This window comes from Panthera onca, chromosome F2 (assembly GCF_046562875.1).
Source record: "Panthera onca isolate mPanOnc1 chromosome F2, mPanOnc1 haplotype 2, whole genome shotgun sequence".
Taxonomy (NCBI): Eukaryota; Metazoa; Chordata; class Mammalia; order Carnivora; family Felidae; genus Panthera; species Panthera onca.
In genome coordinates, this window is record NC_138356.1 from 54,803,988 (window position 1) to 55,092,345 (window position 288,358).

Consider the following 288,358-nt stretch of genomic DNA (forward strand, 5'->3'; position numbering starts at 1 on the left):
TGAATAAATGTATGAACAAACAAATGTATCAGTAATTTCAGAGCAATCAAAGCTACTTTCAGTCAGAAACAATGCTTTTTTAAAGACAGAGTAGGAAATCCTCGCCTCTTTTAATCATTGTTTTCCCTCTTTCTCATTTCTTAAGTCCATTTTTTATAGACCCCTACTGATAAAGAAGAAAGTATCCATTTAGCCTTTCTCACCATTTACAGAAGTAAAACCACACAGGTAATTATTTTACGGGAGGATAAAACATTTATTTAAATGTAAACACTAATCTTTATTTTCATCATGCTGAAGTGTGTGGTTACAAACAATTTCCAATAAAACACTATATAATAAGCAAAAAATAAGTTAATACATCGTAAACTTACATACAGTCTCATCAATTAACAGGTTTAGGAACAAACAAGCCATTTCACGACTTTGAAGCTACATTTAGTAAAAAAATTGCAAACACTCAAATCTTATCAACCCCAAGTAAGACGCTAAGGAGCTATTCAAGACTTCTTCAAACCAATTACACAAGTACAGTTTTATTTTTGGTTACAGTCCCCTGCTGTGCACAAGACCATTGGAATGCTGTAACAATTACACATTTTAAAACGGCACAAAGCAAAGCAAGGAGATAACATGCCAGCCTTACAGAAGCTGTCTTGAAAAGTGCAAACTCTGCATTTTCTCTTCCTGAACCACTAGGATAAGAACGGGTACCTCAGACGACACGGCAGGGTCATGAGCATGCTTTCTCTACCACTGGTGGGGCATTTACTTGAACCAGGTCTCCATGCCTTTGAAGATACCTCCGGTTTTAAACAGTGAACAGGCTTCAACTAAATATAGTGCAAATCAAATACCGAGGAGCAAAAACGACAGACTAGAGGCCGCCGCAAGTCGACCTGCTGTTTCTCCACCTGGCACGACGCCACACGGGACAGATTGGCACACGGAAACGACGACTTCTATTTTAGGTTTTGATGTGAAAGGCGGAGCGGCGGAGCGAATGCAGGGCGACCACACAGCAGCCCCGGAGCAAGGCCCCGATGTTGTAGACGGGATCTGTCCCCCCTCTCTGAGTACTGAATGCCCACAGAACAGTGGGGACCACGGGGGCAGCCACAGCCAGGAGATCCACCAGGAAGCTGCTGCTCCAGTACTGCGTCCCGACGGCCCCGCGCGACAGCGGGATGATGCCGTCCAACCTCTCTTCCGTGGGGCCTGCAAAATCCAGCTCGCTCATGAGGCGGGTTGCGGGAGCTTCCGGATCCACCGTGGCGGAGGGGGTCTCCACGGGAGACAAAAGGATGGCCGAGTTGGGGTTTCTTGGCGTTAAATCCACCATGAACGCAGAGACGGACTCGGGGAAGCTTTCTGTCGAGTCAGCCCCGGACTCGTCAGGCGATGCTGAGCTCGAGGGCCACGGGTCCCGGAGCTGGAGCACGTGCTGGATGAGCTCCGAGACCGCGGGGCTGTAGGGCACCACGTCGGTCTGCACCGCTCGCTCCACCACCGCACTGCCCTCTTCCTCCCCCGTCGCCAGGGGGAGGCCGTCGAGGGCCGCTGCCGCGGGGGCGGCGTGAAGGAGCTCCAGGTCGCCGGCCTCTGCGGTGGCGGCGGTCACCATGCCATCCAGCAAATCTGTGCGGTCGGCCAGACCGTCTCCCACCAGCGGCTCGCCGTCGGCCCCTTCCTCGGTGCCCTGCTCCTCCGGAGACAGCCCGTCTGCCATCTTGCCGAAAGGGGGGCCGAGGGGGAAGCTGTTCTCTGGGGAATCGCATGGGAAGTCCAGGCACAGTTCATCCCTCAGGGAGCCACTGTGCGCCATCTCCATGCTCTGCAGTAGAGACTCCAACTTCTTGTTTTGAATATTTATGTCCACAAAATACTTCTGAATGCCTTTATCTTTATCAGCCAAGCTGCTCCTCATAGTTTCGATGACCTGTTTGAGCTGTTTGATCTCCTTCCTGGCTTCCTTCAGGGCCAGCTGGGCCTCCACGCGGTGGCACTCTTCTTCAATCCAGTCTTCCCTCATCCGGGCCAGCTGGGACTTGAGCTCCACAATCTCGCTTTCCCTGCAGGGAGAAGGCAAGGTCAACTTCCAAGCGGGCGCCTAGCGATTCTGCCCCAAGGCCAGGAGCCCGGGCTCTAGCCCTTGAAACTTGGAGGTTAAATCAGTTTTGATTTTTTCTTTTCTCTCACAGGTATTAGCCGGGAACTGCCCCCCTTAATTGCAAAATAGCAAAAATGAGAAGAGTAACTAGAATCAGAATAAAAAATGTGACTATTGTCTGCTTTTCTTTTCGAGTGCTGTCAGGCGATGCGCGAAGTGTAAGCATTAGCCTCTATTCGGTATTTAATATTTGAAATTTCGTTAATAGGACACATTAGAGTTTCTTAGCCTCCTTTTATGTCCGTAGACCACCTTTTTCTTATATCTACACTTTCTGGAAGTAAAGTTCATTTCACTTTTAATTACCGGTCAAAGATGGAAGGCAAACTGGTAAGTTTTAGCCTTGCAGAACTGTTCTGATCATATATCCCAGTAATAATTTGAAATTTTTTTGAATTATAAAATGCATATTGCAAGGACTTTGTGAAAAGTCAATTATTCCCTCTCTTCTCAGGGGAAAATGCTAGTGGATCCATCCTACACTGAAGAAAATCTATCCCATTTTTTAGATCCTTCACAGGACCCTGATTTCAAGATCTTTGTTGGCGATTCCTCCTGATAGATAATTTCTTCACAGTCAATGTAAATACAAGTCCTCATATTCTCAGTGGATATGAAAACCAGGCAGTCAGGATCCTGATATACATGAGAAGATGTTGTTAATTTTGCTTCTCTAAGTTTAGACCGGAGTAGTCTCCAGTTTCATTGCCTTCCCGTGCTTCCCTGCCATGACTGCTCAAACCCTCACAGGGATTCTTCAAATCATAAACAAAGCCTTCCAGAAAGTAAGGTCTGACTCACGCCACCCCTGCCCTGAACTCTCAGCCACCCTGGTCAGAGCTCCATTCGTCTATCCCAAAAAGTTCCGAGGGAAATCATGAAGCAGAAAATCTGGCCTGCCCCAAGATGTCAAAGGTCTTTTCTCTGTGATAAGATCTCTTAAGCATGGGCTTTTTTTTTTTTTTTGGTTTTTGTTTTTTACCTTAACACTTAGCCAAGAATAATGAACCTCTTCCTTCGGCCCAGAAATAGCTTGCAGGAATCATAGTGCACGTGGCCGTCCGCGCTCCCAGAGAGATAAACAGGACTCAATAGGGGCCCCATGTGTGACCCTTACTGCTGGAAGTATGGGATTGTTCCTGCCAGTGTTCCTGCCATTTAAAAATAGCCACGCACACACCCAACCCTTCATGTCCGAGCTGTACACACCCAGAAGCAGAGGTTCCCCTCAAACCTTAGAGGGTCCCCGGTGCTCCTGAAACAGCCAAATCACTGAGGAATAGGAAATGGCTCTTTTGAAAGGCTGATTTCAGGAATTTACCAAAAATTAAAAAAAATTTCTTTTCTATTTCTCTATAGTGTGGGTTTGTATTTCATTTCATGGAAAAAGAAACCATCCTTAGCTCAGCGTGCAAGGAATGCAGATTCACCTTTCATGAAGCCGGCGCTCCGATTCCTTCAGCTTGGTCTTCAGGTGTCTCACTGTAACCTCTTTTTGCTGCAGAGGAGTCAAATATTGCTCTGGGTTTGGGGGTTTGACACCATGATTTTCACCACAGGACATGTACCTTCCAGACCGCCTGAAACAATCCAAGCAATGAAATGTTACTTTTTCTATAAAAAGAAAAGTGACGGCACAGCTCACAGCTAGGGAAGGAAAGACAGCTGGGTACCCGGGTCTGAAACCTCAATGATGCAGGATTCACTTAAGAAGGGGGTTGTAATGTTACCTGCTGATCTTAGGACTGCTCATCACTCAGGAGAGTGTGGGGAGGGTGTTTGTGGAGAGGGTGTACACAGTGGAGAGGGAGGAGTTTTCTATGGCTTAAGAATGACCTCCTACAAAATAATACATGATTGTGCACAGGCCTGCCTGTGGACTGATTCGGAGTAATGCACTGTTAGAGGACAATGAGTGGGACGGGTGGAGGGGGGAAGGACTGGAGCGAGACGGCCTGACTTTCCACACAATGTGCCACTGCCTAAACATCCCGATTGTTATTAGTTGAATTCAAACAGTTCCAAAATCAATCCCTGGCAAGAGTGTGCTGATTTGGTGGAAAGTTTCCTCATTCCAAAGGGGAAAGGCCACTCCACTGTCACCAGAGCGTGTGTTTTGTAAGAGAGATGCCTGGTGTTGTAGAAATCTTCCCGAGCTGGAATGTCGGCCCCTCTCAGGCCTGGCCGGGGCTGGGTATCCCTGCTGTAAGACAGCTGACTAACGAGAATGGCCACCCAGAAGGAAGAAGGCCTAGGAAGGAGGGCTAGCAGCTTTCTCCCCAGCGCTGGAGCCCTCGCCCTGGTCCCGCTGAACCTGCACTCCATCCAGATGGCCTGTGTCCACCTCCCAACCTTCCAGTCCCCCTGTTGTGGCCCCTTTGGTTGTGGAGGTCCTTTTTTCTGCAGCCTCATGCCCCCCCCCCCCCCAGGGACTAATTAATACCTTGCTTGACTTTCGGATTTCATTTCAATGTCATTTACTCTGATCCCTCCAGACTGAGTTGGACAGCCTCCTGACCTCTTACAAACACACGCAGCAACAGGTACTTGCAGAAAAGCCTTAACATGTCTTTGTCACTAGATGAGCAATGTCTTTGGTATCGTCTGGGCAGTTGGCACACGGACCCTCCCTGCTGTCTACTGTCCCATTTCCAGTGCTTTACACGGTCCCTGGCACAACATGGCACTCAACAGATACCTGACATTTGAATGAACACGTGGATGATTCTTTCCTGTTCTGGGGACCCTCCCCCTGCCACAGTGCCATTTTTCCTCCCTATCCAGTCCCTCCCCGGGCTGCTGAGCCTTACCAGAAATCATGGTTTGAGTTCTTTCTGCAGCTGCCCTTGAAAGATCAGCTTAGTGCGGGAAAGGAAAGAGAAGTGGCTTTCTACAGAATAAGGCAGGAGCTCAAGAGATGCATAACTTTTTTTAAGTTTTTAAATTTTTTGAAGTTTATTCTGAGAGAGAGAGACCATGAGTAGGGGAGGGACAGAAAAAGAAAGACAGAAAGAGAAAGAGAGAGAGAGAGAGAGAGAGAGAGAGAGAGAGAGAGAGAATCCCAAGCAGGCTCCGCTCTGACTGGGCAAAACCTGATGTGGGACTTGAAGTTACGAACCTGAGAGAGGTAACCGCCTCCTCTTTTTTTCTAAGTTTTTTAAAGAAAACTTACCAAGTAGGACACACTAAGCCCCACGACCTGGGAGATGAACAGCACTCACCTCATGACTGGGCTGCAGTCACTTCCTTTGTAGGAGCCGGAGTTGCTACTACTTGGGGAAGAAGGCGCATAGCTGGGATGGATGTTAACGGGACTCAGCTGATTCCTGCACAGCATGGACAGGAAGTCCTTCTCCCGTGGGGAGGGGGGGCTGTTGCCAGACTTGTACGATGAAGCTCCATTACTCCGCCCATGGGGACCTCGGCTGGGAGAGAAAACATGAGAAATGTTAAAATGCTTGGGGCTCCCAGTGCTCAAATGCTAATACTTAACTCCTGCTAAAAGCCAGTTACTACTAAGGAAATCCAAGCTTCAGAGTCGAAAGGGGCAATATAATTACCGTCCTCAGGGACGGCCTTGTTGCCGCCTGACTGATACTTTCTTTCCTTCTGCCATTAGCACAGGCAACCTCACCCTCTGCTGTTCTTTCAAATAGTTTCTGACCATAAAGCTTGTTTTGAATTAATCCCAAATGCCTGTTAAGAACACAAACCATGTAAAATATTGATTTGGTTTAGGTTCACTTTAGAGGCTGTTTTGAAGATGTGGTTTTCATTCCAGTACACCTGTTTTAGCTTAAAAATGTTTGGGTTTGGTTCATGCTGGCGGAAGAAAATGAGGGTGGTTCATTTGGAGTGTGAGGGAAAAACGGGGTTGCCCGTAAAGGAAGAGGAGAAAAGAGGACAGATAAACAGCTCATATAAGTGTGTCAAGCCTACAGTTTTAACCACCTATTTTCTTTCCATCCCCGATGACTTAACACAACCTTTATCGTTTAACTGCTGAAATGTTTTAAAGCTGTTTCTTCATTCCCTGGCCTGTTATTTTGCCCCCTAAGCAAGGAGGCTGACTCTCTGGCTGGAGTGGCCTTTCTAAAATGGAATTGGATATCACTGTCCTCAAAGCCATTCAACAGCTCCCCAGGGCCTCAAGGGGACCGATCCCACCTACCTGTCGAACCCATCATCTGCCACTCCTCCCTTCCCCCGCTGTATTCCAGAATTCCAAACAACTTACACTTTCCTGATGATCCATGCTCTCCACCATTTTCATGTTTTTCAACTTATCATTTTCTCTGCCTAGAATGCTCTCCCACTCCCTACCCTAACCCTTGGGATACTTACAACTTCGAGACTGATGGAAATCCACTCCAAGCAGCCTTCTCTGGATTCTTCCTTCCCTAGGCTTGTATACGTGTGGCTCCTTAAAGTTCCCTAGTACTCCATGAAAACTTGCATCCTGGGGTTTATTGCATTGTCTCACAACTACACAATTGTTTGTCTTTCCCACTAGACTAGGGCCTTCTGAAGGCAGGAACACAGTCTGTTCTTTTATATCCCCACTACTTCATGGCACATGCTAGATGCTCCCTAAATGACAGCTAAATGAATAATTTGGGTTTGAGCCTTAGCAATGCCACTTACTAGGAACTTGAGCAAGTAAGCTACTAAATATATGGGGATATATAATAATAACCTTTTTTTTTGTCCTCACAGAGTCGATGTGAAAATCCAATCAAAGAATGCACGTGAGTGCATCTGATAAGATGTTAAGGGCAATTCAGCTGTAGGATATTATTACAGGAAAAACTTGTTCAGACTTCCCTATTAATCTCGTTTCAGAGATTTGGCACCTACTATGTAAGGCAGCATCTTGAGAATGTTGAAATTACTTAAATAGGATAACAGTTCTGTGTCAGAAATATTTCTTGTTGACATTACAAGAAAACGAAAGAGAACAAGATACCTTTCATCCACAAGTACTGCTTTTTGACAATCCCCTCTTTGCAATTCTGATTTACATCTGTACTCAACTGACACGTCTCAATGAGAAACGTGCGTAAATGTGAGTGTGCGTGTGGGTATACTTGGCTCCAAAACCACACTTACTCAAAATCAAATATAATTTCAACTAGCTGTCAACCCAGTAAATCACACATAAATGAAACATCACCAAATTCTAAAGTTAAAAAGTTCTTTCCTTTTGAAATCATCCAAAGGGACTCTGCCTCCTTTTTGTGAGAAGGGGACACTTTATATGGAACAGATGGGCTGATGGCTTTGTGACAAACCAACTCAGCAGCCCAGTGGTGCTGGGCTGAGCAGCAGAAAAGAACACGACGGGCTCTGGCTTGGATCTGCTTCTCCACACTTCACTTCCGAATCTACTGCAACCAGCCTATTTCTCAATGTGACAATGAGAAATATGCAGGATTCCACACTACAAGTCAGGAGAGACAGTAAGGAGCTAACCCTAATTTTGACCTGGGAATTCTCTTCTGAGTCAACCTTCACCAATGACCTTCTGTGCCCCAGCCCTGTTCCAGATGCTTTACGAACACAGTTTTACATTGCTTTTGAGCTTCATGCTATAAAGCTGGTAACTCTCGTTTACATTATGTGAAGTGTGTGAAGTATTCAGTTATGTGACGTGAGTGAGGTTCAGGGAAAAATCTGGTCCAAGAACACACAGCCAAACTAGGATTTAAATACAGATTTTTGAATGCTACAGAAATGCCTCCTTCTTACTTTACACAAATAGAATATATTGTTTGGAGCTTGTAAACAGGTATATTAGGTACTATGTATATGGTTATTACCTGAAGAATTCACCACTGACTTTTTACTACAGTGCAGTCACTAAGATACAAATTAAGTTAGATGGGAATTTTTAATAACTCACCTGCGATACTGAATAAATAAAATCTCTTCAAGTATTAAACATTACTATAGTACAATAAAATCTTCAAATATATTTCAGGAAATGAGTTATTAGACGATAATAGTTGACTTAAAAAAAAGAAACTACATGCTTAAAAATATCAGTCTTGGGGCGGGGGTGCCTGGGTAGCTCAGTTGGTTAATTAAACGTCTGACTTCAGCTCAGGTCATGATCCCACGGTTCTTGAGTTCATGTTCCCATCAGGCTCTTCACTCTCTGATCTTTGGTCTCCCTCCCTCTCTTTCTGTCCCTCCCTCATTCCTGCACTCTCTCTATCAAAAACAAATAAACATTAAAAAAAATGGAAAAGCTTCTTTAAAAAAATATCAGTCTTGCTCTTTACATTTAGTTCAGTTCAAGTGCTAACACATATGGGCACAAAGTCATTGCAAAACATTTTCAAAGGAGAGGCTAGGGTTCCATATTTGTCATGGCCATGAACAGTCAAACTCGACGATACCTTCCTCAGTCCAGTCTAAATCCCTTGGTGGTGGCGGACAAGAAGAATGCCTTCCACAAAGAGGAGACAGAATTCTGTGGACCCTGCCCACTTCCCGAATACCTGAATACAGTAAATGGAAAGTGAGAGAAAGGGAGAAGGGAAGAAGGGAACCAACTTCATAAGGGGCCTAGGTGAATTTCAGTCCCTCCCCCAACATTGTCCTTTACTTCCCGGTAACATTATCATCATCATCATCATCATCATCATCATCACTGTTATGGGTTGGATCGTGTCTACCCCCCAAATTCATAATGTCGAAGTCCTAACCCCCCAGTACCTAAGAATGGGGCTGTTTTTGGAAACAGGATTTTAAAGAAAGGTAATTAAATTTAATTAATCCCAGTCCAGTCTGACTAGTGTCCTTATAAGAACAGAAAACGTGGACACAGGAACAGAGAAAGGTTACGTTGAGGAACAGAGACAAGATAGACTTTTATAAGCCAAGGAGAGAGGCTTCTGAAGAAGCCAATCCCGCTGACATCTTGATCTTGCACTTCTAGCCTCCAGAATTGTTGAGAAGGTAATTCCTGTTGTGTAAGCCTCCCAGTCTGTGATACTTTGCGCCAACAGCCTGAGAAAACTAATATGAACATCATCACCACCATCGCCGTCTTCTTCATCATGTCCACTAGTATCATTTTTACCACTACTGACTAAAACCCACTTAGGACGCTTTTACTAAATTCTGGACACCATGTTAAGCACTCATATATTAGCTCATCTAACTCAGTGAGGGAGATGCCACTATTAACCCATTTTCCAGAATGGTAAGTCTCAGGGCTCTGGGTCATGTACCTAATAAATAATGGAGGCTAAACTAAAGCCCATGTTTCTCTGACTCCAAATTCCAATCTTTTTTTTCCCTTCTCATTTCTATCTGCCTCTGATCCGATTAGGATTTTAGTTTAAGAAACAGAATTCTTCAGAAATGTTTGCAGAGTTGGCCTTCATTAAGAAGAGATCCTTTGTAAATCTTTAAGTTTTGTGTTTTAAATCCCCTGTCAAAAATATTCTCACCAACTCCACTTGTTTATTTCTCCCACTCCTTCCCCAAATGTTCCTGCTCACCTTCCTCCCAGGAGCTAATTTTCCACAGAGAAAATTCATTTATTACAGGAGAAGCAAGCCATTTAAAAGGATCATAAGCTATTATAAAGTTTGGCATGAAAAAAAAATTTAAAAAAATAATAAAGTTTGGCATGGATACCCGGCCCATCTAGAGGAGCTGTTCTCACTGCAAGATCCTACAGAGCACAAATATTACGTGAGATGCCCAAGATACCCCATCACAGAAATCTACTGACTGTGCTCTGTGCCTGGGTCAGATAAAAAGAAGAAAAAAAGTGAGGATCATGGATAGAACATTGTCAATTCCAATTTTCCATTGATGACGCCTGTATCTGATTTGCATGTAATTCTATTTAGCTATTTTATGATTAACATGTCAATTTTTAGTCACTTGGAGAAACCATGGATTCCAGACTAGACAATTTTCTGTAAGGCACTCAGTATTGTTGACATTAGCTTGGAAATTAACCACAAACACAAACTTCTTTGCAAGGCTTAATAAAATTGGCCTCTTCCACAGGCCATTTCTTTTTTCCTTTGCTTTGCTCTTTGATACCTTGTACCATGGTATGTGCTAATTTTCTTGAATGGGTTAGATAAATGGTTTATTCTCAGAGCAAGCCACATCTGATTTATACTGAGAATGTTTATATTCATGTTCTGTGATCCCAGAGGCACTTTATTTCCAAATTAGATTGTGTTTGGGGATAGAACAATTGTCCTTTTTCATTGTGGACTTCACGCTTTTGTTTGCTTGTCTGGCTTCAGCTTTGTTTTTTAACAATAAAACTTCACCAGAGAGGGTCTCAGGTCCCTTTATAAACATCAGTTAAACGTTCTGCTCACCCAAGAGGAATGGGAAATATTTGCTTGCTGAATCCTGGGAATGTAAGTTTCCAGAAATTAGCTAGTTTTTCTCCAGGAAGAGACCTTAAAAATTATGTGGTCCAACCCTTTTTTTGCAAATTTGGACACTACGGCCCGGGAAAGTCCAGTGACCTGCACAAAGTCTAAAAACAAATCATCCCCAGTGTCTTGCTGCTCACTCCATTGAACTGTTTGGGTCCCTGGCTCAGAGCTCAGCTTATCACAGAGCTGTCCTGGAACCAGCCTATTTAAAATGTACCACGTATCCCACTGCTCTCAATATCCTTTCTCTCTGTGTTTTTTTTTTTTTTTAATTTTTTTTAACGTTTATTTATTTTTGAGACAGAGAGAGACAGAGCATGAACGGGGGAGGGTCAGAGAGAGAGGGAGACACAGAATCTGAAACAGGCTCCAGGCTCTGAGCAGTCAGCACAGAGCCCGACATGGGGCTCGAACTCACGGACCACGAGATCGTGACCTGAGCCGAAGTCAGACGCTTAACCGACTGAGCCACCCAGGCGCCCCTCTCTCTGTGTTTTTAAAAATAATTCTATTATTTATGTATTTATTGTCTTTTTTTCCTACTAGAATGAATAGAATTTCCATGGAGTTTTGTTTACTGCCATATCTCCAGAACCTGTCTCATAGCAGAAGCTCAATAAATACTTGTTGAATGAATGAAGTCACTGACAGTAGGAGAGAGTCCTAGGGCTTACAACCTTTCCTACCAAATGTGAATGGTGGGTCATGATTTCCCACAGTTCCTCTCTTCCCGCAACCCAAATAGCATCCATGGTGAACATCTGTTGATGCTTGGTATGTTCTAAGCACTGACCCCACACTATGTGTATATAAACCCTATGAAGTAGGTATGGGTATAGTCCTATTTTACATATGAGAAAACTGAGGCACAGAGAAGTTAAGCAACTTGCTTAGGGCCACACAGCCTATAGGTGGTGGAGCTGGCATTCGAACCAAGGCAGCCTGGCTCCAGAGCACAGATACTTAGCTATTCTGCTCTAATGTCTCTTTATGGTGGTGGCCACCCACGCCATTAACTTTAGTCTTTTTTCACCCCCTTCCCCTAGTGACTGTTGGGAGTATTCAGGGGTCACTATGAAGTCAGAGGTTTCACAGCCAAGAGACGACACAGTCATGAAGGAGGGCAGGTAGGAGGTGGGTACCAGGTGAGTACACGGGTGAGCAAGAGAAAGAGAAAGCAGAGAAGGACGAGCAGACACACAGCCAAGGACTGGATGAGAGATAGCCACCGGGTAGACACATATTGGTCAAGCCCTGTGACCACAGTTGGTAGGACAGGGGAAAGTTTCAATTTCAAACCATTATAAAAACCAAAACCTACTCACTGAAAAATAACAAAATCATGAACGGACAGTAATCCAGGTGGTTCTATAGAAACATAAAGTACAGGTGAGTCACCTGCCTAAAGCGTCTCAATAATTACAGAGCAGGAGACGGCGCCTACTTGCGTGAAAAGGAGGACCGCTTGCTTCCAGCAGCAGACATATGGACCTCAGGAGCGGAAATGCTGCCCGTGCTGCTCGAGGAGCTAAAATCAGCTTCGCTACCTGAAAAACAACAGGGGAGTGAGAGAGAGGCCTGAAGGAAAGGAAACCTGAGAATGTGCTGGCCAGCCTCCTGCCTCTCCGGTCCGGCTCCCGGCGCGGCGCGTGCACACTCGAGCGCAGCAAGTGGCAGGATTCCAGACCTTCTAGGCTCCCAGCCTTTCCCTCAAAGCAAACAAGAGAATGTGCAAGTACAACGACATCATGTCATAAACACAGCTTAGAAGCACGGTGAGGCCAGTTTCATAAAGACACCCATCATCCGGCTGATCCTGCACAGTGACCCAAGGTTGGGGCAGAAACGCACGCCTCTTCCTGTGTGTCGGGCACTCCTCGACAACATCAACGTGCAGGGCCCGTTTTTCGTTCTGCTTTAGGCAGAACGAAAAGCAGACTTGTCAGTCCCAAAGGAGTTTTTCCAGGAGAGTTTATCTTTGGGCTTTTGCAGTCAGCTAGCCATACTTGAATCTGGCACATTAGGGTCTGGAGAGAATCAGTCTGTTAGAAGCCGTTGGGAAGAAAGCCTGGGTCCGGATAACTGCTTGAACCGGCACTATCTGATCAGTGACTCTCTGACTCCAGCTGCTGTTTTTCTATTAAGAGCACAACCCTAACAAAAAGCAGAAATGGAACATTTCCAAACAGAATGAAGAAAGTTCAGTGACAGTGATGGAAACTGGATTATACTGATATGTGAAGTTTTACTTGTGGGGGGGGGGGAGCGGGTAGGGGGATTGTTCATTACTTTACAAAAATCACATTCTATTTTGAGCACAGACTACAGTTCAGTATGTAATTAGAAACATGCTGTGTTGCAGAATAATTAATATGAATTCATTTCTAACAAAAAATACATAGTTCTGGAATAGTAATAATGGAAATATTCCAAGGATTGCCTGGGGAAGTTAAGGAGAGTGAAAGATGCAAAAGAGAAGAAGTGGGAAGAAGAAAGAGAAGATTTAAAAAAAAAAGATAATGTTCCATATGCTTTTGGAAAATAAATCTAGGGATACAATTTTATTTGACCTTATCTCTCAACTCCTACAACACAATTTATGACTCTTCTGGTCTAGAACCCAGAGCCAACTCACATTTTTGAGTTGAGGAAAATATGAATAATCTAAATCCTTTGAGATTCTAACAACAATTATCACAATAATAACACAAGGCCCTATAAGGACATGATTTCTATTCTTTGTTTCTGTTAATCTTGACAACTCTGTAAGGCAGACATATATCTCACTATTCTACACTGAAGAAGTCAAAGCTGATTTGTCCAATGCTTGTGGGGGAAAAGTCCTGGCCAGGACCAAGTTCCCCTGCCACTTCTCCATACCAGGCTGCATCCTCAGGAAGGCAGCGGGAAGGAGGGGCGCCAGGGAGATTCCTGGGTAAACTATATACTACCATCTGCCTAACTGCCAAGATGACCCATTGGTACAAGACACAGCCAGACTGGCCCACTGGTGAACAGATCCTCTCACTGATGGGTTGTATTTGTTTTGCCAGGTGATGGCAAGGCAGAGAGAGAAAAATCCCTTTCCTGGCTTCCAGGACCTCTCAGGAAGTGCAGCCTCTTGTGGAAAAGAGACCAAGAATGACCTCTTAGCACAGATGTCAGCAGTGAATCCCAATTCCCAGCAGAATTCTGGGAGAACTAGGGTGGCAATTTATCAGGACTGAGACCGGCTATTCCTTCTGGATTTCAGAGACTGTCTAACATTGTAATGAGCTCCCCAAATGTAATTAGTTGCCTCTGAGTAATGCACTGGCTAACCTGTAGTATTTTATAATCTCAAGGATTCATCATTGGTAGTGCTGTCCAGCAATACGCCAGTCCTCATGGCCTTAATCAACCAGCCTTGCCGGCTAGTAAATTATCAGGTTGGTTATTAAGTGATAAAGGCAGACATTTTTCAAAAATAGATCCTGTGGTTGCAGCCACCAGGTTTGAGATATTCTTTTCTAACATAAAATTATGGCTCTGAAACACCCCAATTTTCATTCCTTAAAAGAAACACAAAAGCCCATCAATTATAACTTTACTACCTGAATAACAAGAGAAATTCTAGAACAAAAACAGACAACTGCTGAAAGTCCATTGTTTCCTCAAGATGACTTTGATCTTTGGTAATTATGTACTCTGAACCGAAGGGACAAGTCTGTTCCATGTTTTATTGCTATTGGAACTCAATATATTGACTCTTAGGTATGGGCAGGGTCCAAGGTCACTTTTTTCGTATACTTCTCTAACATACCTTCTGCACTCTGAAAGAAGTTAGAAGACTCTTTTGGGGTACCCAGTGGCTGCATTCAGGACTGAGTAATATTATAGAGAAAAATGTCTATGCTACTTACGCCATTTCAGTTTCCTATTTTTTAAAATACATTTCCAGTTTGGTTAATGCAATGTAAAGTCAATACACTCTTTTGAAGGGGTACAAGGAAAGGTCAATTTTACTACATCATTACTAAGCAAGACAAATAAGAGGAAGACCGGAGACCTGAAAAGCCCCGATTTATCTACTAGCTGGCAACAAAGACTCAAGGAAGGAGAGGCACTCTGTTTCTTTTGAATTTGTATGCAACTAGGTTATTGTTGTGGGTGCTGTAGTTCAATGCTCATTTGTATTACTAAAATCATACAAAGAGAGTACCTAACCTAAAAACACAGGCCCTGAGTCAGACAGACCGGGTTCAAATCCTATCTCTACCACTCACTTTAGGCAAATTACTTCACCTCTCTGTTTCAGTCTCTAAATCTGTTAAACAGAGATGATAATCATGGCATCATGTTACTGTAAGCAATGAATGTGTGTGTGTGTGTGTGTGTGTGTGTGTGTGTGTGAGATGTAGTAAGGTCTCAATAAGTGTTAGCCATTATTACTCCTATGCAGGGGTTAAAAGGACAATTTTTATTACACATTTCCTTTGTAGAAAATTTAGAAAATAGCAATGATTCATAGGACAAAATGTAGTCTATTATTCCATCACCAAATAAATAAATAAATAACTATAGTTAACCTTTTGGTATATAATTACTCAGCATTCCTAGTAAATACATTACTATGCAACCTAATTGCTTTTCTTTTAATATGTGAGTATCTTTAAACATACTACATTTTGTTTTATTAAATCAATGAATATCTAGGCTATGTCCAATTATTATATTATTAGTAACAAACACTACGTGCCAAAAACCATTCTAAGCATATTTACTTATTTATTTTTAAATGTTTATTTATTTATTGAAAAGTTTTTAACATTTATTCATTTTTGAGAGATGAAGAAAGACAGAGCATGAGTGGGGGAGGGGTAGAGAGAGAGGGAGACACAGAATCCGTAGCACGTTCCAGGCTCTGAGTTGCCAGCACAGAGTCTGACATGGGGCTTGACCTCACGAACTGTGAGATCATGACCTGAGCTGAATTCGGACACTTACCAACTGAGCCACCCAGGTGTCCCACATATTTACTCACTTATTTCTCATGACAGTACAGACTCCAAGGGGTAGGGGACAATTATCAGCCCCTCTCACAAATGAGGCCAAGAAGCTGAGTGACATGCACAAGGGGACACAACTCCCAAGAAGTAGGGGCAAGACTTGAACCCAGGTCATCTGACCAGGGTCCATGCTCTTAAAATACAGGCCTAATGTTTCATGGATATTCCAGGGAATGCAAATTTATACCCTTGCCTGCTATTCTTTTTTTTTTTTTTAACGGTTATTTATTTTTGAGACAGAGAGAGACAGAGCATGAACGGGGGAGGGTCAGAGAGAGAGAGAGGGAGGCACAGAATCTGAAACAGGCTCCAGGCTCTGAGCTGTCAGCACAGAGCCCGTCGCGGGGCTTGAACTCACGAACCGTGAGATCATGACCTGAGCTGAAGTCGGATGCTTAACGGACTGAGCCACCCAGGCGCCCCCTTGCCTGCTATTCTTTAGAGTAAACGTCTGCGGGAATTTTTAAGTCAAAGGATATGCTCAATTTCAAAACTTTTAATATACATTGCATCATATGTATTTTTGGATGGCATTAGCCTAAAGCTGTTTTTGTGGTCAAGAATGTGTTTGCTCCCATGTGCCTGTGAATAGATACCCAAAGGTAAATCTCTGATGTCACAGAGAATACTCTGACAAAGCAAAGGACACAATATTTGGCTGTTGAAGACTTGTGCTTGATCAGCTAAACAGGGTTTGAAAATATGCATATCTAAGTCATCCTCATCAATATTGTCTTCGATCAGCTGCTGGCATTTGTGGAGCAGGATTTCAGGACTGAAAAGGGGAGGATGAACTTGTTTTGTCAATGTCCTAGTGACTATACATCCTGCAGCAAAAGGCATTCTCCAACTATCAAGAAGCTCAGCTCGCTGGCCTCCAGAAGCTCTGGTGGTTCTTGTTTGGTAGGTAGTACCACTGTACTCTTGCTAGGGTAATAAGCATTCTGTGCATGTGATGGTGAGGCCAGGAGTTAGAAAAGGAAAAATGGAAACAAAAATAGTATGTGCAAAAACTAATAACTAGACTTATTGTTTTTAAACACTGCCTGCAATCTGGTCTCTTTGGACATTATTATTTTTGCCTGCTTTCAGGAGACTTTGGAGTCCTCCTCAAACATCAGAGCATCACAGGCCTCTGAAGACAGTTGACTAAGCCGTGTTAAGCCATTCTAAACCACTGATTGAAGCAACCCCAAACCTTCCTTTATCCTTTGTCATTACAAAGCTATCGAATTAATTCAGGTTGGCCACCTATATCCCCACCTCAAACAGAGGCAGCAAACTAGAAAAGAAAAAAATAACAAAAAAATAGTTCCCCATCCTTTCATCCTCCCCCTGTCCCCCCAACACACACACAGATACACAGATATTTTATTTCAAAGTCTCTAGGGAGGAGAGGAGCCATTTTCACTGAAGCCAAGCAGAGCGATTAAGGGGCAACTGGGGCGGTGGACACATGTAATTACAGAAGACACTCTAAAAAAAAAGCTTCTCTAAAGTAGATTTGGTAGAACAGACTCTGAGCTGCGAAGCCTTGGGGCACCTAGCCAATGAATCCAAGAAATGCTTCACAACCTAAAGGATTTTTAGTTTACTTTTTGCAAACTATTCCCTAAAACCCCTATAGATGTTTATCTTAGAAAAGGAATATTTGATCAAAAGATCAATAAACTGATTGAAAATATATACACAAGTTTTCTTGCATTTCAGAAGTCTTTCTGAAAAATTTTAAGCATCATTTTCATTGAATTACAGAAAGGATTTATCTTCATTCTGAATGATGTTCAATAGATGGAGACACCGTAAATTTAAAAAAAATATATATATATAAAAACAATTAAAAACAAAAGGAAGTTCAAATTTAAAGTATTTAGAGAATAATTTTGTATTGAAAAATATGACTACATAACTGTAAAACTGCTTATGGGAAAGCGGCAGTCAAAAACAAATAATAAACTGAAAGAAAATATTTACAACATATGACAGACAAAGGGCCAATCTCCTTAATTTACCAAAAGCTCATACAAATAAGAAAAAAAAAAAAAACTAACAGAAAAATGGGCAAAGGACATGAACAGGCAGATGGCAAAGAAAAATAAATGATCAACCTACACAAATAGCCATTCAATCTCATGTATAACATTATAAATGTAAATGTAAACAAGGGTTTTTTTTTCATCTACAAGACTGGCAAAAAATTAAAAAAACAGTTTGATATCGCTACTTCTGTTGAAGGTTTGGGAAAAATACTCCCATAAGAGTTAGCAAGAGTGTGAGTTGGTGTAATATCCATAAAAAAGAAAGCTGTATTGCTAGGAATTTGTCCTGCACCTAAGCATCAAAAAAACAACCTAACTGCCCATCAATAGTGACTGGTGAAATCAGATGATACAGGGACCTAAGAGTATAGTCTACAATCATGACAAGGAGTGAGTGACATGAAGCTGTGTGTGCTGGAGTGAAAACATCTAGAAGACCTGTTGCTACATAAGAAAACAAAGATGCAGAGGCGCCTGGGTGGCTCAGTTGTTTAAGTGTCTGACTTCCAGTTTTGGCTCAGGTCATGATCTCACGGTTTGTGGGTTCAAGCCCCATGTCTGGCTCCACACTGACAGCGTGGAGACTTCTTGGGATTCTCTCTCTTTTGCCCTCTCTCTGCCCCTACCGCATTCTCTTTCTCTCTCAAAATAAATAAATAAGCTTTAAAAAGAAAAAAAAAGAAAACCAAGAAGCAGAATAGTGGGTATGGCATGCCTGATTTTGATAAACAAATCTTTAAATTATATATAACTGGCTACATGCATAGAACATTTTTATTGAGGGATAAAAAAGATCTGATGATAGTAGTTTCTCTTGGAAATGGGACAGTGGGATATAACAAGACCTTTATTTTCATTTTATATATTTCCGAGCTATTTGGCTTTTCTAACCATGTGCATATTACTCTTCAAAAAAAAAAAAAAAATAGGAGGCACTACAATTACTGGCAATTTATTTTTCCTTTGAAACAATCTAATTTTTTCTAAAGAAAAAGCATTTTATAATAAAAGCAGTCATGCCATTTAATATAGTATTAAGAGGGCCCTGGAGTCTAGTCACTTGGGTTTGAATCATGCCTCTTCTAACTCTGTAAAGCCTTAAGCAAATCATTTACCCTCTCTCTCTGCCTTCGATGCCTCATCTGTGAAATGGAGATGAAGATATTAATAGTAAGTATTGTTAAGGGATTGCAGGAATTAGGTGAAGCATGCAGAGAAGTTAGAACAGTGCTTTGTACATGGCAAGCACTCAGTATATGTTAGCTATTACTATTTCTAGTTAGAACTACTGGTACAGTGGCTTGAAGGCCAGAAGAGAGCTTTTTAAACACTTTTCCCTTAAAAAGTCCCACAATAGGAAATGCCTTCTCTTATTTAAGTCAAACATTTTTCTTTCTTTTTTTTTTTATCTTTCTTTCTTTCTTTCTTTCTTTCTTTCTTTCTTTCTTTCTATGTTTATTTTTGAGAGAGAGACAGAGAGTGAGCAGGGGAGCGGCAGAGAGAAAGACAGACACACCGAATCTGAAGCAGACTCCAGGCTCTGAGCTGTCAGCACAGAGCCCGATGAGGGGCTCAAGCTCACAAGCCACGAGATCATGACCTGAGCCAAAGTCAGATGCTTAACCGACTGAGCCACCCAGGCTCCCCTTTAAGTCAAACATTTTTATAATCACTCTTTACAAAAGGTGGCTCTCCTTCAGCCATTTGTCAGTGGAGAATATGTTTCTATTTTTTACTGTGTGTGTGTATGTGTTTGCATGTACAACAGAGTATGTCTAAAACATCTGTGGTTTTAAAACAAACTCCCTATGGTCTCCTCCAAAAATCTCTAGAGTTGCACCCAGGTTAGAACCTTGCCTTCAGAAAGCCCCCGGGAAAATGTACATAGGTTTGTACATTATCAGAGGCCAATCCCCTGAGCCTGGTAGCTTGAAGGTCTGAGAAAAGGAGGGGAGGAGCATGAGAAAGGAGGCCCAAGAGGCCTGACAGGGTCGAAGACAACTTCACCTGTTCACTCCTTTATCTTGGGTTGCCTGAGCTGCCTGTCTTGGCAGAAATACAGGGAATACACCTGCTAACCAAGAAAGTAGATGAAAGAAATGAAAAACATAGAGGGTGTAAAGAAACTTCAAGAAAGCAGGAGAAAGTGAACATTTCTGACAGGAACCCAGGATACAACTAGTCTCCCTTTGCTTCACCCCCAGGGAAAATTAAGTCTGTGTATTGACCGACTTGAGTAAACTACAGGAAGGACACCAGGTGTTGTCTGGTTTCGTGAATGACCACCCAGCTTCCCTGGGCTTGCTCTCTTCATTAGTAATAAATAAATATGTGGCCCTTTTAATTTGCCAGAGATGGCCAGGAAGAGAACGCTAGATGAGAGATCCATCAACTCAACCAAAGGCCAATCAGGTGTCAATCTGGGATCCTCTATCACCACTGCCATGCACTACCCAGCATCAGCAGAAGGAGGAGCCAGCCTGCAAAGTCACACACCCAACAAGCTCTACCTAAAGAAGGCACTATAACAGCCTGACTCCATGTATATATGTATGTATATATGTATATGTGTATGTATATGTCTATGTCTATGTATGTGTGTGTGTGTACGTGTGTGTGTATTTAACAAAAATTTCTTGAGCATGTGCCATGTGCTATGTGTCAGCCCCACTCTAGGTGGATAGCAGTTCCTATCTTGGAGGATTGTTGTGAAGCTAAAATAAATGAAAAGTGAAATGCATGAGATGTGCTTGACAGGCTCATAAATATTTATTTTATACTTATTAATAATGCAATGATTCTTAAACCTTACTGTGCCTAAAGATCACTGGAAAGTTGAATAATAGTGCAGACTTCTGGGTAACAGTCACAAAAATTCCAGTTCAGAAGACCTGGGGGGAATCCAGGAATCTGCATTTTCAATAAATCTCAGATGACTGTGCAGCCAGCGGTCACAGACCACACTGGGGAGGAGAGCTCCAAAGATAAAGAGCACATGGAATCTCCCTCCAGGCACAGTCAGATTGCAAAGACTTTCTTCAATAGGAAGTTGAAGGTAAGTAAGAAGTCGAGGTGAACCAGCTGCCAACAGGAGGAGTCAGTTCAAAGACAAAGTGCCCAGAAGAGAAGAATCTAACTTCCAGAGTGGCCTGTACCCTCCTGGCCTTCCGAAGGCACCCTCCTGGGCTAAATCCATCTTCAGAGGGTTGGAAAGGAAGACAGGGACTTGGAGGAGGCACACATTTGAATACTGGCCCAGGTCCAGTCAAACTCATGTGTACACATGTTGGTTTGCAAAGCTAGTGGATAATTAGTAGTGGGTCCATGGTTTGAAGTCTTCATAATCTTGTTTTAAAGAGGAAGGACTGGCCAGTTTGGAGCTGGGGGTGTCAAATACCATTCAGCAGAGAGAATAACTTCACAATCTAGAAAACTCTCCATCTGGGTTATGCCATCAGCCTTAACTTGCTGCCTTGGGTGTGGCCAATGTGTCCAAGGCTAACAGGCTGAATGGCACCAAATGAGCCACATAGGCAACACATCATCTTCCACAATGAATCAGCATCAGACACGAACCCTTTGGCAGGTGGTTCCATCTCCCACTGCCTTCCACCAAACAGGTCTGGGAAGGGTTACATCCACTGTGGCCATGAACTTCATCCTAACTGATTGTTCTGGGAGCCTGGTAATAAGGAAAGCAAATCCTCCCTGAAAAATTTTCCAGACTTTTGCACATTCCTTATCTTTAATTTCTTGTCAAATTCACAGAACTGAACAGACTTTCTGCCCCTTTAAAAAAGCTAGATGGGGAGTCTGCTGCTTCTATTTAAGGAGAAGTGTTGTTTATCCAGTGTTTACCAAAATGAAGTGCCTGCCCTCCAGGTCTGGCAGGAAAACCTAAATCAGGGAAAAGCAAACTGGAGGTGGCTGGTGGGATCAGAGTAGGGGTGTCAATGCAGAATGAGTTAACGGGGGAGGGAAGAGGTGATGAGGCCTGGGAGAGAGAAATGCGCACTGATTAAAGTCAGGGTCAGGGCTAGGACTGAGGTCTGTGACTTTAAGTCCAGAGTGTAAGAGAAAGGGAGAGGATGAGTCTTGTTCGAAGTCACCTCATTTTCTACTCTCAGTGTAGTGGTGTTGTCCGCAGGCAGTTTGAGACCATGAATGGAACAAAAACACCCACTTCCTAGGAGATGACATAATTTACTACTCACTGCAGTGACCTGCAACAACACCCTAAGACAACATGGTGTTTCATTTCGTTTTTTAACTTCACTTTTGTCGTAAGCACTGTTTTCCTAATTTACTCCAAGATCTAGGGGCACCTGGGTGGCTCAGTCGGTTAAGCTTCTGACTTCAGCTCAGGTCATGATCTCACAGTTTGTGAGTTTGAGCCCCGCGTCCGGCTCTGTGCTGACAGCTCAGAGCCTGGAGCCTGCTTCACATTCTGTCTCCCTCTCTCTCTGCCCCTCCCACTCATGCTCTCTCTCTCTCTCTCTCTCAAAAAAAAAAAAAAAATTAAAAAATTAAAAAAAGAAAAAAGACTCTAATATCTAACAGCCTTGATTGCCTCTCTTCATCCTTGCCACCCCGTGTGACAGTCTCCAGGTCATACCACACAGCTCTTGTTCCGCACTCACAGGCCCCGCCACCTGTGACAAGTGGCCTCACCTCCAGGGGTGCCACGATCCACATCTACACTGAAATTGCCTCTGGATCTCAGCCCACTCCCTTGACTTTCTCAGCAGCGCTGAACTTCCCCTTTCCTGCACTGAGACAGTCTGTCAGAGAGTTACATCAATGGACCTTGTCAGCACTCAGTCATGCTCCACTTCTCATATCTTAATGTCCTTTCCTGTTGGTTCATGAATGATGTATCCCCTTTTCTGTTTCTCTCTTGCATTTCAATTTCTGTGAAGTTGTTTCTCTTTGCTTTTTATGAGGTGCTATGGTTTAGTAGCTTCCATTACTAGCTGTGTGACCTTGGAAAAGCCATGTAGCCTCTCTGTGTCTCCCTTTCTTCTATGAGAGGAAAAAAATAATAGCATCTATCTCGTCAAGTTGTTGATAAGTTAATATATGAAAAAGTAGTGCCTGGCATTCGGCAAACACTTTAAAATACTGCCTTCATTTTTATTTTTCTTCTTATGATTACCCTCCCTGAACCACATCTGGATCCCAACACTATGTAAGACCAGAATCAGGGAAAAGGACTTGGATCAGGAACCAAGAATGAGGTGAGCTGTCCCGTGAAGTGTGAGTAGCAAACCAAAACTAGCATGAAAATAAACAAACAGAAGATGGTTCTGATAGAGAATGGTAAGGATTCATTCTCCTCCAATTAGATTATAAATCAACAAGGGAATCCTCAGATACGGGCTGTATCGACTGAATTCTCCAATTTCACGTGAGAGCCTGAAACACATGAAAGAATAGCCAACTGGAGAACCTTCTCCTAGAGACTGTGGGTCACACGCACGGTGGGAGATGACATTCCACAAGGGTGAGATGTCATTAGTTCATATTTGAATGCCCACAGCTCTTGGTACACCTAGCAAATGTCAGGCTGAGACACTGATCCTGCTGTCAGAAACAGGCAAATGCCTTAGCAGGGAGCTAACTTAGGTTCTAAAAGAGGTCAACAAAGGGAAGTACTATTTCCTGCTGGAAAGATTAAGATTCCATGGAAGAGGCTGACTAAACTAGCCAGCTTTCAAAACTACCCATGACCATTCAAGCCTGTAGCACGAGGGGCTGTGGAAACAGTCGTGCAGGGTGAAGGGAACAGCATACGAGGGAAGTAACACCAGAGGAAAAGCAATAGCAAGGAAATGAGGCAATAAAGGCACTTCAGAGGCAAGTCGTTTAACATCCCTCTAAGACACAGGCCCCCAAATTTGTGTCTGGCAACAGGTCTTTTGTTTTTGTTTTTTTTTAAATTTTTTTTTTAACGTTTATTTATTTTTGAGACAGAGAGAGACAGAGCATGAACGGCGGAGGGTCAGAGAGAGGGAGACACAGAATCTGAAACAGGCTCCAGGCTCTGAGCTGTCAGCACAGAGCCCGACTCGGGGCTCGAACTCACGGACCGTGAGATCATGACCTGAGCCGAAGTCGGCCGCTTAACCGACTGAGCCACCCAGGCGCCCCTGGCAACAGGTCTTTTGTACTGGACACAGTCTTCCTCATTTTCTAAAATTCCTACTTTTGCTTCTCTGAGAAAAAAATGTAGATGTGTTACCTTTTTCCGAGAAGTAGGTATCAGAGAAAAGGAACCACATGTTTTTCCTACCCCAGTGATACTACAGCCATGGTTTGTCTGAATGACTCTGCCGGCGATCTTCAGTGACCTACTGATATTTTCCCTCAGTGACCTTCATTTATAAAGAACCAAATGGACCAAATGACATGAGAGATGGGAGAAAGAGGCGAAGCCTTCAGGCCACAGTGCTGTGTGGGAACCAAGCATGGGCCTAGAAGGTGACATTTCATTATTTTCTCTGCAACTTAGAAATCGATTTCCTCACTCCCTCCTCCTCTTTTAAAAATGAGTCGCAGATGCACAGAATTGGATTAATCAGACTCCTTGGTTCTTGACACACTCTCATCATTGGTCCATGCAAGACTATCTTTGTTTCTTTACTGACTGGTTTGTATGAACCAGTATTTATGTTTATTTGTTTAGTATTCATTTATTGTATTTATGTTTTTGTTTACATTTAACATAATAATCAGGGAAGAAAACACCACCCATCACAAATCTAGAACATCCACACTAACTTGTATTTACCTCCTTATCTTATACCCTGTTCACCATTTCCTTCCTTTCCTTTTTATAAAGAATTATCACATCTATAAATATTCCAAAAAACCAGATTCTTTTTTATTTTCTGTCTTGTCTATCTTTCACTTTTACAACAGGCTACCATGATATCTATAATCTTTGGGGACAATTTTAATTTAAAATCATATTGCTAAGATTCTCCATATATTTGCGGTGCATTCATTTGACTGCTATCTAATATTCCATTGTAATACTCATACCATAATTTCTTCAATCTCCTGGTGATGAGAAAATGAATTGGGTTTATTCCAGTTACTCATCTAGCCAGAGTTTCCATTCTGATAAACAACTATTTGTATTTCCAGAGGCACAAGTCTCTCTAAGGAAAAAACCCAGAGAGCAAATCCACTTTAATGTAATATATTCCACAGACGAAAAGAAATGCTCTGCAGATCGTTCATCTTTCTGTACTCTTACCTCTTACTGCCATGGAGGATCAACAGTTACAAGTAAAACTAGAATGTCTGCCTTACCCTATCCCAATTTTAGGGTCCAACATGCCTGAGATGATCCTCCATTCTTGGGTCATTCTGACCCTGAGTAGCCCTAAACAATGAGAGATTACATGACGTCATTTTGGGTTTTGCTTAGGTTACTCCATGACTTTCCCCCTTAGTGTCGACAATGAGACCAGCCCAGAGACATGAGAAGACCCCCAGAGTCACTGGACTATAAATATATCCTCACCGAGGGAGAAAATCCTTGCTCCATGGTGCTTCCTTAACATAGCCCAGAACTGGGTAAAGTACCTACTTCTAAAGCCAAACACTGGGTTTGAGTCACAGGTAAGGGAACCACCTGGGTTTTAAACCAGGCTCCACTGTTCGGGGAAGGGGAAGAGACTGTGTAAAAGTTTCTACATCAGAAAGCAACTGCCCTGCTTTGGAAATATTAAAGATAAAATAAAGATTTTTATATTTTGATTTTCATCTAACCATCTCCATGTCAGAGCTGACGATTTGTCGCTTCCAAGCGTCTTGGTCAAGTTAAGCAACGAGGTCTGTGGAGCAGGTCAGGCAATCATGGGGTAGATTTTAAACCATCCTCTGCTCCTAAATTCACCAAAATCATCTACTTATTCCTCAGAGATGGTGGTTCTCAAAGTATGGTCCCCAAATCAGCAGCAGCAGCAGCAGCAGCACCTGGGACCTTGTTAGAAATGCCCACATTCAGACCACATCCCAGACCTACTGAGGCAGCAACTCAGAGGCAGGGGTGAGGCCCAGTAATCTGGTTTTTAACAAGCCCTTGAGATATCTGTACACTCAAGTTGGAGAAGCACGGCTCTAAGACACCCTGACCTAGATGCCCTCAAAGATCATCTAGCGTAGCTCCTGAATGGCTGCCTCTGGGAAGTGGAGTGCAGGCTTCACTGTGATTTAAATAGAGCTGTATACCACAGAAAACATTTTGGTAATCAATTTTTACACATTTCACATTCAAGATGAGTCAATTTCTTAATTTACTTGGCATAAATCTGAATGTTACTAACCACGCTTCACTTAACTGACAATACGTATCTAACGGCTGTAGATAAGAGCAGCGTCTAGCTTTGGAAGGTTCTGAGTTCAAATATTTGATCTTTTCTTGAATGACAATGCGACCACAGGCAATCACTTAATCTCTCCACACCTCAGCTTCCTCAATCCAAAAAGGGATCAAGCACGCCTGTTTGATGGGATCATTGTGAGAATTTAAGGACAGACTGGGACAATTGTAAGTGCACAATAAATATCCATCGTTATTATTGGCCTATTTATTCATATGTTTGGTACATGTTGCTAAACACTTATGTTTCTTTAAGAATTCTTGCATATGGGCACCATAAATGTGTGTGTTTTTAAATTACTATGACCGAAATAAGAAGGTGAAGTGCTTATTAATGACTAACCTCTAATTCAATGATATAAAGTTTTTACAGATTACTAGGCAGTAATGGTCAGAAATGGCTTATTATGTTCATACACTGTTCAACATGGTTTACGTGTTTTCTCATTCAATCCTCACACCACGCCCATGAGACAGGTGGTTTTATTCTCATTTTACAGATGAGAGAAGGAAAGGACAGCCATAGCCACAGCCATTGCTCGTGGTGACAGCCACAGCCATTGCTCATGGTGACACAGCTCATAAATGGTGAAGCTGGGATTTGAAACGAGGTATATTGGCCTGAGAAAGATCACAATAAAAAGTGCATCAAAATATGCCTTAAACACTAAGAATGCACACCTGCATGGAACTTCAAGGGTTGGGGAAATACTGTTTTTTCCATTAATGGTCGCTTGCTTGCTCTTGCAAAGGGCATGCTGAAAGCTTTGAAAATTCATTTACAAACAATCTGCAGCAGGGGTTTTAACAAGATTACAGCCACTCTGCTTGGCTCTGCATCCCTTTCCGAGAGCAAACAGGGAGGAGACAGCTCTTTTTTTTTTTTTTTTTTTTTAGCACATTAACCCTAGGGGCTGAGCCATTCCTGCATTTTCAACAGAGATAACAGGATTGAATCTTCATTCTTAAGTGAAAAGTGAACATACTGTGAATACACTTAAAAGAAGTACTGTCATTTTAAAACATCTAATAGAAAGGGGTTCCTCATGGTGTGGTCTGAGGACCATCTGCATCCATGTCATCTAGACTATTTGCTGAAAATACACACTGACTCCCATAATCTACATTTTTATGAACTGTACAGGTGATCTTTTACATACAGTAAAGTTTGAAAACCACTATAATCAATGGCTCTTGTTTTTAATATTTAACCATAAACTGCAAGCCACCTGCTCAGATCTGTTTAGTGACTCTGAACTCCGTCTGCTTCTTCCCATCCAGAATGCTCCACCCCAGACCATCAGCATTTCTCGCCCAGAATTACTGAAACAGCCACACACTGTGCCCTAGCAGCTCGCCGTGGCCCTGAACACTCCATCTCCCACGCTGTTCCAGAGCATCAATCTCATTAGGTGGCTCCCCTGTGGAAACCCTCTAATGGCACCCCACATCCTTAAGATCAAGTCCAAATGCATGATTACAAGCCCTTTATAATCTCTTTAGGGGCTACTGTACCCCGGCCAGTGCAACCGCCACCATTTCCTGAAGGCAGCACAGTACTCTTTAGACTCCCAGCTTCCACACATGCTGTTCCCTCTACCTGGATTATCTTCCTGTCCCTCTGAGCCTGACTAACTACTACCTGTTATTCAGGTCTCTGGCCTCTTTGACCTTCAGGAAGGGCCCCTCCTTCATGCTCTTACCCTACCCAGAATTTAAGAAGCATTTATCACACTGCACTGCAATGCCTGCTTACAATTTCCCAGCATGTCATCAGCTCCTTGGGCACTCTTTTTTTTAAAGTTTATTTATTTATTTTGAGAGGTAGGGGGAGGGGTAGAGAGAGGAGAGAGAGACTCAAGTAGGCTCCATGCGTCAGAGTAGAGCCCAACGTGGACTTGATGTGGGGCTCGACCCCACAAACTGTGAGATCATGATCTGAGCTGAAATCAAGAGTCAGAGGCTTAACTGACTGAGGCACCCAGATGGCCCTCCTTGAGGGCTTTTGTTCATTGTATCCCAGTGTGTAATGCAGCTGTTAGCACACAGTAGGTGCTGTTGCCTCAACAGATTTAAAAGTTCCCCACTCTCAGCATTCAGCAGTGGCTCCTGAAAAAGCTCTCTGAGCTACCTTCCTCTTTTTCTCCCTTCAACTGGACTGACAGACTAGTATTACTTACAATTAGGATAGATATTCCCTCCACCCCTATCTCTACCCCATATGACCAAATCTCTTAAAACTCAAGCTTTCGGGCCAAAACTTGGCATGCAAAAATCACGCAGCCTAGGAAGGCCTGTGTGTCATTCATCCCTGTCTCCCTAGGGCCAAGCACAGTGCCTGGCATATACAGTAGGCTCAGAAGAATATTTGTTGAATGAAGGGGGAAAGGTACTGAAAGAACTTATAGATCTGGCTGAAATAACACCACTAAATTTTTTTAATGTTTATTTATTTTTGAGAGAGACAGCAGGGGAGAGACAGAGGATCCTAAGTGAGTTCCATGCTGACAGCAGAGAGCTGGATGAGGGGCTCAAACTCATGAACTGTGAGATCATGACCTAAGCTGAAGTCAGATACTTAACCGACCGAGCCACCCTGGTGCCACCCCAACCCCGACTAATTTTTGAGAAACCACAAAGGAAGAGAAATAACAGGTTGGAGATGAACAAAAAGTATACAGGTATTCAAAACAGACAGAAAGGTAAATTCTGAAAATTATAAACTGCCAAGTTTGGCGTTGATCTGCAGTAAAACTGTAGAGGCAAGTAGGAGCCAGCAAGAGTTCACTAAGAACCAGATAGGACACACAGTTCTCACTTCCTTTTCTGACAGAGTTAGGATTGCAGGCTACCACATAAATCACACGTGTGGAATCCAGTAGGCATTTAGTCACTTAGAACAGTCTTCTGAACGAGGTGGAGATGTGCACTGGGTGATGGCACAGTCCAGTACCCAAAGGATGTTGACTAATGGATGGCCTATCGACCTTGAGGGAAATCTCCAGTGATGTGTCACCTGACTCTGCCCTTGTCCTTAACCTACTTAACATGCTTTATTAATGACATGCATGAAAACACGAAAGGTATGGTGTTGACAGCAGACTACAGATTACACAGGCCTTGAAGGGATAACCTACTCAAGGAAGGACGGGGTCAGGTACTAATGTTACCAGCTGCTGTGAACCAAAAGCTGAATGTGATAGAAACTTTACGTCTGCCATTTCCTTTAATTCTTCCTCTCAAAAACATTCAGAGTGTAGATGAGGAAACTGAGGTTCTGAGTGTGACGTGATTTGCCCCACGCCATGAGTTAGTAAACAGCAGAGCTGGTTGCCTGACTCCAGTTTCTTTTCCACCCTCTCTGCTTGGGACCTCACGATCAGAATTCACAAAGATCTAAGAACTGGAAACCAAGATAATAACATTCAATTTAGTCCATTTCAAATATGCAGTAAACCTTGCACATGCTAAGGCTTTGGGAGTAGAGATTGGGGAGGAGGGGCCTGGAGAAGAACTCCAGGGCCCAAAGACCCTGTCAGGAGATGGGCCACACAAACAACTAGAATATGAGAGGACAAGATGGGTGCAATATAGACAGGGGGGCCTTGAGGGAACACAGAGGGAGAAGAAATACTTCTAGCCAGGTGAGGGTAATGGGGGAGGAGATATGTCATGGATGAGATGCCACTTAAGATGGGCCTCAAACACTGGACAGAACAGGAACAAGTGTTGGGGGTGCAGAAAGGGACAGACCTCAGGTGAAAGGGATGGCCGGACCTGACACATGGAGGAAGGAAAACACAGGGAATATTCAGAATATATTGGATCCCTTGTTTGGCTGGAGGATAGTGATCGGATGAGATAAAGCAGCCACAGAGGTGAGTTGTCCTGGAATGCTGAAGAATGTGAATGCTGTGCTCAGGGAGTTTACTTGGAAGGCAAGAGGGAGCCATGCGGAGTTTTGGATGGAATGGTGATATGAATACAGTGATGTTTTTGCAGATATAGTGACAGCAATATCTGGGGGAGAGATTGGAGGCTGGAAGGCAAGGCAGATGACTATGACAGTTAGGAGGTGGGTCATATGGTGAAGGGAGGAGAGCCCTGACAGTGGAGATCCTTCCCAGTTCTGAACCTAGTTGTTAGGTTCAGAAAATTAACTGCATTGGTTCAACGTCATCCAGGTGAATAAAAGAATTTAAAACAGCAAAAGCAGAAAGTATGTGAAGCATTAACAAACACCCTCACCTTGTGTTACATGCTTGACTGCAATGCCGCTACATAAAATAACAATTGAATGAAGATATGTATGTTTTCTGCCCTATCAGAGTGGAAAAGCAAACCAAACAGGAACTTTCTCAGCCAAATGAAAGGAAGAATGGCTCTCATATTGCCTGGGGACTGTGCAAAAAATAAAATAATCTAATCAGAATGGATTGAGATGCTCTGAGATCAATGCTAGATTTAATCTAGTGCCGTGTAATCCACCTTTAAAGCAAATATCTTTTCTTTGGAAGCACAAATGTCAATAAAATAAAACAAACAAACTGGGTAAATTCTGGCCACTTCTGGCATCTATAGAGAGTGTTGGAACAAAAGCAAATGGAGAAACAGAAAGGCTAGAGGGGTTTGTTTTAATTCAGACATGTGTTCAAGGAACTAAAGTGAGAATCAGGGAGAGGGAATAATAGGGTCACATGGAAATGTTTCCAGGAGAAAACCTGGCAGCACAACAGAGAGAATTCTGGATCAAGGGCCTGGCTTGGAGGAGAGCAGGTGCAAAGCAGGTGGAAAAGCTATTGCACTCTGCTCAGAGAGACCTGTTCAAGGCCTAACCCGCCCAGGGAGGGGACACTACCTCGGAGGCGGCCCTCCCACTGTGACCTTGCAGAGAACTGGGTGCATGCTGGGCAGGGAGACAAGGCATTCTGCAAACCGGCTCAGCTTCCATCAGCCAGCTCCAGCATTGCACCTCACACCACTGTTTACCAATTAAAAATTATCTGAACTCTCCAGCTTCTGAACAGAATGCTTTTGCCTGTCCCCCTGAAAAAATTCTCTACTGATTCTTAGGTGGTTTATAGTATTTAAAAAGAATGAAGCACACTCACAATTAGATTAGGCTCCACACACAAATTATGCTCTGAATTTCCATGGACTTGTTTAATGGAACCTTCCCCAGGATCTCCACTCAAAGTGACATCTGGCACGGAGCACAAGTTCCCAGGCCAACACTTTGCTTGCCCTGCTAATCTGCCCCACCCCCAGCCCTCCACAAGTTAACTTTTAAATTCAAGTGTACTCAGTGTTCTCTCTTCTCTCCACCCCTTTCCTCCTCACCCCACAATGTTCTTTGAAAAAGCAAAATGGAATGGAAAAGCAAAACAGACCATCACAAAAATACTGAGGCCACTGTCTTCAGGACCACTGGAGAATAACTGCACAGTGGTAAGACGGAGATGATAGGTAGGGGAATGATAGTTTGAAAATATCCCCAAAGAACTAAATGGTATGTGACTAATTTCTGTGGACTATATCTATGAGCACCCCCAATGAGGCAAAACTAACAAGGCTCAAAAGGAACAAGCTCACTGAAGCTGAATTCCAATTTCTCCCTGACATACAGCACCACACAAATATCCTCTGGGCTCTGGGGAGCTTCCGTTCATTCACAAACATCTAGAGAGGACCTACAAAGTTCTAGGCACTGTGCTAACTATGGAGAACATAAAGGCAAAGAAAACATGCCTCCAGGTCTTTTAAATCTTACCCTTGTGTTCAGACATATTTTTAGAGACACATATGTAATAAGATGTTAAGATTGTTTTTGAAGTGCAAGGCAATACAAAACACATTTCGATATAGTGGTGACCTGTGGGGGGAGGCAGAGAATGGGATCTGGGAGATCACACGGGCAGCTTTGGGGGTGGTGATTCTAAGAGTGGAAGGTGGGTCACAAATATTTGCCTTATTATTATAGTGAACGGCTTACATGTATGTTATATATATTCTTGTTATGCATCACATTTTATACATAACATTAAAAAGAAACAGGGAAGCAGCTAAAATGAATTTAAAATAAAAGATAATAAAATGATAAGGAAAGAAAGAAAGAAAGAAAGAAAGAAAGAGGAAAGAAAGAAAGAGGAAAGAAAGAGGAAGGAAGGAAGGAAGGAAGGAAGGAAGGAAGGAAGGAAGGAAGAAAATGTAGTCCATGTCCTAGAGAGGCTCACACCCCAGCAGAAGAAAGAGCCATCTAAAAAATAATTATTAAATATAACATAGTAATCATAACAACAGAATTTTTTTTAAAACTCTAAGGGAGAGGAACCCCTGAGTGGTTGAGTGTTTGACTGTTGGTTTTGGTTCAGGTCCTGATCTTGGGGTTTGTGGGACTGAGTGCTGACAGCGTGGAGCCTGCTTGGGATTCTGTCTCTCTCCCTCTCTCTCTGCCCCTCTTTGACTCTCTCTCTCTCTCTCAAAATAAATAAATGAACTTAAAAAAAAAACAACCCTAAGGGAGTACATAGTATTTAAATGAACAGCAATGGCTTGTGAAGTTCTGACACTTGAGCGTCTACACATTTAAACAGCTGGTTTAACCCTTTATAAGTGTCAGTACAACACTACTTCCCCTGGGATGATTTCCAGACTCCCAAAGTTTGGGTTCTAAGGTCCTCCTCTCCGCACTCACGGGACCCCGTACCTCCCCCAGAAACATGTTACACATCTTACAGGGAGCCCCATGTTTACAGTTATATCCCAGTACCTGGCTCAGTACCTGACTCATCAATAACTACTTGTTGGAAAAACAAATGAGTAGCATTACAGGTTCAGTACTGTTAAGAGGTGGCTGAGACTAAAGAAAGAAGGAAGGGTGGGAACGCTAAGTTGGAGAATCCCATCCAAAATTCAAGAATGCCCAGCTTCATGCAGACAAAACCCCTTACTGTCCCTGGCAAACCCAGCTTGGTGGGATACGACACCAGGGCACCACTTACAGATCCTAACCCATTGCTCAGTACGCCTAGAGCTTCTCAGCCTGTGGCCTGGATCCTTCTCCTCTTCCAGTAACTGAGGGGAGAAGCATTGGATGTCAGGCAGGATCAGGTTCAGGCACAACCTCCATCTCTCAATAACAGTCAGGCCCGCCAACAGTCTCGGCAGAAATCAGATCGTCCTGGCAGAGGGTTGCAGAGCCTTACTATCTCAGCCACAGGGGTGAGGACAAGAAGCCAAAGACTCAGGAAGATCCAGTTTCCCCGAATAATGTTGCCGCCACACAAGGCAAGGAAGCATGCCTCCCTCTGAAACTGCCACAAACTCCCTCTGCTGAAAAAAAAGACTCAGCGAACAGAGCTGAGAGCTCAAAATGCTCCTCAGATGTCAACAAAAGGATGTGACCCACAACTCATGCCTGCAGCACCAAGTGCCTAACGGAACACTTGACAAACTGTGCACCATCAGAGCATCTGACTGTGTGGCCGATAACAATGGGAAAGAAAGTGGGGCATTATTTTGGTCACCAGACCAGCATTGTAAAGATAAAAGGTCACCATGCTGGTGGGGATGTTGCTAAGGATTTAACGTTTGCCTTGAAACATTACAACAGAGGGCTTATTCTAGCTCGATTATCTGAGTGATATTGCATATGAAATCATGTTTAGCATAATATATTTAACTATGTATTTGGACATACGTTGATTCTCAAGTTCCCAAACTCCCGAGAGCTCATTTTAAATCACATCGTAAAATGTCTTCCCCTTTTTTCCATTCGAGTGGATTGGTATGGTCCTTGTTCCACATGCCGCGTTCTTTCCAGGGCAAACAGATGGAAAGAGAGGATATGCCAGAAAGAAGAAATGGAAAATGAAAATGACATAAAAATAAAAATAAAGCTGCAAAATGTAATCTGGGTCAACTCCTCATGCGTTTTTAAAATCAACACCAGCAGGCTCTGTGCATAGGGCATTGGTTTTATATGTACTTTTTTTTTTTTGGCTCAGATGTCACACAGGATTAGTGCAAAAGGAAAAGTCCCAGCATGGGGCCTATTTTTATACAGATTAATCAATCATTCCTGTCTCTTCCTCTCCCATCACCCCCCAAACTTTCAACTTAATGAAACTGTTCTCTTTTCAAAGTATGTCATTTACTACACTCTGAACGGAAATCCTTTCAGGAAAGGAAGTGAATTTAAACTTTGAACCTAGATTTTTCACTGTCATATTTTTAATTTATTATAAATATTAACAACTTATGCTATGGCCTACCCCCTTTTATCTTACAGACCCATTGTGGAATGCTACATATCCACTAGTGGTAGCAAAATGAGTAGGCAAACGCTTTGTTATATGCACGTACAGCCATTTAACCAAAAGAGAAAAGCACACACTGGAAAAGAGAAGACTATTCTCTATCTCACATTTTGTTAGGTACATTATCTTGTACAGTGAATTCCATCATTCCCATCAGAATACTAAGCACATAGTTAGATTCTCAGTAAGTATTTGATAGAAAATTTGATAGGCTTAAGGGAACCAAACCAAAGAATTGTGCAAGCTCTGAGCCACAGCCTCCCTGGACTATATGGCATCACAAAAATGGTGATGATGATACTCACAGTATTCGTAATACAACAGCTAATAATTACTGTATGCCATGTGTCACTGATGATGTCACTCAATTTTCAAAGCAGCCTTATATCATAGGTCCTATTATTGTTCCATTGTACAGATGAGGAAACAGTTTTAGAGAGGGGGTTCACATATTTTGAGGTCGAAAAAAATCCCATGTTATGCTGGTTTGCAGAGAAGGGGACAGACACATCGAGATGGTGAAATGGGGCCCTATGTTACCAATCAGCTGAAAAACATTGGAAAAGTGTCATTGACATTGTTTCCATGTCTCCAAAAGCATGATCACAACAGAGTTCATCATTCCCCTTTATCTGTCCACTATTCCTTTGACAGATGGAAATTATATTTATAAAATATTAAGCAATGACCTAAAGCTTGACCTCAATGACAAGTCCAGAGTGTGTGGACTTGTCACACACTCTCACAGGGTGATATTTTTTCACCACTTTGGGCAATAAAAATTGAGCCACGACTAACAGTTGTCAGTCATAAGTACAGAAAATAAAAGAAATTTACAATCTAGCATGATATTCTGTGCTCACTCTTTTATGTGATTAAAAATGAATTTCTCTTATACCAATATAACACATACTCTGCTTTTTGTTTAGACCTGCTGGATGCTATCTACTGTGGATGGCCTAAAAATCTAAATTTTACACAATTTTAAAGTTATTGAACTACACTTAGGCTTACCATATGTATAGGCTTCCTTTGTATCTAGTAATTAATTTTAACACCACAGACATTAATCATTTGCCCACCAGATGAAAATCGCTTTAAGATGACTCATTTATTTTACAACATTGCAAACCCAACCCTTATGCTCTTGGAATGTAGAGTAAAGAGGAAACGTTAGATCAAATCAGTCATTAAAAAGAAGAAGAAGAAGAAGAAGAAGAAGAAGAAGAAGAAAACTTTTCGACATCCCAATTCCATGTACATGAAGGTTTCAGAGTTTCTCCTGGATGCCATGTGAGAAAAGTGAATTAAAACTGGTCAGAGATGTGCTCTGAATAATTTCCATGAACTGGCAGACAAGAGCACGGGAGCAAGCTCTCTCGATAATAAATACACTGCGTCTCAGCCTACACAGAGGCCCACTGCAACTATGCGCAGTGCCAATTAGCATTAATTGTGGTTGTGCTCAACTATTCCCAGAGCGCACCGCTGGGGAAGGCCAGGCTTTGCATTTACAAATGCAGCATGCGATGCTCAGACTTAGAAGAGCGTTCTAAAATGTAAATGTCCATGGTCAATCTATCTTCATTGCGTTGGCTTTGAATTCCACAAACAGACTCACAGATGACAAGGGGTATTTAAAACAATATATGTGTGTATTTTTAAAAGTTTAGTTATAGACTCTGCATTCAGAATATCTGAGAGGCAGAGTTGAAATTTGCTTTTAGACTACATTTTTCACCTACCACAACTAACTTTACACACACAGACATACACAAAGAGCATATCCTCTGTGATCCAATATAATTATTTACTTACTGTGACTAATACTACTTACTTAGAAGGTAAGCTCCGTAGACTTTCATGGCAAACACTGCCTCTGCAAACAGCCTCCCGCCACAGGCTGGGGTATGTCTCGTGCAGAAATACAGTGTGAGCAGCTCATCTCTCCATGGAGTACAGTCTTAGAGTGGGGTATCCATGGAGACAGAGCCTCCTCCATGTGCAGGGCAAGGAAGTTCCTCTGCTGGGCACCATAGCAACAGGAGGCAGAGAGATGGCTGGCCTATCAGGGAAGAGGAGCTTCTCCCTGGTGACTGCAGCATTTCAAATGAAACCATCGCCCTCGTGAATGGACACAAAGCATTTAAAGAAATACCAAATTGTCAAATAGAAGGAAATGCCTGCACAAGTCAGGGCTGATCCTTTGACAATGTTGGAGCAAAACGCTTAGTCTTTCTACAATGACTGTATCCCAATGGGCAAGGAAGAAATTGCATCAAAACCCCACACATTCCTAAATTTAATGGCAAGAATGTGAAGCTTGGGGAAAAAATGCTTGTTGTACTCCATGAATTCCAGCTATTTAAATATGCAAGGCACTTCACAGAGCTGCCCAAGAGAGAGGAACAGGCGAGATCTGTTGTTCTGAAGGGAGGAAAGGAATCGAGGACTCCCTGGGCATAGTCCTTCCAAATGGATTTGCTTAGAGTAGACATGTTTATTAAGCTTTCACCAAAACCCTCCATTATATCAGAATAATTCTTACAAAACAGTTATCTGTGATAAAACCAGACCAATGCAGAGGAGATGGTGAGTAGACATTCCAATGCCTTAATACTGTGCTATTTGTCAACTTTCCCCATTTCTTATTTAATGACAATAATGACAGTGATTATTTATTGAGCACATACTGTGCACCAGGCAAACACCATCACTACAAATGCAGCTTCCTGCCAAATACTGACATTGGTTTTTACAAAGATACATGATACACATGTTTACCTCTAAAGCTGTGCTCTTTGTAAACTTTCCTCATTTCTTATTTAATAGCAGTGATAACAGAGGTAATTCAATAAGTTCAATAAATATATTGAACACATACAGCATGCCAGCAGACACCATCACTACAAACAAAACTTCCTGCCAGACATTAACAATGATTTTTGCAAAGATACAAGATGTGCACGTGGACCTCTCAGTGCTGTGCAGTATGCATATGCTATATACCTGACACATTTTACGATTCTCACAGCAACCTGCAAGAGCTAAGTATTAATTACTCCTCTATATTATAAAGAAAAAGAGAAGACTTTCTTTTCTCCATAGGTCTGCAAGTGGCCTGGTTCACCCTATTCAGTGTCTAAATATAAGGTGAGGTAACCCTCCTCCCACAATTATCTCTCAGAAAAGGAGAAACCCCATATATTAGAGTCTTTCCATAGCCTCTTATTATAGAGCTCTTGCTCATAATTACCTTCTCTGAACAAAAAGTGCTGTTTGAAAAACACATCAGTCTGAATTGACCTCAATCGGTGCTAGTTTGGGCTGCCTATGGGAGGTCAACTGATGGGATTGTTTAAAATGAAGGAGGCTAAGAAATGAAAAAAACAGATTATGTAATTATTCCTGTGATTTCCCCCCATCCTTTAAAAGAACCTTTTAAATGGCAATATGGTCAATGGTTAAATTGTAGAGATCACAAAAACCCATATCCCTTGCTAACTGAACTCAAGAACCAAATAGCTTTGGATAATGAAGGGTATTTGTATAAATCTACAGGAAAACAGAAAAATCAGCTGTCCTCATACTACAGTGGATGTTGTGACAGCTTGCAGGTTGTCTACCTCCATTTTCCCCTTTTTCCACAGTAACAGGTGCCTGTTTGGCCAAGTGTCCTGGGATATAATTGGAAATGACTTCTGTGTCCTGACCTTAAAGTGACTGAGTGCCCCCCGGTCCCTTTCTCCCTTCCTCTGCCTAGTAGGTCACAGCCAACCTGACATAGGTTGTGATTTGGTGATCAGGTGATTAGGGATCACCCAAATACCTAGGTTTTGTGTAGCAAGAGACAAATAAACTTCTGTCTGGTTTTAACCTCTGTATTTTATTTAATCTTTATATTTAACCTTTGTATTTATAACCTCTTTTTTACAGTAACTTCACTGATACCTTCATCGTACTTGTAGTCTTAAAGAAAATGTCCAATGAGAGCACTAGACGTGGATTCAAAATTGCTTCGTATCAAACAAATTGGGTGGAAGTGAAAATGATGTGTTCTAGAAAAGTCAGAGGAGTTGGAAAGTAGCTCTAGGGATGAGAAAAACTGAATAAAAATCTTACATTAACTGTGAACAAAAACACCCCCCAATGTTTCTAAATTAATAGTACAGTATAAGTAAGTACATTTAACTAAAATAACGAATAAAAAATCCATCAGAAACGGACTCTTCCATTCAGATCTCCTAAGATTTACTCGAGCTAGCAAGTGAAATAAAATTTTTTTATTCTCATTAGGGAAATGCGAGTCCTTCGATTCTGCCATATACACTGCATCCCTAGATCTTTCTCTGTTTCCACCGTCCTTCCTAGGCTAAGCCATCTAAACTTAAGTACATCTTCCAGTTTCCCATCCTGATGATCCAAGCTCCACAGAATAGTCAAAAGGATCTCAAACATTTACCTTAAATTATGTCTGTCTTCTTGAAACCCTCCAATGGCTTCCCAGTAATCAAACGATACAGACTTCACCTGTCACCACTCTCTCCCTTCCTAACTCACTGCCTTACCCCCAACCCCACACGTCCCTAAATATGAAGGGATATGGCTAAGTTCTCAGCTCAAATGTCATCTCCTCAGACACTCCCTTGCCTCATCCCCAGTCACTGTCTATATAAATTACCTTGCTTCATTTGTCACTATCTGAACTCATCTTGTTTGTCTGCTTGTGTATCAGCCATCTCCCCATGTTAAAGGCAGACTCCATGAGAACAGGCATCTTGTCTGTTTCTTCCCTCTATCCTTACTGTCTAGAACAACGGTAGCAGCACAGACTAAATGCTTAATAAATATCAGCTGCATGAAAGCTGGTCAACGTACAGCCAGGATTCAAACCTAGGTTTAGCGGAAACCTCTTAGATGTGATGAAGTGCGGGTTCCCTTTCTTTTCTTTAGACTCTGACGTGAACCTCATGCTTCTGCTATGCCATAAACATTCTAGTCCATGCATCTCCAAGTATATGCAGCCAGGTTCCTGAGGCATTACCTCACTTAAACCATGGCCTGCATCCTTGGCTGCTATCAGATACAAGCTTAGGTGGCAGAAAATGTTAACGCAGTGAATTACGCAAGCAAACATACTATGTGGTTCAACGCATATTCTTTTTCTCTTTTTTAAAAATAATGTTTATTTATTTATTTTGTGGGAGACAGAGACAATGCAAGTGGGGGAGGCACAGAGAAAGAGAGAATCCCAAGCAGGCTCCACGCTGCCAGCACAGAGCCCAACGTGGGGCTTGAACCCACAAAGTCGTGAGATCATGACCTGAGCCAAAACCAAGAGTCAGATGCTTAACCGACTGAGCTACCCAGGTGCCTCTCAACCTATAATTTTTTGTCTATAGCCCTGCTGTACACCAAAATGCCACACAACGAATTGTACCCACAAAGGAGACAGAGAGATCAGGGTATTTAACTGTCTGGCTCTTCTCCTATCAGGGGTTTCATTCCTACACAGAAGCGCGTGTCGAATTGCTTCACACGTAGCCTCAGAGTTCTTTCCCTCTGGATTCTGAGTAACTCCGCCCTCTTCTCGGCCTTTCAGGATGTAGAAATAACTCCAAGCTGCTGACAAGGCCAAGTATTTGACCATACCTCATTGGATCCCCTTAATTATGCCCCCACCTCTGCACACAGACAGTGTCTTCGATAAACTCTCCTCAGTTAGTACAAAAACAAAAGTCTAATCTAAAGCATAGATCTGCATGATTTATAACTCTTCGTTTCCACGTTTATGTATAAGGTTCCAGGTTTATTTCTCTTCCGTTGGCAGTCGATAAGTATGTTTAATAGTGAGTGTGTGGTCTGCTGGAACATCTGCTATGTATGGGAAACCAATAATGCTTCGTTCTCAACACATTAGAGCACTTAGTAAGCATTTGGCAGGCCCCCAAACTGGTGGCCATAACACTACACATGCAATAAATGCTAGCAGACCCAGGATTTGGATGGCAGTCACCTTTGGGAAGAAGGGGATTACAATTCACTAATTCTTAGGGGAACACCATTACCGGACCATTTGGCACCATTAGCTTGATTGGGTGCATCCTCAAAAGCACAGATGGGAGGAAGGCATGAGAGTGAATATGTAACCTTGCACAAAGATAAACACTTCCGTCCACTCATCACATTTCAGCTTTATTTTACTGATCTGGTGTCTGCTGGGGAAAAGTGACAGACTGAACAATAGTCTACCACAACATGTTCTCTGCTGCATTCTGGGTGAGCATTCTTGCTCTCAGGGTGAAAGAAAGGTTCAGAGGCTCATTTCCGTATAAATGCAAAAGCTCTTGTTTAAGTTGACAAAGTCTAATGATCTCTGCTTAGGAAAGTATTCATGATATGCAGGGTAGCACAATAAACATTTTGACAAGCAGGAAAGGACTAGTTTATGATTAAGAGGAGAACACCGAAGATCTTAACATTCCTTTGATGTTCGTATCCTCATAGTTAATTGATCTGCATCCAAACAGTCTTATGTGTTCAACTCTGTGGACTTTATTGAAGCTATATTGAGGTTCATTGATTTTGTTATTGGCAACAACCAGCATAACCTACATATGGACTATATTAGCTAATTTATAAAAATTAATAAGAATTTTTAGAGTTTTACAGACATTAAAGAAAAATAATTTCTGTCTTATTCAACACATTTTTCTCAATTGTCACACTCCCTTATTGCAATTAAAATTATTCCTTTGAAGGCAGACCTTATAAGCAGGGCAATGGTTAAAAGCTAGTACCAAGACTGCCCTGTTTCAGTCTACTTACAGGCTGTGTGACCTTGAATGAGTTACTTAACTTTTCTGTGCCTCAGTTTCTCCATCTGTAACACAGGGGATAATGGTATCCTTTTCTCCCACTGATGTTAGGACTAAATGAGTAATGTGCTTAGAATTTTGACTGGGATAATCAGTGCTTGATAAATATTAGCTAAAAAAAATTTTTAGAGGAACATATTGCAATTCAACAGTTTTTATTTTAATTTTATTTATTTATTTATTTATTTATTTATTTATTTATTTAGACAGAGAGTCAGGAAGAGGGGCAGAAGAGAGAGGGAGAGAGAAAGAATCTCACAAGGGGCAGAGAGGGAGAGAGAGGGAGAAAGAGAGAAACAGGGCTCACCCAATGTGGAGCTTGAACTCAAGCTCCTGAGCTGAAGTCTGATGCTTAACTGACTGAGCCATCCAGGTGTTGAGAGAGAGAGAGAGAGAGAGAGAGAGAGAGAGGAGAATCTTAAGCTGGTTCTATGCACAGCACAGAACTGGATATGGGGTTCGATCCCACAACCCTGGGATCATGACCTAAGCTGAAATCAAGAGTTGGACACTCAACCAACTGAGTCACCCAGGTGCCTCCATCCAAAGTGGGTTTTTTTTTTTTTCAAGTAATTTAATTTTTTAAGTACTCTTTAAAGTTTTTTTTTCTAAAGTAATTTAATTTTTTAAGTAATCTCTACACCCATGTTGGGCTCAGACTCACAACCTTAAGATCAAGAGTCGCATGCTCTACTGGCAGAGCTAGCCAGGCACCCCTAGCTAAAAAATTTTTAAATCCAATTTCAGAGTGTTATCCAAGCCCACAGTTCCATCTAATATATCTTCCAGATATTTTCATAAGGCCTTCAGTATCTAAAATAGATCACAGCCTTACTGCTGCAAGACCTTTGATTGTAACTGTAAGCTGTTAGAAAAATCATGCCTTGCCAAGAATGCTGAAAGTTTCCGTAGAACCAAAATCTTTTAGCTCTAAAATTTTAATTTTTTCCACTCTATGAAAATATTTCTAAAATGCTTAGGACATTTTTCTGCCCTCACACACATCATTTTCTGCCAACTCCACCATCACAATGACTCAGTCTGTTTCTACAACATTAATTACTGCACAAAGTGCTACAAAGCACTTACATTTAAGAGGCCACTGTGCTTTTTAGTGGTCTTTTGTCTGCTCTTTCATATTTTCCCATCTCCTTCCTCATTGTCAAGGCATCAGCTGTCAATTCACACTGTTGCCAGTGTTCTCCTGTGACAAACACTGCTCCCATTTTATGTAAACTAGGATCCCATGACATGCTAGAGTGGGGTTTCAAATAAACACAAGTTCTGTGTGGTGAGAGTTTTTTTTTTTTAATGTTTATTTATTTTTGAGAGAGAGAGATAGATAGACAAAGAGAGACAGAGTGCAAGCGGGGAAGGGACAGAGACGGGGACACAGAATCTGAAGCAGGCTCCAGGCTCTGAGCTGTCAGCACAGAGCCCAATGCAGGGCTTGAACCCACAAACTGCCAGATCACAACCTGGGCTGAAGTTGGATGCCTAACTGACTGAGGCACCCGGGAGCCCCTGTGGGGTGAGAGTTTTAAAGAGTTTTCTTGTAAAGGAACGTGCACAGAATTTGTGTCACCTATGGTAGCCACAAATGACCACTATGAACACGCACTTGAGGAATTATTTTGTGGAGGGTCCAATGTTGGGCACTTTACATTCATTAGTCTATTGAATCTTCGAAAGAACCCATTTTACAGATGCTGAATACAAGGCTTTAGGGAGATAAAAGTAGCTGAAGACCACACAGTGATAAAGTGGTGGTATGAAAATTTGAACCTAGTATGTTGGACACCCAAGTCTGGTGGTCAGAAAGTGCTCCCAACCCCGACCCACACTTTCTTTTTCCCAAGCTAAGTCAAGCTGCATAACCTAGGGGGCAGCAGCACATGTTGACATTCTCAAGCTCTCAAATCCCCTCCAGGCAGCTCAAGTTATTATCAGGATGGCCTGCCCCAGGTAAGTTGTCTAGCTCTCCTTTATTTCACAGAACTAACTTTGAAGTGAAGGCATGCTACTGATAAACACAGGAACATCTGTAGCTATCAGCTGTATGAGAAACAGCCTCCATCTACTGAGGGAACCAGTGTTGATTAATCGCTAACCTAGCTGGTGCCTTCTGAGTTTTCTAGCATCTGCCTCTGAATGTGGGAAATAGTCTTTTTAAAGTAACCAAGCCTCTGTTATTGTTGTGAGGTTATTATAGTTCATCTGGCCAGGTCTCCAATTTCCATAGCCCGGGTGGTGTCAGATGACAAGGGAATACTGCTTTAGTTTGAATGCTGATGGAGCACAGTGACATCTTTCAAATGCAGATTTCAACATTTCAGTTTCTAAATGTGGATTTCTTTTAAATTATTGTGACCCTAACCATTTGCTTTTTATCTGTCTCCTCAATCAGCAGGTGTGTTTTTTTTTTCTCCTTCCTTGTCTTCCAATTATTTGTTTAAATCTTGTAATTGTTTCCCCAGCTCTCCACCAAGCCTTGTGGGGAAAGGATTTAGTATTTCTTTTTGTAGAATAATGACACCAAGGTCTTTTTCTTTCTCAAACTAGGATAGACCAAGTAGTAAATCCAGCATTATAGGAGGCCCAGGAATGTTGTTTAATCCCATTAGGCCTTGCCTTTCTGGGTAAAAATCATCAGGAAAACTGCAAACCAAACTTTTTTTTAAATTAATTTACTTTTTAAAATATTTTAGTTAGTTAACATACAGTGCAATACTGGTTTCAGAAGTAGAATTTAGTGATTCCTCACTTGCTTACAACACCCTGTGCTCATGGACAAGGCTCCATCACCCATCTAGCTCGTCCCCCACCCACCTCCTTCCATCAACCCTGTTTGTTCTCTGTTGTTAAGAGTCTCTGGTGGTTTGTTTTCCCTCTCTTCTCTTTTTCTGCAAACCAAACTTGAGAGGAGCACCTGGGAGAAGAATTGTTACCACGGCAGATTCCTCAGAGCCCCCAGTCGGAATGCCTTCATTTCTTTCCTTCTGATCTGCACTATGGGCCAGATTTATCACACGGTATTCTGTCTTCAGTTACAAAGCAGGGATGGCACTGAGGTCTTCTTTGCATCCCTCCGACGCTCTTCCCATGCCAAACATAATCCCTTGCACAGAGTGTACACTCTGTTTCTCGTTTAAATATTTATTGGACACCTACCTATAAAGACAGGCGCTGCATTAGGCTCTGGGGATTCAGTCTTGAATGTTTGCTGAACTGACTTGTAGATAAAAGGAAACCATGAAAATGCAAAGCCATTATCCAACTGGACCATAGGGATGTTTCCTTTTGCTCTTTGGTGGCAATTTTTAATTAAATGTGCATAGGCATTAAGTGATAGAAGCCAAAATGACAGAAGGCTCACTGCCTCCAAGAAGTTCCTGAACAGGTCCTGCCTGGAGGAAGGAAGGGCTTTCATGCTGTGTGTGCCACGGTGCCCAGCTGGCAAGGTGCAGGCTTGCTCAGCTCACCTTTCTAAGCCTTTCCCGGCATCCTGTGACAGATTTCCCTTCTCCTTCTGCATAGGATACTCAGTGAGCATTATTAGCTCTTTACCTAAATGACTAAAGGGGCATTTCAAGAACTCCTTTTTGAGGTGAATAGCAGTTTTCCAGAATCTAGAACAACGGACCTAAAATTAAATGGGTCTGGGTTATTTAATGTTAAAGAGTCCTGGAACATCTGTAGAAGAGACACTAATTGCTTGCTATTTTAATAAATTGGTATTGGTTCTAATGAGTTGATTTATTTTAAAAAAGTAGAGCACACATCAAGGGCTGAAGATGGGTTTGAGCTGAGGGGAGACTGTCACTTGGGGTTAGGGAGGAGGCGGAACGTTTTAACCTGAGAGCAGAATCTTCTTGTGGTTTAACAGATGAGGTCTCTGCATTTTATAAATTGTGGAGTCATCCAGGGGCCTCGTTTCCAGGATTTCCTCTCTTCATATTTATGAGACCGACAGGTTTATTCTGCCGAAAGTTCAGAGAACTATAGGTCACGGTGCAGATTTTTCTACAAAGAGCTTACTGTACAGAACTGAGTCCCGCTCAAAGGCTTGCGCAACTTTTTCGCTGATGACATTAGGAATTTTAGGCAACTAAGAAATAAGCTTTAGGGATGTCTCTGACTTTGGTTAAATGCAAATAAATAAAAACATTGTTAAGATAAAGGTTGTTTAGGTGATATGAATGCCTATGAGCCAGTAAATCAGAATTCTGGTGACAAAAGTTGTTTTTTGACAAAAGTGGTGTTTCAGGCTCTGCCTCTGGGCAAGGGTCATTACGCCAGGATTCATAATTTCTAATAAAGGAGGTCTAAGAAACCTCAGAAATAGGAAGTGGTATTTTGTGCATATGGGTATTTTTCTGGAGTATAGGTTCATAGCCCTCATGATTCCCAAAGGATCCAGGAACTAAAACAACACGAAGACTGTTCTTGTTTTCTTCCTTTTATCTTTCTTTCTTTCCTTCCTTCCTTCTCTCCTCCCTTCCTTCCTTCCTTCCCTCCTCCTCCTTCCTTCCCTCCCTTTATTTCTTTTTCTTAATTGCATGCATTTTCTTCAGGATGACCTAAGGCCTTAAACATTCTCAGCAAGCAAGTGGCTGGTCTTTGGCAAGTGGGTACCTACTACTGGAAGATTAAGGACTTGCTCAGCATGAATCCTGCACACACACATACGGATTTAAGTCTTACGGTAACGTATGATTATTCTTATTGCGATTATTGAAACAAGGAATGATAATCTTAACGCCCGTTTAACCTTAGTTTGTTCTTGCTGCACCATACTTGTCTCCAGTGTTACTCTTTCCTTGTGTTGTTACCTCTATAAAATGTTTTTGGAATGAGGAGAGAGGTAGGGAGGGGGGGATGGGAAACCAAAATGAAATAATTTCACGTTGCATCCAAACCCTGCACACGTTGCATACAATGCCTGCACAGTGAAATCACCGTTTTGTTTTTTCAATTCACGCAGCTGGCATTCTTTCCTGCACCATTTTATCTTTTCAATTCCACAGCCTACCTTTGCTGTTGAGCCCCCACTATTCACCAGACTCTGTGTTAGGAATATAAAAAGAGGATGACAAGGCTCCTGCTCTTAAGCTTACATCCCATATGTTAGAGAAATAGATTCTACTGGGTGAGTACTCCCTGGTTAAAAGAAAACTGAGAAGATATTTCCAAAGAACATATACAAATAGCCAATAAGCACATGAAAAGACGCTCATAGTCATTAGCCACGTAAATCAAAAGCACTATGAAATACCACTTCACACTCACTAGAATGGGTATAATAAAAAAGACAGACAGTCACAACTGTCAACAAAGATGTGGCGAGACTGGAACCCTCATACATTGCTAGTGGGGATGTAAAATGGTGCAGTCATTTTGGAAAACTTTGGCAGTTCTTCAAACTGTTAAATATGGTTACCATATGACTCAGCAATTTCTTTCCTAGGTATATACCCAAAAGAACCGAAAGCATATTCATGAAAAACTGTTACATGAATGTTCATAGCATTTATATAATAGCCAAGAACCAGAAACTATGCAAATGTCCATCACCTGTGAATGGATAAACAAAATGTATAACCATACCAAGCAAGACTTTAATAAAGAAAAAGCTGGAGGTGGCAGGTGTGAAGAGGTACATGGGAACTCTGTACTCTCCATTCAGTTTTTCTGTAAACCTAAAATTGCTCCAAAAAAAGTCCACTTAAAACTGTGGTATAGCTATACAATGGGATATTACTGAGCCACAAAAATGAGTGAAATACTAATGCATGCTACATTGATGAACTGTGAAACATTATGCTAAGCGAAAGCAGCCAAATACAAAAGGCCATGTACTGTATGATTCCATTTATATAAGATGTCCAGAATGGGCAGGCCCACAGAGACAGAGTAAGTTAGTGGTTGCCAGGGGCTGGGGAAAAGGGAGAGCAGAGAGTAGTTGCTAATGGGTAGGAGGTTTCTTTTGGGAAATGATAAAAATGTTCTGAAATTTGATAGTGGTGATGTTTGCATAACTTTTTGAATAAACTACAAACCAGTTAATTGTATACTTTAAAAGGGTGAATACTATGGTACGTGAATTATATCTCAATTTTAAAAAGAACCACTGAGCTGGAGGAGGGAGGGGGGTAGTTCCTGTCCTTGGGTACACAAGGTAATGGTTTATTTGCTGGCTCTAATCACATCACATTCTTTTAACTCATTGTCTCGGTCTTAAGCATTGAAGGTATCCAACACTTTTCCTACAATAATCATCTTTCCCTTTTTTATTCTGACTTCCCCCTTTCTTTTTCATATTATTTCAAAGCAAAGGACTATTAACGAACTCATCATGACTACCATTTATCAAGAGCCTAAGAAAGGGGATTTTTTTTTCACACCGTTTAAGTTGTATTCTGAGACTAAACAACATTGTCTTTGGTTGACCAAACGCAAGATGAAGAATAATCCATTAAGATGCGCTGAGCAAATCAGTTATTCAGGAAGAACAAAAGCAGACAGAGATGGAAGAGGACACAGGACCAAGCCTTGGCTCCAATGAAATAAAGCTGTCTATAGCTCCTTGCACAATAATGCCATCACCAAACAAAAATGAGAAGACAAACGTACAGAATGAGGACTCCTATAAGTCATTAATCTGTCTTTTCAGTCTCATAAATACGTACAGCATTCACTGTGGGTGTCCAAGAAAATAACGCAATATGGCAGCTCTCAATGCCAACGCTCAGAGATTTTTACTTTAAAGTTATAACTTTAGTTTTACTAAAACTGTACTTATTCATATAACGTATATATTTCTGGGATGTAAAATATTTATTTATATATTGCAAATTCTGAGAACTGACATTTTCTGGTGTTCATGGTGTCTCACCCATTGTAATAAAAATCTCCATTTCATCTCATATTTTACAATATTGAACATCTATATGTATACATATAACATCATATTCATATTTAATTTTTTAAAAGCAAATAAAATAACTAGGCCAGTAAGTATGCCCAGCCCTATAGATCTGCATCGAGATATCCTGTTTTCATCATCTGTAGGCACTTTAGGTGGTTCCAAGTAATTTCATCGTATAATTTCTGCTAGAATTACATAGTATAAATGTGTTAGACCATCCAGTTTACATTTCTCCAAATTTGCTCTTTTTTCTATGTCTATATAATGCACACATGTCCCTACACTTACTCAATTATTAACAATAAGTACACAAAATATTCCACTCTCTGCCCACTTCCTTAAAAAAAAAAAAAAGAGAGATGTTTCTGGGTAGTGGGTATAACATCAATATAGTATTCTTTGTCTTGATATACAAGTGCTTTGTTTCAAATGTGAAATCACCCCAGTCATATTGTTCTGAGAAAAACATTAAGAGTAAGTGCATTTACCTGGCTTTACAAGGCCTGACTTTGGTTCCTTCTTATATCGAGATGACTGGATGCTTCCTTCACTAACCATTCCAACTGTGCATTTCTTTCTGGAAAAGTCTTCATCACTTCCAGGGCAAAAGCCAACAGGGCTGTTTCCGGTATCCGAGGGTGTCTTCACAGGAGACACTGACTGGCTACTGGGACAGCCTGTGTCATCTGGAAGACAGGAATCAATAAGTGTTTAATGAGGAGGAGGAAATCAATGATGGCAAAGAGAAGCCATGCAGTGAGCCATGCACACGTGCACTCACACACACGTGCACGGCTCAGGAGGCTCTGGGTTAATACCTGGGGATGCCTCTCCTTTTATTTTCCATATTTTGGCCAATTGTGTTAACAAAGAAAATATCAGCTATCATAGAACATATTTTAAGGCAAAATCTTCTAAGCTTTTTGGACCACAAGTATTCCTGTAGCATTCATGTTGTCAACACGTAAAGATTTGTCTGTTTTAACGCTTTAGGTAGTATCCTTTTGGGTCAAAACTTGTCTATAGATTTTTTCATGCAGTTAGTAATAAAAAGTTCACCATAGCAACTTGGGGGCATTAGTGGGAACTCTTCAGAGGTGTTTGTGTTAGGAAAAAAACGTTACTTGAATATCACTGACCACATCCAGTTTTCGATTACTTGGCTTATCAACTGGTCAATAGAGTTTGAGAGGTAACAGAGTTGGCTTTTGGAGTTCAAGGGAGCAGAAAAAAGTGATCCTGTTTTATTACCATACATACCCACCCAAAATATATTAATCCAATATCTTGCTGTCTGTGCTAAACTGGTAAAATGAAAATAATATTCAATTAGAAACTTTCTATAACCTATAACTTTCAAGTTATAGATTATAACTATGATCATTATTATAAGCTACCATGTATGATATGAAATGACCTGTGTAGATGCTTATTAAGCAAACAGGAAAGTCATAGCTGGCTCCTATAAATGCTTTCCATAATATTCATCGTGGTTGGTTAATTCATTTATACTTTGATGATGAGAACTGTATGGGAATTTAAAGTAAATCAATATTACTTAAAAGTATGTCAAATCAAAATAGTCAATTAGTGGTAAATATTCATTAATAAATAATTCTTCATTATACAGAAATATTTTGACGGCAGGGTTACTTTGGTAACTCATAAGAGAAAAAAATGAATAAAGACTTTTAGTACTAAACTTTAGAACTATTACATTTTTATGAATATTAAAAGAATTAAAATAATTTGCTCCCCATGAAAGACCATCTTAAACTCCATAGCTTTTTTAATAAAGACTGAAAGAGAACTAGGCATGAATAAAATATACTGGTTGCCTGAAATAAGATGACTAGAATCCATATAAAAAGTAATTGCCATTGTTTCATTTTTGGCTTTTATTTCAGTTTTTATGAAACTGATATTAAGAAATATCCTAGTTTCTGGAACAAAGTGAACTTGGCACTGCTAAAATGATTTGTTTCTCCTAATATCCTTTTTTCCTTTTTCCTTTTGGACATACTATACACACAGGACCTCAATGGTCCATTCTTGGAAGTGGATGGTTTTTAGTGCACTGTTCATGCCTTCTGCCTTGGCTGCTCTTTTATTTCTTTTCTTTTATTTTTTTTAATTTTTTTTTAACGTTTATTTATTTTTGAGACAGAGAGAGACAGAGCATGAACAGGGGAGGAGCAGAGAGAGAGGGAGACACAGAATCTGAAACAGGCTCCAGGCTCTGAGCTGTCAGCACAGAGCCCGACGCGGGGCTTGAACTCACAGACCATGAGATCGTGACCTGAGCCGAAGACGGACGCTTAACCGACCAAGCCACCCAGGCACCCCTTGGCTGCTCTTTTAAAAATGCCAGTTCTTACCAAACTCCAGAAGAAATTTTGGCCCTGAATTACAGTGATGAGAACCCCTCTGGGCTGCTACCTCTCAACTATTTCATCAAGTATTGTCCCTGCCTTTCTCTCACATTTGCATGCCTCATGCTTCAACCCAAAGAAATCCTAGTTTCCCTCTAAAGGTGCAAAGCTGCTAATTACTCAGACAGATTCCAGCAATTTTACAAGGCTCAACAGGTCTGTACATTGCCTCAGGAGGTCCTCTGTTCTTGATTCCTCCGATCCCAAAACAGATAAACCCAAGCAAATGAGGTCTAATCATTCAAAAATACCCACTGCCTTTAAAATTATTTCCTTATGAGTCACTTCCATAAATTACTCCTTTGGAAAGAAAGATGGCCCAAACAGAAATCCATGCTTCAAATTCTCTACCCTAAAATGTAATTTTTCTTGAAAACTCTCAGACTCAAGGGAACAAAGTCCAACAATGTCCAGTATTGAGAAACACTGTCAAAATTATAATTTAAATAGATAGAAAGCAAATGTGTTTTGTTGGTTCTATTATCATTTTGCCAGGAATATGTATAAACCATGTTTTCAGTACTAATAATGTTAAGGATTAAGTGCTAGGTCTGGTGAAAAATTGGGACCTGAAATTATATAGAAAAGTGGCAGTTTAGGGAAGGCAGAAGTACATGGAATGTGTGCTTCGCCTATATTTACAGCTAGTATCTCCAGGAGAAGGGATTTAGAAGATGAATACTTAAATAAATCTGACGTAGGTACTACATACAGCATCTGAATCACTACATAAACTGGTGTTCACCCACATCTCTTAACTGTCTAGTACTGCCCTTCATCTTGAGGGGGAAACAATAGACATGATCTTTCATTGGTTAAACAAACATATACATATATATAGCAAGTCTTGGCACTGAACCAGCCCACAGGCATTATACCCAGCCCCCACACTGATGGAGCTTATAAATAAGCAAAAGGGATTGGGTAAATATCACTTACAATACATAGTTCCTGTAAATTGGCAAGTTTGTTAAAGCAAATCCATACTCAAGAAAGTCGGTGAGTTATCAGAGAAGTTTGGGGGTATTCACCTGTTTTGTCTCATGGGATCAATACTAACAAAAGAATCTGGTTTTAGACAGGGCAAGGCCATTAAATTTCCTACTAGAGAGAATAAACTTTAAGTCATGCAAAGTAAGACCCTAGCAAAGGCAACAGAAGCCCCTGTACCAGGGAGTCATCCGGTAACCTGAGGCACCTGAGGTATTTTCCTCTGGTAGCACTGAAAAAGTCATTATTTTTTCAACAAGTCTTGCTTAAGATTCCTTTCCCCCTTTCCCTCCCCTTCCTTGCTCTTCCTCCTCCTCCTTTTTAACATCATGGTTTCAGTTGGAGGCAGACTACCAGTCCAGATGAAGATGATACTCCTTTCCAAAATTCTATGTAAAATATTCTCCCTTCACATTTACTGTAAGATTCTAAGAAGACTGCAGCCAAGTTGATGGTTTTTGGTTATTCATGTCTAATCTTACTATGTGCCAAACTACATGTGGATCAAGCACATACTTAAAGAGATTTATTTATTAAACCCACTTCAGTTAAACCCTTTGAGTACGCCTTCTGTTTCCTGCTGCTACTAGCTGAGTTTGTCCTGTGGAATCCATAGATTTATAACCACAGAATTTATAATTATGGCTTTTTTGGTTATGTTAGTATAAAGAAATTATCAATGACAAAAATTTCTAAGACGACGCCATGAGGAAACTATTTCAGGGCAGGAAATGACTGAAATCCTGAATGATCTACCCAAAAAGTGTGGAGTGTTTCAAATTTCCAGAAAAATGCCTGAGAAAAACAAGAACATTTCAGCCTGGCTTTGGCATAGGGAACCTTTCCTGAAAGGCTTTAGGAAAAGCATGTGGAAGACTGTCAGTCTATTGGAGAGGGAGAAGTTTTTCTTTTAAAACACACACACACACACACACACACACACACACACACACACACATACACACACACACACACCTCTACCACAGCGCTTACACAATTGAGCTTTTACACTTCTTTATTATTCACAGTAAGTATAACTTCATTAAAAAAAAAACATACAACAAGACCAAGTTTCATGTTTTACACATTGTGATCCATTTGAAAATACAGGGTAACTTCCTTCTGAGGTAAATAATTTTAAATCCCACTTAAATAGGCCCAGGATGGTCCCTGGTGGAGCAGGGGTAAAGGTGACTCTTATCAAGGCTTTTGATCACCACCTATAATGAAGGAGACTAATTTACATTTCCTTCTTGATTTATATTAAGGAATAGGTTATTTTGTTCTTGTTCATTTGCTCTGAATCTGTCAACACACAGGATTAAGGATAAAGAAAGAATACTCATAGATCCAGGAAGTTCCACAAGCTGTGGCCTATCTAAAGTCCTGTAAAGAAACAGACCTACTAAATAGTTTCCAAATTGTTGTTAAGGAAAGAAAATGTTGAGGTCTATAAAGACAGATGAGACAAAATTATTATAATTTTGTAGCCTGGGGATTGTTTTAAAAAAATGTCCTTTAATCTATTTTTCCTCTTTTTACATTACAAGCTCTTTAAGAATATGGGACATAGTTAATAATTGTACAATTATAATTCTGAAAAAATGTGTATGTAAGTATATTTTAAAATAATTTGTATCTTGGGGCACCTGGGTGGCTCAGTTGGTTACGCATCCGACTCTTGATTTTGGGTCAGGTCACGATCTCACAGTTTATGGGATCGAGCCTTGCATCAGGCTCTGCGCTAATAGTGCAGAGACTGCTTGAGAGTCTCTCTTTCCCTCTCTCTCTCTGCTAGTGCTCTCTCTCTCTCTCTCTCAAAAATAAATAAACTTAAATATATATATATATATATATATATATATATATATTTAAAATAATTTGTATCTTATTTTAAATGCATTAAAGGAACTTGCTAAGTTAAAGGAAATCTGTTGGGGTTGTTAAAATTTTAACTTACTATTTATTTATTATTTATTTTAATGTTTATTTATTATTGAGAGAGAGAGAAAGAGGAGACAGAGCACAAGCAGAAAGGCAGAGAGACAGGGAGACACAGAATCCGAGGCAAGCTCCAGGCTGTCAGCACAGAACCCGATGTGGGGCTTGAACCCACAAATGGTGAGATAATGACCTGAGCCAAAGTCAGATACTTAACTGACTAAGCCATCCAAGTGCCCCTAACTTAATCCTTAAAATCATAAAAGTAATAATTCTTAATGCAGAGGATCTAGATAGAGTACAGAAGAGTACAAAGAAGTAAAAAGAGAAAATAAACAGACAATAGTTTCCTATAACAGGAAAAATATTTAACAATTTTGCATATTTCTTATTGATCTTTTAATTATGCATATGGTTTACTTTCTCTCTTGCTTTTTAAAGCTCTGTTTCAACATATAGTATAGACAGTTTCATTACTCTGTTACTGAATACTTTCCCCAGGAACCTGTTAGGCTATAAAGAAAGAAGCTATTAAAGACTGACAGGAGCCAACACAAAAGGGCCCACATTGGCCAAAGATGGGACAATTTGAGCATCAGAAAGAATACATAATTAATGCCAGCTGACTGATAACCACTGGATACACAAAAAAATTCTGTGAGCTCAGAGTCATAAAAATAGGAAACTACAGAGAGAAAGAAGGACCCTTTTCACCTAAAAGAATGCCAACACACTGGAAATCATTGGCAGTGATCTAGGGACCAATTCTTTATATTGAACTGTGGCAATTAAAAGGAAAGAAAAAACTAGCATATATCCTGATTGAAAAACCGTTCCTGTACAAACTATATTTCAGTATAACTGAAATCCCTCACTGATATTGGAGAGTTCTCCTTTACAGAAGCATCTGGTTAATGAAAATATGTGGAATAACAGAAAGTTACTTTTTTGTAACTATTTTTTAAATGTTTATTTATTTATTTTGAGAGATAGAGAGTGCGAGCATGCAGGGGAGAGGGGCAGAGAGAGGGAGAGAGAGAATTCCAAGCAGTCTCCATATTTTGCGTGGAGCCCAATGTGGGGCTCGATCTCAAGACCATGAGATCATGCATGAGCCAAAATCAAGGAGTCAGATGCTTAATTGACTGAGCCACCCAGGTGCCCCAATTTTGTAATTGTTTCTAATGAAAGAATTGATTTAGATAACACACATAATAGATGAGCCATGAGACAATAGTCTGATAGAGAATTTCCAGTGAAGAGATCAGACCTTACCCATCTCTACCCATTCTTAGCATCACCAGTAGTGGGATAACAGACATGATGTACCTTCTGATGGGATGTCCAGATGAAATACACAGATTTCCCCATGAAGTATTCTTGCCACAAAAATTTCCCCTGAATCTAACCAAGTTTAAAGCTAATGTCCACCTTATAAAATATATGGAGAACAGAGAGTAATGAGTTAAAACAGGGGCTGGCAAGCTGCAACCTGCAGGCAAATTCTGCTTGCTGCCTGCTTTTGTAAACAGAATGTTACTGGAACACAGCCATGCTGAATCCTTTAGGTATTGTCTACTGTGGCTTTCCAGCTACAATGGCAGAGTTGAATAATTATGACACAGATCGTCTGGCTAGCACAGTCGTAAATATTTACTATTTTGTTCTTTACAGAAAAAGTTGTTTGGCCTCTCGGTTAAATGATATGAGGAAGCAAACAGACACTTTTGAAACAACTGGAGCTATTTCAATATTCTCCATGATACCAAGGAATCATGGTAATTGTGCAGTAATGAAAATGGCACTATGATTAGGTAAGAAAATGTCAATTTTTTAAAGAAATGCTTGCTGAGGTGTATAGGTAGAAATGAAATGACATGAGGCCTGGAGATTTGCTTTTTAAAATGCTTCAGCAAAGTAAACAAAGAAAAAAGGGAATAGATGTAGCAAATATGACAATATCTTGTTATTGCTTAATCTTGTCAAAGTAGATAAGCAGTATATGGGGGTCACTGTAATATTCTGTTTCTGAGTATGTTTTTAAAAGTTCCTTGGGGCGCCTGGGTGGCTCAGTCGGTTAAGCGGCCGACTTTGGCTCAGGTCATGATCTCGCGGTCTGTGGGTTTGAGCCCCGCGTCGGCTCTGTGCTGACAGCTCAGAGCCTGGAGCCTGTTTCAGATTCTGTGTCTCCCTCTCTCTGACCCTCCCCCGTTCATGCTTTGTCTCCCTCTGTCTCAAAAATAAATTAAAAAATGTTAAAAAATTTTTTTAGAAGTTCCAAAATATTTGATTTAATTTCTCAAAAACTTACTTTAAATGAGTAATTATTTAAAATAAACACAAACATATCATTTTAAAAAGTCAATTCCATCTTGTGGGTTATTTTAGGTTGTTTCTAATTTTGTCACTACTGTTGAAATTGTTTTGAATAACACATTTTAAAAATAAATCTTTGGTCAATTTTTTTTATTGTCTTACAGAACGTATATCCAAAGTGGAATTACTAAGCCCTCAAAGAAGTTTGAGACAACTTATACTCCTATTATTATTGAATGAGAGTGTCCTACTTATAAAATCCCCACAAGTATTGAATACCATTTGTTTGCATTTTTGCCAAATTAATAATGAAAAACATATTTTTGATGTTTTAGCTGCATATATTTAATTATTAGTGAAGCTTAATGTCTTTCATATGTTCACTGGATCTTTTTACTTAGTCTATGAATTGTTAGTTTGACAATTTTTCCACTAAAATGTTATGGATTTCTTATTGATCTGTAAGAAATCCTTATATATATGAAGGATATATCCTTTGTTAATCCTTTGTTATGTTTCACTGAGTTTGCTTGTTTTTAATTTACAGTATTTTTAAAAAAAATTTTAATATTTTTGAGAGAGAGAGAGAGAGAGACAGCACGAGCAGGGGAGGGGCAGAAAGAGGGAGACAGAATCCGAAGCAGGCTCCAGGCTCCAAGCTGTCAGCACAGAGCCCAACGCAGGGCTGAACGTACCAACAGTGAGACCATGATCTGAGCCAGAGATTGATGCCCAACCGACTGACTGACTCACCCAGGCGCCCCTTAATTTACAATGTTTTGACATACAAACCTTCTTCTACTTCTAGTTGTCAAATCTCTCCATATTTTCCTTTGTGATTTCTTCCGATGCTTTAATGATTAGAATGTCCTTCTTCACTCCAAGATCAATTAAACATTTACTTATATTTTCTTCTAGATTTTTATAGTTTCACTCTTCATTTAAATTTAATCCATCTAGAATTCATTAATTTTTTAATGTTTTATTTATTTTTGAGAGAGAGAGAGAGAGAGAGAGAGAGAGAGAAATCGTGAGTGGGGGAGGGGCAGCAAGAGAGTGAGACCGAGAATCCAAGCAGGCTCTGCACTGACAGTGCGGAGCCTGACTTGGGGCTTGAATTCATGAATCATGAGATTCATGATCTGAGCCCAAATCAAGAGTCGGACACTTAACTGACTGAGCCACATAGGCACCCCTGGAATTCATTTTAAGAGGCGATGGGAGGTTAGATGCCAACTTTATTATTATTATTATTTAATTTTTTAAGGAAATTTATTCTTTCCATATTACTTTGCAATGTTTTTTTGGTAAAAATTTGAAATCAATGAATATTTCTTGCAAAGCGAGTATATATACATTTAAAATCCACATTTAAAAATAATAAGCTTGCCCAGTTAAGATTGTGTGTGTGTGTGTGTGTGTATCACATAATTTCCTGAGATTTAACTACAGTGCCTAACAACCAATGTCATCAAACTTTTGGTGGCAATTATGATGACCAAGTCACTACTTCATCCTTGCACCAATTCCATACAAAAGTAAAACACAGGTTATAAAGATTACAAACAAAATATTTCTTCAAAGTCCAAGAAACATTTCTGAAACTTCTGGTTCATTTTTGAATTTAGATCTTGGAGCTCATTTGTTTCCCAAAATGCTGAACTAAACAATTCCAGAAGATGTACTTAAAAATAACATCAGGCAGAGGAAAACGTGGTTTTATGCCCTGACGTCTTGAAACATTCAGTTATGGTTTGATGTTCTTCAGTGTTCATTTGAATAATTTGGGGGGAAAAAAAAATCATTGTTGTTCTAAGGAAACATTAAACTACATGGAAATTTAGTTGATTCTCAGGAATGACTGAAGCATTTACAGACTACTTACTCATCCATTCAACAAATATTTACTATCTATGTGCTGGACACTGCTGTAAGTGTTAGTATTATTTCTGTTCCAGATCTTAACATTTCCCAAGACAGTCTGATGGAGACATAAAACGTCACAGTTTAAACTCATGCTTAATCTGAACCTTGTGAAATTCCTACCACAAACCATTCAAATGCACTGAAAGGATGTAGGTAAGATAAGAAAAGTGATGCTTATTAAGTAGCTATCAAGTAACACTAATTTTTAATAATATTTCATAGGTGGGAAAGCTGAGGCCCAGAGAGGTTAAGAATTCCACAGTCATACAACTACTAAGTAACTAACTCAAGATTCAAACTCAGGTTTCCCTGACTCTGAAATCTGTTTTCTTCACTACCACAAGCCAGTTTCTTTCTAAAATTTTCTACCTATGTTTGTTCCAAGAGGAAACAGCAGCAATTCTGGGAATGCTCAAATTAAAAACAGACAAAGGAAGCTGTTAGAAAGAAGCCATCCCATAATAAACAGACCACAAAAATTCGAGGCAAGAAGTTCTAGCTGGTTCTAGTTTTCCAATATTCTTGCTTCAACACTGTAACCATATAATGCTTGCCATTCAGAGAATTTTGCTTCTAGATTTGAACAAGACATTTTAAACTTCTTTTCCTTTACCTAATTTTAGCATTTTTTGGAGTGAGAATTCACAAGTCTACAAGGCTTTACACTAATTGCTTCAGTATTACACAGTGTGACACTACCCAACAGCCAATGTTGAAGTGTAAGAATACCATCCATCCATCCATTCAACCATCCAATTAACCATCCATCCATCCATCCATTCAACCATCCAACTAACCATCCATCCATCCATCCATCCACCAATCCATCCATCTACCCATCCATTCCTTCCACAAATAATTACTGATTTCCTATTACATGACAGGTAGTCATCTACATATTAAGGATGTCATGATGATCAAGACTCTCTAAGAGCCTTGTCCTGAAGAAGTTCACATTCTAGTGGTGGAGAGAGACAGTTAATAAACAAGTAAAAAAAGAAATACATAGAGAAGATATCTGATTGTGTTTACTATTAATGAAACAAACTGGGTGATATTACATAGACTAGCTAGGTGGGGGGGTGGGAAGTATTTCATCAGACAGGATGTCATGGAAGGCTCTGAAGAGGTAGTATGAGCTGAGACGAAACACATGAGAAGACACTAATCATGGAAAAGGCAGGGAAAAGAACTCCAGGTAGAGGGAGCAATAAGGAGTTTGGTATATTGAGGAAACTTAAGGAAGGCCAGGAAGGGTGATAGGGAGAGAAGGACTAATGATGAGGTTGGAGGGAGGCAGAGGCCAGAGCATGTGTAAGATTATAGGCCAGGAATCCCAAGTTTATGTTAAGTGCGATGGAAGCCTTAAAGTGCATTAAGCAGATGACAACAATTTGGTTTGCGGACAACAGACTGTATTAGTGATGATATATCTAGCTAATATTTACTGAGTGCCTACTAAGTACCAGGCATGTTGTAATAAGTCTTATTAAGTTAACCTAATAACCCTTCAAGACAGGCACTAATATCATCCTGCTTTGCAGAAGGCATACGAACCTAGCACTAGAATTTAAGCCACCTGCTCGAGGTTGTAGTCAGTAACTGGTAGAGCCATGGTATGAATCCAAACAGGCTAACTCCAGAGCCTCCTTTTTAACCATTATGTAGTGTGGCCCCTTTAGGAATGAATGAGCCCAAGCATATAAACATGTGGAGCCCCTGACATGGTGGAAATCAGAGATGATAATGGTTTGACTAGGTGGTAGCTGCGAAAAAATCGAAGAAAGTAGATGGATTTGGGATTTATTTTGGAAAAATAATTGGAAGCATTTGATTCACAATAATGAAAAATAGGAAGGGATCGAGGATGTCTTCAAGTGTTTTTTTGTTTTTGTTTTTTAGAGACAGAGAGAGAGCACTAGGGAGAGGGGCAGAGGGACAGAGAAAGAAAGTAAGAGAGAGAGAGAGAGAGAGAGAGAGAGAGAGAGAGAGAGAATCTCAAGCAGACTCCATGCTCAGTGCAGAGCCTGACATGGGGCTTGATCCCATGGATCATTACCTGAGCTGAAATCAAGAGTTGGATGCTCAAATGACTGAGCCACCCAGGCGCCCCTCTTCAAGGTTTTTTTGTGTAAGCAACTGGTCCGTGGTGGTCATTTCTGAGTTGGAGAAAAATGGGTTTATGAGCATGTAGGTGCTGCAACCAAGAATTCTGTTTTTGATATGTTAATTATGAGGTACAAACTAACCATGAACTGGAAGATATCAACTAGGCAGTTGGATATGAGAGCCTGAAGCTCAGGGGAGAGGCCAGAAGCATCACCATCCTACAGCTGACAAATTTAGAGGTGGGAGCCCTTGGGGAGGGCAGGAGGAGGAGGGGGCAATGTGACAAGTGAGGACAAGGAGAGGGGGGAGCCAGCAATGGTGCCCAGGAAGTGACTTGAGAGGCAGGTGGAGCCTCAGAGGGGTGGGACCACAGAGGCTAAGGAGGAAAATCCTTCCTAAGGGAGGGGCTTGTTCATTTGTGTTGAGTGCTGCTGGGAAGTCACAGAAAATGAGGGCAGACAAGAGAAAGATTGGCCAGCAAGGCCACTCACATGCCTGGCAAGGGCAAATTATGGAGTTTTGCTGTGAAAAGGAGAAACAGGATGGCAGGCACAAAGAGATGAGGGGTCAAAGGAGCCTATTTCCTTTAAGGATGTGTCTACTCGAGTGAGTGTATGTGTGAGCTGGTGGAAACGAGCTGGGGAAAGTAATGCAACGAAGCCCTTCCACCAACACTTGTCACCTACATCTATAAAAATGGAGAGTGGAGTAATTATTTAATGAATGTCTCCCTGGTTTCTTGGAGACAAAATAATCATCTCCCATGCAAACATTCCTGGGATTTCTGAGCTATTTTGGAGCTTTGAGCGCTCCCTAATGTCATTCTGGTGCATACTTCGGCGGTGGAGAAGGATGAGAGTAAGTGAAGTAAAGGAAGGCAGGTGTCCATTTCTTCATAGGACGCACGCTGTTTTGGAAAGAAGGGCCCTTACTTGGTTTTTCACCAAGCATCAAGATGTTTGATTTGTGTTAGCAGCCAGAGGAGAAGGAGTTTGGAGGGGAAAATATCTCGGTTCCAACTAAATAGTTAATGTAGTGTGAGAAAGGACACTATGGAAGGGTTCTGGTGAGGGGGTAGCAGGTGCAGAAACAGGGGGGCAGTGTGGCTCTGTCACTGCCCCAAGACAGGGGTGCCCGGCAGGTGGTGTGTCGAGGGGATCTGTCCTGCAAGCTTCCATTTTCCATGCTTGGTCCTTTCGGAACGATGGTTCTGAAATAGGCATGTTACTAATACTTCTGATTCCCTCTCCTTAGCAATAGGGGTTTATTTGCAGTTTCTGATGCCATGCCTTTTTAAAGACTCAGTTATTTTTTTAAAGGTTCCTTGGTGGGAGAAGATGAGAGAGAGGGAGATGGGGAGGTGAGGGAGGAGCACTGGAAGGACCATCAGAAGGAAAGAGGAGACAGACAGAGACAGATCAAGAAGCTATCTCATCATCTCTTGAAGACTCTTTAACAAGGACACTGCAAACCTCTCCAAGGACACCTGAGTTAAACTTAGCTGTCTTGTAGCAACGTAAATATCGTTTCCCTTTTGTTCTATTTTTCTCACACTGAGAATCTGAATATAGTGATGGTCAGGAAGGAGGAAGGGATACAAATGAAGAAAAGTTAAGGAAAAAGCGATACTCACATAGTTCCTGTAATTGCTACCTTTGGGTTTTATCTATTAAAAAAATAATAATTGTTTCAGGTAACACATGTGTAGCATGGTTTTACTTTGTTTAAAAAAGGGAACAAAGAGAAAGAGAAATATGCTCACAAACAGTCTAATTCCAGTGACATTCATAAAATAAGGTTCTGAATTTTGAAGGTTAACCCTACAGACAAAATGTCCACCTACGAAGAATGCATTGAATAGTGTCCCTCTCTAGAGTGGAATATGTGCTGTCCTTACAATGAACGAGGGGACGTCTCTGTGCTGACAAGCAATGCCGGGAACAGGTACTGCCTGAATACACCTTCCTGGAGACCAGAGTTCTGTGGGTACTGTTCATCACTCTACGTCAGCTCTCAGGATAGTGTCTTGCTCACAGCAGATGTTCAATAAATATTCACTTAACAAATAAACAGAAAGGATCACCGATCAATATAGCATGATCTCACTTTGGTAAAAAGCAAAGCAAAATAAGTCCTATAAATGTGATTACATCTACTCTATGGGTTTGCACATTTTTATTACTTTGGAATTTTAAAAATACAATAATTAGCATTAAAATATAATCCTCACAAACACCTCAGAATAAATACAAGGGTTGGTTAGGGTCCACAGACTCATGAATTCTGAGGGTTGGGTTAGAGTTTGTGAGGAATGCTAACTGTATGGTCACCCACACAAAAGGAGACAGAATAAAGACAGAGCCAGCCAGGAAAAAGGAGGAGCCCCGGGAAAATTCAGACAGCAGCGGAAAGCTGAAGGATGAGTTTCTGCAGGGAGGGGGGTGAGTGCTGGATGAGCCCACATGACAGCACTGGGAGGCACTGGGAACCTTGGTTTGGGTTCCCTAAAAAGAAAGAGCGGTCATTCAGACCTACAAATACAAAGAACAAATCGGTGGTTGCCAGAGGGGAGGGAAAGGGGAAGAAGGGAAAATTGGGTGAAGGGGAGTGGGAGATATAGGCTTCCAGTTAGAAAATAAATCACAAGAATAAAAGGTACGGCACAGGGAATAGTCAATGGTACTGGAATAGCGTTGTGAGCACAGCATACACAGAGGGTTCTTGAAACACTATGTTGTACACCTGAAACTAATGTAACATTGTGTGTCAACTACACTGAAAATTAAAAAAAAAAAAAAAAAAAAAAAAAAAAAAGAGAGGAGTCAGCCTGAAAAGGACTGGCCTCCTTCTGGAACCAGAGCAGTGTGACCCCAGGCAGTGGAGCCTGGGGCACTATGACTGTCCAGCAGCTGAGGAGCAGCTGTCACTGGTGTCTCTCTCCCCTCTGGCAGAAGAGGGGCTGCACAGTATCTCCAAAGCAGGAGACAGCCAAGCCGAGCAACAGGGGACATGTGGAGCAGTTACTGTGCCCGGGAGCCAGCAAAGCCACCTTCCAGTACAGGCATACTCAGCAGTCTTGTATAGCTGAAGTGCACCCCGTCTCCCCCGGGTCAGTGGGAGGAGACCAGAGCTTTCTCAAAAGCACCTGGGTGGGGGGAAGGGTGGGGTCGTGGCTAGTGTCCAGTTGTAGTGCTGGGAAATGTGAGTATGTAGCTTTGTGCTAAATTCCTTCTTGACTCTAACCTGGGCTGCTTTTTTCTCATGCCTTGCAAGTGCCGATTTGTGAGTGGAGCGTTTTCTGATTTTCTTAGCAAGAGATCTCTCTTCTAGCTACCCAGAGCACTGGAGTCACGGTTCTATTACAGAGATTAATTACTCTTTTTGACATTTGGAGATGCTAAACCGAGATGCCAAACTCTCAAGGACAGGAATGTTTCCTTCATTTAATAAACCCATTAAGTTGAGTATTAGGTACCATTCTAGTTGTTATTCCCCCAACTACTAAGATAGTACCTGCTCTCAGTAAATTTTATTAAATGAATGAAAATACTTCACTTGTCTTACTCATAATTATGCCTTCTATCAAATTTCAATAAATACTTATTAAGCAACTGCTATATGTCAGGTATAGTGCAGGGAACTATATTGTTCCTGCCTTCACGGAGCTTAGTCTACTGGAGAGTCAGGTAACTAACTATGAAATCTAAAAACCAGGTGGGTCATGTGGTATGACAGAGGAAGCATATAGTGGCACCTAACCCAGCTGTGAAATGTATCCTTCAACTACCTACCCTATACTTACCTATATTCACCTCCAGCCTTTCTTTTCTTCCTATACATGTCTTTTGGGGTCCACCCCCAGGTTTGTTACAAAGCTAAACCTTTTCCACTCATTCTCTCAATCTCTGTGTGTGTTTATTTAATTTCTTTCTTGTTTATTTCCCCTCAGCCTAACAATCTTATCAAAATACCTGTCATTTGATAAACACTCTATCTTCACTATAAATAACACTTTTCTTAAGTTTATTTATTTTAAGAGAGAGAAAGAGAAAGTGAGCTGGGGAGGGGCAGAAAGAGGGACAGAGAAGGAGAGCAAGAATCCCAAGCAGACTCCGTACTGTCAGTGTGGAGCCCAATGTGGGGCTTGAACTCATCAACTGTGAGATCATGACCTGAGCTGAAACCAAGACTCCATTCTAACTGATTGAGCCACCCAAGAGCCCAAAATAACACTTGTTTTTATTCTACTTCTTTCCCATCCCAGTTAAGCTTGTTTTAAAAAGCTGTCTACACTGTATTTGTCACCTCCCATTCACATCTCAGCTTGATGCATTTTGGATTCCATCCCCACAATTTCCTGGGATTGTTTCTGCCTAAAATCACTGATACCCTAGTGGTTTTATCCTTGAACATTTTTTAGAGAATACCTTCCTTCATCTTGTGTGACAGGGGAACCTGTTGGCTACACTCTTCTTCACTGTCACTCCTGACTCTCCTCCTTCCTCCCTGAACTCTTTTTTTGGGTGCCTTGGTTTCCTTTTTCTGTATACTCATGCTTGATCTCAGAAGTCTAGCCTTGGGACTCTTATCTTCCTCCATGCACTGCCCTTGGGTAATATTATCAGCTCCCTTGACTTCAGCTACTGACATCTCTGCCTTCTCTCTGGAGCTCCAGACCTTTCGCTTTACCTCAAATGCAATCAAGCTTAATCTGAGCTTGTTAACCTGACTCACTGTCCTTTTCCCCCAGTCCTGCTGCTCCATTTGTGTTCAACCAGAGGAAATTCAGATAGAACTCTTTCCTGCCCCTTCCACTTGTAATTGGTGGACTCATATATGTATGTTCTAGCCCCTAAATCCTCTTACATACCATTTTATTGGTCTTCAACTAGACTGTCACAATGGCCTTCAAACCAGGCAGGCTCCTCGCCATCATTCCTACCTCCTTCCATCTATCGTCCAACATATAATCTGAAAGATTTTTCCAAATTGTAAATACAGTCATAACTCTTCCTTGCTGAAAACCCTTTCATGGCTCTGCAAGATCTTTAGGAATTGCCATATGGCAGCCCAGGAGCCACACCCAGCCATTTATACATGCTACTTAGCTGGCAGTTAGTTAAAAACCTGAATTTTTAGGGGTGCCTGGGTCTCTCAGTCGGTTAAGCCTCTGACTCTTGATTTTGGCTCAGGTCACAATCTCTCGGTTCGTGGGTTCAAGCTTGGGATTCTCTCTCCCTGTCCCTCTGCCCCTCCCCCCTCAAAAATAAATAAATAAACTATATTTAAAAAAAAACACCTGAATTTTTAAATTTGAATATTGTGAGAAGGGGCACATGCTGTCCAGTTCTAGACTCCCCTCTATTGTGATCTATCCAGGTGGCCTCACCCTTTGCATTACTAGCCTAGTTTCTGTATGGATCTTTGATCTCGTGGATCAAGTTAGCATAGCATACAAAACCTTTCCTGATCTGACCTGGCCCACCTTTCTAATCTTATTTCATGCTTTCAACTCAGGTCTAGGATGCCAAGGCTCATGTTTATCCACTACACCACACTAATAAATGCTACTTCTTTGAATCCTTGGGCTTATGAAATGTGAGAGGCCAATGCAGATAATAAACGGACCAACAAACTCAAATTACAAGGAAGAAGTGTGTGTGGAGTGGGCGTAAGTAAAAGGGACAGGGAAACAAGTAAGTAAAAGTAGTCGCGTGGGAATCACATCTACAGACGTGGTATCCCACTTATTTTTTGGTGCCAGGGTGAAGGCAGTAATAGAATTGATTTTTCCGTCTCTCTGTTTTATTCATCATCATGACTTTAGCACAATTCCTGATCCTCAGCAGGCATTTAATAAATGCTTAGTGGACACCACATTTTTGTGGAAGCTTGCAAAAAGGTGAATGTTCTGCTACTCCCAGGCTACAGTTTCTCTTTTTCCTCATTCAGTGAATCCACTGGTTATTCAGAAAGAGTATATCCAGTGTACCTGCTTTCAGAGTACCCCAAATCCTCCTAATATCAAATAAAGTAAATGCAAAAGAGTTAAAAGTATGCTAGAGATAGTAAATCCAGTGAGAGGATTACATAGGAAAATAAAGGAGGAAAATACTTTCTCCTCCTTTACTTGTCTACCATTTGAACACAAGTTACAACAATAATGTAGATATAAAGAATATTAATGCTAAGACTAATGACACAGGAATTATAAATGCAGAGTGAGAAGCTATCATTTCCAGGGAATGTGGAGGCATTTTCCTTGCCCATGCCATGAGTTTAAACAGCTTGGTTGGCCACCACTTCTGTCTTCTTTGATCTTTCTTCATCTTGCAATGCTACTGGGGCATACCCTTCACGTCCCTCATACAAAATTCCCAAACACACACAGACCACAAAGGATTGAGGCTCAGACTTCAGTAGGTATAAGTCATCTAGAAAGCCTATAAAATACAGATTCCTGGGTCCCTCCCATTCTGTGATAATAGATAATAGGTTAGGGTGGGGCCAAGGCATCTGCATTTCAAACAAAGTTTTCCTGAGGATTAGAAAGTAGACAAATGCCATTCTCTGAATTGCGAAACAATTCAGATCATTTTAGAACAACCTTAGTATTTTAGAACATAAAAGATTCTCATGGTACCATAATCTGCTCTCAGGCCTGGTCCAATTCCATCATGGTTACTATTCACCATCCCCACTGCTCAGTAGGTCTTTTATTAAATGGCAAAAATTTTTGCTCTTGCCCTCCTAATTGCAGTCACCACATCTTCAAAGAAATATTGCCTATATTGTGACCCATATCATTAGGTGCTTATTTCTGTGGCTGAGGCAGTTAAGCACTTGAAATATCTATTATGCAACTGTGCCTGGGTCCTGTACTCATTAAAATAATACTAAAGTCTTAGGGTCTTTGTTTTTTTCTTCACAGCAGGTTGGCAGTCATTCAATTAGAGTGTAATTCAGATTGCAGCTCACTTCACTTTAAAATGTTCATCTCAGTTCTGATGATTATGTTCAAAGATTTACTCTATCCAGATGCCAAGCTTCCTCAACTGGACAGAAGCAAAGCAGAAATATTTGTTTGGCAAGGCCTGGCAAATTTTTGGAGGTATTGTCATGTCACAGCAGGGCACTAGTCAGGTTGTAATTTGCCTTAATTGTTCTTCCCACAAATAGCAACGATGATTACCTCTAGGTCACTGGCACTCAAAGAAGGATTTCTTCCCAGTCACTGTAAAAACCAGAATACTTTCCACAAACACCTTCCTCAGGATTCCACTGCAAAGAATCCTGGATTTTGACCATTTAGTGTCTTGACCTGATACAGGTTTTTAAATTTTTTTAATGTTTATTTATTTTTGAGAGAGAGAGACAGAGCATGAGCAGGGAAGGAGCAGAGAGAGAGGCAGACACAGAATGTCAAGCAGGCTCCAGGCTCTAGGCTCTGAGCTGCCCGCACAGAGCCTGATGCAGGGCTCAAACTCACAAACCGCAAGATCATGACCAGAGCTGAACTCAGATGCTTAACCAACTGAGTCACCCAGGCACCCCACCTGGTACATGTTTTAGTGGGTTAAGTCACAAACCTGCCTATATACCTGTGTGTGCACATTAGCAACATGGAAATAACTCCGAGAAATCACTGGTCTCCCATAAAACAACCTGTGTTCTCTACACATAATTTGTTCCACCTGCCATATTTACAAGGCACCCTAAGGAGAACTAGAGTAAAACCCAGCAATCCATCTGCCTCCCAGCCGTAAGGGGTAATTATTACCTCAACTAAGCAAGGAGGAAATGCACAGCAGGCTGCTAACCATGGCAGGTGACCGATGGAGGTGACTGACTGACTCAGCCAGGTCATGGGCTTTTCTAAGAATGTCTGGAGTCACGGTATTATGACAAACAAAATTCACTACCAACAAAGAAAGGGGAGAAAAATGGGCAGAGGCCTAGATTCAATGGGCCACACCCAGAACACAACTCACAAATATGAGCTTTGTCACTTCTTGTGGGCATGTTAAAACAAGAAACAAGGGGAAAGAGGGTGGGGGGGGGAGGAAGTTGGGGTGATGCTATACCAAACCATTGGTTAAAAAAACTTTAAAAGTGCGAGAGTGGACATGAAAGCAGGTGTTTTGTTTCTATTAACCTACTATTAACTATACTTCTGTATGTATTCTTTAAAAAAAAACTTTAGTTAATATTTACTAGGAATATATAATGTTTTGTTCGCCATGCACACAAATAGGGCCTGGCTTCCAATACCATATAAACTTTACTGTGCCCAGTTAAGGTCACAATGACGAAGACCAAATACAAACTGTAAAGAATAGACTGTTTTATCAGAAGAATGATGTTGGAGTGCACAAAACACATTCATATCTTCAAAGAAATTCTGTTACTAAAAAGCTATTAAAGGAAGCGCTCTTTGGGATTATACCCCAAATGAATTGCAAAAGGTCACACACAACTCCTTCTTTCTGAAATGAGATAGATACAACACACAAATTAGCATATAGAATATCAAGTCATTAAATGTTCCTTGTCAAAGCTCCCGTGGGAAGATAGGGGAAAGGCAGGGAGTGGGGGAAGGAATACAGTAGGCAAAAATGGACAGGCCACTTTGCAAAGACATGGTTCCCAGTCCTGTAATTTCACAGATCAGTAAAATTAAAAGAAAAATATATGGTGGACGTGGGGAACACATCAACAAAGAGTTGTCATTTATTCTGCTCAAGTTTAACCACCATCCACTATCATGACATTCTGTTATAATATAAAATTATAAAATAATAAAATAATATAATACAATATATAAAGGATAAAAAGTCAGACTCTCAAAATAAAGGATAATTCTTTATATCAAGTAAATTTAACTTCATGTAAACTCACCACATCCTTCTTTTAAAAACTGAGCATCTTAGAACATATGAAGCTCTTCACAATCAATGCCTTTGATATGAATTTGGGGAAAAGAGTCTCTAGCTTGCAGTTCTGAAAGTGTAATTTTCAAATCAAATCGCTTTGTGTTTGAGGACCATTTTCCTCCACAATTTCATACCTGATGGTAAGAATCCCCCTAGCTCTGCCTGTCCCTTTTCACATTAGTCAGTGTGATGATTTATAAAGAACACAAGCTAATGCAGAATGATCACCGTAAGGCAATGAAGCTATGGCAGCAACAGATCTCTCTAAATTATTTTAATTTAATCCTAACAGAAGATGGCATTTTTAATGTTTGCCTGTACCTTGGTCTCTGACTTAACTGCCATGATTAAGCAGCCAACACATATTCTGGCCTCAGTGTTAAAGTGGCTGGATTAAAACCAGCTATTTCCCCCTGCTGGCTGGACGTGTTTTACATTCTCTACCTCACTGCCTGCAGCTTTAATGCTCCCCATAGTACCAAACCCATTTATTTTCTATCCCCAGACTGACCTCCTAAAGCATCATTAACACGCCCCCAAAGGGGGCTCCTGTCAATTTTAGCGCAGCACTCAAAGCTGTCTTGGGGTCTATCGGGGCTCCATAGGAAAGGAAGGCACTGAAGGAAAGGCACCAACCCAAACCTTGGGGAGCCCCAACACAGAAAGATGAGGCCTAGGAACAGGGGGAATCCTATTCAGAGACTGCATGCAAGGCTAACGATGGAAAGACAGGTTTATAGACACCCATAATTAGAAGCTTCTGCCACTCAATTCTCAGCTAGTTAATGGCAGAAGGATCAATATCTACTTTCGATTTTCATGTACAGCATTAGGGCCTTAGTGGGAGACAGGTCTCCTGGGAAGGAGAAATCACCCAGGAATGGGTCTTGGAGAAAGTGATTCATGACCAAAATTTATAATTTTATTGATTTGCCTAATATATTTTCTAAAATATATTTGGAGTTTCTCTTTTGTTTTGATCAACTTCCTTTTTTTTTTTTTTTTCCTTGCTAACACTACTCACCTTGAAGTCAGTCACAGAGAAAATGATTATGTGGAGAAAATATCGGGAATAAATGTGGAATGGAGTTATGTAAACAAAGCGTGTCAGTTTGGAATGATATCCCCTGGGTTCATTCACACTCAAACACAGTGATTCCTGAGCTCCAAAATGGAGTGAAAGCAAACAGCACTGCCTTCTGCAAACACGTTTCCAGGTCCTAGGGATCTTTGTGTTCTCTTCTTGCAAAAGTACCGAGCAAAACCATCAGTGGGTCTCCACTTTAAATTAGATTCATAAAGTCCAAATGGTAAGAAATAAGCTTTAAAATATAATATTTTGATAGAATTTTTTTTTTCAGAATCAAGCAGAGCATCTGAGGCTTTACAAAGAAAAATAAAAAATTGTCAGTACAGTATTTCTAATGTACAATTTATGCATGGGATGGGGATTATTTTGTCAAAGTATATAAGAAATCCAAAGCTGCACTTAAAAGCACACTGAAAAACATAGTTACTGATACTAAAAATAATATTGAATCCTGCTAAATTGGGGCATTAATCATAGCATCTTGATTCCTATGTTCCCTCTCATACATGTGTTAATAGAAAATTACATTTTCCCTGAGTAAGCCCTAAAAATTAGCCACTATGAAACATTCTTCATTACTAACAAGACAGTCACTCTTTTAAAGTTTACCCAATTTCCAAATACTTCTCAAAGAATACAAGTCTTTCCAAGTCACATGTTTTAATGGGTTATAACAGGCTCTGTCAAGTGATAATGGTGGCATCTTCAGAAGAGATTTATGCCTTTGCCAAATGAGCTCACAACTTTAAGGAAACTTCCTTAATCATGTGCCAAAACTGACATCCATAGTTCATCTTATTAAGAACCATCATTTATTAAGTGCTTCTATTAATCAGGTACTGCATTAGGATTACCTTTAGGTCTCATTCAATCTTACAGCAACTCTACAAGGTAGGTGTTATCATCCCATTTTATGGATATAACTGAGGCTCAAGGAGGTTAAGCAACCTGCCCAAGGTCATTCAACTTGTAAATAGTGAAAAGATCAGGCCTTCCAGCTCAGGTCTGGCACATGACAAAGCCTGTGCTCTTTTCCTCTAAACTACAAGGTCAGGCCTAGCCCCGGGATATAAACCTCCTTGATCCTGACCTCATTCATTAGAAGTTGTTTTATCTTTGGGGATTCCATAATTGGAAGTACACAGGTTTATAAAGGCTGTTGGTATAAAATGCAAGCAAATACATTTCCCAGAGTGAACAAAGGAATAGTTTTTTAAACGGTCAAAGGAAAAGAAGTTAGATTTCACATGGTAAATTATAAACCAGAAAAATATGTAAAAATAGGTATGAATTTCCATCAGGACTGAGCCATATGAAACTGCTATATGTGAAGGTCAAAACAGCCAAAAAGGTGCAACCTCAGACAATTCATCCTAATAATAGAAGTGCAGATCTAGGCTCTAAGGGGCATGCTCCAGTCCATTCACAGTGCACCAGCAGAGCACAAACTTGGTGATCGTGTGTGGCTCCCATGGGTACTATACCTGAGCAGAAGCTGTTGCTGCTAATGGTCCTCGCTGAGCGCCCAGAGCTGCTGGGGTTGAACTCTCTGCTCTCTTCCTCAGAGAAGGGAGACTCAGAGGCTGGGGACACTTTGTGCTGTTGCTGGGGCAGATGGGGCCGAAGAATCAAACGGGGAATTCGGCTTCTGGAAATCTCCTTCTCATGATGCTGCACTCTCTGCTCCTTCTTAAAATCAGACATTAAAAAGAAAACAATAGGAAACTTGTTTCCCCCTCTTAACTCCTGTTTGTTCCTTCTGGGTTCGGTTTCTAAGAAATCACCTTTCTGAATACTGTATCTTTACAAAGTACTCCTTATCTCAGTTGCTTCAGTGAACACCAAAACTCTGCCACTGAGCTAATCCTTCAAATCTTCTGAAGACCACACACTTGGGCGTGGGTGTGTGTGCACACACACATGTGTGTGCATGCACACGCACACACCTCCACTCATTAGCAGGAAAGCCATTCCCTCCTCCCATGCGATTCCTAACTCACCTTCCCTCTCTGGCTTCTTCCATCACATTCAAGCTTTTGCTTCTCTCAAAGGCTCTTTATTACTCACAGCACACTCCAGCTTATTACTTGATTTCCTCTAGACTTCCATTTTGCTTTCCCTGACTTGTTCTTTCCTGTCTCCTCACAAAGTAGCCCCCTATACCTGGAACAATTCTTTCTTGATGGATCATTCAGGCTTATCTTTCAAATCCCTCCTCTTCCGGCCAGGATCTTAATTATTCATTAATATCCTGGTACACAAGGCTTGTTGCCAACAGAAAAGCAAACAAAAACCCAATACCCAGTAAGATGGCTCCACCTTTTACATCCTGGTTAGCTTTTGTTTTCCTTACAGAACACCCATGAGAAGAGAGTTTTCTCTCTCTCTTCTTAAAAACACAGCATTAAATACAGAACCATGCCTTGGTTTTAAAAATGCATAAAAAAGTAATATTTTGGCAGGGTGTTCCAATTTTTCAAGTGCTTTCCCAACCATTACCTCATTTGATCTTTACAACCCAGGCCATAGAGAGGACACTAATTTAAATCCCTATTTACAGATGAGGAAACTGAGGCTAAAAGAGCTAAAGATGCTTAGCCAACAAGGCATATCATCTAAAAGCAGAACAAGCTTTAAGTCCAGTGTTTTTCGGGGTCACCACCGCCCTGCCTTATTAAAATGGATTCCTAGGAGGAGCTCTTTGCAAAAAACTGACTGCTTCCTCCAACCTCTGCAATCGAAAAAGGCCTTTGGATTAGTAACAAACACTATTTGGAAACATGACCTCCTGCCCATTTCCACCGGCTTACCAGGAAGGGTCGCTGCCAAAGTAAACATCTCTGGGAGGTCTGCACAGTGCAGGAATTGAAGGGAAAGCCTCAGCCGCGGGAACTCCTGAGGTCGCTGAGGCATCTACCCCATCCAGGGCGAAAGCCGCACCCAGCCTCTGGATTTGCTCTGCACATCAGTCACCCAGCAGGTATCACACGTCAGCCACTCTCGGGCACACTGCAGACCCTGAACCAATGCTGGGTCGCTGACATGCTGGGGATCTTATTTCTCAGTCACCAGTACACCAAATCCTTTTTATTCACATCACTAACCGGGCATCATTTGAGAGCTAGATCCCAAATCCCCATTTTCAGGAGATGGATTAACCCTCCAAAGTCAATCTTTTAATCCTCGTGTCACCCCCTCAAATCTTTTCCTCCGGTACCATCTCTCCACCTCCTGGGTCTCATCGTCACCTGAACAAATGTCCTCTGCCTTCCCATCGTCCCCACCACCTCCTCGTCCCTGTTCCCTGCGACTCGTACGCCACCCCTCCAGCTCTCACCTGACCCGCTCGGGGGCCCCGCGGAGCGCGCGGACACTGCCCCCCCGCGCCCCCACGACGTGCCTTACTTACCTTGGTCTCTCGAAGGGGTCCCATCGCTCCGCTGCCCGCCGGGTCTCCGCGCCGCCGCCGCCGCCGCCGTCCAGGAGGAGGCACCTGCGGGCACGGGAGCGAGGACACTGCGCTGAGCCGGCGCGGGGTGCGGGCGGCGGGTGCGGCGGGGCCGACGCGCCGCCGCCGCGACCGCCGCTCGCTCGGCTCCGAGGGCGCGCCCGGCCGCCCCGCCCCGGCCGGACACGTGGTGCCGCCGCCTCTGCCCGCGGCCGCTCCCGGGGCGCCGCTGCCTCCTCCCCGCCACCCCCGTCACCTGCCGGACCCCGGGCGGCTCGTCGGGTCCGCCCGCCCGACCTCATCGCCGGCACTTGCCCCTAGTACCGCGCGCCCCTCCCGCTCTGCCGAGCCCGACCCGAAGCGGGCAGGCCGGGGCTCCGAACATCTCCAGCCTGGAGGTGCCCGACCCCCTCGCTTTGGCACCTTAGGGTCCGGTTTGAAGGGGGTGCACGTCTGAGAGAAAAACGGAGAAAAACTGCGATACCACGAAGAGCCAAAATGGAGAAAGTTTTTTCCCTCGCGGCCCCTCCCTGCCCTCTCGGTTTTTAGTCAACATACGGCTCCCCACAATTACCTCGCCCGAGAGAGATGGGGCGGGTCCCCCTGCACCCGGACCCCAGCCAAGCCAATGCCAATGCTGCAGGACTGACACAGCAGCTCGTGCAGGGATCTCAAAGGCCGAGATTCTCCTTGGGGGATTTACATCAGAAAGTGCAGGGAAAAAACGACGGGGCCGGTTCCCAAGGGCTTGGAGAGCCAGGCTGTTTAAAGGCGAGGGCAGCCTTTTTTCTCCATCTCTGCCTTGAAGCGGTGGCCGGGGATGCGCCCCGGGGCACACTGCTGTGGGAAGGGCACTACACCTGAACTCAGAAACCCAGCGCTCTACTACTCTCTTCCAGCCGATGCCTTTACCTTAAAGTTCTTGACCTCTCTGAACCTCAAGTTTACCCTCGTTTAATTGAGGGATAATAATAGTATCTACCTCGAAGGTAGCTGTGAGGATTAGATGAGGAAAATAAAACAGTTGTACCCAGCTGACTGAACAGAACTTTCCAAAGGGCAGTTGAGTCACGTTCAGGTCACCCATTCAGTATTTGCTGAGGCCTCTCACATGACAGAAAAAGCATTTGTGAGACATACAAATTTGTTCAAAAAGCTTAAAATCTGTCCAACTGAGGACTTAAAATAGACATCATCAGCTGGGTCATGGGCCTTACTTATTACAATTACTACAGTTAATCTTACGCAAGTCAACATATATAATAACAGATGTCCTTTACTCAGAATTGGAGGATATTCTAAGTAGCAATGTGGACAGGACACAGTCTGATCCTTACACACAGTGTTGTACATGGGAGGACTATAATCCTTGAAAATTATATTTGAACCACCACCATCCCCATCTGTCTGTCCTGCAGACAGCATTTTTCCGAGTCCTCAAATCTCAAATCTAGGAATGCGCAGTGTGAGTCCAAAGAGAGCCTGAAATCAGAGCATTAGAGAAATCAATTTGCCTTTTTCCTATATTCCTAAAGAAATTTTATCGCATACATCTTCATGACTTTTCAATCTACTTAGATTCCTTAAGCAGTGAGCCTGGTAGTCTTAGGGTTCTTTATTTGGAAAGAGGGGGTGATTAATTCATACTTTCTATACCCACATTGTCTTGGATAAGGACTTCAGAAAAGTGATGATTCCTACAGTCTATTATTTCCAAAATTATGTGCCCAAGGACATATAGTATGATATAGAAATGCACTGTTAAGGCCAAAATGTGCTTCTGAATTCACTACTGAGAATTGAGAATTGAGTCTGGGGGCCTCATAGTAGAAACACTCCCCACTGAGCTGTCCAAATCAGAACCTCAGAGTCATTCTTGACTTTTTCTTCTCCCTCATAAAGCCCCCACATAGCAGAAACCACCAAGTCATCTCCATGATACTCTAGTAATAATATCTTGAATCTGATTTCTTCTGTCTACCGTTCCACTCTATTATCTGCATTTAGAGTCTAAACCACAAACATCCCAGATGATTGCAGTAATGGTCTAACAGAAGTTGTCTTGTTCCCAATCGTGCCTCTTATTCCTTTCTTGCCAGTTTTTAAATTTTTCCACAAGGCCTTTCTGAATGGCCAAATCAAGCCATGTTTCTTCATTAAAACTCATTAATCACTTCTCAGGTGTCCTCTAATATTCAAACTCTTGAATGTGGCACAGAGGCCTTTCATGATCTGGCCTTCTTTACCTCTCTGATCTCATTTGTTACCATTCCTCATCCACCATCCTCCCTCCTTACCTACTCGTCCTCTCTGTCCCCCCTTCCCAACCTCTGCTCCACCTACAAATGGATAACCCTCAAACTGTAGAACTTTCAGTTCTCTGGAGGTGTCATGTTTTATTTTTCCTCGAAACTGTTCACATGCTGGTCCCTCTGTCTAAAGCATTTCTTGCATTTGACTCCCCTTAACCCCCCTTCAACTCCTAAAGATACATTAAGTTTCATTTTAGAAACAGCTTCTTCCAGAAAACCTTCCCTGACCCTCCAAGGTCAGTCCTTACATATTTCCAGGACACCTGTTTTAAATTCACCCCAGGAGAGCTGTTAAGATCTTGTATAAGAATTCCCTATTTATTGGTCTGTCTTCGCCAGGGATCACAGGCAGTACCTAGTACAGGTCCTGTCATACAGAAGGCACTCAATATACAACAGTCAAATGAATGGTGATGAATGAGTGAGTTCTATAAGCCCATAAGGAGTCCATCAGTACAGGGTAAAGAAAATAGGCAACTTCTGTTTTGCAAACGACTCAGATAAAGCTGCTTCCAATATGTCTTTGTATTTGATGATGGGGTGTGTGCCTAAAAAATCCAACATGTGTTCAGTGAAAGCTTTTACTGCAGAAGTGCAGGCAGTGAGAGGCTGTGCAGTAGCCCCGCTGTCACCATAGCAACCCTGCCGAGGGAAAGGCTGATGATTTAGTGTTCTAACGTCTCTTAGCTCTGTACTTTTGGAACCCAAGCCTGTTTTTCTGCTGTTCTAAAAGGCAAGTTTTACAAATGATAATATCTATGCTGCCTTTAATTTCATTCAAGTGTTTCTCATGTCATTAACAGAAATGTCTTATAACGTTTGGATTATACCACCAAAGACATATAATCTATTATAGCATATTATATTCATCTTTCATCTGCTTTAAAATATTCTCATGCATCATTTTCCATTTCTACTTACTTATTTTGTAGTCTCATTTTGTAATTTTGTGGTTTCTCCTTTAGAGATGAGTGTAATGCTAGGTTTTAGAAAATATCAGCTGCTTTAGAAGACTAGAACCCATCTAGATTATAAATAATATCCATGCCCAGGCCTGGGAAGGAACTGGAAAGATAGGGTGTTATAGTTTGGGGAGAAAAGAAGAATGTGCAGGTAATTATGCCCCCCAAATCTAGGATATATTATTTAATTCTTTGTTTATGTGAAATTTATAGTTATCAAATGAATAATCTCTTTCATTTATACAAAACTTTATATTTTCAGAGCTCTATTTTTAGAACCTCACTTGAACCTCACAAAAATCCTATGAGGTGCATGTGGCCAATTCCTGAAATTAAAGAACTGAAAAAGGACAGGTTTTTATTGATAGGAACCCCCCAGCCTGCAAACTTAAGAGAAAAGACAATATATATAAATGCACTGCAAAGAGAAAACATCTCCACCATACAACCGAGACCTACTGCAGTACCCCCCACCTCTGTTCTCCCTCACAGCTCACCTGTGTGTGTATGCTGAGGGCTTCTCCGGACTCAGTCAAGGCTGACAAAGCACCATCTCCTAATCCTATCAGCTGTGTGAGCTAGCGCTGCCTTCTGTCTCAGTGACCCGATGTTGGGTGATCTGCACAGCAACAAGGAGCAGCTGACGTGCTTTACAACACGTCATGAGGAGAAGAAACTGCATTCTGGGGCATCCTGGGATTTTTTGTGGTGGGGTGGAGACCCATATTTTTCTCACCAGGGAGAGAGCAGTCCATTTCCCCTTAGAAGTGTGTGTGAGTGATCAATCCTCCTCTTACATTATGTGTGTTAATGTTACTTTATGGTTAAGGGATTTTGCTGTTGTAAAACTGTAATGAGTAGAATTCTACAAGATCTCTCCCTGAGGAGGGGGGCCAGAGAGTACCTGGGTCAGAGAGGGGAGTGGGTAGCCTGAAGTAGGGCCAGCTAGAACAGCCAATGGGTTCAGAGTGTGTCACTTATTTCTGCTCTGCAGAGCCCTCAGTCAGAGGCATCTCACAGATGAAGAACGGGAATTAAGGAAAAGTCCAGCTGAAGAGGCAGAGAGGTTGAGGGTTGGGGGCTTTGAAGGATGGTACAGATACCATCTTCCACTTGTCTGATGGGGGAGCAAACATGAGGTAATCCTCCCCAAATGCCATCTGCTGTTTGTGGCCTTTTGCCCATTTTTAAGAATAGGGACAGATACCAGCCAAAGACATAGGGATGGTGATTGTATTGAACAAATTGGGGACACGTGGTTGGACAAGTATGTGTATACTTATTGGGGCAGTAGATTCAAACAACTAAAACTAAGATGCTCTGGAAAGTGTGAGTGTCAAGGTTGTCACCCAAATAGGAGAAACTGAGTCTTGACATTTACCTAGTGAAAAGCTTCAAATGACTGGACAAGACAGCAAGATGTGTGGGTCTTACAGATTTACAGAAAGGGCAAAGAAAGTTATCTGTAAGGTAGACATAGGAAGGCCTAAATCCAGAGGCTGAATTCTGGGTGGAGAGAAAATCATCTTCCACTCTTAGGAGACCAAGAGACCAGAAAGTATGAGAAGCACAGGCTGTTGAAAGCTGCCTGAGCCCAGGGCGGGGAAGCAGCGACCTGGAGAGAAGATGAGGCTGAGAGTCTTTTCACACATGGAATGGGCAGAGCAGGTGGAGGCTCTGAAGGATTCATGCAGCATCCACATCAGTCTAGGTTTAGAAAAGAAATGTATGATCTAAGTTCCCAGAAAGCAGATCTGTGGCTAGATTTGAGTTACATTAAGATAAAAGAACCTGTTTTCCATTATATCGTTTATTTCCATGATCTTTCCATTCAGCTTTCTAGTAAATGTTCTTCTCCTTGTCCTTCTTCTTTTTTGAAATTTTGCCTTTATTTCTGCTAAAAGATGGGGGAGTGGGGAAGGATTTTGAGATTGTCTACTCAAGGGGCCAGAGCAGTATAGCAAAATGGAGCAGAGCACCCCTAGAGGCCAACTCCTGTGATGGTAGCTGCAGGAGTCCAGGGGAAATCTTGAAGCACCAAGCAAGCCAGTTATACTTTTGGAGTCCTCCTAGGACACTGCTGTGACTTTCCCTCATCACCTGAAATCCTGTGACCTAATGAGTAAATTTAGCCCCTGTTATGTAGTTGTAGCCACTTTCCTGCAGAAAAATAAATCCAGAATTTGGGAAACTAGCCAATGTTGTTTCATCTGCCTGTGTGTCCTCTTTAGCTATTTCTAGAATACTGTTTAATCAAAGGGGAAAAGAAGTACTTTTTCTTTAAAGATAGCTTTAATGTTTTCTTTTTAAAGATATAAAAACCACATCATCAAAATTTGGGAAAAGAAAAATATTACTCACCATCTCATTGCCCTAACCTCAGTTATCCATATTCCTTCTGTTAGCATTTTTGTGTATTTGCTTTCAGGCTTATCTATCGTGAATCAAAAACAGGACTGTTGAAATGAGAATAAAATTCTCACTTGGGGCCTCTTGAGGCCATCGCATCTGGCTATTTCTGGATGGCTGTGGTAAGCTCCCATGCCCATTGTTTTCCCAGAAGTTATTCCCCTCTGTTTTCCTGTGATTGGGCACTAATACAGGATATTAGGCTCTTGGTCCTCCTTACCACTGTTGACAAACAGCTGGGGCTGCAGCCAGACACTCAGAAGCTCAAGGGTATCTTCCCAGGTTCCTGGCCCTAGTGGTTGCTGGACCAGCCAAATGTTTCATGAAGAGCTGCCAGCAATATGATGGAGAATTAGCAAATTCAAGGCTTGAGAATGACCTCAACTCAGAGGGTGGTAGAGAAACATCTGTGTCCCTTTCAAATAGAAGCCCAGCTAGTGGCCTGCCATGATACGATGCTGATTCAAGGGATAACAGGAGAGTGAAATGAGTTTCCTGAAGTCTGCAAAGACATCTGTATTGAAAAGAAAGTAGTTTAATAAAGGACATGGATTCTCTTGTCCCACAGGCCCTTCTTTGCCTCTTTCTGACTGGGTAGCCTTAGATTACCTTAACCCCTCTAGGACTCAGCATATGATAAGTGCATATTAATTAAAAGAAGGAAGGAAGGAAGGAAGGAAGGAAGGAAGGAAGGAAGGAAGGAAGGGAAGGAAAGGGAAGGAAGGAAGGAAGGAAGGAAGGAAGGAAGGAAGGAAGGGAGGAAGGGATGGAGGGAGGGAAGGACAGAAAGAAGAAAGAACATTTTGTACAAGTTAATGTCTTTGGGGAAATGAACTTCTCTGATCCTCATTTTCTCACCTATAAAATGGACTTAATAACAGTAATTACTTCATAGTGCTATTGTAAGGATTAGATAAGAATAACTGCAAAGCCTATCATTTATGTTGGGCACATGGTACAGCTTAATAGATACCCTCTCTCCCTCAGGATCAACCACCATTTCTATCTCCTGCTTGCTTTTTCATATTCTCCTTATCCTGAAGATTTTTATTTTAACTTTTATTAAAGGGAAGCACTAAGGTTTTCCCCAAGTGCTTGCTTCAGGAGCACATACACTAAAGTTTCTCCTCAGGTGACTTATGAGATAGAAAGAAACTTAATTTTTCATGAGAAAAGATGTTGACAGGACTTTTCTTCCCAAAATAAGATTAAAAAGGTGGAAGGCATGATAAATGACCTGATACCTATCATCCAACAATCCATCCATCCATCCATCCATCCATCCATCCATCCATCCGTGTTTATTTCATTCCTATTCTGAGCCACACACTGGCTCAGATACTGTTTCCAGAGTATTCAAAGATGAACAGCTTCCTGTCCTCAAGTATCTCACAGCCCAGTAGAGAAGATATGGGCATGGCCATAAGCTGCTACACTACTCACTGTGTTAGCATCTTGATAGATCAATATCCTGAGGGCTTGCCAGTATCCCCATTAGTCTGGGGTCTGAGGCTTCCAGGGGTGTTTTAAAACGAATTTCAAAGGACGGATAGGTCCTATTATAACTTTGGCCCATGTAGAGTTCCTTTCTCTCTCTCCTGTCCTCTTCTGTTTTCTCTTTTCCCCTTCCTTCCCCTTCCTAGCCCTTCACTCCCTCATTCCCACCCCCACCCCCCACCCCCCCGCCCCCACTCTTCTTTTTACTTGGAGAGACCTGCTACTCTACATACTAGCCTATGATGGACTGATACAGAGAGAAGCTTTAGGTTTCCCCTTGAATCTTTACTGTTTGACTGTAATCTTCTGGAAGAAAAGGGTTTGTTTCAGAGTTTTGATTACCTAATACAGCATCAAGCACATATCTGGTGCTTCAACCAATATTTTAATTAGCAATATTATTTAAAATTTCAAGAACACCGTGTTATACTGCCACCTATTGGTTCATTAGTGAATTGTTTCCTGACAGGTAAAGTCTTTCCTTTTGGTTTGCAACCAAGTCTTCATAACAAACCTTAACAGTGGCCTTATTCAAACTTCCATCACTTACAGAAAATTTCTAAAGTTTAAGGCTACACGTAACTGAATACGTGGGCGTGATAATAAGTATGTACTTTGTGGTCTGACATACAAATAGTTCCAAATGCTTTTCTTCTCTTTTTCTGCTGAGCCACTGTAGACAAGCAAGGGAAGTCATATTTGTAAGTCATATTCAGATATTCCCTACCCTTTATATTTCCAGATCTATTTCTTAAATTATTAGACTCCATCTTTTAGCAGTTTTAGGTTTACAGAAAAATTAAGCAGGAAGTACAGAGTTTCCATTTACTGTTTCAAAGATCAAAAATAGATCTCAGAATTTTGGACACAATCCATTCCTTTTTTTTTTTTTTTTTAAACCTTTGGACACAATCCATTCCTAATTAAACTCTACATCTGAAGAGGGTGCAAGCAAGTGCCTACCAAATGGATCTACATCCCTCACCTCTTCCATACCCCCTACCTGCTTGGTTTGCCTCCAAGATCTTCTAACTTCATGGTGGACTCAAGGCCAAGACTTCTGGATCTTTCTTGAATACTCTTTAAAATTTTTTTTCAACGTTTATTTTTGAGAGACAGAGACAGAGTGTGAGTGGGGGTGGGGCAGAGAGAGAGGGAAACACAGAATCGGAAACAGGCTCCAGGCTCCAGGCTGTCAGCACAGAGCCAGACACGCGGCTTGAACTCAACAGAACCATGAGATCATGACCTGAGCCAAAGTCGGATGTTTAACCGACTGAGCCACCCAGGCACTCCTTTGACACTCTTAACAGCACTACCTCTCCTCTGACCTGAAGCTGAGCACAGGGTAGGCGGTAAGCCCCACATGCCTGCAGATGGATGACACAGCCAGACTTGCTCTCCAGCTGCAGGGGGACTTCAGTGCTGCCTGGCAATCATTTTAAGGCCCTTCATCAGCATGCTCTCCTATTTTCCACAGGGTCTATCTGAAACCCCCACACTTTAAATCTACTGGCCTACCAACTCCACCTTCATGCTATTCAGATGCCCTTATCTCCTAACAAAATAAAAGCTATTAAGAGAGCTGTCTCAATCTCTTGCCTCCAAACCTACAAATTCACTTGCTTCCACCCCAACCTCTCCATTTCTGGTCCTTCAGAATGGAAGTTATCCCTCTTCTGTACAAGGGTAATTCTTTTACTTGGGCTTTGAGTCCCACTTTTTCCACATCTTAAAGTTATCCCATCAGTTAGTCCTTCTAAGACTCCAGGTTTCTATTTCTTTATCTATAAAATGGGGCAACCATGGTAGCTACCTCATAGGGTTACTATGAACATCAGAAGAGTTAATACATGTGTAGAACTTGGAAGAGTGTCTAGGGTACATCAAGCACTCAATGGCTGTTCACTGTGATTATTAGCTATTATTATTTTTGATAACTTTAACTTACTTTTTCTATCAGAGAGTTCACATCATCATTTAAACATGATGAGTCCTTTCCCAACTAAATAAATGACTCTCTTAAACTCTTATATCTCTCTAGTACTACCCAGTAGCTTCTCCCCATTCATCATCAAACCCCTGAAAGAGTCTATGTTCTCATGTCTCACATTCTCCTTGCCCTTTCACTCTACTCATGGATGTACCACCACTCTGTCAAGAGCTCATGCCCAAAGTAAAAAATTACCTCCATTTGGTTTAATCTAATGGCTAGTTTTTATCTTAATCTTGACCTCTCAACAGGCTTTAGGATAAACACTCCCACACTTTTGAAAACTGCTTTCCTTCTGTAACTCAGCCCTCTTGTTTTTTCCCCCCTTTCCTGTATCCTTTCTGGCCATTCCTTAAACATTGATGTTCCTCAGTTATTAGCTCTGACCCTCTCATATTTTCATCCTATCTTCCCTCCCTAAGTAATATCTTTCCTTTTAATTGCTTCAATTATTACTTATAGGCAGATATTCCATAAATTCTACAAATTCACATCTCTATTGCATGACTATCCCATAAGCCATCTGGGTATCTTGAGTTTTGTATGCTATAGAGTCCACAAACTCACTATATTCCAAACTGAATCTATCATATTTCCTCTAAAAGCTAATCTTCCTTCTGTGTTCTCTATATTAATAAATGCTATTATCCTGCAGACCCAGGAAGCTGGGTGGTACTCTGAGCTCTTCTCTCTCCTCCTTTACAACTAATTGGAACTGAAGTCATAGCTTTTCAACCTGTTAATTATCTTTAAAACATGTTCATTTCTTTACATCTTTTCCTGTCTGGATTTCTAACCTGGCCTACAGACTTGTCTCCTTCAGTACATTTTTAAACAGTAGCCACAGTGATCTCTTAAAAGTGCAGATCTAATCACTCTCTACCCCACCCTGCATCTCCTGGCCCCAGTGGAGGCCTTTCAATGCTCACCATTGCCTTGAATATAACATTCATACACTAACATATGGCTTGCAAGGTCTCTCATGATCTAATCCTTGTATTCTACCTTTGACTTTCACAAATGTTGTTTCTTCCACCTACAACACTTTCCAACCTCTAACTTCCATCTCCCACCACCACCATCTGGTTACTATTGCCCTTCAGAGAGATTCATTGAAAAATATGACTTGTTAGAGTCATGAATTTACTCCAGTCTTGAGTGTGAAATAGAAGAGAATGATTTCTGGCTTTGAAAATGCTTTCTGCTGTAACCATACGGGTGGATAGTATTATGGAAAGATAAATCCATATTAAAGACAAGATGAACATGGGAGTTGTGTTAGCTTTTGGGCTAGTAACATGAGTTGAAGGGCAATTCAAAAGAATTTTTTAGTGATCAAGTGAAATAATGACTTCCAAATTAGTATAACTTGAAAAGCTTCTGCCAGAGATAATACATATGTTTCATCCTATTTATTATAAAATATTAATCTTAGCTTCATTATTCTAATAGACTCACTTCTCTCAAGTGAGAATTCATAGCATGCTCTTTGAAAAAGTATTCCCCTGACTCCTTGTTATAGTTTTCCCTCCTTTCCTCCCTACCACTTATTTGACTTTAAGTATTAAAATAGAAAACAATTTTAGATGAGGATTTATTTTTTAAAAAGACAATGGCATTTATATTTTTAAATACTCATATGGTTGCATTGCTGTATTTTTTTTAAATAATAAACTCAGGAAAATGCAACTTTTTCAACTGTATAAATGCCTTAAGTAGATCTATGTTAAAACTTGGAAAATTTATAATAAATAGTTACTGGGACAAGAGAATACTAGAACATCCCACACTATAAACCCTTCTTATATACACTTGAGAGCAGACAGTTTCCTAATGCTTGAGATGCTAAGTATAGAAGCGTGAGTTTGTTAAAACCAATGTGCTTGCATTTCTCATAGTAAACATCTATAATTTCTGCATATAAATTACGATTTTTTTTCTGTCTACCTTAAGGCCAGTAGTTCTCTCCCCAGAGTTCTAAATTCAGAAACACGTCTATGGGAAAGGACCATGAAGTGCTGCAGATGGAGAATAAATATAGACTTAAGAATCTTCTGTTTTTCATTTTTGGCTTTTAATTATGCAATAACAGATATCCGAAATGGTATTTTTTAAAAATCACACTGGAGCTGAAGCAAATAAAAATTAGGCAGTTTCTGTAATATTCACCTAAGAACTGCCTTACAGAGTTACACTTTCATTGTTATAAATCCTATCCTGTGAATTCCAGACTTTTTATAAATAACTGATTTTATTTATTCAACAAATATTAACTGAGCCTTTCCTTGGTATGTGCCAAGAACCCTGGTAAATATTAGTGGACATTTAAGTAGTTTGGCTTGGCAGTCGAAATAGATATAATTTTTAAATTTTACTCTGTGCCCTCAACAATGCTGGGACTGTTGCCTGGCCATGGAAAATAAAGGCAGAACAATGAACCCCATCCAACCATGCTGCATCCTTTTGGGCAATTTTTAAATAATAACATAAAACATGATCATTTTACATTTATGGGATAATGACATGACCTTAATATTAATAACTTCAATTTCCACCTTTAAACAACATTTGAAGATAAATCAAAAATAAAAATGCAAAGCATAAACATGACAAAATGATACTATTTATTAATGCTGGACAGATGTGTATTTTTTTCTCCGAAATTAAGAAATGTGGTCAAGTGAAAATACAGCAAATCTTTCTTCCCCTTGGTTGAGTCCCATGAATCCCTTTTCCATAGAGCACTGCTATTTCTACACACATTAAAAACTTGGGGCACCTGGGTGGCTCATCGGTTGAACATCCAACTCTTGATTTTGCTTCAGGTCATGATCCCAGGGTCGTGGAATTAAGCTCCACATCAGTCTCCACACTGAGGCCTAGTGTGAAGCCTACCTAAGATTCTCTCTCTCTCTCTGCCCCTCTCTCCTGCTTGCACACTTTCTCTAAAAACAAAAACAAAACACACCTAAATGGACACACAACAACCCCTTAATGATAAGAAGCGTACTCACTTTTTCATTCTATTTTGCCAGAATACTTCTATTAATACACTTTACTGCAAACCAGTCCCGTCTCCATAATTTACAAATAGAGTTAGAGATAATGGCGATTTACAGAGAGAATTTGAGTAGAAAATTCTGCTTCCTTTTTTGTATTAGAAGAATATGGTTCTTCTTCACACCTGAGGTTTTCTGAGGGTCTTTTGCCTAAAGGTAATTTGTTTGTTCTGGTGAGCCTGAAAAAAAAGAAAAGGTTGACAGCAGGTCTGTGTTACATAGTCCTGACACTGGGCCTTCTGCAGAAATCTGCATTAGATATTCAGGCCCTGCTGAAGTATTTTATTCCTGTAACCTGACTTCATCCTTTCCTTTCCACTGTTGCCATTGAAACTGGAAATGACTGCAGAATACAAATCGTATGATAAATATTTGGAAATTTGTCTTTGTAGTTTTTCAGCACCGCTGCCAAATTTCTGGCCTAGAGAGCTGCGGGAGGCTTTTCAACCTGAAACCTTTGAGCAATCCCATTCTCTAGCCAACCGGGAAGCATCCACATGATTTAATTGTAGTAGCCTTTCAAAGGGATTAATAGACACTTCAAGTTCTTTGCATATTTAAGGCTTGCTCATTTGTGGGCCGTAATTTATATCCAATAATTTTAAACACTAAGATGCATCTTCTTTATGGAGCCCCCAAAATGTGATTTGAATAGCATCAGTATAAAAGCATTTATACTTATCAGTATATGAGTATAAACGAGGTCTCTTTCCCTAAAAATTTTAATCACAATATGATCCCTCATTTAATCTGATCCTACTGAAAGATGCTACTTTTGGGTTTCTTTCTGTATTCATTAGTACATCTCCGAGTGCACCGCACAAGGTCCCTTTATAGATCCTCTTGAGAGTGAGGTAGCACTTGTCAAGAAACAAGTGACAGAGAGCAGATCACACTGTCCCTCAGAGAGGCAACACTATCTGGAGAGTAGGTTTAATACCTCAATGAGGAGAAGAAAGTATAGGACAAAGTTTAGACTAGTCAACATCTTCAGGAAGCTCTGGTTTCTCATTTGTAGGACTGGACTTCGGATCTTCTCAGTGACCAGGCTTTTAAACTGAGGCAGTAACACAAGAAATAAAGGCCTTGCCTGCCCTGTTTTCTATGCTATAACTAGTGCATCCCATCGGTATTCTTTAGTGTTGTTAGACCATCTTCCACAAATTCTGCTAAAGTTTTTAATTCAACAAACAGTGGTTGTTTGATAAAAATTATAAAGAGAAGTGTGGCAAAAATGTCAACAAAGCCAGTGTTTTCAACGTGTTCACAGCTGCTAGCTCTCTAAGTGGTGAAGACAATGTATTGAAACCAGGAAAGGCATTTCCTGCTTGAGCAGGTTGGAAACTTCTCTCTTCATTTAGAGATTAGAGCTAATAGTGTCACCCACTAAACTAATATGCTTGTTTTCACATCCACTCCAAGTACTGAGTCTGTGTTAAGAATTATTCCTCAAATCTCTGTATTCGTCTGCTTGGCCTCTTTTAAGCTCAATAATTTAACATTTGGCAAAGGAGTCTTACCCACACAGAACTTATACTTCATTTTATAGGCACTAGCACTTGTGTTTTTGGACCCAATAGTAAGGATGGAAAAGTACTGGGTTTGCTGAACAGTGATCATGAGATCATGTCTGACGGCTTTTCCAATGATGTGGGTGAGACTTATGTTTACTTTCAGCAGGGTAGTCTTGCCCCAAGTCTGCTCCATGATGGACTTGTAGTTGGGCAATGAGAGAAAATTAGCCAAGGGAATTTCCAGTTTGGCTAATGTGACGTGACAATCTGGTACCTCTTGTTTGCTTCGGCACCTGTAAGACTTCTATTCAGGATTGTCAAATTGAAGTTCTCCATTGTAACAGGGTAGGGACTTTTCAAAGCTGATAACCCTTTGTTGCATTTCCCTGCCTAGGTGTTTATTTATGCTGTCCTTTTTTCAATGAGGAATGCAGAATGTTAGAATGTATTTCACAGTGGCTCAATTTGAATTTCTTCTTTTGTACACAGAGAACAATAAATTTTACCAACCAAAGCTCCACTGCTAGATTCATAGGGGCTCTTCACCTCTGCTCGCCATATTTAAACTGAAACTTTAAACAATAAGTGCTATTTGTAGTTCCCTTCTGCTTTCACTTAGACTTCCCCCTCTCTTCCAAACCTTATAGCCCTTTTGCAGTTCCTTGTAAATAGGTGCAATCTAACAACAGTATGAGAAGGGAAAAATACATATTTACTATTATTAATCAGTTTTAGAGACTGAGGTGGGTGTTTTTGTAAAATGGTTGCACAAGTCAGTTTTAAAAAATTACATTGCTAAACTCCTAAGTATACTGGTCTTGTGAAAATACAAATGCTGCATGGAAAAGAACAAAAAAAATTGGTTTTGCTCTTATGTCAGTTGTAATGTTTATGAAGCAAGCAGCCAGTTAGTCAATTAGCCAAATAGCTCTGATGAAATGAGTCTAAAATATACCTAATTCTGAGCCATCGTGTGGCAATATCCATTTGGCTTCATTTATTTTAATAAGAAATAGATATCTTTCCACATTGATTTAAAGTTTATTTTTTTTTAACGTTTTTTTTTAATTTATTTTTGAGACAGAGAGAGACAGAGCATGAACGGGGGAGGGGCAGAGAGAGAGGGAGACACAGAATCGGAAGCAGGCTCCAGGCTCTGAGCCATCAGCCCAGAGCCCGATGCGGGGCTCGAACTCACGGACCGCGAGATCGTGACCTGAGCTGAAGTCGGCCGCTTAACTGACTGAGCCACCCAGGCGCCCCTGATTTAAAGTTTAAAATAAAACCAGAACCATATTTTTTTTGCTTGTTTGTAAATCAAAAAGTCAAAGCCCTTTTTCTTGTGAGGCTAGGAATAAAGCTGGTCCACAGTTATTCACAATTATAATAAATTGCTTCCATCAGAACTATGGTAGAAATTACAAATGATTTTAATGTCATTTGATTATTTATAAGTATTGGAAAGATGAGTACATTAGAAACTTTGTGGACGTGTACTTAACTATGTCGGGATCTCAAATAATCCAATCAGGATTCCCAACTATTGTCTGATTTTTCAATGCTAAGGTTTATTTTCTATGTCTCAAATGAGAATATATTTCCAAGTGTAGTGTGGCCAGCCTATTGGTGAGATCATTAGTGCCCAAGCATAGGAAAACCTTTAATTCAAGTTTTAAGAAAACAATAACATGATCAAGGCTTAAGAAAACAATAACATGATCAACAAGAAAAAACAGAAGTTAGAAATAAGATAAAAGCAATAACCTGAGTAAAAATAAAATAAGACACATTAACTGATGTTATTTTCTGCTCATTTGACAAGGATTAGTAAATGTTTCTGACATTACCATTTGACTCTCATCTCCAAATTATTTCACACTGAGCAAATGATCGAGAAGTTCTGACTGTGTCACTACTTTAACTTTTGACAAATAAAAGGCAGGTACTCGTTTCACAGTGAATGGAACTAAAAAAACATGAATTTATGGGTATTCTCAAATGAAATTCTGGAAACGTACAGAGAACATAGATCTTTCCACATACAACTCTGTAGTGGCTTACTCTGAAAATAATTATGAAATTCTCAATATCCTATCCCAAGAACCATAAGATAAAACAGGAGAAAGTTTAAGCTGAAATTATTTAAAGGAGAAAGGGAAACTAAGATGGTAAAAAAAAAAAAAAGTGAGGATGTTGCATAAGGAAACTAAATCTCCAAGGCCTCTAATCTGGGAAGGAAAAGATGGAGAATATTTTGGACAGAAGTATGTACACTATACAGTGTACAGATACAGTGATCTCACACCCATCTACTCAGCAGGTGCTGGAACAGGACTATTGAAGAAGCACCTTCTGACCCTTGAGAAGTTAAGACAAAGTCATTGGTCTCCAAGGTACAGAGAAGTTCCCTGGCCAGGTGGAGGACAGCTAAAGAAATGATGGGGGGTGTGGCAAAGCTAGAGTGGCAAGTGGTAAATAAAACATTATGATATTTAATAGGTGGAATGAAACCAGTGCCAAAATTTAGTTCCTAAATCAGATGTTTGGCGCCACCTATGTAAATGCAGTGAGGAGGAGCGATCTATAATTTGTAATAGTAACCGGATGTAGTTTACATGTGCCTGGATAATACAGAAGAGTTTTAACTCAATGAAATGGAGAAATGGCTTTAAAAAGTATTCTGCAAAAGAACTGCAGGTTGAAGTTCCTGCTGATAGTGCCTGCCTTATCTCCCGGTATGAACTCATCATTAGCTACATTATCATGTGAAAACAACAGAGAATAAGTTACATACATAAGGGTGTATGCTCAAAAATTGTGTCTTAGAGGTATGGGATCAAAGAAGTTTGTAGAGCTCGTCTAGGGTCATATAGAATTAAAGACCAATATACAACCTTATCAAATTCATTACCCGTGAGAAATAATATCTATGCAAAAGTGCAGTCTTTGATGTCTTTGATGCATTCTTTTCTCCAGCGAACTTTCAAAATCTCTGTAATGTGTGCTCTCAAATTTAAGACTTCCACCTTGTACAAGCTGAGAGCTTTCATCTCCAAATCTCACCTGGACACGTCTACTTGCAAATACTGTTATTCCACACCCAAACTTTATTTCAAATGTAAGTCATTTCTTACTCTCTTCAAATTAGCTCCTCATCCCAAACTTATCTATGTCTCCCTCATTTCTTTAGGACATAAGACAGAGATTAGCACAGACGTGAAGAGAATGGGATTTGAATCTAGGCTGCCTGGGTTAAAATTTCTGCTCAAGTTATATTTTCTCTATGAATTTGTTTCCTCACCTATAAAAAAGAAGAAATATTAGTACTTACACCAATAAATGCCTCATGAAATTTAGGAAAACCCATGGTAAGCTCATAAAACCCTGGCACAGAGCAAATACTCAAGAATACTGGCTATTATTATTTTTTATCTGTGCTCAAAAACTTGGGGTCATTTATTGCCATCTCAGCCACATATTTTTATTGTCTGTTTCCACTCTGTCACCAAGTCCTATCAGTTCTTCTCTCAAAAGCTGCTCCTGGCCTAGTCCCGTGGTCACCGCCCTAGAGACATGCATTCTTTCAACTTAGGCTAAAGCCAACAATCTCTGACGTGGTCTTCCTCTCCCTGCCTCTCCCTGCTCTAATCTCTTTTCATACTGGCTGTAGGAGTCTCATCTTGCCATAGGACTCATCTTGTGGGCTCTCTCCTCAAAAATCTTCCTGGGCTCTCTGAGGTCTACCAGAACATAATGTAAACCATGCTTCTGGTTTTAATAGCATTCAAGGTTGGCTTTATTTTGCCAGTTCCTTGGTTATTCCAGCCTACTTTCAGTTCCCCTTTTCTGAATGGAACTATTTGTTCCACAGAACTTAGCACTCACTCTCCATTGGTTTCTTAATATCTCTGTCTTTTCTTCTCAACCCTCAATGCAAAGGAAGCATTTTCTTTTCTTTTTACATTCCCAAAGCATCTGGCCCAAACACAGTAAATAGATTATAAACACGTACTTGTTGATCTGAGGTCAATTCAAATATTTTACAATATAGAAAAAGTCACAGGTGATATTTATCCTGGGTTATTAAGGGAAACTTGGATCTTCAGATATGCTTTTGATTTTTGAGATGGAAATCAAGAAAAGAGCTACCCTCTTCTTTAACACAATGCTTAATACCACTGCCGAGGATTCTGCAAATATCAAGTGAATTGTACCAGGCACTAGAAATACAGAGTCTCTTCTCTATCCCCTTCACTCATATCTTATTTGGGAATCAAGTTTATAAAAAATATATGAATAAAAACAAGGGAATAGGGCAGAGATAGGACTGACTTTGATAGGACAATAAAGGATGAAATGGATAGGATTGTCTCTGGATTAAACCTAACATGACATTTCCTAGGCATCATCTATCACATTTAACTCATAGCTGGCTTAAATGTTCTTATTATGATTAGTCAATGCATGTACATACAACAGTAATAAATCAATTACACTTTTGAATTTGGTCACTGAGTGCATATTTTTGACAAAAGAAGTTAGAGTTAATATATGACCAAACCAATATTTGATAGAAATTCTTTCTTTCTTTTTTTTTTTTTTCCAGTGTCATTTAATTAAAATATTTCTGGTAGTACTTTATTATTCATCGTTGTCTTTCCTTCTCCCTAGTATATTTTTAAAGTTCTCTTTTTCACTCTTATTTTCTAGTCTTTTACTTGGCCTCTAGTTTATATTTTTGCAGTAATTTACCCCTTATGCCCTTAAAGAAATACTTGAGGTACTTATTGGCTTTGCTTAGTGTTGCTGACGGTTTTCCCTATTGAACATGTTGCAGATTATCCTATACTTCTACCACTACTTAGAGTTTAAATTCGAAAGTAAGAACTATGAGGTTTGGTTTATTGTAATGTCCACTTAGTATTGCTATTACCACTAACAGGACTAACACACATGTAGTATGACCCCTTAATATATGAAGCTAAATCAACAGGTAATTTGTAATTTTGCATAGCATTGACCAAAATAATTTCTCATTCACTAAGATTCTATAATGGCTCAAATCAAGAGAAACAAAACCGCAAAAGAGTACGTGCTGATTCATGGTATAGGCATTATTTCTCAGAGTGTGTTGCTAGTACGTCAGTCCTGTGAAATGCACGGAGAAAAAAAATGCACTCCATCCATTGTCAACAAGGACTGGGAAATGTTGTATATCAAGTGGCCCTTTAAAAGTTCTCAATCCAGGGTAGTAAAGAGATGAATTTGACTGTGTTTAATCTAGTATTTCCCTAACTCATTTGACCATGGTACTTTTTTTCCCTTAGAAAACCATACTCTGGCAGTCCCAGTGTTAGAAGAAACATACTTCAGGAAAGGCCAGTACAGAGTAAGTGCTGAAGATTTCAAAAATGAGAGAGACCACTCATAGTTGGGAAAGACCATTATGGAAAAGGAATGTTTTGAGTTCGATCTTGAAGATTGACAAAGGGCACATTGTGAGAGTAAAAACAGGAGAGAGAGCCCAAGGTGTTCAAGGGAAGTTTGGAAGAACCTCTTTGGGAGAAGCAGAAGGTTCCTGCAGAGTAGAAATTAGGAAATGAAAGGTTAACGCTATGTAAATGATGCTACATAGTAGAATGATTAGCAAACTATATATACGTTTCTTCTCATATAATCACAATTTCTCAAATGCTTATTTGATCATAAAACTGATTACTTAATTAAACCTGGAAGAGTCAAAAGAAAAAAAAAACACTTGAGGGGCACTTGAATGTCTCACTTGGTGAGTATCTGACTTTGATCTCAGCTCAGGTCATGATCTTCTCACAGTCTGTGGGTTCAAGCTCTGTGTCAGGCTCTGTGCTGATACTGCAGGGCCTGTTTGGGATTCTCTCTCTCTCTCTCTCTCTCTCTCTCTCTCCCCCTCTCCCACTTGCACATGCTCTCTCTCTTTTTCTCAAAATAGATAAGTAAACTTAAAAAAAAAACCTGAAGGGTCTAGGCCAGTACTGTCTAATAAAAATAATGAGCTACAAATGTACTTTCCAATTTTCTAGCTGCAACATTAAAAAAGTAAAAAGAAACAGATTAACTTAACAATATATTTTATTCAACCCAACATATCCAAAATATTAACATACCACCATGTAATCAACATAAAATTATTGGGATTTTTCTCTTTTTTTGGCCACATATCTAATACTACAATACTGGATAGCACAGGTCTACCTAATAGGATAAATTAGTTCGATAAAATAGTCAATTTGGATACTTGTTTCTAAGAACATTGGCTGTGACCGAAAGTTTTAAACTCTTTAAATTGGTAAGACACATTTGCTTTATTGGTTTCTGAAATTGATGTTTTATTTTTTAGCTGGTTTTGATATAGGCAATTTAGGTGTCATTATAGATTAAAAGAGCAAACCTCAATTTTCCCTCCAAATTAGCTAATTAATGTAAATAAATTACCTTCTTGCTCTCTTTTAACTATTAATAAGTTAAGAGAAGTTAGTGGCTTTGTGACAGTTAAACACAAAGGCTCTACTACATATGCCAGCTGATTTGTAACCATATACATGTTCTATGAAACTATTTTTCAGGTTTTCAGAATTTTAAATGATTCCTCCTGCTGGTACAATTTCTTCACACTTCATCACATTTCTAAATAAGTGATCATGTAACTGAAGATTTCATGTCCTGAAGGCATTATACCAATCCTTCCAAATGCTTCAACATAAAATACAAAAAAGCAATTTTATTCGCACTTCCCATTTTTGGATCCACTAAGACCATTTGGGGGAGAAAAAACTAGAAACCTGCTCTTCTGTTTTTGTTTTCTATGAATTCTCTTTACTGAGAGCTTGTACGTTTTTTGCTAAGTTTCCAAAAGCACATTTAATCCCCGTCAGAAACTGAGTGAATATGGCACATCCTTTAAATGGAAGCTCTGGAAAAATCTGCTGCTTTAAAAAGGGAAGATGAACGCCAAGGCACCTGCTGTGCCTCTAAGCAGAGAGCTCTTCTCTAAACGACCAGTGTGGACATGGGATAAGAATGGAAAATATCCAACAGCACAACACAGTCTTTGAAAGTTCATGGCTTTATTCCAGGGTTTCTGAGTGTCAGCACTATTAACATATTGGGCCGGATGATTCTTTGTTGTGGGGGGCTGTGTCCTTTACACTGTGCCCTGCACTTCTGGCCTCTACTCACCAGATGCCAGTAGCACCACCCCCACACCTGCCCTCACTCTGGGCTTGACAAACCAAAAATGTCTCCAGATATTGTCAAATGTCCTCAGGGGGACAAAATTATACTTGATAGAGAACCACTGTGCTGTTCAAAGTCTGAAAATTACAGATTTAAAATTATACTATGAGCTCTAGCTTCAGAGTACAAACCCATTAATATTATCTATATCTGCTTTACCTAAGAGCTTGCAACTCTGGAAAACAGATTAGTTTCACATACTATTTTCTTGTGTCCCACCTTCTCAATCTCAAGGATCTTGTTTTAGCTTGCTCTCTAATTTAAATTTAAACGCCCAACCTCATTTTTACCTGGAATCAATATACCATCATAATATCATATTGGTATATCAACATAACACATATCATTATGGTATGTTGACTTTCACAGACAATCATTACATTCAACAGTGAAAAAAATGCAGCAGATTAAAATCCCTTAGATATATTTCAAGGGTATGTATTGAAATTGTTTCTCTAACGACCTGTACTCCCTAAATAAACAAGGACACTAAAACTTCACCGTCTTCAATCTGGTATTCTTCAGTAGTACCACAGAGAAGACGCAGTAATTCATGTTTTAATTAGTATGTAAAACCTCTCCAGCCACATAAAATACCATGTATGAATAAAATACTTCAAAGCAAGATGCATATTTCTCTACCTCCTTTAAAATAGTTCAGAAATGAAGCATCTTATACTTAATACAGCCTATTTCTTGTCATATGTAAAATCTGGATATTTATGAATAGTAAAAACATACTCCAGGTCGTTAAGCTTCTGTATTTATTTTGGAATGACAGAACAGGCAGGTAGATGTATTATGAGGACAAGAACATGGTAATTTCATAGAGATAGCACCTGGAACAAAGCATACACAAGATTTGTTCTCTACTACCCTCTGGTGGCTTGTTAAAAAAAAAAGTAATAGTTAAAAAAACTTTAAAAAAATTCTAATCACTGATCATCTCAATAGTATTTATTGCTAAACACTTGTGGTAGGCTTAATGAAAATTTCTCATTTAACCATGAACAGTTGCTTGAGGTGGGTATTATGACCCACATCTGATAAGGAAACAGAAGCTCAAAGTGTTGAAATAACTTGCCCAAACTGATGTACCTGGTAGAAATGGCATTCAAATTCTTACCTTTTGAATGCCAAGGCTCAAGTTCATTGTGTGTGTGCTGCTGCTGCTTCCTGGGCAACTCTTAATGAGAGCTGGCCTGATACCATGGGCCTTGTAATTCCAGAAGGCTAATGGACTTTTTGGCAAAACAGTCAAGTCTTGTCATATTCTCATTTAAATTAATCAAATTCCACATTCAGTTTGAGAGAGAGAGATTTTTAATAGTGGAGCCATTTTCCAGCTTAGGCCTGAGAGTTAACTTGGGCCTAAAAATGTAAGCAATGTGTTGTTTAATACTGCTTGCTTTTGAGCTTTCTAAAAATGGTATCAAACTGTAAAAAAAACGTTTTTTATTTAAAAAAATTTTTTTTTTAACATTTATTTATTTTTGAGACAGAGACAGAGCATGAACGGGGTAGAGGCAGAGAGAGAGGGAGACACAGAATCAGAAGCAGGCTCCAGGCTCAGGGCTCGAACTCACAGACCGCGAGATCGTGACCTGAGCTGAAGTCGGACGCTCAACCGACTGAGCCACCCAGGCACCCCAAAAAACGTTTTTTAAATAGGTGATGTGAATCTGTTATTTCTTTCTTTCTTACATCTCACTGGGCCACGTGTGTTTCTAGTGTTTAGGGATACAAATACTTTTATTCAGGGTTCTAATTATAAGCCAACAAGTCACCCAGTATTTAACTAATGGAAGTGACCTGTTCTGATGCTAGAAGGAATTTGGCTAAATAGCGAACTTACAAACAATTTAAAGCAGTTTCAAAGATAATTTGAATTCTATTATTATTGTTGTTTCTATTCTTATTTACCTTGCATGCTTTCTTTAAAACTTCAACCTAAAGTACGGCGTGATCGCGCCCCCTTTGTAGGTGTGTATGTGCTGGGAGAATAGGAGGTAAGAGGTGATTTTGACGGGGTATCACACCATAATTTTCGACAGGAAAAACGAAGCTAAAAAACATATTCATTATGGTATCATTTAAAACTACAAAATAGTAAACTGTCCTTTCAGACCACTGCTGGCAAAGATGAATATATTTTAGAGGTTCTCGAGATGACTGAGCCAGGGCAACACTGAATGATAAATGTTTTATCTTCAAATAAGAGAGTCCTTCAAAACAGCCACAGTGAAAAAGATTGTGCTGATAGCTCAAGTTTGATAATTTATAAATTCAAATTCCTCTTAATTTTTATTGTGTGTATTTTGTGAGAAATAATAAATATGTGTATTTAACTCCATTACATCAGATTTTAGGTACAAATGGCCTGAGATTCGTCCACATGTCAAATATCTGAGTGCCTATGAAAGGGCAGAATTGAAAACAGAGCAAAGTTTTCACCAGGCGTAGAAATGCAGGTTTATTTCCCTGACTTATTTAATTACTTTATGAAGCAACCGATCTATTGAAGATAATTAGTGACCCCGGTGTAAATACCTATAAAATGTGATGAAGTCAATTACATTTATGGAGTATTATTACATAAAACATATCAATGTGTTGAATTTCAAGTGGAAAACATCTTGTTGTCATTTCTGATTTAGTACCATGTGAGGTTTTATTCAAACACTGTATGTTTTAATTTCTGGAATGCAAGTTAGAGATTCTACCAACGAAAAGCTCCTTTGGGTTTATTCTTTCCTCATCCCACACCCCTTTCCTCATCCCAACCTGTCCAAGAAAATGCAAGGCAGCAGAGGCTATCATTTCTTAACAAAAAAGAGCAGAGCCATTGATTTTTAGTTTGCACACAAAGGACATTTCTTTGTTAGCTTAAATCAGTGCTTATGCCTTGACTACAACTGTCTTTATGTAAGTTCTATTGACTGAGCCTGGATCCTAGCTACATATGTAACACGTGGGAAATTCATGCACACTTACACTGTCCAAGTCCTTAATAACTGATGGAATGTTCATCACAGGTACTCTTATTTTCAGTAGAAATGTAGAGGACTGGTGGGTTTAGTCCAAATGAAGGAAAGATTAGTGATAATAGAATTGCGAGCAGAACTCTAATAAATACATTAATTTCCATGATGTAGAAATTAGATTCTGTTATTGTCTATAACATATATATATATATACACACACACACACACACACACACACACACACCAATATACCAAGAAAAACATCTAAACTGAACATGAAAATATAAAATTTTATTTTAAGGAAATTTTAAAATTCAGACTTCTCATATTTACAAAAAGAAAATTCCAGAAAACTACAATGTTACATATATTATCTTATAGATTTTTCATTTTGCAAGTCCTCCTCCCTGTCCATTTGATTTCCAAATGCCTCTTTACCCTTACAATGGTGTTTTTCCTGTAATACTGTTTTAAACGAGCCTATTGTGTAATTATTTTTTGGTTTTATGTGCACTACAGAATGAGGATATAAATGGTGGTTCATTTCTGTCATCAGTGTTTAAATATATCTTCAAATAATATTTTAAATTAGAGAATATTTGTCTTATCTCTGCCAGGATATCAGTTTTTACCAAACAACCCTGATCCCTTCCTTCCTTTTCTTCTTCCTCCCTTCTTCCATCCTTCCTTTTCTTATATATAATATCATTCTGGGTATAAAATATTTTTTTTTTCTTTCTATTTTTCTCTACGGAAAGGAAAGACAGACAGAGATGGGTGGAGGGGAGGGGAGAGAGAGAGAGGGAGAGAGACAGAAATTGGCTTAGCTTGTGCAGGTTATCAAAGGGAATCTCAGTATAGACTTGCTCCTCTTTGACTTCTAAGAGATAAAAGAACCTACAGGTTCTTTTTAAAGGACTGGTCAAGACAGCATCTCTCAAATTATAAATCTTCTAGATGAAGCTACTTGTTCTTTGCAATTCATAGCACAGTAATTAGGTATGAAATTCCTGACTTCAAATGTGTAATGTTGGTTTCCCCCCCATAATAATTCTTTTTGATAGAGTGGATTCAAATTTTTATGCAGAAAAGCATTCTTTATGGTTAAGTCATATAAGTTCAAGACAAAATTTATTTCAGATTTCTTAGGTTTTCTCCTCATTATGGGTATAGCATAGTATTTTTTTTTTAAAGAGAGGAAGGCTATGTGAGTGCATATTTCATAAGCTTCTTATTCATTATTCATACCATTAGAGATAGAAGGAATATATATATACACATGGAGAATTCTCTCAGATGTGTCCTCTGAGAAGTATACTCAGTCTAAACCTCAAGGGTCTCTTTCAGTGAGGGCTGGAGGGAAGACAAGAAGACAGCAGACGGCCTTCCTAGGGATATACTGATAGTAATGCTCCAGTGGGTCCAGTGTCAATGGAATTTAATTTTTGGCCACATGAATTAGGCCAATAGCACTTTACCCCAAAATACTTTGAGTAATTGCAGTATTTGAAAAGTTTCAAACTAGTTTTATTCTATGTTTCAGAAATATTATTTCTTGAAATATGAAAATAAAACAGTCTCTTATTTCGAAGGACTCATGTCACTTATTTATTTACTTATATAAACTGGACTCATGCTTCTTGAAAGAATGTACAGCTGATTTAGGCCTATGAGCTAATTAATATGCATTGAAGATGCTGTGGGTACTTTATAAATATTTCATTATAAAAATGAGGATAGCATATTCCTCCTCCACTTGAATTAAAAAGAACTTATTAGTTCTTTTTGAAAAACCCATTTATGAAGTCAAAATGAGTCAATAAACTGAGTGCTAAAATATACTACATAATTCAAGAATAGGAAGGAAAATCTTTGTCCTTAATATCAGATTATATTTTTACCTGAACAATCTATATAATTTCAGTCATAAATGAAATATTAAAAATAAAACTAAGAAATAAAAATGAATTTTAGAAGCAACCTTTTTCTGCACCTTGTTTCTGCATATACCTGATACAGATTCTTAGTTATTTTCTTAGAAAAACACTTACTGACATTAATAAATTATCATGTAGTTGGTTATCATTATTAGAAAGAATGTAACAAACACAAGTAATTTTAAGGTTGCTGTGCATTTAATAAACCGTAGTTGAGCAACTTAGAATCTGGGGTCTCAGTATCAATGGCAGGTGTCTTAACTCTAAGTTCACAGTACAGCATCAGGTTCTTTACACACAAAATATAAATTAGCAAGAATTCAAATGAAATAGAAAAAGCATAAGTAACTTCAGTATTAAGATTTATAGCTTGATTTCCAGAGGTTGTCTGATTAAAAATGATTTAAATATTTTCTTAATAAATTGGGCTGTGGACATGGCATCCAACAGGGAATGGGATTTTTTTGTATAATTAAGAATGTGTCAGTTTGGCATTTAGTGGATTGCTTTGGCAGTAGTTAGTTGTTATCAACATTTAAATTGGCTAAGATCTTAGAGTGTACATTGTGGAAAAATCTCTCTCTCTCTTTCTCAATCTCTGTTAGGGAAGACAAAGAAAAAAAAGAGCAAGAAATATGTATTTGGAAAGAGTCAAGTGATATACATGTATATGAGTTAAGATTTGGGTTGGAAGCTTTTTAAATAACTTGTGTCAATAAATGACAATGTTCATAAAACTAAGAGAATTTAAGACACTTTAAAATAATATATACAAATTTATCCCTGAGAACTTTTCAATCAAAAAATTTGAGAGAACTCAAATAATTTTAAATGCTTTATTTAAATTTGAAATAAGGATGCTTTTTAGTCATTTCTCTTATTTTTAATGTTTAGGCAAATTAATATACCTTGTATTTTCTGCATGATTTCTTAGTTACTCTGAATTCCTTAAATTATTTTGAAGTGAATTACAAAGAAAAATGCATCATATTCCACACAGAGCTCTGAATTAATCCACTTTAAAAAACAGAAGAGGAATAAACACAATAGATGAGACATGATAGCTTTTTCATACCTATTGCCTGAAGAAAACCATTCTTTATGGTTAAGTCAAATAAATTTAAGACAAATTTTATTTCAGATTTGGAATAAATATTTGGAAAAAATAAATTTAGGATGTTTTAATATTAAAATTAATCAGCTAAAGAAGGAAGGGGAAAACTAACTTAGATCAAGCATAAATCATGCTAGACATTTAAACATCCATTATCCCATTAACTCTTTCAATAACCCTCTAAGTAGTAATCTAGTCATTTGTTCTAGATGAGGAGACTGGTTGGGTGTTGCCCAAACTTCCTGAATGAGATGCATCACAGGGACAGGAGAAGTGTGATAAGCATTGCTGAATAACTCACACTCTACTTTTTATCTTTAGATATAGATATACTGAGATGTGGGAGAGTAAAATTAAACACCCTTTTACATTTTACTTTTCCATACCTGCCTCCAAATACATCAGCATTTAGATAAAACATCTTGTTTTACAAGTTAAAACTAAACATACTTGCACCCCTATGAATTTCATGCATCATTACCTGCAACTCAAGAATGTTGGATTAACTTTGATATCTCCCTACTTCTCTCAAAAGTATATAAATCACTCTAGTATTTGATATTGTTGTCTGGGGTGGAGAGGAGAGCAGTGACAAAAGGCTTTAAAATATCATGCAGGGAAATAATTCCTTCTCAGGCAGTGGTTCTCAACCACTGAGTAAATCTTAGAATTCCCTGGGAAACTAAAAAATACTGATGCCTGGGACCCATCAGGTGATTGTAATGTGCAGCTAAGGTTAGAAAACATTGCTTTTAGTTTCCATCCACAACAAAGGTACTGTTCTTTTACAACTGCTTTGCTCTTTCAACTCATGTGACCTCAAATAAGATGAGCTTAGGGGCAACAGGGGGTGTGGGGAATTAGGAATAGCTTTCTGTTATTAGCTAGCAATGAGATACCTCGGATAGTAACAATAATTACCATCTCTCTGGCATAGCTTTCAGAACTTTTACTACAACAGTCTACACCTTAATGGAATGCACCATAAGGCGCCCGACAACAACCCTTTTCCCCCTTGCTGAGGTGGGAGTTTAACGGGCTTTCACTTAATGTCAACAGGGATCAGAGCCCCCAGGAAAGCAGCTATATTTAAATACAGATTCACCTGCAAGACTCTCCATCAAGTTGTAAATTGTTAAATTCATGGCAGCTACTTTTGAAAATCTACATACTAGATAATTTAGCAATAAAAAATATAGCACTTTTACTTAACAGCAAACAGAACATTTTAGTCCTGATTGTGAACGTTCTCAACCAGGGGAACATGTATAAATGGTCATAGGCTACAGAAGCACTCAATCTATACAACCTCAAAACAACTAATATAACACATTCAAAATAATTTAGTCAAAATGCTTCTAGATCAAGAGCATTATTTTTCAGTTACATTCTAAAGCAAAGTCTGCAGTATAAAATTGTGGAGTCTGGAATAAACTCTGGATAGAAACTCACTGAGACTAAATTACTCACTCAACTGCTATCTAGCTGGCAAGTGTAGGAATGGCCACATGCCACCGTAGTCAGTTTTCTCCTTGTCAACCAGATCAGAGATACTCATGGTGAAGAACACAAGTAGTTTTACATCGTTGGATAAAAGGAGAGCCGCATTCTAACAAAATGACAAATTAAAATTTCATAACATATGTGGTGTCTGGGTGGCTCAGTCGGTTAAGTGTCAGATTTCTGCTCAGGTCATGATCTCGTGGTTCGTGGGTTCCAGCCCCACACTGGGCTCTGTGCTGACTGCTCAGAGCCTAGAGCCTGCTTCAGATTTTGTGTGTGTGTGTGTGTGTGTGTGTGTGTGTGTGTGCGCGCGCCCCTCCCCCACTCACACTGTCCCTCTCTCAAAAATAAATAAACATTAAAAAAATTTTTTTTGTAACACATGATTTGTAAATTTTTTTGCAGTAATCATAAATCAAGCAGTATAAATTCTTCACTGTTTAAATGCTCACTTGGAAACTTAAATTGCCTCCAAAACTAGGTTTTTCTGGAAAAATCAGTGACATCTCATAAAATATGGTTTAGTTAGCCACAATTTAACCTTGAAAGATCTCTGACAAAAATATAACCCCTTACCAAAACAAATATTCCTCCCTCATCACCAAAAGCAAACTTACCTATTGGGAAGGGGAAGTAATAAAAAAAAAATCACTGCTCAGGCAAATATAGTTATATCAGGCTTCAGTTCAGGAGCCAATGGTTGGAGACTTGTTTAAATGAACCCAAGAGTCAAAATGGCTGTGGTTACCCTCTAAAGGGAAACCAGAGCAATCTGTACTGGTAGGTGGTGTTTCTGGGCACTTCCACTTTGTTCTAAGTAGAATGCTAATGTTAAAGTCACACTTTATATTCATGCTTGCTCAGGGAACACTGATACAGCCTGACAAAGCTTCCAGCTTAAATATCCTGATGGGGAAAAACTAAGACCTAGATATGGAACTTCCCTTGTATACTAGTAAATCTGAACAGTTGGAAATCTGTGGTCACATTAACATGATCTCATCTCCTTTAAAAGATAAACTGGGGACATTGAGAAAAGAAATTTCCCACTTCTTGTAAATGTCCACTAAGGAAGTGAAAGGTGTGTCTTTGAATTTTTTTACCTCTTTGTTCTCCTTACTGTGCAAAATTTTCATTGGCAGATAAAAGCAGGTAGTGTAAAAAGAAAAAAAAATTCCTTAGGGCAGTGAAATATAGATCAAGGCATAGCATAATGGGATAAAAAATGCTATGAAAAAGTTAAGGCCATGAAGAAGAAAAAAACCCTAACAATGTAGTTTATTCATGTGTTAACATGATATGTTTAAAGTAAGAAGTTTAATTTAAAATCATTTTTAATACCGTTTTTCACTGTACTGGAGGAATATAAAGCAAATCAAAGAGATAAGGCATTATCATGGTCCCAAGAAAATCCAAAATGAAGTTTTTGGAAAAACAGAAATTGACAACCGTTAAATATTATTGATGTTGGTATATCCTAATGAATAATGAAGTGTGGGAGTAAAATACGAAAATTCCCAAGCTCTACTTCAAATAGGTTAAAAAGAAATATTTGCCAATTCAGCCTCCATGATGTACATTATTCAAATACACAAACTTGTAATGTGTGCACATTTTATTGATATGCTAATTATAAAGTTGAAAAATACATTCATTTCTAAGTCAGTATTTGTATTCTTATATGTCATTAACTGGGAGAAACATCAATCCTTTCCCCCCTCCATCTGAGCCCTGTCATAGGGCTACTGAGGGAAAAGCCCATTTCAGCACCATGGACAAAGGAACTGAAGCACTCAGCCTTACTCTTGGGATCTACAGGAAATGTTCCCCTTAGGTTAAAATGTAAGAAATAACTTCATAGTAGCCATCTTCCATTTTAATATGTTTTAAGGATCAAATGAATACAAAAGAATGTTCAGCTCGATAATACAAAGTTTATACTTTTAAACCCCTTCTATCTTATGGAAAAACATAATGGCACTCCTAAAGACATGCATCATTGTGATAAATCCATTTAAGTGTCATTAGGTTTAATGGTTCCTACTCAGTCAGACTATTATACTATACCTTTTAGAGTTAACTTAATGCGTATTAATGGTGTGAAATTGAAGAAATTATGAACCGAGTTTCCCTGGGCACAGGTTAAACCAGAGAAGAAGGCAGAGGACAGGTTAATATTACCTTCTACCCCATTCTTCATTTGCACTACAAAATATGGCAGCTATGCCCTTGGGAAAGAAATGCTCACTGTTAGTAAGTTGAACTTAAATTGATTTTTATGGTTTTAAACTTAGGTAACTGTCTTTGACTGGGTCACCAAAGGTTTTCAGTTTTCTTCAGGGAATAAGAAAATATGTGCACTTCTGAGATTAAGTTCATATTTTATTTCATAGTTTCAGACAAATAGATAACTTGCCACTTCCTTCCCTTTCTGTATTCATATTACAAATTCAACTTAGAGGGTCATTCAGGATATTTTTATATGTATTATTCAGATACACATTATTTTATAAGCTCTCCTTCACATTATCACCATGTATCACACAAAATAGTGGTATTTATTTAATCCATTTAAAATTTGAGTTAAATATTATGATAATAAGTACTATTACTATTAATGTAAAAAATTGAAAAAGCCAAAGTTCTGGTCCCAAGCACATTTGATACAGCAAAACTATGGGTCATAATATCAGGAAGATGAGAATCGAATTTTGAACTATAACCTCCAAAAATATTAAGCTTCTGATTTTGGCTCAGATCATGATCTCACCATCAGTGAGTTTGAGCCTTGTGTCAGGCTCTGTCTGACAGCTCAGAGCCTGGAGCCTGCTTCAGATTCTGTGTCTCCCTCTCTCTCTACCCTTCCCCTACTCACACTCTGTCTCTGTCTGTCTCTTTCTCAAAAACAAACATTAAAAAAAAATGAAAACAATATTCATTTTAATTATGTTTGGAGAAAGAAAAGTATAAAATCATTACTTGTTGCAGTTTATCTGTTATTGATGGGTGACTAAAATAAAATACAAAATAGAACTTTGTAGTTACTCTTTTGCTTTTCTATCAAGCAAAAATGATTTCCAAACTAAAAAGGATAGAATAAAACTTGGCAAAGGAGACTAAATCTCAAGTCAAGTGATGCTACTAGTGTCTCTGAAGGTATTTAGTTCATTTGACAGACAAATTATGTTCTAGGTTTTATAATCTTACCATTTACAAATAGGATTATAACACTATTAATGTTTTTCAAGAATCTTGGAGATGAGGAGAGATGCCAAGAGGGAACAAATCTAGAAAGGAAACCTATAGTTTTGAGTTTCAAAAATTAAAGAGTCTGTAAAACATTGGTGAGACTAAAATAAAATATTAGGCAATATTCTGTCACAAATTAATAAAAAGATGGTTTGTGAGTTCTTAGGAAAGCAAAACGTAATAGTTAGAAATTAGCTTGGGCTCCAAAGAATAACTTGGGTAAGCTAAGTTCATTTTTCTTTTTTTTTAAAGATGGGGTTAAGACTAGAAATCTGAAAAAAATATTTAGGACAAAAGTCAAAAACTTAGAAGCTTACTTAATCCAGGTAATTAACACAAGTGAGCTAAGTGGCCCAGTATGCCAGCGCACTATCAAATGCAATGGCAATGGGCACTGTGAAGAAAAGAGATTATGCTCTCTGGGTTATACTCAACTCTAACCGTATTATTTATTTTCCAGGGAAATCATAAATCCGGGATTTCTTTATAAATCCTCTTGATTAAAAAAAATTCTAACTGCAACCTTTTATTAGTGAATACTCCCCTGATTTTTAAAACAAAATACATCTGCAGACTGAATCTGGCTCATCGGCTGCCAACTTGGGACACGTGGCAAAACATATGGAACCCAGTGAGGCATCTGGCAAGGTTTCACATGATATCATTATTGAGAATTTCTGGTTGGGTGACAATAGAGATACTGCAATTAGGTATGTTCAAATTTAATCAATATTAGGATAGTTAGATCTTCCCAATGATGAAATAGACTGCCCTTAAACTAGAAGTATTCACCTTAACTACAATTTGGCAATTCACAAAATCATATGGAAGAATAATCTGGGGCTGAATTTTGAATTTAATGCTAATAATTTCTCATAAATGTAAATACGTTCGTGTGTATATGTACTTAGTCTTTTATTCACTCATTCATTTGAAAGTATTTACTAAAAACCTAATATCGCCAAGCGTTGTTATAGGTGCTGGGATACAACAGGAACAAAAATCTCAGTTCTATGGAGTCTGCATTCTATATTTGCCCCAGTTTGGACATTAAATTATATAGGCACTCTATGAATGTTTCCCTTTGTGGGTTAATTTTATACTGGAATTTTCTTATGTATTCAGCATGGGACATGAAATTATTTGGGTGAACAGCACATTACAATGTGACAAACAGGTGTTGTTACCTAATGCGTTTATTCATTCATTTAAATTTTCTTCCTAAAATATTCACTATACAATTGTCACTCCACATGCACGTACATGGTGAATACTTTGCTGACTCAGCCCAAATGCCCTATATTATCTTTGATTAGCCTTTCATAAACTTAAATAAATTAGAGAAGAGGTTGAAATCATCTGTCATCTAGCAGTGACTGTTCCAACAACAATATCATCCTCTTTAAGGAAAAACATCTTGTCTTTATTTTTTAGTCTCTTTGTGCTGTGGCCAACTGTAATCCCAAAATGAGGTGGTCTAGTGATAGACCTATGAATGAATTTGTCCTACTCCAACTTCTTGTCTTTCTATTTGTATTGGTGATAGGGTAAAGAAAACATTTTTAAAAATGTTTTATATCTAAGTATCTATATCTAAGATATTTTATATCTAAGCAATTTTGACATCCAACACGGGCCTTGACTATAACACCGAAATTAAGAGTCACATGCTCCATCAACTGAGCCAGCCAAGCACCCCAAGAAAAGATGCTTTTAAATTACCACATATTAAAAATAATCCAATCTGATTTTGTTAATAATTCAGATTTTTTGAAATAAAGGGTCAGGAAAAAATGGGGGATTTAGGGTGTGACTGAGTTAATCTCTCCTTACACCAATTTAGTCATGCTCAAAGAATGAACATTCTTTTCTCTCAAATATGGATTTTGTGTTAGGTAAGCTTTAGGAAGGTATTTTTCTATGGTCCAAGAGGCATGCCAATATTTCTTGAGAAACAAAGTTAAAAACAAAGCAACAGATCCTTTTAATACTTGCAAATAGGTTATTTAAATAAAAAAGAATCACAGCCCTGATGAATGCCTTTGTAAGCCACATGTTGTTATGGTAAATGTTTGTCTTTTCCTTTTAAAAAGAAAGATTTTATATTTAAGTAATCTCTATACCCAATGTGAGGCTCAAACCCACAACCCCGAGATCAAGGGTTGCAGCTCTACTGACTGAGCCAGCCAGGCGCTGGTCTTTTCCTTTCTGGTGAGTGAATATTCTCACTTAAGTTTGATGGTCATAAAAGCTCATTTTGGAACCAGCAGAAGCACAAGGAGTTGAAAGCAATTTTAGGAATGCTGTTATATTTCTTCCATATTCATCTACTGATCTTTTCTCATATAGTTTTTCAACTTCACTTGAAGAATGCGAAGGTTTTCTCATCCATGGACATTTTTTAAAGGGATTTCTATACCAAATCAAATGCCTTATAGTTTAAGTAAACTGAGTTAATATACTCTGAGAGACTGAAAAAGCCCACAGACATATGACTTGGTGATTAAGCCTGAGACACAGCTTGTATAGTCATTACCATAAATTATAGAAATAAAAACCAAATATTGATTCTAGTTTCTACAGAGCTAAATATATTTGCTGAGATGCTTCACTCCAATAAAAAATGAAAGTACTTTTAGGAATCGTTTATAATTTAAAAAGCTTAAGAAGGGGTGCTTGGGTGGCTCAGTTGGTTGAGCATCCAACTTCAGCTCAGGTCATGATCTCACAGCTCATGGGTTCAAGTCTTGTGTTGGGCTCTGTGGTGACCACTTGCTCAGAGCCTGGAGACTGCTTCGGATTCTGTGTCTCCTCTCTCTGCCCCTCCCTGGCTCGCACTCTCTCATTCTGTCTCTCAAAAATAAATAAGTGTAAAAAATAAAAAATAAAGCTTAATGAAAACTGTTTTTTTCTAGAAGGGATAAAAGGCCATTTTTAAATGGCTACTAGGACGTGAAGCAACCTAGTCTCTCTCCATTCTACCACTGATCATGGGCTGCTCTGTGGAGCTAGGTGTGCTTCCCTCACCACCGCCTTGGCACCTCATGGAGCTTTGCCATTGTACCGCATCCCTGGTGCACTGAATATACCACTGGTGGGAGCCAGGATGATTTTAAATGGCTCATGGATAGGTCTCTTTCAAATTTATACATTTATTTTTATGTATTTGGAGAAATATAACACACACATAAAACTTGGTATTTCATGGATATTATTGCCTAGATGAAGGCTAAGTAAAAAAAAATGTATCAATATCAATTTTGGTGATATTAAGCAAACAATAGTACAACTTGTATTTAGAAATGGTAGAAATTATGACATGTACTAGAGTAACTGAAGTTCTGGAAATAGTGCCTCCCCCACTGGAGAATGGTATTTCTTTGGTCAGAAGTGTGTATATGTGAACGTTCCTTTCCTCTGCCAGGACCTGCGAGAACCTCAGTCTACAGGACCACTGAAGCTTTAGTTTTCCATCTCCTTTCAGAATGTGTTCTAGGGCTTCTGCCATTGGTGGCCAACCCCGTAAAAGAAACTTCACCCTGAAATCGATAGGGTAGCTCTAAAAATCTGCAAAAAAACCTTTTCAGATATTTTAATTAGCTTACACTCCTGAATTTCCACAAAGAGAAAAGTCATTATGAGCATCGGATTCTTTCTAAAGGAAGCCTATGTCCTCCCCTCATGTCTGCTTGGTGATATCTCTCCATTCAATCACTTGAAGCACAGAAAACATCCTGCTAAGAGGAGGAAAGACCAATTGTAGACCTAAGACCTCAGTATTTTCATGTAGGAATAAATAAGAAAGAAAAACACCTGGCTGTTATTTTAGCACAATAACTATTTAAAGACAACACTTTCTCCCTATTTTCTAAAATTTTAAATAAATTACCTATATTTACTATCTCTTGCTAAGATGCTATTTAGTATCTCCAAGGATATACTGATATCCTAGCATAAGCAGTAATACCTTAGGAGTGTATATGGTCTTTTTAAATATCAAATCAGCAAATATTCAGGCATTAGTTTGTATCACATACTTAAAAATGGCATATACAGTAAAAAGCAAGGTATTTTGTATACAATTCAGATTTAGCAAAATAGCCAATGTTGGATTTTGAAACACTTACAAAATTACTTTGAAAAGACCTTTTTAGGGGCACCTGGATGGCTCACTCAGTTGGGCTTCTAACTCTTGATTTTGGCTCAGGTCATGATCTCGAGTTTCATGGGATTGGGTCTCCAAGTTGGGATCTGTGTTGGCAGTGTGGATCCTGCTTGGGATTCTCTCTCACCCTCTCTCTCTGTCCCTCCCCTGGCTCCCAAATGCACATGCTCTCTCTCTCTCTCAAAATAAATTAAAAAAATAAAATAAAAATAAACCTATTTATTCTGAAATAATTATAGATTCATAAGAAGCTGCAAAGACAGCAAAAATCCATATATTCTTCACCCAGTTTCCCCCCAATGACTGTATCTTGCATAACTATGGCATAATATCAAATCTAGGAGACTGACATTAGTGCAATGTGTGTGTATAGCTCTATATTTTATCACATATGTGGATTCATATAACCATCATCACAATCAAGATACACAGCTATTCCATCATCACAAAGATCTCCTTCATGATACCTCTTTATAACCACAGACCTCTATACCGCATCTCTAAGACCTGCCAGGCACTCATCTATAAAATTACTCATTTATGCTTATCTCTTACATATTTTTACTAAAATATGAGAAAACCACAGGACTGGGTATTGGGAAGTAGCTAGTTCTAAGTTTGCCACTAGGTAAGTCATGCCCTTGGACAATTCACTTACTCTCTATAGCCTCAATAGCTCATTTATAAAAATGAAGGTTCGGACTCTTTTTACTTTGGGGTGGAGGAGGGCATCAGCATTTAAGAACTCGTGATTATTGCTCTTAATTATGATATCACTTTAAAGATTATTCAATGCAAACCAAGTTAAGAAAATGTGATTTAAAGATGTAAAGCTCAAAAAGAATTAAATGTATTTCAATGTATTCTGCATTAAAATAGTGTCGTTGTCAAACAACTTCAGTAACCAAAAGTTGCATTATGATAATATATTGCTACTCTAAAATCTGAAGCAAATAAAAACATGATGTGACTTGTACTCATCTCTCAAGGGACAAGGGGCCACTGTTCCTCCAAATGTACAGGTGGAGAAAACTTGCCACTGGGATTACCAGACTCCCTTTGCTCCCAAGGTCACCCTTTGGGGAAGAAGCAGCAAAGATGCCTAAAATGTGCCTGGCCAAGTATCTGAGCTGGCAATGCTGCAGCAGAAAACTTAAGTAGAAGATTCTGGACTTTGGGGTTCAAATTCGGCCCTTTTCTGAGATGGGAGATTCAGACAGAGCTGCTCTTTGCTTCTGCAACCAGGGTCTGGGGCCAGGGGTTCAAGGACCTGTAAGGAACCTAGCAGTGGAATTTTCTGCTTTCCTTGAGGTCACTCCTTGCTCCACACTAGAGAACATAAAAACAACAGAAGAGCAGTTTTTCCCAACTGACTCATTCCATATAAAGCTTTAAGAATCTCTTCTCATGCACCATTTTAAGCTTACTGATGTCTTCCTCTCTACAATTTACTCATCTTAAATTCAAGCCTGCTGATTTGAGCTCATCAGCTGTGCCCTTCAACAACATATTGATGAATATTCGGTCCTCACTCTTCACCTCAAATAGTCTGTATGAAAAATCCCCAAGGAAGCAGAAACTTGAAAGTGTCGTCTGGGGACTACGGGCCATCCATGTCTTTGGAGAGATCTACCAAGGCTTTCTTTTGGGATAGCACCAATTCCTTACTGAAGGAACCTTCCTTATCAAAAGGCACCATTTCCAAGCTCCACTCTCGAGGACAATGAGTAAAGGGGCATCCAAAACCTATGGCCTGGCCAACCTTGCCTGTTGTCCCAACCACCTCAATGATCAAACTGGGCCACTGTGGTCTCTATCCGCGTGCTGCGAGTCCCCCTTTTCCACGACCTCTCCCGAGCACCCTGACGCCCCACCTCATCCCATGCGGATCCGGGGTGTCCTCCGCTCTCATTTGACCCAAGAGCCCCTCTCGTGCCCGCGGGCACTGGCAACGGAGCCCGCACAGACGCCCAATCTTACCCTTTCTCTCCCAGAAGGGCCCCATCGCGCCGTCCAGGAGGAGGCATCCACGCGCGCCCGGGAGGCCGGGGCCCGGCTGGGCCGGGGTCGGGCGCGCACAGGACCCGGCGGCGCCGCCGGTGCGCGCTCAGGCTCCGGGAGCCCGGCCCGGCCCGCTCCGCCCGCGCCAGCCCGGGCGGGACACGTGGTGCCTCGGCCGCCCGCGCTCTGGGCGCCCGCGGCCTCTGGGCCTCGGCAGCCTGCTTGGCCGCAGCAGGGGCCGCGGACGCTGCGGGGAGAAAGGCGGGGACCGAAAGGGCGGGCTCCAGGAGGTGGGGCGCCGCGACGTGGGCGCCGTGAGGGCCGCACGCGGGGGGCACCGGGGGCCTGCTTCCGGGGCTCGCGACCCGCGGGCTCCGTCCGGGTCTCTGGAGAGCAGCGGGTTGCGCCGCAGGCTCTTTCCCGGGGCCGCTCGGGGCGGGAGCAGCGCACTGCAGAGGCTCCGGGTCGCCGCCCGTTGAGGGAAACGGTGGGGGGCCGGAGCGTCTGCTTGCACAACCCCCTTCTCGGTCCCGCCGGGGATCCCGGAGCGGCTGCGGGTCTGGGGCCGGCGTCCGCCTCGCGGTCTTCACTCACCGCTGAAAACGAATACCCTGTCCGCGCGTGGAGATGCACAGCACTGAAAACCGCAGCGGGGACCCGAGTTGCCCTTTAGGACAGACTGTCGCTCCCTGGGAAGATTCCTCTCGCGACCACAGCCTGTTGTCTGGGGACAGCTAAGGAGAACACTGCCCAAAACTGGACCTGAAGCCACAAGCTCTTTCCAACTTCACCAGTGACCTTGGACGCCTCTGCTAAACAAGGTGTCTCTGGTTGAATTTCCTGATTCTGGGGATAAACGTGGCTATTCACTTTCTAACTCTACGGAGGTAATAGCGATTGGGTTAAAATAATAATAAAGCACTGCAGACTTCTTTATAGCAAGTGCAATATAGCTGTAATTTGTACTGACTTTAGGTTAAGATTCTTTGCTCAGAATTGCCAGAGCCCCAGGTAGCCCCATCTAGGACTTTCAGCTTTACTAAAGAGCCTCATGATGAGACTGATTGCATCATTTTGTCTTACCTTAGTTGAGGGTCAAAGGGCAGCCACCACAGTCTGGCTAAGGGCTCTTCCTGGTGAATTTCTTGTTGTGTTATTTGTTCACTCTTAGATCAGTCTTCATTTTTACCCCTAAACAGAGCTTTCTGTACAGAAGAATCCTTACCCTGACTGTTTTCTCCTTACCCTGGCTCCCCTTCTCAACCATATTCACTAGAGTTTAGCACACATAGTCAGCTTGAAGTGTAACAGACTTCTATTTATGTGTGAGAGAACTCAATACAGTTGAAACCATCAGTCTCACATTACTTGGCAAATGTTAAATGCATGAAACATCTTATTCTGTTGTCCCAGCTTATTTTCCTTCGGTATCGCTTCTACTTCTGTCTGATCATAAGGCTCATAAGATTTCTTCTCTCCTATATTTCCTAAGTCTTGGAAAGCCCCTCCTTCATGAAAAAAGAAGGTTCATGACACAATGGAACCCCATCACAAAAGAAATCTTCTTTTGCCAAATCTTGACTTTACTAGATCATAGTATGCACCCTTTTCACCTCCATTCAAGGTCCTAGTGGTTTATGCCTCCTTTGACCTTCAACAGAGATAAATCTGGCCCTGTGGCTACTTGTCAAAACTGCTGTCTGCACCAGCATCTCCTTCACCTGCTTGGCATATGGTCTTTTGGGACAGCGTCCCAGGAATTTGTTTTTTTCTCTTCCTTCTCATAATCCAGGCTTCCAGGCCCTCTGCATCAGACATTCCTGTATAATTTCCATTGAATCCCTTTTAGTTCTTTATAAGATTGTTGTAAAGATAAAAAGGAAAGTACCTGGAAAGTGCCTGGAAATGTAGGACTATTGGGTCAAAGATAACCAGTCTCATGCCCTTGCAGGTTTACAGCTTCCTTTAGAACAGGGATTCCCACCCATTTGGAAGGAAATATTACTACATTTTTATTCTGAAGCCTTCTGAGCACAGGGAATGTGCGTGCGCGCACATGGATGTGAGGGAAAAATGGGATGATTGGAAGGTAGAGACAAAGAGTGGTAAAGTAGGGATGAGAGAAGGGTGGATATGGTACCGATGTGAAGTTTCTGAGCGGGAAGTGTCATGGGCTAGAAGGTGGCAAGAGAAGAGAGGAAAATCCTATTGGGAATGGTTTTCATCAGAATGGGTCCCCCAGTACTGCCTCCAGTGGAACAAAATGTGATGCTTGTCCATAGGAGCTTAGTTTCTTACTCATTGTCAATATACATCTTCCATAATGCATCTTCTATAAGATGACCTTCTGAAATTAAGAACACAAGAAATATGTAGACGGTTATCAAAGCACAAACTACTGAACTCAATCTTTCCCAGACATTTTGCAAGAATCCAGTGTAATTATAGAAACTATGTAGAATTCATTTTAGAAGGAAGGTTTAAACAGGGAGGTTTATAGAATCTTGGAGCTTAAACAGGACTTTAAAAGATTATCTAATCATGCCTTTGAGATGTTGCATCAATCATGCTTCTTGGTTCCTGAGTTCTCTGTTTCTTCTGTCTGGCACCCAAGTCCTTCTTAAAACCCATATGTTTGCAAGCCAGGACATTCCTCATGACTACTAAAATGAAAAAAATCCTCTCCCTTATCTAGTTGTTTCTTCTGAGAGTCTGGATTTGAATTAGACTAGAGAAAATTGTCTTTTTATTTCTTCAGACCTGAGTATATTAAATAACCAGCTTACAGGTGGGAGGATTCAACTGGTGTCCAGAAACCACATGGTCCTATAACAAACTCCAATCCATTTATTTACAGGAAAATAAATTCAGTTAAAATATTTACAAAGAAATGCCAGCTTTTCTTTTCTGGGACTAAAGTGTAATTTTCTTGTGCTGAGAATATTTGAAGTTTTTCACTGCTTTTATCAAAATATGTTGAGCTAGTAGTACCTGTCTATAATTAATTTAGTCATTCTGCAACATTTACCCAATACCAAATTCTAAACCTATCTTGGTTTTCTTTTTCCTCTTTCCATTTCGTTAAGGCTTGTTTGTTAAAGTGTGATTAGATTCACATGTTACTCCTCCCAGTTACCAGGATGAGAAGGAGTTCTCATTCTCTGACTTTGTACTGTATATCTGGCACCAATTTACATCATTTAATTTAATTTTACACTTTTCTTAAGTTAATCTTAGTACACTTTACTGATGGAGGAACAGAGGCCCATGACTTGTTTACAGTCACAAAGGTGGTAAATGGTGGAGTGGGGATTTGAACCCAAGTATTTTTTATTATTCTGTATTCCTATTTACTGCAGGGGCTTTCTGGAGGCAAAGCCTTTACTCAAAGGAATAAGTCAAATGGGAAAAATAGTAGATGCAGGATGGACAGGGAGTAGATTTGGTCATCTTCTGTCCACTCAACTAAATCATGCTAGTAATGTTCTTTTTTCCTATAGAAAGGGCTGGCTGGAGTCTAATCAAAGGCCTTGGAAGACTTGAAAACTATGTTCCACTCTCATAAACCACAATTATGATGATTAATATTTCTTAAAAAATATTTCACAGAAAGATTATTTTTTATAATTCCTAGGTCTATAGCATAACTATAAAAATATTTAAAGTATTAGCCAAGATAACAACTTTTATTTATCAACAAATTGATTTAGTGAAATAAGATGCATGGTGAATTTGAGCAACTCATATACCCCCTCTGAACTTGTAGTTATTCATCTATAAAACAGAAATAATAAATGTAAGTTTCCAAGAGTTTGAGGTGTCAAAGGAAATAATGGAAACGAAAGTGCTTTGAGAACTGTAATTACATATACATTATTGTATATGTCAGTAAGAAAAAAGCTAATGGAAATCACATAGTGAATTGAGTGGACAAGAAATATTTTATGTCAAATAAGCTTTGATCACAGAGTCATGAAGTTTCAGCATAAATCGGAAAATCATAGATTAATTTTCCCCATTTATAAATGAAGAAACAAATCCCCCCTCTCCCAATAAATTGTCCACAGTCACAGCACATCCTTAAAAATACTGTTGAAAATTCTAAAATAAGAAAGTGGTATCATAGGAATAGGCATAGTCAGGCAGTAAATTTATTGAGTACCCACTGTAAATCTGACACTTTTTTAGGTGCTGGGAATGCAGTGGTGAACAAAACAGATTGCATTCCTTCCCTGAAATAATTGATAGTCTTTCTAAAGGAGAGAGTCAGATAAAAGATGTGTGAACAAACAAGATTATTGCAGGCAGGCACTGATAAATGTTTAAAAGAAGTTAAAGGTAATAATGCCAAGGCTTTTGGTCTGAATAACTGAGTGGACGGGGGTGGAAGGGGCAGGATGTGGTCATGATGGAGATGGGAGACATAATTAGTTCTGTTTTGGTCATATTAAATGTCAGATAATGATGAGGCATCCGCATGGAGCTATGGAATGGAAGTCCAAGCTCAAAGGAGAGGTCCAGGCTGGAGATAAACATTTCAGAGTCTTTATCTCGTAGTTTACCTCCAAGCCATGGATTTCAAAAAAAAAGTGACTAATTTGTTTTTATGTAAAGCGTTTTCTTGGTCAGGTTGTGGTGTGAGCAAGGTGATTCAAACACATCTTAGCTTGTCCACTCAAAGTAAAGCCACCCAAAGCTGCTCAGCCATAGAGTAGCAGACCGTCACCATAGCAACAGTGTCCTGTCAAAGGGGGTAGGGAATCTTTTCTCATTTTGAGACTAGAGTCATGTCTACCATTTTAAAATGAAAGTGTTCATGACCACACAGTTATTCCTTTTATTAAGGCCCAAATGTATGCCTCAATTCCATTTCAGTAACTGTTGTGATGAGAAGAGACTAGAAGCTCCTCTGCAGAAATGGATTTTCATTAGTACATTATGTGTCCAAATAACCCCAACTTCTGAGCTGAACTTACATGATAATGGCTTCCTATTTCTATGTTAAGACATATATACAAAACCTTCACTCCATTTAGATTTTCTTATCAAAATTATCTTAGCAGCCTATTTTGCTTATTTTTTAATTTTTATGGGGTGTTAGAAAATTTTTCTTTCAATGCTTTCACAATAATTGTTATTTATTACTCTGGTAACAGTTGCTGTAATGTGCCAAAGGAAGTTGTTCTTGGGTAAATAGTCCTTTAGAGGAAGAAATAATGAGGCTAGAGATGATTGATTTCAAGTATAGTGTTTCTCAAGGTGAAGTCTGTGATTAAAAAAAGGACCTTAAACCCCCAAATATCCAGGTTTCACACTGACTTAATGTTCTACCTTTAGAGAATAATTTCTGTTTACAGCTCTGGATTTTCTTTGTAGTTCTGTTTAATTTTTTAAAGTAAAATTATACATACATATTATAGAAAATTTAAAAAATGAAAAAAACACCAAGAAGAAAAACATCATTTGTAATTTCCCACTCAAAGATAAATACTAATCATATTTGTGTGCATGTTATTCCCATATAACTTTTCAAATAAAATAGAAGCATACTGAAGGTACTGTCTTGTTGAATAATAGCTTACTCTGGGCACAATGTAGAAAATTTAGAAAATATCTAAGTGCAAAATCCCAGAAAATGATAATTACTTATTATCCTATTATCTGAGGGAAACATTAGTACAAATATTCCTGCATTTGAAATGAATATATGTATTTTATATGCACACATATGTATGATATATGTATATATATTCTATTAAAGTGGGATTTCCTATTTTGCAATTTAATTTTTCCTCAGAATGTCACACATGATTTTGTCTATAATTATTCTGCTACACAGTTATTTTAACAACTTTATAGTATTATACGGCCACATAATGTAGTTGTCTGCTAAAATATAGATACTCATGAGGTGCCTGGGTGGCTCAGTTAGTTAAATGTCTGACTTAGGCTCAGGTCATGATCTCACAGTTTGTGAGTCTGAGCCCTGCATTGGGATCTGTGCTGACAGCTCAGAGCCTGGAGCCTGCTTCAGATTCTGTGTCTCCCTCTCTCTCTGCCTTTCCCCCCACTCACACTCTGTCTCTCTCTCTCTCTCTCTCAAAAATAAATAAACACAATGGGGCGCCTGGGTGGCTCAGTCGGTTAAGCGTCCGACTTCGGCTCAGGTCATGATCTCACGGCTCATGAGTTCGAGCCCCGCATCGGGCTCTGTGCTGACAGCTCAGAGCCTGGAGCCTGTTTTAGATTCTGTGTCTCCTCTCTCTCTCTGACCCTCCCCCGTTCATGCTCTGTCTCTCTCTGTCTCAAAAGTAAATAAACGTTAACATAAATAAGTAAATAAGTAAATAAATAAATAAATAAATAAACACTAAACAAATTTTAAATATAGATACTCATGCATATTGCCATAATTTCATGCAAGGGAGTAGGTTCATATCAAATTAAAATGAATGTCTTTAACAATTTTATGCAAGGTAAATCCGGATGGTAAGGTTATTAAGGTAGTTGGTAAAGGAAAAATAACTAGCAAATGAGCAAGTTTGTAAGATATGGGTATGAAAGGATTAGGGTAGCGCTTCCCCCCAGCTTGCTGATGATGCATATATGGGCATAGGGGTGTGATAAAGGCATTTTTTTGCCATTCAGCTATAGTTATAAAGGTTGTTCTAAAGGTATTGAACAATGTTAAAGCACTAGTGTATTTGCACATTATGATTATATACACCAGCATTGGTACAGATACAGGAGCAGATATAGGTATAGAATATAATCACCAACTTGATGAGGTTTATGGAAATTAATGTTTTCAGTTTACAGAATGCTTTAAACTGGCACTGAACATAGAGGACTGGATGGAAGAATACCCTATAAGTATTCATTCTTTTGGGGACCAGCAGACCAGGAACCAGGTTCCTACATTTTATGCAGCCTATGTGGCTCTTTGAAAGAGTTAATAATGCATTTCATAGTGAAGTGCATGGACCAGTACTTGCATCAGGGATATTTTGGAGCTTATTAAAAATTCAGATTTCTGGAGCTCACTCTAAACCAAATAAATGAAATTCTCACATTTAACACACTTCCCAGGTGATTTGTATGGAATTCAGATTATTAGAATGATTGGGCATTAATTTAGGGAACTAAGATAAAATGCCTGTGAGTTCCTTAGCATTAGGGATTGTTTTTTTCTTATTTGTATTTCTGGCACCTAGCACAGTGCCTGGCCCATGGGAAGTGATAGTTATACACACACACACACACACACACACACACACACACACACACACACATTTTTGCTTTTAGAGAGAGAATGTGTGTGTGGAAGCAGGAGAAGGGGCAGAGAGAGAAAGAGAGAGATTCCCAAGCAGACTCCACACTGTCAGCTCAGAGCCAGCAGTGGAGCTCGATCTCAAGAACTGTGAGATTGTGACCTGAGCCGAAATCAAGAGTTGGATGCTCAACCATCTGAGCTACCAAGGTGCCCTGATAGTTATATATTTATTACATTGATTATTTGGCTTAATACTTGTAATGCTGTAATAAGTTCTTGTATTGTACTATAACATTTTTCTTCAAAATGTCTTTTTTTTTTAGTTTGTTTAATTATTTTGAGACAGTGTATGTGCCTGCATGAGCAGGGGAGGGGCAGGGAACGAGGGAGAGAGAGAATCCCAAGCAGGCTCCATGCTGTCAGCACAGAGCCCAACACAGACTCCATCTCACCAAAGGTGCAATCATGACCTGAGCCAAAATTAAGAAGAGTCAGATGCTCAACTGACTGAGCCACCCAGGTGCCCCTCTTCAGAACATCTTGTAATAACTTTTCAAACCACTTTCATAATCTCAGTGATTGCACCTTATATACAATAGGAACTTAATGATTGTTGATTACATGAATGAGTAAAATAATGCGTGGTAACACTTTATCACTCTTACCTCAGAGCAGTGTGCCACCCCTAATTACTTGGGATACTGACTTTTGTCCCTGAAGGTTATCACAGCTGAGAGTCAAACCCTCTGTGTTCAGTATCTGCCACAATTTCCACATGACCATGGATGAGCAACTGCTAATCCCTACTGACTTGGGCCTTGTAATCTATAAATAAAGAAAATTGCAGAGATTCAATGAGATAATACTCATGGGGATACTTTGAAATAAGTAAAGTGCTTTGCAAATATAAGTTATTATTCTTATTTTCTCCATCAAGGTCATCTTCATCAAGAACTTTCCACCTGCCTCAGGTCTTGGGAGAGCCAATCACTGCCCATTTATATGTGGTAAGCTTGGGACAAGAGTATATTTAAGAAATTTGTGAATGTGAGATCCTTGAGTGTCAGGAGTGGCAAATAAGTTGACCCATGTCCACCATTTCACCTCTGGTATCTACAGCCAATGTCACTAAAGAATTATAGTCCTCTAAAAAAAAAAGAAGAATTATAGACCTCTTGTTCTTATGTGCTCAGAAGTTCCCTCCCAGACTTTCTCAACCCAGTGTCACAGGCAACCCCTGTGATTAATTGTCATTGACCCTTCAGTAGAACCTATTTGCCATCTCTAATGTAGGATAAATTTATATACAAGTATGCATGTATTAGATTTGAGTTTTGCATATATTTCTTAAAGATATGAGATTACATTGTATGTATGAAGGACGTGGGGGTTGTATATACATATTGTGTGTATATATGTGTAGATAGAGATGTACATATTATTTGTGACATAATATTGAGTCTGATATGAATGTATGTGTATGTGTAAAATAAAGAGAAACCAAGAAGATATTAAGGTCATCTTTTTAGCTAGGCTTTAGCATTAAAAATTCACAATAAAGTCTTCTGAAAGAAGTAAGAACAATATAAAGATTACATAGGTCTCCCTGCTGTCAGCAAGTGTTATAGTCAGCCTCTCAGGCCCCAGAACCAGATTTTCTTTTTTATTGCTGGGGAGATCCCAGCTGGAGTCTTATTGGGGAGATCCCAGCTGGAGTCAGAATATGAGCATGAAACATTTGGATAATTTAATTTTACAATGGGATAACTGGAGTTTAGCGTCCTATAGTGGAAATACCAGTAGTCCTTTGGAATAATGTCCCAGCTATATCTCTTAGCTGCTTGCTCAAGTATTTCATGTCCTAAATGAATTCTTTCCTTCAACAAAAATCAGTTCACTTATAAGCACCTACTAGTATGCCAGCCAGTGCTAGATGCTAGATCAAAAACCCTGATCCCCCAAAGTTTAGATTAAATCATTCTATGTGCTCCAATAGCACTTTTAATTTCTGCTCTCAAAAAACCTATCACATTGTGGGATAATTACCTGTATCTCCCACTGAAGTATAGACTCCCATAAGAAAGGACTGATTCACTATTGTATTTCTATTGGTAAACCAGGGGCTGGCAACCTTTCTCTGTATAGAGTCATCTAATGAACATTTTAGGATTTTCAGACCGTATGTTCTCGTCTGTCTCAATGACTCAATTTGTCAATGTAGTGAGAAAGCAGACATAGACAATATAAAATTGAATGGATGTGACTCTGTTGCAATAAAACTTTATTCACAAAAGTAGGTGGGTTAAAATTTGTTCTCTGTTGCTTGGCATGTGGTCAGAGCTCAATGGATTTTTAGTGGTAGTAGTAGTAGTAGTGCTATGTTAATTTTGTTGAATTCATAATAAAATTCTAATGAAATACAATGTTCGCTTTCATGGATCTTACATTCTCCTGAAGACTAAACAATTGCAACAGAGTATGAAGAGTCCATGGACCGTGGGTGGTGTCTTATGGAAGCCCAGAGAACAGGCATCCTGTGAAACTAGGGGAGTAGATTAGAAAAGGCTTTCTGGAAGAGATAGATCCAGAATTCTATTTTGAAGAAAACATAGAAGATAGAGAAGACAAAAGGTAGAAAGGCTGTTCTAAGCTAAGAGAAGAGCACCAGTACTAATGCAGAGCAGCACAGAAGTCCATGACACATTTGGAGAGCTGCAGGTGGTTCATTCTGGGAATCTTGACTATGGAAGATGGTGTTGCAGTTTGTTTCCTCCACCTGTGTGCTAACCTCCTTGTCTATTTCCCTTTGGGACCCATTCCATCCTTTGTTTCTTTGTTCTCTTTCTCTTACTGGTTCTTTCACCTTGGCAGATAAACATGCCCAACTATTTTCTTTATCTAAAACTACTATTTCCATCTCTACTGTTGCCACTACCACCACCATCACTGCCTGCATCATCACTTAAACCACCGCCCCCACTGCCACCAGCATCTTCACCACCACTATCTCTGCCACCTCTAGCATCTTCATCACCTCCAAGACCACCACTGCTACGAGCACCTTCATATCTGTCATCTGCACCATCACTTCTGCCACCTCCTTCACCACCTCCGCCACCATCACCGCCATCGCCATATCCACAATGAAACTTTCCTTCAGTCTTCCGTCCCTCTAAGTCAGTCATGACATCTCCCTATTTCACAGACAACCTTCTTGAAAGAGTACTATACACTTGCTTTTTTTTCTCTTTGACATTCTCATTTACTATTCAGCCAACCACAACCTGGTTTCATTTCTCATCACCCCATTGAAATTATTTGAAATAAAGTCACTACTTGCCATGATCATCGTATTGCCATTCTCAGTGGACTCTTTGGCCCTTAACTTAGTTGACCTCTCCGTGGCATTTGATTCTGTTTGACTTTTGTAATGCTAAAATGTTTAGTTGCCTCCTGATTTTTTTATCCTTTTCTTTTCAGTTTTCTCTAAGGGCCACCATCATCTAGTTACCCCTTACATTTGGGCATTTCCTTGGCTGTCCACTGATTTCAAAATCATTAGCCAACTGTGTGTAACCTCTCCTACTTGGTTCCTACATCCAGTGAGTAGGAGCAAGGCAGTTGGCTGCAAGGGAGTGAGAAAACCTGGGCACCGATGTGTTTGGCATAGCTGCTGAGGGAAATGAGAAAAGGAGTTGGCTAAGATGTGCTGGCCAGGGCAGGGAGCCCAGTGGAAGTTGCAGATCTTAAATTTGTAATGTCTTGAAACCACTCAGTGGTATGTTATTTCCACCATGCTAAGAATAGGAAAAAAATTGATTTGATGGATATTCGTCTAGAAAAAGAGATAAAGTCCCTAAATAAATTTCCTTATGATCTTCACTGGGACTGTTCCCTAAACTGACATCATATCCTCAAACAACTGAGAGTGTAGGGCTATCAAAAAATAGTAATCTCTAACTATTTTGTAGTTAAATCAACACATCCTTCTTATTTGACATGATAACTCTTTATTCTACCCTTTCTTCATTTTCAGAGATGTAACGTTTATACTTATTTTTTTTAAATAATATGGAATAAAGTTAGATCTGTCTATAGCCCTTGATGTAATCTTTGTAGACTTTAAGATTATTTTTTTTTAATATTGAATCCTGGAACAGGCAGAATACATTTTGATGTAAACATTTGGAGCTATCCCCCTGAAAAGGGTCTCCCCTGTATTTTTAGGACTGGTCTAAACCAGTTCATTCTTAACCAGAATCCTTACTTGACAATGCATGGATATTTGCAAGTCTGAATTCGTATGTGTTATTTGGTTTTCTATTTCATGTTGCATTTTCTGTTGCAGATCTTTGAATATACTACTTAAAATTGTTAGAAGTCAGAGGGAATTATATTTTGGACAAAATCCAAACATTTTAACATGGCTTTTCATTAGAGGTCCCAGTCTGTCTTTCCACCTGCAGCTTTTCTAACCTCACAACATATGCTCTAGCCATATTGAATTACTTCTGAATCTTCAAACATGCCTTGCCCTCTCTTACCATCTCATCCTTGTGCATGCTACCCATTCACAGTAGATTATGTTCCCTCTGACTTATTTCTGTGAACTTCGCAAAGCTTCATATTGGGACATCTTTCCTGACACCCTAATGTTAATTGCATCATAGGACTTCATGAATCACATTGTAATAATTCCATTTTTGTTACTCTTACTAGACAATGAAATCCTTGGAGATCTGTTTTTGTCCCAACATCCAGTACCTAGCACAGGGACTTGACAATTGAAGGCATTCAATAATTGATATTTGGCTGAATGAATGAATGAATGAATGAATGAATGAAGTTACTCTTTGTGTTCCATTTTTCTTTTTAAATCACATTACTGTGACATTTTCAATCATTAGTCACAGCTTCTTGAATATAAAATTATGTTTTAGTAATATTTAATATAAATATTGTTTCTGAGTGTTTTTGTGTCTTTGTAGTTGTTTAGTATTATTCACCAGCGATCTTGTTCTATTCCTGCTCTCCTAGGCTTTACCTCCTCTATTATCATGCATTTACTTGCTTCTGCCTGCAGGCCTAGACTGACTTGTACTGCAGCAGGAAGTATAGAAGGCTTCCTGCCAGGGACTGAAGGTTGCCTTAAGATCAAACTCTCCTTTTTGCTGGTACCTGGTATCTTTTCTTCTGCTCATCCTGCTTGTAGATTATCTTGTTGCTAACCTGCCTTGGCTTTTGACCATCTGCCTTGCCTTCTAGCTTTGAGAATCTTCAGTTCTTCTATGCTTTCTTGTCTCTTTACTCACCAGCTGTTTGCTCTGACCTTCCATTGCAGGCATTGATTTTTCCTTTTCTTCTTGGTTTCTGATTTTACTGTAACATCTGACCTCTGACTTATTTGTGTGTTTGAATTATGGACTAAGCAGTATGGTTGCTATTTTATCACCTCACTTAGATCCTTTACTTTGAATATACCTAGACTTTCCTGGTCTTAGATGCATGCATTATTATCTTGAGCTAACAGCCTGGCTCTGTACAAGAATGCTGTTCCTATTTCTTCATGTTGACTTTGGAAATTGAGGCACAGGGGTTTATAAACTCCAAGTCAACTACTGTGCTATTTATGGTCTGTAAACAAAACATATAATCTAATGAATCTGAAAGTGGTGTTTAATCTGTGACATACTAAGTTGCCTTAATTGTGGCCGTGCATCAGAATTACTTGTAGAACTTACAGTATGTTCAGGTGCTTGGGCCCTCCCACAGAGGCATTGAATCAGTATCTTGAGGTGGAACCTCAGCATATATATTTTTGAAAGTTTCTTGATTTATTTTAATGGACACCATGGATTGAAATTGAGCAGCACTGCTACACTAATGATTACTCTAGATGTTGTACATTAGCTATGACAATGAGGATCTCAGATGTTAGAGGACTAATAAAAGTCAACGTTATCCATTGCTCACTGTATGCATCTAATTTCCCATGTAATTAATCTTCCAATCAACACTATGCACTAGGTACTATCTACATAGAGGGTTATTAAACTTAAATTTGAGAGATGTTAACTTAGTAGACGAAGGTTACATAGCTAATTGCAGAGTTAGAGATTCTTACACTTAGACATTGTGCTATATGGGATACCAATGGCGCATTGATTGTGTGTCATCGTAAACAATATATTGTAACTGTTATTAATCCATCAGTTTACTACTAGAGTTAATATGTTCGAAACAAATCTGATCATTTTATTACCTTGCTTGAGGATTCCTATAGTCTCCTCATTGCTGACAAGATAAAGTAAATTTTCTTTGCCATGATATAAAATATCAATCCATTTTCCAACTCCCTCTCCAATTCTATCTTCTCTGTCATTTCCTCTATACATTGGTCATGCTATATTTCCCACCATTTTTGTAACACATCAAACTCTGAAACAATGAAATACCTTTGTAATTGGGATTTGAGACTCCTTTGAAGAGGAAATCAGTTCTTTCCAAATTCTGAAACTACTAAAGGGTCATAGGAGTCAAGGATGGATAGATCAGCTTTATTATGAGTAAAGCAGACTAGGACGAGGCAACCTGGATCCAGTGTCTTGAATTGAGCCTACCCGGCTGGTCATGGATGAAGCAGCTGGGTAAGTGCTGGCGTCCCACAGAGATGGGGAATCCAGGAGCTGGCAGACCACACCCCTGCTTCCTGTTGGAAGTGAGCACATGAACTGAGGCTTCCCAGTGTCATCAGTCCCACAGTCCCATCAGCCATAATTTCATCTAGGGTGGAATGAGTGAGAAGTCAAAGGAATCTTTCCAAGATCTCTAAGAAGATTGAAGTCCTGTTTATGACTTGAAACAAGAACTTGGAAAGAGAGAGTGGAAGATTCCCCCTATACTTTTCATGTGTAGTTTCCCTTGCTTTGAGTGGCCTCCTCTGCCTTCACCACCAGCTCATGTATTGCTTCTTTGAAACTTTCTTATTTTTATAATGTATAACATGTGACTCCCTCTCTAGCCATAGCATTCAGTTCATACCTCTTTTATGATACAATTATCCCATAGCATATGCACTTATATGCTTGTCCATTCCAAGGACTGTGAGCTTTTCTGAGGCAGGACCCTTGTCGCATTCATTCTTATAACCCCCAGTGCTAAGCACAGTGCCTGGAACATTGTGTTCGTTCTTCACAGATATTAAGAGTATTCCAAGGTATGGCCACTCCAAGTTGCCCTGCTCTCTAGAGGTGGCCTACAGTTATTTAGCTTCTTTATCTGTGCCTAGTAGAGTGCCTGGAACACAGCACTTGGGACATCACACCATAAAGGTTGAGTGAATGATTTAGTTACAGCAGATCATTTCATACGGTGAAATTTATTGGCTGCCATTTTGTTTCGAGGTGTTGGACTTTTTTGGGGGGACATTTTTTTTAAGCTTTTATTTAAATTCAATGTAGTATTAGTTTCAGGTATCCAATATAGTGATTCAGTACTTCCATACGTCACCCGGTGCTCATCATGACAAGTGCCCTCCTTGAACCCTATCACCTGTTTAAACCAATCCTCCTTCCACCTCACCTCTCTTTTGGTGATCATGAATTCTCTATAGTTAAGAGTCTGTTCCTTGATTTGCCTCTCTTCCCCTCACCCCCCCTCCCGCCCTTTGCTTATTTCTCTTGTTTCTTAAATTCCACATATGAGTGAAATCATATGAAATTTATCTTTCTCTGACTGACTTATTTTGCTTAGCATCATAATCTAGCTCCATCCACGTCATTGAAAATGGCAGGTTTTCATTCATTTTATGGCTGAATAATATACTGTGTGTGTGTGTATGTGTGTGTGTGTACATAACATCTTTATGCATTCATCAATTGATGGACACTTGGGCTTCTTTCATAATTTGGCTATTATAGATACTGCTTCTATTCACATAGGGGTTCATATGCCCTTTGAATTAGTGTTTTTGCATTCTTTGGGTCAAGTACCTAGTAGTGCAATTGCTGGACATAGGGTAGTTCTATTTTTAACTTATTTAAGGAACCTCCATACTTTTCTCCAGAGTGACTGCACCAGTTTGCATTCCCACCAACAATGAAAGACGGTTCCCTTCTCTCCACATTTTGTTGTTTCTTGTGTGATTTTAGCCATTCTGACAGGTGTTGGGTAATATCTCATGGTAGTTTTGATTTACATTTCTCTGATGATGAGTAATGATGAACATTTTTTCATGTGTCTATTGGCCATCTGGATGTCTTCTTTGGGGAAATGTCTGTTCATGTCTTCTGCTCATTTATTAACTGGATTATTTGCTTTTTGGATGTTGAGTTTTAGAAGTTCTTTCTGTATTTTGGATATACTAACCCTTTATTGGATAGATCATTTGTGCAGAAGCTTTTTATTTTGATATAGTTACAATAGTTTGTTTTGCTTTTGTTTCCCTTGTCTCAGACATATCTAGCAAGAAGCTGCTATGGTCAACGTGAAAGAAGTTACTGCCAATGTTCTCTTGTAGGAGTGTTATGGTTTTAGTTCTCACATTGAGGTCTTTCATCCATTTTGAATTTATTTTTGTGTATGGTGTAAGAAAGTGGTCCATTTTCATTCTTTTGCTTGTTGTGGTCCAGTTTTCCCAATACCATTTATTGAAGAGACAGTCTTTCTGCCATTGGATATGCTTTCTTGTTTCATCAAAGATTAATTGACCATATAATGATGAGTCCATTTTAGGGTTTTCTATTTTGTTGCATTGATCTATATGTCTGTTTTTGTGCCAAGAGTGTTGGACTTTTAATAGTAAAAGATGTATATTTTGAGAATGGACCAAATATGGATAAAATCAATCAAATGATGGGGCGCCTGGGTGGCACAGTCGGTTAAGCGTCCGACTTCAGCCAGGTCACGATCTCGCGGTCCGTGAGTTCGAGCCCCGCGTCAGGCTCTGGGCTGATGGCTCGGAGCCTGGAGCCTGTTTCCGATTCTGTGTCTCCCTCTCTCTCTGCCCCTCCCCTGTTCATGCTCTGTCTCTCTCTGTCCCAAAAATAAATAAAAAACATTGAAAAAAAAATTTAAAAAAAAATCAATCAAATGTTACCTTGGAACAAATAAAAAAACCCCACTTAAATATTAATGAAAAGCTACTGAATTGGGAATCTGTAAAATTCCATGGGCTGTACAGGATTAGTCTTGTAAAATATAGTCACATGCTTTCAAAAGTGCTATTTATCATGCTATATAAATGATGTGAATGGTCACATATATACTAGACACGAACTCATGGGAGATTTACTCATTTGTAAAGCCCACATTCTATTAAATGGAAGCATTAAACTTTTTTTGGAATTACTTATGTCATCTTATTATTTTCACAGTCCAGCATTACAGCTTTGCTCATGTTCTTTCAGACTGGTACTTTATTTGAAAAGTTCTGGGGTGCCTGGGTAGTTCAGTTGGTTAAGCATTTGACTTCGGCTCAGGTCATGATCCAATTTCTTAGGTTTTAGGAAATAAATTTAAATAAAAGTTCCTATTAGGTGTTGTCATGTGAAATAATAAAATTAAACAAATATTGGCATGGAATTTGTAATTATGTTTCTGGGCCTGTGAATCAATTTAATTTATCCCCTGATCCTTGGAACTAGTTGATGAAATCACTGAAGATAGTAGGTCAGCATGCTTATACTTTATATTTGCCCCTCTAGACACAGACTCTGGAAGCTGGAAGCAAATTTCTTTTCTTTTCCCAGAAAATTTCATTGTATTTTCCTTCATACCATGCTAACCCTTTACTGAAGAAAATAAACCTAATATGAGAATATTTTCTTGAATTTGTTAAATGTGAGAGAATGTAGGTAATGCACAGTGCCTAGTATGTGGATGACGATAAATTATTGTTGCTAGTCCTGCTTCACAGCATATTTCTCTTCCAGTGTTTAGTTCCACAACCTCCTAGGGGCAGTGACCCTGTCTTATTAGCCTTTGTATTGTTTGCATCACCTCCACGGCCCCTTGCACATTGAGATACAATAAATTTTGGTGAACAAATGAGTCCATCAGTTGATTAAAGAGAGAATTGAATGGGGCAACATGTGTGAAAACGGCTTGCAAATTAGAAAATGCTGTTCTAGTAGGAGATTACTATTATTTGTTATGTTGAGTAATTTTTAAAAGTTTTTGAAATATGATGACATTCAGAAAGGTGTCAGATCATAAGTGTGAATTTCCAAAAAGTGAACAAACCCAAGTAACCAGCCCCCAAATAGAAACAAACCAACATCCCAGAAGCCTCTTTATGGTCCCTTCCAGTCACTATCTCCTCCCAGACGTAACTACTATCCCGACTTCTAACATGATTGATCATTCTGCCTGTTTTTGAATATCATAAAATTGAATCATACAGATTATATTCTTTTTGCTTACTTCTGCTCAATATTGTGAGATTCATTCATATCTTAAGATGTAGTTTATTCATTCTCATTGCCATATAGTATCCTTTGGTGTGAATGTATTTTAATTTGTTTATCCTTTTTACTGCAGAGGGACTTGGTTGTTTCCAGTTTTTGATTCGTCTGAATAGTGCAATAATGTTCTTCTAAATGTCTTATGGTAAAGATAAGTACCTATTTCTTTTGACTATAGTATACCTAGAAGAGGAATTGCCTCTGGGTATAGACATATTCAGCTTTAGCTGATGCTGTCAAACCATTTGCCAAAGAATTTATACCTATTTACACTGCTATTAGCAACGTAGGAGAGTTCCAGTTGCTCTTCATCCTAGACAAGACTTGATACTTGTCTGGCTTGTTCATGTTAGCCATTCTGGTGGGTGTCTGGTGGTATTCCAATGTGTTTAATTTGTATTCCTGTGATACTAATGAAAACAAAGATCTTTTTTTTATTGGCCATTTGGCTATTCTCTCTTATGTAGTGCCTGTCCAAGATTTTGCATTTTTTAATGGGGTTTTCTTCTTTAAAAAAAATTCACAGGGTGCCTGGGTGGCTCAGTCAGTTGGGCATCTGGCTTCAACTTTGGCTCAGGTCATGATCTCACGGTCTGTGAGATTGAGCCCCGTGTTGGGTTCTGTGCTGACAGCTCAGAGCTTGGAGCCTGCTTTAGATTCTGTGTCTGCCTCTCTCTCTGCCCCTCCCCCCACTGGCGCCCTGTGTGTCTCTCTCTCTCTCAAAAATAAATAAACATAAATAAAAAAATTTTAAAAATTCTGTAACGGTTCTTTGTATATTCTAGATATGGGTTCTTTGTCAGATATGAGTATGGCAATTATCTTTTAGGTGAACAGTTTTAACCTGCAGTCCATTTAGAGTAAAGCCACTCCATAGCACCAACTACGGGTGGTGTCAACTTGAAATCTACTCCAATTTCTTGAGTAGATTTCACCAGATACCAGTGCCAGGGCCTCATTCCTGAACAACTGAATCAGAGTCTCTGAGGATAGGGACTAGCTCTACATGTTGTCCATCATTGTATCTCCAGTGCTGAATAAACAGTATTCTTGATATTGAAACAGATATTTAAAATTTTATCTTTAGTTCAAGATTCATTCTTCTGCAAACAGTATACAATATAATTTGAATGCATTTTTTCACATGGTTAAATTACATCATTTATAGAATTTGATAAATAGGGAAAGATAAAAATTTATCTTGCATGTTTGCTTTGTGTTCCTGATTATAATAAAACAAACCTTCTAACAGAATGTTTAATGATATCCTCATATAAAATGGAAGAGTCATTTAAAATTACTTTTTTTCCTATTCCTCATAAAATGATATCATGATTTAAAACAGTTTAAGGGGGATTATGCAATTTTATATTCTAGCAAAGAAGGTTATGGTGCAAAATCAGTTGGGGTTTGTTTCTCTGGAGGGGCAAATGGGTAGAAATTAAAAGTCTGTAGGTTGTGGCTCATGATTAAGAATTTGAGGAGAGGGGCGCCTGGGTGGATGAGTCCATTAAGCGTCTGACTCTTGGGCTCAGCTCAGGTCATGATCTTGCAGTTTGTGAGTTCAAGCATCACATCAGGCTCTGCACTGACAGCATGGAGCTTGCTTGGGATTCTCTGTCTCCCTCTCTCTGCCCCTCCCCCCACCTGCCCTCTATCTATCTCTCTCTCTCAAAATAAATATATAAACATTAAAAAAAATAAAAAGAATTTGAGGAGAGAGCTGCCCAACAATGCAAAGGACTCCTTTCAGGAGGCCTTGAAAGACCCATTAAGAAGAGTAATCACATGGAGTTTGAATTTCCATTCAAATGGAAATTTCTACAGTAAGTCAGATTAGATGACCTTTAACAATGCCTTGCACCTTTGTATCCTATATGTTTTTTGCAATGTAAGACACTTAATATGGGGCAAACACACGTCTTCCCAACCCCATTTCTCTTGATACTCTTGCCTTGTATGCAGAGTCATGCACTGACCTTAGGTTTTTGGAAGTCACCCTTTGAAGGAGTTTTCACTGAAAAGATACCTAACTGTTATTGATTTAGCTGAGAGGTTCTTATTAGACTTCCGTCTTCCTTTCGCATTTATTTTTGCTCTATATTTTTAGGGACCTCCCTCAGCTATATTCAAGATGTTCTGTGAAATGAAAATGTAGCCGAATGGAAAGCAAGATTGACAGTGAGAATCCTCAATCTGCCATTTATAAAGGATAATTTGTTCAACATTAAATATAAAAAGCTCTGCCTGATGGTTGCATTATAACCAGTGGGGTGTCTTGTCAACCAACGTGCTGGGAAGCAGGTTTATACAACTCACTCCTTTCAATAATTATTGCCTTTTAAGTGAGAGCATCCAAGCATGTTAAATGAGACTTAGTTCATAATTGTCAGATATTAGTATAATGGATTCAGCTAAAAGGATTTTAGACATTTGGGCCAATTTGGCCCTCTGTTCTAGAAGCTGCATGTGGCACGGTATGAACCTGCCTCTTGAAATTGGAGAGAGGACAATGTGAATGACTGAATACCTGGCTTTAGTTTTGACTATTTCCTGACTCTTTTCCCACCCAATCCTGCATCACTGCATTGAAGCAGGCCTACCTCTAACAGACAGAAACACATGTAGTAAGTTATTGACTCTAGGATGCACTAAAATCAGAGCTTAATTCTCAGGCTGAAAACCCACAATCAAAAATATTTTCATTTGGCTTCTTAGCTTGCATTCCCAAGTGTTACATGGGATTTGTTAGGCAGTTTTTAGTCTTCTGTCAGGAAGAGAGCTGTGCTGAATTCCTAGGATGTGTCCTGAACTGCAGCATATTGTACCAGTCCCTAGGCCTGTAAAAGCTTTTATATGAAAAAAACATGACATTTCAATTTACCTTTTTCTTAAGTCTCTAATACATAAGGTGTGTACCCATAACAGGGAAATCACACCCGTTCTGGTGGTAACTCAATCAGCATGTCAAGGGTGGGCCTCGATTTCCACACTTTGGCTGGGTTGGCATTGTTACTTACACAGTTAGGAACCTTTTGAAGAGCTCTTGCAATATGGTGTCAGGAACATTTTGGGAGATTCCAGGGAAAGCATGATTATTTTGATAAACACATAGCTCATGACTTTTAGGCAGTTAGGGATCTCTGACCTAACCTCAGAGAACCTATAGATGGGGACTGAACCTCCCTGCTGTCAATATTCATTTTAGAATATCCCTTGACTGTATTATGTCTCGAAATCCTTGAGTCTATGATAAAATTTTATTCCACATCCATGCCCAGGTCCAATCATGGGCCAACCACATATTTCCCCCCATCTTTTGAACAGTACTTAATTAGTTTACGCAGGTAATATACGAATGCATTCTTGTAGGAATATTCTAAACAATGAATAACTGTGTTCAGGATTAAAGAGTTGGTCTCTTTTCACGCCTACCACTAATCCCACTCACACCCTAGAAGTAGTTACCATTAATAGCAGCATATTATTTTCTGTTCTTTTTAATGCATTTATGCTCATATGTAAAGAACACATACAAATACATAGTTGAGCAAGTATTAAAGGAATCACAGAGCACACTTTTTTTTTGTTATTTGCCTTTTTTGTTAAAAAATATAAATTGTGTTTAAACAAAAATTGTCAGTATTTGGGAATGTGTCTCTGTTTACAAACCGAGACTTGGACAAGTTTTCCAAAGGCCTCACATGTGACCCTGACTGTACTATTTCACCTCCCCCCACATTGTCTTTGCCATTGTCTCACAGTCCAGCTGCATCAAGAGGGATAATGTTCCATTCAGTGCCTTCAGATTAAAATATACATAAGAGTTTTGAACCAGCAGGGTGAGAAAATGGAAAGAGTTAACAAAGATTCTAATTAAGAGCTAAACAGTGTACATAGATAGTCTGCTTAGGCAGCAAGGGAATATTTCTCATAGCCTCAGAGATGGAAATGGGATAATTGCTAAGAAAAATGGGTCCATCTAACCTATTATCCCTTATTTCTGCCAAATTCTAGCAGCTTCCTTAACCCTTTCTTTATGACCACTTGACAACCTAGCAGAAGGCAAGAGCTCTTCCTGCAACGTTGAGCTTGATTGCTTACAATCTTCTGCCCCTAGGGGTTCTCCCCCCCACCCTTGATTAGGAGAAATGGCCCCCTGCTCATCCTGTCAAGACTACCCGGCTGCACAGTGAATGGGGGAGAAATCTCATTTTGGAGACAAGCATTTTCTGTGAACTCTATTAAGCAACAAAGCAGTCAGGCTTTCACGGGGGTCACATTTCCAGGATATAATCACCAACTTCTTGGGTGCAATATAAGGCCCCTGCCGGAGTCCACTCTTTCCATGTTCGTCAATGTGATTATTTCACGATAACAGCTTTCTCAAGGGAGTCAGAGATGCATTCTGCACATTTTAATGAGCCTGTCATCCGGCCTCAATTTTTTCCCCCTTACTCTTTATTTCTTTTCTGATTCCTTTCTTTCATGTTGTGAGCCACATGTATTTGGGAGGCCAAGAGGACACAGAAATTTTAAATGTCATCCAGCATAGATGAAAATCCATTGTCTTCCCTTCTTGAAATTTAGCAATATTGCAGGGTTTTTTTTTTCTTTAATTCTATAAGGTTAAAAATATTCTGTATCTGGGTTCTGAGAAAAAATAATGTATAATAGTCATGGAATTTCAGTATTTTCCTAGGTAAAGAATAATGTTATTTTTCATGAAAAATTGAAACATGTTAAGTACAATTATAATAAAGAGCATTATGACAAATATCCCTGTGTAATAAAAGATTTCAGAGTCATACCCAAAGACCCAGCAAATTCAAGATTCCATAGTTATAGTTTTACTAGAATTTATTAAAAGAGCTAGATGATCTGTATATAGACACAGCGGTTTTAATGCTAACATTTTAATGTTTAGGTGTTATTTATTTGGTAGAAAATACTGAATTTGGGATCCATAAAAATTTGGTTTTGATTTTTAAGAACAGGAAAAAAAGAAAGAGTAGATTAAGTCTGGTCAAAATATTTGATTTCATTTCTGTTTTCATACCATCTCATATTTTCTAAATTTATACTTAATTTTCAAAATGTTTAATTATTTTTCTCACACTAGACTTTGTTTTTTTAATAACTAAATATATCCTGAGGTTTTCTGTAAAAGGATAGTAGAGTAGAATTTGATTTTATAAATGTTTACCTTGAGATTTGCTATGTAAAGAATATGGATTGGAGTATATTTTAGTGAGTTTCAACTAGCCATTGATGGTTTTTTTTCTTCTAGTTTTTTCAGATGGCTTTTGTTAATGAATGATGTCTGTGACTAATGCTCCCTGTAGCTTTACCTACTTAAATTAATCTGGCTCTTTATCCTTTGTAAACATATTTATGATCTGCTTCAATCAGATTTTCTGAAAACAAAGGAAAGTATTCTCCCTCTTTTCTCAGGAGGCTTACAATGATATGCATTGAACTAATCCAGTTGGATTAATATGATTATTTTTGTGTGTATATGCAAAAGGGCATTGATTGCTCAATAACATATGAGAAAAGAGTGATGACTATTTTCCTGCCAGCTTTGTTGCATCTGGAACCGGGGGGAGAAGTTCTCTGTGGGCCAAGAACCTATGTGGCTGCTAGCTCTAAGACTTTTTCTTAGGAGCGGTGCTCTCCTTCTGGAACCAAGGATACATTCCCCAATTCAGACAAAGAAGATGCATTGGCTCACCTTCACTTATACCCTTTTTCTATCAGTGATGAGGGGCTGTTAGGCACAGACTTATGCTCCCACTTGGCCACCAGGTGACAGAACTGAGGCCTGGGTATCAAGGCCAGTTGCCCTCTGTCTGAGCCTGGATATGGCTCCATGAAGTTATCCCTCAAACAACTTCATGTGTGTGTGTTTTGGTCTGTTTTGGCTGCTACAAGGAAGTATCTTAAAGTATCTTAGACTGGGTGGCTTATAAACAACAGAAACTTATTTCTCATAGTTCTGGAGGATAGGAAGTCCAAGATTAAGGTGCTGGTATGGTTGCACTCTGTTAAGAATCTTCTTCCTGGTCCATAGCAGGTACCTTCTTACTTACTCCACCTACTTAGGGGTAGAGGCTTGGGATCTCTGTGGTTTCTTTAAGAGTGCTGAATTCCATTCAGGAGGACTCCACCTTCATGACCTAATCGCCTCTTAAAGACCTGCCTCCTGATACCATCACCTTTGGGGGTTAGATAGCAGTGTGCTTCCTTCCTCTGCTCTCTCTCTACTCACTGGAATTCTCAAAGCTCCTGTCAGGGGCACCTGGGTGGTTCAGTCGGTTAAGCATCTGACTCTTGATTTCAGCTCAGATCGTGATCTCATGAGTTTGTGAGTTTGAGCCCCACATTACACTCTGTATGGACAGTGTGGAACCTGCTTGGGATTCTCTCTCCTTCTCTTTGCCTTACCCCCCTCCTTGAAAATAAATGAACTAAAAACAAAATCTCCTGTCTTCGTTCTCCTCTCTTTTCATTATACATAAACTCCCAAGTAATTTCACCAACGCCATGGTTTTCATCATCTCCTGTTGACTCTGAAAAATATATCACCAGCCTGGATCCTCTCCTGATATCCAGACTCAAATATTCAACACTCTATTGGATATTTTCATTTGAACATATTGGTTCCTCAAAACTATCAAGTTCCAAGATAAACTAAGTATCTTTATTCTCAAAAGTTCTTTTGTGTTTCTTATCTGAGGGAGTGATACCACCCAATTGCCAAAAATGGAGCAGTAATGTATTCTTTCTTCTTGTCATTTCCCACAGTCTAGGTCACTAAAATCTATAAATTTCCTCTCTTAAATATCTCAGATTTCTCCTGTTTTCCCTGGCACATTATTATATATATTATATAATATATATATAATATATATAATATATAATATAATATAATATAATATAATATAATATAATATAATATATATATAATATATATTATATATATATTATATCAGTTGCTGAATTCATGTATGATTTTGTGAAGAAGGGAAGTGAATAGATAGTGTTTTTCTTAGATGTGGTATATACTCTGTAGGTTGGGTTAGACACTGAACATATTAACATTCCCATTTTTCTTCTTTTTGCATAGCTTTTGTGAATACAGTTTTAAGACTATAAATTATATTACTTTGAGTAAGACACACCATTTACCTATTGTTGTTATATTCCCTGCATCAATTTATTGTTCCACTAACATTATATGAAAGTGTTCACTCTTTCAATCCTAAATACTATCAGTTTTTAACAATCTGATGGGCAAAATGCTATACTTCATTCTCTTAAAGTCATATTTTCATGATTACCAATAACTTCCAGCATTTTCATGCATATATTATAGTTTTCTGTTTTTTTATGTGAATTAAAACATATATTTTACATCAATTACCTGTTTTCATGATTTGTTCATGATAACGTAATAAAATTTAAATATTTCTACTGAGTTGGAGGAGCTTTTTATGTGTTAAGCATATGAACCTTTTCTGGGATGGGGGTAAAAGGTTTTCCTTTTACTCTGCCACATGCCTCTTAAGGATATTTATGTTATCTTTGTCATCCAGAAATATTTTGCACATAGGTTTTTTAATAGAAGTAGAGCTGAAATATGTTGTATTAGTTTCAGGTGTACAATACAGTGATTTGACAGTTACATACATTATACTATGCTCATCATGACAATCGTTAAACCATCTGTCACCGTACAATATTGCTAACTATATTCCCTTTGCTGTACTCTTCATGCCTGTGACTTGTTTATCTTCTGACTGGAGTATGTAGTTTGACTGTGGTCTCCCGGTCTTTTCCTTTATGCCCCCACAACATTGTCTAATTAGTCTCTCTTTCATGGTCCTCTTGCCTTCCTCTGGGCTCCAGGTTATTCCAGAGATATCTTTCACAACACAAATCAGCCTGTTACTTCTTGCTTAAAATCCTTCAGTGGCCTCCCATTGTCTACATTGATTTTAAAGTACATATTGATTTTCGTACAGCAAAACAGATCTTTCGTGATCTGGTACCTTGCTGCCTTTCTGACTCACAGCCTCTCGCTCATCCCTACCAACCACATGAACCCACCAGTGTTCACATATGCCACGTGTAGAGCTCATGTCATAGTCCCCTTTGTCTGGAACGCCTTTCCTCTTTCCTTGTCCTCTTAGGGATTTCCTACTTATCCTTTCAGGCTCAAGCACAGTTGATTATTCCTTTCTTTATGCTACCATATGATGTATATTCCTCTCTTGTACTGTTTTCCCCATTTTTGCTATAATAGTGTATCTGTAGTCTTATTTACTTAACAGCCTTCTTTCACATATATCCATTCTTAACTTAAATAAAAATATTCAGAAAGGAAATGTTTGATCTCTACAGTAAATGGACATGCAGTGCTTTTTGCGATAGCTATGAGAAAACATAAAAATAAAAATATAACTACTACAAAAATCTAACAATTGCCCATGTGAAATCAATGAGCATCAGTGGCAATCCACATGTTACCTTTTGGAGCACACTGCTTAATTGTACAACTTACCAAATTATCCAAAGATTTATAGACCATGGTACAATTATGGCTTACAAAAAGATATAAATTTAAAAGAGTTTAGACGAATTTTTAAATAATCACATTTTTTTCTAGTTATCACCATAATAAAAAGCATTACTCTTAACCTTGTGCAAATGGAGTAAGTCTTGGTTGACTATACCTCAACTGAATTCTAAACAGAGTGTGGTGGAAACCCTTAACAGTGTTTCTTAGCCCATCTTTCCTCTGGCCTTTGTCTTAATTCAGGAGGGAAAGTATTAAATACAGATAAAAGGAAATGAGATCAGCAGGGCAATGAAAATGGGATGTTGTGCCTTAGGGGGCAGATGTCGTCGTGGAAAACTCTGTCAGGCTGAGTTTGTTAGATTATATGGTAGGATAAATGTGAACTTGGAATAAAACACAGAATTATATTTAGATTTGAGAATGGTCAAGGACTATTGCTAGGCTAGACTTAATTACATGTGTCATTTGACTTTGTGGCACTCTATACTCACAAAAATCTCCAAGGGATGCCTTATTTATCTTAAAAGTTTAAATATACAATTCGCATTGCTTTACATTATTCTCTTTTGTTCTTTTCATTGTAGTTGCTGATTTGTGCATTTATCAGAAATGCGGGAGCAGTAGTCTAGTTTCAAATGCTTTGATTTGTTGAAAATGAGTCAACATAAAAGCTGAACGTTTAATAAATTGAGAGCTGGAAACAAAGAAAATTATTATTTAAAACTTTTCAAATTTGTTACATTTCACATCCCAGGATTTCAAAGTACCAGTTTTTTACTAAATGCATAAAAGTGCTGCCAATACTAGAAATTTCAGAGAGAATAGTAAGCCTTAACTGGTAGTATAAAAATAGAACTTCGTGACCAGTAATGAAAGGGTGTTTATTTCTCTGAAATGTATAATTTTAGTTGTTCCTTTTCAAATTACAACCGGATACAAAAACCTTTTCATTCAGAAAGGATGTTATTAAGTTTTTCTTAAAAAAAAAAAAAAGACCTGAAAGATGAATGCAATAGCTTATTAACATGATTCTATATTTTAATGAGATGAAGTTACTGTTTAATTATTTATCCTTTGTATTGATTTTATTACTATTCACCGTTCGTGATCTTAGGTTGTGATAAAGGCATTTATTTTAGACAATGCTGAAATTGCACTCATGAGTCCATGAGCTATTGGACTGATAATGGTGTCCTTTTGTTCTGTTATCCCATCTGCGATTTCAGTTTTTCTAGACTTCTAGCTGAACTTGGAGATCACATGCCGTTGAGGCTTCCCTTCCTTCACTGAAAGCTGTCTGACATCCTCAGTGGTCTTGTTGAGTCTCCCATGACTGCTCTGTCACAGAGGCCAGTGGGGGCACTTCAGGGGGCCATCATCCCTGTCCCCCAAATTATACACAACACAACGGTGTGTTTTTTTCCTTAGAGAGGAGTTCCGTAGCTTCCAGAAGATTCTTGAAGGGTCCATTAATTTAAAAAGTTTGAAAACTATTCCTGTAATACCTCATTTTGTTGTCATTTAGAGTCCTAGAGCAACTCTTTCCACATTGTTTGACTCTAAATCTTTTTTTTTTTTTAATTTTTTTTAACGTTTATTTATTTTTGAGACAGAGAGAGACAGAGCATGAACGGGGGAGGAGCAGAGAGAGGGAGACACAGAATCGGAAGCAGGCTCCAGGCTCTGGGCCATCAGCCCAGAGCCCGACGCGGGGCTCGAACTCACGGACCGTGAGATCGTGACCTGAGCTGAAGTCGGACACTCAACCAACTGAGCCACCCAGGGGCCCCGACTCTAAATCTTTTGATGGTGATATTGATCAAATTTCTTTTTTTAACATATTATGATATAATACATACAACTTAATATTTATCACTTTAACCATTTGTAAGTACATCATTCAGTGTCATTAAATATATTCACAATGTTGTGTAACTATCATTACTAGCTATATCAAACACACTTTCATCTTTCCTAATAAAAACTCTGTACCCATTAAACAAAACTCCCTCCCCACGCCCCAGACCTTGTTAATTTCTATTCTACTTTCCGTCTCTATGAATTTTTTCAGTTCTAGCTAGACATCCCATATAAGTGGAATCGTACAATATTTGTCTTTCTGTGTCTGGCTTATTTCACTAAACCTAATATTTTCAAGGTCCATCTATGTTGTTAACATATATCAAATTTCATTCATTTCTATGGGTGAATAGAAATGTGTATATACCACATTTTGTAATTCATTCATCATTGATGGACACTTGGGTCATTTCCATCTTTTAGCTATTATGGATAATGCTGCTGTGAACATGGGTATACAAATATCTATTCACGTCCTTGCCTTCAGTTATTCTGGAATAATTCCTAGGAGTGGAATTGTAGGGTAGACCTCTTTTTATTAGATTAAAAATCTAAAATTAGTTTCTTCTTTTCACCATTAAGAAAAGTTTTTGCCACACTATTCAAAGTCCATTGTTATTCCCTAATCAATTTGCTGTATGTAAGTTCTCTGATATGAATCCACCTGAGTAGTTAACACCCCAGTGTTGTCTTGTCATACACTTGAAAACAAAATTCATCAAAGAAGAAGATAGTTTCTTTACAAGTTTATAGTTTCCCTTCAGTATAGATTCTGTAGAGCCTGTTCTCTTGCACCATGCATGACACATAGAGAATATTTTACTTCATGACCAAGATATCCTAGACATATTTCCATACAGGTTTCAGAATTCATTTTGCAAATTACTTGGAATGGCACCTTTCACCAACGAACAGGAATAGAAAATAAAGACACGTCATTTCCCTTGTGGAAATGATTATTCTGGACACGGTGCTAATTTGCCAACGCTGAAAAAGTCAGTTTTGTTTATAAAGACCTTGACATATCCAAAGAATTGAGAATTTTAAGTAAATATCATGAGCTTGTGTTTGCTGGTCCTTGGGGTAATCACTTAATTCAAGTTCCTCCAGAGTTCTTTATCCTTAGAAATCATATTAAAAGAATGACATTAGCAAGGTGTTGGAAGATAGGAGAAAAAAAATCAAAGATGGATTTATAGTTGGAGCTCAGACTGAGGGATTCATTTTCATAGAGGTATTTTGTCATTTCTCCTAAACTCACCCTTATGTCCATCAGAGAGGCAATAGAGAGGGAATGGAAATATTCCTTTGAGACTCACAGTTAATTATCCTAAATAATGTGGTAGGGGCTGCCTGTTAATGGGAATGGAAATCAAGTAATCTGGGGAACCTGCAGTGCCCACATCACCTCTCACGCTTCGTGCTGTCAGATGTGCTCCAGATTAGCTTATGTTCTTTAGATTTGCCCATATTCTGGAGAACAACAGAAACACAGAATTGAAGCTTTTGGAGGTGTTCTTATTCATGTGTTTGAATACTCTCCATATCTCTGCCAGGTGGATTTCTGGATCCCAGAATTGTTCAGACAGAGCAATATAGGGTGATGGTTCAAAGCGCCCCCCATGTTGGGAGTCAGGCCCATTTGGAGCTGATTTCCAGCCCTGCCACTTATTAGTTGTGAGCCTTAGATAAGTCACTTAAACATCTGAGTCTCAGTTTCCTCACCGTAACACATTTTTAGAAACTTTTTTTTTAATGTTTATTTATTTTTGAGAGAGACAGAGTGTGAACGGGGGAGGGGCAGAGAGAGGGAGCCACAGAATCTGAAGCAGGCTCCAGCCTCCAAGCTATCAGCACAGAGCCCAACGTGGGGCTCAGACTCACAGACCGTGAGATCATGACCTGTGCCGAAGTCAGATGCTCAACCGACTGAGCTACCCAGGCACCCCTACCGTAACACATTTTTAATAACACCTTACATGATTGTTAAGAGAACCAAGTAGAATAAAATTTGTAAGTTCCTACCATTACTGAATGGCCTCTTTGTTCTCATCACAGTAGTGAGTACCTTGCATACATGTTGTCCCTTGTTGGAACAATAAATAGGCCAGTATCATGTAGGCCTTGAGTTACCACTCAGGCGGATTACTCCAAGAGTTTCTCAAACAGCATCAAATCACACCTCACCCCCACCTTCAATTCATTCTCCAAAATGTGTTTGCAGTGACACTTGAAGGAGTTTGATCATCTTGTTTCCCTACTTGAAATAAATCAGTATCATCTTATCACCATCAGGACTATGTTTACTTGCCTGCTGGCCAGACTCAAATGTCACTTCTAGATTCCTTCCTGGATACCTGCACATAACGTCACTGCAAGCTTACCTGATCGCCGTAGACACAGAGCTCTGGCTCCCAGTGAGCAAGAAGTCTCTTTCATTTTCTGTATGAAAACACCAAGCATCTATCCTGGCCTTCAGTAGCTCTCAACTAATATTTACCGAATCAATGACTAAATGCATGTCAGTCCTTTGAGAGTAATTAGCATGTCTCCCCCTGTCTCTTGCTCTTAACTTTTTCTTCACATTAAACCAGAGACACATATCTAGTTACCCTTATTAATATACCTCAGTGGACCCAGCTGCCCACAGGATCAGTCCAAGCTTGGCTTATGACTCAGCTGCTAAATTGAACACATGGGTTCATCTCTCCTAAAAAAACATTGACATCATGGTAGAACGTACAAAGGGTGAGGCAGTCTCACAAATACAGAGACCTGGAATAGGGATATCAGCAAACCAAAAATTTTCACCCAATTTCTGGGTGACTCAGAATGCATGGGTTCACATTGCTGGTTAAAGCAGAAAAGAGGGACTCCCGGCTCAATGTATGTAGAATGAAACAAGCGTAAGGTAAACTGGGTTTTGTGTGTGTGTATGTGTGTGTGATAAATCTATCAGATTAAGCAGCAGGAGGAGGGGCAGAATCAGATGACCGAGGTCACTAAAAACTGAGGACCAGCAGCTCCTGTTTACCCCTCCCTCTTCCTCTGCTGCTGCATGTGCAGTGCTGGCATTTGCCCATTGATTGTCTTTTCCAAACGATTTCCCTGCCTTCATGATTTATACAGATTCTCTCCAGTGAACTCCTTTTATTCTTCAGAATGCCACGTGCACATCTTGGGAGTTCTGGGGAGAGTTGGGAGGTCCACAACCCCTTGGGATTCCTTCTATTAGAATGCTTAACACATGATGTTACAATGTCTGTAGCTGCTATCCTCATGGACTACAAGCTTCTTGAAGAAAGGAATTGTATCTTATTCATATTGTATTTCAGAGCCTGGTCTTATGCTTGCAATAGTGTAGGTCTTCAATAAATGTTGGGTGGAAGAATGAATGAATGACCAGGACAATGTTCTGTGCTTCTTACAGATCTGGCCTCCCTTTGCAGATTATGCTACAGTTGGTTTATAGTTTTCCAGATACAGTCTGAGTATACGTAGGGTTAGGCAGGGAGTGGGCAAGTTACCCAACTGAAATTATTGATTTTCAAATTTATTTACATAATAATATCGACAACAATAATAATACCATTTGTTGATTATTATGTGACCGTCACTGTGCTGTAAACTTTGTGCAGATAATCATGAATTCTCATAGCCACTCTATAAGATAGCTGTTATGTTTCCACTGTAGTAGTTCCCTATAGCTTCTGTAACACACGATTTACAAAGTCAGTATCACTGGGTGCAAGTTAAGCGTGAGTAGAGCTAGCAACACTCCTTCCAGAGGCTCTACGGGAGAATCCATTCCTTCCCTTTTCCAGCTCCTGGTGGCTGCTGGCATTCCTTGACTTGTGACTGCATCACTCCAAGCACTTCTTCTGTGGTCACAAAGCCTCTTCCTCCTCTGTGTCAAATCTCCCTCTCCTTCCCTCTTGTAAGGACATATGTGATTGCATTTAGGGTCCACCTGGGTAATCTCCCTATCTCAAAACGCTTATCTTAATCAGATCTGCAAAGACTTTACCATACAAGGTAAAGATTATAGCTCCAGGGATTAGGACACAGATCTCTTGCTCTCTTTTTGTTTTTTAAGTTAATGTATTAATTTTTTGAGAGAGGGGTGAGAGGGGAGGGGCAGAGAGAGAGGAAGAGAGAAGATCCCAAGCAGTCTCTGCACTGACAGTGGGGATCCAACTCATGAACTCTGAGATCATGACTTGAGCTGAAACCAAGAACTGGACGCTTAACTGACTGAGCCACCCAGTCACCCCAGGACACAGATATCTCTTTGTGTGTGTGGGGGGGGGGGGCATTTTTTCAGCTCACCATACCACACTTTGCAGATTTGGAAACAAAGGGATTAAGTTCACTTGCCCAAGTACACACAGGCTTTAAGCAGCGGGGTCTGGATTTGAATTTGCATCTATTTGATCTCAGAGTCTGTCTCTCTGTCCCTTCTTCTCTCCCTCTATCCTTAAATAATGAGTAATAACCCCAAGACACTTGCATTGTTGCTTTATTCTGAGTCAAGTTTAAACGTAAAAGCCCCGCGTTCAGAATTCAAAGAGCAGGCTGTACCAGGAGAAATCACTGATGACACAGGCCCACACTCTAGGTTAGCTCAACACTTGCATTTATTTCCTTCATTATGGAAGCAGGCAGTGAGGTGTTGAGGAGAGCAGGCTGAGAGGGGCACACTCCTCATGGGGATGGGTCAGTATCTCATTACTTTGGCTGCTGCTGACTCTAAGCTGGTGTGTCAGGGGCCTCTGCCAGCAGGATTTCCTTCTGCCTGGGAAGCTGGAGTCACTTCCCATTCTGTGTGTTGTAGTCTGCCTGAAACCTAATCCAGTTCCTCCTTTACAGATGTGGAGAGGCAGAAGCCCAGCCCAGCCGCCATGGTAGAATTTTCTTTTTGAAGTTTATTTATTTATTTTGAGACAGAGAGAGAGAGAGAGAGACAACAAGTGTGGGAGAGGGGCAGAGAGAGAAGGAAAGAGAGAACCCCAAGCCGGCTCCCCATGTCAGCACAGAGCCTGACGCGGGGCTTCATCCCAGGAACCATGAGATCATGACCTGAGCCAAAACCATGAGTCGGATGTTTAGCTGACTGAGCCACCCAGGCGCCCCTGTGCTAGAATTTTTACTGTGGGCCTGAGGACCACAGCTGCAAGGAGTATTGGTCCACTGGCTTTTATTTAAATTCAAACAACTTTTCACATTACTCACCTTTTAGGTGTAAATATGCTTTTCCCTTCTCAAAAAATACTATGTTCAAAACCATACATTTTATATAAAAATATTTATAATATTTCTTATTAACAATCTGTTTAACATACTGTGGTGAAAACACTCTGCCAAAACAAATTCGCTTGAAGGGAGTGACGAAACATCTTTGCAGAATATTTAAATCACACAACTCATACTTGTACATATTCAAACAATGCAAAGGCGGATAGGACATTCCTTCCTTAGAGGTAACCACTGAAAGGTGAATAATTTGGGGTGCATCCTTCCAGTCCTCTGTTTATATATTTTTACATGAGTATCTAATATATTTGTTTTTATTTTCGATACATGGGATCATATTTTGACTACTTGTTCTTTTTTTAAGAATTTTTTTAAATTTATTTTGAGAGAAAACGTGCTCTCATGTAAGCTCAAGCAGGGGAGGGGCAGAGAGAGAGAGAGAGAGAGAGAACCCAAAGTGCAGAGCCTGACATGGGGCTTGATCTCATGACTATGAGATCATGACCTGAGCTGAAATCAAGAGTCAGAAGCTTAACCAACTGAGCCACCCAAGCACCCCTTGACTACTTGCTTTTTAAAATTAACAGTGAACTTTAGAAGTGTTTACAGATGAACTTAGAAAAAGTTGTATAGTATCCCAAGATGTGGATATATAATCCCATAATGTATTCACTCCCTTATTGGACATATTTTAAATGGTGCTTTTTCTGTTATTAAGACAGTGCTATGACAGGCATTACTTTACGTGTAGCTTGAGTGTTTGTGTAACAATACACAGGGGTGGATTTTTAAAAGTGGCATACTCTTTCCACTGTACCAAAAATGGGAAGATTGGTACAAAGCTAGCCAGATTTGAGTCAGAGAGCTCCTCTGAGATCTCAAAAGTTTTAAACTCTGCAGCCAGAGTTCATACTATGCTGTAGATGAGGTCTTCTGGCAATTATACTTTCTCACAAAGCTCCTTGAGGGATGTCTTCAAGAATTCATCTTCCGGTCTTTCCCACATGCCCATTGCTGCCCTTGAAGCTGATTGTGGCTCTCTTCATGTTACTAGGATAACTTCGTATTTCTATTGCTTCCTTTCATGGTGTATTAATTATGATTTTGTTTGGCTGCAACATAGCACACTTGACTGTAATGACTTTGCCAAGTGGGTTCAGTTTGCCTACACAGGAACAAATCCAGAGGGTGTTGTACGGATCTGGCATGACAGCTCCATGACACCACTGGAGACCGGGCTTCCTCTGTCTTCCTGCTCTGCCATCCTTTGCATCTCTCTTATCCTTATGGCTGCAAAATGGCTGCTTTGCCTCCAGGCATGGCATCTGCATCCTAAGCTAGAACATGGGAGGGGCAATGGGCAAAGGACAAAGACAAAGTCTGTATGCCAGCTGAGGCTGTCATTTTATAAAGAGCTTTCCTGGAAGCTTCAACCAGTGACCTCTGCTTACATCTCTCTTTCCAGAACTGGAATACATGGTTTTTCTGGTTGCAAAGTTTCAGCGGAGATGAGCATATTTAACAAAAATATTTATATTTTGGTTTTATATTTATATTTTGGTTCTTTGTGACCAAACTGTGGGTTTGGTTAATAGAAATGGAGGGAAGAATGGAGATTGGGTAGAAACAAGCAGTGCCATACTTGGTGATTCAGGTGAAAATGTCTTGAATAAAGCCCTAAAAAGGTGGAATATTCATCACTGATTCTGTTATAGGTAAAGGCATTAAAATGCATGGTATATATAACACTGTAACAATAATATTGCAAATAAGAAATTACCTCTTCTACTGTGCTAGAAAAAAAGAATCTTTTTCATTTTTCTACACTTCATTCTGGCCCCACTGAATATATGCACTTGTGATTTTTTCTTTCATACCTTCTACATGCATACAGTCTAGGATAAATTAAATTTAATATTCTTTACTTTTTAACTTTCTGTAAGTATTTTAATACTCTGCTGCCCAATTTTCTAAATATTCATGTAAAAGAATTAGAGTAGATTCCACTAGTTTGATTTATTTATTTATTTATTTATTTAAATCCTACAATGTTATATATTTAGATATTTTCCATTTTAAAAAGATAATGTTACAAGGACTTTTTATTTCTTTAGGACTCATCCTTTATGGACACATTTCAATAAAATGAACTATAGTTGAAGTATATGAGCATTTTTATGATTGTCAGGAAAGGCACCATGCTATTTTTGGGAAAAGTTTTTACCAAGTTATATTCTCATTATCACTGCATATGCGTATCCCTTTTATCACATTAAAAAAAGAAGAAGAAGAAGAAGAAGAACGAAATGAAGGGAAACAAAGAAGGGGGGGGGGCGGGGAAAGGAGAGTTGTCCAGGATTGAATCAGCCCTGCCCTCTTGTGGTAAATCTTAAAATTTCAATGCAGGCTTTTTCTTTCTCAAGGGCTTGTGTTCAGAATGTTGTGCATAATGCTGTTGTTAGCCACTGATCTTTTCAAATAAAAGTGGGGACCTCAGTATTAGTTTTACAGACTCAGAGAACAAGAATCATTTGGGCTTGAAATCCACAACAGTACCCAAGAAATGACCTACAATAGATCTGTATGGGAGCAGATAAATTCTTGTTCTGTTGATTAGGAATTGGTGGTATTGCTTGGGAAGCAGTCTTCTGAAGGGGACAGTCCTTAAATGATGATTTAAAGAAATGGAGAATATTTGGTTTAAGACTGATATCTATATGTATATCTATATCTATATCCCTGTCTCTCTCTCTCTCTCTCTCTCTCTCTCTCTCTCTCTGTGTGTGTGTCTCTATATCATCTATCTATGGAGAGAGAGAGAGAGAGAAAGAGAGGGAGAGATCCAGAGGAAACAAAGCCTAATTGTTGTACTTTGCAAGTGAAGAGACAGAATCATAGCACTTAGGGGGCTTTCCCAAATAAAAACTCCAGTAAATAACACAGAGCCCGTAGTTGCTCTGTTAGCCCTGGCTTTTGCTACTGGACTCCATGGTCTTTCTGTTAGATTTCTTCTTAAAGAGTATGAGCACCAAATGAGATAGTATCTGGGGAGTGCTTTGAGAAATATTCAGTACACGCACAAGCAAGCAGAATTATTAGTAGATATAGCAGAGAGGCTATAGCAAAGTGTGATTTATATCTGTGGCAGAGTTAGTTTGCCTAAAATCCCTGAAATGGCAGAATTCAAAAGGTTTTTGAAAAAATTCATTTTGGTCCACTCATCTTACTGGTAGAATAAATACATCAGAACTAATACACATGTAGTGCTTAACATAGTGCTGGAGCAGAGCATTGATCTGAAACTGTTAAATAATAATCACTACCCCTGTATGTTTGGCCTGTCCTACATGTTTTACCTATATTAATTGTATATTAATTTTTCAGTCATCACAACCACCTGATGAAGTAGATCTTTTTAAATTAATTAATTAAATAATTTATTTATTTATTTATTTATTTATTTATTTATAGAGAGCAGGGGAAGAGACCAAGAGAGAGGGAGAGAGAGAGAATCCCCAGCAGGCTCTGTGCTGTCAGAGTGAAGCCTGACCTGGGGCGCAGGCTCACCAACCATGAGATCATGACCTGAGCTGAAATCCGGAGTCAGGTGCTTAACCGACTGAGCCACCCAGTAGATTCTATTTTTAATTCTTTTTTATGAGGAACCTGATGCCTGGAGGGGTTAAGTAACTTGCTATGATCACACAGCTTTAAGTGGCAGATCCAGGATTTGACTATAGGCAGTCTTACTGTCTCCCTAAACTACCCTTAATAACATCTAGTGCTCAGACTAGAAGCCCATTTCCTGGCTACTATTTAACACACTGTATCTTCTCTGTTACGCATGGCTCTATCTTATGCTGGAAAATAGGAGAAGGTCTCCTCAGATCTTTTTAGACAAGTAACAATGTAACTTTATGGAGAGTCCATGTATTATAAAAATGAAGTGTTACAGCCAAAAAGTAAATATTTAATTTGTTTCTTTTAGTCATAGCAGTGGAGAAAGAGATATGCCAGGATCTTTTTCTTCTCAATACCAGAGGGGAGACGATGTAAAGAGACTCATTTTTCATTCAAAAGTCAACTAATGTTTACTGAGTGTTTTTTTTAACATAAGGGCTGAGTTTACCTTGATGAGTAAGGTAGATGGGGTGTCTGCCCTCAAGGTACTTAGATTCTTGTGGAAATGAGTGTCAATTAACTGATCACAAGGGCAAATGTGATAATTGTAAGGAAAAAAAGGGAGAATATATGGCAGAGTATAACACTGACCCATCTTAATATAGAAAGTGAGAGAAGGTTTCCTAAGGAAGTGACATTTCAGGAGGAAGAGCACTTCAGGAGGAGGGAATAGGGTGTGCAAATACTGTCACAGGAGGGAATATGACCCCCATAAGGAACTGAAAGATGACTGTGGCGGGAACATTGGAGAGCAGGAGAATACAGGTGAGATGAAATGTAGGTGATGGACAGATCGCACAAAGCTTTTTTGGATCTGTGAATGGTTTTGATCTTTCTCCCAAGAGCAATAGGGAAATGATTAAAAGGCTTCAAGCTTGTGTGGGGGTGGGGGTGGGGGGGGTGGGGAGTGGAGTGGGGTTGTGTGTGTCAATCTTGCGAAAGTCTGAAGAATGGATTGGAAAGAAGCATTGGTAAGAATTTGGCTAGGAGATGCCCTCTTAGCACTGGATGGGAAGATAATGTTTTGGATCAAAGTAGAGGCAAGGCAAAAAAGTAAGTGGAATTAATAGATATTTAGGAGGTAAACTTGAGAAAATTTGGCAATGGAACAAATATGGTAGATGGCAGAAGGAGATTGTCAAGGAAGCCTTCAGGTTTCTTGGAATGCAACAGATGGTACCACCCTTCACTGAAATAAAGAATATGGGAAGGATGGGGATGGGGGAAAAGAGCTCCTTTTTAGACTTGAAGTGTTAAATATAAGGAGGTAGTTGGGTTCATGAAACTAGAATGTCAAAGAGATAGCAGGAGATAAAAACTTGGTCATCAATGAAGCACAAAGAATCATGGATGAAATTGCCTAGAGAGTGTGTAGCAAGAAGAGGGGCTGGATGAGTCTAGAAGAACTCTACTATTCAATGGCCAGAAAAAGGAAAGTGAGCTTGTAAAAGAGACAGAGGAAGAGTTGAAAGTCAGAGAAAAACTAAGAGTGGTGTCACAGAGGATGCAGAACAAATATTTTCAAAAAGAAGTAAGTAATCAGTTGTCAAATATGCTAAAAGGCCAGGAGAAGTAACACTGCAAATGTCCATTGGATTTAGCTGCATGAGGGTCTTAGATGATCTTAGCATGATGGAAGCCAGATTGGATGTGTTAAAGAGAATAGGTAAGGAAATGGAGATGGGAGAATAGAACGGTAGCTGAATTAGTTGAGGTTCTCCAGAGAAAAAGAACGAATTACATTTAAAATTCATCTTTATATGAAAACATTTATTATAAGGAATTGGCTCATGTAACTATGGTGGCTGACAAGTCCAAGGCCTGAAGGATGCAAGCTGGAGACCCAGGAGAGCCATGAGTATACTTCCAACCCAAATGCTGGCACTCTCCAGACCCAGGAAATGCTAATGTTTCAGTTAGAACTTGAAGGCAGGAAAAAGCCAGTGTTCCCATTTAGAGGCAACCAGGCAGAGGAATTCTTTCTTGTTCAGGGAATGGGGTCAGCCTTTTTTGTTCTATTCAAGCCTTCAACTAATTGTGTGATGCCCATTCACATTAGGGAGGGCAATCTGCTTTACTCAGTCTACTGATTTAAATGTTAATCTCCTCCAAAAACACCCCAACAGATACACCCAAAATAATGTTTGACTAAATATCTGGCCACACCATGGCTCAGTTAAGTGGACACAAAAAATTCTACTGAGAGACCAAATAACAGGAGAATGGAAAATGCCCACTAGGTTAGTTGACATGGTAGAGAGATGGAATCAAAGTCATACCAGAGATAGCTGAAGAGTGACTGAGAGGTAATGACCTATAGATGTTTTATTTGAGAAGTTTTGCTATGAAGGAGAGGAAAATGGAATGTCAAAGTTACAGTCTCTTTCTTTCTTCCTTCCTTCCTTCCTTCCTTCCTTCCTTCCTTCCTTCCTTCCTAATAGCAGAGAATTAAAAATGCTTTGAATGGGAAGATCAACCCAAAATAAAAGAGATAATAAATATTATAAAGCTCTTGAGAAGTAGGAGTGGATGAGATCCTTGCCTTTCCTTTTCCATCTTCCTGTCAAATCTCAATCCATAATACCAGTGGGAACATCTGGGACCCTCACTGGACTAAACATTGTTGTCATGATTTTCATCACCACCATCCTTGGCATCATCAAAAAGCATTGCAAATTTCCAAATGGCATAAGGCATAATGTTCTAAAGCTCTAGAAGAGAAACATAATTTTTGCTTTATCTGCTCTATTTCAAACCCTGGCTGGAAGGGATAGTTCAGCCTGGTCTGCCTTAGACAGCATGCACACAGCTGAAGGAAGTACAGAATTTTTTGCTCATCTGTGAAAATTTCTTTCTTCATTCCATGTACCAAGTTGACACCATGTTCAGGAATAGTGAAGATCATAAAAACCCATTCTGAAGATGTTTCAATTTAAAATATTAAGAGTTGAACCATTAGGGATTTCTGAACCTTTGTGCTCAATGTTAAAAATTTGTATAAATGGTAAAATTTGCCTTTATTTTGTTTAATCCTTTTGCTCTCAACATTTATTGAGGAAGCATTTATGGAGCATTTATCAGATGCTACCAGTATGCCTGGCAGTCTAGGAATAGAATGGTGAACAAGAAATGCTTCCTGCTTTCAAAGGATTTGCAGTGTGGTATGACTAAGATAAATACAGACAAGTAAAGAAGTCACTTACAAGTAATAGCATTAGTCATGTTGAGAACATGGTGTCACATAAGCACATAGAAGGGGCGCTGGTCTTGGAGGGTCTGGGAAGTCTCTTTTTGAGATGTAATTTGGAAGTTGTGACCTGAAAAAAATGATTAGGGTCCTGGTGAAGTGAAAAAGGAGGGAAAAAAATAGATTTTTTCTTTTTTCTTTTTCTTTCTTTCTTTCTTTCTTTCTTTCTTTCTTTCCTCCTCCTTCTTCTTCTTCTTCTTCTTCTTCTTCTTCTTCTTCTTCTTCTTCTTCTTTTTCTTCTTCTTCTTCTTCTTCTTTTCTCTCTCTCTCTCTCTCTCTCTCTCTCTCTCTCTCTCTCTCTTTCTCTCTTTGTTACAGAGAGAAAAACCTAGGCAACCCAGGTCATGGGAGAGGTAAATCTTGGTGCATTCAGAGTCACCTCAAATTTAGCACAAAGTGCAAGGGAAAATGGCAAAAGGTGAGGATGAAGTATACAGAGGATAGTTCAGGAAGGGAAGATCCAGCAATAACACTAGCAAATACTTCTCTAGTGCCTAGTTGAGCTAGGCTTTATGCATAACAATTCACTTAATCTGTATAAATGCTCAAAGGTAAGGAATATCATTGTCTCCACCACATAGAAGAGAAATATAGTAAGATGTAGCAACTTACCCAAAGTCACACTAGTGACCAGTCATGCTAGTAAGGGTGGAAGAGGAGTTTAAACAGTCTGTTTACGGAGTGTGCTCTGACTACTACACCGTACAGCTTCTCAAGGATAAAGCCTTGGGAGAGAATCAGACCGTGTCCCAAAGCACAGCAGTGATGTGTAGCCAGAACTGTGTTTTGGAAAGATCACTGAATGTACTCTGAAAAAAAAAAAAATAATGCATACGAGCAGGTCTGGAAGCAAGGGAAGAAGTGGAAATCAAAACCAGGAAATCTCCTGGTTGGGAGGAGACGAGAATGGGAAACCTAAAAATGTAACCTTAAGTAAGTAAAGAAAATGGTGAAATTTCAAATATTCTGTTGGATATTTGAATGATTACTGTGCAAATTCAAAGAAGATGCCCCTTGGACAGTGATATCAGCAAGATGGCTAAATAAGACATCTTTCACTGGTATCTCCTCAACAGTTTGGCATCCATCCACAGACAAAAGTACCTTTGAAGAGAGCTGTGGGATCCAGGTGGGAGATTGTGAAACCCTGGTGCAGTCCAAGAATGAGGAGAGCTGTTTTGTGAGGATAAGTCTATACCCAGGCAGTTGACTCACTGGCTTTAGTCTTAGCTATAGACCTAGAAGCACCTCTGTACTCCTGAAGACTCACCTACCGCTCTGTTTAGCTTTGGTTCTGTCACCAGCACCTCATGCCAAGGAACCTAGGAGAAGTCTTACCCAACTATAATAGGCAAAGAGACCTCAGTCCCAGCTGTGGACTCCAAAATGACCCATGAACCAGCTCCAGCCCCTCGCAGCTGCAGTCTGAGAGTCCCTGGAGAAAACCAACTTAGTCAGTCATCCACAGATGAGAAAGCTTTTGTGAAAGTCCAGGAGTCTAGTGGAGAAGTTACGGCATACTGCTGGAGCAAACAATCTGAGATTGGATGTGTTGGAGAGGATAAGAGGGAAAGAATCTTAATGACTCTACCAAAAAACTGTTAGAACTAATCAACAAATTCAGTAAAGTTACAGGATAAAAAATCAACATGTAGAAATCAGTTTCGTTTCTATACACTAACAATGAAATATCTGAAAAAGAAACAAAGAGAACAATCCTATTGTTAGCCTCAAAAACAATAAAATATGTAGGAATGAATCTAATCAAGGAGGTGAACTTCTGTACACTGAAATCAATGACTTTAATGAAAGTAATGAAGAAGATACAAATAAATGGAAAGATATCCCATGTTCATGAATTGAAAGCATTAATATTATTAAAATGCACATATTATCCAAAGCCATCTGTAATTTCTTAAATTTTTTTTTAATGTTTATTTATTTTTGTGAGAGAGAGAGAAGACAGAGCACAGGCAGGGAGGGGGGTTGCAGAGAGAGAGGGAGACACAGAATATACAACAGGCTTCAGGCTCTGAGCTGTCAGCACAGAGCCTGATGCAGGGACTAAACTTACGAACCCTGAGATCATGACCTGAGCCAAAGTTGGACACTTAACCAACTGAGCCACTCAGGTACCCCCAAAGCCATCTGTAATTTCAATGCAATCCCTATAAAAATTCCAATGGCATTTTTCACAGAAATGAGAAAAATCAATCCTAAAACTTGGATGGAACCAGAAAAGACTCTGAATATCCAAAGCAATCCTGGGAAAGAACAAAGCTGGAAGCATCACAATTTCTGATTTCAAACTGTATTACAAAGCAATAGTAACTAAAACATTCTGGCATTGACACATAGATTAATGGAACAAAATAAGTAATCCAGAAATAAACCCAAACATATATAGTTAACTAATTTCAACAAAGGCACCAAAAATGTACAATGGGGAAAAGATAGTCTCTTCAGTAAATGGTGTTGGAAAAACTAGACTCCCACATGCAAAAGAATGAAACTGGACCTTTATCTTACACTATATACAAAAATCCCTCAGAATGGATTAAAGACTTAAGGGTAAGACCCCAAAACTGGAAAACTCTAGAAGAAAATGCAGGGGATGATTTCCTTGACATGGGTCTTGGCAATGATTTTTTGGATTTGACACAAAATGCAAACAACAAAAGCAAAAACAAATAAATGGGACTATGTGAAACTATAAAGCCTCTGCACAGCAAAAGAAATAATCAACAAAATGAAAAGATAATCTATGGAATGGGAGAAAATATTTGCAAGCCTATACATCTGATAGAGAGTTAATATCTAAAAAATATAAGGAATTAATATGACTCAGTAGCAGAAAACTCAAACAACCCAATTAAAAAATGGACAGAGGACCTGAATAGACATTCCTATAAAGAAGACATAAAAATGTTCAACAGGTACATGTAAAGATGGTCAACATCATTAATCATCAGGAAATGCAAATCAAAAATTCCAACTACATATCATCTTACACCTGTTAGAATGGCTATCATCAAACAGACAAGAGATCACAGGTATTCTTGAGGATGTGGAGAAAAGGGAACACTTGTGTACTGTTGCTGGGAATGTTGTTACAGCCATTGTGGAAAATATGGAGGTTCTCAAGAAATTAAAAACAGAACTATCTTATGATCCAGAAATTCCACTTCTGGGTATATATGCAAAGGAAATGAAATGAGGATGTTGAAGATATATCTGCACACTGATGTTCATTGAAGCATTATTCACAATAGCCAAGACATGGGAACAACCGAAGTGTCCACTGATGGATGAATACATAAAGGAGATGTAGTACACACACACACACACACACACACACACACACACACACAGAGAGAGAGAGAGAGAGAGAGAGAGAGAGAGAGAGAGACACCCTATAGGAATATTATTCAGCCATAAGAAAAAGGGAAATCTTGCCATTCACGACACCTTACATGGACCTCAAGGACATGCTAAGTGAAATAAAAAGTCAGAGAAAGACAAATATTGTATGATCTCACTTACATTTGAAATCTAAAAAACCAAACTAATAGAAACAGAGAGTAGAATGGTGGTTGCCAGGCACTGGGGGGCAGTGGAGAAATGGGAAGATGTTAGTCAAAGGGTACGAACTTCCAGTTATAAGATGGAAAAGTTCTGAGGATCGAATATACATCATGGTGATTATAGTTAATAATACTGTATTATACCCTTGAAAGTTCCTGACAGAATAAATATTAAATGTACTAACCACACACACAAATAATGATAATTGTGTCAGGTGATGGAGCTGTTATCTAGTTCTACTGTCGATCACCTCACAGTATCTACATGTATCAAATCTTCTGTACACCTTAAACTTACACAATGTTGTATGTCATTCTATCTCAACAAAGTTGGAAAATGCTTCAATAAAGTAGATGTATCTTTGTTTAGCAAGGCCCATTAATAATTCTTTGGATCTACAAACGTAGGCGTGGGGCTTTGGTGAAAGGGGGCAGAAGGCAGTAAATTGCCACTGTTCTGAGTGACAACCCAGCAGGAATAGGAAGGTATGTACATAAACAGAAGGGCAGTGGTGAGGCGCAGACAGGCCATCAGAGACTGGTGATTTTAGAGACCCTACAAAGGAGCAAGCCAGTGAGGAATTCCCTGCAGAGATGGAGAATGGTGGATACATTTTGGGAACTCCAATGTCCACTCTCAATTTGAAGTTGGTGTACCTTCTGTGGTATCTTCACTCCTGAACTCTCAGAACTGGTCTGGCTCCTCCTCCTGCCTTGGATCAGTAGTGCTTGGAGAAGAAAGGAGGTGTGGGGGGGGGGGAGGGGAGGACGGTGGCTGGTGTGAGGCTGAATACGGTCTTGGTGGTAGAAGGTGCAGGGAGACCTGACTCGGGTGACATTCTGGAGGAAGGGGACCCTTGAAAGATGGGAGGCCAGCATCTGGGTGACTTAAGCAATAACAGTCAAGAGTTGACGATCATCCTGGTAGAGGAAGTGAGAGTTTCTTTGGCAAAACAGAACAGAAGCATGTAAATTATTTTAGGGCATAGTTGGTTTGAATAGTGCACACAGGCTTAAAAATTTTCAGTTTAATGAGAGGCAAAAAACGAATGAAAATATGAGAACTAACATCAAATAGATACATAAGCAACTGTAGTGGCAAAGCACTGCTTTGGGACATTTTGAATTGCAAAGGAAGGGTGTGATCAGGGAAAAGTTCAGGAAGTGAGAAGCATGGTGTTCTACTCCACGTGGTGGGCTCGATTTTCACTGAAGCTTCAGGCTTCCTTCCATTTTCTCGCCTAGGGCTCACTTGTTTATTCCTTTGTTCCTACTCTTTTTTTTCTTTTTAATGTTTATTTTCATTTTTGTGTGTGAGAGAGACAGAGCATGAGTGGGGCAGGGGCAGAGACAGAAGGAGACACAGAATCTGAAGCAGCTTCCAGGCTCTGAGCTGTCAGCACAAAGCCTGACACAGGGCTCGAACTCACAAACCTTGAGATCATGACCTGAGCCAAGTTGGAAGTTTAACCGACTGAACCGCCCAGACACACCCCTGTTCCTAGTCTTTTAGTAGGAACCCCAAGGATGCACAGGGATAGAGGAAGGCACCTATGCCCCTTTACCTGAAAACTCTTGGAGGAAATCATTGGGGATAGAGCAAGCAGTGAGTGGAGGAGAGAGAATAGAGCATTCTGAGCAGCAGGATAGGGTTGTTTGTAGTCATAGAGAAATCACGCAAGAGGAGCAGTGAGCTTGGCTTACCCCTGAGTATGGTGGGAGCAATATCCAGCTCATGTACTCTAAAGGACCTACTATGTGCTAGGCTCTGAACTACAAATTTTACACACATTCTCTCATTCTGTCCTCTCAGTTACCCAGTGAGCTGTGCAGCATTATCATCCTCTTTTTACAGATGAAGAAATTGAGGTCGAAGGATGATTAATAAGTAAGTTGTTTGGTTTTTTTTTGTAGTTTCAAGGTTTTATTTAAATTCCAGTTAGCATACAGTGTAATATTAGTTTCAGGAGTAGAACCTAGTGATTCATGTCTTGCATAGGAACCCAGTTCTCATCCCAACAAATGCCCTCCTTATTACCCATTACCCATTTAGCCCATCCCCTGCCCACCTCCTCTCCAGCAACCCTCAGTTTTGTTCTCTATAGTTAAGAATCTGTTTTATGAAAAAAAAAAAACAAGAAAAAAGAAAAAAAAAAGAGCCTGTTTTATGGTTTGCCTCTTTTTTATTCCTGTGCTCATTTGTTAAATTCCACATATGCGTGAAATCATATGACATTTGTCTTTCTCTAACTGATTTATTTCACTTAGCATAATACTGTCTAGCTCCAGAAATAAGTAAGTTTTTAAAATCACACAACTGGTAATTGGCAGAGGCATTTAATCTCAAATCCTGCTCAGATTCAAAGCTATTCCTAGATCTGTCATATGTGTTGTGGCGTGTTAGATGCACGCCAGGACAGGACAGCAACCTTTCTAGTACTGGCACTTGGAAGGCACACATCAATTTCTTGGGCCCGTAGTTCAGTCTTCAAGTCCTGCTTGAGGTATAGAACACTGTGGTAAATCAAGTCATTCTCGTTTAGTGGCTTGGGGGCCTGAAGTACAAAGATTCAGTCTGTATTGTAAAGACAGTGAGCAGATAGGCCAGTACTAGAGTTTTACTCATTTCCAGGGTAGATTATTTAATTCTGTCGCATACTGTGCAGAATTAGGTTTCTGTGCACTTAATTGTTTTTGGTCTCAGTAGAAACTAATCTATGAATAACAACTATGGAGTGCAGCTTGTGAATAATAAAGTGAGAGCCTTCATTTTCCAGTTGTTTTATTCCACTGCTGTTCCGTTTACATGGGGAGCAAGGGAGCAAGGATTTCAGATTAATTGCAGTACAGCACATTGAATAATGCAGGTCAGTGGCTGCGTTGCTCATGGGGAAATGCTTTTAATGGGTCCTTTCAAAAGTAGATTTTAAACAATGTCCTGAAAGATTTACTTGCAGATTTTTAAAAAGAGTGTCTTAACAAAGCTATTTTGAGGAGATTTTTTTCATTATTGTTCAGTATAAACTACATAAATGCCTTTTACTGATGGCTCAACATTTGAGTGTCTCTCATAAACCCACAAGCCTGGTGAACTAAAATTGGAATCTAGCATTGGAAGTCTAATGCAAGAAGTCTGGGACTGATTGAGGCTACTTTGAAGATCATGTTTTAACTGTTGTGGCTGAGAACATGGCATATTGCCTGTACTTTCAAAATCTCCAGGAATACCATACCACCCGCCCCCCCCAACCCTCCCGTTTCCTTTCTTGTTCAGGTTTTCTAGAGCCCTTGCTGGGCTTCCTTCCATCTGCAAAGAGGCGGGAGAAGGTGCTAAAGTCATCTGTAAAGGCTAACGACTTTTATTCCCAGTAAGAATATTCTTCCTTCCTTTACGATCAGCACATGCAAAATAACATTCCGACTTGGTGGTAAACTACCATGGAAAAAGATTAAATCTGTTACCTGGTAAATAAATACAGATAGTTAAAAATGAATTTTTGTTTCATCGTTTGGCCTCTACTAGTTCAGAATTCCACTATCTGGGAAGATTTAATATCAGAGAAGTAAAAGCCCTGTTTCGCCACTATTTCATGGGGATTGCTGTCACTTAAAATGAATTTCTTGTACCTTACCGTCTCTTTCTCAGCCAAGATTTAGGCTGCAGGAAGGAGAGGGATAGTTTTAGAGGCAATATGATCATTTAAATGCCATCTCTAAGCTTTGGGTTATTCAGACAAATTATCCAGATTCTTGATTTTTTTTTTCTTTCATGTTGTATGTTTTATACCATTTTTGCCTCACAGACTAATATACTTGGTTTAAAGACTTCCGCAAAAGTGGGTGGTTTCTGCAATTAAGTAGGGTAACAATTAATAACTATATGATTTTTGATCAGATTGGGTCTTTTCTCAAGTTCCCTTAGCCTCATCACGTATCTTTTAAAGGATCTTTTTGTTGTTGTTGTTGTTGTTGTTACCCAAAAGGTTTATTTTTCCTTCTCTGTGTTCTCTCTAATACAGAGTTCTGGCCAGCTGTGTTCTGGCCAGCTGTATGACCTTGGACAAGATACTGAACTTGGCTAAGTGGATTGTCCTCATCTATAAAACGAGGACATACTTTGCTGTCTGCCAGAAGACTTCAAGGCTTGAATGAGGCAGCATCTGTGGAGCTCTTTGTGAACTGCAAAGCCTCTTGTACTGTAAAGTATTAATGAACTGCCCATTCTACTCCCTAATGTATGTACTTTTACCGCTGGTTGTGATGTCACACAATCCACTATCTCAGATAGGCTTCCATTATTTCTTTAATGCACTGCACAGCCAAACATCTGTCCCTGGCTTCTTCGTGTCTTCCTGGGGGGCAGATCTCTTTAGTCTGCTCCTGGCTAAAGGCTATTGTTAGAGAAAGTACAACTTGCTTTTTCTGAAACCAAAGACATTTCAGCTTTTAATTCCTAGTCATTATGCTATTTATTGATTGTGCACATGTTTATTGTGCCTATTCTGTCAGACCCTGTTCTCAGCACTTAGATTTGGTCACCTGATAGATGTCTTCTGTTTGCCCCTGCAGATCTGGACTCCAGCCTTCTCCAGTCTGCTCTGTACCCCCAGAGGCTGATCTGTGGGGACTGCTGGCTCCCTTTAGGGTTCAGTTCCAGAAAGGGTCAGCAGGCAGTTTAAGGGATGGTTGGAGGGAGGGAGTTAAGGCATGTATTTTCCAGGCTCCCTTCTAAAGAGAGACCATGGGCCAGCAGTACCCTTCCACTATAGGTCCTCTCTTTTGTTGTTGGTCCTCTCCAACAGCCTCTCATTCTCTGGGCTCCAGTGCCCTTTAGGCCGAGAAGTGACTCAGGCCCTGAGTGCTGCACTGCCCCTGTGCGACAGAAGTCATGCAGTAGTCCCTTGGTAAATGGTCTCTTATTAAACTTTCTCCAGCTACTCATCTGCTTCCTGCTGGGGCCCTGGTAGATTTAAGCAATAAACAAGATGTAGAAGACCTTGCTCTTTATGGGATTTACATCCTGGAGGGGAAGATAGATAATTAACAAACAACAATAAGCAAAATCATAATCATAATAAATAGTGATATTACCTTTGTGAAAAGAAAAGTTTATTTGATAGAAAGAATCTAGGGTGTTGGGCAAGGTACAACGTTAGACAGGGTAGCAGGAAAAACTTTTTAAAATTTTTTTCAATGTTTATTTTTGAGAGAGAGAGAGAAAGAGAGAGACAGAGTGCAAGTGGGGGAGGGGCATAGAGAGAGGGAGACACAGAATAGGAGGCAGGCTCCAGGCTCTGAGCTGTCAGCACAGAGCCTGATGCAGGGTGGACTGCGAGATCATGACCTGAGCTAAAGTCGGATGCTCAACCGACTGAGCCACCCAGGCGCCCCAGCAGGGGAAACTTTTCAGAAGAGGTAATATTTAATTTGAGATCATATTGACAAAGTGATGAGGGAGAATAAAGTGCAGGCAGAGGAAAAGCACTGGTACAAAGGTCCTGAGGTAGGAATGAGAACAAAGAACATAGAGAAGGCTGGGGTGGCTGGACATCATGAATTCAGAGTGTAAGGGTAGGAAATAAGGAAGTCCTGAAAGTGATCAAGTGTCAAGGCACCCAGCCTAACAATGATGAAAATATAGTAGTATAGGATATTTGGTTAGTAAGGTACATGCTCCAAGATGTTTTGTTACATATACCAGATATTTCTGCCTACCTACCTGGAGATTTCAGAAGGACAACAGATGAATAATAATTTCCCCTCACTGGAAAATACAAGTCTTATTTGTATCTCTGAATTATATTTTTCAAAAATTGCACTGTGTTTTTTACAGGTCAGGGTCAAACATTCTCCATCCCTCCTCTCCAGATTCTTTTTTAAAAAACATGCCTTGGGCTTCTGTCTCAGTCTGCCATTTTCCATCTCTGCGTGTCATCCACATGTCTAGACCTGGGAATGTTTTATGCCTTTTCAAAACTCTCTTCCAGAGAGCAAGCCAGTCATGCTTACAGCTCATTACTTCTCAGATCAAGCTTCCCTTGTGATTTCCCCCCTTAAAAAATGTAGAACCAGTGCCTCTGATACCATGTTTGGGAAGATCAGGCCCCTCACTGCAGGTGTCCAACTCTTGTAAAACTTTCTTATCTCACAACCCTACAAGCCTTGCGGCTGTCTTCACAGTGGTACTGGGAGCCTCCAACACAGCAGCTGAGTCTACAGTTGGACCGCCTACAATGCCCTGATGATCACAGATATGGTGAAGGGGAGCAAAATATACCACTTCAAGATAGGCCTTTTTGGCATATTGATTATTTTGAGCTGGTTATTTTTAAGAGACTGCAGACATGGGAGAAGCACTGAAAACTGAGCAGATGTTACCCTTTTGTAAGAGACATTTACATTTATAAGGGGAATCTTCATTTGTAAGACTGTCTTCCTCTCTGTTTGGGAAGAGAAGGATGACTAAATTTCCAGAAACTCTTATCAATGAAAAAGGCAAGGGCTTAAAACCTGATGACAACCCTACCCTGTTTATGTGCTTTTCCTAATAACTTCCTATAACTGCCCTCCTCCTCCCCAACATCTTTTTTGTTTGTTTGTTTTTAGCTGGAGATGTTATTTGAGGTGGTGGCTTAGGCCCTTCCAGGGGACTTACTCAGTTTTCCTGCGTTTTTCTTATGTATACGTTATTAAATGTATATGTTATTAATATACATATGTATATGTTATTAATATACATTAATATACATATGTATATGTTATTAAACTTCTGGGGCTTTTTTTCCTGTTAATTTGTCTGTTATCACAGTGGGGTCTCAGCCAAGAACCTGCAAGGGTAGAGGGCACATTGTTTTTCTTCATATACAATGTAAAACACCTGTCTTTGAGAAAAATTTTTGAAGCAAATTCTTTAAAATTCCAACTTAAAAAAATTTTAAACTGAGACTATATCAAGGATAATTGAGTCTCTTTACATCAAGCATAAAAAGGGTAAGTGACGTTTGTGATTAATGAATCAGTACCCAGAGATTACACTTATGTTTGATTAGTATATTTGACTCTTGGGTTTAATAGTACCTTCCAAGAAGCAGAATTACATTGGGTCATTCAACATTTAGGAAGAGGAACTTGGTGAAATGCTAGAATTTCAAGATATAATAGTTTTCTGGGAATTTGCTCAATGTGGGGCTTGGTAAGTGGAAACCTTGGAACTTAAAATTCATTCCATATCTGGAGTTTTGGCTCTCTGTTGAAATGCTGTGGGCAGTAACACATGTGGAACATTCACAATCATGTCTAGACCAGAGAGAGAGGGAGGGGACTTGTGGATGAGGTAAATTGTTGGGTGACTGACATCCCATTTAAAAACTTGTATTTGTGATTTCTAATTCTGACTTCCGCATTACTATATGAAAACCACTAGATGGCAGGAGTGAACAACATAAAAAATACAACATGGCTTCTAACTGAAAAAACTAGTTTTACGTATCTCTTGCTTTCCCCACCTCCCCACTTTTCATAAGCTCTTGTCTTGTCTCGTTTTTTCATTTTTCCTCTTTATGTCCCTCATTGTATTTGTGTTTCTAGTTATAATTTTAAATAACTGATCCTCAAGAATTACACAACAGTTTGTAAAGAATCAGACCTGAAAACCAGTCACGAGTGCTTGTAATTTGAATAATAAAGCAGAAATTATTTTCTCTAATTCAAGAGGTCTTGTATAACTGCTTTCTATTTGAGCTGAGGATAAAACTTCAGAGACTATTGAGACTCAGAAAGGCTCATGTTTCAGTCCTGTCCTCACAGTGGCATGTTGGGGTGGGGGGCGGCTTGTGTGTTCAGATAAGCGGGACTGAACCAGAGAGAATGAAAAAGCACAAAGACCTTTGGAGCTCTGTGTAAACCGATAAGCCATATTCTTTCTCAAGAGGCGATTTGATAATGATCAAGGTGCTGTGCTGAAGTTATTCCTAAAAACATCCAACACTCACCCCCTCCCCCAACCTCTAAACAAACAAACAAACCCACAACCCTACAACACAACAAATGCAGGCAGCATTTGAGAAAAGAGCTACCATTTTACTAATCCATTCAAAGGAGGAGAAGTCATCAGTCAGAGTAACAGCCATGCAATTGAGCCCCATGTTTGAGAGGTATGATTTAGGCTCTCTGTCTCTCTGTTTCTTGGAGTCATTGTTCTCTGCTCAGTAAATCTTCCTTTCATTTTTAAAATTTATTTTTCTAGGGGCACCGGGTGGCTCAGTCGATTGAGCGTCCAACTTCGGCTTAGGTCACGATCTCATGGTTCATGAGTTTGAGCTCCACGTCCATTTCTCTGCTGACAGCTCAGAGCTTGGAGCCTGCTTCAAATTTTGCATCTCCCTCTCTCTCTCTGCCCCTCCCTCCTCAAAAAATAAATAAACATTAAAAAAATAAATAGTACAATTTATTTTTCTATTCTCAAATCCTTCTTTTGAAGAGTAGGCCTCCAGTTTCAGGAGTGCAGAATTTGAATTTTGTTCCCCAATCCCTTAATAACTCAAAGGCAGGCTTCAGAGAGCTTCTCAGACATTAACAGTACCTCCTGAGGGTGCTCCTTGAGCACAATTGGTATGTCAAGGATTTTTCAAGGTTTAGCTGTTGTATTTTTTCAGACTCTGGGAATTAAGGAATTGAGGAAGAGCCAACTCTTCTGTGGTGTCTAAATGGGTATCTGTCCAATCAGACAGGAGCCCCAAACATGGGGCAACAATAGACACCTGTGTCCAGGGCAGTGAAAGCATTCTTCTGAGGCAGAACACAAGAGATAGAAGTTTATTGAATACATGGCAAAGGAGCAGTGAGCAGGACAGCAGAGGAGAGGCTGCAACAAGGCAGTGGGTGTGGGCTGGTTTTAAAGGGGCAAGATGAGGAGGTATGGCAGCATCCAGAATTCTCCCTTTTTGGTGTAAGTAACCCCACTGGTCAGTTAGGGCGTGTGGATATTTTGAGGTGGGTCGCCTGATGGGCCTGTCTTTAGTCAGGGGGTGACTGTGGGCTCTTTCTACATTCCATTGCTCAGGCTTGTTTGCCTAAAAGTGGCCTCTACATCTCCCTCCCTGTAGCCCACTCTCTCTCCTTGCATCCATCTTTCTGTCTCTCTGTCTCTTTCTCTGTCTCTGTCTTTTTGTTTCTGTTTCTCAGTCTCTCTCTCTCTCTCTCTCTCTCTCTCTCACACACACACACACACACACACACACACACACAAGCACACTGTGCTTACAAACATATAAATAAGAGAAGGAAAATGCTTATTCCAGTTTGAAATTAAACCTGGCCAAACAAATGAGATTATGAAAATCCCCTCTGTGATTGTCAACATGCTGTCAACTCAGTTTTCCCTTGTAGACGTTAAATATCAGGACTTGATGGGAGGTTAAGAGAGAGGAATAGGTTATAAAATGAAGTAATTTCTGGGATCATTAAAACTCACTAAAGGAGCTATATTAGCTCCAGCAAAACTCAGAATTCAAGGTGTAATTGTTCATTCCAACTTTTCTACCTCTGAATTGCAAAGCAGCACATGCACAATTAATATGATTGCTTTATCCATATTGACTAGTTCACACTCTGATACTGTCGCTTACTAGGTGTGGGTTCTTAGTCAAGGTGTTTAACACTCTGAGTTAGTTTTCTCATTTGTAAGAGAAGATTGATAATATCTACCCCACAGTGCTTTTCTGAGAGTGAACTGAGATAACATGTGTAAAGTGTTACACTGCCAGTGTGCCCAGCTCACAGTAGGTGCTTAATGAGTAGAAGTTACTAATTTTGGGGTAGTGATTAAGGAGTAGTGGAATATGGACAATGGAGTTAAACAGACCTTGCTTTAAGTGCTGTACACTCTTTTTTTTAAACGTTTATTTATTTTTGAGAGAGAGAGACAGAGCGTGAGCAGGGGAGGGACAGAAAGAGAGGGAGACACAGAATCTGAAGCAGGCTCTAGGCTCTGAGCTGTCAGCACAGGGCCCAAAGCGTGGCCCGAACCCATGAGCTATGAGATCATGACCTGAGCTGAAGTTGAACGCTCAACCAACTGAACCACCCAGGGGCCCCATAAATGCTGTATACTCGTAAAGGCTACAAGACCTTGGGAGAGCTGTTCATTTTCACCTATAAAAGGGTGATAATATCATATTGTTTACTGAGTTACTGTGCCTGCCATGTGGTAATAATTCTGTAAATGGTAACTAGTATTACTGATGTTGCCTGTTCATTACTTAAAATATGTACTGAAACCAAACCATGTTATGTGTTTAGCACTATGTTGAGTCCTAAGAGAGAATATACGAAAGAATCATGTGATGACACTTGCTTTCTAGAGGTTAACGGGTGGAATGGGTCACTTAATGTGACCATATGATAGTCAAATGTCAGTAGTAAGTGATATGGTGTGTAATCAAGTGTGGTGGATTTTGGAAAAAGGAGAGAATTTGGGAGCTGCCATTGTAGGGGAGTCATAGAGGAATAGAGTCATAGTCAAGTCCTAGAGGGCTTTGAAGGATGAGTAAGATTTGCAGATGTGGGGACTGGGGTGGACAAATATAAAGTATATCAGATAGTGACACATAGTGTGTGACACATAGAAAATAACAGAGAAGGGGCAGAGGGAGTGCTGTGGGGTGTTTTACAATTTCAAATAGTATAGACAGGGAAGGCCTCACTGAGAAGTCCTCAAGAGATGTTGCTAGCTGAGCAAAGGAGATGAGGGAGTAAGCCATGTGGATGGATATATGGGGAGATAGTACGCCAGGCTGAGGATACTTTGGGTGCAGAGGTCCTAAAGCAGATACAGGCTTGAGATGTTGGAGAACTAGCCAGGAGACCAGTGTGGCTGGAGTGGAGTAGGCAGTGGGGAGAAAGTCAAAGGAGATGAGGTTGGAGAGGTAGCACTGTGGGGTTGATGGTTGAAGAGAGTGAACAGATCATGCAGGGCCTTGTGTGCCATTTTAGAGACTTTGGCTTCACTTTGAATGGCATGAAGCATCATCAAAGGATTTGAGCAGAGGGAGGGCAAAACTTGAATTCTGTTTGTAAAGGATTATCTGCCTGCTGTTTGAGAAATAGGCTCTAGGGAAGTGGGGAAGCGCTTCTATGGAAGTGGGGAAATCATTTAGGAGAAATTTGCAACAATGATGATGAGAGATGATATCATCTCTTGATATCTTTTGAACCAAAATATCAGATGTGACAAGTGATTGGATTCTGAAATTCTGGATATGTTTTGAACTAGCAGAAGGAATCACACAGAAACAATGATCTCATGAGGTACTTTTGATATAGTTAACCTTTGAGCCTTTTGGTTTAGATTTATTACAGTTTAGAGATGAGGAGGGACATTGTAGGCTTTAAAATTCTTACCTTTACTTCTACAACACTGTTCTGATTTGAGTCCTCTCTCTCACCCTCCACTCTGTCTCCTTCATTATATGTCCATCCCCTATCTTTCCATCCATCCATCCATTAATCTCTCTACCCACTATGTGCTAATTTTAGGAACTGATCCTGATGATTGACAGATGAATATGGCTCCTGATCCAGCCCTTCAAATGCTTATAGTCTAATAATGGAGACAGGCAGGGAAACAAAAAATACAAAAAGGAAAACAGTCTGACAGGAACTGTGTTGGAAAGACTGAAGACATGATAGGGTACAAGATGTTTATCACTTATCTGCATGTCAAAGAAATCTTCATAGTTGAGATTTTCCCCTGTTCCCTTAAATGTGAGTATTCACTGAAGTTCTGTCCTTCAACCTTTATTTTCTTTCTCCTTTTGAGATCTCATCCATTCCCACAATTTTATTACCCCAATTAATATGTTTTCCAATTCTTCTTTTCTAGCCCCGACCTTTCATTGAATGACCTCAATTAAGCTTGAAATTGTATCTTTCTTGACTATTTGGACCCTCACCCTAATGGCTACTGTTTATCTAATGCACATGGTCTAAACTTCAGTCAACTTTGCTCTTTCTTTTTTGTTTTCTATGCCCAAATACCCAATCAATCATGTAGAATCTATCTCTGCAGTGTCTTTCTTACCCATTCTCTCTTGCTCCATTTCTGTTGTCACCAATACATTACTTCTTGGCTTGACTGTTGTGATAGACACATGTGGTGACTATGGCTGGTTTCTCCAGTCTATCCTATTGTTGGCTACCAAACTTACTTGCATAAAAATTCACCTCAACAGCTACCCGCTGCCTGTGTGAGTTTGAACTCTGGAAAAACATGGCAGAGAGTCAGACCTTATTTCCCTACTGATATATGTCCCTCTGCTCCTTCCAAATTGAGGGTCTCTTGGTTTATTCTATCCCATTTCTTCATTTCTTGTTTTTCCAAATGTACAGAATTCTCTCCCTCCCATTTCTACCTTTTAAAATCCTACCCATACTTCAAACCCCATTTCCATAAGTTGCCTTTTCTATTTCTCTCTCTCAAAAAAAAAATATATATATAAAACTATATAACAGATAAATCAATCATACAATTATAATGTTTACATATAAATTCAGCAAGCATATATCTACTATGCGTTAAGGTATATCCAGGTTGATGATGTCGGAGATCATCTATGTATCTATACACTATGATACTGGTAGGCATATGTTAGTAATTGAGCTGTGGGAATACACTGGAAGAGTCCTTCACATGACCTAGGTAGAGTTTGGGAGAACCAGAGAAGATTTCCTAGTGTAAGAGAAAAGTCAATTCTTAGGGCTCTTTTTTTCTTTATTTTGGAGTTCGGATTTATTGAAATCAGAAAACTTTGAGACCAGATGCTTGTAGTTCTCCAGTGTCATATTCTTGTACAAGTTCTCTGCAAGTTCCTCCATCTTGAATGAAGTCCCAGGCACATCTTAGAAGTTTGGTGTGATGGGGGCACCTGGGTGGCTTAGTCGGTTAAGTGTCTGACTTTGGCTCAGGTCATGATCTCACAGTTTGTGAGTTCAAGCCCTGCATCCAGCTTTCTGCTGTCAGCGCAGAGCCCGCTTTGGATCCTCTGTCCCATCTCTCTCCACCCCTTCCCCACCCGCTCTCTCTCTCCACCCCTCCCCTGCTTGTTCACTCTCAAATAAATAAATAAATAACTTAAAAAAACATTAAAAAAAAAGAAGTTTGGTGTGATGAAGCCTGCAGGGATTCCTACTTTCATTGTGCTTCTTGGGGAGGTAAGAGTCCTGGGAATGTACATTCCACACAAATGGTGATTGGTGTTGATGGCAGTGTGTATGAATGACCTCTTACAGGACTGTGTATATTGCTCATATTTTCCAGCTTTTAGTCTGCCTTATGAGCTTACCTTATCACCTCTAGTAGAAAGGGCATGCATGAGTTGGGTTTCACTTACTTCAAAACCCCATTTTTTCAGGTTATTGTGATATTATATGAGGTCCCCTTTGCCAAGAACTTAGCACAGTCCCTGGTCCACAGTAGGCACTCAATGTGATATTGCCCATCTGTCTCCTAGGTTTTTGCTCCCCCACTGTTGTAATCTTCTTGAGGAAAAGAATTCGGCCTGACATCCTTTTAATCACTTAGCTCAGAATAAGGTGCTTCTAGCTCACTAACTAAACATAAAATCCTTTATCTTTTGGAAAACCGAATTGAAATCCAAACATGCTGGTTCTCACGTTTGCTGTTCATTAGAATTATCCAAGAAAGTTTGTAAAACATTCAAATTTGTGGGGGCTACACTGAAGATATTCAGTAGGTCTGGGGTGGAACCCATAAATTTTCATTTTTAATAAGCATTCTAGGTGACTGTTATAGGTAGTCTGAAACAACACCCAAAAATATGACATGATTTGCCTAAGCGCACCTAACACACCCAAAAGTCAAACCTAAGTCTGGCTTTATTTGAACATTAGGGAGATTTGATTGAAGTATCAGTAAGTAATGATGCTGACTAGATGGATGTTCTTCTCTTCTCTTATCTATTGAAACTTCATACACCTGGGAGGTGTTTTGTTGTTGTTGTTGTTGTTGTTGTTGTTGTTGTTGTTGTTGTTTTTCTGGTTACTCAAATCTTAGCTAAGACACCTCATGTCTTAGATACATTTGGCTCTTTGAGTAGGGTTTGTTTGACCAATATCAGCTGATAAGTCAATTTTCAAAATGAACAAACCCTTTGCACTGTTGGTGGGAATATAAATTGATTCAGACACGATGGAAAACACTGTGGAGGTTCCTAAAAAAAAGTTAAAAATAGAACTATCATAAAATCCAGCAATTACACTTCTTGTTATATATCTGAAGGAAATGAAATCATTTTCTTAGAGATATCAGTGATCCCATGTTCATTGCAGCATTATTCATAATAGTCAAGATATGAAACAACCTGAATGTCCACTAATGGATGAATGGATAAAGGAAGATAGTGTGTGTGTGTGTGTGTGTGTGTGTGTGTGTGTACACACAATAGGATATTATTCAGCTATTCAAAAGAAAGAAATCCTTCTTTTTTGTGTGTGTGACAACATGGATGGATCTTGAGGACATTAAGCTAAGTGAAATAAACCAGACAGAGAAAGACAAGTACTTTATGATCTCATATGTGCAATCTAAGAAAGGGGAGCTCAAAGAAGCAGAGAGTAGGGGAGCCTGGGTGGCTCAGTCAGTTAAGCATCCGGCTTCAGCTCAGGTCATGAGCTTGTGGTTTGTGAGTTCAAGCCCTGCGTCGGGCTCTGTGCTGACAGCTCAAAGCCTGGAGCCTGCTTCAGATTCTGTGTCTCCTCCTCTCTCTCTGCCCCTCCCCTGCTCATGCTCTATCTCTCTCTATCTCTCAAGAATAAGGAAAATTAAAAAAAAAAGAAAGAAACAGAGAGTAGAATGGTGGTTAAAAGGGGCTGACAACAGGAGAAATGGGGAGATGCTGGTCAAAGAGTACAAACTTATAAGGTGAATAAGTTTTGAGGGTGTGATATATGGCATTATGATTATCATTGATAATACTATATTATATATTTACAAGTTGCTAAGAGATAAATCTTAAATGTTCTCATCACAAAAAAGAAATGATAATTATGTGACATGATGAAGATGTTAGCTAACGCTGTGGTGGTAATCATTTTGCAATATATGAGTATATCAAATCAATTCTTTGTAAACCTTAAGCTCACACAATGTTACATATCAGTTATATCTCAATAAAGCTGGAGAAAAAAGAAAATGAACAGAATCACTTAAAGATCTCAACATATCCCTTTTGATTTCTACATTTTTAGAGCTTTGATATAGAGTAGAAGTTTTATTTTGAAAAGGAAGTATATTGGCACAATGTTTTTTATTTGAGATGTTAATTGTTCAAATGAATATCTGTCTATGGAGTTCCATCAAGCAGACAGAAGTGATTTTGTTTTCGTTTTTTTTTACCTCTTGTCAACAGTAATGACAATTCTTAAAAGATGAAGAGACTGGAACAGATTTTTATTATTTCAAAACGAAAACAAAACCTGCACAATTAGTAAAAAGGAAATGGGGAAAGGGAGACCAGAAACTTGGCTGGGTGAGTAATGTGTCTTGAATGAGTTTTGGACTTCATTTGCCACAGGATGAGGAAACTATGCTAGGTTTCTTTGCGAGATTTAACTTGATTAAAACAATATTGGAGAAGATGGATTCAGCGCTAGTATATAGTACTGAGGGCAGAAGAACTCCAGGCTCTTAATTAGAGGACAGTTGCAGTAATCTAATTGAGAGGTATTGGGGGATAGACGAGAATGAAAGCTGACATTTCTGGCTCTCAGGTCATAACCAAACAAAATAAAATCAGAAAGGAACTCTTTAAAGTAATAGAAGAACAAAGCTTGCACGCATTAATTCCCATTTATTCCTTGAGACTTTTTTTGAATGCTTACCGTGTGCTACACCCTGTGTTTACCCAAGGTTTGAGAGATGAATGAGATGGTATTTTTGCCTCCAAGGAGCTCATGGTCTACGAAGGGAGACAAAATATAACCCAGTAGTTACATAAATTTAGAGGATTGTTTTTCTTCTAATAGTGATATAGTTTTCTCTATAATCCTCATTTTCCCTTCGGGTTTTTGCTTAATAATGTTCAGTTAGACTGACCAGGATTAAGGTAAAGTCTGTGATGTGCCATCTGTGGAAAGGAGTCAGCCTCTAGTTGATTTAGGGGTGTTTTTTAGATCCTGTATACTGCCTCAGGCTCCTTGGCTGCTGTTTAGCTAAGGATAAAAGAACTCAGACAGCTGAGGATAAAAGAAAGGGAAGAGAGAGGGGGAAAGCATCAAACACTGCAGACACACCCAACTGGCTGACTTCCAAAACATCCTCAGGTTTCCTCAGCTTTGATGAAGTGTTAAGATCTTGTTTTCATGGACTGAAAGTCTTTCAAATGGGTGATAGATCTTCTTGCCAGGAGTAAAAAAAAGAGAATAGAATGAGCCCTCTCAGTCTGCTACTGCCATCATTTGACTTTATTTGAAGAGCAATCAACTGATGAAGAGGACTCAGACTTCTAAAAAGAAGGGAAGTAGTACTGAGAACACTGGCCAAGTAAAATGATTTAGCAGGTGAAAAACAGTTTAAAAGTGCAATTTCCACCCCTTTCTTCCTGATAGTAGATGATGACACAGACACCAGCAGTATCTCGGAGTGTAAATGAAATCCTCTAGGGATTTCTTGCTGGCTTGCTCAGTGGCACAAGATGGAACCCAGAGTTGCATTGGCTGCGATGCGCTGAAGCGCGTAAGAAGGGCGTAGATGAGTGCCAGGCACACAGTAGGTGCTCAGTTGACTCTTACGGAAGGCTGCAGTGTGTCTTCATCATTTGCATCCCTTTAGGCTCTCTTCTCAACCACTGTAGATTGCAGATAAACAAAAGGTGACAGTTAGAAGGAAAAAGACATTGTATTGAAAATAAAGCAAAACTGATCAAGTGCAGTTTTAGGGGTTTTAAATGCAACTGGGAAAAATAAGTCATATGATGTGTGTGTGTGTGTGTGTGTGTGTGTGTGTGTGTGTATAAACTACAAAATGGAGACAGACTGTGGTGGCGCTAATGCTGTGCCAGCCTTTGTAAGCAACCCCAAACCTAAGCCTATGTATAAATGCCTTAGGGTTATAAAATCAAAAAGCTATGACCATCAGTCACAAACAGCGAACTAGCCTTTAAACTCCAACCAATCAAATAATTTCCTTTCTTTGTTTCCTCATCTTTTCTATGTAAATTTTTCCCCCAACTTTTTTTAGTGGAGTGCTCCTTACCACTTCCGGTTTGGTGTTACCCCATTCCAGTAGATTCTTGCTCAAATTAACTCTTAACATTTTTAATATGCCTCAGTTTATCTTTTAACTATGAATACAAAGCATAAACTATTGTATATATTGTGTAGTTTATATTTTGTATATATAAAGTTGCTCCTTCTGTGAAAACATTTTAGACTGAAAAAAATACTGAGTCACCTTTCTCTAAATTCAAGTGCAGTCTCTGTGTGTCTGCATAATAGTCCCTGGACAAGATCAATTTTATAAATTAAATAGATTCACCTCCTTTTTTTTTTTCATTTTGCTATTTGATCAAACACTAGAAAAATTAGTGGATTAAATTCAGACTTTCATGTGTTAACTCAAGTAAAAATCTTACTGCTTTTTTTTTAAAAAACAGACTACTGTCTCCAAATTAAGTGACCTTTTTAATTGTTAATATTTACTTATGGGGTCTTAATTCCTTAGACATATTTTTAAGCTCAGACTTCTTTCAGTTTGATCTTTCAAGTAAAAAAAAAACCCTACACATTAATAAAAAAGAGGATATAAGATAATAAGGCTAAAAATGATCTTCAGATGTTTTTTTTATCCCAGTTTCATTTATCCAAAGTGGGTGTGCAGGTTATATAGCTCTTCATCAGAGTGCAAGATATTCTGACTCTCTAATTATAATTACAAATTATAATTAAAACTGAAGTCATTATTCTTACTTCCAAAAAGAAAAACAAGGACATTTAATGGCATCTGCCTTATAGGGGCTCTTTCATACCTGGGATGGAACTCCCAGGGCCAGAACAGCTAATTATTTCTGCAGTGATTACACCAAACGTATGAACTTCAAATAGATTTCAGTATTTGCATTCTCCTCAACTTTTAATAGACAAGCAATACTGAAGGAGTACATTTAAAAGAGGCAAATTCCAATACTCCATCCACACAGATTCTGGTTTTGTAGCTTTGAGGTGAAGTTCTGGAGGCCTACATTTTTCTCTGCTGTTTCTTGGGATAGTCACACTTTGAGAAACACCCTGGGCTTTCAAGCCTGCTCCAATGGCAAATCTTAGTCAAATGCCCACTGTTATCTTTCTGCCACTCATAAATTTCATTCCCCTCTGTACAAATAAAAGCTCCATCAAATTATACTCTTGTTCAAAAATAAAGTGATTGATTTTTATGGTTTTCATATCGTTATGTAATTCTTCGTGAATTTAGGAACAGCCTCAATGACTTTAATTTCTTGGTTTAAAATTTGCATATGAGTGAAAGAATTACTCATGGATTATTCAACATTTAGATGAAATGTGAAATAATCACCTGCCGTTCACAGACCTGACCACAGTGTTTTAGAAATGGAGGAAGAATCTATAATGTTTCTTCAGGAAAAGAGTTTCTGGAATAATTTAGAATTTATGTTAGGCCATTTTAGGTTATTCAAAACTGTTGCTCATTTATTAAAATTAGTAATGTGTCTTCATTATTTTTTGGTCTTTCAAAAGTCAGCTTTAGCCTCACTTGAGTTAAGTTGAAAATCGCAAGGGAAATTTTGAAAGGAGTTTTTTTTCTTTTTGGGGGGGGGTGTGGACTTTGGCCAAAGAACAGATGAGGTACTTGTAGTTGAAATGAGTGACACCTGCAGTATTTTATAATTTGAGAGAGTTACAAATCTGAGCTCCCTCAAATTTTGGGTGGAAGTATCTACCTGATTTCTAGAATATTCTGGACTGGCATTGTCCAAATGAACTTTGTGCAGTGACAAAACTATTCTATATCTGTACTGCCCAATATGGTAGCCACTAACCATGTGTGCACTTGAAATGTGGCTAATGCAATATAGGCTGAATTTTAAATTTTTTACTTTTATTAAATTTTAGTAATTTAAATTAAAATAGGCACATGTGACTAGTGGCTACCAACTTGAACAGCACAGGTCTACATAATATATGCAGAATGCATCTATAGCCATATATTTATAACTTACATATACCGAGCCTATACAAAATTCAAAGTCCTTTAAAAAATTCTTGTTTCTTTAAAACATGATAACTGAACAGTGGCCTATGAAATTAACCATTCAAGAAAAAGGCACTCAACTTTTAGGCCTTTATTTTCCTTAGTGGAGTAAAGAGGAGTGTGGTCTGAAAAGGTTTCTCCAACTTCAACACTTTACGATTTACATTTATGTTGTTTCTAGATACTTAGTGAGGAACACAGAGAAATCAAGAATACATTTTTCTTGGCTTGCTGCTGTTATCTCTGTAGATTTTTCTTTTTGTGGGCTTTTTCACTTTCATGATTTCAGTTACCATCTCAGCTTTAAATCTCTGCATATGACCTCTTACACATACTCTTGTGCTACAATTACAATGATTTAAGGTTATCTCTTTTCGGATGTTCTACACAAATTCAGCCTAAACATATACATTATGTGCTGAATTGGGAACCCTCATCCCCATTTATGTGTCAAAATCCTAACCCAGTACCTAAGAATATAACCATATTTGGACATAGGGTCTTTAAGAAGGTAACTATGTTAGAATGTGGACATTAGGGTGAGTCCTAATCGAATATACCTTGTGTCTTCATAAGAAAAGGAGATTAGGACATAGATACACACAGAGGGAAGACCATGCAAAGACAGAAGGAGAAGTTGGCCATCTGTGAACTAGAGAAGCCCAGAAGAAACCAGTCTTGCTGACATCTTGGTCATCTAGCCTCCAGAACTCTGAGAAAATAAATGTCTGTTGTTCAAGCTGTCCAGTCTGTGGGACTTTATTATGGCAGTTCTAGCAAACTAATATCCAAAACACATTATCCAAAACTTCTTTATTTTCTTAAATACATTTTTAAGTTTATTTTTTTATTATCGAGAGAGAGAACACAAGCTGGGGAGAGGCAGAGAGAGCGGGAGACACAGAGTCTGAAGTAGGCTTCAGGCTCTGAGCTGTCAGCACAGAGCTGATGCAGGGCTCGAACCCACAGACCGTGAGATCATGACCTGAGCCAAAGTCAGACACTTAACCAACTGAGCCACCCAAGCACCCCAACTTCTTTATTTATCTTTTCTTAAAGAGTACAAACATTTTTATCCAGTCCACATTAAGGAAATAAACAAACAAATATTTGAATAATGTGTTACAGTGTTTAAAGCTTTGGAACATTGGTGTTTCTATTACTTTTTTCTTACCTCCTATTTTTGACAACTCTTGTTTTTCCTTACTCTGCTGCCAAGATTCCACTTTCTTAGGATCTCTATATCTCCTCCTTTTATGCTTGTTCTAATTCTAGTTAACTTTTAAGACCTGGACCAGGTGGTCTTTAAATTCAGGGTGAGCTACCGCTGTTCTCAACTTCCACTGCATTTCACATAGCTCTTCATTTGTCTTATTTACTTGAGTACAGGGTCCCTGTCATATTGATTAAAAAAAAATTCCAGTGGGAGCTCTTGATATTTAATGGGCACTCCAGAAACATATTTTGAAATAAACATGCAAAATAGTCTCGCTTCTTTAGATCCTAAGTTCCTTGATAGTTATTCTCTCTCATGTGCTTCGGATATGCAGTGTTCATTGAGTATTTACTATATGCAAGACACTGTAATTGTTTGCCTTTCACTTCATTTGGGCTCTATGCAAAACTTTATTCTAGGTGTGTTTTCGTTTTGCTAGATTGCTTAGTCAGGTAACCATTCAAGCATAAGAAGTGTCTGCTTGATTGTGCCATGTTATTTAATACTGATTTGAAGTGAACTACTTGTAGAAAAGTGGATAACTGTGATAGTTTGATTTGTAGTGAAATAATATACTTTTAAATGTATCTTTGCTCTTAAATTCATCTATGCTTTTAAGTGTATCTTTCATCTGCCTATCCATTCTTGGAAGACATACAGTAGTTGATTAAATTCAAAGAAGTCCTAAATCACTATGGAAAATCAGAAATTAATGCCACTTTCAGTCAGGCTGAGTTTATTGATGCTGGTTTTTATTTTAACCACAAATGACCATTTTGGCCCTATCATACATACATGAGTTCTCTGAGCTAAATGTTGTGGGAAATTTAATAGAAGAAATATTGAAAGATGTATGCACTAGTGGTCTCCTTTTATTTCATAATGCAGTTTTATTTTTTATTTTTCTTGTATACATTTCTGAAAAGAAGAGTTCAAAGTGGGAATGAAGGCAAGCCTGAGAAGTAATGGTCCCTCGGTCTATAGCTTCTGTAAATTGAAAGGCATATGGGAATTTCCCAAGGAAATAAGATGAAATAAAATATGAAGCAATAAAAAAGAAGAGCTAAAGTTCATATTTCTGTTCGGTTTACATAGGACATAAAACCATAGACATCATCTGTTTGAAATTTCGTTGATTTGGTATATAATTTCAAAAAATCATGAGGTATATCTGTGCCTAACTAAATACTCTGCATTCTCCCTCAGTAGAGGGAGCAGCAGATTCCTGATGGATTCAAGATTAGGATCAGGGCCAGAGTAGGGAACTAGCTGAGTTTATTATCCATTTCTGTCTTTACTACACAGCATCATCAAGACGTAAGAGCTTTATGAGGTCTTCCAGTTCAGTTCTCTTAACAGATGAGAGAAGTGAGGCCCAAAGGAGTTAAGATCTGGGACAAAACCAGATGTTTTCTAATTCACCCATGTGTCATTTTCACCATTTAGAGAATGCGAACGATTCACACTCATTTGAACTGAGCTACTGTTGTATGAAAAGTGGACAACTGTGGTTTCTAAATATCTAAGTACAGATTGAGGCAGTTCTAATTTTCACACATATCCAGAGAGAAATGTCAGGCAATTTGATCTTATGATATAAAGGTTGTTCATCATTAACCTGGTTGAACACCAGAAAAGGAAATTTTGATGAATAAAATAAAGCAACTGACACCCAAGTTTCAGAAGCTTAGATAATTTAAATGAAGATGAACTTTCTCTTTTTTTCTGATGACATTTACTGACTGGAAAGTCTGTATTGTTATCAGGAGGATTAATGCAAAATGGCATTGAATTGTTAAAGGTACTGTTTTTTTCATGTGATTCATAACTGAAAAAAAGTCAGTTCAATATTACAAATGTATAAATTGATTAATGTCCAATTATTTCAGCAAATAAACTACTTCCTGGAGGAAAGCCTTCTTTCCTTTTCTTAACTGCTATTATAAAAACAAAAAAAAAAAATTGCAGTGGTTTTAAATTATGGAAAAACACGCCCATAAAATTATTCTGTCCTAGCACAACTATCATTATTTTGTGTAGTCCCTTGTATTGTTTTAAGTGGCATTTTTTTTAAAAAAAATTTTTAGTGTTTATTTATTTTTGAGAGAGAGAAAGAGAGAGAGAGAGAGCATAAGTGGGGGAGGAGCAGAGAGAGGGAAGGAGACACAGAATCCTAAACAGGCTCCAGGCTCTGAGTTGTCAGCACTGAGCCTGATGCTGGGCTTGAACTTGGAAATGGTGATATTATGACCTGAGCTGAAGTCAGACGCCCAACTGACTGAGCCACCCAGGCACCCCTTAAGTGGCATTGTTTAAAAAACAATCTTAATTTTGGTCCTCAGTGGCAGAGATTTGAGTTTATTACACTCTTTGTCATAGCAGAGTACATCATGGTCTGGGCAAGGCCATTCACATATTATTTTATCTTTCTCCATTTTCATCCCTACTCCAGTGTCATACCTCCATTAGTCACTTATCTTTTAATCTGTGTTCATTGTGATGTATGCATATACACGTTATGGAAAGATCTGTAGTGCTATTTTGTTTAGCTGTGCTGTTCTTTTATATAAATGGTCATATACAAACCTCATGTACCTCATCCTATATTTTTAAGGTGCTTTCTTCATAACTTTTGCTCTTCAATTTCTTTTTAGAGGTTTGTATTTCAACTATTATATTTCTCATAGTCGTTTTCATACTCTATTCATAATTCCAGATTCTACCTCCTTATGATTCAGTTGCTGGTTCATGTTTATATCTCCCCTTGTCTCTTTGAGGCTATATATTTTATTTTAAAATGTTAAAAAAAAAGTTTTATTTTAGCCATTCCATTAATTTGGCTTCTTCTACTAGAGAGTGTTGAGCTTGTTAATCTACTTTCTTTAGAATTTGTGCCCCTCCTGTAGAATTTAGAGAGGAGGCTCTGGAGAGATACCATAAGGTGGACAGCCTCTGATGTTACCATCTGGGCTAGCCTATGACCTCTTTCCATGGCCATACTTTTGAGTGATCCATTCTATCTCTCTTTCAGGGCATCCTTCTGCACTGATAGTTGCTTCTCTTGGATTAAATCACCTAGGCTAGTCGTTCTGTAACTATAACATGCATCAGAATAATCAGGCATGCTTGTTAAAGCACAGAATCATGGGCCCCCCAGATTTTCTCATATGGTAAGTCTGGAGTGGAGAGGAGTATTTGCATTTCTTACAAGTTACCAGTTAGTGATGATGCTGCTGATCAGGAACCACATTTTGAGAGCTACTGGCTTAAATAATGGGATAGAAAGAGGAGAAGTAAGCAAATAATTAGGTGCTGGCTCATCTACCTGCACCTACTGTTTTCTGCTCCTCCTCACTAGTTCTAGAATCCATCCCTGTGTAGATGTTATCCTGAAACCTCTGTTAAGCTCTGACTTGTCCTTCAACTAATTGGGTAGATAGCGGTCCAGGGCAATGTGAGGCAGGATCAAAGGCCAGGGAAGGAAGTTCTTCTTAGTCTATTCCCATGGTTATGGTTTGGGGCCTTTTTCTGCTCTAGACTGTCCTTCTCCTTTTCCCTCATGAATGCCCCCTAACTGGGACATAACCAAATACTGTTTCATCAGAGCTTTCTGAAAGTTTTGTGTTCTTTAAAATTTTTTTTGATTTATTTACTTTTGGCTAATAAAATTTTATATATTTAAAGTGTACAATGTAATGTTTTGGTATATGTATACATTGTGAAATGATTACTGCAGTCAAGCTAATTAACATATTCATCACCTTTCCTTGTTACTATTTTTGTGTGTGTGTTGAGAATACCTGAGATTTACTCTTAGCAAATTTTAATTATACAATCAATTATTATTATAGTCACATGTTGCATAGTAGGTTTCCAGACTCATTGGTCTTATCTTGAATGAAAATTTGTATGTTTTGATCAGTATCTCCTTTTTCCACCTTCCCCCAGCCTCTGGTTACCACCATTCTTCTCTCTATTATTATGAATTTGACTTTTTTTTTTTTTGAGATTCCATATATAAGTGAGATCATGAAATATTTGTCTTTCTGTGTCTGGATTATTTCACTTAGCATAATGACTAGGTTCATCCATGTTGTCACAAATGACAGAATTTCCTTCCATTTAAAGGCTATTTGAATAATATCCTGATATATATATATATATATATATATATATATATGTATATATATGTGTATATATATATATATGTATATATATGTGTGTATATATATGTGTATATATATATATGTGTATATATACATATGTGTATATATATATGTGTATATATATATATATATATATATATATATATATATATAACTCTATACTACATTTCCTGTATCCATTTGTCTATTGATGGACATTTAGGTTGTTCCACATCTTAGTTATTGTGAATAATGCTACAATAAATATAGTGGGCAGATATCTCTTTGAGACATATATCCTTTGGATACATACCCACAATGGGGCTGCTAGATTATATGGTAGTTCTCTTTTTGAGGAATCTCCCTACTGTTTTCTATAATGCCTGTACCAGTTTACATTCTCACCAATAAGGTTTCCTTATTCTCCATATCCTTGCCAACACTTGTTATTTCTTACCTTTTTAGTAATAGTTATCCTAACAGGTGTGAGGTGATATCTCATTGCGGTTTTGATTTGCATCCCTGACGATTAGTGATGTTGAGCTTCTTTTCATATACCTGTTGGCCATTTGGATGTCTTCTCTGAAAAAAATGTGTACTTTGCAGATTAAAATTTTTTTTTAACATTTATTTATTTTTGAGAGATAGAGAGAGAGAGAGAGACAGAGTGTGAGTGGGGGGAGGGGCACGCAGAGAGGGAGACACAGAATCTGAAGGAGACACTAGGCTCCAGGCTGTCAACACAGAGCCCGATGTAGGGCTTGAACTCACGACCTGTGAGATCATGACCTGAGCTGAAGTCAGATGCTTAACTGATTGAGCCACCCAGGTGCCCCTTGCAGATTTTTAAATTGGGTTATTTGTTTTTCTGTATTGGGTTGTGAGTGCCTTGTGTATTTTGGATATTAGCCTAAAAACCTAGCCCATAGTTTGTAATATTTCCCCCCATTTCATAGGTTCCCCTTTCATTTTGTCAATTGTTTCTTTTAGAAGCTTTTTAGTTTGATGTATTCCAACTTATTTAGTTTTGCTTTTGTTGCCTGTACTTTTGGTGTTGAATCCAAAAAATCATTGCCAAGCCAAGACTAATGTCAAGGAACTTACTCCTTGTGTTTTCTTCTAGGAGTTTTATGGCTTAAGTTAAGTCTTTGGTCCCTTTTGAGTTAATTTTTACATATGGTGTAAGATAAGGATCCAATTTTATTCTTTTGCATGTGGATATCCAGTTTTCCCAGCACTATTTATTGAAGAAACTATCCTTTCCCTGTTGTATATTCTTGGTGCTTTTGTCAAAAATTAGTTGACCGTGTATGTCTGAATTTATTTCTGGGCTCTCTACTCTGTCCCATTAGTTTGTATGTCTGTTTTTATGCCAGTAGCATACTGTTTTGATTACTATAGATAGCTTTGTGGTATACTTTAAAGTCAGAAAGTATAATGTCTCTAACTCTGCTTGCTCAAGATTGCTTTAGCTATTTGGGGTCTTTTGTGATTCCATATGAATTTTAGGATTGCTTTTTCTATTCTTCTGAAAAATCCCATTGGAATTTTGATAGGGATTGCTCTGAATCTGTAGATTGCTTTGGATAGAATGGACATTTTAACAATATTAAATCTTCCAATCCATGGACATGAAATATCTTTCCATTTGTGTCTTTTTCAATGTCTTTCATCTATGTTTTATTTTTTTCAGAATACAAATCTTTCACCTCCTTAGTTAAATATTTTGGAGTATTTATTCTTTTTTTTTTTGCCTTTGTAAATGGGATTGTTTTCTTAGTGTCTTTTTTGAATAGCTTGTTGATAGTGTATAGACATACAAATGAATTTTGTATGTTGATTTTATATCCTCAACTGACTGGATTCATTCATTAGTTTTAACAGTCTTTTCATATTCTTTAAGGTTTACTACATAAGATCATGTCATCTGCATAGTTTTATATTCTGAAATCCATTGATATACCTCTCATTTGTGCAGCTTCTAGGGTCAAGCACAAGGTCAGAGCCACCATCATATGTTAGTTTGCCATCTTGTCTAGCTTCCTAATATTTGTATGTATTTTTAAAAAACATAGCACATGTATAGTTTCACAATGTTTTATTTTCTACCTAGCACCTTTAATTTCTATTTTAAGGTTTATAATTATGGAACGTAATAATCTTAATGATTACAGAATACTGTAATGATACATTACTTGGATAAACTATATTTTACTTAATTATTCCTTACTGTGGACATTTGAGATGCTCTCCATTGTCTCAACGTTAGTAGTAGCATTAAATGTATTTAGTTAAAAAAATTTTTTTTGATGTTTATTTATTTTTGAGAGAGACAGAGACAGAATGCAAGTGGGTTGGGGCAGAGAGAGAGGGAGGCACAGAATCTGAAGCAGGCTCCAGGCTCTGAGCTGTCAGCACAGAGCCTGACGTGGGGCTCGAACTCACAAGCTGTGAGATCATGACCTGAGCCAAAGTCGGACACTCAACCGATTGAACCACCCAGGCGCCCCTAAACGTGTTAAGTTTTTGATAGCTACACAGGCATTTTTGGATACATTCCTTTTTTTTTGTTTGTTTGTTTTGTTTCTCAGTATTCTGAAAGAGTTAAGGCAGCTTTCAGAAGTGCTTTAAGTTCTGGGAGAATCTGGCTCTTTGTGTCTGATTCATTTTCTGAGTGGGTGGTGTATGGTTCTAACCTTGTCACTGACAGGAAAGTTCAGATTTCACGCTGTAAAGAAAGAAGAAGTCTGTCCTTACAGATCTCTTTGACTGAAGTATTTGCCTGCAGACAATGATTATACGCACTCTTCCATCATCACCCTGGTAGTTGCTAGTGTCAGTTCTTTGAATTGAAATTGCAATTTCCTTTGTTCATCTGGGCTATTTTTAAATCTTGGCAGCTCATTTAAAAGGCACAAGTTGTGTTTCAGGTTAACCCTGTCCAAATTTTGTAATAATGGTTTATACCATTGAGGGCAGCCAAAATAATCAAATGAAGGAAAAACACATATTTTCTAATTTATTTGACCAAAATGAATGTTCAGATAACATGACTTTAGTTTTTATATAAACATAGTGTTTTGGTAAACAACATCTGAGAATAGGTTAATGAATCATCATGGGAGGAAACTAGAGAATCTTTGATTTTATAAAGGATGTTTGCAGTCATTTAAGTGAACCTACCACCCAAAGCAAAACTCCCCACAGTGTGCCTGATGGCCTATCAGTTTTTGACTAAACCCCTTCCATGACTGGATTACCACCTCATCAGAACACCCATTTATTCTTGGACAGCTGTAATTAAAAATTCTCCTTTTTATCTTTTCTTGAGTTGAAATCTTTTATTGTTTGTTTTTAGATATTCACTTGTTCCTTTTTTTTTTTTTTTAATCTCTACCTTTACATCCATTTTCAGAAATATTATTGATTCTTAAATGTTTGGTCTTCTCCAGAACAACTAGGCTGCTAATCAGCTTTTCTTATCATATGTTCAGGAACCCACTTTCTCAGATCGATGGTTAGGGTGAGGGTAAGGGTTAGGGTGAAGGTAAAGGTTAGGGTTAGGGTGAGAGTTAGGGTGAGTGTGAGAGTATGTGCCTAGCATCTTGCAGTTCAGAGACCTCTCCATAGGGTTAGGTTTAAGTTAGGGTTAGTGATTAGGAGTTAGAGGTTACAGGCAATGTTAGTGTTAGGGTTTGAATTAAGTTTAGGGTATTTGCCTGGTATTCTGCAGTTCAGAGGACACTTCAGAGAATAAAACCCCAGACTTCTGCCGGGGTGAAATGAAACTTGTCCTTTTGACACCTACTGAATGATACATTGACTTCTTTTTAGAGCCTTACAGAAAAAGGTGTTTTTCTTCTCCTTATAATCCTTTAAATATTTGAGGACATCTATATGGTTTTATTCTTTGATACAAATATCTTTAGCCCATGCAGGCTTTTTTTTTTCCTAAGATGATGTTCATATTCCTACTCATCCCAAATGCTTTCCTGGATATTTTCTAATCTGTCCATGTTCTTAAAATAAGGGCTGTAGCGCACAAAATATTGGCTCACTGATTACAGTGAAACCACTTTGCCTTCCTACGATCTTGACTTGAGATTTTTGCTTTACAAATATCTTAGGGACTTCCTTCAAAGTTTATTATAGTGTAAGATTTCCCTGTTATATACCTATAAGTACATATTATTTCCAACAGTCTTATCCTAGAACACAGTCTCTGAGACATGGCACCTTACTCACAAGAGTTAGGTGTAAAGTTGGTAATTATTAAGCTCTTTTATAAGGGCTCTATCATAAAGCCCAGGTGCTTTTGATAGGAAGTGTGGTTCATAATAGATAAAAACATTATCATTTACACCTGAGAGCTAATCTTTAATTGCGCCTTGAATTTCATGACCCATAATGGGAGAAAATTAAAAAAAAAAAAAAAGAATTTGTCAACACACCACAACTAGCAATAGACAGTGTTGTATGCCTAGAGGATTTGTGGTCTAATTATTTGTAAAGCATATCAGACTTAGATTAAAAGGGATCTTTCACATCATATCCTCTTATATATATGCTCAGGTCATTGATCACTCCTGACCTATCTCAAATACCTAGGAATCATTTGTATTTTGAGAGATTATTTGAGAATGGATTTCGCTTTTTTACCTTTTTGTTTTCTTTTTTTTTCGACTTCCTACTCTACAGATCATTATTTTCATCATTTTGAACATCTTGATTGAGTTCAATCAATCTGTCTATTTAATAGAAAACAAAATCAGTTAATGTTTAATGACATTTATTAATCAAGTTAGCCACAAGTGTCAATCTAGCTATTCCTTAAAGATATAAAAATAAAAAATATGTGGTATACTTAGTGCCTTGTCATTTTTTTAATGTTTATTTATTTTTGATAGAGAGAGAAAAAGAGAGTGCATGAGCTGGGGAGGGGCAGAGAGAGAGGGAGACAGAGGATCTGAAGCAGGCTCTGTGCTGAAAGTGGAGAGCCCAATGTGGGACTCAAACTCATAAACTGTGAGATCATGCCATGAGCTGAAGTTGGATGTTTAATTGACTGAATGATCCAGGTGCCCCATTGTGGTTTGTTGAATTAGATTTTCAGATTTTTTAAATTGTGAAATTTATATACAAATACAAAGTGTATATAATATGTAACATGCATATAATTATATATATATACACACACACACATATATGTATATGTATACACTATGTATACAAATATATACATATATCTCATATAACTCAGTTGAAGAAATAGACATTATTAATGCCAGAAACACCTCTCCCTTCCCCCACCGTGAACACCTCCTGATTCAGACCTCCTCCCAACAACCATCCTGTCCAAAACACAATCTTGGCTTTTATGATAATCATTTTCTTACTTTTTTAAAAAATGGTTTTATTAAGTAAGTATGTATCCATAGGCAATACATTGCTTAGTTTTTCCTATTTGGGACCTTAGTATAAATACAATTCTATTTTGTATATTTTTCTATGGCTTGCTGCTTTTGTTCGATGCTATGTTTGTATAATGTATCCACATGGATATGTGTAGTGTGTTTCATTTATTTTTTATTGCTGTATGGATACATTACAATTTACTCAGTTTACTGTCAGTATGTAATTAGATTATTTCTGGTTTTTGTTTTGTTTGTTTTTGTTTTTATCTATTAAAGGTTTTTATCTATTAAATAGATTATCTATTATCTATTTTATCTATTATCTATTATTATCTATTATCTATTACCGCCACTAGTAATACTTTTTATATATCAACTGGTGCACAGGTGCATGTTTATATTTAAAAATGGAGAGTGCTGGGTTGTAAGGTATGTGAATGTTCAACTTTACTACATTAGGCCAAACCGTTTCAAAGTGATTATATTAGCCACATATGTTAGTATAATCTCTGATTACTAACAAAACTGAGCTTCTTTTCGAGTGTTTACTGGTGTTTGAGTGGTCTTTATTTTTGAAGTGCCTGATTAGGCTGTCTTTTTCCTTTCTGATTCATAAACTTCAAAATGAAAAAATTTTTTTAAGTTTATTTATTTATTTTGAGAGCGACAGAGGGGTGTGCACAGGGGAGGGGCAGAGAGAGAGAGGGAGACAGAGAATCCCACAGCAGGCTCTGCACAGCCAGTGTGCAGAGCTTGACGTGGGATTCAAACTCATGAAACCATGAGATCATGACCTGAGCTGAAATCAAGAGTCGGATGCTCAACCAACTGAGCCACCCAGTCGCCCCCAAAATGGTATCTTGATATTGGTCATTAATTGAGAGCCAAAGCATAAGAGACTCTTAAAAACTGAGAACAAACTGAGGGTTGATTGGGGGTGGGAGGGAGGGTAGGGTGGGTGATGGGTATTGAGGAGGGCACCTTTTGGGATGAGCACTGGGTGTTGTATGGAAACCAATCTGACAATAAATTTCATATATTGAAAAAAAAACAAATATCTTTTACTAATATAATTTTTTATTGCCTCTAATTTGTATATTTTTGGAACTGATGTTCTTGATTTTAATGCAGTTGAATATATCAGTCTTTTGTTTTTTGGTCAGGATGTTTGGAATTTTGAGTTCTGTTTGAAAATTTTTCTTCTCTATGTTGCGACTGAAAATAATTTTTCTAAAAGGTGTATCACTTTGCTTTCAATTATTATGTGTTTGAGTGGCAGGAAACATCTATCTGTGTTATATATGGACAGATTAAAGACAAAGAAAGATTTCCATTTCTTTGTCCTAAGCGTAGGACATTTGGTATTTATGGAAGACACTTACTGTTCTATCTAGTGCTTAAAAACCAATTTTATAAATAACCTGTTTCTGAGGGTTTTTTTCTGTGTATTTCACTGCTTAGAAACAAACTAAAAAATCTGATTCTTCTAGAGCCTATTGTTATATTTCACAGTACCAAACAATTTCTGGAAAGTGCTAGAAAAGGGTAGCTACAAACTGTGCAGAACACCTGTTCTCTGAATATTCCAGAAGACATCACTTAGTCAGGTACAGATACATACTTTGTAAAGTCACACTGCCAGCCACTCTGACAACTAAGTGTAGCTATTGGAGGGGAGTTTCTCATTGTTTTAAGCTTTCTATGTAGGTGATGATAAATAACCCCTTTTAGCATAAAAAAGTAAAATTAACATTTAAGTTCATGAAAGCATTCCCCAAAAGAGGTAATACTTCCGAATGGTTTAGAATACTCTCTTGCCTTTGGTGTTATGTCTAAGACTTTGCCTAACCCCAGGTCACAAATATTTCTATGTTTTCTTCTTAGAGTTCTATCGTTTTAGCTCTTAGAATCAGTCCATGATCCATTTTAAGTTCATTTTTATGTATGATGTAAAGAAGGGGTCCAACTTCACTCTTTTGCATATGTGGATATCCACTTCTTCTAGCACCACTTGTTGAATAGACTATTCTTTCCTATTGAATTGTCTTAATTAGCACATTTGTTGAAAATCAACTGACCATGAATTTGAGGATTTATTTATGAACTCTTTCTGATGTTTCATTGATCCATATGCCTGTCTTGTCTCAATTACTCAATTACATTGTCTCAATTACTATAGCATCAATGTAGGTTTGAAATCAGGAAGTGTGCTCTAACTTTGTTCTTACTTTTCAAGATTGTTTTGCTTGTATTTTCAAGATTCGGTAACTTGTATTTTCACATTTAGTTTAGGATAGGCTTGTGAATTTTCATAAGAAAGTTAGCTGGGGTGCAGGGGTGCCTGGGTGGCTCGGTCAGTTAAGTGTCAGACTCTTGATTTCAGCTCAGGTCATGATCCCAGGGTCATGGGATTGAGCCCTGTGTCATGCTCTGTGCTGAGCATGGAGTCTGTTTGAGATTCTCTCTCTCCTCCACTTGGACTTGCTCTCTCTCTCTCCCTCTAAAATAAAATAAAAAATTAAAAAACAAAAGAGGAAAGTTAGGTGGGTTTTGACAGGAAGTACATTGAATCTGTAGATTAATTTGGGGAATATGATCATCTCACAATATTAAGCATTCTGATTTATAAATACGTATTTCTTTCCATTTATTTAGGTCTTCGGTTTCTCTCAGTAATGTTTTATTGTTTTTGAGTATAAGTTTTGCACTTCTTTTGTTAAATTTGTTCCCATGTGTATTATTCTTTTTGACACCAAGTGAATGGAATTGTTTTCTTAATTTCCATTTTTGGATTGTTCTTTGGTAGTGTGTACAAGTGCAGTTGGTTTTTGTGTATATTGACCTTGTATGCTGCAATCTTGTTAAATTCATGTATTAGTTCTAAAAATGTCTGTGGGTACATTAGAGTTTTCTTTTTTTTTTTTATTTATTAAAATTTTTTTTTCAACGTTTTTTATTTATTTTGGGACAGAGAGAGACAGAGCATGAACGGGGGAGGGGCAGAGAGAGACGGAGACACAGAATCGGAAACAGGCTCCAGGCTCCGAGCCATCAGCCCAGAGCCTGACGCGGGGCTCGAACTCACAGACCAAGAGATCGTGACCTGAGCTGAAGTCGGTCGCTTAACCGACTGCGCCACCCAGGCGCCCCCCTTAGAGTTTTCTACATACAAGATCATGTCATCTACAAATAGAGATAGTTTTAAAACTTTCCTTTTCAATCTGGATGCCTTTTTTGTTTCTTGCCCAGCTGCCCTGGCTGGAACATCTCATTCTGTGTTGAATAGAAGTGGCAAAAGTGGATATTCTTGTCTTACTGCTGTTCTCAGAGGGAAAGCATTCAGTTTCTCACTATTAATTATGTTAGCTATGGGTTTTTGTAGATGCCTTTTATCAGATTGAGGAAGTTTCCCTCTATCCCTAATTTGCTGGGCGTTTGTATCATGAAAAGGTATTGGATTTTGTCAAATGCTCTTTCTGCATTATTGATGCCCCTTATCAGACTGAAGAAGTTTCCTTTTCTTCCTAATTTGCTGAGCATTTTTATCATGATAGGGTATTGGATTTTGTCAAATGTTTTCTTTTTCTGCATTATGGAAAAGGTAATACATTTTCCTCCACTTTATTATATTGATGTGGTGTGTTACACTAATTTATTTTCAGATGTTAAAGCAAACTTGCATTCCTAGGATAAATCCCACTTAGTTATGGTATATAATTATTTAAATGTTTTAGGTTCAGTCTGTTAATATTTTGTTGAGGAGGTTTATGTCTCTATATGAAATATTCGTCTGTAGTTTTCTTGTGATGTCTTTGTCTGGTTTTGGTATCAGGGTAATACTGACCTCAAGGAGTGAGTTAGGAAGTATTCTCTTCTTTCCTAATTTTTAGAAGAGTTTGCAAGGAATTTGTTTTTCTTTAAATGTTTTTTTTTATGTTTATTTATTTTTTTGAGAGAGAGAAAGAGAGGGGCAGAAAGGAGAGGGGCAGAGAGAGAGGGAGACACAGAATCTGAAGCAGGCTCCAGGCTCCAGGCTCCAGGCTCCAGGCTCTGAGCTGTCAGCACAGAGACTGATGAGGGCTCGAACTCGTGAACCATGAGATCATGACCTCACCCAGAAGCCAGCCACTTAACTGACTGAGCCACGAAGGTGTCCCTCTTTTTTAAATGTTTGATAGAATTAACCAATGAAGTTATCTGAGCATGGACTATACTATTTAAGAAGTTTTAAAATTATTAATTCTATATCTTTACTTATTATAGATCTATGCAGAATTTTTATTTTTTTTCTTCAGTCAATTTTGGTAGTTTGTGCTTTAGTAGGAATTTCCCCATTTTATCCAAGTTATCTAATTTATCAGTGGTTTAGCTCTTTCTTCATGTTATTTTGCAGTTAAATGAGGGTTCTCAACAGTGTACTTACTGTTTGCAATGGGGTTTTGATTTAAAAAACACCAGAGCCATCTCAAAGCTGGTAAACTAATCTGGTATAACTCCACAAAGGCTATGGGGTCACACTTTTTCTTTAGGAAGTGAAGTCTCTATTACTTCAGGCTATAAAGGGGAATACCAAGGGGGAAGAAGAAATGTTTATATTCAGTCTCTTCTATCAGGATTTTTTTTTTCCTGAGGCTTCAGGTTCAAGGATTTCTGTTTCAAGGATTTCCTGATTCCCATGATTGTACAAAGTCTCTACAGAACCATTTTTTTTCTGACTAGATTGGGCTGGGTGAAGATAAGGAAACAACTATGGTGCTATTTTTATGAAGGAAGGCCATTTTTTAAACATCCTTCTTATGCAAATTATATATAACTCTTGGGCCACAGAAGTGCATTTTATCCAGGACTAGCCTCCTGAATAGCTTAGGACTATGGAGTTTCCAGATCTGTTAGGGTCTTATGTAGTCCTGGGTCACCTGCCTGAGGATGTAGCTTGAGTTAGTCTCCCTGGCCACAGTGTATCCAGCTGAGGCCAATTATGTACAGTCAATCCATATGCCTCAACAATGTAATAGATTCCAAAGGCTTTGAGAGCCTAGCGTGTGACATTCAAGCCTGGGGAACCAGCAAGCTGAACAGGAGTAAATGCTAGGGGTCGCAGATTACTGGTCAGTTCAGATACAGGGTGCAGGGGAGACCTCCTTTGGGTCCATCTCAAGGACTTTTTATTAATACCCTTCTGGGCTTTGGAAGCTCTAGTCCAGGGGACATCAAGTTTCACAAATTGTTTGTGACTGGATAATGGCTTCACAAGGGGACAGGGACAGCCGTGCCGAGGTCAGAAAGTCTGTTTGGGAATTTATTGAAATGTCTTCAAAGGAAGAAAGAAGTGCTGAAAGTCAGTGATTAAGTGGTCCTAATCCTTCATCTTGTAGTGAAGTAGGGCTAGGAGCTAGCTCATTTCTGTTGATTCAGAGAAAATAGACCATTCCTAGGAATTGTACAGTCTGGAAATGTTTACCTGTGAGGAAATCATTCCATTTTAACTTCACAGATTTATGCCTGTGCTTGTATCAGAGTTGGCAAACTTGGGGGTTTGGGAGATGTCTTTATGCCTACCTGTGAGTTTAGCCAAAACCTGGGTGACGCCAGGCCTGTGCTCTTGGAATACACATTTTCCACAGCTGTCCAGGAAGGGTTGCAGGAGATGTCATCTGAAGTCAGCAGGTGTAGTTTGAGGTTAGGTGAAGGGAAAAGAGGCTGGTTAAAATGAGCTCAGCCAGTTCCTGTTCTTATCTGGAAACCACATCTTCCAAAATTTTTAATAACTTTGTAAGTTTAAACTTTTTTTTCTCCCTAGTGTGGACCTTCTGGGTTCTGAGTCTCAGTCTTCACTTGATTTTAGCCAAAAGGCCAAGAAGCGATTTGAGTCTCAGTCTTAATAGGGAGTTAAATTTCCTTTAGAAAAATAGTGTGTGTGTGTGTGTGTGTGTGTGTGTGTGTGTCTTTTAATCTGACCTCGATCTCTCTTTTCCTGCTGTTTGCTTGATAGGTCCTCTCCCTCCCTTCAGTCAGCTTGCTCGGGACCAAGAAAAGCCAGGGGAACATTTGTTTACCTTCCCAGGAAAGGCCTGATAATTGATCTCTGCTCTGCTTTGGAGACTCTGCTTTGCTTTGGAAGATCTCTGCTACTTCAACTTCGAGGCTGTGGCTGCTTCCTTCCCTCCTGCCCAAATCCCTCCTCTTACTGTGCCCCCATCCCTCTTTCTCTCAGCTTTTCACATTTTAGTAACAGATCATGGACACTTTTGCATGTTAGTCTCTCTGTGGATACTATGTGGATACTGTATACATACAATGAGTCTTATATATTTGACATTGCAAGGCGATTTATTCTAATAACTGAATCAAAGTCTTATAGTATGTGCTTAATTATTATTTTCTCTTCTTATTTTATGCTAGTGCTACAAAAAACGTACATTCATAAATTATAGTAACTAAGAATTTGGATTAGAATGATAATCGCAGTATCAAAGATTGGTGGTGGGGGGAACCCCAGACATCATTATACCAGCCTCTTTTAATTCTTACACATTATATTTTAGTTTTTGAAGATGTAATTTTTCAGTGTGTGTGTGTGTGTGTGTATATATATATATATAGTTTTATATTCCAGTTTTGTAAGTAATCATTATTTCTATAAGTCTACATAATTATTACCTAATGGACTTAATCCTATCTCTCATTTACATACATATGAGCAATTCACTATTTAGGTGATTTTAATTTCCTTTCTTCCTGCCTTCTTCCTGCCTTCTTTCTTCCTTTCCTGTATTAGAACTCCATTTGGAATAGATCTCTTATTAATGTAGGTGTTTGCTTTTGTTAAATGTATTTCTTCCTGAAACATTCCTGTGAACAGGGTTGCTAGGTAAAAGGATATGAACAGAAATGGTTTTACAAACAAAAATAATTTTTAAACTTTTAATGCTTCCAGCTGTGTAAGTCTATACAAGTTTCACCATGGCCTCGAGCATCATATAGTATCATTTAAAACATATTTTATTAATTTGATATGATTAAATTGTTACCTCTAGTTTGCTTTAATTTGCTTTTCTTCTTCTTTTCCTGTTCCTTTAGGACCATGGTGAGCGGAGGTTACAGAGCTATTCTGATTGGCCTCGCAGTGTCATCCACTCGATTGGTTGTAAGAAAGTAGGCTCATTGTAAAAGAAAGAGGTGGCCTGCATGGATGGCCTGCCATTGCTGTACCTGGGAAACTTGTTCTACTCTCTGAATTTGTTCCTAACCCTGGCCACCAAGGATTTATTACAGAGCCCTGGTGGCCCCACACATGAGAATGCCCTTTAGCCAGTTGGGAGCTCTCCCAGGGAGTAAGTACCATAATATTGAAGCCATTCTCTTTTACCAGTGCAGCCTCCAATCAGAAGTGCTGTTTAAAGGGGCACCTTGTACGGGGTGGGGGGGACTGGGTGGCTCAGTTGGTTAAGCGTCCAACTGTAGCTCAGGTCATGATCTTACAGTTCATGAGTTTCAGGCTCATGTTGGGCTCTGTGCTGACAGCTCAGAGCCTGGAGCCTGCTTCAGGTTCTGGGTCTCCCTCTTTCCCTGCTCCTCCCCTGCTCATGTTTTGTATCTCTCTGTCACTCAAAAATAAATAAACATTAAAAAAAATTAAAAATAAATAAGTAAAGGGGCACCTTGGAACCTCGAAAGACTCTATGATCAAGCAGGAAAAAGGTATAGCCATCCAAAAAAATAGGAGGGAAGGAAGTTGTCTCCCAGCCAGAGGCTGCTGGGAAAACAAAAGGCTTCTAGATGGTTCCCTCTGCCTTCAGAGCTTCTTGCAGCACCAGAGGAAATTCAGAGATACCAGTTTGATGGACGTATGCCAGTTGGTTCCAGAGGACTTTTGTCTCTGTCTTTCCTGTGCACATCTGACCCAAGCCAGTCCTCCACAGAAGGAAAGAGGCTGTTTGTTTCTCCCAGCCCTCATCTTCCACATGTGCTTCTCTGCCTCATGAGTGCCCACAGCCTGAGTAAAACAGGCTAATGGCACCACAGACCAGCAGGCATTTTCACCTTGACCTTTTTCAAAATGTGAACACACGAATCCAGACTAAGCTCCGGAAGAAGAAGCTGACTCCAGAAATGGCCATCCACAGCAATAAAAGCCAGAAGCCAAAGACTAGGGAGGAGCACCAAGACTTTCCGCCCCCTGTCCTGGGCCCCACCATAGAAAGTCACAGAAAAGCACAGGTTGTCTTATGTCCCTAGTGAAGGTCACAATTTGGAAGCCAGTCTTAATTCTCACTGTGACTCAGGTGAGACTGATAAACGTGAAAACACATCCTTAAGCTTACAGTTCTGCTCAGAAGCAACTAGTGAAACTTCTTATTTAGATACAGCTCTTATTTAAATGATGGCTCCTTAAATCCAGAAGCCATGCAGCAAAGTGGGCCATATCCACCTATAGTTGCCCATCCCGCAGATAAGTTCAAGACATGTGAACCACCCAATAGTCTCCTAGATCTCTTAAAAACAATGATTTCTGCTAACCTGTCAGCTCCATTGAGCCAAAAGCTCCAAGTAAAACATGGCTTACACTTGGCTTCTGTCTTCAGTCATAGTATTCTGATGCCTCGATCTGAGTCAAGCCCTATGTCCGGAGATGCATTTGGCACAGAGGATGATATGAGCAGCTTTTTCTGGGAGAGAGCTTCTTGCTAGCTCCTATTTAGGGCAAAATGCTACCATTGGCCAGTCTTGCAACAATCTACAGGCCATTCCAAAAAATCGTAGGTCCTCTCTGCAGAAGAGCTGTTGTCCACCATCATGGTGGTCCGGGACTGGCTCTGCACCAACCATAGCTTCCTACACATTGTCGGGGTCCACTGAGTCTGTGAGGTCACCAGTCTGTGCTGCTGAACCTGCTGCCCTCAGTGGGAGACCTTCAGAAACTAGGCGTGGGCATGTCCCACCATCTCCATTATCTGTTGCAGAGCTGTAAGGGTCCAAACCTTCCTAGGTTCCTGCAACTCCCTGGTTATGCCTTCACCTTATTTTATGGCCTGTTCAGGTTTTCAGTCTTGGCTAGAGCTGGGTCAGTAGCCAGACTGCTATGGTATGATTTCATTTGTTCTATCTAAGCATGATAGCAATAGTCCAAGGACTGTGTTTGATAATCTGAGAATAGATATTTGTATTTTTCCCTACATCTGCTGCTCAAATTTTCCAATTTTGGCTTCTATGACATTGTCTCTTACTTTTTTTTTTTTTTAATTTTTGGTTCCCAGATATCTTTTGGGACTTCTTGTCAACCTCCTACTTGGCATGTACTCCAGAGGATAGGTCTTTTCCTACCATTAGTAGACCTCAAATGTGCACTCCGTAAATACTGGACATCAGTTAAAATTCACAACTGCACTCAGATTGGCATATGTTGAAACTGGTAACATCAGTCTCCTCCCCATCACCCATCCCCAACGGACTTCATTGATAAACCATCACATTTCAAGCCCAAGTTTAATACTCTTTCAGGATCCCTAGTTCTTGAGGCATCAGAGTCCTCCTGTGTCCAGTGCACTTTTCACTAACAGCCCCAGATCCAGTTGCTCCCCTGAGGAGCAGAGAAACTCCATTCCTAGCTTTCCTTCACTCTGGGGTTCTCACTTCTCAGTTGTCTTAAGCTGAGCCTTTGTGTTTTGGTTAAACTTCCTGTTACTTCCCTTTCTCCACACTTTTAAAAGAATTTTATTCTATTTCTTAGAAAAATTTCGACAAACTAAAGAAAAATAGAAAGAAAAAAAAAAAAAAAGAAAAACCCAAAGGTAGTTTCACCCAAACATTGCCACTTCTGTTGTTTTGAGTTATTTATAACCTGCCATGCTTCCTCTGCATACATGTTTTTCTTAGTTGTAATTTAATCTAAAAATTTTTTTAGCCTATTTTTCTTCAAATTACAAACACTTCTTATATTACTGCATTATCTTTGTTGCCCCTTTAGTGGCTACTTCCTAGCATCATTTGCTTAACATTCATTTTTCTTTTCTAACATTTATTATTAAATTATTAATAATAATGTGATAAAGATCTTTGATCCATTAGGATTAATTCCTTAGGATAAATGACCAGACATTGATTTACTGAGTTAAAAGGTATAGATCTATATGTAGATATGCATATACTTTACATTTCATTATATTTATGTGTCTATATATAGGTGTATGTACATATGTATATAAATATAACTTTTCATGAAATATTGTCAAATGGATTTCCAAGAAAGAATTTTTTTCCAAAAGGAGAATAAACATTTTATATAGTTTTATAGCCTATATTTTTCACTGAGTGTATCATGATCATTTTCTTACATATTTATTTTTTAAAGATGATTTTAAAAAGTGACCATCATATAAGTAGACTGTAATTTACTTAACTATCATATTATTTTGGGGCATTTGTTTCTACATTTTTTCTGTTATAAATGATGTAAATAAATTTTTGTATGTGTCCTTGATTATTAGAATAAATTATTGGAGAATTACTGAGACCTTTAATGATACTAAAGGATTAGAATACATTAAGGCTCTTAATGATACTAAAAATGATACTAAATAATAATGACAATGATACTAAATTGGCCTTCAAAAAGATTGAAACAATTCTTACTCCCAAGAATGAGTGGACATATTTCACTGCATTCAATTCAGAGAATTTTAATTTTTTTCTTGCCAGTGGGATAAGTGAAATTATCATTGTGTTATTGACTATAGGAGACTGAAGTTAATAGCTTAGTGGTTATAATATTTTTTAAATTTATTTTTATTTTATTTTATTGAGAGAGAGGGAGAGTGTGAGCAAGCAAGAAGGGCAGAGGGAGAAGGAAAGAAAGAATCTTAAGCAGGCTCTTACCTCAGTGCAGAGTCCAACGTGGGGCTCAATCCCATGACCCTGAGATCATGACCTGAGCTGAAATCAAGAGTTGGATGCTTAACTGACTAAGCCACCCAGCTGCCCCAGAGGTTATGTTATTACTTTAAAATTTTTGCTCATGTCTCTTTTCACTTTAAAATAGCGTTTTGTTTTTGTTTTTCTTATTTCTTATTGTTATAACGTGCAGCCAATTAAAAGCATATGAGCGTGCAAATTTAATTGGACCCTAAATACAATTGTCTAAGTAGCTGACTGTCCTCCATGTTCTTTGCCTTGTTTGCTGCAACCTGTCAGGTACAGTGGTTCATTCAAATGAGAGAACTGATAATACTTATGGCTTTGGGGGGGGGGGGGGGGGCGGCGCATAAAGTAACTCAGAGCATGCTACAGAGCAGAAGAAAATACAAGAAAAAGAATAAACTATTTTTAAAAACAGAACCAGAATTGTTTTCCCGGTTGGAGATATTTGGTGGTTTTCACATATGTAAAAACTGCATTCATCACTATGGAAGATTCTCCCTTCAGGAAGTTTAGGTGGGAGGCTCCAAATTGCATTTGGGAGGTTCTAGGGTAAATAATATGAATGGAGTGAGAGCAAGAGAAGCTAAGGCAGTGCTTACTGTCAATACAGTGCAAATTTTAATTGTGTGTCACAGTGGGTTTTGGTTCTTTTATGCCCAGGACCCAGTCCCGGTTCTCCAACTTACTGCTAGAAAGGGGTAACTTGAACATGCCTGGTTAGCTGCGGATGCTAGTGCCAGGGCAAGCTCTCAGAAAGCAGCAATCGTAGTACCAGCCAGATCACCACTGGTCTGCCAATTTTTTTGTTTGTTATTTTTTTATACGCCAGGATCATGCAACCCAAGAAAGTCTCCTGTTGTATTCTGTGATATTTCCTTGCTCACCCTTATAGGCATTTTGGAACTTCAGGTGTTCTGCTACCATCAGCAGATATGCTGCTCTGGACTTGGGGAAACACTGAGAAGCACCAGTGGGCCACCTTGAAGATGTCATTGTTGTGAATTCATGACACATGTCACAGATATCTCTTGCAAGGCTTGCTGATTCCTGGATGCCATACCAAGAATCTTGCTCAGTCTGTGGATGAGCTGTGAGGCAAAGAGCAAGAGAGTTTGTCATTAAATGATTGAACTTCAGGGGCGCCTGGGTGGCTTGGTCGGTTGAGCGTCCGACTTCGGCTCAGGTCACGATCTCGCGGTCGGTGAGTTCGAGCCCCGCGTCCGGCTCTGTGCTGACAGCTCAGAGCCTGGAGCCTGTTTCAGATTCTGTGTCTCCCTCTCTCTCTGCCCCTCCCCTGTTCATGCTCTGTCTCTCTCTGTCTCAAAAAAAATAAATAAATGTTAAAAAAAATTTAAAAAAAAAAAAAAAAAAATGATTGAACTTCATTGGGTTTACTTGGAGGATAAGCGCCCTCAAGTCAGCCTCTGCCAATAGATCACGGAGATAAAGCCCTTTAAAGAAACATCTTACATTACTTATTGTTTCTACTCATCCTAGAAGTGCTTGTCTCCTAAAAGTATGGTCTTTTGGCTTAGGCCTAAGGGATTGGAAACAAAATTTTATATACTAGGAGACTTAAATTTTCTCTTCGTGTAGTTTTTTTCTTTTTCCCATCAATACATGTTAGGAATGTTATACAAACAACAGGTAAAATTTTAAGCAGAATAAGTACCTAAACCTTAATATTTGTATGGAGGCTCGGCTGAGGAGAACTTTTCCTCAGTGCATTAAACAGGATGATATTGTTTAATGCACACAAGTTTAAAACTAGATGTGGCTATTGCTTAAATGGCTGTAGTGAAAAGGGGATCTTCTTCTTCTTTTTTAAAAATATTTATTTATTTTCGGGAGAGTGCAAACAGGGGAGGGGCAGAGAGAGAGAGGGACAGAGGATCCAAAGCGGGTTCTCTGCTGACAGGCTGACAGCAGTGAGCCCAAGGTGGGCTTGAACTCACGAACCGTGAGATCATGACCTGAGCTGAAGTCCAATGCTCAATGGACTGAGTGAGCCACCCAGTTGCCCCAGAAGGGGACCTTTTATGAGCAATTGTTTTCTAACTCCTTTTACTCTGGAATGTAGAAAAGAACCCTTATTTTACAGATTAGTAAGGTAAAATCAGTCAAGTTAAGCTGCTTTTTCAGAGACATGTAGCTACTAAGTGACTTACCTGAGATTTGATTCCAGATATACTTGGCTCCAAATTTATCTCAAGTAGATTTGGCTCCCTTCTAGGTGCACAAAAGCATAGAGTGTCCAATAACTAGGCAGAAAGAAGACTTTTAGTGAGGGTCAGTGACAAACTAGAGGGCAGCTTGTGAGGCCCAGAAACCTTTACTCCTTCCCCATCCGACTGCCCAGGTGATACACAAATTTCACCTTTATCTAGATGCCCCTAGGGAAGGGAAGTTTAGCGGAGGGGAGAAATAGCCCCGAGAGGGAGTTTCAACTCTGACTTGAGAGAGTATTTACCGAAGAAAAAAACTGCTTTAAATGGGAAGACACTGAGTTATTTTACTAGGTAAATTTACATTTTCAGTAGAATAGGTTAGAAGGTAAGATAGATTCAGACGAAAACTAGAGCTAGATATTTCTTTCCTATGTATGAGTTCTGGTGCATAAATTTCAACCTCACTATAAATGTGTGTTATATGTGCTTTTCAAGTAGCTGGAACTGTATTTATTCTGGTTGAATAATATATCTTAACAATAATAATTTTTCTTATGAACCTAAGACTCATAATTCCATCTGCCCCCTCTACATATTCTGCTGGAACTTTCCATATATCAGAAATTCAACACATCTAGCAGTGAAGTTATTATTTCTACCTCAACTGGCCTTTTCCTTGTAGGCATTATCTTGATAAGTTGCATTTAGGTAGGTTTGAAACACTGTTTATTTTGAGACAGAGCAAGTGCACAAACACAGCAAGGGCACTAAGAGAGGGCTCTGGAGACAGAATCCCAAGCAGGCTCCACCCTGTCAGCACACAGCCTGATGCAGGGCTCCATCTCATGAACCATGAGGTCATGACCTGAGCCAAAATCAAGAGTTGGACGCTTAACCGACTGAGTCACCCAGGTGCCCCTCTGATCCTTTTTAAAAAAAATTGAGACTCAATTGACATATAACATTACTACAGCTTCAGGCATATAATATAATGATTCAATATTTGTACCTATTGCAATATTGCCTGATCTAAACTCGACTCATTATTGCCTGATCTTATCATTCTCAAAGAAAATCTGAGATGAATTAATACAAATATGTATTCCTGAAGTTATTATGAACTCAAAATCAATTTTAATGTACCAGATAGAACTGTTTGTCTTTTCAAATAATTCGTATCTTAAGTAACTCTTTCAAATGTATTGTTTATAATTTTATACTTTGTTAATTGAGAGAAAAATATTTAGTAGTTCATCTCATGTATGTCTGTCTTGATTTTGCTGCACACCTATTACTACTTCCCGGCTCCTTAGGAAATGCCAACACATACCTTTCCAAACACACTTCTGGATTTTCCTACTGAAAGTAAGTGTGTTTTTAGTTCTTCTTTTCTTTAATTAAGTCTCTATAATGCAGTGCTGAAGAGTATGGGCTTTGAGTCAATCATTCTTACCTCAGTCACTTTACTTTCTAAAGCTGAAAAAATGGATAAGTTTTTATTTTTCTGAGTTGATTTCCTCAGGGTTGTCATGCAGATCAGATGAGCCAACATACGCCAAGCAGTTTGTAGGATGCTGAGCACAGAGTGGCACAAATACAGCTATCAGTTATACCTCTCTTGAATTATAACTAACTGGAAAATCTGAATGGTTTGTTCTCTATCAAAACCAAATAGAAAGGATCCTGGGCAGAGTATTTATGGATGAACATTTAATTCTATGTTCTCAGTTTTCTTGCCTCTGACTTGGAATAAAATGAAATAACCTGAATCTGATGTCAACATAGAAAAATTTGTGATCATTGAATGATCACTGAATGTTAGAGCTGGAAGTTCCATTACAATTGATCTAGGACAATCTCTTTTCCTTAAAAATAAAGCATCTGAGACATAGAGAGGTAAAGCAATTTGTTCATGGTTATACACTAAGGAACAGCAAGGTAAGAAGCTCCCCTTTGGGTCATTCTCGTAAAGAAACATGACTCACAACTTTTTTCCTCTTTAACCTACGATTGCAGCACACTTATCTAGTAGAGGAAACTATGTTTTTCAAATGAGTTGGTATCTATACAATATCTATGCAATATTTAAAATATTAAGGACTCATAAAGGTAAATGAAATACTTTACAGAACACACCTCCACAACTAATTTATTTATATTCTTTATTTCCTAATACAATGGAGGTGTATCAGGTTGGATGAGTTTATCTGTAACTAGCTTGACTCTGATTAATTTATATGGTACCCAGTTTAAGCACGCCCACTCTCTGCTCTCTGAGGGCTTAGTGTCAGGAACAGAGGCTGGCATTAAAGTCAGAGCAGATGTGCAATCACTTCCTCCCCTGTAGCTTGGCTTGAGCTGCTCGTATAATCACTAGTCTACTGTAACGCTCAATTTTTGGATCACTGCCTTAAAAAGTAATAACATTCTGAATGAGACTCTGGTTCAGAAATCCTTTCCCAGATGGTGTTATCCTTCTTGTATTTCCTTGACTGGAAATTCTGGGAGGAGCAGACAGGTTGGATGGGCGTGTAGTTAATATAATTCCTCTTCTTTGTGTGGAATTTGCTCTGTCCTTAAGGAAGTCTGCCTATTGGTAACTTATATCTTGTACATAACATTTGTTATGTGCATCCAACCTTATTTCCTTTTCTGGGTGTATAATACCTATTTCTCAACAGGGGTGGCTATTCATTGTGTGTATTCTTTTTATTTTTCTGAGTCTCCCGGGAAAGTTTAAGCAAGCAGCAAATTCTGAAATAGGTTTTACCAAAGTTTAAACATGTTAATGGTTCACAGCATCTTAACTTGGTGGAGCAATGTTTTTTCATTCTAGCTGAGTGGATTCTGAGGAGTCTTTTTAGAGTTTTCAGTTTGACTCCTCTGTTGTCATTTGACATTGCTATTTCTATTTATTATGCTTTAAAAGAGAAAGGGATGCAAATTCATGACAGAAACTGTGGACAGTACTCTGGAGAAGCCACACAAAGTCATATAAAAGCCAAAATAATGAGTTGTAAACAGGGCATTAAAAAACCTAAGAGTAAGCCTATTTGAAGTAGGGACAGAATGAAGACATGTTTTAGCCATTTTAATTTATGAAGAGAAATCCTGCCACTTTCACATTGGAAGGTGGTTCAAATAACGTGGAAATAGATGAAGGTCACTCATTTGAACAAGAAGAATAGTCAAATTTTTGAGAGAAAGATGCACTAGGATTTTTTTTAAACCATATTCTGTTCCAGTAGGAACTAGCTTGTTTCCATCTTGATGAAGTGCCTCCAACCTTTTACTGAGTTTCTTCTATAGCAGGAACTCTGGATCAGAAATGAGATCAGATTTTTAAGTTGCCACTAAGTGAACATCATTTAGCATTTTCATTCTTCTAAGAGAGCTCATCAAGTAATTGCCCTCTAATAGCAAGCGAGCAGGATGACGAACAGGATAAGGCATCATGAAGCTAATGAAACTTTAAAATGGTCTCCATTTTCCATCGATTGGGAAAAGCATATTAGAGCAATGACACACACCATAGAAAATGACACACCTCTGAAAAGACCTGCAGAAAGCAAGATGCGTCTTCTGGTTTCCCAAAGCATGGCAGTGGCTTGACTTGACAAATTCAAAGGCCAAAAGTCAGAAATTAAGATCCCTGTAACTGAAAAGAACGGAGCTTGTCTTTAAGTAAGCATCTGCATAAAGATGTCTATGAAACTTTCAATAAAGCTATCTCCTTTTAGGTACTGTATCAAGACTAAATATTTCTGAATCTTTCCCAGATGAATTTTCTTAACTCTAACTTGTAGTCCTAAAAAATACTTAAGTTTTTTTTATTAACTTGTTTTATTGTTTTTTAAATTTACATTCAAATTAGTTAGCATATACTGCAACGATGATTTCAGGAGTAGATTCCTTAGTGCCCCTTACCCATTTAGCCCATCCCACCTCCCACAACCCCTCCAGTAACCCTCAGTTTGTTCTCCATATGTATGAGTCTCTTCTGTTTTGTCCCTCTCCCTGTTTTTATATTATTTTTATTTCCCTTCCCTTATGTTCATCTGTTTTGTCTCTTAAAATCCTCATATGAGTGAAGTCATATGATTTTTGTCTTTCTCTGACTGACTAATTTCACTTAGCATAATACCCTCCAGTTCCATCCATGTAGTTGCAAATGGCAAGGTTTCATTCTTTTTGATTGCCGAGTAATACTTCATTGTATATATACACCACATCTTCTTTATCCATTCATCTGTCGATGGACATTCGGGCTCTTTCCATACTTTGGCTATTGTTTATAGTGCTGCTATAAACATGGGAGTGCATGTGTCCCTTCAAAACAGCACACCTGTATCCCTTGGATAATGCCTAGTAGTGCAATTGCTGGGTGTAGGGTAGTTCTATTTTTAGTTTTTCAAGGAACCTCCATACTGTTCTCCAGAGTGGCTGCACCAGCTTGCATTCCCAACAATGCAAAAGAGATCCTCTATCTCTGCATCCTCGCTAACATCTGTTGTTGCCTGGGTTGTTAATGTTAGCCATTCTGACGGGTGTAAGGTGGTATCTTATTGTGGTTTTGATTTGTATTTGCCTGATGATGAGTGATGTTGAACATTTTTTCATGTGTCGGTTGGCCATCTGGATGTCTTCTTTGGAGAAATGTCTATTCATGTCTTTTGCCCATTTCTTCAATGGATTATTTGTTTTCTGGGTGTTGAGTTTGATAAGTTCTTTAGAGATTTTGGATACTAACCCTTCATCTGATATGTTGTTTGCAAATATCTTCTCCTATTCTGTTGGTTGCCTTTTAGTTTTCCTGATTGTTTCCTTTGCTGTGCAGAAGCTTTTTATTTTGAGGTCCCAGTAGTTCATTCTTGCTTTTGTTTCCCTTGCCTCTGGAGACGTGTTAAGTAAGAAGTTGCTGTGGCCAAGATCAAAGAGATTTTTGCCTGCTTTCTCCTCAAGGATTTTGATGGCTTCTTGTCTTACATTTAGGTCTTTCATCCATTTTGAGTTTATTTTTGTGCATGGTGTAAGAAAGTGGTCCAAGTTCATTTTTTCTGCATGTCACTGTCCGTTTTTCTCAGCACCACTTGCTGAAGGGACTGTCTTTGTTCCATTGGATATTCTTTCCTGCTTTGTCAAAGATTAGTTGGCCATACATTTGTGGGTCCATTTCTGGGTTCTCCATTCTGTTCCATTGATCTGAGTGTCTATTCTTGTGCCAGTACCATACTGTCTTGATGATTACAGCTTTGTAGTATAGCTTGAAGTCTGGGATTGTGATGCCTCCAGCTTTGGTTTTCTCTTTCAAGATCGCTTTGTCTATTTGGGGTCTTTTCTGGTTCCATACAAATTTTAGGATTATTTGTTCTAGCTCTGTGAAGAATGTTGGTGTTATTCTGATAGGGATTGCATTGAATATGTAGATTGCTTTGGGTATTATCAACATTTTAACAATATTTGTTCTTCCTATCCAGGAGCATGGAATCTTTTTCCATTTGTTTGTGTTTTCTTCGATTTCTTTCATAAGCTTTCTATAGTTTTCAGTGTATAGATTTTTCACCTCTTTGGTTAGATTTATTCCTAGGTATTTTATGATTTTTTGTGCAACTGTAAATGGGATCGATTCTTTGATTTCTCTGTCACTTCATTTTCTTTCTGTCACTTCATTGGTGTATAGGAATGCAACTGATTTTATATCCTGCAACTTTGCTGAATTCATGAATCAATTATAGCAGTTTTTTTGGTGGAATCTTTTGGGTTTTCCATATACAGTATTATGTCATCTGCGAAGAGTAAAAGTTTGACTTCCTTCTGGCCAATTTGGATGCCTTTTATTTCTTTGTGTTGTCTGATTGCAGAGGCCAAGACTTCCAATACTATGTTGAATAACAGTAGCGAGAGTGAACAGCCCTGTCTTATTCCTGACCTTAGGGGGAAAGCTCTCAGTTTCTCCCCATTGAGGATGATATTAGCGTTGGGTTGTTCATATATGGCTTTTATGATCTCGAGGTATGCTCTTTCTATCCCTACTTTCTTGAGGGTTTTTATCAAGAAAGGATGCTGTATTTTGTCAAATGCTTTCTCTGCATCTATTGAGAAGATCATATGGTTTTTGTCCTTTCTTTTATTGATGTGATGAATCACATTAATTGTTTTGTGGATATTGAACCAGCTCTGCATCCCAGGTATAAATCCCACTTGGTCATGGTGAATAATTTTTTTAATGTATTGTTGGAACCAGTTGGCTAATATCTTGTTGAGGATTTTTACATCCATGTTCATCAGGGAAATTGGTCTATAGCTCCCCTTTTTAGTGGGGTCTCTGTCTGGTTTTGGAATCGAGGTAATGCTGGCTTCATAGAAAGAGTTTGGAAATTTTCCTTTGGTTTCTATTTTTTGGCACAGCTTCAAGAGCATACATGTTAACTCTTCCATAAATGTTTGGTAGAATTCCCCTGGAAAGCCATCTGGCCCTGGACTCTTGTTTTTTGGCAGATTTTTGATTACTAATTCGATTTCCTTACTGGTTATGGGTCTGTTCAAATTTTCTATTTCTTCCTGTTTCAGTTTTGGTAGTGTATATATTTCTAGGAATTTGTCCATTTCTTCCAGATTGTCCATTTTATTGGCATATAATTGCTCATAATATTCTCTTATTATTGTTTTTATTTTTGTTGTGTTGGTCGTGATCTCTCCTCTTTCATTCTTGATTTTATTTATTTGGGTCCTTTCCTTTTTCTTTTTGATCAAACTGGCTAGTGGTTTATCAATTTTGTTAATTATTTCAAAGAACCAGCTTCTGGTTTGTTCTACTGTGTTTTTGGTTTTGACAGCATTAGTTTCTGCTCTAATCTTTATTATTTCCTGTCTTCTGCTGGTTTGGGGTTTTATTTGCTGTTCTTTTTCCGGCTCCTTAAGGCATAAGGTTAGGTTGTGTATCTTAGATAGATACTTTCTTTAGGAAGGCCTGGATTGCTATATGCTTTCCTCTTATGACCACCTTTGCTGCATCCCAGGGGTTTTGGGTTGTGGTGTTATCATTTTCTTTTTTTTTTTTTAATGTTTATTCATTTTTGAGAGACAGAGAGAGACAGAGCATGAGTGGGAAGGGGCAGAGAGAGGGAGACACAGAATCTGAAGCAGGCTCCAGGCTCTGAGCTTTCAGCACAGAGCCCAACGCAGGGTTCGAACTCACGAACTGCAAGATCATGACCTGAGCTGAAGTCAGACACTCAACCGACTGAGCCATTCAGGTGCCCCTGGTGTTAACATTTTCATTGACTTCCATATACTTTTTAATTTCATCTTTTTTTTTTTTTGGAAATTGTTGTACCTATTTATTTTTTATTATTTTTTTTCAATATATGAAATTTATTGTCAAATTGGTTTCCATACAACACCCAGTGCTCATCCCAAAAGGTGCCCTCCTCAATACCCATCACCCACCTTCCCCTCCCTCCCACCCCCCATCAACCCTCAGTTTGTTCTCAGTTTTTAACAGTCTCTTATGCTTTGGCTCTCTCCCACTTTAACCTCTTTTTTTTTTTTTTCCTTCCCCTCCTCCATGGGTTTCTGTTAAGTTTCTCAGGATCCACATAAGAGTGAAAACATATGGTATCTGTCTTTCTCTGTATGGCTTATTTCACTTAGCAACACACTCTCCAGTTCCATCCACGTTGCTACAAAGGGCCATATTTCATTCTTTCTCTTTGCCATGTAGTACTCCATTGTGTATATAAACCACAATTTCTTTATCCATTCATCAGTTGATGGACATTTAGGCTCTTTCCATAATTTGGCTATTGTTGAGAGTGCTGCTATAAACACTGGGGTACAAGTGCCCCTATGCATCAGTACTCCAGTATCCCTTGGGTATTTTAATTTCATCTTTAACTTCTTGGTTAGCCCATTCATTCTTTAGTAGGATGTTCTTCAGTCTCCAATATTTTTTACCTTTCCAAATTTTGTCTTGTGGTTGATTTCAAGTTTCATAGCATTGTGATCTGAAAATATGCATGGTATGATCTCTATCTTTTTGTACTTAATTAGGGTTGATTTGTGTCCCAGTATATGGTCTATTCTGGAGAACGTTCCATGTGCACTGGAGAAAAATGTATATTCTGCTGCTTTAGGATGAAATGTTCTGAATATATCTGTTAAGTCCATCTGGTCCAGTGTGTCATTCAAAGCCATTTTTTCCTTATTGATTTTTTGATTAGATGATCTGTCCATTGCTGTGAGTGGGGTGTTGAAGTCTCCTACTATTATGGTATTACTATCAATGAGTTTCTTTACATTTGTGATTAATTGATTTATATATTTGGGTGCCACCACATTTGGCGCATAAATGTTTACAATTGTTAGGTCTTCTTTGTGGATAGACCCCTTGATTATTATATAATGCCCTTCTGCATCTCTTGATACAGTCTTTATTTTAAAGTCTAGATTGTCTGATATAAGTATGGCTACTCTGGCTTTCTTTTGTTGACCATTAGCATGATAGATGGTTCTCCATCCCCTTACTTTCAATGTGAAGGTGTCTTTAGGTCTAAAGTGGGTCTCTTGTCAACAGCATATAGATGGATCTTGTTTTCTTATCCATTCTGTAACCCTACGTCTTTTGATTGGAGCATTGAGTCCATTGACATTTAGAGTGAGTACTGAAAGATATGAATTTATTGCCATTATGTTGCTTGTAGAGTTGGAGTTTCTGATGGTGTTTTCTGGTACTTTCTAACATTTGTTGCTTTTGGTCTTTATTTATTTGTTTTTTATTTTTATTTTTTTTCATCTTTTCACCCCTCAGAGAGTCCCCGATAAAATTTCTTGCAAGGCTGATTTAGTGGTCACAAACTCCTTTATTTTTTGTTTGTCTGGGAAACTTTTAATCTCTCCTTCTATTTTGAATGACAGCCTTGCTGGATAAAGAATTCTTGGCTGTATAGTTTTCTGATTCAGCACATTGAATATATCCTGCCACTCTTTTCTGGCCTGCCAAGTTTCTGTGGGTAGGTCTGCTGCAAACCTGATCTGTCTTCCCTTGTAGGTTAGGGACTTTTTTTCCTTTGCTGCTTTCATGATTCTCTCCTTGCCTGAGTATTTTGTGAATTTGACTATGATATGCCTTGTTGATGGTTGGTTTTTGTTGAATCTAATGGGGGTCTTCTGTGCTTCCTGGATTTTGATGTCTGTGTCTTTCCCCAGGTTAGGAAAGTTTTCCACTATGATTTGCTCACATAACCCTTCTACCCCTATTTCTCTCTCTTCCTCTTCTGGGACCCCTATGATTCTGATGTTGTTCCTTTTTAATGAGTCACTGATTTCTCTAATTCCTAAATCGTGCTCTTTTGCCTTAATTTCCCTCTTTTCTTCTGCTTCATTATTCTCTATAAGTTTGTCCTCTATATCGCTGATTCTCTGTTCTGCCTCATCCATCCTTGCCGCCGCTGGATACATCCGTGATTGCAGCTCAGTTATAGCATTTTTAACTTAATTTTTACTATTTTTACTTTTTTTTTTATCTCTGCAGAAAGGGATTCTAATCTATTTTTGACTCCAGCTAGTATTCTTATTATCGTGATTCTAAATTCTGGTTCAGACATCTTCCTTGTATCTGCGTTGGTTAAATCCCTGGCTGTCGTTTCTTCGTGCTCTTTCTTTTGAGGTGAATTCCTTTGTTTTGTCATTTTGAAGGGAGAAAAGGAATTAATGAGGTAGAAAAATAAAAATTAAAAAATATTAAAATTAAAAAATATTAGAATTAAAAAACTTAAAACACACACACACATACAAATCTAATAAATGATGCTAGATCCTAGATGTGTTTTGGTCTGGGTGTTGAAAGTAGTTTGACAGATTAGAGAGAAAAAGTGGGGGAAAGGAAGTCATTTGAGAATTTGAAAAAATGAATACACTAAAGTAGACTAAAATGAGATGATGGGAGTAAAATAGAATTTGAAAAAAATTTACACAAAAGTAAAGAATATAGCAGGAAAAAATTAAAGAAAAAATATTTTTAATAAAAATTTAAAATAAAAGTGAATTTTTTTCTCTTTCTGTATTCAAGAAAAAGAAAAGAAATGAAAAATAAAAGAGAAAAAAAGAAATCCTTTGAAAATTTGAAAAAGTGAATATGCTGTAGTAGACTAAAATAAAATGATGGAAGTAAAATAGAATTTTAAAAAATTTACACAAAAGCAAATAATATAGTGAAAAAATTAAAGAAAAATATTTTTAATAGAAATTGAAAGTAAAAATGATGTTTTTCACTTTCTGAATTCAAGAAAAACAAAAGAAGCAAAAAAGAAAAAAAAGAAAAAGAAAAAAGAAAACAAGGAAATCACTTGAACATTTGAAAAGGTAAATACACTGAAGTAGACTAAAATAGAATGATGGAAGTAAGATAGAATTTGAAAAAAATTACACAAAATTTAAAAATATAGTAAAAAAATTAAAAATGTTTTTTAATAAAAATTGAAAATAAAAATGAATTTTTATGTATTCAAGAAAAAGAATAGTGTAAAAGAGAAAAAAAAGAAAAAAAATAAAGAAAATTGAATAGATGGACCTGCTAATAGATTGAAATAGGACTGAAATTACTTCGTTTTCCCCTAGAAGTCAGACTATGTAGAGCTTTATAGTCCATAAACTAAGTAGGCAGTGAGACCTGTGTTCTTGAAGAGCGAGGTTGGCCCACTTGGGCGGGGCTCAGTGTAACAGCTCCGCTCTCCACTAGATGGCGCTGCTAGCCCACTGGGGTGGACTGCTGCAGAGCTTGTAGGTGCGTATGCGCATGTGCAGGAATGGTGAAAATGTCGTCACCCAGTTGCCCAGTCTCTAGTATGGGAACTCCTTTCCCTCAGATCAACAATTGTGCACCCGTCCTCTGTCTTCAGCTTTTGTCCACACCCCGCTTCTTCACTATCCGTGACCAAGCCCCAGGTAGTACCCCTCTCCCAAGTCTTGTCTTAGATGCGGCTATTTTTCCCGGCCTCCTACTTCTGAAGGACTGCGGCTTTGACCCGTTCCGCCCCTCTGTGGGAGGGTCTCACCAAGCAATGGCCGAATGCAGGCTGCACCTAGGAACGCCTGCTGGACCCTGCTGCTGCCATTGAGACTGCGGCCAGGTGCCAGCCTGCCCAGAAAAAGTTCATGAGATATTGTAGCAGCAGCTTTTCAGGGATTATGGAAAATCACAACGCGCATCTGGCACCAGGCTTCACACTTAACGACCTTGTTCCAGCACCAGCGAATGTGACCGTTTTCTGGGGTCTACTGGGACCAGGTGGCTACAGTCTCTACGAAATGCCCTTCCAGCAGTGGAACTTCTTTTCCCCGTGCGGCTCGAGAACCTCCCAGACCCCACTCTGCTCCTGGGGATTCGCCCTTCCCACCAGAGCACTGCCAGGTATAGAGCTGCGGAGCTGCAGACTTTGCGCTGCCTTTGTTTACAGTCTTGGAATTTAAACCCTCTCCTTTCTCCTTTCTCCCTTTTTAGTTTAGTCCCTGCGGCTGTTTCCAACTTTCCACTTTCTCTCCAGCTGCTTTTGGGGAGGGATGCTTTTCCCGTATTCTCCCCCACCCAGTCTCCGTCCTCTCTCCGCCTGCAAAAGCAGCTCCCTGCCACCGCCAGCTTCTCTCTCCCCAAGTTCACCTCTCTGCACCACGTACCTGCTGAATTCTGTGGTTCAGGTTGTGCAAATTGTTGTGTTAATCCTCCAATCAGTTTTCTAGGTGTGTAGGATGGTTTAGTGTTGGTCTGGCTGTATTTCACAGACGCGAGACACACAAAAAACTTCCATGCCGTTCTGCCATCTTGGCTCCTCCAAAATACTTAAGTTTTATTAAGGGTGGAAGGACACTTTTTTAGATTAGGCTGACCCAAAATCAGAGCCTGAGAAAAGGAAATAATTACATATGTTACATTTGGGAGTTGATCCCGAAAGCACACAAGAAGGTGTGGGGAAATTAAGAGAGCAAAAGGAGAAAGCCAATGAAGCAAGCATGAGTGAGTGGGTTACCAATGTGGACACCTGGGATTCAGTTCCTCTGGGGCTCTTCAGAAAAACCATGAAGGACTTCAGTATTGTCTCACCAATGGAAGGGGAAACTGGGTTATTTGTCTAACAACTCTCATCCCTCATTGGTGTAGGGTTACCTGGTGTCTTGGGCTACCTTGCAAGTAAATTGAACCAGCTCTTGTGGTACTTGAAAAAGCCCTCAGACAGAGAAACAGAATCACACTTGACAGCACCTTCCTCATGACCTCATAACCTCCCCAGCACCCCAGATCTCCAAACACCATCACATAGGGGTTTAGGTTTCAACATACGAATTTTTTTTGTTGAGGGGGGTCAGAATCATTCTACAGCATTCTGTCCCTGGATGTCCGAAATGTGTGACCTCACATACAAAATATTTATTTCATTCCCCCCCCCCCCACCCCGCCCCGGATCTTAACATGTTCCAGCATTAACTCTGATGTCTAAAGTCTGAAGTCTTATTTAAATTTTGTCTAAATTAGCTATGGGAAGACTTAGATATGACTTGAGATATGCTTTTTCTTGAGCAGATTTATTCTCCTGCTGTGGACCTTTGAAACCACACAAGTTACATGCTTCCAGAATATACTGGTGGGACAGACATAGGATAGACATTCCTGTTCCAAAAGGCAAAAGTAGGAAAGAAGTGTTAAATTAATTTTAGAAGGAAGCTATTGCCCTGAGGTGGTTTTAATGCCTTAGTAGCTTACATAAGCAAACCAAAACCTAAACCTGGAACACCTCATGTTTAAGAAACTGCAACCTAAAGACAACCAGTTACAAGCAGCCAACTAGACTTTCCCAAATAAGGCAACTGCTTAAGCTATAGCCAGTTAAATAATTTTCTTGCTTTGCTTTGTTTCTTTATCTTCTCTATACAACATTTTCTGCTAGCTCCTGTTGGTGGAGCAGTCCTAACCACTTCCAGTTTAGTGATATTGGATTTAAACTGTTTTTTTTTTTTTTTTTTGTTAAAATAAACTCTTGCCATATCAATATGGCTCAGTTTATCACTCAACAGAAGAAAGGAATGACGGGTCCCAAGCAAGCCCAACGCCTAATGAGGCAAATTTCATCAGACCATAAGGCTCAAAAAGAATGCTCTTTGACTCAGAGTTCAGATTCTCAAATGCGCAGGGGGTAGCAATCCACTCACACACCTTGGTGAGCCCCACTCATGCCAAGGCTCTCTGCTGGAATGTAGTGGCTTTGTCAGATGACGCTGTCCTTTAAAACCTAGGTGAAGGCGTCATTGATTCCTCAAAACTATCAAATCCCAAGATGAATTAATTATCTTTATTCTCAAACATTCCTTTGTTTGTGTTTCTTATCTGAGGGAATGACACAATCCAGTTGCCAAAAATAGTCATAATGGATTCTTCCCTCTTGACACCTCCCACATTCCAGGTCACAAAATTCTATAAATTTTGGGAGGATGTTGGTATTCCCTTACTAGTACATTCCTTATTTTTTAGTGAAGGAAATGTCATTCAGACCTTCCCAAAAAACATAGATGTTGGCCTTCTGATTTCATTCTGACTTGCTTACGCCTCCATTCCTTCTGATCTTTTCCTTATTACTTTACCAAGGCAGTTCTGCATCTCACTTTTGGTGACTGCAGGCTATCATCATATCGAGTCTCTAGGGACATAATAATATCAAGGGAGAGTACTCCCGTACCAATAAACCTCACCTCCCCAGTCCTACACCCTAACTATTCAAATCCATGTCCCCATTTCTTGCTAGTATGTATTTGCCAGATGCTACAGCTTTTTTTGGTGGATAAGCTATTTATTCACATAGGACTATGCTTGTCTGCTCAGGATATGCTAGTTATTGATCTATAGCATATACTCTAAACCAGAGTAAAATGGGTTTTGGGAGCATGAAAGATATTTATATATATTACAAGTTTGTGTTGTCCTCCAAGGGACTACAAAACATAAACAGATATATGGTATATCTGCGGCACTAAAATTTAATCAGGGGGGTTAGTAAGGGAAAACTATCTAAGAAGGTCCTTAGGTAGATGATAATGAAAAAAGATTGAGAAATTTTTGTCTAGGTGCTACAACTGTGTTCTGCAACCTTGGCAATATTGACATTTTGGACTAGATCATCTTTATTCTGGGGCCTGTCCTTTGCATTACATCCCTGGTCTCTATCACTAGATGCTAGTAGCATTTTTCTCCTCCATCCCAAGTTGTAACAACCAAAAATGTCTCCAGACATGACAGTGGTTCTCAAACTTTAGCACACATCACAATCCCCTGCATAGATTTCTGGGTCCTACTCCTTGAGGAGACCTGAGAATTTGTTTATCTAAATAACTTAAGGAAAGCATGGGTGATTTTAGTACCCCATAGGATTATTTTGAGGATTAAACAAAATGAGGCAGAGGACAGCCAGTACAAAAGCCCTGCAGTTGGAGTATGCTCAGTTTGGTCAGGGATACCAGTGGCTGAAGCAGAGTGAAAAAGGAGGAAAGTAGAAGTAGATGAATTAAGAGCAGTAGTGAGGCACCGTATCACGCAGAGCATATTGACCACAGTTTGACTTTAAATTTAACTCTGAAAGTGATCAAGAGGCGCTAGAGTATTTTGAACTGACGCACGGTGTGACTTGACTTACACGAGGAGGTTTACCCTATCTGCTTTGTAGGGTGTAGACTGAATGGAAGCAACAGCAGAAGCAAGAATACTAGTTAAGAGGTTATTGCAACTCACGAAGAAATGTTGGGGTGTGGATTTATTGTGGAATTGAGGGAAAGCATCAGGTTATGGAGATATTTCCAAGTAAGAGTTGGCAGAATATGGTGGTGGATTGTATATGGTGTGATGGAGAAAGAGAAGAGCCGTGGGTCAAGGACGTCCCCAAGGATTTTGGCCTGAACTGGAATATGAAGTTACCATTTGCTAAATTGGAGAATAATGTGGAAAAGGAAAGTTTTTGGAGAGAAGATCAGGAGTTTAGTTTTGGAATGTTAAGCTTGAGGTATCTCAAATGGTGATATTATGTAGATGATTGGATATATATGAGAGCACTGAATCCTAACCACTAGACCACCAGGGATGGTGATGATTGGATATATGAATCTGAAGTTCAGGAATGGATCTTGGATAGAAATACAAACACCCAGTTATATTCCCACAGATAATGTTTAAAGTTTTGATATTGGAAGAGATTATCTAACAATGAATACAGATATAAAAGAAGTAACATCTGGGGTCTGAACCAAGTATGCTAAGAAAATTTTAGTGTAATTAGAAACTAGGGTTATTATTAATAAAATGGATCATGAAGAATTGTTTTGCAAAAGTTTACAAGTAAGGTGATTGAAAAACGCACCAAATGTCTCCTAGTAAGACAATTGGGGCAAAAGCCAAAAGAAGTTATTAACCTTGGTCTTTAGAGTTTAGGGTAGGTTAGATTTATTGAAAAATTGAATTTGCATGTGTATCCATGGGCTATAATAATTACCTCTGGAAACCAATTATAGGAATTAGGAGTAGTCTAACACAGTTATTATTTTACTTGAAAAGGAGTACTGAAATTTGTTTTATGCTGCATAAAGAACTTGTTTGATATATATTTCATGAGCCCCAGTTGAGAGGGAACATTTTATATTGGAATATATGAAAGCTTCTAATCAAACATTTATGTCAGCAAGAGTTTTCTTTTGTGGAAGAAAGTTAACGTGATAAAAAAGTAAAAAGGGCATAATAATGCCCTGAAGATGCTAATCCATTTTAGACGAGACAGAGGGCAGGGAGGAGCCTTGGTAATGGACAGACCTTGACAAGTGGCCTGAAGTCAAGAGCCTGAGCCATAGACATGGTGTTTGACCTCTGCTTCTGCAAGAAGCCTCTTACCCTTCCGTTCTCTTAGCTAACTCTGAGCTCATTCTGTTACACCTGCTTAATGACACAGCACTTGTGAGTGGTTGCCTTTAACTCTTTTCATACTTTTGCATTTGAATGGGAGGAAACAATGAAGTTTAGTTTAAATGAATATAGGATCTAACATGAGCAATTTCTGAAAGGGAGATGAGATGGTTTAAAATGTATTTATTTTACTCGGTGTAATATGTTTCTTTTCAACTTCTGTCTTTTCCAGCTATTCCAAGCTGACCCTCTGATGGCTTCTGGCATAGACTCACTCTCCCTGGAAAAGTGAAGGAATTTTCACAGACCTTGTGCATGACATCCACATCTTCACCAAGGCTCTCTTTTCTCTATCTTCCTCCATCTTCTCCATGGCTGATTGGAGATTGGAATAAATCTAGTGTTCTAGTAATGACCACTGGGCTCTTGATTTCAATTTCTTTATCCCTGTACCATGCTCCCTTCTCTACTCCAGTGAGTTTTTTTCTACCCATAGACTTGGGATCTGGTACACAAGGGAAGAACTCTGGGTGTATGAGTAGGTCAGAAGATCAAACATCCTCACCTGTTTTCCTCTTCTCACTGTTTTGGTCCAGTCCCAGGTCTGGGTATTGACCCATGTTCCCATCTCACTCATTCTAAGTAGTGTCCTTCTCTGGTGTCCCCTCCTCTCTAGAACTGGAGTCCTGACCTTAACTATGTATTATTTGACTAGCTGGACCAGTTCTCCTGAGAGTGGACCATCTTTCTGCTTGGGGTTAGTGTATATTTACAGATCTCATGTTAATCAACTATTTCTTACTTGACAATCAAGTATGCAGCTATCATCTGGTTGCTTTCTTCTACCTTCTTAATTATAAATCATAATGCTAACTAGTTCCAGAACCTTTGTTGGTGAAAGTTGGATCGTAAAACACTGTGTCTTGACCACGTGGGCTTCTTCTCTGGAATGATCTGGGAATATGTTCCTCGGACTCCCTCCTTCTTGTCTGGGTCTCAGTCTTGTCCTTATTCGACCCCCTTCCCTTTCTCTCCGCCTCCCTTCTGGCACACTGTAGGCTTTTAATCATCTGTTAAGTAATGAAAATAACTTGAGTTAATAAAATATTAACACAGTAACATTCATTTATTATAAAAATTTGGTTTTAACTAACACCAAATTTTAACTTCCAGACTTAAGTGGAACCCAATTTTGAATCCCTCTCGGAGACTCAGATTTACTTTCACTGAGGTTGTGTCAATTTCATGAACCTTCCTGAAGTCAGAAATGTCTTTTCAGGATGGAAGTGAGAACAATGATAGATCTTGTGTGTATTCCCCATGAGGATCAATCAATGCACATTTCCATGCACTTTCTTCCAATCAGAAGTGAGTGGTTTTTCCTATTTTTTTTCCCTTTAGCTTAGGTTGGAAAGTGATTTTTACTGGTAAATTTAATTTTACATAACCTTGGTTCTATTACTGTCTCTGATCTAATCACTTTTAAAAAGAGAATTGAAAGGCACCTGGGTGGCTCAGTCAGTTAAGCATCTGACTCTTGATTTCAGCTCAGGTCATGATCTCACGGTTCATGGGTTTGAGCCCCACGTTGGGCTCTGCATTGAAAGCATGGAGCTTTTTTGGGGTTCTCTCTCTCCCTCTCTCTGCCCCTCTTCCTCTCATACTCTCTCTCAAAAATAAATAAATAAATAAACTAAATTTAAAAAAGATTTGAAACTACTTTAATGACAGCCTACCCAAATGCCTGACATTTGACCATTACCTGATAATATTTTAAGACAGAGATATAATTTCTTTACATCCTACTCCCAAAGTTATGTGCTTCAAAAGTACAGGTACCTTTGTTATTCCTGGAAGTGAGAAAAGCTTTGAGAATACTGTGCCTCTGCTCTCTGATCCCCAGAGCCTTTAACATAATAATGATGCTTGCATTTATGTACCATTTTATGCATTTAAAAAATGCTTTCACATACTCTTCTTGTAGCAGCCTAGCATAATAAAAGAGCATGAATTTTGGCGTTAGGCAACCTTAGACTTAAAGCCCAGTTAGCATCCTACCATCTGTGTGGTCTTGGTCATGTTCCTTAATCTGTCTGCGCTCATTTTTTCAATTCAAAAAATGAGGGAGATGCTACTTATTTAGGGAAGTTGGGAGGATTAAATCACATAATATATGCACTGTTACTGGCACATGTAGACTTTCAGTACCTCCTGGTTTGATAGCAACCTGGGGAGATTGAGAGGAGTTGAAATAATAACCAATATAAATAACTTGCAGGGACTTTTTATATGTGTAATAGGTAAGTATTTCCTCCTCACACATCAGCACAAGAAATGTTATTTTGGTTTAATTTTTTAAGTCAAATAAAATCTCTATGCCCCTACTCTCTGTGGAGGTGAGAAATTAAATCTCAGTCATATGTTTTAGTGTCTTCTCACTCCTTGGATTCCAAATTTGGAGGGGGAAAAGAAGGATGCTTGTGTGCATATAGAAAGATGTGGGAGGTGGAATGGCCCTCCCAGTTCTTATAGCTCCTCTTTCTGCAAGAGCTACTTTCCATTTTTCCCTTCAGAGAGCACTGATGCTCTCTGTAAGCTCAGAAGTGCATTCCCTAGAGATCCTGTCCATGGACCATAGGCCTGGTCACTGAAGACCTTTGCTGATCAGTGTTTGGCCTCCATCAGTATTCCATAAGGATAATCCATCAGAGATAATCTCTGTATGTATGTTATCTCCCAAAGTCCCTAGACCCTACCCTGTCTAGGACAACTTCTCTTTCACTGGTCTCTAGTACCAGCACCAGCCTTTTATCCCTGTTCACTCCAAGGGTCTTCACCTAAAATTAAGCCCAGGGCGAGGGGTTATTCCTTATGCACAGAAGATTTTACTTTCTATCAGATTCTCTGAGATAGTGGAACTCAGAGCAGAGGGGCAAGTTTTGGTAACTTTTGGGAGAAAGGGAAGGAAACAGTAACACTCATTGTTTTGAGCACCATATATTAGTGAAAATAATATGTATGTTAATACCATAGTAGATCATTCTGCAATGATTTAGTTCTTTCACCACTTCGGTGATGTAAGTTCTTCAGCCACCATACCATGCTCAACAAGGAAAGAGGTAAATCCTGGCTTCCCACCCCATGAGGATTTGCCTCTTCCTAGACTGCAATACTGCTTCACTGTTAAGAGGGAAGAGGTCCTTCAGTGACTGGTAGTTCTGATCAAAGTCTTCTGAGAGGGTGTTCACTTATCCCTTGGCCTCAAGACATCTAACATGAACTATTTCTATGTTTCTAATAGAAACTAGCTCTTCCTTGATGTCACTTACCTCCTTCAATCCTTTTAAATGGAGGAGGTGTTTTCTTCTAACTTTCTTACCTCAGAACCTAGAAGTGGGGTAAATATGTTCCCCTTTACCGCCATTGTTTCCTATTGATTCCAATGAAATAAAGTCTAGAGAATGTCATCCAGTTCTTTGTTGTCAACTGCACTTCATCATTCCAGTCGAGGGGCTGTGGGGACAAGGATACAGTCATACAAAGCATCCCCAGCACCTGTTTCAGTGGCAGGAAAAGGAAGGCATCGTGCTTAAGTTATCATAGGAGCAGAGCCTGAATTTAGACAAAGAAGTCGTATCATATGTCGAAAGAATATTTGGCAGCCAAAATGATTTTTGAGTAAAAAAATGAACCAAATGTGTTTCAATGAACTTTTCTATCACCTCTGGAACCAGATTTTTAGATTAAAAACTATTAAATTTTCTATAAATTTACTTCTTGTTAATTACATAACTATGTTCATAAATAAAGCAAACAAAAGGAACAAAGGAACGAAGCAGGAGAAGATGATAAAAAGGAAACAAATGATATTCCTATTGCCTCATATTAAATATAGGACCGAGGTCTGGTACTGAAGGCTAATTATCATGAGTAATTGCTATATGCTGAGTACATATTTTGCTGAATTTGTCTAAGTATAAACTCAACTTATCTTTTTTTTAAATTGAGCCTACACCCTGAATAGCAAAAGAATAATTCCCAGACACAATTTTAGTAGCAGTTCTGTTTTCTTGCTTGAAACCTTAAAAATTAAAAAAAAAAAAAAAAGGTCATTGTTATTGGATTGACTATAAAGAAAATTTTTACCTTGTCTTATTCTGAGAGGTAATGATTTTGGTGGATTGCTTATTTTCAAGACATTTTCCCAAAAGACACTGGTTTGAGATCTCAGCCAAAGAAGATGAAGAAGGAGCCTGCTTTGCCACCAGATGGAAGCCTGTGGTAATCAGAGAAGTCAGGTTTCTGTCACCAGGCACACGTCACCCAGATGATGAAATCCCCTTTTTTCCACTATGCGCCATTTCCAGAAAGCATTAGTTAAAATTGGCTAATCTTTGCTCTGCATATATTTTTTCAACCTGATTATGTTATTTTCGGGGAACAAGATGAGATGCTAGGATCAAAATGTTAGACTCAAAATGAGACGTTTTCCATATTCATAACCCTTAGGTCATTGCCATATTCAGAACTATATTAGATAATAAAATTTAAAAGCCCATTTTCATTCCAAGATGCTCAATTTTAGTAACTGTTGAATTTCACACACCACCTCTTATCCCTGCACCAACTGCCTACAGGAAACACAGAAACTTAATTATTGACAGACAAAATATTTGCATCCTGTGGAAACCAGAATATTCCATAATTTAAGAATTTAGCAAATATTTTCCCTAAAGCCCGATCTTGCCCTTTGTTGTGGGCTGCATTTAAAACAAGCGGTATAACTTTTCAAGCTGCAATTGGGATCTTTTATCTCTTTTGAGGTCTGAACACGGGTTATTAGCTTTTCTTCCTCTTTAAAATTTTACTCTGCCTGCTCCTGCCACTTCTTCATTCATACGCTATGAAATATCAGCTTACAAACTGGTAAAGCGCTATGTACTATTTTATTTCAACATGTGAGTAATTTCTGTGCCATCTATTCACCAATTATGGTTTTTCTGTGCAAGAAGATCTCGTTTCAGAATGCCCATGATCAGATTTTATTTTTTCTTGCTTCACCTGCAGCTTTCTGCAAAACGTGTGCTTGACGCACATGTCATTGCTGTGAATACATTGATTTGCTTAAAGGGGCCGGTACTACGAAACTACAATTATATGCAAGTGCTTGAGAAATGTAAAGTGCTATGAAAATAAAAAACATCATTATTTTCTTATGGCTTATAAGTGACTTGCACTATAAGAATGACCTTTGGGAAGTCCTCCAAGTTTTTACTATCGTAGAAACAGCTCTGCTTCATGGAGACTTTCCAGTCTGGTGTTTGTACATCAAAACAAGGCTGTCGAAGAGGGTTGCTGTCCCCGAGACACAGAGGCTGGAGTCCTTTCTGTGCTTTGCCAATGGTTTGGCCATTTCATAACAGTGCTTCTGTGAAAAGGAAACAGGATTAGAGAAGAAAGGGCCATGAGATTAAGAAACAGTCTCCACTCTGTTATTTTTCTCCTACATAACTCTGGGCAAATCATTGAGCCTGTTTGGAGTCTACCTGTTTCCATATCTGTAAAATGAGGATGACTATACTTGTTACACCTAGCTCTGGGAAATAGAAATAATCATGAATTTCAAAGTACTACCTAAAGTTGGTTATTACTAAGATTTAATTACTGGTGTATTGTTTCTCATCAGAAAGTCATTCATCCAAGCTGTACTTTTTAAAAATTGTTTTCACTAAACTGCATTTTAATGGTATTCCAGTAACCAAATTTGAGGGATATTATAAGAAAATCAAAACTCTTTCCTATTTGTTGTACTGTAAAAAAGTAATAGAGGAAATTGTTTACACCTCACATAGTGTCCTTTTTTATGAGGACCTAAAGAGTTGACACATTTTTCTCAGATTATTTGGGTTTCTTTTAAACACAGCTTTCTGTTTTTTTAAAAGTCATGTAACTGGTTGTGTTTTCCTCCTCATACTAGCTTCTAGGCAGCTCTGAGTTAAATCCATGGTTCATATTTAGCAAAGTCTGTATGACTTTATGACATGTATTTTAACCTCACAACTATATTTAACTTACTGTTTCTGTGTTTTCCTCTTCTTCATGATTTCCTCACTTTACCCTCTTCATATGCTGCATGTATTTTGAAAATGACATGATTTTTGGAATGAGGTTGTATCTAAATATAAAATGTAATTTCTCCTATAAGACAGAATATTTGAGGGGAGCCTGGGTGGCTCAGTCAGTTAAGTGTCTGACTTTGGCTCAGGTCATGATCTTGCAGTTTCATGAGGTTGAGCCCCACATCAGGCTTTCTGTTGTCGGTGAAGAACCCACTTCAGATCCTCTGTCCACCCCTCTTTCTTTCTGCCCCTCCACTCATTCTCTCTCTTTCAAAATAAATAAGTAAATAAACTTAAAAAAAAGATAGAATATTTGAATTATATAATAATAATTGCTAATATATATCGAACACTTACTATGTACTAGGACCTATGAAAAACCCTACATGATATGTCACTTATTCTTCACCATGATAATGGTGTTATTTCCTATATTTTACCAATGAAGAAATTAAGCCTTTAAGAGTTTAATCAGCTCATCAAGGGGCTCACCACTGGTAAACGGAGGTGCTAATACATTTATCTGATTCCAGTATTCATGCTGACTAGTCATTACACTATCCTGCCTTTTCATGCCAATTATAATAATGTGACAAATGATTGATATTGTAGAATTATCAAAGGTTTTTGATGTAGTAGAATATTTAATCTTTATCAAGAGCATATGCAATTTAAAGAAAATTAAGTGTTTTAAGACCCTATTATTCATATCTTTGCTTGAAAATTTGATAGAGAAGATGTTTTGCCACCCTTGTCTCTATTGCCCAAAATGGTATCAGTGTTTGTCTCCATATGTGACTTGGTATTAAAACCAAAAGAAATGCATGCCTCTTAATGACATATGGAGAAACATATCCAGCCATCCTTTTTTAGAATGTAACAAATACCTTCTGGCACTTTCTGGCAATCTTCTGCCATGGTTTGTTCCTTCAAGTTGTACTTCAAATACCTTTACTACTCTGTCTCTCTCTTTTTTTTAAAGTTTATTTATTTATTTTGAGAGAGAGAGTGTAAAAGCAAAGGGGAGGGGGAGGGACAGAGAGGGAGAGAGAGAATTCCAGTGCACAGCCTGACATGGGGCTCAGTCTCACGAGAACATGACATTATGACCTGAGCCAAAATCAAGAGTCAGACACTTGGGGCACCTGGGTGGGTTGGTTGGTTAAGTGTCTGACTTTGACTCAGGTCATGATTTAATGGTTCCTGAGTTTGAGACTTTTGGGATTCTCTCTATCACCCTCTCTGTCTCTGTCCCTCCTCCACTTGCTCTTTCTCTGTCTCAAAATAAATTAATTAAAAAAAAAAAAGTCAAACACTTAACTGACTGAGCCACCCAGGCTCCCTGAGGCAATGATTTTTAAGAGAATTGAAGGAGACAAGATGTGTGTCCCTTTAATGTTCGAACAGGTCTGTGTGTTAACTAATAGGACTGGGAGCAGCTGGAGCTATAAGCATATTGTTCATAAAAACTCTTAGAGAGATGATTTTTGAGCATGATATTCAGGAAGAATGAAATGCCTTTGCTACTGTGTTATCATTCCAGTACAAACCTGCATAGGACAAAGATCAAGAGGGAACACAAAAGATCTGCCAAGGACAACAAATCAGACCATGAAAAAAAAGGAGGATAAGAACAGAACTATCAGGGAAATTTTTTGCTTAGCCAAAGTTTGCTAAAAGTTTCATTAAATCCTTATTGAAATATAGTGAAAATTGAATTTCTCAACTTTGTCTTTTATTTTTAGAATTTTTTGTGTGTGTGCAGGGCCATTTTATCTATTATGTAATATAGGCACAGTTCCTGGGGCTATAAACTTTCAGAAGATCCACAAATAAATGTGTCACCTAAAAAATGATCTATTAGCTCTAGAATATGAAAGAAACCCCTGTGAGTCAAAAGGAATTAATACTTAATGAAATATCCACAAAACATAACATCACATTACTTGTCTGGCTGCAATTTCACCCAACAGTTATATCTTAGGATAGAATAATAATAAGAAAGATGGAATATTTGTCGTCAAATACATAAAATTATGAAAATACTTTCACAGCAAAAATATTCTTAGTGTGTGATGTGGGTGTTTTAAAAACACGTTTGATATGCAGGGAGATCTTTAAATTAAGAAGATTAAAATTAAGAAAGTTGTCATAAAATAATTCAAAATGAGTTTATGTACATATATGTTTTAGTTTTCTATTGCTATGTAACAAATTACCACACATTTAGGAGATAAAAACATCCCATATTTATTATTTCACAGTTTGCCTGTGTGAGGACTCAGGCATGTGTTATCTGGGTCCTTTGTTCAGGGTCTAACCAGATTGAAATCAAAGTGTCAGTTGGACCTGTGATTGTACCTGGAGACTTAATTAATTCAGTTGGTTAAGAGTTATCATGGGAGTGACATCCATCAACTTGGTCACATTATGTAACATAGTTAGGAGAATAGCATCCATTACCTTTGCTATATTTTATTGATAAGAAGCTAGTCATAGGTCCCACCCACACAGAAGGGGAAGGGATTATGCAAGTGAGGAGTGGACCATACATCCTAAAATGACTTACTGGGGGTTTCCTTTGGATGTGTCTGCCACAGTGTTTAAAGTTAGCTTTTTTCCTTTTTTAAAAAGGATTTTGAAATAATTGACAATAACTGATCCCTTACGTGTGTGTGTGTGTGTGTGTGTGTGTGTGTATGTATAAATGCATGCTTATATATCTGTGTATAAACTTAGTGTATTACAATCAGATTACATTTGGTACAAATTACAATTAGTCCTTACAGTTTTGTGTGAGTATATGTGTTCTTGCACTCCAGGCTGGAGGATCCAGGATCGCTCAACTTACAGTGTGAGTGATTCTTGAAACCTACCTATTTTTGGAATGAGTCTGGTAACTGGAGCAGAAGCTTTGTTGGAGAGGCCTTGCTTGTAGTTAGGACTTCACAGATGGAACAGAATTCTGAAGATGAAGTGCAATTTGGTAAGTCTCAGAAATAATGGAAGTTTGTTTGCTTGGATTAGATTCTTGAATTTTTGAAAGGCACATGGTCTTGAGGGGTAGAAATATACATCTAACAGCAGTAGCAAAATTTTAAGATGAAGATGATGACTGCTAGAAGGGAGGGTCTCTGAGTGGTATTATTGGTTTTTAACCTATCACATTTGTAGTCAAGCTGTGAAGCAATCCTATATGATAGGGAGTTGCATTTGCCAGAACCATAAAGCATTAAGATGGCTGTATATGGTCATAGCTCCCAGTTAAAATTTCTACTCTGAAGAAATAAGCAATATGTATTTGGAAAATAGTTGCTTCTCTGTAGATGTGCTTTACACCACAGCCATCTGAAGAACTTTCAAATTCAGTATATTTTGATGTCAGAGCAAATAAAAACCACATCTTTAATTAGTGAAAATGTCTAGTCTTCTCCATTTTTATTTTCTCTTCTACCAATTATTGCAGATGCTTGAACTAGCCTCCTCAGCTGCAAATTGATGGATACAGAGAACCAGCCACATGGAGTGTTCATATGATTGTTGCCATCTGTCTTTAAATATAACATTCTACCATGCGTCTCTAAGTAACAACAAAATCTCCACCTGGAACCACTAATGAAGCTTAAGTCTACATTTCCCAAACATACAGATTATGGAAAGATCAAGAACTAAAGAGAGAACAAGATAACTTATATGAAGAAAATATGAATATTATAAAAGAAGATAGGAAAAGTGAAAGAAAGTAGGGAATTAATTGAACAGCAGGAAGAAGATGGACAATTTCCAAGAACAATATATTCCTCCCACTCTAAAACTGGGGAGTTTAATTTCCTCCATTTCTTTCATAATTACTGGGAGAAACTCTTCAGAGCTAATACATTTTATTTGTTTAGTTAGAAAATACTTATTATGCAGGACCTACATAAATGTCAATAGAGTTGTTTTGACTCTTTATTAAAATTTTATATTCTTAGATACTATATACTATACTACATTTTAAAATAGCCTTCACAAATAGAATTGCTCTACTTTTGTTGCTAAATTTGGAATGAATTAGAAGAGCTTTAGAATGCATTAAAATTAACTTTATGCGTATAAAATCACCTTTTGAATTTTTTTTAATAAAACTGGTTTAACCAAATTTAAGCTGAAGGAGACTTTATGAACTGATTTAAGAAAAGCAATTGCATCCTGGGACATCATAAAATGAGCAAGTTTCAAAATAATTAAGCCCCCTCTTACCTGTAGGGAGATTTCTAATTAGAAGTTTCTTCTTGGAGAGTATAGTATTGTGTCATCAAACTTCAGTCCCTTCTTAATATGTCCTGGATATAGACCTTCAATTAAGGAAATTCATGTCCAAATACTCCATTTAAGAGAGTAGATTTGCACTGCCTACTTCTCAAACTAAGTGGGATTTTGGAAACTCCCCAATTCTTTTTCAATTCCCAAAGGAACATTACAATTTACAAGCTAGATAATACTTTTTAAAGACAGAAAGTGCTTCCTCTATATTGATACTTTATTTTTTTTCAAAAAGCATTAGAGGCCATGAAGGATGAATCTTTATACTACCTAGACAGAAATTGGTAGCTATGTAGAGAATAAAGATATTATCTTATTTGAGCCATCTTCATATTTTGAAACACTTTGTGACTAGAGAATAAATGCAGATGCTTAGCTTGACTCAGAAGTCTTAGATGGAATGAGAGCATATGTAAAACTAAGTCTAAGAACAATACACTCCTTGTTGTTGAAAGAAGAAAACCATCCACATAAAGTCATTAGAGTTTGACATTGAAGATCAGTCCAGAGCTGGAAGATTCTAAGTTGGAAGACTGATGATCTATCAAGACTGGAAGTGAAATGTTCAATGACTAGGTGTCACTGAGAGAAATACTCTTGGCCCTATAAAATACACAGGAAATGATATTTCATGGAAAAGCCCTATACAGTACCCCAAATGAGTCATTAATGGAGTCAGGATAAAATGGAAACTTATGATGAGCTTCTTTACTAAATTAAACTGACTTTAAAAAATGAATTAACTTCCTAATATTAAAATAGAGTTCATTATTAAGAAACCGGAAAACATCAGAATACTGGTTGAAAGAATAATCTGAAATCACAGATTAGAACCAATTAAAAAAAAACTACATGTATCCTCTTATTGGGCATTTTCAAAATTTAGAATATTATTATAGTTTTTATGTTTGCTATGAAAACAGCTAAATCTAGTTTCCTGTTGTTTCCTAGAGTGTTTTAGATGCCACAAAGGTGAGGGGCTGGCCTTCTTCCATTTATAACATTGTGGTTGGGAATATGTTTTTCAGTTCATTAATTCAATAGAGGAGGAGAGATAAGTAACTGAGTAAATAAAGGGATTATTATGTTGCTCGATTGAGGCAGCATTATGAAAAGGAAATAATAGATTTGAGGTGAGATTAGTTATATGGATTTATAAGTAATTTGAACTTTTTGATTCTCAATTAAAAAAATTTAAAATAAGGATAACAACACCTATTTAAACATGTTGTTGGGATGTATATAGAGTTTGCAGAAATCATCACGTGAAAACTTATACTGATTTTTTATTATTGAGATATCTAGTAATCTGGAGTTTATTGGAGGAAATGAAAGGTAATTCTTTCAGATACCTTGAAATTATAGACAAAGCCCACAGTTAGATTTTATTCTCTATATAAATAAAGTTGAGCTTGATCATACAAAAGAGATTACATGGTTAAATTTTACAGCAAGGAATAAAGTTTAGAACATTTTGTTTCATAGGCATCCAGTTACTTAGGGCTTTCTGTCAGCTGGCTCACATTGTATCTCCCTGTCTGCTAAGATTGGTTGGACAAGGGGCACCTGGGTGGCTCAGTCAGTTAAGCAGCTGACTTCGGCTCAGGTCATGATCTCGCGGTCCATGAGTTCGAGCCCCGCGTCGGGCTCTGTGCTGACAGCTCAGAGCCTGGAGCCTGTTTCAGATTCTGTGTCAACCTCTCTCTCTGACCCTCCCCTGTTCATGCTCTGTCTCTCTCTGTCTCAAAAATAAATAAACGTTAAAAAAAAAATTTTAAAAAAAAAAGATTGGTTGGGCAAGTTAGTTGAGCTTTTTTTTTTTTTTAGCAGGGAAGTAGAACATGAGGTGAATTCTCAACTTAAAAGAATGACCTTGGGATAAGTTTAATTGAATTATTCTATCTTGGCACATTTTGGGAAGGTATTATAAAAGAAATATAAATAAAGTCTTGAAAGATGGTAGTTCACATTTCGTTGGTCCCAGGGACTGTATAAGAGCAATGGTAACATAAGGAGGCAGTCTAATACACCTTGTCATCCAATGTAAGATCAAAGATTCGGTTGTGAATTTAGCGGTAACAGGATGAAGGAGGATGTTCAGCCTGATTTAGTTTCCAGCAGTGGGTCTACCTCCTGCTATGGCAAATGTAGTTTTCTTTGTGGTCCAGCCAATATATTAGGGAACTAAATTAGAGTTTGGAATCAAAACCCCAGGTAATAAGTATTTCTCTACCTCTCCTTGGTCTTTATGCATACACATCACTGAGAGGTGTTTTATGGAGGGATGTGTGGTCAAAGACAATGTGGATTTGAGATCTTAGGTTCCTTATATCTCTGTCTATGTATTTATATGGATACATTGCTTATCTGCAAAATAGGGTTTAGAATGTCTACCTAACTTTTTTTCTTACCTTACATAATTGAGTGAGACTTGTATGTGGAAGAGGTTTTGGAAAAAGTTGATTATTCAATACAAACCTGAGGTGACTAGCAAGAACTTTTGTGAAAATTGTACAGAGGATGAGATAATAAGAAGCCCTCTTTCATTTTTCTCTAGCTCTTTGTTTACCCCTTTTGCTTTATTTTCAAAATAAGAGGAATAGGAAATGAATTTATATTCAATATTTTTCTCTTTTCAGAGCTTGCTTACATAGTGATTTCAATGTCACTCTTCAAATGAAGAGTTGAAGGACAACACATATAATGGTTGAGTTCAGTGTCACTCTTCAAATGAAGAGTTGAGGACAGCATGTATAATGGTCAAGATCAGGGATTCTGGAGCCAGGCTTTTGGGTTTGAACCTTGTCTCCGTCACTTATTCTGACCTTTCATAGGTCGTTGAGCATCTCTACTCCACAATTTCCTTTTTGTCAAATGGGGATAATTCTACACAGTTGTTGTGAGGATTAACTGAATTATTTCATGTGTAATACTGAGAATCGTGCCTAACACTTCCTAAATTCTCAGAAATTGTCAGCTATTTTTCTTCTTCTTAATCTTATTACTGCAAAGATAGCCATTAATTTTTTCCAAGAAATTTATGACAGCTCCAGGCTGATCAACTGATTTTTGAACTTGTGGGGAGAATGTAAAAGGATATTTGAAATTAGTTGCTTGACATTTGTGGTACCAGTGCCTTGTTATCCAGAATTGTGGCATTCTGACTCACAATAAATTAAGACTTTACTCCACATTATTATTATTATTAGTAGTAGTAGTATATTTGGTGATGAGTTCAGCTTTGGCGGGAGGTACAAGGATTATGTTAGAATTTGCTCTATACGACAAACTGAAATCAGATTAATCAGAGGATTCTGTCATAGCAAGAGGTTGCAACAGCTTGTGTGGTATTGGATGCTGAACATGACTAAGGAGTATATGACTCCATGATACCTTCCTCCCTCCTTCTGGTGCCTGTGTCTATTGTGTAATAAATATGGCTTAATCTCTATAGCTACGAATTGAGGCTAAACATTCTTCCTTTCAGCTAGGAACGTGAGAGCTTTAGGTTCCTTATTGATATTGTGTCCTGCAGAAAGAAGTAAAGCTTTAAAATTAAATCAGTTGCACTTTTGATTGGCAGATTCCACCTTGGGAGAGAAATCTTCCTATACCTATCTTTTTATCTTTACTACTTTCTTTGCTAACTTACATGTCTCACAAATTAGACACATAGTTCAAAGATGAAAAATACTCAATAAACAAGAAATTCACATTAATTTGTACAGAGGAGTCACCTGCCTAAGTGGAAAGAAGGAGCCCGTGGTTTCCTTGTTCTTGTTTACAATGCAGGAGTCACTGCAACACAAAATATATTTTGTGTTGTTGGATTTGATAGGAATTAGATGTCATATTTCTCCCCCATAAGTTTTATCTCTGATGAACAAGCTAGAAGCATTGATTGGGAGCTCCATTTCCAGACATTATTTTGAGATACAAATGTTCATCTGAAGGTGACTGCCATTATAGGGGCAGCATGCATTGAAAGACTGACCTTATTTCCTCTTCTATTAAAAAACAAAACAAAACAAAAAAACCATGCAAACTTTAAACAGAGAATGGCATACACACAGAAATGTGTACAAATTATAAGCATATAGTTCAATGAATTACCATAGTGTGAATCATAACATTGTAAACATCCCTAAGTCTTTCTGTGCCCTCTTCCAGTCTCCCCTCTCTCCTTCCCCAAATGCGACCACCATCCGGACTTCTAACACTTTTAGTTTGCCGAGTTTTGAACTGTATATCAATGGAAACATACAGTATATACTTTTTTGTTTCTGGCTTTCATTTCTCACGATAATATTTGTGAGAGTCATCTGTGGTGGTATGCATGACAGAAGTATGGCAGACTCTGTGATTATTACTCTATGCACATTCTCTAAGACCTACCGCTGTAGTGAAGGAGGCAGAGTTCTACCTGCCTGAACGCTTTCTTTGGCATCTGAGGACCTGAAGTCCAGATTACTGTGGATTTAACTCTCCTGCAAATCTCAGTCAGTGACTGACAGGAGCTTGTGTGTAAACAAACTCTCTCACTCCTTGGGTGGAATAACTCTGGGGCATGTATCTTATACCGATTCTTAGAGTTCTCCAGGAGGAATAAGCTTTACCTACTCACAACAGTAACTGGCTCTTTCTGGCCAATGTACCTTTTATTGGCTACATTCCCTTCCCTGTCTCATTTTTGCACTTCTCTAGTAATGTTTCCTGAATTCAACTTCCAAATAAATGAATTGGGCTTGGATTCTTATCTCAGGGTCTGTTTCTGGAAACTTGATCTAATAACAAGTAATTTGATCAGTTTCATTGCTCTATGGTATACTATTATATGAATTTATGTCATCATGTCAATAAGCTATTGTTAATAATATTGCTGTGAATAGTTCTTACACCTTTTGGTTAAATGTATGATTCGGGAATTTCTGGGTCAGATTTATGTAATATATTCAACTTTGGTAGATGATACTAAAATATTTTTCAATGAGGTTGTAACAATTTATACTATAAAGAGAATTCCAGTTGCTTATCGTGCTGGAGAATTTCAGTTGCTGCATATCTTTGTCAATTTGTTATTTTCTTTCCTTTTCATTTTAGCCATTTTGCTAAGTATATAGCAATATTCATTGTGTTTTTATTTATATCACCCTGAAGATAAAGGATGCTGATTACGTTTTCATATGCATATTTGCCATTTGGATATTCTATTTTGAAGTGTCCTTCTTACGGACTGGATGTTTGTTCTTCTCCAGACTATATATTGAAGGCTCAGTCCCCAGTGTGACTATATTTGGACATAGGGCTTTTCTGGATATAAAGTTAAATGAGGTCATAAGTGGGGGACCCTGATCTGATAAGATCAGTGTCCTTACAAAAAGAGACAAGAGAGTTCTCTGGCTCTCTTCCCCCTGCCCACATGCACCAAGGAAAGACCATGTGAAGGCACAACAAAAAGGAGGCAATTTGCAAGCCAGGGAGACAGTCTCATCAGGAAGTGCATCAGCTGGCACCTTGATCAAGGACTTCTATCCTCTAGAACTGTGAGAAAATGAGTTTCTTTTGGTCCAGCTACCTGATTTGTGGTGTTCGACTGACTAATACAGATTTTGGTACTGAAAAGTAGGGTGCTACTGGAACAGTGGAAGTGGATTTTGAAGTACACACTAAAAAAAGCAGAGATTGCCTGCTTTTGTGAAGGGATTGTTGGTAGAAATATGAATGTTAAAGGTCGTTCTGGTGAGAGCTCAGAAAGAAAAGAGGAGAGCTGCAGAGGAAACCTCTACCTTTTTTAGAGAATAAATAAATAATGCTGAACAGAAGGTTGGTAGAAATATAGACGTTAAAGGTCATTCTGGTGAGAGGTCAGATGGAAATGAAAAACAGGCTTCGAAACTGGAGGAAAGGCGATCCTTGATACAGTGGCAAAGAACTTGACTGATGTGTTCTACTGTTTTGTGGAAGATAGAACTTGTGAACAATGAAACTGGAGATTTATCTGAGGCGGTTTGTAAGCAAAATGTTGAAGGTACTGCCTGGGTCCTTCTGACTGCTTATAATAAAAAGCAGGAAAAGAGACATGAATTGAGGAAGGGATTGTTGATCAAAAAGGAACCAAATTTAAAGATTTGAAAAATTCTCTTGAGTCTCTCCGTATTGCAAAAAAAGAGGAAGCTTGTTGTGATGAAAACTGTAAAGGTGTGGACAAACCCATCTGATAAGGACATCATGGGTGTGACTCATGGACTTAATCAGCCATCTCCGCAGGAGCCAGAAATAGAGATGGAATTATACCAGCAGAGATTCTGCCAGTTTGCCAGTTTGAACTAAAGGGGAGAGAGAAAGCAGGATGGAGTGAAGGAAAGCTGTCAGATGTCTTGGATTCTACAGGACCGGACCATAGAGCTATCTGGCTGTGAATGTGCCTGCCCCAGGGGAAGGGACGAATGACCAACAGAGGTCATCCGAGCTGCCACTCATCACAGGCCCAGGGAGCTGGCTGTTTCCTGTTTCAGAAAGCCCTACTGACACGGTTCGCACATTGGGCCAAGGTGCCCCACTGAGCCCAAGAGATGCTGCTGTCCCCACAGAGCTGTGGGGGTAATGCTGCCACACTGGTGAGCCCGGAGGGTGGGACATTGAGCCAGAGGGACAATTCTTAAGTCTTAAGATCTAATGGAATTTGCTTTTTTATCTTTTAAAGCTACTTGTTCAATAAATTTATTGTCTTTACCTGAAAAAATCTTCAAAGAAAATTGCAGCTTAGTTTTTTAGCTTTTAGAGGCCCACTCCGGCGCTCGGAGGAAGTTGGTCTTCTGAGCTACTCAGTCTTTCTTCTCGGCAAGAAGCATTTTGAGATGATTCCACTTTCCCTTCTTAACATCTTTCTTAGGCTTCTTTTCATAGACTGGATTCTCTTGTATAGCAGCCTGAGCTTTCTGATACATTTCCTCTCTTACATTTGGAGCTGCACTGTTCTTTATATATTGACAGAATTGTTTCTTGTAAGCATCTTCATCTTCTTCCATGAGGGAAATGCATGTAATCTGCAACGTTCTGACCCATAATGTGCTTCTGATGTAATTCTGCATTGATTTCCTTGTTTTCTGAATCATAACCAAGGAGTCATTTTGTTCTGTGAGTGACAAACAAGCCTCTGTCCACAGCTTACCTTCAGGGTCCCATTCTGTTCTAATGGAATTAGCTGGGTTCTGGAATTGTTTGGGATCTGCCACCCCTTTCTTTGTTCTTATCTCTCCCTTTTGGAATGGGCATGTCTATCCCATGCCTGTCTCACCATGGTATTTTGGAAACACATAACTTGTGTGGTTTCACAGGCTCATAGTAGAGAGGAATATTGCCTTAAGAGAAATTATTCAGTGAGTCTCACCTATATCTGATTTAGATGATATTTAGATAAGACCGATCATACTTTAGAGTTGATGCTGAGGGGCGCCTGGATGGCTCAGTCAGTTAAGCATCCGACTTCGGCTCAGGTCATGATCTCGTGGTCTGCGAGTTCAAGCCCCACGTTGGGCTCTGTGCTGACAGCTCAGAACCTGGAGCCTGTTTCAGATTCTGTGTCTCCCTCTCTCTCTGACCCTCCCCCGTTCATGCTTTGTCTCTCTCTGTCTCAAAAATAAATAAATGTTAAAAAAAAATTTAGAGTTGATGTGGAAAGCAGTTAAGAATTTTGAGGCTGGGGGGCGCCTGGGTGGCGCAGTCGGTTAAGCGTCCGACTTCAGCCAGGTCACGATCTCGCGGTCTGTGAGTTCGAGCCCCGCGTCAGGCTCTGGGCTGATGGCTCGGAGCCTGGAGCCTGTTTCCGATTCTGTGTCTCCCTCTCTCTCTGCCCCTCCCCCGTTCATGCTCTGTCTCTCTCTGTCCCAAAAATAAATAAAAAACGTTGAAAAAAAAAATTAAAAAAAAAAAAAAAAAAAAAAAAAAGAATTTTGAGGCTGGTGGGAGGGAATGAATGTATTTGCGTGTGAGAATGACACGAATTTTGAAGGGCCAGGGTCAGAATGCTATGGACCAAATTATGCCCTCCCCCAAATCACCTGTTCAAGCTCCAACTCCCATTGTAACTGTATTTGGAGAATGCAGGGACTTTATGGAAGTAATCAAGGTTAGATGAGGTCATAAAGGACCTTGTTCCAATAGGACCAGTGTTCTTATAAGAAAAGACAAAAGCGAGCTATGTGACGAGATGATATGTTAATTAGCTCGAACTGATGCATGTTCTTTTTCCTTCTTTCCCTCTTTCATTCTCATTTTCTCCACCATGAGGGGGCAACTGTCAGCAAGCCAGAAAGAGACCCCCACCAGGAATAGAATTGGCCAACACCTTGATCTTAAACTTCCCAGCCTCTAGAATTGTGAGAAAATAAATTTGTTTCTTAGTCCATACAGTCTATATAGTGTTTTGTTAATGGCAGCTCTAGTAGACTAATATAGTCCTTTTAAATTAAATTTAATTTAATTATAGTCTTTAATTATAATTAAATTATAGTCTTGATTTTTTCTTTTGTATTGTGAGATTATACATTTTCATTTGTTTTTATTACTGATTTGTGTATTCTTTATATAGGCTGGGGAACACTTGATTGTGTTTCACATACCTTCTCCCACTCCATGGCTTATCTTTTAACTCTCTTATGGTTAATTTTGATGAAAAAAATAATTTAAATGTAATTTTTGTATCTTTATTCTTTTATTATTGTTTTTCTCATTTTTTAAAAAAAATGTAAATTTTAGTTAGTTAACTTACAGTGTGATAATGGTTTCAGGAATAGAATTTGGTGATTCATCACTTACATACAACACCCAGTGCTCACCACAAGTGCCCTCCTTAGTTTTTACGTATCTTTCTATCATGATTAGTTATTTTGGAGTCTGTTTAAGAAGTGTCTACAGAGCACCAGGGTGGCTCAGGGGTTTAAGCGTCTGACTTCGGCTCAGGTCATGAACTTTCAGTTTGTGAGTTCCAGCCCCACATTGGGCTCTGTGCTGACAGCTCAGAGCCTGGAGCCTGCTTCGGATTCTGTGTCTCCCTCTCTCTCTGTTCCTCCCCACTTGTACTCTGTCTCTCTGTCTCTCTCTCAAAAATAAATAAAGAATAAAAATATTTTTAAAAAATAAAGAAAAGAAGTGTCTTTCTACTCTCAAGTCACCATGATAGTTTCTTATGTTGTGGTCTGTGTGCTAACATGGTGACCACTAGTCACGTGTGGTTATTAAGCATTTGAAATGTGGCTATCTGAACTGAGTTGTACTGTGAGTATAAAATACACATTTCAAAGACTTGGTATGAAAAATTAATTTATTAACACTAATATTATATATTGATTACATAAAAATTCTATTTTGAGTACATTATGTATACAAAATATTATACATATGCTATATATATTGAGTGCATTAGGTATATATAATATTATATGTATATATAATTATTAACACCTATTATAGCTCTCTTTGGTGTGGTGGAATTCATTGTCCATGAACGTTTCTATTCAAAATCTTTGGTCATTAGCATTTAATGCTGTAGTTTGGAAATCTGAGGTCAGTTTGACTTTTGTTCTGTCATGTTTTTCCTGGATGCAAAGATTTTCCTTGATCTTGGAATTAAAATTGTTCTCAAATGTGTTTATTTTCATTAATTTTCCTTGGTAATTACTTATATGCATTACTTGAAATTCAAGTATCTCCTCTGTTATAATTTCTATTTTTTCTGTCATACCTCTCCTTTTGTAATTAATATTATGAATTTATCTTTTTTTATTCTGTTTTTTGTCTTTTTACTTTTTGCATATTTTAATATTGCATACTTATCTTTTGACCTCCGAGTGAATCATTCTGGCTTATCTTCTGTCAGTAATTTCATTTTCTACTGCATCCAAGATGTTCTTTGACTTAATTTAGTTTTTGTTTTTAATTTTAGCTTTTTTATTTTGGTCTTTTCATTTTGAAATAATTTTAGATTATAGAAGTGTTGCAAAGATAGTAACAGAGAGTTCCTGTACAGCCTTCACTGAGTTTCCACTGATGTTAACAGCTTACATAGCCATAGTACATTTATAAACATTAAGAAGTTAACATTGGGAAAATACTATTAACTAGGTATAGACATAATTTTAATTTCTCCAGTTTTTAAACTAATATTCTTTTTCTGTTCCAAGGTTCAATTCATGATACTGCATTACATTTAGTTGTTATGCCTCTTTAGCCACCTCAAATCTGTGACAGTTTGCTGGTTTTTACTTGTCTTTTGTGACCTTGACAACTTTGAAGAGTACTTTGTAGACCCGTATCTTGCAGAATGTCCTTCGATTGGGATTTTTCTGATGTTTTCTTGTTTTACGTGTCACCAGGGTTTTGTTTTAATCAGGTGTGGTAAGATATGCAGACATGGAAATGACTGCTATGAAGGAAGAGGTTTATTATTAGATTCCTGGAAATAGAATGTGTGGCATGCCAGGGAGTGCTGGCTACACGATGCAGGAAGCACCAGTTGGTCAGGAAGCAAGGGAAGCAAGTCTAAGAGGTGGGGTGGGAAGAAACATGGGCAAGAGAAATTATTGTGGTTTCTGTGGAAAGGAACGGAATGCAGGAGAAGCAGGCTCAGAATGGGCTCTTTTGAATAATTTCAGTGGACTCTGGGGCATAGGGCCTGTCTCCAGTTATCTGGTACCTGGCCCTGGGATGAGTGGGCAAGTGGACAGTGGTCTAGGGTATGAGAGCCTGATAGAGGAGGTGGTGGGGATATGAGCTCTGGGTTGGTTGGTTTTCATATGAAAGGTACACTAGAAGGGGAGTCCTTTATTTATCTCTAGGAATTGACCAGCCCTGGAAGGGGGACCCTCTAGGGTTAGTAAAACCTTTAAATATCAAAACATCAAAAAAAGGAAATAAAAAGACATGATTAATACATTTCTTATGATTGGACCGAGGTGGTCTCAATTTAGATGTAGAATTAGCAACCATGCTTTTCATCAAAAAATCTTTCCTGATTTCAGAATACTCTGTTTTCATTATTTACTAGTTTGAGTATCTCCCATATCTTTTTGAGGAGTTGGAGCTTTTTAAAAAACATTTTTTTAATGTTTATTTATTCTTGAGAGAGAGAGAGAGAGAGAGAGAGCACACCAGCAGGGGAGGGGCAGAGAGAGAGGGAGACACAGAATCTGAAACAGGCTGCCTGCCATTAGCACAGAGCCTGTTGCGGGGCTCAAACTCAGGACCTGTGAGATCATGACCTGAGCCAAAGTTGGCCACTTAACTGACTGAGCCACCCAGGTGCCCCGATAAGTTGGAGCTTTTAATGATTGTCTCTTATTCTTGTTGCAACTTCATTTTGTAAGAGAAGTTTACTTCCATTCTTCCACTTTTGTTGAAACAATGTGTTTTTCCAATGATTGGTGTCTTCCTTTCACTACTTGGTGATCCATACACAAAATTGTTTGCATAGTATTGAAAACAAGATGGCTTCTATAGCAAGTTGTGTGGGTCTTTATCCCAATCTTTCCTTCACATGTAGAGGGAAATGGAGATGTTTATATTTGATGTGTTGTTGTTGTTGTTGTTGTTGTTGTTGTTGTTGTTGTTTAAGCTATAAAAGTGCAGCAGCACATTGGCCAAGGCCTGCAAGTGAATTTACCTGCAATGGTTTGCATTTCTTCTAAGTTTTCCACAATCTGATTTTTTTTTCTAGAACTATATTGCTGGTAAATTTACCATGTTATTTAAAAGAAAGTGTGAATCAAATTTAAAGCTCGTGGAATTATTAAAATTATCATTTTATGTGTTGTTAGGTCCGGTTCCCTAGATGCAGTCTGAGATGGCAAGTGATTTATTGAGGGAAGGCTGGGGCATGAATTGCATTGCAAAGGTTGTCCTGCATTGAGGAAAGGAGACTAGAAGTTTGCACCCCTGCATCAGTCACTGTTTGTGGATTTCCCACGGGGGCAGGAAGTGGGGAGGCAGGGTGTAACTCTTGGGGTGAGTCTGCTTCCATGTGTTGAGGACAAGTTTCCAGAGAAGGCAACAGCTGGAAACCATGAGCAGACAGTACTCACAGCGGCTGAAGAATGGGCAAAGGGCCCCGGGCGGGCACCAGTAGTGCTGTGTGTGCAATAGCTCCAAGGGTCAACCAAAAAGATATAGTTTCCCTTTATATTTCTGGTCACTGGATGTTAAATAAAGTTGCCTTTTCAATTATGAGTAAGTGAGCATTAAGGTTACAAAGGACTGTTAAGGTTGTAAGATCTCTGACAAAACAAAAATCCTCAATGGCTGTGTTTCCCATGACACGAGTTCATTTTAAGTTTAGCAGAAAATAAGAGTTTATCAGAAATATACCTTCTTCCCAGAGGTAGTATAGTATGCTAATTATATACCAGAGTGACTTTTATATTCAAATCCCCAACAACCTGAGCTGTAATGGAAGTTGTCAATCTAGAAACAGAAGCCAATTTAAAAAGCATTAATAGGAAAAACAACAGCTGTTATACATAGTGCTTCCACTGCCATCTAAGTCTATAGTGTCAGCTGCACCTGAAACTGAAAAGAAGTGGGAATGTAGAAAAATCTAGTAACATATCCATTCAAAATTCAAATAGATATTTCAATTCAATACATGAATTCAATAAGGCAATCGATTAGTGCTCAGTGATGAACACTGATCTGGGTTCAGTGGGGGATCAACAGAAAGAAAGCCCTCAGTGGGTCTTGCGGGCTTCTACCATTATTAGAAAATCAGGATAACAAATTACCTTTTTGTTTTAGAAAACTTTTTGGTTTTCTAATAACATGTCCTGACTCCTAACATGTACAATAAGTATCCACTAATCTTATAGTTAAGCTATGGTTAACTTCCATAATTCAAAATATAATTGTGATAAAATGTGTTCAGAGGAGAGAAAAATTACTGCCGTGAAACACAGAAATTCTGTTCTTAAGGAGAGATAGGAAGTTGTGCTTTAAAAGTCTAATGACCTAGAGACCTTTCTTAAAATAAAGATTTGATTAAACATACTTATTTATATTTTTTAAATTAGGAATCCTAAACTTTTCATAGACTGTGGTAGAGTAGAATTGCAGTTGTGGTGGTCATGAAAATTTGCTGCTCAGGTCTCCGGCTATAGGGAGCAGAACTGACTGATAGCTTCGTCTCCTGTCCCAATGGATCCAACATTGCCTTTGTGCTGAGGCCATACTTCTTGTGAGCTGCTCTCAGCCGATGACTGAGTATGGGGAAGGTACTACAGCAAAATCATTCCGAAGAGACACTGGGCTCCTCGTATATGTTTTTGGATCAAGAACTCCCCATCTGCTGGACTCCATCTTTCTTCAAACTGTTGCTATCAATGACTCCTCCCACCCTGTCCTTCTTCCCTACCTTTTTTCACAGGAGTCATGGTCTGACGTCTCCTTCCCCACAAAAATCTCTTGCACGTATATACTTCATATTGATATATGGTTTTCAGTGGACCTAACGTAACACAAGTGGTTATGAATGCAGTTTAAGCAAACAGATGGTGGGGAGGGGGCACCTGGGTGGCTCTGTTGCTTGAGCTTTCGACTCTTGATTTTGGTTCAGGTCATGATCCTGGGGTCATGGGATCGAGCCCCGCATCAGTCTCCATGCTGAGCATGGAGCCTGCTTTTAGATTCTTTCCCTCTGCCCCTCTTCCCGGCTCCTCTCCCTTGCTGGCTTTCTCCCTCTCTCCAAAAATAAAAAATAAAATAAATGTAATTAATTAAAAAATAAAAATAAGAAACAGGTGGTAGGATGAAGATGTGGGACTAAGTCACTAAGCACGTAGTGAGCAAAGAAGATGCCACCTGCTAAATGTTCTACCAGTGGTAACCTGGTAAGACGTCCCAGTACAGGGCAGTGCTCTCATAAAAACGTGAGGATTCAGACATTTGAGAGAAATGTGGGGGATGTTTACAATGATGGCAGCACTGGATTGCCATCCTGCCAAGGGGTAATAACGAGAAACTGAGAGCTGGTAAGGGTAAAGTGTGGGAACCAGGGGATCTCCTTGGTAGCTTACAAAAGAGTTACATTTTCTGAGTAGATCAAAGACAGATGTATAACAAAAATGCAGATTTGATAGTCACAGAGCTGCAGAGACTTTTGAAGGCTCATCATCTAAGACAGGTCTGTTACGCTAAGTTCAGTGTTCTGCATTGGGACTCTGGTCTCTGAAGCATTTGATATTTGGGTTGATACTCTGAAAGAGGTTTGCTCTGCAAATTCTCTAGAATCCTCATAGCTTGAAAAATAGTCCACCCTTTGCTAGAAGACTCTGTAGAGGCCAAATGTAAGGTGATAAGTGTCCCCCTCAGGAACTGTTCCTAGTTACTTTCCTGGCTTCCAGACTAGTTAAGGTTAAATCCCAGCAAATCCCAGCTGGTGGGCCTGATAAGGGAGAAAATATATACTGGAGGCATTATAAGACTTAGTTATAATGTACTGGCAGGAACCAGAGTATTATGCCTGGGATTGGATTTCCAGGGTGATTTGTCAAGGAGCTGGAATATAAAATAGAACCAGCAAGAATTCATTTATTTGGTGGTACTTGCTCTGGACCAGGCATTTAAATCTCTTGCCCAGACTATAGGGGATGAGACAAACTCACTGATAAGGTGGCTCTTAGAGGCTTGGAAGAATTGAGGGTCAATGCTAAGCCCCCCGTATGACATGATTCTAAAAGGCACCTCATGGCAATCATCTACATTAGACTCTTCTGTCCGGAATGGCCAGCAGTTTGCCTTTAGAGTGGTAGATATATATAATCTGGATATAAATTTGCCTTTCTTGCCTGGAGAGCCTCAGCCAGCACTACTATCTTAGAGCTATGGAATGATCCATAGGCATTGAATCCCACACACAACACTTTACAGTTCAGGGGAGGAGTAAGTCCATGGGGTACACCGTTTGTGTCATATATTCTGTCATATGCAGAAGCAGCTAGAACACCCTTCCAAAGGCACAGTTTCAGAGGTAACACTCTGAAAGAATGGGATACCATCTTTCAAGATACATTTATCAAACCAGAGACCTCCATATGGTGCTGTGTCCCTAGTAAGAATACATGGGTCCTGGAATAAAGGCCACCATTTCTAACAGCCCATTGGGGACTTAGTGTTTTGTGTCCCTGTAACTCCAGGGTTCATTGAAGATCTTAGTCCCCAAAGCAGGCTTACTCTTGTAGGGGACACAGCAAGCGTCTCCTTGAACTACAAGCTTCTTCTGCTATCAGGGCACTTTGAACTCTTTCTGCCCAGAGACCAGAGGCAAGGGATTGCCATCATGGCAGGGGTTAATAACATTGGTCAGTGGGAGGATATAGGGCACTTTTCTACAATGGGACAGCAGGTATATGTGTGGCACTCAGGTGATCCTGGGGCACCTGTTGGTATTCCCTTAACCCACTGGAACCATGAATGAACATGTTACAACAGTGTAACCTGAAAAAAGCATGAGTGATAAGGGCTCACACCCCTCAGGAAGGAGGTTCTGGGTCACACTACCAGGAGAGACACCCACACCTCCTGAGATAGTAGGTTAAGGTGCAGGGAGTGAAACGTGGAGGAGGACAAGGATGACTGCCATTTGTGGCCCTATGCCAAACTTCATGCTGAAGTTCTAGTTTATCCCACTAACCTTCCTCAGAGGTAGAGATCCACAGGAGCCTTCATGGAGAAGAGATCTGTAAGATACAAAAGTGGACTGACTGTGGTAGCTATAGAACGTACTGCTGAGCTCTCCTCCAGGGAGCATAGGGGACTGCTGCCTCTGCTGCTGCCTGGGGAGTCTACACTGTGTTTGCGTGGAGACCATGATTCCTGATGGCTGCTCCTACTTAGTGACTGAGCATGGCAGGGCTTCCATGGCAGGATCATTCTAGTGAGGTATGGGACAACTCATATGGGTGACATAGGACATACTAAAAATATTTTATATATAAATACACACACACATACTTATGTACATCTGGGTATAAAGGGAACATCTTAGTTTCTTATTATTTCTTTAATAAGAGGTTTAAATTAGTTTAGTGATTGTGGTGATCATCTTGCAATATGTCAAGATATTGATTCATTAGGTTTTGTCATTATGTTATCATTATGAATCAAACTACCTGAAAATAAAGTAGTATTATATGCCAATTATATCTCAATAAAAGAAAGAAGCCTCAGGAGTATCACAGTTAAAAATGAGCAGAATATGGGGTGCCTTGGTGGCTCAGTTGGGTGAGCATCTGACTCTTAATTTCAGCTCAGGTCATGATCTTGTGCTCAGTGAGTTCAGGCCCCACATCCCTGTGCTGGTAGTGTAGAGCCTGCTTGGGATTCTCTCTCTCCCTCTCTCTCTCTGTCCCTCCCCTGCTCTCTGTCTCTCAAAATAAATAAACTTTGAAAAAAATTAGCAGACTAGATATCAAATAAATATAGTCATGGAATCAAAAATAAAAATGAGCAGAAGACATGAAAACAGACACAGATAGCTAATAAATATATGAAATCTGTTCTTCTTTCATAATTAAAGGAATTTTAAAGGAATCTCTTGTGATTAAAGGAATCATAAAAACAATGAGATATTTTTTCATCTTTTAGATTTTCAAAAATTGGTTGAATTGACCCAGTGCTTTGAGGATATTAGGATGACGGTAAGCTCATATACCATTTTTGGGGACTTAATTGTTAATTATTAATTGTTTAAAGTTTGGGGGAGGGCAATTTCTATTATTTATATAAAATTTAAATGACATTTCCTTTGACCCAATAACCCTACTTCTAGGAAGTATTCGTAGTGGCATACATACAAGCCCATTGAACTCTGCAGCATTGTTTGTAACAATAAGAACTTTATGGAGGCTAATATTCATTGAGTACTTACTTTGTGTTAAACACTGTTTTAAGAATTTTACATGTATTAACTTATTGAATCTCCATAGCAGTCCTATGAGGTAGGTAATTTGTTATTCCATTTTGGAGATGAGGAAACTAAGGCACAGGGAAATTAAGTCACTTCTGCTTAGTCTGTTTAGTAGAGGAAATGAAATTGAACCCAGACAGTCTAGCTTCAGTGTGTATGCTCTTAACTACTATCTACATTATTTCTTGAAAAATGGTAGCACAGATTCACAATTGCTTACCCACAGTTTTGCTATTCAGCTCTGATAGCTGAAAGCTCTAATTATAGTATACTTGATGGAAAAGCTGACCTGACTGAATTCAAACGGCAGCAAAGCCTGAAATGAAGTTACATGAGCTATTTATAGCTATTATCTATCCCATTTAGTGACATATTAATTAATGTTTCACTGAAAAATATTATATTAATGTGTTTGATTGTAGGGTATGTCCCATACCCTGCCATGGATGTTTCATAATATATGGTATATACTGTGTATATGGATGGGCTAAATAGATGCTTAGGAGATAAAAATTAGTGATAGTAGAAAATTGGGGTAGGGTGAAGGAAAGGCAGGCTTGAAGAGAGACTCATGGATTAATAACTTGCAAACCTATATCGATCACTGAGCCATTCACTGAAACAGAGAACATTACAGTGGGATGGGTCTGGAGGAAGCATAAATTCAGCTTGATGTGCCTTTGAGACAACAGCAGGGACATCAGGTAGGCAGTTGTGTATATTGATACAGAAGTCAAGGACAGCTCTCTGATGGAGATGGAAATTTGTGTTTCAGGAGTTGGGTGTGTGAAATGCTGCTGACATATCAAGTAAGACAGGACTCAGGTTAGCCATTTGTAGATTACTGATAACTTTAGTACAAGCTGTTTCCATGGAATGCTATTAGTGGAATCCTGGACTGAAGAGGGAGTGGCAGTGTGAGATAAAATGGAGATAAAAATATGGAGATAAAAATACAGGTAACACTGTCAAGAAGTTTGGCTCTTAAGGGTAGAGAGTAAGAAAAGCTCTAATTGGAGGAGACTGTGAGGCAGGAGGGAAGATTAGTGAAACACAAGCTGGAAATGGCATAATCAGTAAGCATGTTTTCTGAATAAATGAGGTGGGGTAGGAGCCAGCAGGTGGGCAGAGGGATAGGCCTTAGACAGGAGGAACATGTACAAATCCTGTGTACACATAGAATGTTTAAAGTCCAGAAGAGGAAGAGATCCCATCAGGTAGCTTGGAGTTAGTGCCTCATCTTATGGGCGCAGGTGTGGGCATGGGATGCACATGTAGGTTTCATGAGCAGAGAAGAGATTTGTCAGTTGTGGCAGATCATTAAAGAGACCAGTAGAACACTGCCTTGCAGTTTTAATTAAGATCTGTTGAGGTGAGAGTTAATCACTTATTTTGGTACCAAATTGTAGCATTGTCTCCAAAAAGGCTTTCTCCTAATAAAGCTGTGAGGGTACAGATGTAGAAGCATCCCCTGCAGAGAGGGTTATGCCCTGTCAGCAGACTTTTCTCTGTTTAAAGAAGATTGTTTGCTGGCCCCCAAAAGCATAATTGCCCATTTATAAATTATTATTGTATCCAGAGTACTAAAATGAAAGTTATAGTGTGGCTATTAAATCAAGTTTGGGCCCTGAGTTAAGTGGTTTTGATTGGAATTTCAGCTCTGCATTTACTTAGCTGGATGTCCTTGGGCAGATTAATTTACTTTCTGCACCCTGACTGCCTCATCTCTTAAAACTGGTTAATTAATGGAGAACAGAATAGTCCTTGCACATAAGAAGTACTCAAAAGATATGAGACCCTGTCCAGTACCTAATAGATAGTAACTGAAGGAGTCAATAAACCAGGCAGTCTGGCTTCAGAGTCTAGGTTCCTAAATAGTATGCAAGACTTCTCAAGGAGGTCACATGTTAGCTGCCATTTTTTAAATTTATAAGTATCATCTAAAGAAATATGGCCTTTCAAAGTATGCTCTTATATTTTCAGTTTGTTCACTAAAAGTCAATGAAGAATAAGTGGTTCATAAGATATGCCCTGCAAGACTGTTTTGGGTGATTTAGTGGCTACGTGTAGATCTCTCTCAGTGTGTTGACACAGAGAGAGAGAGATAAAGAGAAAGAGAGAGACAAAGTGGCAGAGAGAGACAGAGAGACAGGAGACAGAAAGCTGTCTGGTTTCTGTGTCTTTTCTTATAAGGGCACTAATCCTATTCATGAGAACTCTACCTTCATGACCTAATTACCTCCCAAAGGTCCCACCTCTCAATACCATCACATTGGGGTTAGGATTTCAACATATGAATTTAGGGGGAACTAAAACATGTAGTCCCTAACATTCCTGGATACTATTTTGTGACTTTAAAATATTTGTTAAATGAATCAACTCATTTAATGAGAAATAGAAAGTGTCAAGAATAGTCCTACACCAGGGTGAACTCTATTTCATGTGGCTTTCAGCATCAGGTTGATTGAGTGGTTTCTTGGTATAGATTTTTTTCTGTATGGGTATTATTTTAGCTCTTTCTGTTCCTCTGCTTCACTATTTTGGCCCCAAAAGTGCTTCCTGCCATTTCTTCTCTGCATCTCAGTTCTCAGTATTTATGCATATTTCTAGTTAATCCTCAGATCTTTGAAACCTGATTTCTGGAGATCTGTGTTTCCCTGTGAGATAACAGCCTACTTTTCTTTCTTTTATTTTCTTCCTTTTTTTTTTGAATGTTTATTTATTGATCTTGAGAGAGAGAGAAAGAGAGAGAGAGAACAGGGGAGGGGCAGAGAGAGAGGGAAAGAGCGAATCCCAAGCAGACTCTGCACTGTCAGTGCAGAGCCCAATATGGGGCTTGATCTCACAAAGTGCGAGATCATGACATGAGCCGAAATCAAGAGTCAGATGCTTAACTGGCTGAGCCACCCAGGTGCCCCCAAATAGTGATACTGAATGATACAACCGTGGCTTCTTAGAATACTTGAAATGAGTCACTCTATTCTGCTTACAAGAGTCTTCTGTGGGCATCTAGTAAACACTTTGGGTATTCCATGTTGTGTGTTTTAATCATTTTGGAGCAAAATACTTTATTAGTTTGATTTACTTATAAAAGCATAATGTCATTTTGCCATATAGACAATATGATCTTTAGCAATAATTATAAAGATTCTGATTATTTCTTAATTTGTTACCTTAATACAATTTTCAAATTGAAGTATTTAAATTTATTTTTTGGAAATGGTGATACATTTATCTCTTGAGAGAAAGTCAGTATTTGACTTTGGATAAACAGCATAAATTATGTTTTCCTCATCCTTCTTTTATTCCATAGTTCATAACCCATGTTTATATATATATATATATCCATAAATGTGTTTCTTTAGGATGTGATACTTCATTTTGTTGTGTATCAGAAATGATCATTTAAAATATATCTTTCATGCCACAGGAATAGTTTTATTCATTTGATATCAATGATTTGAAACAAATAAAGATGCATTCAATTTAAATCATTTGGCTCTTAAAGTTTGCTACTTTGTGTTTAATTTCAATCATGGCTTTCTCCACTCACCCTCTACCTTCTTCCAAAAAAGACTAGGATTAGAACCACAGATTGCATTAAAAGCTATTGAGGAACAGTGTTTCATCTTTATGTTTGGTGCCATGCCCAGTATGTGGCAAGACTCTACAGATCATGAAAATCAACATTATTATTAATGTCTTAACACCAATAATTTGAAGAACGAACAACCCTTAATTTAAAAATAAAAGTGAATCAGCACTAACGATGTTGCTGCCACCAGGATTCTTATACATCAGAATACTTTTAACATAATACTTTAAAACTATGAATTAGGGGAACTCGTCTTCACAAGAAATGTAAAAGAAAGATAAAAAGGAAAGAACATTTATGAAGTTATTATAGGGTAAACACGAGTAAAGTTTGAATATTTCTCCATTTCAAGAATTGCTATGACTATAATAAAAAGGACTTTCTTTCATACCTATATTTACTATTGTGGACAAAATGGAAGCTGTTTTATAGTCACTATATTAATCACCATAAAAGTAATTTATTCAGTTTCCATTGCATGTAGTGCTCTCGAAGGTATATATGGAGAAGTGTGTGGGTTTTGATTATATTAGGAAAAACTTGATTTGATTTTTATATTGATTATTGATCAATCAATATTTTATAATATTTTATAAATACGATATAATTTTTAATATATAATTTTTATAATTTTATAATATAATATAATTATAGGAAAAAATATATGAATATTCATTCTACCAGGGAAGATTACACTTTATCTAATACAATGTTATAACCATCCATTATTTAGTGTAAAATACTGCATTAAATAGATATCTACTGACTTTGGAAAACTTTATCTCAAGAATGAAGAATGAATCTAAGTAGTGGAATAATACACAATCTTCTGACTTCACTAAATCCTCTTTCCAATTTCTACAACTTTGACTGACACCATTAATTACCTCCTCATTCTGGGAGCCTGAAGGCCTCATGATTTTTACTACAATAACCTTCACATTTCTCTTTTTATGTCATTTCAGGTTGTGCCTCTTTCTCTTGTGCTTTAAATGTGGCTCCCTCCTAGGGATACTTTTTAGTGTTTATTTTTTTCTGCACATTTCTTCTCAATAATTGTCTGGTGTGAATTCCATAGCTTTAAGCTGTACTAAATCACACACAAAAATCATTTTATAGATTCTTGAATTCATTCTTTTATCAAAAATTATAAAGAATTTCTATGTATCTGTCATAGGTGATGGGGAAGTAAAGATAAAAGGTACAGTCTCTGCTCATTATTATCTCAGAGTCTCGAGAGAAAGACAGACATGGAAACAAACATTCCCCTCCGGTGTTTCAGTGTTTCATAAGGACTACATTAGAAATACAAAAAAAGTGCCATAGTGGAACAGAGAGAGTCACCTTACAAAAAAGGGAACTTGAATTGGGAATGCACCAGCAACCAGCTTCCAATCCAGGCAAGTATTTCCAACAACCTGCTGGCTACTTGTACTCAGGAATTCCGAAGAAATATTTTCCTCAGTCTTCTTTTTTTTTTTTAATTTTTTTAAATGTTTATTTATTTTTGAGACAGAGAGAGACAGAGCATGAGCAGGGGAGGGGCAGAGAGAGAGGGAGGCACAGAAGCTGAAACAGGCTCCAGGTTCTGAGCTGTCAGCACAGAGCCTGACGCGGGGCTCGAACTCACGAACTGTGAGATCATGACCTGAGCCAAAGTCGGACGCTTAACCGACTGAGCCACCCATGTGCCCCTCTGCTCAGTCTTCTTAATGTGCTGGTCTGAACCAAGAATCATGAGAGAAAGATAATCAAGTTCAAAAAACGACTTGGGGTACCTAGCTGGCTCAGTCAGTACAGCATGTGATGCTTGATCTCAGGTTCATGAATTCAAGCCCCACATTGAGTATGGAACCTACTTAACTAAAAAAAAAAAAAAATTAATGACTTGAAGAAGATATTAGTCCTGAAAATTTTCTAATTCAGCACCTGCTCTTCTCACAACTGGGAGAAGCTTGGCAAACTCAGAAAACATGTGATAAGGAAAATCCCATTATGAATGTGTTTGTTATGGTGTGTGTGTGAGTGTGTGCATGTGCACACGCGGTAGGTGGGGAGAATTGGTGTTTCAACAAGTGTGGACAGATGGTGAGCTTGCCTTGTACTTAAATAGGAAATTTGGATATTGGGATGAGTTGTGAGCTTCCAAGTGAGAAGGAAAATTGAAGCAAAAAAATCTGGGCTGCTAAATGCTCTAGGGGATTCCCTATAAACTTAAGAAATTTCTCCCTGAGGACATTTCTCTTTGATTTCTCCCCCATTTTCTGTGTTTCTGTTTTGCCTTTTCACTCTTTACTTAATCTTTTCCTTAATTTTCATATTGTCTTGATTGTATTAAATTTGGTTTATTTCATTTAAAAATATTATTTTGACAGCTCTTAATATATTTTGCATTTCCCCCCCAAAATTAGTGGTTATTATTCATCTTAATCAGTGATATTTAATTAGTTCTTTTCAGATATATTTCTTATGTTATTTCTAAATGCATATTTCGTAATTTCTTATTCTACCTTATGAATGGTATTCCTTGATTTACTGCTTGTTAATGCTAGGGCAAAACTCCTTTTCCTTATTCTTTCATTATTTTTACTTTATCTGGATTGAATTCTTCTCTGTATCTAGGTAATTTGTGGATACACTACACCCACCAATGATAGCACCACAGATCAATATGAAATATATGAATTATAAAGAAACTAACTCTCTATAAAAAAAAGTTCATTCATGCAAGAGGGATCTCTATTTGGGTTAGACCTAACTGTGAAAGGTAAACAATAATTGTTAATAGGAAAAAAAATAGTCTCCTATGTTATAAAGAAAAACTCCTTAAATTTTCAACGCATAGACCAGAAGGCAAAGAAATTGATGAATTGAATTGCATCCAAATAAAATATTTCTGTTATGTTAACTAACTGGAATTTAAATAAAAACTTTCAAAAAAGGACACTAGAGAGAAAGGTAATAGATGATACAATGGGAGAAGAAATTTGCAATGTTTATGCCTACCAAGATTTTAAGTTTTCTTAGTCATTTAAAATATCATGTCTTTAAAAAAAATCCTATTTACCTTACCAAGCCTTTTAAAAATGATTTTTTTTTCCAGTTCTGTGCTCACAGCTCAGAGCTTGGAGCCTGCTTTGGATTCTGTTATCTCCCTCTCCCTCTCTGTCCCTTCCCTGCTCGCACTCTGTCTCTCTGTCTCTTAAGAATAAATAAACATTTAAAAAATTGTTTTTAATAAAATAAAAATGATTTTTCTTTTCTTACATGCGTGTATATTGTTTTTATAATTTTATAAATAATTAGTTTCAGGTAGGGAGTGTGTGAATATATATTAACAGTGGAGAAAATAAACATTGTGTTTCTTAAAAATTATCTCTTTTGGAAATTGGTTAATTGTTTAAAGTGCAGATTCCTGCTCTCATACCAGCCCTATACAAACTCACTCTGGCTTTGGGTAATTCTTTTCCACACTGTAGGAGGTGGAAATAGTTTTTTCTTCTAGCTCTTTCTCTGTAGTGAAGAAGCAGGATTTGTTGCTTCCCAGCAGTCCTCACAGAGATCCATCATTTCTCTAAATGGTTGATGCTACAATTTGTTCTCCAGAAATCCTTACCACCTTTTGGCTACTGGCACTTACATACATGGTTATTTAATTGTAATTTTCTCTGTATAGGAGGCACAAATGCTTTAATAGAATCGTGTTTTCTTTGGATAGGTTGAATTGTTTAATTTTTATATGAGTAGCTATATGTTTTAAAATCCAGACTCTGAAGAAATTGTTTCTTTTCTCACAATATGCCCTACCGTGAATGGTATTGCTGGCAGAAGAATGAGCAGAAAAGTGAGTAAGGTAAGGAGGAAAAAATTAGTAATTTTGGGGAATGAAGATGGTCACTTTCACATGATGATACTTCAGATCTTGGACGTTCTGCGTTTTCACTTCTTTAGAATAGATACCTCTTATCCATGTTCAAATTCGAGGATACAGCAAAAACCTTAGAATTCAAGAAAAGAGCGTTTTGTATATTGCCAAAATCCTGCTACTATCTTGGTAGCTACTCTGATGATCACAAATGAGGGTAATCAGTTTGATTTTAAATGACTAGGGAAGATTAGAGGTTGTCAAACTTCTGTAAACAGCCAGAAGACAAATATTTTAGATTTTGTGGGCTGTATGCTCTCTGTCACAATTGATTTTTACCTTTGTAGTGTGAAAGCAGACAAACAATACAGCAGTGGGCATGGCTGTGTTTCAATAAAACTTTATTTATAAGAACAGTTTGTAGATTTGGCTCACAGGCAGTATTTTCCAGACCTCTGGCTCAACTATAAATCACACTGGCTCATATTTAGTTGTGGTGTGTAATTCAGGATTGGTTATTGACCCTAAAGATCAAGTCAGGAGTTCAGCAGAGGGATTGGGGTTGGTTGCAGAAAAATAGATATCTTGGAACGGAGACGTATCAACTCAGAGTTTATTAAATGTGAATGTGTTTACAATGACAAATTAATGCCCTTTAAAAAGATAAACTAGTGGGTTTCCATTTCCATGGAGATTTTATGTAACACAATGGCCTTTTCACTATGCCATTTTAAGTAATTACCATTAGCACCGAGGCTATTAGTTCAATATAATTAAGGACTGTAAAGGTCAGATAGCATTGCACTATATCCATCACTAGAATTTCCCTATATTTTTCTACATTTTATAATTGAGTTTTCTTGTCAGACTTTTCAGTGTTATTTTGAGTTTTGGCTATTCCTACCAAAATGAAATGATATTATTAGCAAGAAGTAGTCAGCATTCATTCACGTTAAAAATTCCATTTAGTATATTTTTCCTGTTACGTTAATCAGAAGAGGCTTTCATTTATCTCCAATGTCCCCTTGCTCAGTGTGGGTGAATGGAAGGGACATCACTTATTGACCTCAGTCAGATTTAATGAGCTGTAGTTACTTGTTAGCTCATGTTCTTCTAACACCTTTCTTCTCTTGCCCAGTGACCCAACAGCCATTGTAATGGACTTGCTTTGAACATTTATCATGTCCTTTCCTGATTGGGCTGCTTTTGAAAGTCAGGCATTTTCGGGGCGCCTGGGTGGCGCAGTCGGTTAAGCGTCCGACTTCAGCCAGGTCACGATCTCGCGGTCCGTGAGTTCGAGCCCCGCGTCGGGCTCTGGGCTGATGGCTCAGAGCCTGGAGCCTGTTTCCGATTCTGTGTCTCCCTCTCTCTGCCCCTCCCCCGTTCATGCTCTGTCTGTCTCTCTCTGTCCCAAAAATAAATAAAAAATGTTGAAAAAAAAAATTTAAAAAAAAAAAAAAAAAAAAAAAAAAAAAAGAAAGTCAGGCATTTTGAGCTTGCAACCCTTACTTGCTACACATGTTAGTCTCCATATGTAGAGTTACACTTAAACATAATCACTCTCCAGTTCCTTACCAAATGAAATAAAACTGGAAATTATATTCCTCATATAATATATAGCACGGAAAAAGTAAATTGATTAAAAAATTACTTAATAGGAAAAATACTTTAAAAATTGCTAAGAGTTGGGGCACCTGGGTGGCTCAGTCGGTTGAGCATCCAACTTCAGTTCAGGTCGTGATCTCATGGCTTGTGAGTTTCAGCCCTGTGGTGGGCTCTGTGCTCACAACTCAGAGCCTGGAATCTGCTTCAGATTCTGTGTCTCCCTCTCCTTCTGCCCTTCCCCTGCTCGTTCTCTCTCTCTCTCTCCCTCAAAAATAATGAGTAAACATTAAAAAAAATTGCTAAGAGGATAGGGGTGCCTGGGTGACTCAGTTGGTTAACTGTTCAACTTTGGCTCAGGTTATGATATCAAGGTTTGTGGGTTCAAGCCCCACGTTGGGCTCTGTGCTGACAGCTCAGACCCTGGAGTCTGCTTTGGATTCTGTGTCTCCCTCTCTTTCTGCCCCTCCCCCGACTCACACTCTGTCTGTCTCTCTCTCTCAAAAATAAATAAACATTAATAAAAAAATTGAAAAAATTGCTAAGAGCACAGTCTTGTTGTAGACTCCCAAATTCAAAAGGGTCTTCTAGAACTCTCAGTTTATCTTTGTGAAGTCTATGTTTAAAGCATCCCAGAAAAATGGGTGCCAGTTTTATGGAATTTCTTGAGAAGCAGGTGCCACAGTCTTTCTGGATTTCGGCATATCACTCTTCCTCTTTGAGAAACGGTGGACAGTGCGTCACAGTACCTCAACAATAAAATGGGCGATATTCTCCCCATAGCTGTTTCACTAGCACCTATCCGCCCACAGGACAACAGAAGCTTACCTCTCTTACTCTGCAGTGCTTATAAAATGTTCATGATTATTTCACAATCCCTACTTTCTCTCTCATTCTGTTTTATTCCCTCTCCCTCTCCATTTTCATTGCTGTAGTTTAATTACTCATTGTTATCTGGCTTACTGGATTTATCTGCTGACTTGCTTTTATAACATCAGCCTTCCCTTCTTTTCTTTTTTTAATTCTTTTTTAATGTTTACTTATTTTTGAGAGATAGAGACAGAGCACAAGCAGGGGAAAGACAGAGAGAGAGAGAGAGAGGAAGACACAGAATCTGAAGCAGGCTTCAGTCTTGGAGCTGTCAGCACAGAGCCCGATGTGGGGCTTGAACTCACGAACTGTGAGATCATGACCCAAGCCGAAGTCAGATGCTTAACTGACTGAGCCACCCAAGTGCCCCGGCCTTCACTTCTGTAATTCTTCCTTTACACTATCATCAAAATGAATTTTCATCCTTGCAGAAGTGATTAGTCCACTTTTCTGATCAAAATTCTTCAGGCAATCCAAATTGTTTATAGGAAGAAGATTTGGAATCTTAAACATGTTATCTTAGTCTAGGTTTCTTGGAAAACAGACTCTAAGACAAAGACTTTCGTGCATGTGGTTAAGTTGGGAAGTGATCCCAGGGAGTGTGAACCTTCTCTGAGCAGATATGGCCTGTGTTATTTCTGGGCAGAAGTGTTTCTGCCATGTCCCCTTCTCCCTGCAATGGTGACTGGTGACATATCACATGACAGCCTGATGGGTTTCTGAAGTTGTCGTTGCTGCATATTTACCTAATGAATATACTTACTGATACAGATGCCATAAAAGACACAAGCTTTATCTTCTATGTTTTTCCATTTTCTGTTTCTACCCCGTGCTTGTTTGTTACCTTATATTCTCAAGATGGCTGCCGCCACTCCAGCAATCATTTCAGTGTTTAAAACAGGAGAAGCAATAAGGAAGTGTGGTACCAGGGGCATCATCCCTTCATACCGAGAATGCAAAAAACTTGAAAATGTTTTCAGATTTCCTCTTACGTCTTCTTGGCCAACACCAAGTTAAATGGCCTCCACTAGTTAGAAGGGACGTTGTGAAAGTGAGCACAATGCCACCCCAACAGAAATTGGGAAAAAGGCGGTAATGATGTTGAGCAGGCAATTGACAGTATATGCCACAAGGGTAAAATCACTGTGAGAAAAGTTCCTTTTCCAAATTAAGAAGAAAGCCCTCAATACCATAACTCAGCCCAACTCCAATGGGATAAACTCAAAATCTCCATTTAATTATAGAAAACTAGCTTTGTAGTAATTCTCTGCATTATTTGTATGCCAGCCCATGATTTTCACGAGCTAAACCCCATTTTCCGGATTGTTATTGTACAGTTATAGGAGGTTTAGTAAAAAAAAAAAAGTCTGGCTAAGGCAAGATGAACGTGATCTGTCACTTTTCCCCATATATAAGGCACTTCATTTTGGTATGAAGTAGAAATAGATTGATCTGCTTATGATATTCTTCCATAAAAAAGTATTAAAGGGACTTAAATATTTTTTGAAGACTCTTATTTTTTGAAGACTCTGATTTCAGTTATGGTACAAACCTTATTGATCTTTTAGAGATTCAAAATTAACTGGTGGCACGTTCCAATATCCTAATAGATATTAGGGTTGCTGAGTTTTATATCTACATTACTATACTTTCACTTTCTTTCATATTTTCCATTTTTGGGAAATCACATGTACTGCTCTTATCCTCCTTCTTCTTTTTAAAATAAATGTCTTTAAAATGGCATGCTCTTTTTTAGAAGAGTTCCACTTTTAATTTGGACTTCTTGATGTACATTATACAAAATCAGTGATGCTTTTTATATTTTAAAATCCTCCGTTGATGGTATAATGTGTTTAGCATATGTATGGGGGTGGTGGCTGAGAAGATAGGCATTTCAGCCACAGTTTTTCCTAAACTTGAGGGCTGTCCTCTGATGTGGTTTGAAAATCTAATCACTAGTCATTTTTTGAGTTCCTTGAAGATCTTAAATAATATGGAAATGTACGAAGCCTGCTAATGTTTGCAGCTCCATTTTTCCTTAGTAGTTAACTAATAATGCACATTCTTTACCCTGATTCTGGTATATGAAAGTTTGGGCTGAGGTTGCTGTTTCCTTTCTGTGTTTGATCATCAAGGTTACGATTTTGGAAGACATGTGTATGGTTCACTTTGAAGTGACTTCCCTTCAACAAAACATCCAGTGGAGGCTTTAGCAACCTGAACACCGGGCATTCTTTTCAACTTTTCTGGTCTACTTTATCACAGGAATGGAAATTATTGGTCACTTAGAAAAATGTGACCAGAGACTGGATTTACTAGAATCCACCTGAAGCCCATGAGGCCCTTGACCAGATCTCAGTCCTACAAATGTGTGAAACTCTTGGGAGAGCCATATGAGATTCTTAGAAGAAACTTGGAGTAAAATATTCTTGTCTTAATTACATTACAATTGACATTAAAAGTAGTAGAATATCCTTTAAAGTACTGAAGACTTGAAGACCCATCAAGTTGCTTAATGCTATGAGCAATATGAAATTTAACTATTAAAATACTTTAAAAAAAAAAGGTTTATAGTTTTTGTGACACTACTTGTTCACTTGCTTAGCTTGTAGTAAAAGATTAACTTTGCCCAAAGAATAGTTAAGCCCTTGACTAGCATCTGAAAGATAACTTCAAAGTCCTTAAAATGTCCTGCCTGATTAACAGTGCTTGCCAGAGGGTGTTGGTCCATGCCAAACACTCTATGTCAACAATGTAATTTATGGTGGGGGCCTTGGGCCATGCAGTATCTACTGGAGGGTCTGGGGACTGAGGTCACTCACATCTATGTGCCAGCCCTGACGAAATCTTGCACACCAAAGTTTAGGTGAGTTTCCCTGTTTGGCAATACTTCCTGTGTGTCACCACACATTATTTCTGGGAGGAATAAATGCCATCTGCAAGATTCTTAGGAGAAGACAACTGGAAGTTCTGCATCTGGTTTATCATGAGTCCTGCTCTATGTGCTTTGTCCTTTTATTGATTTTTATCTGTATCATTTCACTGAAATAAACTGTAACTGTGAATATAATGACTTTCTGAGTCCTGTGAGTCCTTCTAGCAAATCAGTGGACTGCAGGGGTGATCTCGAGGACTTCCTGAATTACACTCAGATTGGCATCCTTTGTTCTAGGAAATTTGCTCTAGGTCTAAGAAAATGTACAAATAATCCCTGTCCTTCCTCCCCCATTCCCTGTCCACAATAGAGTCTTTGGTGGGCTCAGAAATGCCGCACTTGGATGACTTGAATGCTTATGACACCTATTTCATTGTACCCCTTCAAGGGGAGATTGTGGCTCATTTCTGATGCAAGTCTTTCTTTCCTTCATTACGAGTGAATGTGACCCTCACACATTCTATCCTCCATTGCTGCTGCTGTGGTCAACTCTACGCTGAATTTGGAAGGAGATTAGGATTGTTTCCATCCAGTGATTCTCCTTCCAACCCAACATCTCATTGTATTAACTTCTAATTTCCTAAACTATTGAGCTACAGTGTCAAATAACCCTCAACTAAACCCTGCTGGCATTAGCTAAAAATGGCTTAGGACACTTCTTTTGGGAGGCTTTTCTTTATGATTAAGGATACAGAACATTGGCTTTCTAAAGAAGAAACAGTTGAGGAAGTATGTAGGGAAAAGAATTTTTTGATGCCTATTTACAGTGACCCCAACTGGGTCAAAGCAGTGTAAGGAAGGTGTCCTCTCTCTCTCTCTCTCTCTCTCTCTTTTTAATGTTTATTTTTGAGAGAGAGTAAGAGAGAGGGCAAGCAGGGCAGAGAGAAAGGGAGACAGAGGATTCTAAGCAGGCTCTGTGCTTACAGCAGAGAGCCCGATTCAGGGCTCAAACTCATAAACAATGAGATCATTACCTGAGCCAAAGTTGGATGCCCAACCGACTGAGTCACCCAGGTGCGTGTCTGTAGTGCTTATCCTTGTGTTCCCAGCACCTGGCCTAGTTCCTGACATAAAGTAGTTGCTTGATCATCGTTTCTTGAACGAATGAATGGATGCTAGGCAGTCAACTCTACTTCCCTGCTCACAGCTGCCTCCAGGAACATCACTTTAGGTCAGAGACTTGGCCCTTTCCATTTCCTTATCTGGGCATTTTGATAATTTACGGGATATGATAAAATGGCCTTTCTTTTAGCTTAATGACTAAGAACATCAATGCTTTCTTTTTTTTTTTTTTTCAAACAGATGGCAAACCATCAACAAATCCTGGAGAATATTTATTTAAAAATCAATACCTAACAAGCAGATCAGAAGTAGAATGATTGCTACATATAATGTAAAATAAAAATTGGGTCACTAGAGACGGGGGAGAGGGGAAACAGAGAGCCTCTTACAAGTTGTCATTCTTCAATTAAAGATTACATTCTATTTTGGTAGCGTCTCTGTGAAGAGCATTCCCCCAGTTTTTAATAGTTCAGTCTCAGCTGTCAGGAACATTTGTGTTAATTTCTCCTGTTCAGCACACACAGGAATTGCTGTGTCTGTTGTTTGCAGATACCAGAGTTGGCTTCCTAATAATGTGACTGAAAATGTCCATCAAATATAGCTGTAAAAATTCCCTTCTGTTTCCTGAAAACCTGGGGATGTCGTAAGATTCGTCTGCTGGAATGACAAATCATATAAAAATTAAATGTAACAACAGATCTATTTAGAGATTATATTTCTTTTTCTACATTAGCTGACTGGTAAAAATGAAGGGAAGATACCCTGTGATTATCTTGTTAGGCTGCATTATTATTAGTTTCATGGACAAGGGCATTTGTATATCATTCTGATAACAACTGAATGTAGATGATAAGTGTAGTAAGAAGTAGACAAAGATTTCTCTTGAATCTTTTAGTGAGTTCAAATATTTCTTGTTTCCAATAATCTTTTGAATCTTCTCCATGGGAAGATTCCTGCCACAACAAAGTACCACAAACTTAGCTGCAAATGGGTGTTCACACAATACCCATTTGTTACTTCCTGGGCCTGCAGTTCAGAAGTCCAAGTACAGTGTGGCTAAACTGGTTCTCTAATCTGGTTTCACAAGGCCAAAATTAAGGTGTTGGCAAGTTGTGTTCTGGAGGCTGTAGGGATGAATCTGCTTCCAAACTCACTGGCATTGTAGGAAGTGTTTAGTTTCATGGGGTTACAGGACTGAGGTCTGATTTTCTTGCTGGCTGTTGGCTGGGAGTTCAAAGCTTCTATAGGCTGCCTGCATTCTCTGGTTTATAGCCACCCCTCCCCCGCCCCCTTGTCCATCTTTAATGCCAATAGTGGAGGGTTGAGTCCTTTTTATGCTTCAACTCTCCCCGACCTTCCCTCTGCCTCCTCTCTTCTCTGCCTTCCTCTCCTACTGAATCTCTCTTCTGATTCCAGGTGGAGAAACTTCTCTGCTTTAAAGGGCTCATGTGATGCTATGGAGACCACTTGGATAATAGGATAATCTCCTCATCTTCAGGTCCATAACCTAATTACACCTGCAATGTACCTTTACAGCACTAACTAGGTTGATGTTAACTGAATAACCAAATGTCAGGAATCCCGGGGTGGGAACACATCCTTACAATTCTGCCTAATGCAGGGATAGCAGGTAGAAACCAATGTGGCTGGATGATGGTTACAGCTTCATGGCTGACCGCATGTGGAATACCACATGGGTTAACTCCCATAACCACTGTGCACTGAGGTCATACTAGGAGGCAAGCACTTTGTACACATGACCTAAACCTCAAAACAATCCTGAAAATGGTGTGTTTTCACTTCAGTGATGAGCAACACAGTTCCAAAGATAAAGGCATTAGATAACTTTCCTACAATTATACAATTTTCAAGTTGTAGAGCCTTTCAGCCCAGATCTGATTGACTTGATCTCATTATCATGTGGATTAAAGGAAACAGTGTGTACATAGCATCTAACAGAATGCTTGACCTCTATTTTGTAATAGCTGAGTGGCAATTGATGGGTTCTTTTCATTTTTTCATTATTTTTTAAAGTTTTTTTAAATGTTTGTTTATTTTTGAAAGGGACAGAGTGCAAGCAGGGGAGGGGCACAGAGAGAGAGGGAGACACAGAATCCAAAGCAGGCTTGAGAATCCAAGCTGTCAGCACAGAGCCCAACACAGGGCTTGAACTCAAGAACCATGAGTCAAACCTGAGTCGAAGTCAACTGACTGAACCACTCAGGCACCCCAATGGGTTCTTTTTGAATTTTCATTTCTTTTATTGCCACTATTTGCCGCTTTCCCCCAACCTCCATCTCACTTTTGGCTCACTACCGTCACTTTGTAAAAATAAAGGAGGTGCTGTCCTAATCCACAAGGAAGAAAAGGAGGTAGGAAATTGCAGGTGTTAAGAATTTACTATATGCCAAGTGCAATGCTAGATATTTATTTCTCATTTATGTGCATTGCATTTGAGGATGACTGTAAGATAATGAAAGTGATATTTTAAGAAGATGGAATGGTGTGTGAATAAGGAAAGTGTATTTATTTAATGCCACAGCAGACGTTAGAAGCAGTGATGGCAGCAGTAGTGGCACCTGCTGCAGTCCCAGGAGAGAGGTGGGGCTCTACTTGGGAGCAGTGTGGGCTTGCCCATCAGTCCCTAGACACCCCCCCCCCCCAGACCTTATCCCCGTGGCAACTGCATGAATACTAAGTCTCTGGCTTCAGCGATAGGACATAAACTGCTGGCGCTCAGGCAGTAAACTGTCAGCAAATTACTGCAAAATAAAAGCGTATACATGGACGCTGCAATAAGGCCTACCAGAGTCGTTAAAATTCTTCTAGAGTTTAGCATTTCTTGTTTAAAAAATGCTACAGCACTGTAAGGCAGATATTCACAAGCTTACAAATAGATGTTAAATTTAAAGATTTCTGCATTTGATTGAAAAGAACATTATTTTTCCATGAAGCTTCAAATAAACCAACTATTGAGAAGGACAACTTGAATATTATTTTTGTCCGTGTTCCTGAAGATACATCAACAGATGCATTAACAGTACTTTGAATTCTATACAAATCATGAAGCTACTTGTTTTCTTGAATGCCCTCCACGAGCTGCAAAAGAATGTCAGAGGAGACATGAAAATGGTCTTGTGTACATTCACGTTTAAAATTAAATTCAGTCTGACATGAAAGGGAAGAGTTAAATACTTTTAGAAGAAATATTCCACAAGAGATACCATCTCTAGATGTACTGAAACCTATATTTTAAGTAATTTACTAGAAATTTGACCTAATTTGTCACAGCCTATAAAGCACTCTCAACAGCTCCAGTAACAGTTGCATCAGCAGAAAGATCCTTTTCCAAAGTAAACAATACTTTTTCAAATTATAATTTTGCATTTTCCAGGACTGATATCACTTTCAATTTTATTAACTGAAAATGAAGTTGCTAACAGTATAAATTATGATGACCTAATAAAATGAGTTTGCAGAAAAGTGAGCTAGAAAACTCATATGCACAATCAGGATATCACAATAAATTATTACTTGTTACTTTGTGTAGAGAACCATGACCCCAGGAACATATATTTTTGGCAATTTGTAAGGTTAGGTTGTCATGTGTGTATCACTATTATCCCTCTTACATTTTATAAGTAATAAAATATAATTTTTTAATTTTTTAGTCTTTATTTTTGAGAGAGAGAGAGAGAGAGAGAGAGACAGAGGGAGGGAGACACAGAATTCCAAGCAGGCTCCAGTCTCTGAGCTGTCAGCACAGAGCCCAACGCAGGACTCCAACTCACGAATCGCAAGAGCATGACCTGAGCCGAAGTCGGACGCTTAACCCACTGAGCCACCCAGGTGCCCCAGGAATAAAATATTTTTAAAGAAAAAAAATTGATGTTTTAATACCTTTAATTGCACTTTTCTCCCTGCCTTTCAAACAAGGGGCCTCACGTTTTTATTTTGCAATGGACTCTGCAAATTGTGTGGCTGGTCCTGCTTTCCTTTACCTAACTTTTAAATTTCTTTCTCCCCCTTTGTCCTTCTTCCACATCACCTGTCTGCAACATTTCTCCCCTCATAGATTTGGGCTTCTTAGCCAGCTCTTAGGATATTATTATACATAATTTACGTGTAACTGTGGACAGCTAGTGGATAGTGGCAGTGGCTTTAATACCCGAATAGCAGGGTTTATGATTATCATATCAGACTTTTTTTATTCAAATATATTTTAGAGAGATATATTACAGTTCATAAAAATAAGAAAGATTAAACATGCATCAGATTACTAACTTAAAAAAGTGTAAGATTTAAAGAAATAAATTGGAGTGTAATCTCAGCTCTAAAAAGATATTTAGGGATCATCTCTAATTCACTAATTTTCAGGTGAGTAAATTGCAGACTATAGAGTTTTCTTCAAGCCAACTTGGTACTTTCCTTCTTTCATTCTTTCTTTCTCTCTCTCTTTCTTTCTTTCTTTCCTTCTTTCTTTCTTTCTTTCTTTTTTAAGGTTTATCTATTTATTTTGAGAGAGAGAGAGAGAGAGAGAGAGGGAGAGAGAGAGAGCATGAGTAAGCTCACACCAGAGGGAGGGGCGGAGAGAAAGGGAGAGAGAGAATCCCAATCAGGGTTCATGCTGTCAACACAGAACCTGACCACGCAGGGCTGGAACTCATGAATTGTGAGATCATCACTTGAGCCAAAAATCAAAGAGTCGAAAGCTTAATCAAGTGAGCCACCCATGAGCCTCAAACTTGGTTCTTTTCTTCTCCATTAGTAGTTCATGTGATTCTAAATGATCTAATTGTATTAAATGAACCCATATGACTCCATTAACCTGAATCTCTTTCTTAGAATTAAGGTCTTCCCGTTCCTCTCCTCTGTAACTTAATAGCAGTGGTGCGTAGAAACTGTGTGTTCTTTCTTACCATTCCTTTTCTTGCCTCTCTGCTTACCTTCTTCTTCTAGGAACGAAACTTTTTTTTTTCCTCCTGTTTCACACTTTTTACTTACAAACTTAGGAGACTTTCAGAACTGTTAGCTATGTTGACTGATGACCAAGAATGTCTGTGACTGGCTTCTGTTTGGACCAGGAAAATTCTTCATATGGTCCTTGTGGACCTTTATTCTGTGTCTTTTTATTCTTATTTTCCTGTTAGAAAAAGTAAGCTTATAGACATACATTACTCTCCATGAGGAGTGTGATTCTATCTTAGCATCTTAGCATCTTTTAAGTTACTCTGAAATTTAAAGTTTGTATTATTACTTAAAAAAAAAGACTTTTGAGTCAGATAACTAATTTCCAATACTAGCTATACTATTTGTTAGCTTTATAACTTTGGGAAAGCTACTTAATTCTTTAAAAATGGGGCTAAACAAATCTACCTCATAGGGTTTAAAGACCAAAAGATCATAGACTCTTGAGAAGCATTTGTTCTCTGCTCACCACTTCCCTTCTCCTTGTTTCAAGAAAGTAATTTAAATGTCTTGTTTATAATTTTAACAAAATATTTGTCTTCTTAATAAATATCTTTGGCAAGAAGAATTGAGTCAAAGAATGAATCATTAGTTTTATAAGTTATATTCCTGCTTCTTGAATAAAAATAATGCTGGATTTATTATACTGATTCTTATATGTATTTGGAATAATTTCAGGACCTTGGTTTTTATTTGTTTCATTGGTATGTGTCTTGAAAACCATTCGGTTTTCTTTATATGCCTGTATGCCTGATAGTGCTAACACCATTCAATATCCATCTTTTTTAGATTTTTAGTAGCTATTCTTGCTTGTTTACTTTGTTTATATGAAATTTCATAATTGTCTTTTTTCAAAAATACTTCTGTCATTTTTGTTGAAATTCAGTTAAATGTATAACCCACTTTAATGAAAATTAACATGTTTATAATGGTAAGTATTCTTATCCAATAAAATAGCATGCGTTTGATGAAGACTGCTTTTGTATGTGTGTTAGCAACTTGGAAAGTTTTCCATATAGGTCTTGGAAATGTTTGGTCATCTTTATTCTAGGAATTTAATCTTTTGGGCTGCCATTATAAATTGCATCTTCGCTCTCTTCACACCCTTTTATTCATTGCCTTTTGAATTTATGAAAGTTTAGTTTTAGTCCTAGTACCTTAGGATCCATAGAAAAGCATCAATTACTAAAGAACAATAATAGACAGTCTCACAACAAAACAACTGTCAAAAAATAATCCTCTATCATGTATTGAAAATTGTCATTTTTATGACACTGGAATGAATTCCCCAAAGAAAATTTACACTGTAATCCCTTGTAGTAACCACATTTTCTCTGAACATATTCCTCAGCTGACCCAGATGATGGTTTCTTGGCATGCTCCGTCACTTGCTGTCAAACTAACATGAACGCGTATTTTCTGGTCTTCTTTTTTTTCTTGACACTGGAGTCAGATGGAAGAAAAACAAATCACTGCATGACTAATTCACACTTAGGGTAGAATGTTTATTTAATGCTGTTCAAGCAGATTCACCTCTTAAATATCATTCTGTCCTCACCCATAAAATTATTAAATGTTAAAAATAGATCTTAGAGAATACCATGAGCCCAAAAAAATCAAATAATAATTAACTTTAGATTTTGATCAAGTTTTATTTGATAGATTATTTTTCTGAGCTACCTTACTAAAAAAGAGTCAGCTATATATGTATGGTTGCAAGCTGCTGAAAAGGTCTAGGTGAAGCCTTTGAGAAATGTTACTGAATCAAAACAAGAGGAGCAACCAGGAAAATATGGGACATTTGTGCTCATTTTTCTCTTTCATATGAATGTACTTGGAATGTGATTAGTTGCTTTTCAATATACATATGGACATTTTGGTCTAAAATAGATATGGGCATGAGCACACACAGAACAAATGGCCATGAAGGCCTGAGTCACATAGCAGACAACACGTGCTTTGGTCAGATGCAAAGCTCTTGCCTAACATAGGTGCAATGGACTGAATATTTATGTCCTTCCCAAACCTATTTCCCCAATGTGATGGTATTAGGAGGTGAGACCCATGGGAGAGGATTTGGTCGTGAGGGGAGTCCTCATGAGTGGGATAAGTACTCTTATGAAAGAGATCTCATGGAGCTCCCTAGCCACTACCACCATGTAAAGTTCCAGTGAAAAGAGTGCCAGGGTGCCTGGGTGGCTCAGTTGGTTAAGCTTCCCACTCCTGCTTTTGGCTCAGGGCATGATCTCACAGTTTGTGAGCTAGAGCTCCACATTGGGCTCTGCACTGACAGTGTGGAAGCTACTTGGGATTCTCTCTCTCTCTCTCTCTCTCTCTCTCTCTCTCTGTCACAATAAATAAATAAAAGAAAAAAAAAAAAAAAGACAGCCATGTAGGAATCAGATTCTCACCAGACACCAAACAGGCCTGTGCCTGATATTGGATTTCCCAACCTCCAGAACTGTGAGAAATACTACCTATTTGTTGTGTATAATCCGCCTAGTCTGTAGTATTTTGTTACAGCAGCCCAAGCTAAGAGAGTAAACTTATAAAATTAGGGTTTTTTTTTTTTGTCCTTTCCTTTTCTTTTCTTTCCACGGGAGTTTATGGAGACAGGTAAAGTAAGGAAGATATTGCAAAGACTATCATAACAATAATACAAATATCCTCACTGAGAATTTGCTATATCTCAGGGAAATTTCATTATGAATCATCTCTCAAGTCTTTATCAATTAGAATTCACTTGGTGATTATAGAAAAATTATACAGAGAGTAAAATCAGAATAATACTATTAATGTTTGTGTAAAAATTACACACAGAATATGACTACTTCTACATATATTTCACTCAGCATCCTACAGGCTGTTTTGGACTGGCTAAAGCCTTTATTACAGTAGTTGAGATGAACGAAGGAGAACTTAAGGTTACTTAGTCTAATTGAGAAAAACTAAGGCAGAAAAGCAGAACTAGAGCTGCTAGCTTTTACTTTTATTTTAGCCAATAAATATCTTTTCCCAGCCCTTAATGTAGAGTTTGATTCTTTTGCCAAATTTGCCTTCTCTGTAAATATTAACAAAACTTTTAGGACTTAAAATATTATACTGACTATTATTTGGCTGACAAATGATATCAGTATCATTATCTTAAAGGGAAATATGTATATGGATATTTTAATTGAAGTACCAAATAATTTATAATTGAAGTTTTTCACAATGTGGCACAGATGTCTTTGTATCTGAAGAAATTATACATGAGATTTCATCTCTGTGCCTCTTAGTAAACATGAAAACCATTATTACTTCCAGATGCAAGTGTTATTAAGTAAGTAATCTGAGGATAAAAATACAAGCAGTGGTATTATTTCAAATATGAAAATTTAAAATTAACTTGGCATCAGTATATTGGCTATAATATTTTCTATGAAGGATTTATTGTTACTCATTTGTAGAGAGATTCTAATCAAGTATATCTCTGAAAGACATGGACAATGATTGACAGTTTACATGAATAATAGTGGAACTGAAATTTTCAACATGGTTTTGCAATATATTTTCTGTATAAAAACAAGATAAGATTTCTTATTTAAAATTGCTCTGTAAATATGAGACTAACATCTTGCCAATTTGTTGGAGATACTTTTCTTTCTGAAAGGCTACTCTGAGAGTATGTCATCTGGTTGATTCAATAATATTTGGTTGGGGTCCATTTGAGTTACTGCTGACTGAATAAAGTTTCAAATTAACTAGGTGGCTATAAATATTCCCCAAGCCTCAGTCAAGTTAGGTTAGGCAAAAGTTTGAAAGTCACAGTCAGAATAGAAATAATGTCATCCCACCACTCTATGGAAGGGAGTGATATATGATTCTGCCTCTTCTTTCATCTGTAGGACAAGTTGAACATTCCAGAGGAATTGAATTAAATTTTATATGAAGTCTTAGTAGCTTACTGAACTGTAAAAAAAGAAAAACCAACTTACTGGTTGTTTTACCTACAGTGGCAATTAACTAGGCAGATATTTTTTTCCTCCAGTTCATTAGCATTAAATAAAAATCCTTTCACTAGAGCAAATAGGGTGCATTTTGAAAATACGGCACCTAAAGATGCTCATTAACTTTTTTAAATTGAAATATAAGTGCCATACAATATCTTATTAGTTTCAGGTATATGTCATAGTGATTCGATATTTGTATGGATTATAAAATGATCCCCAAGTCTAGTTACCATCTATTATCACACAGAGTTATTACAATATTATTGACTATATTCCTTTCTGTACATTGCATACTGATGGCTTACTTACTTTACAACTAGAAGTTTGTACCTCTTAATCCCTTTCACCTATTTCGGCTGCTCCCCCACGCATTCCTCTTCTGGTAACCAATGGTTTGTTTTGTGTATCTATGAGTCTGTTTCTGTTTGTTTGCTTGTTTGTTTAGATTCCACATGTAAGTGAAATCAGGTGCTATTTGTCTTTCTCTGCCTGACTTATTTCACTTGGCATAGTACCCTCAAATTCCATCCATGTTCTTGCAAAGAGCAAGATTTCATTTTTTTTTTATGGCTGAGTAACATTCCATTGTATATATATATATATATATATATACACCACATCTTTTTATACATTCATCTACCAATGCTTCCATCTCTTGGCTTTTGTTAATAATGGTGCAATAAACATAGAGGTGTATAAGTTTCTTCAAATTCATGGGTTTTTTTTTTTTTTCAGATAAATACCCAGAAGTAGAATTGCTGGATCATATACTAGTTCTATTTTTAATTTTTTGAGGAACCTTCATACTGTTTTCCATAGTGGCTACACTAATTTACATTCCCACCAATAGTGTATGAGGATTCCCTTTTCTCCACATTCTCACTAACACCTGTTACTTTTTTGTCTTTTTGATAATAGCCATTCTGACAGGTGTGAGGTGATATCATCTCATTGTGGCTTTAATTTTAATTTCCCTGATGATTAGTAATGTTGAGCATCTTTTCATGTTCCTATTGGTCATCTGTAAATTTTCTTGGGAAGAATGTCTATTCAACTCCTCTGCCCATTTTTAAAAAAAAAAATTTAACATTTATTTATTTTTGAAAGACAGAGACAGACCACAAATGGGGGAGGGGCAGAGAGAAAGGGAGACACAGAATCCAAAGCAGGCTCCAGGCTTTGAGCTGTCAGCACAGAGCCGGACACAGGGCTTGAACCCACAAACCATGAGATCAAGACCTGAGCCGAAGTCGGATGCTTAACTGACTGAGCCACCCAGGCACCAACTTCTGCCCATTTTTAAATCAAATTGTTTGGTTTTTTTATATTAAGTTGTGTAGGTTCTTTGTACATTTTGGATAGTAATCCTTTATCAGATGTATTCTTTGCAAATATCTTCTCCCATTCAGTAGGTTTCTTTTCATTTTTGCTGATTGTTTCCTTCGTTATGCAAAAGCATAATGTAATGTAATCCCATTTGTTTATTTATTTTACTTTTGTTGCCCTTGCCTGATGATATTGGTCCAAAAAAATATTGCTAAGGCTGATGTCAAAAAACTTACTGCTTATGTTTTATTCTAGAAGCTTTAGGAAAAAATTAACCAGGAAGATAAAAGGCCTGTACTCTGAGAACTAGAAAACAACGATGAAAAAAACTGAAGATGACACAAACAAATGGAAAGATATTCTGTGCTCATGGATTGGAAGAATTAATATCATTAAAATGCCCACACTACCCAAAGCAATCTACAGATTCAATGTAATCCCCATCAAAATACCAATGGCATTTTTCACAGAATTTGAAATTCTTTGTTTTAGAATGAAGAATCCTAAAATTTGTATGGAACCACAAAACCCCCCAAATAACCAAAACAATCTTGAGAAGGAATAAAGCGCCCTGATTTCAAACTATACTACAAAGTGACAATAATTGAAACAGTATAGTACTGGCATGAAAACTAACATATAGTTTCAATGGAATAGAACAGATAGCCCAGAAAAAAAACCCATATATATATATTTTTTCTTACCAGTAACATGGTAAACAACAACTACCAAAATCATAATTAAATAACTGTGTTAGTTTAATCAAAATGTTATAAATTTGAGCTCCTGAATATTTCTCAAAACTTTGCTCTCCTGTTTATCCTCATTGCCCTTGTCTTGACCTTTTATGAATGTTCTAGTTTCTCTTCTTGCAGTTAACTTCTTGCCCTGATGATCCAAATTTCATACTCACAACAGAGTTGGTAGTTTAAAACAGAAACTTGATGTATTTTTATCTACCTCTTTAAAGCCTTCTGTGGTTCCCTGTGGTCCTATAACAGATAGGGTGGTAGCTAGAACTCTGGCCTGTCTAATTTGTCATGAAACACCATGTGACAGGCCCTCTGCTGCACTGCATCACACAGGTGGATATTTGTTTTAGTGCGTTCATTTTTTTTTTTTTAATTGTCGTCGACCTTTTAATTTATGGTCACTTCATTTAAAATGCTCTCCTCTCCCTTTACCGTCTTTAGAAATGTTACCAATCCTTCAATACCTTGCCCTTGGTTTTCAGTATTCTCTAGAAAGAGCCAGTTGTCCTCTCCTCAGTGTTTCCATAATGTTCTGTTGGTACATCTGTTATTTCACTAATTATATTGAGTTGTAGTTATTTGTTCATGGGTCTCTTTGCCCTACAAGATTATGACCTAAGTGCAGAGACTGATCTGAGTTACAGTCTTAGCCTCTCTCCTATGTCTGCAATGTCTATACTTCGTCTGTCAAATGATTAAGATCAAGTGGCTATAAATATATAAAGAGATTTGAATATACCCAGGGTTATAGAGGTGCCTCAAAAATTATGCTCAGGTGATCAAGATGAAACCTGTAGGACCCAAGGACATGCAGAGTTGAAAAGGAGTTGGTAATCATCACTAAAAGCATATAGGTTAGGTGAAACCAAACAATTCAATTTACAATAAATTTTTTTGGTGTTTCTAAAAAGTTACTTACATTGCCAACTTATTCCTTCACTTTTTTTATGGTGGGAATATTCTGACTGTTAAAAAAATGCTGTATTCAAAATGAATAAAATAGTGGTTTTTTATATTCATATCTCAAAATAACTCCACAGATGGTCTTCAAACTTTCCAAGAAAATAAACTTTGGAGAGAAATCAAACATGAGATGTTTCAACCTAAAAATATACCCCTCAACCCCAACAAAGTTATAGGTATGAGGTAACTAGAGAGGATTTGACTTTGATTAATTAGCACTTTTGTTGGTACCAAAATTGTCATTTACTGGAGAAAGCTATCGCTGAACTCATGATTTAAAAAAATATACACTTGAGTTAGTAAAATTATTCACATATGTTCAAGATTTGAACTTTTATTTCATCAGTAGCATTAAATCATCATCATTGTCATGATTATCATTGTAATCATTGTTAGCAGCTCTCTCAGTTACTGAGTATGTGGTATTTGCCAAGTATTTAAGTAGTTGTTAAGTAGTTATTTTGCATACTTTTCCTCATTTAATTTCTAGATCCATCCCCTCCCCCCCATAAATGTAGTATGGCAGACACTGAAGGGACTCACTTAATATCCATTCGAATACCTTCTCTCTTACCTTTGTATATTGCAGTGGTTAGAAAGTGAAGTAATAGAATTCCCAGCCAGTCCTATAATGAAATGTGCTCATGTGGTACAATTCTAACCAGTGAGATACAGGTGTGATGCGTGTTGGTGAGTGTGATGGTAAAGAAAGAATTCTTGAGATGCTTCACCGTGCAAAAGGTACTTTTACTATAGCACAGGGACAGGACCCATGGGCAGAAAAAGCTGTACTTGCTATTGTGAGGAGTGATTGATTATATACTTTTAAGCTTAGGGGAGGGTAGAGATAACATAAGTCTCTGAGGGGTTTCTGTATGAAAAATAGGATCCTGGAGGTCTGGCTATTATCAAGATAAGGTTGCTTTTAGTCTCTAGCAAAACATTAACATTAAGGCAGCCACGAGTTCCTTGAGGAAGGTCTCGTACTTCTTGTCTCAGGTATTTATCAGTGGGCGGCACGTTGTAAGGAGATTTAATTTTAGCTGCATTTCTCTGGTCTTTGTTCTCCTCCTCAGGTGGAAATCTCACGGAGAGAATCTCTTCCCAAAACCTTTCAAGGAAAAGAGTTTCGCCTCTTGTCTTTCCCCATGTTTATTTAAAACTTTCCCGCCGCCTAGAAGTATAGCAGACTCTCTGAAAACAGGAGGGAAGAAGGATCATAAGGATAAAACATCAGGAAGAATCGCTTGGGACTTTAGACGAACTACCAGGAAATAACACCACCCAAAAGCAAACCACTTCCACGGTAAACAGCAACAGTAACAAACAACAAGTCAGCTTCATCAGGACTCTATAGACTGAGCTCTTGAATAGGTCTCAGAACTTTGCCCTCCACTCCTTCCCCACTGTCTTTTCTGTGTCTTCTGATTGCTTCTTCATGCTGATGACTTCCAGAAACTACAGCTTCACCTTTGTGTTCCCAACCTCTGTATTTTTAGTTATGTGAGAAAAAGAAAGCCCTTATTTAGTTGGGTCACTGTGGTTGAGGTTTCCTTGTACAACTCAACACAAGCACGACTAATTCAGATTGATTCCACCCTTCCTGTTTTATTGATGATGCAATGGAGGATCAGAGAGGCTTTGTAACGTGTTCAAAGCTGCACAGGTTGTGAGTACTTTCTGCAAGATTCAAATCCAATCTATCAGAATCTGAAGCTGATCTTCTTTACGTTATAGTGGTTTCCTTTTTTAAATGTTAGGCTGAACCATTTAAAATTGTCAGTAGCAATTTCATACAGTGTACCATAACTGGTTGAGCAATGTAACAATAACTTGTATACACACACACATATACACACACTCACACAAACTCACTCACTAGCATTTTTAAATTGTACCTTGATGTTTCCTGTTTAATTCATAAAATTCAGATTTGACTAATTCAGTTGGTGAATAAGGAAATACTATAGTGACTAAATTAATTAAATTATTACTTCTAAAGCCATTATCTTGTGTATATAAATATAACTGTAATGTTGGCACTGTGCCTAACACTCACAAGCGTCTCCAAAAATATTCACTGAATAAATAATTTTAATTTAGTAATCTCCTTTGCAGATGACTTTTTTAAAAAACATACATTTTGACAGAGAAAATTATTGCATAAAATAAAGTTACTGGTCTGATGCTCTGTTATCCCTTAGAAACATATTATTAGTTCAATTGGAGTATTCTTCACCTGATCTGACTCTTTTTCTTATTTTAAGAAAATAAAATGACTTAGGTCATCCACACTGTGAAGTCTTCATAATAATTTGTATTACTCTGTATTTTGTATATGCATCTGTTATTGCATTAATTATAATTTCATATTAATTTTTTATATTAATTTGTGAGCTTATTAAAGGCAAGAACTTTATGTTCTTTATCTTTATATTCCTACGACTTGGATGAAATTTGATAACTAATGAATGTAATTACTATGATTTAAATTCGTTTAATGCCAACTATACATTTTATGAAAATGAATTTATTTGAAAACTTCTTTTTGAATATTTATTTATTTATTTTGAGAGAGACAGAGAGGGAAAGAGAGAGAGAGAGAGAATGAACGAGTGGGGAAGGCGCAGAGAGAGTCCCAAGCAGGCTCTGTGCTGTCAATGCAGAGCCCCACACAAGGCTAATCTCACAAACCATTAGAACATGACTTGAGCCAAAATCAAGAGTTAGATACTTAACTGACTGAGCCACCCAGGCGCCCCTGAAAACTTTTCAAATGGGATAAGATGACAATTTATTTTCGAATTTTGGAAAATCATTCATTTGAAGGAAAAAAAAAGTGAGCTAAAGTTGAATTTTGAAGGAATATTTGAATATTTAGAGATATTTAAAATAATTCAAAAGAGGAAGAAATGGAGAAGTGGGTGACAGCGGATGTTTTTGGCTATAAAGGACACCCAGGCAAAGCACATCTGTGATTTCAATGATGCTTCATCATTTTTCAGGTGAAAGTAATGAGATCTGTATAGTCTGTATAATAAGTTCTGAAGGTTGGCACCTGAGCAGGGAGGAGCTTGATAGTTGTGAATATGGTCAAAGGTTGATCTGCTTTCGAAAGTGCTGCTTTGTTGCAGTGTTTTTTGATACGAGGTCATCTTCAATGGAATTAGAATCAATGGAATCAAGATTAGGTAACTCTCTGTGTGATAGAAATATCTGATTTGTGGTGTTGGGCAAGGCAGTTAGCTATGGGCTCTGAGCATCTCTAAGGGTTTTTGCTGAGTTTTATAGACCCTTAGGTTTATCAGTCTCTTGATCCTGAGCCATCTTAGGAGCTACCTTTACAGACAACAGAGGACGTCCAGGTAACCACAGTGCATCATCTGTGTAACCTGCTGCTCTCTAGGAGAGGGGGGACAGGCTTGCTTGCTGATTGCTACTATATTTGCTGCTCACTCAACAGCTGTTGGTCCCTCAGCCTCTTTCCTGTGATGCAACTGTGGGAGTCAAGGGCAGGTTGTCCCCCAAATAAGGTCCACTTTGAGATATGGTTGATTATTTTTAACTAAAGTTACTTAGAAAAAATGGGGCACTTGGTGGCTCAGTCGGTTGAGCATCTGACTCTTGATGTCAGCTCAGGTCATGATCTCAGGGTTCTGAGATCAAGCCTCACATTGGGCTCCATGCTGGGCATGGCCTGGAGCCTGCTTGAGATTCTCTGTCTCCCTCTCTCTCTGCCCCTCCCCTGCTCACACTCTTTCTCTAATATATATTATATAATATATATTAGGTAAAAATAAACTTAAAAGTTACTTAAAAAACAACCAGTACAAGAGGAATGCCCTGATCTCCCTTCGTCTTCAGAAAGCAGAAAATAAATCTCCTACCTAAAAGTTGCCCTCCCTGTACCAGGTGGCAAAGAGATGTCCTCATTACCAGAGATAAGGAATTCAGGGCTGGGAATATTATATAAACAAACCTTGTTACTTTTACTAATTTACTATTCTAAATCCTGTTTATAATTCCTTACTAACTGGAGCTCCCAAATATATTCTTTGTCCTGTCAACTTCTCACAGATTTATGTCTTTTAGTCTACAACATATAAACACAGCACGATTTGGTCATTTCTTTGGGTCTCAATTTTATTATTGGGCCTTCCTGAGCATGTAACTGAACTTTGTTTTTTTCTCCCGTTAATCTATCTCATGTCATTTTAATTCTTAGAGCAGCTAGAAGAATCTTGAATGGTAGAATGAAACTTCTCCTCCTCAATACAAGCCATGGTGCGTGGAGGTGTCATCCAGCCCTCCATATTACCTTTTGGGAACTGGGGCAAATATACAGAAGTTTCTGGTGCTTGTGGTGCTGTTAGTAATAAAGTTCTCTCTCTTGGACCCAGGAACCTTGTGTCTTCTGTCAGCATGACACTTTTTGCTACCTACCACTGTGGTAGATAAATTGTTAGCTTGCAAGAGGGGTGAAATCTCATACCCTTCCTAGTTCTTGAAAGTTGATGTCTCCTTCATAAAAGCTGTGCTTAGTGGATAAATAAAACTTTATATCAAGACTGAGTGGTATCTAAGGGATCATCTGTATCTATTTACTGGCTTACAAAAATGAAAGCCAACATGGAAAATGTTGAGCAAACATCTTGAGGTAAAGTGTAATATTCTGATCAGTCTGTAAATTTTTTTTCACCATAATTAAAATATTCTTTTTGTTTTCTTTTATTAAGTTTAATTATATACTTTGAGAGAGAGAAAGAGAGAGTGAAAGGGGAGGGACAGAGAGAAGGGGAGAAAGAGAATCACAAGCAGGCTCCGTGCTGCCAGCACAGAGCCTCATCCACGGTTCAAACCCATGGGATCATGACTTGAGCTGAAACAAAGAGTCGGAGGCTTAACCGACTGAGCCACCTAGGTGTCCCTGAATGAACGTATTCTTGAACAGATGTTAAATAGATTTTTGACATACATAGATCATTTATTTTTTATTGTTTTTATTTATTTTTAATATTTATTTATTCTTGAGAGAGACACACACACAGAGAGAGAGAGAGAGAGAGAGAGAGAGAGAGAGAGAGAGAGGACAAGCAGGGGAGGAGCAGAGAGAGAGCAAGACACAGAATCCTAAGCAGGCTACAGGCTCTGAGCTATCAGTGCAGAGCCTGACGTTGGGCTCAAACTCACAAGCCATGAGATCATGATCTGAGCCGAAGTCAGACACTTAGCTGGCTGAGCCATAGGTAGGTCATTTAAAGCACTGGATTTCAAGTTACTACTTGCTGGGTGTGATAAGTAAAAGGCATAGCTGAAAGAAAAGAAAGACTGAACATTTGCTGGAACATTCGGGGAATTTCACTTACACGTTTATAAAAGCCAGGAAATAATTCTATTCAAAAAAGTAACAGTATGTTGAAGGACGACCAAGTGAGTACTGCAATAAAAGTAAGATGCTTTTATAGACACTGGGAGATATGATTATACATATAAAGAGACAGTAAATTGTTCTGTTCAAACACTAACACTGTATTCAAGGGCAGTCAAGTGGATAATGAAATAACAGTAAGATTTTTTTTTTTTTATAGCACCGTGAGACATGGTTAGTTACAATAGTCATTGAATTGTAATCATTGCTGACTTGTGAGTTTTTTAATGCCTTCAAATGTTGCATCAAATATTCTAGAAGAAAACAAAGTGCAGGAACAAACAAAAAATGTTGGGAACTGCTAACAAAAAACCAGAAGTGGAAATAAGGGAACAAGAGAAACAAAAGAGAGAGTAATTTAAGTTTGTTAGCATGTATGAAAAAAACATACCATAAAAAAGTGTTCATTAATTCAGAAACTCACAATTATGAGAGGACAGATTCCAAAGTGGGCAGATCTATTTATAAACATTTAACCATCTAGAAGCAATAACTATCCAGGGAGGTAGAATGTTAATTAAACGCCTAGAGGCAATCTCAATGATGTAAGTGAATTTAAAATTTAAAAGGACGTAATCAGTTAGAATTATAAATATAGTTATAGATAATTAGACTGAACTTCTATAGTGATATAATTAAATGAATGGCATGTCCTTCAGTCTTTGGTTCATTCATTTAATAATTGAGTTGCTCCCAACATACCATCCATTGTTACTGTCTTTAAAGAGTTTCATATTCTAGTGGGGAAGAAAGTATATAAACTTCTACAATATTCCAGATTTAATTAGCTTCTCTAATAAAGGTACAATGAAGTTTTGAGACTAATTTCTGACTCAAGCAATCAAAGAGGGCTTCATGGAAGAGCAGTATTATTTCTTGTTAAGACTTAAAAGCTCAATAGAATTTTTAGACAAAGGAATTGAAAAAGGCATGAACCAAGGCACAAAATGTGAAGGTGCTGGGCATGTTCAAGAAAGGCTGCCTGAGTGGTCTAGATTGTTGGTGGAATATCGGATTTTGTTTTGTTTGCCAATCTTAAAATCTTTTTCAAGTTCTCTTTAAAAGATGAGGTAGGCCCAAGTATATTTACTGATATGGTATATATTTGGCCTCTGTTCTGCCACGTAGGTTAATGTTCTATGACTCTAGTCTTTCATTGGGTGGCTTTTTTACTCATTCTTTCTTTGGGGTGTATGTTTTCATTTTTTAAGAAAGTTTGTATTTTTTTCTAATAATTACCTTTGTGCTAATATCTTTAATTTTTTTATTATTTAAAAACAATTTTTTTTAACATTTATTTATTTTTGAGGCAGAGAGAGACAGCATGAATGGGGGAGGGTCAGAGAGAGGGAGACACAGAATCTGAAACAGGCTCCAGGCTCTGAGCCGTCAGCACAGAGCCCGACGCAGGGCTCAAACTCATGGACCATGAGATCATGACCTGAGCCAAAGTCGGCTGCTTAACCAACTGAGCCAACCAGGCACCCCTATGCTAATATCTTTATACGAAACTCTTAACTTCTCTTTTTCCCTTTCTCTCTCTTCATGCCCCCTTCCTTCCCCCATTTCTCTCTTTTTATTGTCTTTTGGTTAACTACAATGAGGAATACTGAAATTTTCTAGTAAATTCTCATTTCTCCTGTTACTCCCTTCCCCCTCCATATCTTATTTGAGGGGATATACTTTTACTCCCAATTAACACCCAAGTGTTAATTGCATACTCCCAGTAAATATTTAGTTAATAAATGGGTTTATTTTACCTTTTAACATACTCCCCATTCCTTGCCTTGTTACCATTTTTCTTTTCTTTTTTTATTTTGGTATTTGCAATGTATCTATATTTTCAGATCATGCAGACATTCTATATTATAAATGCCCCTTTAAAATAATAACTTAGGAACAATTCTAGAAGACAAATATGGTTTTAATGTTCTTCACTAGTCTCTTTGAATGTCTAAAATTTATCTTACAGATTCTTTAGATCAGCTAATGAGAACAATTCCCTGAATTATTTTACATTCTTAACACTTTGCAGCTGTCACACTTGGGGGTCAGTTTGACCAGATATAAAATCTTGGCTCATATTTTCCTTTCCTGAATATCTTTATATGTTTAGATATTGAATATTTGAAATATGTCTTAATATTCTTTTCCACCCTACAGAATTGCTTTTGAAAAATTTAGGGTTAAACTGACTTTTCCTTTTTTCCAAAGTCCCACAGTTTTTCTAGAACAGGGATCCTCAAATATGTTGGTTTCAGGAATTCTGTACAGTTTTCAAAATTATTGAGGATCCCAAAGACCTTTGATTTATGTGGATTACATCTAATGATATTTACCTATTTAAAATTGAGAAATTTTAAGTTATTTATAAATTCATTTATAATACCAATAGTATACCTATTATTTATTAACAGAAATAATACTTATTAAGTGAAAATAGTATATTTTCCTAAATAAAAAAAATAGTGAGAATATTTTACATTTTAGCCAGTCTCTTTGATGTCTGGCTTAATAGAAGATAGCTGGAGTCCCAGGGGTACCTGGGTGGCTCAGTTGGTTAAGCATCTGAGTTCAGCTCAGGTCATGATCTCACAGTTCATGGGTTCGAGCCCCACATCAGGTTCTGTGCTGACAGCTCAAAGTCTGGAGCCTACTTCAGATTCTGTATCTTCCTCTCTCTGTGCCCCTCCCCTGCTCGTGCTCTGTCTCTCTCTCTCTCTCTGAAAAATAAATAAACATGAAAAAAAATTTAAAAAAGAAGACAGTTGGATTCACATATTTAATTATTCAATCTTTTGAAATATGTTGTTTGGGTTAAAGTATTTGAAGAAAATATGGCCTCATAAATATGTAGATGAAAGTAAGAAGTATTTTTTAAGTTTATTTACTTATTTTCAGAGAGAGAGAGAGAGAGAGAGAGAGAGAGAGAGTCTCAAGCAGGTCCATACTGTCAATGCAGATCCTGATATGGGGCTCAATTCCACGAACTGAACCATAAGATCATGACCAGAGCCAAAATCAAGAGTCAGACACTAAACTGACTGAGCCACCCAGGCACCCTAAAAATGAGAAGTATTTTAAGTACATTTTCAGATAATTGTGGATATTCTTCTTTGATATTATACAAGATTTGACAAGTGACAGTTTCTTAAAATCTAGTTGCAGTGTGGAATTTAAAACCATAGCAATGAACTTTTTGTTTTTTGGCTACACTAAAATCCTTTTGTCTGTCTTACAGTTTGACTAAGTCTTTTCTCTAGCATTATGTACTGGTCATTTAGAAACTTTGGGTTCATTGAGTTATGCGGCCCTTCCAATTGTTGACACATCTCATCATACACTATCATAACATCACATATTAATATCACTCTTGGTCTTATTGGGAAAGTCTTATTGGAAAAGCTACGACTCACAGTAATATATACACGTTTTTTCTAAAACTTGTTCTAATTTTTCCTTGAAAGTTCAAATTTTATCCCTGCTAAAAAATAATGTTGATGCTTTTTTCATTTCATTTATTTTTTAGGAAATTTTCTGCCAAATACCCACATTTTAATAATCATAACTTTGTTTATACATTGTTATTTGCAATAAAAATGCAATAAAAACTAGTAAAAAGTCATTTGTAGAAAGCGACTAGTTTCAGATGGCAATTCAAATAATTGCACAGGTGTTTTTCCTCAAGTACTGCACAAGTGCTTTATATATACTTCCCATTTTCTCACGTAATAGAACAAGGGTCAAGATTTAATAAAATTAATTTTTACTACTTTATCAAGGAACTTTTTTTTCCTAAATGTTTATTTATTGTTGAGAGAGTGTGAGAGAGAGAGCAAGCAGGGGAGGGGCAGAGAGAGGGAGACACAGAATCTGAAGCAGGCTCCAGGCTCTGAGCTGTCAGCACAGAGCCCAACATGGGGCTGAATGCACGGACCATGAGATCATGACCATGAGATCATGACCTGAGCCAAAGTCCGACGCTTAACTGACTAAGCCACCCAGGCACCCCTATCAAGGAACTTCTTACATCAATCTTTTTTTCCAGCATCAGTATTGATGAAGAAAGGATTTTGAATGCCACAGTTTTTATTCATGCTAAGAGGCCACCAGTTTTACCCATGATTGCTTTTGCAAGGCAATATAAACTATTCCCTTTTGCTTTTTGTTAGTGCAGATGTTAAAACACTGACATTTGTGTGCCTTTAGAGTGGGTTTTGAGGTTTCCCCAAGAACCTGCAGAGCACACGTTGTGAACTGCTATTGTCAGGTATGTCTTGGTGTGGCCATTAGGAGACTGTTTTACCAGGTGTGTAGTTTCAATATATATTTTAAAGTTTTCTTTCTTTCTCTTTCTTTCTTTCTTTCTTTCTTTCTTTTTCTTTTTTCTTTTTGTAACTTTCCTTAAATCAGTTCTGTTTCATTACTGTGGGTTTCTTCTTTTGTCATTATGTATGTTTCACTCTCTTCCTCTACCTTCTGTATTGATCACTTTCTCTTGTATCTTTTTAATCTTTCTTCATTTCTTTTTTTTATAATTAATTCTTTTCAATCTTTTTTCTTTTTTTTTAATTTAAAGCTTATTTATTTATTTTTGAGAGACAGAGAAAGGGAGAGAGAGAATCCCAAGCATGCCCTTCACTGTCAGCATAGAGCCTGATGGAGGGTTGGGGGTTGATATCAAGAACCATGAGATCATGACCTGAGCCAAAATCAAGAGTTGGATGCTTAACTGACTGAGCCACCCAGGCACCCCATCAATCTTTTAATTTCCTTAAAACATTAAAGCATTAGAGCATCCAAAGTACATGCTTTTATTGTAGGGACATATTCTGTTCTTAGTTGCTTTTGTCCAATAAGTTTGAATGGGATTTAATTAAAAAAAATTTTTTTTTCAGACTTCTTACAATGAAATGCATCCTCCTGGACTTCAAAAAAAGTTTTTTTTTTTTTAAAGAGAGAGCAGGGGAGAGGAGCAGAGGGGCAGAGAGAGAAAGACAGAGACAGAGACAGAGACAGAAAATCTCAAGCAGGTTCCACACTCAGTACAGAGTGCCACATAGGGCTTGATCCTATGATTCTGGGGTCATTACCTGAACTGAAATCAAGAGTTGGACACCCAATGGACTGAGTCACCCAGGTGCCCCCATCCTCCTGGACTTTTAAAAGAGTGTGGTCAACCAGCATACCTTTTCTAGTCCAAATACTCTAGAACTCTCTCCTCTGTGACTTTCATAAAATGACTTTCACTTTCTGCTTCCCTTCCCCAATTTTATATAAACATTATCTTTCTTTTGCCTTCCTAATTTGAATTTTGCTTTCAAGAATTTCTTCCCTGTAGCTTTGCTCTTGGAGAGTGTTTTGGTTTACTGTTTTCAAGACGTCCTTTAGCCCTGACTACTCTGGCACTATCAAATGGCATCATGGTTTTTCTTGCATTCACCCTTGAATTGGATCTGGTAAAACCTCCTCCTGAAAGGAACAGCTTTGAATCCAAATGACAGCCCTGCCTTAGTTTAAAGCTATGTTCTCTTTTCTGCTTATTATGGATCTTTGATAAGAAATACAATTGCTGAGAAGTCTGTTTTGCTTGCTGTTTGCTATGAGCATTGTGAGACCTTTCCTGATTGTAACCCGCTGTGTAGTAGAATGGGCTGTAAAACTTCCTAAATGTAGTCTGATATGTAATGGAATGAGTGATTGTATACAAACTAACCGGCATTTCTCGCTTCTGTAAACCTGCTTGCTTAGCACATTCCTCACCTACCCCCTTCCCCCTTTCTTCCTCCCGCCACAAGTAAAAACCTCCCCTGTGCTATTTGTCTCTGTCTATAAAAACGCTATACCAACCCTAATCGTGGCCTCTTGCGTCACCGGCGACGAGTGCGCAGAGGACCAGGTTCGAACCTGCAATAAACGACCCTTGCCGCTTGGCTTTGACTTATGACTCTGGAGGTCTTTTGTGGGAGGTTTAGGGACTTCAGGCATTACACTCCTAGCTTTGGTTTTCATTCCAGTAGGGATGTGTTGTGACTTGAGGATGCTCCTTTTTTAGGACTATCAAGATTATTACCTCCCCTATGGTTTCCCTCCTCACTGCTTTCTGCAGTAGTTACTGATATCATGTTATTATGATTTTACAACTGTTAAGAGCTGGGGATACTTTGCCACTGTGGGGAAGGAAGAATAATTTCCTTTCTACTCTTCTAGGTTCTTTGCTGAGACCCCACTGTAATAAAGCTCTGATTAATAGAAGAAAAACAAACATAAGCTTAATAACAGGCATACCTCCTGTATATATATGGGAGAGACCTAGGAAAACTGAGTAACTCTCTGTTTTGAGAGTTAAAGTGGTCTGTTTAAAGATACCACTTTAAATACCATCTCCAGCTAAAGACAAAGATTTTGTTGGGGGTGAGGGTGGCCAGTTAGGGATAGTCACCAGGAAAAGCAGGTAATCCAGGGTAAGGTTGTTTTGCACATCTAAGTCATTTGTCTTCTCCGTTGATACGTTTCTAGAAATTAAATCTTCCATCTCTTCCTGGTACAGACAGGGACAGGGAGATGCCCTTATGAAAGGAGATTTCCCTAATAAATGTATATGTCTCTTACAAAAGCGAACTCAGTTTTCAGAACTTCGCCTGTATCTGCTGTTTCTTAAAAATAATCAGCCTAAAAAATCTTTATGCCAAAGAGTCATATTTTAGGGTATCATAGTTTTCACTTTGTTCCCTTTCACCACCTAGTTCTGTTGTAGATGTTTTACTTGATTCTTTGGTTTTGTTAGCCTAATGGTTTTGTGTAGAACAAGCCCTTCTCTTGTGGCAGAAATTGGAAACAAGAGATGCCAGATCAAAGTATGTAATGATATTTAAGTTATATTTGCTTCTGTCCCATTGGATATCATGCCATATGGCCAAACACAAACATTGTGAAGCAGGGAAGGATACTTCCTCCTACCACCGAGAAGGTCTTATTTGTGAATAATAATGTAATCCACTATAGTCCTGTTAGAATATGGTTAAATTCTTGCTTCTATGCTCCCTCTGAGAGGGAGTTGAGCATAACACAATAACCACATGGAGAGGAAGAAGAAGGAAATCGAGGATAAGGTGCAGAAAGTTTTAAAAACTGGGCGATTTGAGAAAAAGAATTTTAACTTTTTTTGATCAATGTTCAGTTCCAGGAATGAACCGATGTGAAACAGATTAATATGGAAATGCTTCTGAAGGGGAGCAGATTTTGCCACCCCAAAATATGTCTTTTTGGCGCAAGGATTATTTTGAGTTAAAGGCAATCAAAACCCAGCAGATTCAGGAAAAGCGCTTTACCTCCCCCTCAACTGCCTAAATTTACATAAGAAAGGGGGCCTGTATCAGGAAGTGAGCTATTATCAGAGATACCTTTTTATATAAGAAACTTATCTGCAAAACAGTGTAACCTTTGTTTTCTACATCTCTCCTACATTCCTGTGAATGGCCTTTCTTCCTGTCCCCAGACCCCTGTCCGTCTCTTTCCTCAGCTTCGGATGTTATATAAGCCCCAATTACCTGTCTGCCTTTTGGGTCTCATATTTTACAGGGAAGGGATCCCATATGCACAAAATTTGTTAGTTTTTCTCCTGTTAATCTGTCTTATGACAATTTCATTACTAGACCAGCCAAAAGAACATAGAAGGGAAGAAGGGAAAATTTTTCCATTCCTTCACTTACCATTTCAAAGGTTCAGAAATTCAAAATGTCCTTCACGTGATTTAGCAAACAAAGAAAGATAATGCCCCTTCATCAGAAAATAATTAAGAGTTAAAATCTAGTGTGGTAGGATTGCCAGGTGGTACTGTGGTACTCTGATAGGCACGAGGCCCAGAACTAGGCCCTTTGGGGCAAAAGGTTGGTTAGTTTAGCTTTCACAAAAGGGCATGAAGGGGAGCAGTATATGCCACTTTGGCAGAAGGATTACTTTGGACTGGTTATTTTGAGAAACTGCAGAGGAAGTTCTAAAAATCAAGTATAGAAGTTGCCCTTTTGTAAGGGACATTTACAATTATCAGGGAAATCTCCATTTTAAGGGTGTTGCCTTCTCTGTAACCAGGAAGGAGAGGATAGCCAAATCTCTAGAAATTTATCAGTGGAGATAGCAGCAACCTAAATCCGCAAAACAACCTCACATTGTTTACTATACCTGCCCTCTACACCCCAGCAGAGCCTTCTATATCCTTCTTTTGTCTTTAACTATGGATGGTATTTAAGGTAGCTGCTTGGGCCATCTCAAGAAGTTACTGAGTTTTCCGGGATCTCTCCCATGTATACAGGAAGTATACATGTTATTAAATTTCTGCTTGTTTTTCTCTCATTCATCTGTCTTTTAATATAGGGGGTTTTAGTCAAGAACGTTGAAGAACAGAGGGAAATTGTTTTTCCTCCCTTACAGGCATAAAACAAGACCTCAGAGCCATCAAGAAAGAAAGAACTGAAACCCTTAATAAACACATCTGAGAAAGCTGGCTGAGCTATCTTCAGGAAAGAGGAGTACAAAAATTCCCATCTACCACCCTAGAGAGCATGAAACTTATTTTTCCTGATGCTTTGGATAGGGAAAAGGAAGTATTCTATAAAAAAGGAAAAAACTCCCAAGTCAGCACTGCACAAGGGATTGTCTCTGAATTTATAATACACAAGTGGTAAAGAAATCTCTAAACTGAGTTAACATAAAACTGATCCTAGCTTGGTGATGTCCATAAGGCCCAAAGCAGTAGCAAACAGACACCCTCTTTAGGGGAACATTTCTAGCAGTAACATTATACAGGATTCTTAGGGAAAAAATTCCTTGCAGAAGAAGAGCTTGCTCTCTCTCTTTCTCTCTCTCTCTCTTTCCTCACCCCCTCTCTTTCTCTCATATACTCACATATCATACACACAAATACTATAAAACCATATAATGATATAATTCAGGTTGAACCTCCGTCTAGAGACATTATAAGGAGGATGATTCCCCACGGACTTGAGATTATGAAAACAATGAAAAGGATGATTAAAAAAAAAGTACAGTTGTCCCTTATCTGAAAATTCTGAAAAGCAGATATTCTGAAGGAGAACCATAACTGGAACATTATTTTTCCACTATTTCAGATGAGGAAAATGACAATGTGCTACATGTTACTCCTAAGCTCCCAGTTCCTTAAAATGTAACTGAGGCACTGTAAAATTTTTACATGTAAGTAAAAAATGAACGAACAAACAAACAAACAAGGAAAAAACTATCACGTTAGCATGTAAAATGCTTAAAACATTGATTATTAATAGCTGCTCTGCATGCAGTAAAGAAGTTTGCATGCTGCACTGTAAGCATGGTACTTGGGCTTTCATCTCATGCAGCAAACTAAGAGCAATGAATAAATCTGTTAGAAAAAATGCAGACATGCTTTATAATAAAGACCAAGGCACGTTCCAATAATTAATTGGCATTACTCAACAACAAGAGTAAAAAACCTGAACTTGAATCGTGGAGGAAGGAAGGGAAACTCATTGAAATCATCACTGTTCGCAATTAGTTGCAAAAGTTAATCGTGTAGGCAACGTTGGTGATAAAGGAATAATTTCAGGGAAGCTATCCAGTTTTGAGGAATAGTTAGAATTCTCCACCATTTTGGTGCTGCTGTGGAGACTCCTGAACAAGAAGACTTTGAAAAATCTTCATGAAAAGTGAAGGGATTGATGCTTTAGGATAACATCTCTTATTAATTAGAGCTCCGCTTACATGCCCGTTTTTTATGTTGGTAAACAAATGGCTTCTCTTAATGCCAGCTGTATTGAAGATACACAACCCTTTTACTGACACGAAGCATGACTTTTAAAAAGATTTCTGTGGAGGTGTGTCCATATGTTTGAAATTATTAAATAGATAAAAGGAATATAACTCATGAGTAAAGAACACAGCAGCCAGAAAAGAAAGAAAGAAAGAAAGAAAGAAAGAAAGAAAGAAAGAAGAAAGAAAGAAAGAAAGAAAATAAAAGAAAAAATCAAATGATAAAAGTATTTAAAGAAAGGATAGAATTAGAAGATTTAAGAGAGAACTTCTGAAAGGGGAGAATTGAGACAATTAAGAAAACAATACTCAAAGACGTAGTGGCTAACAATTTTTCAGAATTAATAAATGATGTGAACCACCAGTTTGGAAATGCCCAATAAGCACCAGTTCTGTGTCTAGTCCCCACAGACATGTCGTTTTCCCACAGCAAAACATCAAAGAGAAACTGAAAAAACTTGAAATCTTTCAAAGATAAAGACAATTAACCTACAAAAGAACAATCATTAGACTAACAAACTTTACACAGTAGAAATCGGATAATAATGTCTTGAAAGGTTTGAAAGAAAACAAATTACCAATTTAGAATTCTATACCAGCTAAACAAAAATTCAGAGTGACGGGTGAACTAGTGTCTCTGCAAGACTAAAGAAGTAGCTACTTTATGAATAAGGAAACTAAGCTTAGAAACAAAAAAGTGGTGAAAAGGGAATTTGGTAAACATTTAAGTAATTTTAAATAAGAATTATTTATACAAACTAATAATAGTTTTTAAATTTTTTCTTAATTTTTTTAAAAGTAGTCTTTTAAAGTAGGCTCCATGCCAGGCATGGAGCCCAACGCAGGGCTTGGGCTCAAGACACTGAAATCAAGACCTGAGCCTAGATTAAGAGTTAGATGTTTAACTGACTCAGTCAAGGTACCCCAAACTAATAATAGTTATAATAGTTATAATAATTATAACAATAGTTATAATAACAGTTATAAAGTCAGAAGTTTAATGGTAGGATGGGACTAAGTTATGTGACTGAAAGATGGAAAGGTAGTCAATGGAGTTAAAGGAGTATTTCTAAAATTCTTTTACTTTGGGTGAGAAAATATATCCTGATTAATTTTAGACTTTGTTAAGCGCGCGTGCTAAAAACTAAAGACCGTTTATTGGAAGAATAGAAATGACAATATAACTTTCACATGAGCGGAAGGGGAAAGAGGAGATTATGGCAACTTAACAGAAAAAAACAAGTAAAGAAAAACATTGTTAAATAGGAGGAGTAAATGAAAACAGTAGCAATCCATCCAAATATATTAGCAATTAGAACAGACATAAAACACTTTAATTTATCAGTTATTATGCAAAGATTTTCAGATTGGGTTAAAACAGAAATAAAACAAAATCAGGTTATATGCTATTTGCAAGAGACATGCCTACAATATAAGAACAAATAAAGTTTGAAATAAAATGAAAATCGAATGCCAGATAAATATTAAATTGAATAAAGTTGATGTAACTATATTAATAAGATGAAATAGACTTTAAGGCAAAAATCATTATTGAAGATAAAGAAAGCCATGGTCACAGAAGGAACAACTTACCAACATTCAAGAATCCTGAATCTGTGTGTACCTAAATGAGTATCAGAATAAAAATAAAAATCTGGCAGAGTCACAAGATGAAATAAACAAATTCACAATCACAGTGGAGAAATTAAAATAGAAAACCTTAAAATTAACAGATAATAGAGGCAAAAAATTAACAAGAAAATTGGAGTTAACATAACTAACATATTTGATGGATGTCTGTTGGAAACCTTATGCCCAATAATTAAAGAATGTGTATGGGTGACAAAGTAAAACTCAACAAAGATTGAAAACCTGAGTTTAAGCTGATCACATTTTTTGATCGTAATAAAATAACTTTAGAAATCAACATGAAAATAATAAACACACCCCTGATATTCTATGGGAAAATCAGAAAATTCCTTTTTGAATCAGAGAAAAAACTATAATAGAACTTATATCCTATTTGGATCTAAACAGAAATGAAAAAAAAAAAAAAACCCTCTGAGTAGAGATGAATGGAATGTAACTAAAGTTATAAGGAAACCTTCATAAATGCAAAGATTAGAAAGGAAGAAAGACTGAGAAATTAGTGATATGTGCATCCAACTCAAGAAGTTAGAAAACGAACAATGTAGCAAACACAAATGATAAGAAAATAGTAATGTTAAGAGAATAAATTGTTTATATAAAAACAACCAGATACCGATTTCCCCTGCTATCTGTGAGTGGAATATTCCTAAGACTCTTACCAAGCAAATGCCTTAAGTGAAGAAGCAATTACCATTAATACCTGTGGAAACATTCCCAGACCCCCAAAATAACCTCTCTTAGATGTTTCTGATTCTTTAGGACACACCTTGCTAACAAATGCACAAAACAATGACAGAGCACAAACGCTCACACACACAAATCAAAGCTCTGGTGGCCTGATGCTGATGCAGTTCCTGGGCAGGAGGTTGGTGGCACCACTGTCCCTGCTACAGATACAGTGTGTCACACTGCCTTTATAAAGGCTACTGAGAAACAAGTGTGGAGGCTGTTTTCGCTTTTGGTCTTTAGTGTGAAAGTGAAAATCCTGTTCAGATTTCTTTAGGTTACCGAAAACAGATACTAATGTAGGTCTTTCAAAAAAATGAAGTGGTGTTAATGACCTTTTGGAAACTGATGGATATCTGTAAACAAAATTAAGTTCTTTGAAAAGATTAATAAAATAGGACAATCTCTGGCAAGTCTTCATAATTCCAATATTTTCCATTTGTTCCCCTAACCAGTTAACAACTATTCATAATTTAACCACCAATCAACTTAAAAAAAATTATTTTTTGGGAAAGTACAAGTGGAGGAGGGATAGAGAGTGGGAGACAGAGGATCCGAAGCAAGCTCTGCATAGACTGCAGTGAGCCTGATGTGGGGCTCAAACTCACCATCCACTAGATCGTGACCTCATCCTACTGAGCCACCCAGGTGTCCCAACAATGAGTCAACTTTTAAAAATATATTAAATTCTCTGTTCAAATAACTAGGGTCATTTTAATCTCCTCTTAGGATATTGACTTATTTATACTATAAATTTAGCAAAAACAGGTAAACATGAATCTTATATGTAGAGAATGATTACAGTTTTTACTATGACACAATAGTCAATATAAAAAATTAATGGTGTTCAGCAACTAGAGTACAACTATGAATGTTTAATAATTATGAAAATTATCATGTGATATGTAAAATTTATAATGAGACATTTATTTTTTCTAATGAAGAATCTTTGGATGAACTAATCTGATCATCTAAAGAGAATCATATTTTTCCAAGCCTTGTATGACTGCCAACCTTCAGAAGATTGTATTGAGATTTTCAGATAATTTATTTGACGGGTATGCTTCTGTGTGTGAGTACTGCTCAACAAATTCACAAATTGTATAAATCTATTAGATCAAGAAGGGGCAAAAGGAGGAAAAGGCAATATAAGACTACTACCAATGGGAGAAAGTGTTAAAGAATGATAATCACTATCTCAAACAAGTACTAAAATAAAGCGATCTTTGGGGTGCCTAGGTGGCTCATCTGACTCTTGATTTCAGCTCAGGTCATGATCTCACGGTTCCTGAGTCCCAGCCCTGAGGGGACAGCATGGAGCCTGCTTAGGATTCTCTCTCTCCCCCTCTCTCTATCCCTCTCCCGCTCACATGCTTACATGCTCTCTCTCCCTCTAAAAAATAATAATAAACATAAATTAAATTAAATTAAATTAAATTAAATTAAATCAAATTAAATTAAAAAGGGACCTTTGCAGAGGTGGTAAGGCTATTTGAACATGAGAAGTGATGTGAGAAGAAACTTGCTCTTTTCTCTACAGTTGCGATTGTGAGGCAGAGGAGGAGTAGCAAGAACACGGTTCTGGAATTAGGTTCTATCATGTATAAGATGCATGGCCTTGAGAAAATCGCTTGACTCCATGAGCCTGACATGTTTTAACATATAAAATGGACCTTTGAATAATAAGTACAAAATCTATTAAAATGTTGTGAAAATTAAACAAGATAATGTAAATGACCAAACACTTAGCAATAGGTGCTAAATAAATACTAGTGCACCCTACCCTTTCTTTGTGTTCTTATAACAATTTCTACTTATTTAATGAGGGTCACTTAATTCACTAATACACTGACATTTGCTGTATTAAGTCTAATTATAGTTGTGAATGCTGTTAGTATAAATAACAGAAGTTATTCCATAGTATTTATGTTAATATAGTGATAAGAAATAAATGGCTATCTGGTAGAATTTTTTTTAAAAAGTGTTTATTCTTGATTAATTGCTACATATGGTTTTATGACTGCTACTTTTATAGCTGTTCCAGTAGAAACTTCTTTCATTTCAATATGCAATTTTAGATTTTAAGAACATAAGATAATCAGGAACACTTCCATCGCTGTGATTTTCATGTTTTCTCTGGGAACCATGGAAAGAATCAGAGATGTTTGTTTTAATGAGAAACCTAGAACACCCTAAGATAAGCCTTTTTCTCTCACAGTGAACTTATTGACTGCATTTTCTATCCGAGTTGTTACTCTTATATTGTCATTCTCAATCTTAGATTTCTAAACAGTTCTTTAGTGGTGCCAAGTTTCTTCATAACTGTGTTAATCATCATTTTTATGAGCATTATTTCATTTCCCTACCCTCTAAGAGCAGTGTTGAGTTTTCACTTTATTTAACTAAATTATAGGCTAAGACTCTGTAATACTTCAGACTATCAAAAGAATCCTAGGATTAAAAAGTAAAAAGGAATTATACACCCAGCTTGAAAAGAACCAATGTTTACTAACTAGTTTATATTTGCAGTGAAATGCTGCATTGGAAAATCAAAGTAACTCTAGGAATGACAAAGGGCTAATATCAGAATGTTTAAAATTTTTTATGTCACATTGAATTAAGGCTTTATAGTTTCAGATTATTGGGTGATGTTCTTGGTGTTGACTATTCGAATTAAAAAAAAAAGATGTCTGAGTAGTGCTGATGATTCTACAAACTACACTGTTGCTTTCCTGTTGGCTGTCTGCTAGGCACCACCAACCAGGGCTGCTGGTGGGACACTGCAAAGCTCAGAGAGGAAGAAGGAGAGATGAAAAACAGTAGAAAGTAGTAAGGCAGGTTGCAAAATGAAGGATACGTGCTGCAATTAAAGGTCTTAATTTTTTCTTTTTATTTTGTACAAGGGCTTATGTGGTCCAATACCTCAAATCTGTAATCCTCCTTAAGGGAAAGAGCTGTGGTTTAGGCATCCTAAACCCCTGTTGTGGGTGAGCTCTTTTAAAGCTGACAATGAGGAGATGAGGGAACATCCTTACTGTTCAGAAAGGGAGAAGAGCATCAGAGGGCAGCCATTCAAAGGCA

General features: G+C 38.7%; 2 protein-coding genes and 1 long non-coding RNA gene across 6 annotated transcripts; 2 read left to right on the forward strand and 1 right to left on the reverse strand.

Moving 5' to 3' along the window:
* Positions 1–232: 232 nt before the first annotated feature.
* Positions 233–112,546, reverse strand: SYBU (syntabulin). Of its 4 annotated transcripts, none has more exons than XM_060611172.3 (8): positions 112,433–112,546; positions 73,340–73,423; positions 71,415–71,619; positions 48,682–48,879; positions 12,035–12,137; positions 5,392–5,595; positions 3,601–3,750; positions 233–2,072 (listed from the first exon to the last, which is right to left on the reverse strand). In XM_060611172.3, the coding sequence occupies exons 2-8, from the start codon at positions 73,361–73,363 to the stop codon at positions 968–970; spliced, it is 1,989 nt and encodes a 662-aa protein (XP_060467155.1). In that variant the 5' UTR covers positions 73,364–73,423; positions 112,433–112,546; the 3' UTR covers positions 233–967. The 4 variants fall into 4 exon arrangements, with proteins under 4 accessions (XP_060467155.1, XP_060467154.1, XP_060467153.1 ...); XM_060611171.3 differs by lacking the exon at positions 112,433–112,546 and adding an exon at positions 111,329–111,469; XM_060611170.3 differs by lacking the exon at positions 112,433–112,546 and adding an exon at positions 77,150–77,292.
* LOC144615068 (uncharacterized) lies at positions 111,072–161,974 on the forward strand. The gene is made up of 4 exons (XM_078441551.2): positions 111,072–112,170; positions 119,560–119,629; positions 157,108–157,182; positions 159,314–161,974. Exon 1 carries the CDS (start codon positions 111,072–111,074, stop codon positions 112,020–112,022), a length of 951 nt encoding a protein of 316 aa, XP_078297677.1. The 3' UTR covers positions 112,023–112,170; positions 119,560–119,629; positions 157,108–157,182; positions 159,314–161,974.
* Positions 161,975–192,445: 30,471 nt separating this feature from the next.
* LOC132664422 (uncharacterized) lies at positions 192,446–225,571 on the forward strand. Its single transcript, XR_009603664.1, has 3 exons — positions 192,446–192,685; positions 223,306–223,469; positions 223,950–225,571. It is a non-coding gene; the product is annotated as an uncharacterized LOC132664422 (long non-coding RNA).
* Positions 225,572–288,358: the final 62,787 nt, after the last annotated feature.

Excerpts from the sequence above, each read along its gene's own strand:
- SYBU (XM_060611172.3), bottom strand. The coding sequence starts at position 73,363 with ATGGGACCCCTTCGAGAGACCAAG. Across the intron at positions 5,596-12,034 it reads CGGTCCTCCTTTTCACGCAA|CCGAGGTCCCCATGGGCGGA; the intron begins GTAGGCGCCGTC and ends TTTCTCTCCCAG. Across the intron at positions 3,751-5,391 it reads GACTGCAGCCCAGTCATGAG|GCGGTCTGGAAGGTACATGT; the intron begins GTGAGTGCTGTT and ends GGATTGTTTCAG.
- LOC144615068 (XM_078441551.2), top strand. The coding sequence starts at position 111,072 with ATGAGTAAAGGGGCATCCAAAACCTATGGCCTGGCCAACCTTGCCTGT.